Source organism: Phalacrocorax carbo, chromosome 4, assembly GCF_963921805.1.
Source record: "Phalacrocorax carbo chromosome 4, bPhaCar2.1, whole genome shotgun sequence".
In the NCBI taxonomy this organism is placed as follows: Eukaryota; Metazoa; Chordata; class Aves; order Suliformes; family Phalacrocoracidae; genus Phalacrocorax; species Phalacrocorax carbo.
Genome location: NC_087516.1, coordinates 78212602 through 78446573, shown reverse-complemented (window position 1 = coordinate 78446573; position 233972 = coordinate 78212602). Strand labels below are relative to the sequence as shown.

The following is a 233972-nucleotide window of genomic DNA, read 5'->3' as shown; positions in this document are numbered from 1 at the left end:
CCTGAAGCGCGGCCACAGCGGCTTTATACACCTGGGACAACCGCACCCTCAACTAGTGATAAAACGAGGAGGAAGAAGGGAGGGGAGTTGCGGCAGCCCCTTACCTTCCCACAGCTCCCCCAGCCCTCTGCCCGCGGCAGGGAGCGGGAGCCCGAGCCCCCCCTCGGCTGAGGCGCAGATCTCGTGAAGCACGGAGGGGGGGGAAAAGCCTTCCCGCCCACCCCGCTGCGCATGCGCAGCCCTAGACTGATGCCCGCCCACCTATCGGGCTTTCTCTAGCCGGGGTGGGAGGAGGCGGCGCTCTGATTGGCCCGGTGCGGGCCGCCAATCACCTCCCAGCGCTTCTCCCCGCTCCCTCCCTCATCGCCCCCCCCCCCCCCCCCCATCGCTTCGCAAAGATCCGGGCCACCGCCGAGGGAGTTGTGCGCTCCCGCTGCCCGGCCGCCCCGCTGCGCAGGCGCGCCGTCGGGCGGGGGAGGGCGGCGCTCGGCGCTCGGGGTTCGGCGAGAGGAGAGGCGAGGCGAGGCGAGAGAGGGAGAGAGAGAGGAGCGGAGGGGAAGCAAAAGTTGCTGTGAGGGCGGGGCGGCGCTCGTAGTCGCCGCCGGGAGGGGGCGAGAGAGGAGCTGGCTGCGGGAACCGGCGGGGACGGGAGGTGAGTCGGGGGTCGGGTGGGGTCGTGTTCCTGGTGGGTTGAGGCAGGGGCCTCGGCGGGGGAGGCGGCTGTGGTGCTGAAGTGGGGAAGCGGGAGCGGGGTCCGCCTCTTCTCCCCCGGAGGACGGGGTCCCTTCACCTGCTGCCGCCGCCGCGTCTGGCGAGGGGCGGGCGGGGGTGTTGGGGCGGTGGAGGGGCCGGTGCAGTGAGGGGCGACCGCCGCGCGCTCTGCCGTGTGAGGAGGTAACCGTCGTCTCCTCACGGCGCCGAGCCGAGCAGGTGAGAGACCGGCCCCTGCCCGGGGAGCGGCGTCTAACCGCGTGGGTGGGTGTCCTGCCCGTGGGTGGGTGTCCTGCCCGTGGGTGGGTGTCCTGCCCGTGGGTGGGTGTCCTGCCCGTGGGTGGGCGGCGCTGGGGTTAAATCCCTCCTGAGGCCGGCGTGGGTGAGGGTCCGCGCCGATGGCGGGGCGAGCTGCTATCGCTGTCCCCGTAAGTCGTGCAGGCGTAAGGCTGCCGTGGAAGTGGGCATGGTTCCCGTGTCGAGACGGTGCGAGCTGTTGGCTCTGTGCAAGCCAGAACGTAAAGTTAATGTTTAACGTGGTATGTGGAGTCACATGCCCATCAGCGAGTTTTTCTGGAGTGTTTTCAAAGACTGTTTAGAACAGGAAATGCCAGTACAGGTAGTATGGGGCTGTTTGAAGTTTAATCAGTTTACAGTACTTGGAGGCCGTGTTGTTCGCTGTATTCGTATAGAGAGTTTGAGGCATGTAGGTAGATGTATGCAAATTGCCTGCTTAGCATCTGATTTAAGTTTATCCCGTACTTTGATTTTCAATGCAAATATTTTAAAATCAGCTTTTCAGTGGAAATTTGTCTTATTCTCTCGATGTGTGTTTTTCCTTTCCCAAAATAGGTGTGGGTTTTACATATCTCTGCTTAATGGTTTATCTTGCCTGGGCAGAAAAAAAAAAAAGAAATCCCCTTTGCTTAACTTTGAAGATACCAGGATTATTTTAAGAGCTAAAACTTAATCACATGAATAACATTGTGCCTCATTGATGATGCAGTATCCCCTTCCCCCTCAAGGCAATGGAAATTGCCTTGATTTACTTTATTATTAGCTGTCCTGTTCTTGTAGAATGAAAGGGTGTTTTTTAGGTATGAAAATAGTGAGAGCTCGTGTTATAATCCAAATATAAATGAGCCTCATGAAATTATAAGTAATCCTTTATTTCCCCAACAAATTGTTGCAAAGTGAGATATATTTACTGGTTGTTTTTTAAAATATCAAATTACTTGTGTGAAAAGTTATAATTCTGGACCAGTGGGATGTTGACAATAAAAACACCTAAAGTATGCACTTGACTTTCATACCAAAACTAGATAGTGCAGAATCTTTTTTGGTCATACAGCGTGCATGATGTACTACTGACAGAATTGTTTGGGTATGAGACCCATAGGACGTCAGGGTATTGGCACTATCATGTCTTTCGGTTACATTGCCTTCCAAGATCTTGGTAGCAACACTGTCACTATTCCTTGGTTAATGCTTCTTGATGGAGCAAACCAGTTCAGTCGCTTAAGGGGCATATTGATGGGCATGAAACCCATTCAAAGAGTTCTTCAAAAACGTCCTTGTGGTTTAAGCAGAAACAACTTGGAGTTTGTCAGGGCCAGGTTAAAAGATGATGGGTTGAGGCTGTAACAGGGAGGTGGACTGGATCAGAATTTTAGATGTGTGGACTGAGTGAAATGTTTGTAGATAGGTTTGTACAGATCTGCTCATGAAGAAATATATGAAGTGTAAAAATTCAGAACATCCTTTCTTTGTCAAGCCCATAAAATATGGGTGCACTTAAAGATGATGCTTATTATTGTTCCTGGTAACTCAGCTATGTAGTTTTTCTTGGTGACTAAAGAAATCAGAAAGCTTTTTGATAAGGAACAGAACTTGGTGTTTTGCACTTCTGTTAATGATGAGACATCTACAAAGAAAACTGAAAGGCAAGGTTACAGTCTGGACAGGCAGTTAATCTGGGATAAAAAGGCAAATATGAGAATTATTGTAAAGATACCTTTTATCTTTTTGAGGCTCAAAAAAGAGTATGTGGTAATCTTTGAACAAAGCCCTTTCTAAGGGAGTAGGAAGATGGAGAAACAAAAAATCATCTTCTCTGTAGTTTGTGTGATGATTCACTGTAAATGCTGGCCCATGTCATGGGCTCGGAATTTGTATTCTTTAAGGTCTTTACTCAGAGTTCCCACTGTAGCTATTTCTAAAGCTGGTTTCTAGTTGTTACAGCCCAGAGATGCTGAGCTGTGAACCTGTTGTTTTGGTTTTGATGCAAACAGGAAAGTTTTTATTGGAACAGCTTAAAGAAAAAATTGTATACTTGTACAAAAGCATCTGGGATAGCGTCTATGCTTCTGATTCTCCCATCTTGAAAGGATACAGGGAAGTATGACGTGCAAAAGCAGTGGTTTGGCATATGAGGGACAGCTAAATGGATAAAGGCTGGAGAATAGACAATAGAGGTCTTTAAACTAGAAAAAGACTGGATTTAAAATCTTCAGAGATTGTTTGGAAGAATTTCTAGAAGAGATAACAATCAAACACCCCATCTGTCGTATTGGGACTTCTTGAGTCAGTGACTGATAGCAGAAAGAATGTGTCAGACCAATACCACTGTCTCTGGGATACTTGCAGATGGCCCACAAATTCAAGGCTAATAGTCACTGCTGGGAATCTGGTGTTTGGGTTTTTGTTTTGTTGGGTTTTTTTGTGGGTTTTGGGGTTTGTTTGGGTTTTTTCTTTTTTTCTTTTTTTGGTCTTAGTATTGTTTTGTGTTGTGCATGGCAAGTAAGCAGTATTAATGAAGTTTTTTTTCTCTGATGTTTCAAATAGTGAGAATTTGCATTCTTGTAAACATTTATTTGACAGATTTTGAAGTGAATAGTATTTTCAAAGGCAAAGACTGGTGGATACTAAAAGCATTAGGTGTATCTTACGGCAAATGAGGTCCGTTGCATGTACAGTTCAACATATAACGGTAAAGGTGAAGGGGACAGGCTTTGTGCAGGGACCAAAAAAATTATGAGTCAGCCCCACTGAGGTGGATGTAAGAGTGTATTAATTTAGAATTTCAGTCTTTTGCTACTTTTTTAAAGCAACTTTACTGTTTGGTTTGTGGTTTTGCTTTGTTTTGTTTTTTCCAAAATGTGAGGAAAAATCATTGCAACCTTCAATATTGTCATGGTACAAATCAGACTTCTGTTGACAAAAAATGGCACTTTTAAATGACAAGCTTTTGAGCTGTGGAAAACACTCAAATTCTTGCAGTTGCAAGTTGTTGAATTTTTATGCATTTCATTCTGTTGAGGAGGAGAAAGTAACCACAGTCCTAATAATGTTGGCTCACTGCAGAAAGCTAGTGGTTTCCCGTCATAAGTTTATTCCCTTGCAATACATTTAATCTCTCTTCCTTCCAAATTTTTGTTGTCTTGTATCTAAATTCCTAAGTTATAACATATATCAATTTAGAAATTGATTTACGTGTTGTCAGACCCATTGGGTGGGTTGCCAGGCTCAGCACAGAGGCATGAACTGTCAGCAGAAGCAAAAAGCTGTGTTGCTTAAAAGTAACCTTAGCGTTGGGCATGAGAAAGGTTTGCCATTAGTCATTTATGCAACACACCGGGAGTAGTTGCAAAATAAAGCTGAGAAGATGTAAATAATGATTCTTCAGCCAAATTTCAGACACACATGCGGTCAACAACTTTTGAACCCATTGGCAGGTTTCCACCCAATTTGACAGAAGGGATAGAAGTCTTAAAGATGATTATGCACTTACAAAGTGCATGAAAATGGGCAGCAGCTGGAAGAGAGACCGTGTAAGAAGATACGAGGAGCAGAGTTGGCATATGCCCCAACTAGGAGAAAACTCTGCAAGAGCTCAGCCGTGAGACATAAAAACTACCAGGAGCCAGGCATTGATAGTTCCAGTATTTACAGACCCAGCTGTTTATCTCATCAGTTTTATCTAAATGGATATCAAAGATGCTTAAACCCAAATACACATGTAGAAAGTGATTTGTTTAGGCAAAATAGTAACTGCACTGATTTCCCAGCTAATTTAGTGACACTACTACTTGTGTTGAAAAGGCTGTGCCAGCTGCAGTTACTGACAGGCTAAGGTATACCAACAAATCAGGGGAAAACATGCATTTTTGCTGATTGGTATATTTGTTGTTCTGGAAACTATAAAGGCAAGCACCATAAACTTGTGACAGGCATATATTTTGTCCTGTCAGGCTGCACAGCTAAGGGTAGCCAGGTGCTTGACGAGATCATTGATGACTGAAGAAGTGTGACTGAAATTAGGCAAGGTAGAAGAACTTAGGCTGATAAATACGTGTTGGTTTGAGTTCATAGCCCTTGTTTAGTGTCTTTGGTTGAGAGCACTCATCCAAAACTGATCCTTTAGTCTGAATGCAAGAATATTTCTTTAACTCTCAGCTGCTAAAAAATCTTACGTAGCATATCAATACTTTGTGAAATAACGGTTTTGCTGAAAGGTTGCACCTGTTGAAGACTCTATATGGTTCAATGACTTATGATCTATCCTCAGTCACCCACACCTTTGTCAAGCCAAGAACTTACAAGGAACTGGTAAACCCCAGTGGCTAACAAATGCTACAGTGCTCTTTGCAACTCTGGCTTACCACAGACATGTAAGAACAGTCTTCAGTTCCTAATAATAGTCCTATAGAGTAGTGAATTTAGGCTAAGGGAGTCAGTGGGTTGAGCCCCAGTCATCTGAAATCTTAACCAATGTTATGGGAGGAGGAAGGAACCAAGGTTGATCAGCAGCTTCACTTCTGGTTTATGGAACAATCTACAATAAGGGTAGATTTGTCAGCAGAGGAATAATACTCCTGGGGGATGTACCAAATCCAGAAAAATTTGCTGTGACTAAAGAGCATACATTCTTGCCAGTGTCTTCTGCAGTGGCTTTTGTGAACTTGGCTTTTTTCTTTTTTAATAAAACCAAATTTTGAGATATTTGTACAATGTAAATTTCAAAACAAGATGCTGTTCTAAACTTTCTCTCCTCAGGGAGAGGCTGTGATGACAAATGGGTGACTGAAGTTAATCCCATTGCTTACAGCACTGTTGGAAGGCTCGTCTACAGTGCCCCTCTTGCTATGCACCATAGTATTTGATACAGGGTATTAGTGGAGAAAGAAAGGGTAGCAGCACTTCCTACTCCAGGCTAGGACTTACTAGTCGTGTTGGCCAGAGAACTGTGTGTCGAGATAGTATTATTTCACAGCTACTGTCTGTTCCTTGGGTTGACTGTGACTGTTTTTGGGGAGAAAGAGTAGTAGATAAAACAAAGGACTAAAGTGCCTGTTCTGTGCACTCTAGTGCAAAGTTCTATGCGAAATTCTAGTTGAGTAGCAGAAGTACAGAGAGATCTTTTAAATGGAATACCTTCCTGGTATGCCCTTCTTGTTTTTTCTTAAATATTTGACATGTTTGAATTGCTGTGGGGGGGTTGGGGTGGTGGGGGTGTATGTTTAGTTTAACATATGCAGTTTAAAGAATGCATGTATAGAAAGAATAATTTGAGAAGGTTGCATGAAAAAAATTAAGTAGTCACTTCTGATCTTTCTAGTGTTGTATTTAAATTTTCAGGAAAAGGTGTACCAATGTTGTGGGTAGTTAATTAGAGGTCATGTGAATATAATGTCACAGTGCTTTGGAAAATTAGTATCTGGCCCACATATGAAAACTGTACAATAAATGTATTCTGCCATTTATTAGAGTAAGATTGTGGGCATTTACCCAGTGTGATAGTTGAAGTTGTTTATATTCACAACTTTGTGAATGTGAAATTAAACAGCAAGCATCTTAATGTGACAGTAATGCAGAGCTAATCCAGAACCATTTTTTATTAAAATCTTGCAGTGAGTCATTATAACTTTTCTGAAACTCAGCCCAGCAGCTTAATGCTTAGTGCCTGGGATGTTTGTTCTAGGGCATCCCTGAAATGCAAGACAAAATGACTTTCTAGAGGTTCTTAGTAAGTGAATGCTCTGTGTGTCAAATTGTTCTGGAAGAGCTCTTGTTTCCAAAACAGCATGTGTATTTCTTATCCGTTAAAATACAGACTAGGCAAATTCAGAGGTTCTTCTCCCCCATATCCATGCATAAATCTGTTGCTCAGAAACATGGGGAAATCGTGCTTGAAAGTATGATAAGAAAGAAACCTAAAAGTTGATTGAATCTCCTCTACCCTTGTGACTTAATATAAGTAAGTCCCAAGGCTGAAAACAAGAACTACAGAGGTAAGATTTTTCTGAATGTTTTGTAACTTGTCTGTTGGTCTTAGGGGTCAGTTTCACAGGTGTGTTTGTAGTAGATATCTATCTCCCTTTTGCATTTAAAGAAAAAAAGAACACAAATGTTTCCCAGATTTAACATGACTTTGGGTCTATCATTACACTTTTCCTCAGATGAGAAAATAATTTACTTATGAAGCAAGGATTCAATTTTTCTTTTATTGGCTGGAAGTGAAGCCCACCATTCTTGTCCATCCTTGGATTTCTTCAAATAACCAACTTTAGTCCAACCTCAGAATTGAAAATGAGTTTCCAAATGAAATTTAGATACCAGAAACATGTCCTTTTCCCAGTAACTTCTGTATTTTATCACTGGCATACACTCTACCTTGCTTTCCATCTATTTCCTTCCTTTATTTTGGCTACTATGTTGAGCAATCTTTACACTGAAATGCAGACAGCTGGAAACAGGCTAGCTGAATTGCCACTCTTGGTGGGGTACTGCTGCATGAGCAGTTTGAGAGGTGAGGTGTAGTGTATTCAGTAGGGAATTTATTTTAGGCTGGGAGACCCTGACAAGCACGCCGGGTGTTTCTGGGTCAGAAATGTGTTGACCCTGTTGCTCATGTTTACTCAAAGGTTGAAACACAATGAGGGACATCTCAAGCATGCATTGGAGTGCAAATACACTTTACACCTTTATGGCTAGCACAGGCCATCTGTACTGTTCCCAACCTGGTCTCTTTCCTGTTTTTTTGCTGTTCAGTGTGTCCAGTTTGACATTGCTGATTACCAAAAATTGTTCATCTTAATTTCAGTTTTCTGTACAGTTTTCTCCACCCTCCTGCTGCTGTCCCAGAAGAGAAGTCTCCATATGGAAATTATACAAGGTGGAATTAAGAACTCTGTATTGTCAGGAAAATGCATGCTCCGAAAGCTTCTCTGCTATGTCAAGGAGCAAGTTGGTTTTGTGACAGAAATGTATTAGGTCAGTTTGTCAGCATGGATATAGAAACATTAAATCGGAAATCACTAGAAAGTATTTGGTGGTTGAAAGTTGAATGTAAGATTCTTCTGGGGTTTTTAAAATTTATTTTAAAGATCATAGTTATAGTGTTATTTTTAGCAATTAAAAGTTATGGTTCCCTGTGATTAGCAGGAGACCTTGGGCTCAATGATGCTTCATATTACTAAGTGCTTTTAATGTGTGATACTGGCTTCTTGAATATATATGTATATGTATTTTTTGTATATGTGTGCATATATATCTGATTATAAACATCTGTACACCTTAAATTTTTTCATTGACTCCTCTTTATTCATCTTTGCTGTAGTGATTAATTATTTTCTATTTCTGTATGGTACTGAAACTTCCTAATGAAAGCGCTTGTTAAAAATACTGTTCTTCCTTTAATTGCTCTGTACTGATCATGTTATCACTTCTGCCTACCTGGCTTCAGAGAGTCTTTAATCTTTTTCTGTGTTAATCTTTATTTTACTCTTACCTTCACCTCTGTCCCTGTTTTTTTTAGAGTTTTGTCCTTTGTAGAATAGCAGTTATGCTGTGGAGCACTTTGACTATTGGGGGTGGGGGGAGTGGGGGGCAGGGGGAATTGAAGTTGCTATTTCTCTTAATTTAAGGTTCTAATAAGATCTTAAACTAATACGCATTTCCAGTTACTTGCTACATCTTTTTCTTTCCTTTCCTTTTCTGGGGTTATTGAAGTGAACATAAAGAAAACAAAATTATCACATCATATTCTGTCAGGGTCAGTTTGTTAGATTTCAGACTCCTTGCTCAGTGCTGTCACAAATCGCACTTCCTATTTCCAATATTATTAAATCAAATTACTTACGGGTGAGATCAGTAACCTCAGTAAACAAACAAAAACCATCTGATTATGCATCAGGCAAAAGGGACTTTTGGTTAGGTTCCAGTTATTGATTTTTTTTTCGGTAATACAAGCAAGTACCGATGTTTCTTTTAAATAAAGGGGAATGGTTTTAGGGGTGCAAGAATTCCTGCAGGTATTTTTGACAGTCACATGACTTGTTTCTGTTATATCCCAGCTGTAAAATATCTGAGAGCAGTAGAACTGTTTGACGTGAATGTGGTGGTGCTTGTTCTGAGCTGGGGAAAGTTTTCTTCCAATTTATACAGCATTCCAACTACAAAATTTATGTCTGTTTTTTAATGATGCTCAGCAGTCTTGAATGGCTTGCACAGTGGAAAAAAAAATGTAGTGAGAAGGCTGGAAGTTTTAAAGTACATCTTTAGTATCTCATATGGTTGTAGAAGCTAAGGTGGATATCTTGGTTTTAATAAGAGACCCAAACTTCATCTCTTTTTTTTTTTGTCTTTCCCAAATATGCAGTCTTAATCACTTTGGTGTATTTAAGTTTATTCTGTTCTTTGCCCTTACTTCAAATGTTTAACCAATTGACCTATCCGTTGTTGTGAGATGATCACTGCATGGACTTCACAGGTGCCTGTGGTGATGTTCTGGTTGATGAGTCATTTAACCTTAAGTATGTACCTTTGAGAGAAAAAACTCTCATTGTTGGAAACTGAAAATCTTGGAATATGTTATTGCGGCAGCCACCAGGATGTTCTTGCTCTGCTATTATCTATGTTTTTCTGGATGCTTGCAGAGCAAGGTTAATGAAGTTTGTATGTAGTGTTTACTAGGTAGTACAAAATTTTGAAAGCTGAATACTAACTGAGAATCCATCTACATCATCTTAGTAATCTTAAGTATTTCTATGTCTTATCAGTTCATGTCATTTGTTGGGATATTGAAATCAAAACCATCTTAGGCTTTCAAGAGTTGAATAAAAATTGCTTTCTTTGTAACATTTTGATTAGACTTCCATACTCAAAATTAGAATAACTTACGTGTTATATGGTCTTTTTATAAGCTGTTGCATATTGCTAGCAGAACATTTGCAGCAATTTTATTGTGGTCTTTAGAGGTGTATAATAAGTTAGAAGACAATTGGTTGTGACAGATAAAATAGTTTTTCTGCCTTAAAAACAACTTTTGGGTGGCAATTTTTTCTCCTCCTCCTTTTCCCTGGTTATTGCATATGCCTTTCGGTTACGAGGTGGTTCTGGCCATGATTTCTTTTCTGATTTAGGTGGTCTTTAACATTTTGGAAAATTCTATTTTTATATTCTGTTTCTTTCCTATTTCAGATTCACTGGAAAGAGAATGAAATAAACATGGAGTCTTCTAAACTGGAATATATTTCATGGGCCATAGTTAAAAGTAAAAAGAAGATGGAATGAAATGAGAGAACAGGAGTACAATGCCTGTCAAGAACTTTCCATTTTTGTGATATATATAAACTTGCGATATAGTACAACTAATGATTTATAGTAATCCTTCATTGATATCTCTGGAAGGAGAAGCCAGTTATTTTGCAGCTTGCTTCATAAGAACTTTTATAAGAACTTAATAATAACTTTTAACATGTTTTAACTTTAACTGGACACCTTTTTGGTTTTTTGGGGGAGTTTTGTGTTTTCATTTGGGGTTTTTTTGTGTGTTTTAAGTCTGAGAATTAAAAACTTTGTATAGGAGTATTTTAGCTGAGAAACTGATGCTGATAGATGGCTGAAGCTGCTCATGGAAAATGGACTTAAACCCTTGAATGGTTACTATTGCACAGAGTTGAATGGAATGCCATGACTTCAGAGCCATTCTCTTAGGACCTTCTTCTTTGCCTTGCACCCGTCATATCCTTAAATATTTAAGCGTAAACATTGCAATTATAAAGTCTAAAAAATAATGGCATGGGTGAAATTCTTAAGAAAACCTGGGGGTAACCTTGGGAAAGTTTATCAGCCTGGAAGCATACTGTCCCTGGCCCCTACAAAAGGCTTATTAAACGAACCAGGACAAAACAGCTGCTTTCTTAATAGTGCTGTTCAGGTAAGAAAAACCATGATTTATTAAACAGTTCTGGTTTAGTAGCACAAAAAGTAGCTTTTCATGTACTGCACAACTAGCAGTATTGACACTAGGTCACATAGCAGGGAAAGTGTTCTCTTGGCAGTGCTGTTTTACCATTTGTACTGCAGTACATATCTTCTACAAAAAAATACAGCGCACTTTTCCATGGTGATAAATTCAGTTCTCGCTTAAACTTCTTAATAGTTCCAAAACAGATAGTATAGCATGCAGTTTCCTTAAAAAAACAGTGGCAATCATAGGAAGTAATTTTATTTAGCATTTTATTTTAAGGAATTGAGAGTTAAATATTAAATTTTGCAGAAAATGACAGCATGTTGTTTTGTTTGCATGCTTTAGGAATATCAGAAAAACTTTCCTTTTGTATTTGGAAACTTATGACTCATAACTTAAACTTGCTGCTTGAATTTTAAAACTAATGTTTTTGTCAAACATAGCAGTTTTACTGCTTGGCAAAATTTACAAGATGCTTTTTAATGTGGCACAACCAGTACTACTACTTGTATTGAGTAGGGCAATATTTTTATTAAAATAAGACTTTCTCAGAATTAGCACATGAGTCTGTGGTACTGAGGCATATCAGAAGATGCACGTATAGTTGAAAGCTTTGATTCTAATCTTAGGAAAGATTTGTGGAATTAGAGTAGGAGATATACTTGACACTAAAGAAATATGACTTAGATTACTTTTTATTATGTGCATACATATTACTGACCAACTACTTACATGTGTTTAACACACTGTTCTGTTTTTACAGGAGCTCTAATTGAAAAAATTGTTGGCTCTTTAGATCTCTCAAGTATAGTTTAATAGTACAGCGACATTAACATGATAAAAAACGGAAGTGGGCTTGTAAAAGCTCTGACAGGGAATATGGGGATCTACTTAATTTTGTGACAGAGCAGTGCTAGTCTTTTCATATTGTCTGCAAGTCAGAATATCAGGCACAGTTTAGTTTATACTGTAGTGTTTTTGAATCTAGAAATTTACAAAACCAACAAATTTTTAGGCTGTGCAAGTAGAGAGCAGAACAATATGGTTTTTTGTAATGCTTAGCTTTTGGACCTGGTCATTTTCAAATTGTACACAATTATTTGCCAAACTGGCAGAGGGCTTAACAGATATGTGGACTTCCTAAAAAACCATAAGTCTTAAAAACGGTATGGATTTAAAGATAGGAGATACAAGAGGTGTATCTACGTGGTGGGTATGCGTGTGGTATCTAAATATGTTTAAAATAAAAATGTACAATAGATTTAGTAAAATGAGTTTGCTGTTTTACGTTCAATGGGAACAGCATGACCTATATTCTCTTGCACTTTTGCTATTTTCCCTTAGGGTGCCCTAAAATTAAACCCTAAGTCATTTTTAGTTATAATTTCAGACTATCCTACTACTTCACAAACTACTGCTGTTTATCAAACAATGGCTGATGATTGGCCTTTTTACAAGGAGGAATGAGTTCCTTTCTTTTCTTTTAACCTCTGTTCAACCTTCAGAACATTCATTTTCAAATGCATCCTAATTCATTTTAGCTTTTGTGTTTATAGATAGGAATTTTTTTTCTGGATGTGCAGCTGTTCTGTTACTGTGCCTCTTGAGAACTCATTTTTCATTTGCTTTCTTTTGTGTTTTTGTTTGTTGTTTTTAATTGCCAACTTTCTGAACTGCTGCACTGATTGTGTAACTAAGACATTAGATACTGAAAGCAGTGTAATGTAGCTCAGTTGACATTACCTTTATATAGAGTAGTTACAAAAATAAAAAGTAGAAACATACCTGATTAAGCACCAGTATTATTTTGATCTGTGGAAAACCAAATGCATTTCAGCAATAATTTTAGTAAGAGACCATAAGAATGTAGTATAGGCTTAACTCTATTTGCATTTTACCTTGCAATTCAGTTTTCATGCTTCCATCTCTTTTTTTAATTTCATTTGAAAGAAAGCATGGGGGAGGAAGGGAAAGAGGAAGAGGGAAAAAGAAATTAAGTAAACCCCATAGCTGCCTTCCTCTTATGTAAAGCCCTAACAAGAGTATTACAATCTCTGTATACAGTTTAGCTTGCTGCTTGTTTCCTTAAGAGTACTTCAGCTCTTTTCCACACAAAGTACGTTGGTTGCTATTGTTTCAAAAAGTTTAAAAAGGAGATCTAAATTTTATGGGTGGTGAATGCAAACCTTCCACCTCCACAATTTACCAAACTAATACAAAAGGACCCTAATTCTTGTAGCAGTTTTGGTGCTCAATTTGTACGTGTAATGTGAAATGAATAAAAAAAAGAAAGTCTACTCTATGTTGCTGTGTTAAGCATGGAACCTTCAGAACTCATTACTTATTTTCTGTAAAACTTTATTTTTATAGGTATTATGGCAACTTGACATATTTCGACGAAGCTTAAGAGGTTTAACTGGACATGTGTGTCAGGGAGATGCATGTATATTTTGTGCTTTAAAAGTAAGTAATCATTTTTGGAAGAATCCTCTTTCAAAATGAGGGGAAAACGATTTAACTAATTTTTACTAATTTATGTCCCTATTGGACGTATGTATGGGTTACTGTTAAGTCATTCTTGTGAAAAGAAATAATTTAGATTTAAGGCCAGTTGTAACAGATGTTTGTAACAAATATTTTCTTGTGCTTAAAGAGGAAATTTTACAATACACAAATTTTATAGACTGCTTAAACTTAAAACTTTTGTCTGTTAAAAGACAGTATATCTTATTTGAGAATTAAGCTTCTTGGAGTTTGTCTTCTATTTGCATACATATGCTTTTGTTCTTGCCTGTAGTGTTTGAATACAGTTCTTTTAGAGTGACTGTATTACTGCCTGATAAGGTCTCATGATTCTGTTTTTACTCAGTAATGATGGTAATGGTGCAGAACTTAATTGTTCAGTTTATGAGTAATGAAGGTCAGATAGTGGTACTAGTAAACTAATGGAAGTTGGTAACTTTTTAGTGTTTGAAGGTAAGTCAGATCTGCATATTTTAACTAGCGCATAAAACTGAAGCGCAAGTTTTGTAACTCACCCGAAGTCTGTAAACAAATGTCAAACTCTAGGTTCTTACTGCTTTTACTGCACTGGTATTTGGCTGCCTGCAGTTACTAGGGAAATGGCTGTAAGCATGATATCTCTGTTTCATTGGGATAAAAATACCAATGAAAAAATATATAGGGGTATTAATTTTTTTAGTAGTGTGCACTTTCTACTCTTACTGCAATTTGACAATAAACACACTTTTGGGATTCTAATACAGGGCTGTAGAATGTATAGTAAAATACGTTATTAGATATAGTGATATACAGAACTGGGAATCCCTCATCTGGAGGGAGCTGAAAGGGACAACACTATTTGAAGATGTAGTTCACAGAGGAAGTGTTTTCTGATGCTAAATTGTAGGCAAGGGTAAGCCAAGTATTTTAGAGTTTATTCTCTGGGAGTTTTACAGACCAAACCTTGTTACTGAGTAAGCGTTCTAGGGAATAACTGTTTGCAATGACATTTTTAATCTTTCAGGAGGTATATAATCTATGGACAGTGTAGGTTTTTTCATCCATTTTTAGTGTTTATCATGATTGCAGTATGGTACAGCTGTTTTTGAACGTGTCTGTCTTTTTCCGAACAGAGTTTTTTCTGAAAGGTGCAATTTTATTTCTTTGGTTAAAATTATTAATTTTTAAAAGTCAGCAAGTTGAAATAGGTTGAGACTACACGTATTCAGACTGACTTCCTGAGGCTTTTATTTCAACCTTTTTACAACCTCTTGACTCTACAGAACTTGTTGGGACTTCCTTGTTTCACCGGTGTTTTGATGCACATCATGCTCATTTGTGTGCTGGACACTTGATCTTGTTAGTACATAAAGTCCAGGCCATAACTCAGGCATGCCTGTGTTTTCAGATAGTCCTTTGTCTGTCTTGGGATGATCATTTAGCTTCCTAGAGTTTTTGTGTGTATAGGGATTCATGTTCATATCTGATGTCATAATATGAGAGTAAACTTTATGGCCTTTTCCTTTTGGTTTGACCTGTATTACATGTGAGCTTCTGGGCACACAGAGTCTTGTTCAGTGCTGCACTGGAACCACTGTTAAGAAATGAAGAGGGATTGAAGGGTGACAATTGCTGGAATGTATGTTACATATACTATGTACTCTTAATGACTAATCATATCGTAGTAAAAAATAATGTAGCAGCTTCAGCGTGCTCAGAATCATGAAGAAGGTGGTGCTGGTAGTGTGCTGCAATTGAACCTGTAAGTAATGAATCGTTCTGTTCTAATGGTGTGCTTGTGAAGACCAGGTGCTGCTTTTTTTGAAGCTTAAACATAGCCTTTGCTGTACCTTACTACCCTCTCTTCCTGTAGCTTTTGGGGCTGCAGTACAAAGTAAGATAGGTTTTGCATCACTTTAAGACACTTTCCAAAGCAATGCACTAGTTTCAGCTGCTTTGTAAGGCTGCTGTAATTTAGGACTTAAAATTTTCTTTATGCTTTTGAGTGGCTCTTCTTGAAGGCTTGAGTACTCCCGTGATGTATCATCTTGTGCAGTTTGTCTAAATGGCTCACTCTACCTGAATATTTTGCATTGCCTGTACCATCATGTCTTCCTGTTTTGCTACGTTCCCAGGACTACTGATAAGAAATGGTATGGCTGGCTGTTCTGAAATTGGTTAGAATGGAATTATTTATTGTTTTAACAGTGTAGTTGTGATCTTTGTAACTCCATGGCCAGTAGCCTAGGTACTGAACTCAAAACATTGTGGTTAACTCATTTAGAAGTATCTGTCCTCATTCATTATGTACACTACTGGTTTTGCATTCTTGGCTTTTTAGAGATACTGGTTGAATGATTCAGTTTGTTCTGTGTTCAGAACCTGGGGCATTTTGATTTTTCATGCAGTGTATATGCTGGATGAGGATGTATTTCAGTAATTTGCTTGCGACTTGGGTCGGTTTTTTGGTTAGGTGTCCTTTTTGTAGTCTCGGGCTATTCTAACCCTTCTTGCTTGTTTACCAGTAAAGAAGGATATTTCATCTATATCAAGCTTTTCTATAAACTAAAAGCGTAGCCAATACATTCTGGTTTACTTCCTTTCAATCCATTATCTTTTTCTTTTGGTGGTGATCTGAGAGTTAAATACACTTTTTTTCTTTTCTGCATAACGCCGGGGTGAGACATTGGCTCTGCAGGCCACCTAAATGTGCATACATATCTGCATAACTGCTTATCTGTACTTTTTTTAGCTGAACAAGTAAGGCTCTGTTGCATACCAAAAATGACCTAGCAGCCAAAATGAGAGGTGATAAATGTTTTCAAAGCAGAGTTAACTTGTATCACCAGGTCTGTCAAAAACTTAATTTTGAATGTTTACATTGGGATATTGACTTTAATTTTTATCAGTAGTCCATGCTTCTTGTTATGAGAGGGAAATTTAAATATTTGACAGGCACCCTGGAATGCATATTGGTTAAAACACTACTTTCTGTTAGCACTGAAACTTTTCTTATCTGTTGTATCTTTGTCTTCTGTCCAACAGGTTTTTTTTAACCATAGGAGGCCTATGTGAAGAAAGCATAGCCTTATTTGTGATTTACATGGCTTCTCCTGATTTGCTGTGTCTTCATTCACTTAATTTTTCTCCAAAGTTTGACTTTGAATTCTTGACAGTGGAATACACCTTCTAATATTTGCAAATGTTTTCTCATTCATGTAATAGCTTTTAATTTATAGGTCTTTCAAAATCAACCTCCCTTACTTGCTAAATGATGAGGTCACTTGCATATGCATCTGTGCCAAAAAGAAAAGTCGTAGCCAACTATCTTTTCTGGGAAATGAAGAAACAATCAAGCGCAACTTATTCTCATGTTCTGGAACTGCAGATATTGACCTGTCCTCTTGTAATATGTGCACTGTTTCAGCAGAGAGCTGATTTAATAGCAAGGATTATCAGCATTCAATCTAATTTATGGGAGTTTTTTGCATATCCGTAATTTTAATAAAGATACACTCCTGTCTGAAGTAGGAATGTAAATGTTACATTACTGAGCGGTATTACATTATGCCCTAAGACATATGCACCATCTGTAAAGATGAGATACATATCCAGTGCCCAAATTCAAAAATCTGCGTAATTACAGACCAGGGCTTGTGTTTCTTCTGAGAGCTAAAGTCAATCTCTTGCGTTTTTACATACTTAGATGTTGTTTTCCTGCTGGATCAAAGTTCTGTTTGGTAGCATAGCTTCTTATAATGGAATGAGTAACAGAACATTGAACCTAAGTACCTTTAAGAGAAAACAGTAATTCCTAAAGTTGCATACATTTATAAACGTCTTAGGTATTTGCTGTTTAGGCATGCTGCATAGGAACTGAGGTATTTGTATAGAGCCACGCTGTCTAGTCAAGTGGGTAACGAAGCTAAGTAATTGTATTTCTTCCTAGGCAATATTTTCACAATTTCAACACAGTCGAGAAAAAGCACTCCCATCAGATAACATGAGACATGCCCTGGCAGAAAGTTTTAAGGATGAACAGCGTTTCCAGCTTGGATTCATGGATGATGCAGCAGAATGCTTTGTAAGTATTCTTTGTGAGAGTTGAGTAGAATTACAGTAGTTTTGTGGATGTCAAACTGGCCTGTTGTTTTGGTAGCTTCGGGCTCACGGGTGGTATACAAGTCACATAATACTACTGACCACCCTATGCCAGTTTAGGGGAACTGACATATGGAGTAAGTGTCTGGTAATGTGGGATGGAGTAATCTTGCATTTGCTCTGTACTTTCTTCCCAAACTCTGTAGCTCAGGCAGAGGGATATGTGAAACATCGTTACTACACAAGGTTGCTAAGGATGATAAACTCTCAATCACTCCTAAAAGTTTTTGGATGGAGAGAAGGGTTATTTTCTCGGGAGAAAAGACACCTATGGATTTGAATGTGTAGTCTGTTCCTCCAAGTACTCTCTCATCAGCTATTGAAATACGTTCCATTGCAACTAGCCAGCTCATTACTGAAGTCTAATGCAGATCAGATTTCCTTTTTCTTATCCAAGAGTGAACAAATACTTGAAGATCTTGACTCTTGCTGCAATTACTTTCTGCTTTATGAAGTCTCACTGAAGAACATGAGCCATTACTGTAGCTATAAAAGGTGACTCAAGATTGCGTAGAACACTGGTAAAGAAGCCTTTCTACAAAGCCCTGTGTTAGACAATTAAAATTGTTCACCATATTAAAAAAAAACAACCCCAAACGCTTCAACCAAACTGGTATTAACCATCAGACACACATATGAGCGACAGAAAATATGGTTGCTGCTTTGATTGCTTTCAGCTTTCAACATCCTTTGGAAGTAACCACAAATGAATACCAACCTGCCCGATGTGTTTTCACGTACAGAGGAAAATCCAGTGGAGAACTCCTCAAAGTGTGTGTTTGAGATCTTGCAGTCAGGTTAAAGGATTAGTCATGAAAGAGAATCTTTCATTAGTGCTCCATCTAATCAAAATGCAATTGGACACCTGAAGTAATCAGTTGTCTGAATGATCTACCTGAATGGGTTAATTTCTTCCCATTACCTCTGGTATTTTTGCCAGAAGAGGAAAAAATGGCCATGCTGATTCAGGGCCAAACTGATGACAATCATAGTACTTTTTATTTTTCTTTCTTTCTTTTCCTTTCTTTTAAGGTTAAAAAGTGAGGCTTGGGATGGGATCAGGCATGGGATATTTATGAGCTTTTTCCATGCTTCTGTCAATGGTACTACTTGTGTTGGTGCATGTGCTAAACATCACCAGATGATCAGATTGATATGCAGAGAAAAATATAAAAGTGTGAAGAACTGAGACAGAGGCCTGAGCCAAAAAATATTTGTCATTGGAAGAAATGACATGAATATTATGTCTTACTGTAAGAACAGTGTTTAATTTTCCTTGAAGATTCGCTTCCTTCAGAGGAGAATGCGCTCTGGAAGAACAGTTGGGTTACTGTTGTCTAATGCTGTTTTGTTAATGTTTGGAAACCTTGAGATGAAGAGAATTCACATCCACTCAGTGGTGAATAGGGGTGGAATTAGATACATGTTAAGCGTGTAGGTGGACTATTTGGAGCCAAGGGGAGTAGCTGGAGTATTAAACTGTAATGTTGCTCTCACATTCTGACTTCATCAGTTCAGTTTATATTTTTACACTATTATTTCTATTTAGGAAAACATCCTTGAGAGGATTCATTTCCACCTAGTGCCAAACAGTGAAACAGACATGTGCACTTCAAAATCCTGTATTTCTCATCAGAAGTTTGCTATGACACTGTATGAACAGGTCAGACATTTATTTGATTGCTTTAACAAACAATTTATTTCCACTGTCCTGAGTAAATAAAAACAAACGGTTTTTTTGTTTTTGTAGTGTGTATGTCGCAGTTGTGGAGCATCGTCAGACCCATTGCCTTTTACGGAATTTGTGCGTTACATTTCTACCACAGCCCTGTGGTAAGAGCTTTTATTCTTGTACTTCATTTTTCTATATACTCCCTTCCAGTAATAAGCAAAGCATACCAGAGAAATGCTGTAAGTGTTAAAAAATCAATGTGTATTCCTTTTGTTAAAATGTGTTTTTGAGAGTGTCCAAAAGTAACATTTGGATTTCAAAAGAAAGATGTAGAGAAAGCTTGACAAAAAGTATGTATTGCTACTGTTTTACCTCTGTAGCTTTTCTTTTTAGTCATGAGATATAGTTAATTGAGGCTTGATGAAATATGTTAACTTTTGAGAAGGGAGATCCACAGCTACTTCCATTTATTTTTTACAGCAATGAAGTCGAAAGAATGATGGAGAGGCATGAACGTCTCAAGCCGGAAATGTTTGCAGAATTGCTGCAAGCAGCAAATACTAGTGATGACTACAGAAATTGTCCTGTAAGTAAAAAAAGATGTTGCATTACTTTAAGATACAAGGGAGAACTTTTTCAGATATTAAATCAGGCTGAAGTGTTCCCCTGAAAGCAGGATTACTGTGGCCACTTCATTACAATCTAGCTTAGGGTAAAAAAGCCTTTAAATTTATATTTTATTGCTCCAGTTATAGATAAACACGGGATTGTAGGTGCAAGTGGCCTGTTTAGAAAGTTGAGTTACTAGGTCCATGTTTTATTCTTCACTTTATGCTCAACATAGAGCTAGTTGGTTTTGATTAGTTGGAACAGGTGTATTTTCTGAGAGAAGCTGCTTTAGTTCATACACACCAACAACTTGACAACATTGTGTTCTGTTGGAATAATTTTGTACTTCTATTGACAAAAATAGTTTCTTTAAGCTTGGTCTAATTAGTTCGTCTGTCCCGTAAATGGTTCTGTGTAAATACTGTTAATTTAGGAACCATGGAAAAGTACACCAAAAAAATAGACCTAAGCTTAAATAATGAAATGGAGTTGGAACAAAAGAGAAGTTGTGATGGTGTCTTGGATGTTTTCAGAGATTTCTATTTTAAGGTGGTGATTGGATGTAGAAGTTTAGCCATAGTTTTCATGAGAGTGTTTATTATGAGGAATTTTATCCTTAAAGTGTTAGAAACAAACACCATAATTAAATTTGAGAATTGGAAGAAGTTGCAGAGTTGTTGTTTCTTTTCTAATAACTCAACTTTGGACTTCCATTTTCTAAAAATCTTTTGGTTTCCCTCCCATCACATTTTTTTCCCTTCTAGAGTAACTGTGGCCAAAAAATAAAAATTCGTCGTGTTCTTATGAATTGTCCTGAGATTGTCACAATTGGTTTAGTCTGGGATTCAGAACACTCTGACCTGACAGAAGAGGTTATGCGGAATCTGGCAACGCAACTTTATCTTCCTGGGGTATCTGACCTAAAACTTACTATCTGCTTATTTTAGAATTTTTTAATGTATTTTATGTATATGTAAATATATACAAAATATAAATATACATACACGCATATCTGTGTATTGTTTTGTGCTTTTTAAAAAAGCACAATTTAACTTCAAAGTTTATGTCTGCTTTTACTATTCCTTATGTGCTGCTTGATGTAGTTTCTGTGAGAGGAAAAAGTCCTGTCACAAGTGTTAGTCTTGTGCCTAATTACAAAGATGAATGTAGGTGAATTCCCAGTTGAAAGTCTAGGAATTTGATCTTCAGTTTGAAATTTGTGGCATTATTCCAGAGCGTTACTGTTTTACCCTTTCAACTATGCAAAAGTAAATGTTAAAATAGACCTAGTAAGTGCAAAAATCATTATTTATACTCATGAAAAATTGTATAACGCAACAGGGTATTTCATACCAATTGCCTTGGTGAAATGCCAGTAGCAGGTCTGGAAATAGGTGCTAAATGTTTTACACATAACTAAAAATATATAACAATTTCTGCAGCTGTTTTATAGGGTTACAGATGAAAATGCCAAAAACAGTGAACTTTTTCTTGTGGGAATGATTTGCTACACAAGCCGACATTACTGTGCCTTTGCCTTTCACACCAAGAGTTGCAAATGGGTGCTGTTTGATGATGCTAATGTAAAAGAGGTAAATATTGTTTTTACTGCTACTGAATTTAGTGATCTTTACTTTTCTAGGATGCGTTCTTCTGACACCAAACCTGAAATAAGTCAAACAAATATTTTTATTTTAATAAACCTTTAATTTTGTAAATCAATTTTCACAAATGAATTCTAGAATTGATTTCACTACTTTACAGTTCTGCCTTCCAATTGCTGAATGCTTCAGAATGTTAATGCACTTGTCTACTGTTGAATTTTTACTTCTTCTAGTGGAAAAGACGACATAATTACTGGCAGCTGTATTCATAGTGTTGATGTTCTGATTGTTAGCCCGTGTAATGCTCGCTCTAGCTTTTTGCTGTGCTTTACGTAAACTCACGGGCCAAAATGTTGAATTGTAATGTACCTTTGGAATTAAGCATTTGGTACCTGTTGCTTAATAAATTATTCTTTGCATAATTGGGTTTGGTGCTGTTGATAAAGTTTTGGAGTTTTGTTTTGGTTTTTTGTTTTTTCTTAGATTGGAACAAAATGGAAAGATGTGGTCTCCAGGTGCATTCGATGCCACTTTCAGCCATTGTTGCTATTTTATGCTAACCCAGATGGCACAGCTGTATCTCCAGAAGATGCTCCAAAGCAGATTATTCACTGGTCTCAGTGCAAAGCAGTGGGAGGAAATCGGGAAGATTTGGGTAATTCATATTTTTTGTTTTAATGAGTTTCAATTATTTCTAAAATGCAAATTATAAAGGGGAAGGTAATGGATTAGATGTTTTGTTCTTAAATACTTTTATCAATAATTATCTAAAGGGTCTCAAAAGGAAAGAGATTGGTGTATATACAAGAGGAGAGCTGTTTGGCTTGTGTCTGATAAGGGAATGCAAATTGAGACTCATGGATAACGGATAAAGAATTTTTGTTGTAGATTGTTCAGAACTACTTGACACTACTTCAGTAATTTCAGAATAAAATCATCGCATATTTGTATATGTATTTGTATTGCTACATTTAAAATACCTTTAAAAGTGCTATAAAAAGATACTTAAAGCTTTATACAAGAACAGAGGTGTGTTTGGAGCATGTGTGTTTGTGTATGTGTATAGACAAACACACGGAGCACAATTCAGAACTTTGGGAAAAATCAAAAGGAGCTGCAGGAAACTTATTTTCTCCGAGATTCATGTAGCATAGGCCTCAATATGTAAGAATCCAGTCTTTTGGTTCTGTGGTTTGTACTGCTGTCTTGGCTGTTGTTTTTTTGTTGGTTGTTTTGTGGGTTTTTTTTTTAATATTAAACATAACATACAAGTAAGTTAAATAAAAGGCCAATTGAATTTGACATGTTCTTCCTCACATAATGAGTAGCTATAGGACATAGCCTGCTTCAGGGAAGAAAGAGTTCCTATTCCACTACAGTCTACCTCTATAAATATAGCAGTGTATGAAACATTACAGAACCTTATTGCCTAGCATATTGAAATGAGGTGTGGGTTTTTTGTGAGGTTTTCTTTTGTTAATTTTTTTAATCCATGATTAAAATTTTTTTTAATTTAGATATTGAAACTTTAAATTAGGAACCCGTTCATTTTTAAAAGTAGATATGTTATTTGATAGGATTTGAAAAGCATTCTGCTCCTAAATCAGACCATGTGAAAGAGAATGGAATTGGAGACCCCACTAATCAAAGGAATAATAAAAAACTTCAGCCAGATAATTCAGCATTCAGTAGAAGCCATATTCAAGCCAGTGGCGGTAGAGGTCCAGGTATGTATTCCCCGCCCCCCATTCCCATCCACCAAAAAACCCCCAAACATCTCTTACTATGAAATATTTCAGTTGATAGCATTTCAGGTGTGTGCTAACCTCTGGAGTAGGACTATTTCTAAAGGAAAAAATCCATCATTGATTGAATGAATCCTTGAATAACAACTAATGTTTTAAGTAATATCTGCCATGGAATGTTAACTCATCTGGAAGACTGTAAATGCAAAATTTCTTTCATTACCCCTCATTATTCCTGAACTAAAGTGGCTCTTGAGGATCCTTTTCTCAAACATCATCATGCCTTACAATCATATTGTTGGTTAAAAGACACATTAGAAACTTAAAGCTGATGGATCTTTCGGAGGACACGGTGTGGCTTTGTGCATCACTGGCTTTTTGAGGAGCACTGTTCTCCAACAGTATTGTGACATGGAACATTATTTGTTGTCCTATGTATCAGTGGACTTATCTGATGTTTGGAAAGAATAGTGAAAAAGTTTTGTCTGTTTAAAAATCCATTCTATCTGTACTTCAGGCTTCCATGCAAATCAAACTATAACAAGTCATGTGGGGCAGTGACTTCTGCATTATGTGTCAGTGCCTTTGCTCTGAACTCCCCGTACTTCTCAGGCAGAGAGATGCTGCCTTCTCTTGAGATGTGTGTCTCCTCTGTCTTTATTGTTGAGTTCCTAGATGTTTTAAAACTGAGAATGCTCAGCTTGGTCACTTTTTTTTTGATGGAGTGATGTCTCAAAAATGGCCAGTATTTACCTTTTCAGAAATAGAAGGACTTGTTTTCATAAACAGTGACTCCACTGTTTTATTATACCTACACATTTAGATAAGATTAAACTTCGATTCATTTTTTCAGTATAATTCATAAAATTTGATGTAAATAGTATATGCTTTGAAAATGGCTTGAGCATTCAATTTTAATAAGAAAGAGGTGTTTGTAAGACATGCTTGACATAATGCTGCTTTGGTTACTTTCATTAGCTCCATTTAGTGGACTCCTTGGAGATACCAATATATTTAGATCTATGCTGTACACCTCACCTTAATCTGTGTTCTGTAATTCATTAGTCTTCTAGTATTTAATATTAGTGTTAATATTAAAAACTAAGTGTTATGGTACATAGATAGATTTGTGTTTTGATGACTTTTTAGTAATGATCTTTGGCAAAAACTATTTTTTGCAGCTAAGTTGGGTTACAGTGATCAAAAGGACAGGCTAAAGGATATATCCAGAGAGTGTGCTCAGAAAGCTGCTGATATGAAAAACTTCTCATCCTTACGAAAAGATGCAGACAGAGGACTGAGAAAAGAGTCTGGGAGACAAAGAGGTACATTTAAAAAATATGACCACAGAATCAATGGATTTAGTAGCTTCTAGCATCAATACTAGCTGTGCAGACTTTCTGCTCCTTTTAAGACTGTAAAACTACAGTTTCCCAGTTTTCAGTATTCTGAAATATGTACTGAATTTGTTGAGGTGGTGTAAGAAATATAAGTACTGTAACAATATCAGTTAAATACTAATGAGAACTTTTAATGGAGCTTTTTTCTTTTTCTTATTCTAAGATTTGATTGGGGAAGATCGTTCCAATGTTAAGTTGGGGTCTCCTCCAGTTGGAAATGGACTTAGACACTGTGCTGATCAGCGCATCTACAGCAGCCAGGGAAGAGGCTCCTATAAGCATGACAGTGCACCTCACCAAGCAAAGCTTTCTGTACAGGTGCTTGGATCCAATAGAACAGAATGTTTTCCCGCTGGGGAGAAACCAGTGATCAGGACCCGGACTGATGGTGTCACTGGCTATGATACAGACACCAGTCAAGACTCCAGGGACAAGGGCAGTATCAGCAGCAGAAGCAGGAGTAAAGGCTGGAAACCTATGCGAGAGACACTGAACGTAGACAGCATTTTCAGTGAGACTGAGAAAAAACAGCATAGCCCAAAGCACAAGGCAAATCTGAGCAGTAAGTCTAAACATGAAAAGGAGCGAAGCTTTAACCATTGGTCAAAAGAGAACCAAATCCAGAAAGGTTTAATGACTATATATGAAGATGAAACGAAACAGGATACAGGAAGTCGAAGCTCACTGGATTCAGAGGGAAAAGGGAATGCCGAAAAAAGCAAAGGATTTACAGAGAGAAAAATCCATGGCGATAACTGGCAAATTCAGAGGACAGAATCTGGATATGAAAGCAGTGATCATATCAGCAACGGATCTGCAAATCCAGACTCACCTGTTATTGAAGGAATCAATCCAGCAGATGTCAAGAATGTTAAAGAAAGTGCTTCCTGCAGGTAATGCTAATGCTCTTAAAACTTACACAGATTGTGTTTACAGAAAAATAAGTTGCTCTAATGTTCAAGGCTTGGGCTCAGGTATGTAGAAAGCTAGCGAAATATCTCGAAATAAGGGTGCGGACAATCAAATGTTAGGTTTACCTTCACTCTGAAGCTGCAACACTAGTTCTGTTCAGAAGGCACTGAGCCACGTTATTAGGGCACTGAGCCAAAACTTCTAAGCCCTGCTGTGGGGCAGGGTGTGTTAATTTGAAACAATTGCTATGCTGCTTTAGTTACAAGTTTTTTAGACTGTGGGTGACTTGCCATCTGTAATGGCATACAAGTGTCTATATAAATCATGTCTGAGGCAGTTGTACAGACAGGCCCCTGACAAGGAGACAGGAGGGAATGGCAGTAGGTGAATCCTGTATACTGTTACAAGTCATTGTTCTGAAATTCAGTTTTCTAGAACACCTCAGATATATATTGATTGCCTGATAATTGGTTGACCTGTTTAAAAGAAATCTTCAAAGAGTGTATAATTACTAAAACTGGCCAAAAATGTGGTTAGTAGCCAAATTTTATTAAACTCCCTAAGAATGGATGTGTGCTAGTAACAAGTATGTTGCCTAGAGACATTGTGGAGTCTCTTGCTGTGGAGACACTCATAACCCAACTGGACATGGTCCTGGGGATCCTGCTGTAGTTGACCCTGCTTGAGCAAGAGGGGTTAGACTAGGCGATCTGAAAAGGTCCCTTCCAATTTAAATGGTTATGTGGTGCTACGAAATATAAAGTTAGCAACCTTCCATGTGCAGTTTTCTGTATTGTGTGTCTTAAACTGTATGTGGAACGTAGTTCCTACTAAAACCCATACGTCCTTCTTTCAAATTTTGTTTTCATCCATAAATGGAAGAGTACAGTTGTAAGACCCAGCCTAGTCACAAATGATTGCTAGATCTGAGCAAATTTTTGGACATATATTTTCATGAAAAGTTATTTTATAGGGGAGGAGAATAGCAAATACCAGGAAATGAAAAGGCTCTGACTTCTCTAAGCAGAGATGCAAAATTTTAAAACTTATTTCATAAAGTATTGTAGCAAGTTACGAAAACAAGTATTTTATATTTAAAACATACAGAATACAGCTTCTGTATGAATTGAATTGTCTTTGATTATTTTGGAATGGCAAGAAAGCAAAATCAGTCATTTGCATAGTTCTTAGTTTCCTAGGGTCTTATTTTTTGTATATAGAAGCACAAATAAGGACATAAAAGTGGCTATGCCAGGATAGGGCCAAGGGTTCAGCTAACATGCATTCAATCTATACCAGTAGCCAGTAGCAGATGCTTATGAAAGATGACAGGAGATAGAGAGGTATTTTAAGTGTATTCTTTTGGCCTGTTGTGTTTGGCTACTTTATAGACTTTCTGAACTGGAGATTATGACTTCCTATTAAAAACCACTTTTTATCCCATGCCTTTATCTATTCCCCTCTTGTCCTTCCTGCCTTTCCCCTCCCAACAAACTGTCCAAAACCCCACTTTATCCAATAAAAAGCCTGTAAGGATTTCTGTAATGGTATAAATATGTGTAAAGCTACTCCAAGCCATGTTTATATTGTCAGTGTTTAGAGTTGCCTCAGACAGTGATCTCTGCAGTTATAACCATGCCTCATTTTTAAATATGCCCAAAAGGTTATGGGATGCCCAAATACTGCACCTGTCTTTTTATGAGAGAGAATATGGTAAATTTAAAATGACTTAGTTCATGAAGAATCTGCTTACACTGTTTAAAGATTTGTCAAATAAAGAAATAGTACCTTGTCAAAATACAAATGACTTGGGACTTTCAGAAGGATTTCATATGACTGGTAATTAGAATTGACTGGCAATACCTACTAGTTTCTTTCTTAACTGTACAGACTTTGTCTCAAAAACCAAACAAAATACACTAATTGATTACTTGAAAGTTCTTCTAGAAGGTGGAAAAAAATTACTTAGTGTCTTGTTTTCTCTTAGGAAGAATGGAGAAAGAACCTATTTCTTTTGGTATTTTTGTTGTTTTCCTGTCCTTTCAGTAACAAGAGTCTTTCTTTAATTGAAAAATTGCCACTGTGTATCTTCTTCACTGCCTTAGCCTTCAAGAAGGAAGGGATTGGCAGGGCTTTTGTTAGTGCCCTGTCTGGATTGGTAAAGCATGCTTTTTGCTTAACTAAACCAGCAAGATTTACTAAACCTGCTGATTTTATGTATGTATTTATTTTCCCCCTCTTGAGTTTGGTGTAATCTTCCAGTTTTCAAAACATTTTTAAATGAAAATCCCAATGAATGAAAGACCAAGTGGCAATCACAACTTAAAAGAACGATATTTGTTGTCACAACGAAGCATTAATGAATAGCACAATGTCAAACTAGGAAAATACACAAGATAGAATGTTAGCTAGCAGGTTACACATACTTAAGATATTGATACTGATGAGACTTTTGCATTTTTAGAAAACTTAAGCCTTGTCGTAGAAGCTGCTATATGTTTAACTTCAGAATATTCAGGGTGTAAACTATTAATGCTGAAAAATGTATTTTTCAGATGTGGGAAATACTGATATGTGGTACTGTATAGTTTCCAACCTGGGTAGTATTCTTCTGCTTCACTACAGTGGCAATTTTAAGTAAAACCTACAAATAAATTGAATTAAGTGACCAGTGGTGCCTGTTCCATTTGAAAATCACTATAGAAAACAGGCATTCAAAACATTCAAATGCTTTCTTGGTGATCTGTGTTAATAAGCACTTTTTGAAATTTTTGTGAAATTCTTTAGTTTACAATGAGAAAAAGTGGAGTTGGTAGTTCTTTCTCACAGGTGACACAATCTTTTTTCTACTCTTGATAACTTGGGAATGAGCTGTCTTTATTAAGCAGGCTGGTGTGATACTAAGATCAAGAAAATTTGCTTTTTGTACTGTGTATTGGGCGTCTTACCGCTGTACTCTAGAGTAAGGCTGGGAGGAGCGGGCGTCCAATCTCCAGAACACACTGGGAACACCAGCCTCATAAATTGCACGTTTCTTTTGTCTTTTCGTATTAAAGGATTCAGCTCACCCTAAATTTCTCTGCATCGGCATAGCCTGTCACATGTGGGAGCGATGTTAAAGTATCAAAGGGCCACCCCTACTATCTTATGTATCTTCTATGAAGTGTGTGTATTAGTAAAAGAACTAACAAGTCAGTTTCACGTAGGCAAAGTTTTTGTTTGTATGCACTCAAGGCAGTAAAGTTTATCATCATACACCAGTAGTTTAAGCCTTCAAATTACATGTATGCTTCTTTTACAGTGAACAGAACTTGTCAACCAAAAAAGCTGACAATGTGTCACATTCAGTATCTCAGCAGAACAGAAACTTTTACGGTAAGAAGTTTAACTTGTATAAAGAATAAAAGTTTTGTAAAAATCTAAATGTACCAAAATTTTACTATGACCTTATTAATATCATGCAGAGTTGGACAGACCTGTGATTAGCCTTTTGTATTTTATAATTTTGCTGCATAAGTTAATGTGATGGTATTTCCTAATGAAAAATGTATATATAATTTATCATAGCTTTTTTTAAACAAGCCGTAACTAGATATTTCAAACTTATACAGCCAACCTGATACACATATAGTTTTTATGTGGATTAGAAGAAAATTGGAATGGAATTTGTGGCTGGTTTTGGCCATGATGTTAGGGGGTTTTATACACCTTTTTTAGTAGAGAGATCTCTTCCTGAGTCGTCATAGCCTGTGTACTTTTTTAATTGGCAAAAGAAATCTGTGAATTTCTAATTTTGTTCTTGTTCATGTTTTTAACCTTTTCGGTGAGTTAGGCTGATGGATAAAGATGGAAAGTGTTCGTATCCCTTCTTGGTACGTTTTGATGGAAGTGTGATGGAGTAGCAGTTCAGTAACCGTATTGAATGCCCCTTTTTTCAGTGGCATTTAAAGCATTCTGTTCCACAGAGCACTTTAATTTATTCAGTTTCTTGGCTTTTTTGTAGAGCAAATGTACAGTATAAATGGATTCCTAGCTATCTGTCGTGATACATGGGTTCCCAGATAGAGGGGTTGGGTTTTTTCACTGCTCCAGCATCATGTGAAGAAAATTGTTTATGACGGTAGCAGCAGTAGTAGTTCCCTACTTCTGTGCCAGGTCACGAATATCCATGGCAGAAGTTTACCTGTTCTTAGCACCTCCTTTCAGACAGCAGTCAGAGAGCTCAGCTGTGTGCTGAGTCACATAAAAGCATGACATGTCTTCCAACCAGTTGTTTCACATGACCTTGAGCACCAAAGTAACAGGCTAAGTGATTTTTTTTTGAGGCACCCGGATATATTTTAAATACAGTATTTTGGTGTGGGAAATGTAAGTATTGTTTTGGGAGGCCACAGCTTCTTTATAAATTGTTAGATAATCAGGATACAGTGATTCTTCTAACCAGAGTTGTCCTCTTCTGGTGTGTTTTGTTAGAAAGCATTTTCTTTATCGGTTGATAGAACAGTTTGGCCTTCCTTGTGTGTGTCATATACCACTGCCTCCCCAGGAAGCGGCCAGTGCATAACTGCTTCTGGCTGGTGTGAGTTCTCTGTACAAGAACTGAAAACATTCCACCAGTATTAGTGATTTTTACAAAGGCCTGTGGTGACATGACACGGGGCAGCAATTTTAAAGTGAAAGTCTGTAGATTTACATTGGACATAAAGAAGGAATTTTTTACGATGAGAGCGGTGAGGCGCTGGCACAGGTTGCCCAGAGAAGCTGTGGATGCCCCATCCCTGGAAGTGTTCAAGGCCAAGTTGGATGGGGCTTTTAGCAACCCGGTCTAGTGGAAGGTGTCTCTGCCTATGGCAGGGAGGTTGTACTTGGGTGATCTTTAACGGTCCCTTTCAACCCTAACCATTCTATCATTCAATGATTCTGTGATTATTTTTTTTAATGACTCTATGCTGGCATAAAATATCCACACCTTAATGCTTTCTTTTTAATCCAAGGAAAATTATTAAATGTAAATCTTAATTTCTGTTGTTTATATTCTGCTTTGAGAACATATTTCTCAGTATAGTGTTTTTGTTTTGGATTTTTTTTAGCCAGTGGGCATGTTTCTTTCCTTCCCTCCCTCCTCCCCCCCCCCCCCCCCCCCCCAAAAAAAAAAACCCAAAACCCAACACCACAACCCCAACAACAAAAAACCAGTGGTAACTCAAAAGCATTTCCATGAGCTTTGTTGTGGGATACTAAGGAAGATTTTTTTTTTAAATGTCTGGGTGGACTGTGGTACCATTTGTTTCCCTTCAAGATATGAAGTAATATCAGGAAGAAACACTTGTAATAAGGAAATGTACTTCCTTTTACATACCAATATGTCTGGGTTTTTATAAAGTTGATAAATGCCTTGGCATATAAAAATTATAGGGCAGCTGAAATCATTATCTACTGTTGTTGGAACAATGGAATGGTGCTTGTACAAAGAGGTACAATAAATATTAAGCTGCTTCCCCAGGAAATGTTTGATTTTTATAGATATCATACTTCTTTTCAAATAATGTACAATGTAGATTCTTCTAAGACTTAAATTGGGGGGGGGTAGGTGTTTTCCATACCACTTTTATCTTTTCTGTCATTATTCCAATTTATTTTTTGATTGTAGAAAGAGAACTAATTTGATGTTTATTTTGGCAACAAAAACCCAAACCCAAAGTTGATGTTGCATGGAATGCAAAGATCTGGTTTTGCATTACATTTATTCTGTTTTAGGTCTGTGCTATACTATTCTAAGCATACCAGTGGGGAAAAAACACCACACTTAGGGTTTGGGTTTTTTCCCCTTTCTGCTATCCAACAATGAAAAATACATAAGAGACTCTGGAGTGGAAAATAGGTGGGCTCAAACGATGTTTGAGCTTAGTAATGAGTATTCTCTGGAGAGAATAATGTACTGTAGTTAAGTATACTTAAATCTTTCAACATGCATCGTATATTTTCTTTAAAAAAGTGTAGTGATTCCAGGTGATCCTTGAAGTTATCAGAAAAGATCCCATCTATTCAGTTATTCTAATTCAGTAACAAACATTTGAATAGTTTCCTAACAAAAATGTATGTATTCTAAATTAAATGTGAAGTTCTTACACGTGTGCATGTTTGGGAAAAGAATACTTCTAGTGAAAGTGATTAATGGACTGAAAAGATATCTAAATTTGATCATTTCACATGTATGTGGGATTAAAGATCTTTTTAGACTCAGTTTTTTCGTTGTCTAAAAAGTGTGTCAGGACACCTTTAGCAAGGATGATAGTAATTTACAGGTCGTCAGTTGTCTTAGCTTATGTTATAACTCTGAATATTACGAAGAAGACATGAATTGGTAGGTAAATACCAAATGGACTCCTAGAAAATAGTACTTTAAGAAATGCCCAGTCCTTTCTGAGAGGAATGGAATGTAAGAAATCTTTGTTAGCCTCTCATGGCAGCTTGAAAAAAATCTCTCTGGGTGTGTTTTTGTGTGGAAAACTTCTTATGGAAATAATGTTGGACTTGTAATTATGCCCACCTTTTGTATTACTGTGCTTTCCCAGTTCCTCATTTTTAACTGGAGCTGAATAAGGCTACTGTTCAGCAGTAGAGGAATTCTGTCCCTGACTTACAAAAATAAACTTATTGTTAGAGCATTATAAAGATAGTGACATTGGATCGCACAGTGGCTATGCAGGTCAAATGGCTGCTTCTTTCACTGGTAGTAAGCAGTAGATAGCTGTAGTGCTGAAGCAAATGTCCCACAAGGCCAATCCCTAATTTGTGTGATCAAATTTTGGCAGGAAAATGTGGATAGTAAGCAAGCAGATACAGGATCCTTGATTTATATTAATAAGTGTGTGTTTATGAAGTTTGAACCTGAAACTGTGGAGGGTAATATTTTTTTGTTTATAAAGAACATGCAACATGCAAAATTTCCAACCTCACATTCTTCAGGTTGAAGAAAGATGACTATTCTTGGAAGTTGGAAAGGGCTATAGAATATTTTTTAATGGATTTTCAGAGCAGTCCGTGTGCTAGCCTACTGATGATAATTTTCAATTATAAAGGTGTTAGCTGTTTTTTGTGACAACCCTTCCCAATTCCTAAGGCACAGATGTCTTCATGAAATTGCCACTCCTGACAATTTCAGTAAAAGGCATTACTGTTGGGAGGGTTAAGAGAAAAAAAAAATCCTAGAAGCCCTGTTTTCTAGATTCTTCCCCTTGCCTGAACTAACCTGTCAGGTGAATAAGCTCTGTGATTAAAATTGGCAGTGCTTGATGGCCTCCTGTTTAAGATGCAGTATTAAAAGCTGCCCATTCAGTGATCTCAAAAAAGGATGTACTTGGAATCAATGCCTTAAATTAATAATTACTTCCCTTTGAAAATAAATGCAAAGCAGTGTTTGTAATATCGCAAATCTAGAGGTTTTCGCATTAATAATTACCCAGCTCAATAGTATGAGACAACTCCAACTGAAATCTAGAATCACCCTGAAGCTCTGGTGAATACATAAAGAAGAATCCAAACTGCCTTTGCTTATTTGTCACTTCAGAAAACCCCACAAACAAACCATCATTCTGAAAAAGAAAACTCATCTTAGGAAAATCCTACATTTATAGTAATTTAAAATATGCAACTATACTTAAAATCCATTTGTTACCCTTATGGTGCACTCAGTGTCTGTCTGTCATGTTTGAAGAACTGAGTAGTGAATTAAAGCATGCAGCTACTTAATTTGCTTAACATGAGACTGAAACAAAGAAATGCTTTTCTGGAGTGTCGTTAAATGATAGATTAAAGATTTTGGTTAAAAACAAAACAAAAAAAACCTGAACTTTGAAGATTTGTGGATGTAGTCAAGCAGCCCATGAAGATTCAAATGTAAAGCACACTCACATTTGTAATTCACTTTATTAATGTGAGATGTTTGCAATTTAAAATAGATGATGCAAAAAAAAAAAAGAGTGGAGCTTTATTTTCATTTTTTTCCAGATGTTTAAAGCCTTGGGGTAAAAAAATCCACTAATGAATATATAAGAAATGTTTCACAGCTGAATGTTGCTCCAAAATGACAGTTTCTTGAATATAGGGATTTTTTTTTCTGAAGACGGTCACTGTATTTTTAAAATAATGCTCTATTTTGGACAAGTTATAACATGTTGAACTTCTTGAGTGGGACTACATTGTTCCACATTTCCAAAGCTTCCACTAAGTTTGTCTGCAATTTCAACTGAATACAGAAAAATGCCTGGGTTCAGGGAGAGGAATTTGCCACAGTACTTGTTACAAAAAGTATTACACCTTGGTCTTTTCTATTGGCAATGTTAAACCCCCCCAAATTAAAAAAAATCGGGTAATCAAAATTATAGGAAACATGCAGCTAAAGCACCTTAAAAGGAAATTGAATTAAGGAGGTGGGGTGTTCCCCCCTCCCCCCAAAAAAATAAAAATAAAATTTGGGCTTTGCACATTTTTGCAAATGTTCTGTATGTGTAAATGGAGATGGTAGAGCGGAACTTGTCTGTCCTACCTGTTGGCTATAGCATGGCTCTTAATCTCTGAAAATCCAGATTGGCTATTCAGATGTGAAAATAGATGTTCATAAATCTTAAAAGTGTCTTGGTTTGTAGGTCAGAAAACAGTTACGTTTCACTTATTGGTAAGCTGCTTATGACCCATTGATAAGGATGTCAGTCTCCCGCTGGGCACAGTGCTTGTGTGCCCCATATTTAGGTTTGCAAAGAACGTAGAGCCAAAATCCCAATCAAGTCTGCGTCTGGTTTTAACCATGCATGGATATCCTGTCAGCAGAAGAGAAAATAACACATCTATTTTTAAGTTAGCTGGAATTCTGAGGGCACAAACCACCTGGTATCGCTGAGCAGCTTTGGCTGAATATGTGCCATGGTCACGCCAAGGAAACGGCTTCTCAACCTTTGCTGCCACCTCCTGACCGGGTTGTGATACTGCCTCTCGGGAGGGCCGAACGTACTGAATTCCTTACGAGTTTGGCTTGGAGTTAAAAGAAAAAAATTAAAATCTGGAAGCTTCACATCAGGCAGTTCGGGGAGTTAAAGAGCAGTTGTACGGGCAATTTATTTGCAATTTTTAAGTAGACATGCTCTTGTTTAAAAGATGATATATTCAAAGCCTGAAAATTAAAAACACTAGCTTCAAACACTGTTAATCTAGGAAATTATTTACCTAATTCAGTCCTAGGACTGTATCCTGATGTTGGGACTGAGATGAAATACTGAATTGGAAATATTCACAGGAAATAATGTGTCAGAGCCTGTGTGCTTTTTCTTTTTCAATAAAGCGATTTTTTTTTTTCAGTAAACCAATTTACAGTTCATTAAAATTTGTAGCAGAATGAATTCTGTTTGAAGTACTAACTCAGTGTTAGTTAGCTCTCATGCCACAGCCCACTGGAGCAGTTTTGACCTTTCTTTCAGGCTAATTTGTCCCTTGCCAGTGTCAGACTCATTCAGTAACAATATTTTTTTTATCATGCAGGAATAGCAAGATTTTTATTGTTATTAATTTTGTTCCATCTTGAGGCTCAAAGGAAAGCCCTATGGGGGCTTTGTCTCTTGTGCTATACGCTGTTTTAGCCCTTACCATGTGTTCTTTGTCAAAGATTTAGTGCCTTTAGTAAATAAAGACAGGACAGATACTGACCCTCAAAACAAGTTTCACCCAACAGCGTCACCCAGAGTTTTTAGTTTAGTTCTTTTCTGTTGGGTTTTTGACTCCTATGTTCACAAGTCAAAAGTTCCAAGACTTTATTTAAACTTGGGGAAATAACAAGTGAATAATAATTAAAAAAACCTTTATCTTGGTACGATTACATCATTTAAGAATAGATAAATTTGTTTTTTGTAGCTTTTTGGTTTTTTTTGGGCTGTTCCATGAAAGCATGGAACAGCCCAATAACATTAACGTCATTAACCTATGTTCTAAGTTAGTACTGTCTACTGAACAGGAGACTTTTCTGCTGGAAATCAGGCAATGTATGCTGCCTTTTCTGAATTTAATTCCTGTTTTTCTGAAATAGGCATAGTAGTTACATGAACCCAGTCTATACACAAAACAAGGCTTCCTTTGAATGGCTTCAGAGCAGGTGACTGATTAAAATGGGCCTATCACTGCATTAGGAAGACTTCTAATATCTATCTCTAAACAAATAGACTGTTGCTTGTCACTTGCCAAGAGAGTGTTTTATTCTGTGTGGTGTCGACATGGATACTTCAATGCTTCCTTTATTTACTATTAACTAGGAGCTGCACTGTTCAGAAATCATGTATTTTTCAGAGAATCATTCTTTGCCTTTGCCTGTGAATAAAAGGAGCCTCTAGATTGTGTGTGTGTCATAGTGCTGGCCCAGGTGCTCTCATGTTGTGTGTTTAGGGCACTTGACTGAGAGTGCTCTCTCTGCTCCATCTCTATGAACTGTACAGTTTGCTTTCAGTTTTTAAACCTGTTTCAAAGAATGCATAATGCTTTTCTTGAAACACAACAACAAAAAAACCCAACAAACCCACAAACAGCAGCAACAAAAAAAATGAAAACAGCCCCCAATCCCTACAGTGTTCATTCCATTTAATTATCATTACAGGATGTGAAATTTCAGAAATCATAAGTAGTTTTTATTTTGTAACTTAAGTGACTTCAGGTGTTAGAATAAACATGCTTTTATAAAAAGCTGCTTTTGAAAATGTGCTTTTAATTAGATGAAATGTTAAGGTGATATTGAAAACATGTCCATAGGACTTCAAAAAACAAACAAACAAAAAACCCCTACCAAACCCAAACCAAACATTTCTTCCAGATGATTTTGGATGACTATAAGATCTGACCTTCTGTGACGGATTGTCTTCAAAATGGTTTTGATAAATGTCAAATCTTGAAAAGAATTAATTGTCCTGTTGTGTTGTTTGTAACATCTGAGGAATTACAAAGAAGGAATTGGACTGTATTTCTGCTTATATTAAAATAACTTTTTTCTGCCCCCAGACTTGAGGAAGGACCAGATCAATTCTGAAGTTAACTACAGACCTCATGTTAATTTCCCGACAGAATTACATATGCAGATGCCCAGTCCTCCAGTAAAGAGGTAACTAATACTAGCATTAATTTACTATGTAATAGTTTAAGAAATGCTGAGTTCTAATACGTGATAGTAAGCAATATTAAGCATGCAAAAGTTAAGGTATTGAATATTTTTGACAATGCCTTTTGTATTTTACATAATTGATAGGGCTAAATGCTCTGTCGTTATTTTTAATTTTGATGCTGTCAGTGGTACGTAAGTAAACTTGCATTATTTTAAACCATCTTACCAGAGCAAAGGGTTTTAATAGTTCTCTGCTTTGAATTTATATACTACAACAGGCAGTGATTAACCAATTTGTGGTTAGCGCAATAACCCCATAAAGTTTTGAAAAGTTTGTCTGGAAGGGGAGGAGAAGGTAACTCCTGTTTAGAAGCTGCTGCTATGTACCTGTTGTTTCTACTTTGAACTGTAAGTGCCCAGCACCTTCTAAAAAATCAAGAATGTAAACACATATGTAGCACCCAAAAGTAACATCTGGTATTTGAAGAGTGGATGTATCAGACTGAGTTACAAGGATGCTTAGAAGAGAGTAGAGGTTGTGTTTGACAATAGTCGTGAATGTTGAAGGAGTTTGTGTTACTGTTGTGGTTTAACCCCAGCAGGCAACTGAGCCCCACACAGCCACTCACTCACTCCCCCCTAGCGGGATGGGGGAGATTATCAGAAGAGTAAAAGTGAGAAAACTCCTGGGTTGAGATAAAGGCAGTTTAATAGATGAAGCAGGAGCTGCTCATGCAAGCAAAGCAAAATGAGGAACTCATTCCCCCCTTGCCCTGGGCAGGCAGGGGCTCAGCCATCTCCAGGAAAGTAGGGCTCCATCACGTGTAACAGTCACTTGGAAAGACAAATGCCATCACTCCAAATGTCCCCCCTTCCTTCCTCTTCCCCCAGCTCTATGTGCTGAGAGCATGATGCCATATGGTGTGGGAAATCCCTGGGGTCAGCAGTCCTGGCCATGTCCCCCCAACCCCTTGTGCCCCCCAGTCCCTCACTGGTGGGGTGGGGTGAGGGGCAGAAAAGGCCTTGGCTCTGTGTAAGCCCCGCTCAGTGGTAACCGAAACATCCCATGGTTGTCAGCACTGGTTCCAGCACAAGCCCAATACAGCCCTGTGCTAGCTTCTGTGAAGAATGTTAACTCTATCCCAGCCAAAACCAGCACACTTAACCTTGCAGATATTGTGTCTCTTGCAGAGATTTTTGGGGGCACTTTACATTTTAAATGAAAGAAACCTTGGAGTGATTTAATACAACTTCTAATCAAATGGCTGTATGTTAAGCAGATCCCTATTCTCTAGTCAGTTTGAATGTTTAAGCGGTGTTATCAAGGCTGTCTTTGGAAAAAAATCCTTGGTTATTTGAGCTTTTTCTTATGTTTGTATGGATATTTACATCCTGTGTGGTTTTGTGTTTTAGGGTTGAAATGCCTGAGAGCAATAGGAAACTTCTCCCATCATCAGCTCTTCAGCCAGTTCTTAAAGATGTTGTTAAATCAGAAAGTAGGAACAAGGCAAATGACCAGAATTCTTCAGAGTGGCTTAATCCAGACAAGTTTGAGAAGATGAACGTGTCAGTATATTGTGCTGATGGTGTATCGCACCCCTATACAGAAACTGTCTGTGGAAGGAAGCTAATCAACAGTGACTTTCGCTCCCCTTCCCAGCCGCAGTCTCATCACGCAAGAACGTTTGGTCCCAAGGCGGGCTTGTCGCCTTGTGTGCCACAGAACCTGTCAGAAAGGCCCGTGGTGCTTCCCCCTCCCGGGGAGCATCCTGCGCACCCACTCCGAAGGGCAGATGCTCTTTGGGTGCCTGAAGCGGTGTACCAGAATCTTCCTCCCCCCTTACCGCCGAAGAAATATGCTCTGAATCCTTTGCCAGGATCAGAAAATAATTCATCAGCTGATGTAAAATCGACAGAAGTGTTGCAAAATAACCAGTCAAGGCAAACAGGTGCACCTTTAAAATCTGCATCAGAAGCAAGTGTATTTACAAATGAACAAAGGCTTAAAGAGCCATTTCAAGGGAACGAACTGTTTGTTCATAAACCGGATTCTCCACCTCGCTTATCAGTTAATGATTTTTGGACTGTGTCTGAAAACTTTTTAAAGAAAGGATCTCGTCATACAGGACCAAGTGCTGGCTACGTGGATGGAAATGATAGCGTATCCCTAACGACTTATTTTTCAGTAGATAGTTGTATGACGGACACATACAGGATGAAATATCATCAGAGACCCAAGCTGTATTTTACAGATAGTGGAAATTTTCACAAAGAAAAGCATCTTCCATCAGCCGGCGTAGAGCTGAATGCTACATACCATGCTGCTCTTGAGCCCAGGCACCCTACATCTGAGCAAAGGTACGAGGCAAACGTCGAAGGCATACACTGCAGTAGATAGATGCTTTAAAAAACAACCCAAAACACACTCTGGAACTGATTTTTGCATTTCATGTAGTCTGTAAGCGGGCACAAACCTTGAATGTCTGTGTGATAACTAGGTACCCAGCTGACTGTACTCTGCTTAGGAGTTATGACTGTTTAAATGAATATGCAAATAGAGATGAACAGAGCAGTAGAGGTGCTAAACTTCTGGTTCTTTGATTTGTTACTCTAGTTGCCTTAATGCTTACCTGTGTTACTCGGCTTGTCTTCTACAGTTTATATTAAAAATGGTCCCTTTAGGTGTATACATCCTACAGCAGTGGGATCAACTAGATGTTACTAATTTTGTAAGAGAATTTAATGAGTTGCAGTTTAAAAAGAGTTCCTTCAGACTGTGGTCGCTACGTACTTAGACTAACAAAAGGGATAAACATATTGCCACATATAATGCAGTAAATGTAGTTAAAATAGAGCAGTATTTGTCCTGATAGGTAGCAGGAGGTGGCATGGTGTTTTTTTCAACCGACTTCTCTGAGAGTCTGTGCTTTCACAAACCTTCAAGTGTCTTTAATACAAGTTTACCCAGAGAATTTATAACTTTTTATTTTAAAAGCCTTAATAATAATTCTTTAAAACCGGTTCTGGTTTGCAAGTGTTTAAGATTTTCCAAGGGAAATCAAGTAAACTGCAGTAATAGACGGTCCTGTTAATACACCTGCTCTGTGTACATTTTAAAACGCATTTATCAGATTTGTTCACCCTGTAAGCTATATACTTTTAACTTATTAAAATTAAACCACGTAAGCTACAGACTGATATAGCAGAATAGGATGTTGATTTTAAAATAGTTATCGTGCAACTATGAAAGATTTTTTTAAGGTTTTAGATGTATTTACTAGTTCAGTTCCGATTTATTCTACAACTGCATGCAAAGGCAATGCTGCTATTTATTTAACTTCCTATCTTTTTTCAGCTTGACATTTTGAGCAATGTCTAAAGGGGATCAGACATTTAATTTTACAGAGATTTTTTTCCTATCCGGAGCAGTCCTACCCATGGTTGCGTTCTGTATTAGCAGATCAGGCTGACTGAACCTGCAGCCATTCAGGCTGCTGTGGTTGAGGGGGCAGGCAAAGAAGAGGGTCCCCTCCTTCTCTGCTCTAGCCACCTCACCCTGCAGTTTTGGCAGCTCTGGCATATACCATGTCTTTTGTTAACCTGACTTATTTCAGTAACGAAGAGGAGGATTCATTTGACTTTAATTTGGTTAGTTAAATCAGTGCACAGAACTGTCTAGTGAGTGCTGAGGCCCAGCACGTGGCTGGGGAGGAAAGGAGGGTGAACAGGATTTTGTCCTCGTGGCAGCCCTGACTGAAATAATCTGCTCTCTTGTGGTATCAGGGGCAGGGGCTTAGAGTTCTGTGTCAGTTGTATCATAACATTGAACAATGTATAATCTAGAATTAATGTCAGCAAAGCCTGACACAATCCAAAAAGGCTCAATTTTGCCATATTAGGGTGTTAACTTGGGGTGCTGCTGATTATGTCTAAACATCAATGCCTTTTAGTTATGAAAATAATGCAAGAAGGTTAAATATGCGTAATGAAAAGCCTTGCTCATACTTGCACTGCTAGTCAGAAAGGCTTTTTTTATGCTTGTAAACATTATGTGAGTTTTAGTAATTCCACCAAATGTTGGCAATTGTTTAGCATGATTTATCCAAGGTATACATGTAAACAGTAGGTTTGGTTATTCTGTGTCAAGGCCCATTTTTGTTGTTTTTTTTAACTACATGTAACCTACAGTAGAACTGGAACATGATATATGCAACAAACCAGGTATCTCAGACTTAATCTTTCTACCTTCTTGATCAAAATTTGTTGTAGCACTTGAAAAAAATGAATTCTAGAATTTGTAGTGCAAATAATTACGCATGTTTAGGTATGGCTGCTGGTAAATAGCAACTTTAAAAAATTACCCTTTTGTAAGAAAATGAGTTGAATACAGAAGAACCCTGAAATTGTAAGAACTTAGATTTCCAGTTGTAATATTTTTTGAGATTTCAGAACATGTAAATTAAACTTTTGTAGTTCATCTAGCAACGTTACATAATATAGATAGCCAGTTAAGTATAACTGTCTTCTAATTCTTGTGTAAAAACAAAGATTATTGGAATATGTAAATAATGTAAAATTTGTAAAATGTTTTGCAAAAATCTTGTATTTGAAATGACAGTATTTTTATCTATGAATAGCACAGCAACTACTGTGAATGATGTTAGAACACTTATTTTTAAACATGCATAGCAATGTTCATACTTCTGTACCATAAGCAATATGAATGCCTGTTGCTGATACCAATGAATTTGGCTTCCACTAAGCACAACTGGTGAACTTATTTTTAAAGTAACTGCAGTAACTTAGATGTACTTCAGTCTCCTTGCTTTTGCTTGAAACAATCTTACCAAGCCACTTTCTATGTGACCCATGTTTACCAGGTATTTAATTAAATAGACAGCTAATCGTGGCACCTTTGTTTTTATATTTGACTCTGCACTCCATGTATGTATGTAATATTTGCTGACTAATATGTGATAACTTGTTTTAACTTACCTAGGGTGCCTATTTATTTTTTTACAAATGTCCCCTTCTGGCTATAGATTTGTATAAGAGCCTAGACAATTTTTGTAACAGTGAAGACATTAACAAGTCTTGTAATTAATATATTTTTCAGTCTTTAGAATTATTTTCTTGCAAAGTTCTGCTTGTTCAAACTATCAGATAAAAATTTTTAAAATTTAAAATATCTTGGTCTTCTGTTCTGTTGTACTCCACGTTTTTCTAAACCCAACCCCAAACAAGCAACCACCACTTGGCTTTCCAGAAGGACATCTTTAAACACTGACAGATAACACTGCTGCTAGTGGTTGAAAGTTTTGCAGAGATGGTGGTTCATTTACCTTTTTTGAACAGTAAAATTTATCTTCCGAAGTAATTTGTTTATAAAGCTGTTAAATCTGTCTAGCTTGCTTAATGCCCATGAAATGCACAAAGCAAATTCAATACCATAACCTGACACCATAAGTTGATCAGCTGCATGAGTTGTATTCCTGCCTTACTGCCTCTGCTCTGTTAGGGATAAGTGAAATTGGCCTTGATACATTCACCTGCTCTAGGAGCACATGAAATAGTTTGACCTTGATGCATCACAAGCCTGCACTTTGTTAGCTGTAAGTTTTCTGAGATAAATAAAATATTGTATGTCAGAGCTGTGTGAAAGAGAAAACTAAATTACTAAAAGATACCTTGAAATGCCTTTTAATTTTCTAAAGGCTATTAAGGCTTATTCTCACCTGTCTTCCTTACCAAGAGAGAAATGGAACAACATTACCATGCTTCCCTAATAGGTTGTTCCCTTGAGATTTCCCTGGTGAAATCACATTAGATGGAAAAAAAACAGAGAATGTGTCTCTTCAATAGCTTCATCTGGAAAACCCATTTTTCTATTTGTGAGATAGCAATCACAGTTCAGTGCTCTTCTGCACCACAAGTCAAGATCTCTGAAACTGCTGGCTTATTTTGTCAGTACCCACAGCCAAGATCATAAATGCTGACAGGTAAAGGCATCTCAGTTCTTAAAACTTAGGTCTGATACATCAAGAAATCCACTGTCAATGGAAGACTGACTTTAACAGCAGAAGAAAAATAAAGGGAACAAGAGCATATGCCCACTTTTGCATCCTGAATCCTATTTAACACAATAGTAGCCTGTTTTCATTTAATGTGTTAAAAGACACTTGAAACACTCTACACTTCAAAGTCTCTGAAATCTAGTTGTTTTATTACATTTATTCCTGAAAAAAACAACCCAACAACCATGTGTTGTTACTTGTCAGAATTAGAAACAAGTATTCACAAGTGAAAAATAAGAAAGCTGGACCTCCTTCATCCGCACCCAAAGACTGTCTTGCCCAAAACCTGATCAAGTAAAAAGCCTACTCCATGTACTTGGCTTACTTTTTCTTTCTCCTGAGAGTGCAAGAGACTCCTGGATTTAATGCTGTTTTGAAAGTCTGCCTGCAGTGAGACAGATGGAACTTTGATGAGGCACATGGCAGCTGAAACCTCTTACTTACCTATTGCCATCACCCATGGAAGACAGTACTTTACACAACCTGCCAGCTACTCAAGAAGGCTGCTGTCGTAAGCTTGCTCCTTCACTGATCATAGGAAGGAAATCAGAACCTGTTTTATCTAAATCGGTAAGCAAGGGCAGCAGGCTGCTACTGCTGTTACACACTGGCATGTTTCAGAAGGCAGAGCAACTGCTGAAGCTGGAATCTCATGCACGCTGTATAAAGACAAGGTATAACAGAAAACCAAAGAGCATCAAACCCTCATGATTAACTTTTTGGAAGTAAATCAGCTGGGTGAGCTTCATCTGTTGAGGCAAAAGGTCTGAGTTACAACTTCAGTCTGCATAAGAGCTGGATTTTATTCTCAGCCACTTACAATCTGTCCTTTCAGTTGATTTTATTCAAACAGTACATATTTTCGTTTCTGCTTAACAAACCTTTAGGTACTAATTACAAAAGCAGAGTCAAACTGTCTTATGTGGCCTTTAAGGCACTGTTTAGAACACAGAAAGTGGATACAGGTAAAAACCTGAACAGTAACACTTGTGATACAGCCAGAGATACGATATAGCGTATGTATGCGCCTCTTGCATTCAGATGCAAGCAGTCATGCTCCCAGTTGCTTATACTTCACTAACCGTCCTCTTCCAGCGCTCATGTTCATAAGATGTGATTAGCAAGTGGCTCTAGAGGGAACAGAAAGCATCTGGTTACTTTTGCAGTGCTATACAGTCCCTTAGACGATACAGCAAACACAAGAGAAGCATCAAGCATATTTTCTGATCTAAGAACTGTTGGGTTTTGTTGTTTTTGTTTGTTTTGGTTTTTTTTTTTTTTAAAAAAAGCGCCACAAATCCCCACGAGCTGCTGGTTTGGAATCAGCTTCACCATTCTTCGGAGGTACCTGTGCTTCCCAGGCCTTCCCAGGCCAGGCTGCCCAGTGCCCGCTCCCCTGCCAGGGGCGGTACCTCCCCCCGCGCCCGGTTCGCCCGTGGGCACCCGGCGAGGCGCGGGCTGCCCCGCTGCGGCTTCGCCGCCCCGGTTACCCCCGGCTGTCCCTGCCCGTGCTCCAGGGGGAGGCGAGGCCCGCCGAAAGCCGGCCCTCCTTCCCGGGCGGCCGGCGGGACCCCGGCCTGAGCCCACCCGTTCCCCAGAGGCGGTGGGGGCTGACCTGGGCCCGGCGCCTTCAGGGCAGCAGGTAGATAACCACGAACAGCACCAGGTCGAAGAGGATAAAAAGCCACAGGTCTAGCCAGTAGGACTGCCCCGACAGCGACAGCGACCGGCCGCCATCCTCCGCCACCTCCGCGCCTCGCTGCTGCTGCTCCGGCCGCCGCGCCGCCATGTCCGCGGGGGTCCCAGCGCGGCACGGCCCTCCCGCACCCGCCGCGCAGGCACCCGCTGCTCTTCCGGGTGGGGAGCCAATGAGAGCGGCGCGCACGTACCGCCGCCGCCACGCCCTGTCGCCCCCGCCGGCCGGCGCCGCCCTTGCTTCCTCACGCAGCGCCGCGCCCCGCCCTACCCTGCCCGGCGGTGGGAGGCCGTTGGTGGCCGTTGGGGTGCGCGTGGCGCTGCTGCGACCTCCCGGCGACCCGGTGAGGGCACGGCTGCGCTCCCCGGCTGCCGTCCCGTCGGGCGGCCCTCCCCTCAGGCAGCCGCCACAGTGGCCCCTTCCCCGCTGAGGGGCTAATGGCGATGCCGCCCTTGTGTGGTAAAGACATTGGACATGAAGGGAGCTCCTGCTCGTGCTGGGAGAAGTGATGATTGTGGAGGCTCTCTCTGAGCTGGTGGCTGACAGTTCTGCGGTAGTACCTGGGCGCCTCTGGTTGCTGCTCCCTGACAGTCCTCAGGGCGCTTGGCCAGGTGAGACAAGGGTGTGGGGAAAAGCAGGTGGCCAGTCCTGTTAAACCGCATTGGCCTGGTTCTGCTGAGCTGTACTGGGACTTGTGTGGAAATAAACGTTCAGAAGTTCTTCCTGATACAGTTTCTTGGAGAGCAGGTGATACCCCGGAAGAAATTGTAAAACCTTTTGGGAAATCCTGTTGTGAAGACTTTTAGGAAAATTGAAACTGTTTTAAGATATACTCCTGTCCTTGAAGGTTAGTTGGAGCTTGTACACCCTAAACAAACATTGAGAAGTTTGTAGAAAGTGTCTACTGTGCTTCATTTACACACCGCCCAGCTGCATAAGAAATTAAATGAAGCTGCACAACCAGATGCCATACTCACAGGTGGGATGTTCTACCCTCAGTCCAGCCCGTTCACTCAGTATTGAAAGGAGTGCAATTATTTTCATTGCTCCTAGAAGAGTAACCAGAAACTAGGGAGTATACTAAACAGAAACTTCCTCAGTGTAGCTAGTAACTACTTTTAGCCTCGTATTAAGAGGAAAAGGCAACGCTTGCTGCAGAACGCAGAGAATGTGTATCTGATCAGAGTTTAACTTCTCATAGGCATGCACCTGGAGGGAGCTATCTTCCTTAATAACTTCTATCATTAGAAATAAGGATGAACTTGAATTTGTCTTTATATAGCAAGTATTGGTTAAGCGTATGCGTGTTAGGTGAAGTATATTAGAGATTTTTGGGGAAAACAATGACAATACTTCCCCTTTAAGTCATGTACCCATCTGTATTACCTCATTTGAGCAAAAGGCACTGTGGATTGGAGGTTTCCCCAAAGCAAATGGTTTCCCCTGAGGTTGCAAAGTAATGTAATTCTGAAATTCCTGTCTAGGAAACCAGTCTCCTCGTCAAATTTACTCAGCTACCTCATTCACATTCTAATATAATGATCTTACAGTTTACAGAAGCTGTACCACTCTCCTCCATGCCTTTAATTGATGATCTTATCTCAAGTATTGGGAGACTAAGTCTTTAAAGATATTTCCTTATTTTTTAAGTACAGCTGCCGACCACATCTGTCTGCAGTATTTGGATATGTTAAGTACTCCAAAAAAAAAAAAAGTAACCCAGATCAAAATAACTACGAATCAGGGTATTCCTGGGCTGGGTGTGGTAGAGAGGAGTGTATTGATACCAGCTGTGGGCTAGAGCTCCACTTTCCGAACCAGAAAGGCACAAGACTTAAAGGGTCAACATACTCAGGGAAGAAAAAGAAAACATTCAGAAACTTAATGCAGCTTTTGTTCCAGCCAGTACAGTCTCTAAAAGAAATAAAATGGCATTCTCCAATTTCCTGAAACCTTTGACATGTAATTGTGAATATACTTCTATGCAATTTAAAAGCAATAATGACATGCAGCAGATAACAAAGGTCAAACTCTATAACAGCATTTCCATGGTTAGGGCTTCTGCCTTATAGTTTAGTCTGCTTTTTCAGTGCGCAGAGCTTAACTGAAAGAATCTGCCACATAGCTTATTGTAAGCCATTATTCTTTGTTCCTCTCTCTTTTAAAGGCTTTAGTATCTAAACAAAATAGCCTAGAGAGAGACAGAAATTTGTAATGGTGTTGTTTCCAGATTTTAGGGTGTTGGTTTTGTTTGGTGGGTGGGTTTTTTTTTTTGTAGTTTTTCATACCTTGGCTTTTCAGTTTTACATCTCTTTGTAATTGAAAATTGAAGGACTGTTTAAAATAGTATTCCCTTCATTGTGATATTTGCGGTATATCTACTCACTGAAAGATGACTGTAAAAAATATCAATGCTGGAAGTTGCATACGTTCGATATCTGGGGGAGGAAATCCAAATTCATAAAGAAGGGTGATCTGTCCTACTCCTAACTCAAATACTGTTTGCGTCATTAAGAGCATTTTGGCAGTAGAGGGAGCTGAAGACAACGAAAATAGAGGCTAAGAGAGGATTCTGTTACAAAAACTGAAGGAAAAGATGTTTTCATTTTTTAGTCGTTTATAGCCAGCAAAAAGACAGTCAAGGAGAGCCAAGAAAACAGGGGAGTAAATTTTGAGAGGTATTTTAAAACCCCATTAAAATCATAATGTAAATGCACCCATTCAGAAATGTTAATTAAAATTGCGCCTGTAAGATTGTCTGGCTGTTTGCCATCCTCAGGGAATTCTGTGATGAAGTGCGGCAAGACTTTACAGATGCGGCTGCATTTATATTTTGGGTTATACCTCAGGGCTGTCCTCAGGCCCTCATGGCATTGTGACCTTTTAGCAAAGCCTTGCGGGAATTGGTCTTTTTCTAACTATGGCAATAGAAGCATGGGTGCAAAAAGCTCAGAAGTCAAAAAAAGGGCTTGGGGCGTATTTGCTGAAGGACAAGAGTGCCGACAGCACACGGGTTTGTTCTGCTGATGTGTCATAAAGGGTCCAGGGCTGAGAAGCAGGCTGCCCTGTAGACGTGGGGAGAGGACTGTCAATATTCAATACACAGAGAAACTGTCAATATAAATATGGTGAGGAAACCAAGTTGCCATTTGAGGACCAGTCCAAGAAATATGTAAGTTCTGCTTATAGAAAATAGTTTCTGCAGCCTTTTACAGTATGGCTCTCCGGTAGGACTTGGTACAAATAACACTTTAGCATTTGTATCGAATTGTATTTTGTTTATTCAAGGAGAAAAATAAACATAAGAAACTAGCCTATGTTTTTAACAGGGCTAAGTAATTGCAGCTTAGGGTGCTGTGAGGAGAGAAAAGGGGGGAAAAGCAGAGGATATGTAGAAAATTGGTCTTTTTTTCATTGGTTTTTGATGCTGGTGCTGCTCTGGGTGAAGTTCTTAGCCCCTCTTGAAGAATCTCTTGGCTTCAACTCCTTCGTATATGTAGGTCTGTTAAGAAATTAAGAAAAATCAGTGGCTGCTGTTACAAAATTTCGTTTCACAGTTGCTGTTGAGAGCTGGTCAGTAGTGATTTAATTAACTGTGACTGGTGGCTGTGTGAGGCCTACCAGCCCCTGTGCAGGCTCTGAGGAGGGGAATGTAAGGAAAGCAGCCTGTTGTCCATAGGCATGCATTCTCTCTGCAAACATCTGAAGCACCACGGGACAGCTTTTGAGGGCTTCAGAAAAAAACACAAGTGTTGAAGTGCCGTATTCCCAATACCACTACTGGACAAATTTCATCTATGTGACTGCTTTATTAGAAGTGAGAAGAGGCACTGAAAGGTTGGACTGTGTGTTTCTGATACCTCAAATCTCACACCTGTCCATAAGGTCAGGGGTTTTATTTATTCTTTTAAGCAGCTTGTGACCCACTAGCAGGGAGGTTCTGAAAGCATTACAGTTCAGTTCAGTTTCTGGCTTTACTGCAGAGCTGTGAAACGTTTCCCTTTTGTCTCAACCGTCAGCCCCTGCCCCAACCCCAAACTTTGTTTTGAAAGGGCATTTGTTAGCCATTGACAGCATTACCCTGGAGTAAGCTCCTGTGGTAAGGCTTTCACAAGGCAGGCACTTGGAAAAGGCCTTCAGTCAGAACACATCTATATAGCGTATATAAATATTTATCTCTCACTATATACTGTATAGGGCTTGTATTCACAGGCTTCAGAATGCATTGGTAAGATACAGTTTGAGTTTTATTTTAAAGTTTTAAATATTGATAGTTGACTCGACTTGAGAATTTTAACTACAGATAAATGAGGTTATTTGGCTTGAAGAAAATATTTCCTACTTTCAGAACAGAAATTTTTTCAGTTCATTATATTGTAAAGTTGGATGTAAGTGACTGCTTAACTCACCTGAACAAGTTCATCACCTACGATTTCTCTGTGTGCTGTGAGTGCTTTTCCATTATCTTTTCTAGTAAATTTTCCTACGAGTTTGCTTCCTTCCATGTTCCAGGAACCCTATAATGGGGAGAAAAACACTTTTTTTTTTTTTCCAAAAAACCCAAATATTTTGCAATAATATGGCACTGATCTGATTTAAAGTCTGCAAGAATGCTTAAAAGTGAGAAGAGATTGAAAGAGTGTTGTAATGCTTTTTTTGGACATTGATGGAAAGGATGTAAAAATGAAATTTTAATAAAACCACTAGTTTATGTAATTGCATAAAAGTCAAGCTATATTTTTTTAGCGCTCAGTACACCTTATTTTAATTGCATCAACAATTTCTTGTAAATACTCACTCTGTACTCTAGGTGGTGCACTTGAGTATTGTAAGAAGTAAAATTGCAATCACCTGGATTTCATCGTGTGAAAATTGCTACATACTCTGCTTTCTGGGGACTCTATGGAACCCTGAGTTTCATGGTACAGTGTTGAACCCTTAGCAGTTAAGACTGCCTTTGTTTTTTGTATATAAGTTGCAAGCATTCCTGAACAGTCACACTTTAAAATTTAAATTAAAAACTAGGAAGATAAATCATTCCTCTTGAAACGTTACTTCATAAAGTTGTTCTAATGTAATAAATATATAATTATATAGCAAGTCTCTTACAGTAAGTTCAGTCCCATCAGCCAGACTGTACTCAAAATTGACTCCCAGAGTAAATTCAATATCTACGGTACGGAAGGTGCTTGATTCATTGACAGTAAATTTGTTTCCATCTTGTTGAATAGTGATCTTCAGGTTATCATGGGCTCCTAACTTTCTTTTCATCACATTAACACCTAGAAAAATCAATTAACATCAATCAGAAAAAAAAAACCAAACAACAACCTAGAGCATCATATTTGTCTCTTTTTTTGGTGACTTTTTTGTGGTAAAGTGAGTTTATTCCAGCATTCTGACCCAAATTTTTATTCTTCTTCACTTTTTATTGACCAGTACAGATATAATACAGACCACTGTCCAACTGGAATGGTTATGGTTATATCCATATAACACACAGCTTGTACAAACTTAAAATAAGGATCAGGACGTTAAAATGACTTGATACATGCGTTTCTATAAAATTGAATAATGATGATTTCCTCCCTGAGTAATTTTTAAACTAGTTTCATGTTATCAAAATAATATTCCTGCTATAGAATTCCACTTAAAGTTTATAATTCAAATTCTCTGCACCTTTTCCTCAAATGTAGACTAAGAGATTCTTTCCTCTGCTGAAATAAACCTGCTGGAATTAGTTAAATTGCTTAAAAATAACATAATGTAATTAAATTCAGAACATTTCACAGTATCTTCCTCCCCTCTGTGGAATCTTTTGAAAATAAACGCTGTACACTCTGCAAGGGCAGAGCAGTAAACAGCAAAAGGACAGGCTAGCCAGACGGTGGCTCACAGGCAGCTAGAGTTTGTATTCAGCCATAGTGGTATTATTCTCATAGAAGGCATTGGAAAATTAAGACTTACCCATTGCTTCCATGAACTTTTCATAGTTTTCATTTCTGTCGATTTTCCAAGTACCGTTAAACGCCATGTTTCTGTCTGTAGGAGGACTGAGCTGAAGGAACAAATCCTTGCAAAGAGAATTTATATACTGGCTTATCTTGAAAGCAATTTACAGGGTGATGTGGCTGACTAAAGCTCAACTGATGTACTGATCTTTTCAAGGAGTGGTTTACTCTAGTTTAATCAAACTTCCAATCATAACCACGCTGCTTGATGAATCTCTTCCTTATTGCCCCCAAATCATGACAGTATCTGTATTGCACATCTTAATAAAGAATTGCTAAATCCATTAATTTTATTCACCATATTTGAGTTGTAGTAAAAATCAGCTACCTAGTGAAAGCAATAATTAGAAAATTTCTCAACATTTTCTCTCTGTTGTACCTTCATGCTTGTGGGAGAGACTTTATGAAACTGGAGGAAATATACATACCCAACAAACCAAAGTCAAATATCTAGTTTGTCAGTTGTCATTTGTTAGAGATCTGTTCTGCTCAGCATGATAAGCATGGGGCAGAGGGATCACTGAATGTCTGCAAGTTGTTTCAGAAAACTATCCCCTTGCTTCTTGCCTAGTGCTGAGCTATGAAAATTGGGATGATACTCTGTATTCATGTGCTCATCTTTAATACATAGTTTAGATTCTAAGCAGTTTCTACAAATTTTCTTCATTGTAATGCATTCAGTGAATGTTATGTGCATCTAACCCATTCCTACAACAGAAAAAGATGTGCAGCTGAGTGAATTTACCTGATGTGGTTGATTTCCATAGGTCCCAGATTTTGTCTGTTCAAGGATAATGCAGAACATGAGTCTTCCCTAACTTAGCTGCTTCTTCCCCCACTCCCGTTCCCCTCTAATTGGTGGTACTTGAAACTGAGCAAAACTATTAACCCAGCTTTTGTCTTTACTGAGTTTAGGGTTATAATTATTCTGTTCACATAGATGGTGTCATCTTTGCTGTCTGTTACCTTCAAAACATAAACGTAACTCCTGAACACCAACCCATCACCAGGTGATGGGTTGTGTTGTACTTACCAAATTTTAACAGCACCTTATGTTATCTTAATCTATATTGTTATCTACATCTATGGATTGCAGCCTGGAACAAGAGTTTTTACTGAAGTGTAACTCTAAATTTAGAACCTTGCTAGCAATACCAGAATGGTGCGGCTTTTCACTACAGTCAGCTTAATTTTGAGATGAATAGTAATCTGGCTAACGGACTGGAGAGGAAAAATAGCTCAACAAGTATTTCTTACTTGATGAAAAGAAAAGAAAAAAGAATGTGGGTTCATAGTATTGCAAGTGGTGTAGGGAAAGGTGCCATACTTGCAGCCAAAACAGGGTGCTAGAAGCTGACCGTGCATTAGAGTTAAAATTAACTTTTCCAGACCCTTTGGTCTTTTGAATGATAGGATTTGGCGCAAGCTAGTCTGCTGTCATTGTGAACACCTTGTGTTCCAACTACAGCTGTTCCGCATCAGGAAGACTCTTCCCAGCAGTAATTTGCAGAGGTTATCTCAGATCTGCCAACAGAGCTCCTTTTATGAGTGTTTCTTAATCGATTTCATTTGAAGTGAGCCGCCTCCTATACACAGCATGTGTTTCAAACCTGGAGGTTTTGCCTAATCTGTGTGGGGAAGAAAGGGGAATATGAAGGATCTCATTTGCCAAATGAGTGCTTGCTGTGAGGGTGCAGTAACCCCAGCATGGGGTCATGCTGAACATGTTGGAGCACTAACCTGCTAAGCCAGTGCATCTGCAGCTGGGATGGAGCAGGAACCCACAGCCATGTCTCTGTGCTGTGTGGGAAGGTTCACCTGCAAGTGACAAGGACTGGGGTTGTGGACACATGCCCTCTTCAGGCTGCAGCTTGTCCTCTTGTCTTCCAGTGCTCCAGGTGCTGTCATTTGCCTTCCTCAAACCCATGGTCTTCCATCTTGAAAATGCCTTTTTTTCTCTAAGGCTAGAAGCAGAGCCTGCTGCTCTTCCTGTACTAGCTACCTGTTCTTTCTTCTTCTGACCTCTTATATTCCTATCTTGCAGGGTAAAGAAGCCTGCCAGATGGAAGGCATCAGGCTGTTTACTCGTAATGGCGGTGAGGGAAGTACCTCGCAATACCTATTTAACACCACAATTTAGGTCTCACTATGTAGTTTTTACATGCAGTTTCTCCCCACATTTTCATGCAGTTTTTTATCACCTTGACTTGCATAAAAATTCTAAAATAAAATTTGCAAAGAAGTAGGCATAATTTTGGTAGGAAAAAAACCCTCCTCTATATAGAATCATAGAATCATTAAGGTTGGAAAAGATCTCTAGGATCAAGTCCAACTGTCCACCCAACAATACCATGTCTCCTAAACCGTGCACTGAAGTGCCACGCCTACACATCTTTTAAACACCCCCAGGGATGGTGACTCCACTGACTCTTTGGGCATCCTGTTGCAATGCCTGACCACTCTTTCAGTGAAGAATTTTTTCCTAATATCCAATCTAAACCTCCCCTGACACAGCTTGAGGCCATTTCCTCTTGTCCCACTGCTGGTAACTTGGGAGAAGAGACCAACATCCACCTCACTACAACATCCTTTCAGGTAGTTGTAGAGAGTGATAAAGTCTCCCCTCAGCCTCCTCCAGACCAAACACCCCCAGTTCCTTCAACCTCTCCTCATAAGACCTGTTCTCCAGACCCTTCACCACCTTCTCTGCCCTTCTCTGGACACACTCAAGCAACTCGATGTCCCTCTTGTACTGAGGGGCCCAAAACTGAACACAGTATTCACGGTGTGGTCTCACCAGTGCCAAGTACAGCGGCACAAACACTGCCCTGCTCCTGCTGGCCACACTTTTCCTGACACAAGCCAGGGTGCTGTTGGCCTTCTTGGCCACGTGGGCACACTGCTGGCTCATGTTCAGGCGGCTGTCAACCAGCACCTCCAGGTCCTTCTCCGCCAGGCAGCTTTCCTGCCACTCTTCCCCAAGCCTGTAGCTTTGCATGGGGTTAACAACTCTTGTGAAGGACAAAATCAAAATACTGCATCTCACTGTGGACTGGAGCATTGTGAGGTACAGGCAAGACATTTGACAGGGAAATATATACATGCCAGCTCCTGTAATTGGAATTGGATAAAAATCAGCCAACCATAAAGTGGAAGACGAGTAGTTGTGTTAGCACGGTGCTGAATCCAAACTCAGTGTCTCAAAAAGTGTCATAGCCCATGCCCAGTGCAGTAAGATGGATGCCCATCTTACCCTTCAGCCAGCTCAGAAAATGAGCAAAATTAGTTTCTATTAGAGTCAAATTATCTCTTTTTATTGCATTGGAGTTTATCCTGACCTTTGTAGTTATCGTTGTCAATCTAAATATAATAATATAATTCATTTAGTGTATATATAAAAACAAAGATACCTTATGTCTGGTTATAGTTCATCAATTTATTTTTGCTTAACAAAATTATTTACTCTCTTTACAGTCTTTGAAGAAGAGTTCTTTCTGACAGTCATGTAATGCAACTTTTGAGCCACTTCTGTTGTATCCAGTAAAAAATTGAGGCCTGAAATAATGTGAATTGTTCACATTATTTCAGGCATATATGAAATCTAACAAATAGGAAATGATCTTTTATTTTGAGCATTTCAAGAAAGCTTTTCTACTTTTTAGCTGGGTTCTGCATTCTCTCCAAGAATCTGCTGATTCATTTCCCTTAAGAAATGCTAAGGTATCTGAAGTTGTGTTTATATATTTAAACAAAACTCACGTTACTGATTACTTTCCTCATTTGAATCCAGTCTGTCTTCTTAACCTCTGAAAAAATTAGTGTCATTCTGCCAGCTAAGTATGAATTTCTGCATCAAACTTACTTCAGCAGTTTTTCTGAACCTTAAAAAAGGGGGAAGGGTCTTCTGGACCGAGTCCTCAACTAACAGGAGGATCTCTCAGATGTGCTTTTCCAGTCAGTTATCTCACAACTTGCCTTTCCCGCATTGTGATCCTTTGGCTTCTCTCAGAAGTCAGGCTAATGAGCCAACTCCAAACCTTTTCACCATGGGAACAGCAATAGCTGGATCCTGAATTTCACATCAAAGCTTGTGCTCCATTTCTGGCCCATTTTTCCCTTCCTGAACATTTCTTTTCATGGGCATGAATCCTTAGGAGCCTGTTCAGATCAGCCCCACAGATCTTTCAGTTAAGTAAGAATCCCCACAGGTGGTCAATATTTATGAGTTTCATGTTGTCTCTACGTTGGTGCAGTGCTGACAGCATAAAGAACTGTTCTTCTCTGAGGTCTGATGGAATGTCAGTGCTAGAACAAGCAGCAGGCTTTTTAATCTCTCACAATTTACATGAGTTACTTAGGACTATTGATGCACTAAAATCTGACTTCAGTTTTCTTACATGTACTAGAATCATACAGTACACACTTTATTCAGAGTTCTTTTGAGTTCTTATAAAATCTGGATTTCCTTCTAAAATTATAACTAAAATTGGTTTTATAGATTTTATTTTTTTAAATGTTGAAATATTCCACAATATTTTCCCTTCTTCTGTTTACCTCTTTCTTGTGTGGTTTTCAAAACTACAATTTTTGCTTAGATGGTGCATTGAAAAACTGGGGGTTTAGTATTGCTGCTTGCATGAAAGTCGTGAGGGCTAAGGGTGTGTATTCTTGGCTTCGTGGCTTTCTTCAACGTGTCAGCTTCAGAACACTGAAAATGGACAAACTTCTTAACTTTGAAGTTTGATCTTTAAATGAGGTGGATGGAAATAAATTATTAACTTATATGGTCATGCCAGTTTAATCATGCCATTCTGTGATAATCGTACCAAGCTGTATTACGATGCTAACTGACCATGAGGTTCCAAAGATCTGGGTGACAAAAATGCTTTTGCAGTGGGTTGTATTGGTCTATCCTATTTATTGTTTTGTGGCTTGTCTTCAAGTTGTTCTGCCTAAAATTAGCTAGGACAGGAGAACTCAGCTTTACCACAGAGTGATAACGGCTTGGTGCCAGCATAAACATGATATACTTATGTAAATATTGTTATATATAATACTAATATTAAGAGAGAGATTAATCCCTGTTAAAACCATGCAGATTAACTGTTTCTGTCAGGTAGTTGTGAACTGATTTGGCAGTGTTTATGCATGTTTTCTACTGCATGATTCTCCTATATGTCTTGGGATGGATTGCAAAGATAGTTGGGCACTTAAATAATTTAAATGCCCATGGATCCCATATTGTGAAGTTTTACTAAGCATTTAAACCACATTTCTCAAACTTGTATCAATATGGTAAATAGATAATTCTATGCTGGTAAAGCCAAGTGTAGCATAACTCTGGGTGGCCTAGCAACAAGGAACTTGATGGAGCCTAACTAATGCCGCCTCTTGGATAAATAATTTCAAAGTGCATATTGCATCGGTTGTTATATTGCAGCAGCATTGGATCATACTTGAGCTAGATTTTATCCTACTCCTGCTGCCTGTTTGCTAAGTTTCTGGTTTTATTTTGTTCAAGGAGAATCTCCTGGATGCTGCTAATATGCAGTCGGTTCAACATGAAGATTCAACATTTGAAGATTACTTAGAAATTTCCAGTGAGTATAGATCCATCTGTCTGATTAGTTAATAGCAGGCTCTGGATCTTAAAACTTACTCTTAAGTGTCTGTATCCACTCCTTTTTAATGTCTGTGTAATGGCTCTGATAAATGAAGTGCTGCATGTTTTTGCGAGTTGATTATTGGAGAGAACTGAAGTGCCTGACCTAATAAGCCCCAGGTTAAAAAACTCTAGAAGCAAAATGCTGGATTTTCTTAAAGCAATAACAACCCTGGTATTTACTTCATTTGTTACTGCATAGTAAAATGAATCCTAGGATTACCTAGAATAGTAGAATCTTGTCTGGTTTCAATGAAAAGGGGGCAACAGTAAACAATTGCCAATTAAAATAGTAAAGCTTGTATGAATCTCCAAGTATTAGTGCTATTTGTCACTTGTCACATAGAGACTGATGTGTCAGTTGACTCACAGGGCTTTGTGCAGGCTTATCTAAGGTATTTAAATGTATACCTTAATACTCTTTTCCTGTATTTTCCAGGCAAATACTTAGCAGCAGGGAAATTTAGGGAAGTAGTTGCTTTTTGTTGAGAATATGAAATGTGATCAAAGGGTGGGGTTGAGTTACAGTCCAATGAGCTAACAATTACAGTAAAATTCTGCACCAGTCTTTTCAGTTTCCCCAAAATTTGAACTGGACTTTTAGTTCATTTCAACATGGCTTTTTGCTGATTGTACAATTTTGCTTTTGATTATGATATAGCTCCAAACTCCACCAAAGATTACTGTGATTATCTGGATTAGTAACTTGAATCTAATCTCATCTGTAAAATAGTGAGCTTCAGAGTTCTTCTGAGCTCAGCATAATAGCAAGAGAGCACCCTGTATGGTTCAGATATTTAAATATTTGTATATCCAAAAGGAAAAAATGGCTTCAAGACAAAACATGCTTTTCTTCATGTCTTACGTAAAAGCAGACCCAACATCCAGATCCTGGTTCTATTTCTGGCTCAGAAATGGACTTTCTGTGTGACCTTGGTCAAATTAACCCCTCTACTTGTCTGTAAAATGAACTTCCCTTCCATTAAGCAGCCATATATATCATAAAATAATATGCCAGTGACTTGATTCTGAAGAAATGCCTATATGTGAATATATCATGTGTAAACTAGCGCTATGATTTAACCATGGATTTTACTCCTCGTTTTTGTTAAAGATCTTTGACGATGTTAAAGAAAATAAATGTGTGTAAAATACAGATCTATTTATCAGCCCTTATGAACCACTGGGTGGGCAGTAGCAGGCTATGGCTGAATTGATTATCCTCATATTTTAGCAGGAAAAAGGATTTTATCTTTACTTGATAGTACAGGGTCAGAACAGAAGATAATGCAGCTGTTTGGAGAACAGTTCAGTCTCTCGGGAAGTGTAAAAAGAAATTTCCATGTCAAATAAAATAAGAACTTTGGAATAATGGGGAGAAAACATGCAGCCAGGTATTTCAAGAAATTCTGAATTGTAAATACCAAAGTGAAAATTTACTGTGTTTATAACTTGTGATATTTTTCAACTGAAATTGAAGTTCTGAAGTTCTGTACATGCTAAGAAATGCTACTCTCCTCTGAAGGGCCAAAAAACTCAGTGGCTGTCAGATTCCATAAATTTAGATCCTGAAGTTGACTACTGTAACAAATTCACACATCTGAATTATTACTGAAAAATCTTAAAGGGTGAGATTTCATGGGAATGTGAAATGCATGTCAGCAATAGCTGTCACCGCTGTTAGTAAAAATATGGCTGGAGGAAGGAGCTATTGTCTTTTCCATTTGTTAAAAAGGCATCGTAGTTGTGCGAGATGTGAAAGACCAGGTGCAATGTTCTTTTTCACCTCTTCAATCAAAATGCCCTCATTCAAGGTTATATTCTTCTCTGGGCTGGGTAAGAAATGTATTCCAGTACTCCTGCTGAAAACTGCACCACTTCTTAGAAATAAATTCAAACATTCAGTAGGCCAGCGAAGACTAAGCGGGAGCGTGACTAGGTTGGTGAGTGGGCTGGAAAGATTGTAGTCCCAACAGCAAATGGTTACCAGATATATGTAGATATACATAGACAGTTGTTCAGTTGCCCTCATAAACTGCAGTTGGTTGAAGGAAACAGTGCTTGTGTTTTGTGCTGAACTAAATCTGGCCCTTCATAACTTTTTGAATGAGACTGTTGTTTGTCAGGGATGTACATACTTTTTGGTTTTGCCTAGAGCTAAAAAAAGTCAAGCCAGAAGTGTTGCTGTGGAGAACCTAATAGGCAAAGAAGAGAAATTGCCAAGAAGCCCATTGGTCTAGAATTACTTCTAGGATCAGCAGTTTGCACATTTATGAGGCTTTTGTTGTCAAAAATATTTTTTTCACAGTTTTGTTTGAAGTCCCTGGGTGGACTGTTTCCACCTCTCTTACATGCTACCCCAGGAACTGATATTTGGGGGCAGAGGATATTTGGGGGATGAGGATGGAGCTGTGTAACAGTTGTATTTGCCAGTTCTACTTACCCAATAAATAAACTGGTTTCTGGCAGCTCCTAGGAAGTGTAGCTGCAGTGCTCTCTAGTGGTTAGTAGCCCTGAATTACTTTTTGCTGTTTTAAAACGAGACTTACTTTACCACTGGCTCATCTCAGTAGTACTTCTGAGTATCTTTCTATTAATAGTGAAGTTTTTCTCTTCGGGACCTCCAGGACCTAGAGGAGTTGTTATAAATTTACAGAAACAATGATCTGAATCAGGGAACAACGAGGTGCTGAAAATTCAACCTCAATAATATTAATTATAAAACAGTAAAATTTGACATCATCCTTTTTATTTTGAAAAGCATGAAACCAGTACAAAGAGAAGAATGAGGAAATAAGTAATAAGTAATAAGTAGCAGTTTGACCATAGAAAATAACCTGACTCTGTATTCTCTATTAGCTGTACAGTATGTAGGACTAATGGTTCTTTTAAGTAATGCAGCTAGTTTTACTAAGTAGTCATAGGACAGAAGCAAGCAAGAACACATAACATTCAGGAGACTTTAATACTGCTTAAAGGCAAAACATAATATACAGAGTAACCCCCTCAACCTAGTACAAAAATACTGTGCCCGGAAACTATATATTTGTTCAAATATTTTTAAAAGATAAATGAATACAAATGGACAAACTCAGTGGCTGGTGACTGTGATTAAGATTTTTATTAAACTATAATAGAAATGTATATTAAAACTATTTACAGTGCATTTCACACTACATTCTTTAATAGACACATGCAGGTGTCTGCCATGTGAATACAAAGAGGGCTCAAATTCTAACTTCAGTTACATCTGTAAGGTACCTTGGGCATCAGCAGGAATAGCTGAATACAGCAAAGAGCAGGTGAGGCAGGTGTTACCAAGGGTAAGAGTTTGGTCCCTCTTTATAAGTAAAAAAGGTGGATTTGACCCATTCTTTCATTTTCTATACAGCTCAATCCAACTCCCACTGAGGCAAATGGGAGTTGTATAATTGACTTCAATGGGCATTTGAGCACGCCTTAGGCCCTGGCATGACAAGCTCGTGCTGTGAAGGTTAGCGGAAACTAGGTATTATATAGCATTGTCACATAAATATACATTTACAAACAGTGGTACTTAGATATGAGTTTCTCTAGGGAAACAAACTTCTTTATGTGGAAAATAAACTTTCCCATGCAATTTCCATTCATCTAGCAATGACAAAGATAAAATATCTTGCTGTCACAATTTGTTGTATTTAGCAAGTATCACTAATTACCAGGCGAAATTCTGTGATGTTTTCTTGTTCCTGTTGAAGTCCAAACCAAAAAAATCCAGCCCTCATTATTTATCATACTCTGGCCAAACTCATTCTTTTATTCAAGCTCCAATGTTCAAGCTTATCTTTCAAACTAGTGCAAGTCCCTGAAGAAATACAGCAGGGAACTGTGAAATAAAGCTGAAACCTTGTGTAATGTAAACTGCATGTGATGTGACATGAAGAAGAAACTGCAGCATCACAGAGGCAAGACTCCTAACTAAAGCTAATGTATAAATTTGCCTGAAATACTAGGTCTCTATAAAACCTTTAAAAATGTATGAGTGAGGCATTTTTTTCCATCAAAACTCTCTGCTATCTTCTCATGCATAACTGCAAAGGACAGCAACCAGATCACTTAGGCAACATCTCTGAATTTTAAGGGGCTAGATCTGACTCTTAGTAACTTTTCTGTATAATGGGTTGGAAAATCAGTTACCTAGTAATCTCAAAAAATCTTATATATGAATTAGACAGTGTTCTGATTTTGTCAGTTTGTGCCACTGACAGATAAAATGCATTGGACTGGAGTCCAAAAGTTTACCTTTACATGCATGCAATTGTCAGAGGGTGATGCACGAAATCAGGCTTCAGTCCCCTCTTCTAAAGAGAGATCAGCTCGTCATCAATGGAATAGATTATTCACTTTTATCACTTGTATTCTATGAAGATATGATAGTAATCTACTCCTAACTTTAAACTAGTACTAATTAAAAATCAATACCTTATCCAAAATCAACATTACATTATTTTTCCTTCCTTTCTTTTATTGTGTGACATAATAGAAAACCTAGACATTCTACAGCTAATATTGGATGTGTGAATAGCTTGTTGGAAAAGAAGTACTACCTACAGCTTAGGAGCCTCACTGTTATTTTTGACGAGAAGAGGTAGGGTTAATCAGTAATTTTGTATATGTAAATATGTATGACAAGTAATTTTTTCTTAAGGGGAACAAAAACAGAAAGAAAAGTATATCTTTAATCATTAAACTGTGCTGTGGAATGACTTTAAAAGAAAATATGTCCATGTCTGAGAACAAGTAGGATACTAACTTAGATGTCTTCACTGAGACAAGTATTAGTGGGACAAATTCTGTACCTGAAGACTTAAATATCAAATTTCACAATGGCTTTAATGGACTTAAGACTGAACTGACAAAGTGATAAATTCCATTTGAACTTGCTTCTTGTATAATCCACACTGATTGCTTCAGGTAGACAATACAAGTTGGGGAGAATATGTTTGAGTCCTGACTAAAATAAGAAGATACACAACTCATGATGAAATGAATGGCAGCTGCATGGCTGTAATCCACTAGCTAGGTTTGAAAATGTTGAATTCTGAAGGCAATGAATTTCAGGCAGAAAACAGCCTGGCTTTTTTTCATATTATCACCTATCTAACTTATGAAAGGAATGAGCAATTTCTGCAAACAATTCATACAAAGCTATGACGCGAAACCAGCACACTCTGACTTCGCCTTCAGGCAGAGTAAAGCACTGTATAAACAATTTGATCGCTCTCTTGAAATTTCATGAAGTACAGCAATCTTTTAAGGTTCTTAAACCAGTAAAGGGTTTGGTTTTGTAGAAATATATATAGATACAGGTGTATTATAACATTGAAATGGTTTATTTACTAGGAACTGTATTTCAATATATGTTCCAATCCTTGTAGTGAAGGGGACTCTGTGGGATAAATGTGTACAGATATGTCATTAAATACATGCACATACTGACTGTGTTCATTTTAAGTGAACCTTTGAAAAAACGCAGCGTCATGTCCATTTTTTTCAAGTCAAAGGTATGAATCCAGCACTCCTTCACAGTAGTTATAAATTTATGTCATAATAAAGCTTTGCTGAACACACAATATAGCAAAGAAATACTGGGATCTTAATGTAAATAATATGTCATATCAGCATAGCTGATTTGCTGTGTTGTTACCATGAATTACTAGTCTCAACCATACTAGCAAGAATACACCTTATATACAGATACTTGATTCATATTTATATTAAATAGGTATCTAATCACTTAGTGTAATAATTATATTTTGGTATCTCAAGCATTCAAGGAAAATAATTTACAAGGACTATGAAATCCTGAAGCAAAGTTTCCTATTTATTAAAAAGTACCTAAACCCCTTTTTTCTGGGGGGAGAGGTGTTGTGGGGGCAGGCTGCTGTCATTTTTCTGCATTGCTATGACATGCTACATACATATTATACTGTGTATGCATATAAATACACATATGGAGCACTGCAGAACAGTAGCCCTAGAATTCTTAATTATTGTTGAACTCCATACTTTTTTTGAAAACCTAGGAAAAAAAAATCAGGAGAAATACCTTTGTAGAAAAATGTTTTCAAATTCAGCTGCAATAATATATTCTAGTGACTCTTGTCACTAGAGAAGTTTGAGAGAGGATTTAATCAGTGACAAATAATTTAGGTTAGCAGAAATGCTAGAGACTATCAGAATACTCCATTCTATATTAAAAAATCCAGCTATGAAACTCAGGGTCATCAAACATTTTGAGACATTTACTTCATTTTTTGTTAGCTTCTGGTATAGTTTATCTAAATGTGGAGACTGATAAACAGAGGTTGTTTTCACTGTCCTTCTGACCAGCTCTTACAAGGGGGGATTGATAATCTCCTGGGAAAAGTAATTTATTGCAGTTTCCAACTAGAATTTTCTGGATTACTGTGATAGAAATGAACTCCAACACTTCAAAGTACAATCCCAGATGTATTATTTTTGCCTAATACTATGGATGATTTTAACTGAAAAATCATTACTACAGATTAACAAAAAAATGCCATTTTCTGTGTCTCTGCGCAGCCGAAGTTACACCTACTGCTAACCAACCGTAGATTGCTGACATTGATCTCCTCATCCTGTCTACCCAAAGAATAGTACTCTCTATTACTCTTGGGGTTTCTCTAATGTGTATATTTTCTTGAATTGGCTCCCAATTCAAAACAATTTTTATTAGTCATCTTCATTTAAATAAAATATCAATGTTGCTTTTTTTACTAGTGCATGTTAATTGATTGCTTACTCTTCTGATCGTTAATGCCTCATATACAAATGGCAAGTCCCTGTAGCGCTGTTGGCTATTTTTCCTTTCAGAAGTCTTTCTTCCTATTTCTTTAAGACATTGTGATTAATCATTTTTAACATTTTCAACTAATGCTAAAAATGATTTTTAAAAGATACTAACATAAAACGTTCTTCAAAGTGGTCATAGCCATTTCATAATAGCACTGGCCTAAAGAATCAGTCATTGGTAGTCACCAGAAGTGTGTCATTCCTGCATCATTCTGATTCAGATTTTCATCTCTTGCTCTTGCAGTCACATTCTCTTCTACTCTTCCTGCCTGTGATTCAGTCTGTTCATTATGATGATGTTAAATTCAACTTCCAAATGAAGTTAAAACCAGCATATAGAAATGGTCCTGTTTAGTTTCCATTTCTCTCTGTTTCTTGCTGCTTTCTATGGGAGCCTTTCTTCCGTGGCAGCCTGTCACTTATATTGTGACATTTCATCAATCTTCAAGCAGTTTCCATTATTCATGGATAATTATGACACTTCTACCCCAAAACTCGTAAAACCCCCATTGCCTAGTATTTCACAGGGTTTTAAAAAATTTCTCCAAATGTAAGGCATTTGCTAAGACATTCCTCTAATACGAAAAAAAACCTGCTGGGTGCACAGATTCTGGGGCTTTTTCTCTTCAAAGCCCAGTTCTGTCTCCTGAAAGAGGTTAGCATAGTATATGCTGGATTAGGCTCCCCAGAGTTAATCCCAATCTTTCCTCTGAACCTCTGGGAAGAGAACAGGCAGGAATACTCATTACTTTTATAACGCAACACAGCAAGATTGGAAGAGGAAAAAAGGTGCGAAATGCAGTAGTCTTTAAGATACTGGCCACAAAATGATCACTAAACAACTATATACATCTATAAAGTAATAGGCTCTCGGGGACAGTCGAGTAACTGCACTTGTACCTTCTTGTGGAATAGGGTAGCAAAAACTACCCTTGCAGATCTTTTTCCATCTCAGTCAGATGTAATAAAAGAAACATACTATCTTTATATAACCTTGGCGTATACATGGTCATGCTATATCTTGAAATGTGCAAAAATAATACAGCAGTGGCAAAACATAAGCCGAATTCATACAGTGTTTAGCAAAATGCAGTACTCTCCTATTACTATGTCTTCTATGTGAACTTAAGCTTGTGGTTGTTAAATCAGCATCTCAGTTCCGTTTGGCTTGATTGCTTTCTCCATTAATCAGATTCTTCTCTTGTTGTTCAGCTAAGGATTGCCATTTCTGCCTATTTTTCCTACAGCCGTCCAGTAAAGGGTAGCAGGCCTCTGACACATGCGTTAGGGCCTGAAATAAATTAAGAACATGTAAAACAGATTACATTTAAGAACAAAATAAGTGTTCTTAAAGACGACTATGAGAGAGACCAGAATGATTGAAATATGAGGTCTATCTAGAATTGAAATTGAACTTGTGTTTTGAACTTCAAGGAAGGCTTCCTGCTGCACATCAAACATGAACACAGTTACCTGGCAGTAGTGCAGATCAGACTGAGCAGCAGTGTCCACACAGCACTTGATACACAGATGCAGAAGGAACCATGAAAGGTTTGTTGTATTATGTACAAGTGACCTGTCCAGTATTCCTAGTGAAGTACTATGCATGGACTTTGTTTGCAAGCCAGTCCTGATGTGTAGCAAGGTTGGCCATAAGGATGACCTTGGAATGGTAACCAGACATAGAGCAGGTGTAGTTAACGGGACTGTATTCACTGACGGTGTATTAATTGATCCAGAGGAGTTCTCCCAGAAATCTCTGAATTCAAGATAGTTAGCATTCAATAGGTAAATGACATTTGACACTTAGTGCCTTTTAGGAATAACAAGTATTTTTCATGATGTAGCTGTGATACTCTATCAGAATGAAGGAAAACTGGATTCTGATATTTAAATATAGAATTGAAAAATAAATAAAAGCACAATTCATAAGCCTTTTTGTATGTTTTTCTTTCCTGATGGAAGTGATGAAAATGTATCCTCAAGCTATGACAGTCAGTCCTTACTTGCATAAAGGGTTCTGTTAGCTTTTGGAATGAAGTCACACTATTCAGAAGTGTGAAGTGGGAGTTCAGACTGTGCGGGACAACAAGGTACGGGAAGGAGTGTTTGAGACCGCTGATTCTCTAACTACTATGACTGACTGTAAAGTACACAGAGGAGAATCCTGGCCCCTCCACTGGTCACTATACAAAACCTAAAATCAGTCAGAATTGACTGAATTCACATGGATTCTCATTCAAATGAATGAATTCCCATTCAAATAACGTGAGGTAGCAATGTCTAATTCTCCTGTAACTTTACATAGGGACCCTACTGAATTATAAGCTTGTCTAAATCTTCGTAGTTCCTTTTGGCTTTACAGGCTGCTTCATTAGTCCCAGTAGACTTAATCGAATTATTCTTGATTTACACCAGTGTAAGAAGAATGGGGCTGTCAAATATCTCTGGGGGTTTCCTGTTTTATTTATCTGACTAGATCTAAACAGCATTTTAAACTGCTAAATGAAACTTTTTTAAATTAAAAAATTAAGAGACTGAAACACATTTCTCATTTTTTTCAGATTTCTGAACTTAAAGGGAAGACTTGTAGATCATTCAGTTTAGCTGTGCTGGTTGCCTAGCTAACACAGGCCACAAACCTTCAGTTCATTGGGATCTGACCTACTCTGAATACCATGGTAAGTCACATACTTGCAGTGCTGTATTGGGAACTCATCTCTGTTTGCTTTGTGTGTCAAATTCCTACTGACTGGATGAAAGCTAAGAAAACAGTGAAAAGGCTGTTATTACAACACTGTTTGTTGTTTGCTTTTATAGCATAACATTGCAGAGTGAACACTGTGCTTTTTCATTTCCAAAGTAACATTGAAGTTGTTTATATGTTTTACCATTTATTACTCATTGAAGAAAAGAAAAATCTGTGTGAGCAGGTAATATCCCCTACCTGTACTCCAGTCAGAATAAAGAAACACTGGGTCAGGTCAGCTCAAACCATAGCCCCTTCCTTGGATTTAGCTGTACTGTCACAGGTTTTGTCACTTCCTCATAGGCTCCCCATCCTCTTTAGTGGTCTCTGCCCCTACAGGTAAGTCGCTCTCACTTATCTGCGAGGTTAGGGCCCATGCTGACGTATTCTGAGTCTGTATAAAGCCCCAGACAGTATGAGCCTCCTACGTGCTGTTCCCTGTTCCAGTTCAGGTCAGACTTTGAGACAAGACGACAAGTAAGAGTGATACACTGAAAGCTGTAAGAGGCAACGTACTCTAAACAAAAAAATGCTGCTTAGACCCCCTCCTGTGGATGTAGCATCTCCTTCTTTCTTCCCCAATTAAAGAGAAGGGAGAAGACTCCAAATATTTGTAGGTGCTTTTTGGCTGCTAACAATTGCAGTTACAAAGCAGGGGCACAGTAGCTAGAAATTATCCATGCACCCTGAACTGTAGAGGAGCTGGGTACAGTTTGGACTAGTATCACTTGGTAACTGCTGATGTAAGCTGCAGGGCACATTTCAGGGAAAATAACTGAAAATTTTCTGGTCTTTTCATAAATGGAAAGGTAAAGTCCTCCCCTAACAAGAAAAAGTATAGACGTTCAGGAGGTGTAGGCATTCAAACCTGCTCAGGTGTTCTGTTCAAAGAATTTTCTGTTTGTATGGCCTGTACCTTTCCACAAGTACTCAGTCTTCTTTCCATGGCCTGCCTCCTACTGGAGAATGTTTTCTGAGGCTTCCTAGCAAAGGCTGTCTTATTTTCCTGACAAACAGTTTCTACAGCACAAGAACATATGAATTTCAGGGGCAGCATCTTGTAGCTCCCTCTCCTTCCTCCATCCTTGTTTCCTTTAAACTGGTGGATGTGGATTCTTTTTAGAAAAGTTTACTGTGTAAGAGGGAAAAATTTGAGTAATCACCTTGTTCCTCCCACTGGCAGATTCTTCAGAACTAGGTTACCTGTTCCTCACCTTTCTTTTTCTCACCTCAGTTCCTGTAAAATACTTGCTACAGTCCCAACAAAAGGCTTGCACTCTAGTGCTTTACTGGTTTAAAGAAAAATCAGAAATCATTATGTTTTGTTTCACACTATATCTGACCAAGTGTCTGCTTATACAGTTTGTGACCAGGATGAAAAATATTTCAATGAATTCTCTCAGGCACTGCTTTTGTGTGTGATGAAAGAAAAAAATGGGGTGGGAAATGCTGAACTCAGGTAAATTTCCTACACATAGCATATCATCTTTTGCATGAAGAGTTCTGAATTCTTTAAAACTCTTAAGCAACACTTCTTGTCAGTGCATGACATGGATATCATTCTCCTCCTAGGTAGCAAAGCATTAGTTTTGTCACTTTCCCTGATGATCATAGCAGCTCATTGGAGCTGCTGGAATCCAAAATGTAACACAGGGATCTAATGCTAAGTGCACAGAGCACAGCAATGACCACTAGGTTTTAAAAAATTATAACAAAACATTAATCAGACAAACATACCATTAATGATAAATACTAAAATAATTTCTTCAACTGAATAATGAACCATATGTAATATATAACAGAAAAAAATTAACTAAGGGACTAGTTTTTTATTTGATTTTTATTCTAATTTTAAATCTCCATCTATCAGAGGCTACAGTGAGCAGTTCTGGTTTTAGATCTTTGCAATCCTTTCTTAAGCACCATACCTCATACAGCTGCAAACAAACAGCATCTATGAATCCAACCTGCATGCTGGGAATTTTATTTTTCTTCTCTCTGTTCATTAGATCCTGCAGATGAGAAGTAAACAAGCTCTGTGTTTAAATGCATTAAATAAAAAAACCCAACCAAAACCAAAGAGACAGGCTGGAATTAAATAGCAGCACCTTAAAAAGCACAGCAAGCTCAGCGCAGCAGGGTATCAGTACATGTGTTGCAATGCAGGTAATGTGACTGCATGACTTGCCTCAGGAGATTGTCTTTGGATTGACAGAGCCCAAATAGCTAGACAAATAGACAAGCTTGCTGGTTTTGGATAGGTTGCAAATAGGTACCAATTTAGGAATGTATTTCCTAGACAATAGAGTGATAACGATTTAGAAGAAATAACGGTGTCTGTTCTTCTGGCTCAGACATAATGACACACTGTTGGTGTTTGGGAACCGCAGAAGAAAACAGACTACTAGGAAGACAGGGAAGGAGTTGGTCCTCTGTGCTGGTCAGTAGGAGGAATTGTGGCTTTTGAAAGTAATGTGAAGTGCTGTTTGTAGAAGCCATTTTGAAAGAGGTAATTCTGCCACTTACTGTTGGTTCTATGTTGAGTTCCTTCCGCTCTTTATCTCCTTGATCGAAGAACTCACTAGCTACCAGCTCAGCAATCTGTAAGAGATTTCACACATTAAGAGCTCTAAAAGTTTTCTTGCCTACCTACAATCAAAGCTGCTTCCTGCATTTCTTATCTCTCCGTAGGATATATCAAATTGGGACCCCCCCATAGACTCCCCAGCTTAACAGCTAGCTTTTAGAATTCTTCGTGTGCACATCTGTGCACAAACAAAACACCTGCGTGTGCTGATATTTAACGTGACAAAGCAAAGTGAATAAAATGGCACATAGGCACACTGATAACAGTTGGAATGATCGACACACAGAAAAAAGTCAGCTGATGCTAGTGTGTTATATCAATTGACTGTCTCGTAGTTACACAGAAATGTTGGAAAGAACAAAGATTCCTGCTTTACCTTCAGATTACTGCTTACATGGTGACATAGCAAATGCACAGATCTTGCTACAAAGACCTGAGAAAGTCTTCAATCCACATACAGCACTTTGAAGGACTGCTTCCTAAGGCTCTGCATTTCACCACTGCCCTTGCAATAAGGACTGGATGGAGGAAGCAGAAGCTGTTATGTGGACTTTGTACTTAGCAGATCTTAAAATTAAGCATATACCCGTTGCTGAACTGGCCATGGTTTGGTTATGGCTGATAAATCACAAGCAGTCATCAGCATTGCTCTGTAGAAAAAGTAGAAAGAAATCTCTGAATTACTGAATTAATCAGCACATTTATTTATTTCTGACATTAGCAGTGACTGCCGTCTTTATTGACAGTATGGGGACCAAGGACTGAAATAGGAATAGATGTAGAACATAACTAAATTAGGCTGTTTTTTAAAGGCACTGAATTTGAAATATGGCATCCTTCCTTTCTGAGACGGCCTGTGTAAGCCTGCTTTTCTGTAGCTGTGCAGTGCAATATGTATCTCTATTCTTAATCTTCTTTTTTCTTCATTTCACTAGTTCTTTTCAGCAAAGAATCAGCTTCAAAACAAACTGCCTGTCCTGAATCTTTAGTTACTAGTTTCAGCAATTCAATATTTAAATATGAAGTATCAAGAGCAAAAGGACATGGTACCTAGAGAGGAATCCTGCACTCGTTGGGAGGAACAGAAATGCTCATGCAACTCCATGTGCAACTTAACGAAGTTTATTATACAGGTTGCAGACTTAGTAATTCAGACCCGGGGAGTCATTCAGTGATCTATATGCCAGTGACAGTTTGCACAGGCCCAGAGCACACAGATCTGCTGGGTTTAATGAAATTCACAGCAACATGGCATGGAAAATTGGGTACCTAATAATATTAACTGACTTCTTAATTATTCTGCTTTTACTTACAAAAATAGCTCCTTCTGTGTAGGATCTTCCCAATTAAATTGCTTCTTCCTTAGAAGTTCAAAAAATTCTCCTCTCCTCCTTCAAAAGAAGTTAAAACAAAAGATTTTGCGGCAAGCCGACCAATCCAAACATCCAGCAATGACTATCCGGCCAAACTTGCCTCTGACTTACTTTATGTATAGTGCTAGGTCTGTGGCAAGAATGGCTTGTTTTATCATTTTCAGTGTGGCCTTGTATTCTTCAATGGAAAGGCTGCTGAGAATCTGATTTCCCTTTACAAAAAAACAAAACCAGTGTTATCAGTATAATGGGCAACAGCACACCAGTTTGCTAAAGCGTCTCAGATAGTAAATCATTATGAGTTGCTTGCTGATATCTGATGTCATTCTTTTACCCTGCTTCCTTTTGCAGATTCCCCAATTTAAAAATAAAAATTCCAATCTTCTTGAGTAATGGCAGAAAGCCGCACAGCAACAGCATCATAATTGACTATTACAAAATGAAACTGCAAGCAGAGAAACATCAAAGCCCATTTCACTCATCAAAATTAAATTTGCCACTAGCTGTATCGTAGTATTTCTCTTTCCTCTTCCCCCACTCCCTGAAGCAGAGGAACTATAATAGATTCCAGTACCTTCCTATATACCTTATGTAAATGAAAATATTTTCCTTTTATGAAGCAACATAAATAATGAGCTATTACATAGAAATATAAGCCCACTGTTAAACACAAACACTATGGAGGTGGTGAAATGGCAACTTGCCTCTACCTTTTTTCCCTATTTTCGTGTCTCAGTAGGAAAGAATCATTACAATACAAAGGATGCTGGAAGTACCATACTTGTGATATGAGGTGAGCAGTGAAAATACACTGCTTTGAAATGATTGTGCATGCTGAATAACTGATCTTAGAATAAGTTAATAATACAAAACAACAAGAATGTAGTTTTCTTTGCATATTTACTTAGGTTTGGCTTCACTTTGGAATGTCAACATTAGCAGTGTTTTGTTTGGTCTCATCAGGACTGCTTTGTGTATGTGTAGGCTGGAATGTTTTTTGAAATGTGAGCAAGGATTGGGTTTATTTGGTGGTTCATAAGAGGTCAGTGAAAATGGCAACAAATCCTTTTGTTTCCTTTGGTCCAAGCAAGCAGGTACTCAAAAGGATATTAGCAAGGCTTCCCTTATCAGGCAACGCTTGGAAAGGTTTGGTGGCACTCAGCAATGGAACTGTGATTTCAAAACTGCTGCATTTGCTTTCTTTACCCAAAAAGGAATAAAGATCACTTAGGAATGTATAAGGGTGGGAATCTATCCAAAAGTTAAAAATAAACAGTAAAATAGGGGATAGTTTCCTTCAGCATACATGAAAATGTGGCACTTACTGGACTATTCAGGATCATAAGGCATTGATCAAAATGATGGTGCTCCATGATTGAGTGGCAATACAGCTGAGCCAGTGGATGTTCGCTTCTGAGGAGTAAAAAGACCCATCAGGTAGAGGAATCAAATTAAACATACTACTAATCCAGAAATAACTTCCCTTTTAATCTCCTCGTTACCCCACCCACTCATGCTTGGGCTTAACCAGTTCCTTTCCCCCTTCTATGTAACCAGCCAAACAAAATGCATACATTCTGAAGGAGGCAGGGGAGTACAGATAGAAAGACAATGCTGTTACTTTGTCAGAGCACAGGCGACTAGTTTTCAGCCTTCTGTTACCTGTAGAGACCATCTGCACAGAGGAGTGAGAAAGTAATACAAGGTTTTGTGAAGAGTGAAAGTTCTTGTATGAAAAAGAAAGGCAACAAGAAGCATTCATTCACAAGCAAAATTTAAGTGACAGTTTTGGGTTTTGTAACATTTTAAACACCAGCCTGACTTATTTAGTCAGCTCAGCTACTGAGCTTGTAAGTAATAATGCAGAGCTAATCAGGAGCCCACTGATACCAATGGGAAAATTCCTGCTGACCTCAGCAGACACTGATGCAGGGCGCAAAATGCTGATCAAGTGATTTCCCAGTGTTAGTAACTGTATTGGTACCTCATTCATCACCACTCTCTTCATGACCAAACTACTGCAATATCATTACCTACCCTTTGCCCAGGGTGAAATCCAAAAGGGAAACAAGGTGTTGGTATTACTACAGGCAGTGAAAACCAGCATGAAACCAACTGTGTGGATGCAGAATGTAAAGCTAAATCAGTCTAGAGAATAGAAGTTACTGTTTGAGTAACTTTAGACAAAATACAGAAACTCCTCCTCTGAGGATTTCTAATTTCCCCGTTCCTCATTGCGTAATATGGTTCTTAGCTTTTGCTGCTCTATATCCATTTTCAGCCCCTGGTTCCATGTTGCTTATGTCATCTCTTCAACTAAATCAGGATTCTTTTGGAAGTCTGTTTTGCTGCTCATCCTGAGTCTAGTACTCTAATTATAACCTGACCTCAAATGTTTAATCATGTAAGAAATTCTTTTTTAGCGTATAGTTTCATGGGACTTTTTCTATGGTTAAGGATCATTCACATGAATGAGTGGTTGCAGGATTGGGTCCCTGTGTAAGTGAGTGCACAGAGAGAGTCAAATAAAAGTCATAAGAGGAGACTCTGGGGACTTAAGAAGCAGAAAAATGTGGAGAGAAAGATGGAAAGACAAACAAAAACGCGGAAAGGGAGATTAAAAGATGCAAGCCCCTGAGGACTATGGGCTGGCTGCCCAGCACCTCCTCTGAGACCACTGCAAAAGAAGTGTAGGGCAAATATGCTTGCATGTTTCTGTAAGGAAATGAATTGTAGGATGGTGCCAACACATGCTGGGTGAAATTCCCATTGAGTTAAGTGGGATGCATACTGTGTCCCCTAAAGTTCATCCTGACTGGAGAGGGAAATATGTGAGAAATATCTTAGGTTATCTTCCCAAGTACTGCACCAGACTAGAGCTTGCTCAGTACTTACAGACCCTGGCTGTCTGGGAAGACACAAGTGCTGGAAATAAACTCAGGTCCTACTTCTGTAGTACATAGCATTTCTGTTAAACCACCACGCCAGGCCAAAGGACACCACTGCTTTCTGAACACAGTGGTTTGGTTATGTAGTTTTCAGATTCTGTGCTTGCGCACTCTACATGTGGGTTTGGAAGAAAAAGAAAATAAAACCCCTGCATATCTACCAAAAGACCTTTAAGCAGTTCATTTCCTGTAATTTGTACTACCAGGACCATTTCAATTTTTGAAACAGTGTTCTTAAGAGAAGAATCATATGCTGAGTTTCCGCTCTCCCTGCTCCCAAGGAAGAAACAAAAGGAAATAGTCCCTGGAAAAAATAATTTTGCATTTGTATTTAAACGAGGGATTTAAAAACAAAATTAGTGGAATTTTCTACTGAAAAAGAATTATTAAACTGTAATCATCTCTGCATTACAGCTTGTGCAAATGTTAGATTTTGCTGTCTATGACACTTTCCCAGGACATTTTTGAGAGGAGATGACGCATCTCCAGATGTCTTCCAGGAAATTTATTTTTAAATAAATAAAGCAAAAATAGCTAACTGGTTCCAATCACTGCAAGGCTACAGTTACTGCTGGAATCCCCTATTAGGGAACTAGAAAAAGGGTACTCTTTCAGTTTAATGGGGGTTTGGGGTTGGTTTTTGTTTGCTTTACACATCAGTCTCAGTGTTATTCTGAACATGGATCTGAAAGGCGGGAATTCTGCTTCAGCTTACTTGTTTTCTACCTTTTGGTATTCTCTGCCTCAAATAAACTTTTCCTCCCCTAGTGTCTTACTTTGCACACAGCGAGAACTGCAGACCACTTCTCCCAAAGGGTAGCTTCAAAACCACTCTCCAACTGTGCCAGAACAAGATACATGTATACGCTTCTGGGTATCTCTTCCCCATCTCTGGTCAGAGCAGGACACTCTGCTATATCACAATAATCACATTATACCATGTTTTAAGTCAAGCTATTTATTTAATTGAAGAATCATACACTATTATTTGTAGTGAATACTAAATTCACTGAAAAATGCATTTTGGGCGGAGCTGAAACTATTAATACATTCTAAAAAACAAGTTCTTTTAGTTAAAGATTAAAATGAGAATATTTTAGAAGAGTTCAGATGCTTCATTTTGATAACTTCAAAGCAAAATATTTTGTTTAGTAAAAATATTTTGGTTTGTGGTTTTAAAACATATTTTGACTTTTTGTGTTGTGAAGGTTTTTCTGTAACTCCGGAACTGATCAAAGTTAAAGAGTACAGATAACCCAAAATCAATGCAAAACACTCATACATTTTTAACGTGATTTTAAATATGTATCTTATCCAAATCAATTTAGAATTCTGGAAAAACACAGCTAAATGATGAGTAAAACAATCAGAGTTCAAAATGGTAGGGAGGCACCTGTGTATCAGATGGCTGCAGATCTCAGCGCTGTGCTGGCCCAGACCAGACGGGGAACAGCTGGCTGGGCAGGCAGCCGCCTGCAGAGCTGCACATTTCCTACACGCTGGCCCTTGGAAGCTGGGACCTTTTGCTGTCACTGTATGGGAAATGGGGGATGGGACATCCGGAACCAGAGCAGGAAGACGCTGCCCCTGCACAGTCTACAAAGAGTTCACTTCATCTGCCACAGTAGTAGTCAACAACTGAGGTTGTGCATCTGCTTTGGACTCTCAAATGTTTCTAGCTGTTCTTGCACTTTGTAAAATCCTGCTCCTTTGCACAGCCTCACATCATCAAATCAATTAGGTTGTACTTAATTTACCTCTGTGATTTTGGTATTAATTTGTGTTTATTTAACTTCTCTCAGACTGACTTACCTTTGGATGTAAGAGTTGTTCACTCCCCTGTGATCCAAATCATGGCTTAGAGTTGCTATCAGCAAAGCCAGTGTTTCCAAGTCAGTCAGTTTGCTCTATATGTAGAGTAATAAATACAAGGAGTGAGTTAGCTTTGTGATGGGGATTTATTTTGCACAATGTGCTTTGTATCCACTGTCTTGTCTTTACCCAGATAGGAGATAGAGTTCTGGCCCAAGGAGGACACGGACATAAAATGGTATGCTGAGAATAAGGGTTATCTCTAAAGTTGTGGTGCACAGCAATAATCATTCTCCACAAGCCTCAATGCAGTTTTCAGAGGGAACATCACCTAGCCCTATATATACTGATGAGAAAACTGATACAGAAGAGGAAGTGATTTGCATAATGTCACCTGGCAGCGAAGAGAGCGCAATTTTTTTAAATTCTGGCCATATGACTTTTAGCTCAGGTCCTCTATCACCTCAAGGGAGTTATGCTACATTTCCTAAGTAGGTATAAAAATTCATTATCCAAATGTCCTTGGAATAATCAGGAGAGAGAAATGTCAGGCTTTTCATTGATCACTGGGCAAATAAATTAACAGAAGTTTAAACCCTTGGAAAACAAAATTAACCAATACCTGACTCATTATTAAGGCATTTATTCTGGAGCTCCAACAAGGATTAGTGGAGAGGTTACAGTTTCTCATTTGTGACTATTTTGTATCTTTAATGTTGTTCATAGAATTGGATAGAAAATTTTTTTCAATCTGTCCAGTGAGAAACAGAGGCTGGACAAAGCTACAGTATTCATGCAGCATTTCGTACTGGGACAAGAATAGCAGGCACAAGAGTCAGGACAGGAACGTGAAGAACAGCTAGTGACAGCACTGCCACTGGGGGGCTGTACCCTCTGTACAATCAAATCCATATTTTCTTTAAGCAGTTACAACTTCAGTAGATTTACATCTGCTTTCTAGATTATGAAACCTGTCCTTAGCCTAGTCAAAAGACAAATCAGTTTGGAAATGAAAGATTTATGTTACTCCTAGGAAGATATGTCCCCCAGTGCTTGCTTTCCCCCTCAAACTAGAGAAAATTGTGAGACTTATGTTCAGTGCTGCTCTGACTCCAGAATCTAGGACATGAAAATCAGTGTGGAGTGAATCCAATGTAGTCAGGAATAAAACAATTTGTGGGAATTGCAGTGGAGGCTGACAGGATTCCAAAAATAGCAAGCAAGCTATCAGGATCATCAAAGATTGCTAGAGCACACACAGAGCAAAACTACCACGCCCGTTTCAGTATATATAAGGAATATGAAAGCCCATGTCTTTGTCTCTCCCAGCAACTTTTGTCTATTTTTTTAGGGAGACAAAGTTTGCAGAGGAAGGGAATGCCTCTTTATTATTGGTATTGGGTTTTGGTCTACAAATAGGATTTTATTTATTCTCCCAGAAGTGCTTACTGTAAAATAGAATAAACCAGCTAATAACAATTGTCTGTAATCAAACTGAAGAAACATGTTAATTCAGAATGAACAAAACCATTTTGTTTTCTTCAAGAATATAGAAACAAAACATTTTGGAAAAATCTTGAATCAATATCTTTCTTATTTTCGGGATCATTTAGCTCTTCAGTATTTATAATAAAGAATGATAAGGTTGGTTTTTAAATGACTATGTTTCTTTTACGTGGAAGGTTGAAACATTGTTCAAAAGCACTGAAATGAGCATTTAAATCTTTATTTCCAAAAAATGTTCTATTGTTTGTCTAAAGCTGTACTCAGCTCTGTGTTTAAACTTTAAAAATTTCCTGTTGAGTATTATAAGGAAACATCCTGAAATAGGGTCAGTCCTTTTCTTCTCCACCTTCTTGACTTGTAGCGTAAGCAGTAACTTTAAAAAAGGGCATAATCATGTACGTGCCTTATTTGAGATACTCCCATTGGGAACATCCACCTGATGAATTCTAGAGGATTTATCTGAAACAAGGTACATAACAACATGACAACAATTTCACCAAGCCCTTAAAGCAGAAGTCTTCAGCAGAAATATTTTGATTTCACTAGCAATACCACAGAATGATGAATATCTTACTGATGTGACAATCAGAACTATGCATCATTATTATAGAATTTGTTTAGCCAGAAGATTCTTAGTGTAGAAACAGCAAAATGTACCTGAATTTTACCAGATTTTAAAGCAGCAAACATGCACTGCGCTGTGTTAAAGGCATGTCTCCAATTGTGATAAGCAACATTTTTCCGATAATTTTTCTTTACGCTTAAAATCCATCTGCAGAGAACCTTTAAGAAACAGCACCAGATAGTTAGCTGTAAATGTATTAGAAATCTATTCTTTTTATGAAAACAAATCTTTCTCTAATCCTGTTGGAAACCTGTCTCAGAGAAACAAATTTCATTTTAACTCAATTAACTTCAAATATAATATACTTGTAACTGTCAACATAGATAAGAATATGCTTACAGCTACTAGTTCAGCCTCTCATTGCGTATGCAGTACTTGTGGGTTTGTGTTTTTATTACTGATGACTAAATGTTAGTGTCAGAGGCATTGCTGTTAGTTCAGAAACTGAGTTACGTTGAGCTTACTGGGAGAAAAAAAACCCGTGTTTGTAATGACATATTTGATAGAGACATTTTATTTTTTTAATTACGGAGTTCTCTTAAGAGCTGTTTTGATAATGAACATGTAGCTTTTCCCTCCTACCAGCTTGTCAAAAGACAAGCAGAATTGGACTTTGGAAAGCAAATAAGTATGACAGAAAGACAGCAATTACGATATCACTGGGTAGTATTTTTTTATGCAGGAAGAAAGTATGCCCTGAATGTTTTGCACAGCACTATTACAAGTTGTGGGTTATAATTTACTTCTAAGAAAGTGAAAGGTATAAAGGTCAGATAGGAATTCGATGTGTACTAGAACAGGTCCCTTGGTTTAAATGGACACAGTATACTGGTCTATGTTAAAAGCTGGATGAGAATCTAGGCCTTGGTTTGTCCAATAAAATTTTTCGTGTTCCCAGTGAAAGGTGTTGTACTGACAGAAATGAAAATCTGGTATCATTCACCCACATAAACGATGCCACCAGACAAAAGCAGCAGTATTCTCTGCCTTTCCACTGTTAAAAAAGGAGTGGTAAGCTACTGCCAGTTTTCTTTAGCTCTAGTGTGGAAAGTTGCACGTGTAGCTTCAAAGCTGTCAATGTTCACTTGCTTCTATCGAGATGTGTAATTATATGTCTATTGTCATGGTGTTATTTTGGTTTTGCAAATCCATTACAATTGCTCCACTAGGAACTAGAAGCCCACCTACCCGACTCCCTCTCTTCTGTTGGGACATACCCACCGAGGTACAAGCTCTTGGCCTTATCACAAAGGGCAAACTAAGTACTGGGATATTCAAGAGATCAGACTACGTAATGCAGTACTCCCTTTGGCCCTTGAACACTACTAATCTAAACTGGTCTATAAACTGGTGATCTAGAAAGTAAATGCCTGTTTTCTTTTACCAGTTTGTTTGCCTATGAAGTCCTCTGAATTAATCCTGCATTTTGATACTGAACTTTGGAAGTTTTGTTGAAAAATGTATAAAGCAAAAATGAAGTTTTTAAAAATGAAGGTTTTAAAAATAGAAATTGTGTATATTGACTGGAAGAGGCCTAAGAGATTATCTAGTCTACCTCTAGTGCCAGGAGCAAAGTAAGAATGCCTGTCTAGAACACCTCTGACAAATGCATATCTACAACTGGATCTGTTGGTAAAAACTTTCAGGGAAATTTCAACAGCCCACATAAGTAATCTTTTCAGTCTTTCCTATCTCCATAATTATAAAGTTCTCCCTAATCTCTAATCTAATATTACCACTAGCTATTCCTTTGTTTACTATTTTTAATTTATGCATTTGGCTGTTTTTGTTAGTCTTTATCTATTTATTCTTGCTGGTTTTGAATACTGCTATACATTTTCAAACTAATTTGAATTTTCACCAAGTCCTCTACCTCCACACCCCAAGCTTTCTAAAACCATTTTACAGTCCATTAACCAAATTATTAATCATTCAGTAGAACCAAACTGAGGACAAACCCCAGTATTGCCCACTTGATATACCTTCCTAGCTTGCTCACTACTCTTTAATACAGATTTCCAATTATATTTACTGTAGGCTCGTTTCACTATTCTGATTTTCTGACAATTAACTTGTCTCTTTATATGAAGCAGCATTTGACAGCACTCATACCTCATGTTTCATTTGGAAGTTTTGCACCAGGTTGAGGTCTGTGAACATTCGAATTGTACACAGTGTTGTTTCAAAATCTGATAGCTCAAAATCACTGAAGTTGAAGTCAGTTAGGTTGAGAGATTGTGCAGACGGTACCACAGCAGCCTAGAGCAGAATAAGAGAACACAGTTTAGCACTAGGAAAGAGAAAGTATAACGTAAGTATCTGCTTTTACAACAAAGGAGTAGTGAGATACTAAATTTTACCTTCACATTATACTGAAACCTGATGATTACTTCTCATTTATCTTTCCTTAGCCTTTCTTGTTTGACATCACCTTATTTGCTTATATTTAACACATGCTTTTCCACAGATTAAGAGAATAAGAAGAGGATTATCTGGTCAGTCTGTTATTTAAATCATCTAAGGCAAATTGTAACCAAGACCGTGTATGAAATTGGGAGATTGAGAAAATAAGGCAGTGGAGTTACATATTTGTTTTTATGGACATGCAGACATTGAAATCTGTAACTGTTGACGTTTTACTAAAAATGGTGAGGAAAGAGATGTCAGTAGAACAGAATTCCTAACAGAATCCACATTCGGCACTACAGTAGTCAGAATGTGTCCACAGGCAGAGCTTTCTCAGGGCTGGAAACATGAAAAATGAGGGTTCATCTGTGATCAAGGATCTTTAAAACCTCTGGGCAATGTTTTTGATGTAATTTGAGTATGATCATAGACCTTCAGTGTGAAATTTGAAATTATAAGGTAGACAAAAACCCCCAACTCGATACTTCTTAAAATCTGTAACTTTTATTACCAGTAATATCTCCACGTATTACATGTATTACAACTCTACTTTTTCTAGTTATAAAATTCAGAGTATAGGTATTGGTTGCCCTTCAAAATACAGATGCTAAGGTTGCTAACAAAATAAGTACTAAGTCTTACACTATAGAACAAAAATTAATATCAGTTTTTTCAGTAAAATAAAAGGTGGAGTTGTCAGTGCTACTTCTTTACAGTTGATTCACCGCAATATGAGTGTGGTTTAAAATAAAATCAGGTAAAACTGAAATGGCGAAAGAAATAAACGTATGTGTTTATCTTCCGTTTTGTAATTCTAAGGGAAAACATTTCTCCAGCATCGGGAACTATGTCCTAGAAGGCTGAGACACTGAAAAGGAAGCATGTGTCATAATCTACAGTATTATTACAGGTAGCATGCAAATCAGCTCTCCCCATAACTACATCTACTTATCTCTGGTTCATATGTTTGCTGTTATCTTTCCTGTGTGTCAGAATGGGAAAGTCATGAAAGATTATGACAAATAGTATTTACACAGGAAAAAAGTTCCAACATTCTTACACGTGTCTTGTACCAGTAATTTTGTGTCCCTCAGTTTGGATTCATGTGGTATTTCACCTATGAGTATATGAAAAGAACCACCAGGCCTGTATGTTCAGTGGAAAATAATGCCACCATTCAGGAACTGTAATGACATCATTTTGAAAAACTGCAACTGTAGTCTGATATTTAATGAGGAAAGGGGCTGGAAGGACACAGTAGGAGCTCAACAGAACACCTCATGCCTGTGTTCTGACTTCATTCATAATTTATCTTTCCCTTCCTTGACACCCTGCCTTTGACAGCCACAACAATAAGTTTCATTTCAGCTGAGACATCAAAAACTGCACTCTATAGCTATTCGGGTGTTATTTAACTGGATTAGATATTTTCTCTTTCACTTACTGAAGCCAGTAGAGCTATCTGCCCACCATTTTACAGCATGAAAGTTCATCAGCTATTTTAATTTCAAGTTACTGAGCTACGGTCAGCTTCTGTAAGCACTGACTAAACTACAACCTCTTGCTCAATTTCCCCACCTCAGGAATATTATAAAGAGCATGAAATAGTCAAGAAAAGAAGAAAATGTGCCAATTAATTCCCCTCTTTGCATAACTGTGGCTTTTTAATTACTATTCCTTACTATAGGCATTGTATTAATAGTAATTAGTAGTGAATAATTAGTGATTCTAATTTCATTACCTGGATAAGTATAGAAAATAATTTTTAAAACTTGTCTTCTATTATGATTGAAAAACTTAGAGCTAAAGCTCATAACTTCATTTCATACACCTAAGTGTTACCTTCAAGGAAAGCCTCAAGCACAAGAACAGTCCATTCTGGCATGCAGGAGGTCAAGCCAGCGTGGCTGGGTGAAAGGCCAGCATGGATGAACAGGGAATTCCTGAGTGAGCTCGTGAAAAAATGAAGTACACAGGAGGAAGTGGGGATGGGCTACCCGGGAAGAATATAGAGACATTACCAAAGCGTGCAGGGATGAAGATGGGAAAACCAAAGCTCAGCTTGAGTCAGAACTAGTAAGGAATGGGAAGGGGAACAAAAATGGTTTCTATAAATACTTTGGCATCAAAAGGAAGGCTAAGAAAAATGGGGACTACTGTGGTAACTGATTGGCAACTATGAGCAGTTTTGCTTTCTTTCATTTGCTTTGTATGATAAAGCACAGGTTGCAGACGGTGGCCAGGCTCAAAGGAGGTGACTGATGCAATATGTCTGTAGTATATGGAAATGATGATGAAACTGAAAAATTTGACTGCGGCCTATTACACAAGGCAGATAATGAATAGGATGGGATAGGACAGGACAGGATAGGATAGAACAGAACAGAACAGTTCCAGCTGGAAGGGACCTACAACGATCATCTAGTCCAACTGCCTGATGAAGCACCTATTTTCTGCAGATTATTTAGAAGCAAACCAAAGCAAATCACAAAAAGGTATATCCAGAAACATCACTTTAATCTATTTTGGCTGGCTTGATACAATGATATGAGTGAAAAATAAAAAGTAATAAAATTCTGAAGCCAAGTAGTTTGCCATTTATCAGCTGACCCTCAGTAGTGGAACAAAAGTTGTAATATGCAATGTGTAGCTTTAGCCACAAGGGAGGGTCCAGTTTATAGATGGTGACTTGCTGTATCACTGCAATTTAGGCACCTGGACCACATCTCCACACATTACATTGAAGTTGTACGATATGAAGCCTGGAATAAACGATGGGTAACATCCGTCTATCACTTCAGACAAGGTAGTTATATTAGTTAGGTGCTCCACATGGTGATTTCAAAACTGAAGTCTTTCTATGCTGTGTTAATGGGAAGATAGTCAACAGAAAGGTATCTCAGTAATGTGGTAGAGGTTATTCTTAGGGGAAAATACTAGCACAAATACTTCACAGAAATTTTTGGGAAGTCTGTCAGCACACCAAAAAAGACAAAAAAGTCCTCTACACCATGCTGATAGTTTAAGTTAGATTGAGGAAAGAGTCATTTGCATAAGAAAGGAACTGCCACACGTACATATTTCCCTGAATTGGTACTTAAAATAATCACTTGCTCTGAGCTGCTTTCTGGAATCACCTGTCTCTGCCCAACAACCAAGAGCAGACGCTAAGGAAGTAAGTTAGCTTTCCCAACTTGAGTAGCAGGTGCTCCCTTTGTCACTACTTATCCAGGACTTAGGTTAAAACTAGGAATAGCAGTACTGATGTCTTTAACATGAATGACTTGATCTTGAAACTCACTTGGCCCTATCCCTTTTCAAGTATGGCTACCTTTATCAATGCACAGAAACAGCAAACAATGCCAGGAAAAAAAAAACAACGAGAGAGGTTGATAGTTGCAACATTTAATTGTGCTCTACTTCATGAGTACAGAGACAAAGGAAAAAAGGCAGCAATGATCCTGTATCTCACAGGGTATGTGCTAACAACAGATATTTTAAGAGCAAGGTCTGTCTCTTTTCCTTGTTTTAGGAATAAGGTTTTAATTAATTCAACCGAAAGGCTGCAGTGCAGGGTAATTAACCATGTGACTCTACCATGTGGATTTTTAGGGTAAGGGTCTGCAATCGCATCTTGTCATAGGGTAACTAAGAAGAAAACCAAGGCTATTGTCAGTAGGTTGAAATTTTGTCTGTAAGGTTTTGCTCCTCCAATCTAAACCTTTTGGGAGTCCACAGATTAAATGTATTTGAAAGCTACAGTTTCAAATTAGAGAAACTACTTGCTGATAATTCTGTTGTCACAGATTTCACTTGTGACACACTGTAGTGATTTCTGTTGCCAATGCCATATCTCACTAATAAAGTATATATTAACTGTAATGATTCAAATGTAGTAAGTACAAATATCAATTCCAATATATAATTAAGCTATAAAGCTCGAGTCCTATATCTGTTTTGATATAGCATTGATTCTGCTTAGTAACTTTGTGACGGCATGTGTTCTACCTAGCTAGGGAAGAGCTCTTACACTAAATTTAAGTAGTGCTTAGTTACAAAATAACAGAAAGAACTACAATTTTTTGTACTACGAAGTTGTACATGTGAAAAGACAAGAGCTTCTTTAAATTTTTAGAGAAGAATGTAAACTTTCAAGGGCTAAGGAGTGCTCTATCCTCAAGGGTCAAGAGTAGCTTCCAAAACAAAATTGAGTTCTGCAATGCCCACTGAAATACTTGAGGATAACTTTTTCCTCGTTCCTTTGTGAATTTATGGTCTTCATTGCTCCTAAAAGCAATGGGAACTGCCCTTAATAAAGGTTCTGTCTCTCAGTTAGGGAAGATGTATGTTTTGTGGCCATCAGTCATACAGCTGGCTACTGAACTCCAGCTGAATTTTAACAGCTTGATTTTGACCTCAGAGATTTGCAATTTGCAATTTGCAATTAACTGGGGGAAAAAAAAATAAAACCTTTTTCTTCAGTGTTTATACTCCTGTTTTTCAGCTTACTATAAACATAGTCAGTATGTCTTGAATTTTTATATACTACTAAATCTTGGAGAAAAAAGTATTTTAATGGTTTCTTCTTTTTACATTAATTTTGATCTTTGAAGCACAAAGCTGTTTGAGATCAACTTATAGAGGGACCTAAAATCACCTTCCCATATGACGCTACCATTCTTCTTGTCACCTGCAGAACAAATTCAAAATTAACATCCTGTTCTCCATATCTTGGTTTGGAAAATAGGTAGCTTTTGACAAGGTCTTTTCTATCAGGGTGCTTGTACTCTAGAGTAAATTCCTATTCCTGTTCACCTAGCACAAACTGGCCGATCCCATCCCTCTTCCTGGTTCCTGAGAAAAGAAGATGAATGGAATGGGGTCTGTCAATGATAGTCCTCATTTGTGGATTTGGGAAAATGTCAAAATTAATTTTTATTTTAATCACTTTGATCTGCAACGGCATATATATACCATCGTGCATTAGCATGCTCAGGAGAGCTATTATCTAGAACTATAATCAGAAGAGAGTTTCTTGACTTTGTTGCTAAGAATCCCAATGATCATTAAAGGAAACAGACAGTCTTTAAAATGTTGAAGACAATTTAAAAAAGTGTTTCTCTTGATTGTTATTCAAATCGAGAAAGGTTACAGAACATAGTTTTTACCTGGCAAAGAATATGTTTCCTTGTACATTACTGTTCTACGTTCTCTCTAAGTGCACGCATGTGACTGAATGTCAGGCTCAACCAAGCATCTCCTGAAGTCAGTAAGAACTGTGTGCAAGACTTAAGACAAATATTGGCTGTACTTTTATTCTTAAACACATTATAAAACAAATCATTTCTCAATCTAATAAACTTTCCTTTAGCTTTGTAATGTTTTGACTCAGCTTTGACCATCTGTTTGGCTACCGTGGACATCTGCGAGGTGAGCTAGCAATGAAGTAAAGACATACAGAAGCTTGGGTTATTAAGAAGTCAGAGACTGAGTGGTAGTCTAAGACATAACTAAGGCACTTGCAGCACCAGCTGCAAAAATATAGGTCATATAATAAATTAGGTGAAGAGCAGACTGGAGACCATATACATCATAGCAGGTAGTAAAATCCTTTAACACGAACAGACTCCACAAAGCAAGAAGTATTTTGAGCAACTTTTACCGTAATAAGAACAGCACTTCCATAATGCTTGGCATGTGAAAATCTCAAACAACTTCACAGTCAGTAATTGAGAAAAAAAAATCAAGGATCAATGTTTTCCTTTGTGCGACACATGACAAATTTCACATTGAAATCTAAGCTGCACTCTGTTCTTGAGAAGAAAGAGGAGTGACAGCTATGAAGAAATTAAATCATGGCAATTTACAAAGAAAAACAAACTGGAAAAAAGCAGAAGAAAACTACTTTCACAAAAGGCAGCACAATTAGAAAGTCTATATGCCATAAGGGAAGTTTTGAGTAATTAAAGTGGTGGAACATGGCACCAAATAAAGAAATTAAGCTTTCTAAAGAAAAGAATAATGCTTGAAGAGCAATTTTAGGAATGGTCACTAAATTAGGTATATTGTACACAAAAGCACAAAGAAGAAACCAATTTTTCAATAAGGCAGTTAGATCTATACTGCTATATAAAACAGGACAGGGATCCTTCTCTAGCAACGAGACAAAATGCCACAAACTGATTTGTCCGTGCTACATAGCACTTGATCCGTGGTTTACTTTGTTTGCATATGTGCTCTCATACCGCCCCGGAAAGCAGTAGTTGACATGGCCAAGATTGTGCTAGGAAGCGCGTGGACAGTTAAGCAGTAAAGGTGGACTGGTTCAGTGCTAGGTTTATTGTGGTTCTGTTTTATTTAGTAGTTAAGATGTAACCACAGAAATTACACCACCAGCCCTGAAGAGAAGCCATAGGAGATGCATGCTGGTCTTATCAGTGCCTCTTTATGGATGAGCAACAGTGTGGTAGGACTGACGTTCAAAATCTGTGTGATGCTAACCATCCTAGAACTATCCTTAGCCTTGTGCCTTGTTCTGTGGCACCTTGCTTGTCCAGTCCAGTCCTATACTACCCAGCACGTGGTCCCCTATGTCTACCTTCCTCTCCATCCCTCCCATTTTGTTTCCTACAGCAGGGGTGATGCTATTTCCCCAGAACGTCTGCTCCAACAGAGAGATCTGGAGAGACTAAGCACAGGCTGTGCTTTGAACTACACTTGAAATCATAGCTGTACTTATTCCCTAGGCAGTGGTTTCTAAACACAGAATTAAACATGAGCAGAACAGGACACTGCACAGAAAAGTAACCGTAGAAATAAAAAAATCATGGCATTAACAATTAAATACACAATTTCTGTGTAAGGCTATAAAGCTGTACCAATACTTGGGATGCTTGAAAGGTACCAAAGATATAAAATATACAACATTCAGACTTAGCTGCAGAAAGAACAGTTCTCAACATTTTGCTTTTGAAATATTTAATCATTGTGAGTTGATGCTAACATTGCATCAGCTGTTGCTGTCACTTAATCTCATGAGAAAGGCAGTTAGTATACTTCTGATTCCCCTGTAACTGCAGCTCTCTGACCAACCTGTATCTCTCACTGTAGGCATTGTAACGTTTCCCTTCAATGTGATGTATTGATTCAACTCAGGAACCAACCAGTTTAAGCTTCACTATAATTTTTATTTCTGGAAGATGTGCTACTGCATGTTTAGGGATCACGTCTGTGTAAAGGAGTGCCCTTTGTTGTTCTGCTAATGCAATAGTTCTAAAGTAATAGTAAAAAATTTAATTACCGCTGTTACCTGCAGCTCCCTCGTTTCCTCCTCAGCAGCAGAAGCATGGTATGAGAGAACCTACAGAAAGAGAAAAGCAGCCCTTAGTACAAACAAAAGAAGATTGTGATGAAAAGGTATTTTTCCTAAAGCAGAATTTTTAGCTTGCAGCTGCACTGCATAGCATTGCATTTGCTGATGAAATCCAGTGTCCATGCGGGGCCCATACTGGTTTTCAGGCAGGTCTCTGAAAGCATATGGGGAGATATCTGCAGCTTTCACAAATCTCCCACAGCACAGGATCTTCTTGAGATAATTAGGCCAGAAAACGTAAATAGTTTCTATAAAAGAGCAAAGAACTCTGATTTTCTCTTTGGAAAGTTTTCATGCCCCACTTTCAAAGACAAATAATACACAAAACAGCTATAATTATGAGCCTGACAGTGTTGCCGTAATAATCCTTTCAGGAGTTTATTCAGACATAAAAGAAAGTTTTGCCCTAAGTGAGGCTTGGCAAAAAGTCTGAAAGACAATACGTTTGTTTTAAATTAACAAAATAAGCTCGTATGTTTTGGCTGTTGAGAACACAGGACATGAAAATGTTACAGAGGTTTTTTAGCAACTAGAGATGGACTTTTTTTGTAAAGAAGCCATCTTCTATACTAACCTATCATCTGTCTGGACTTCCTATGTTATCTATAAAGTGTTATAGTAGCAGAGAGAATTGCTAATTTGCCATATAAACAAACAGCTCTCTTTTTTTAAAGCACTGAAATTATTCTGACAATCATTTTACCACCTTTTTATTTAACGTGATTTAATACAGGTTTATTTGAGAGTTGTAACATTTCTTTTAGAAGGTATGGGGTACATAATCCACATTTTAGGAATTCTGCAAACACTCTGTTTACATTATGAATGTCAGGAGATCCAAAGTCTACAAATTTTTCACTTTCAGCTTCAAGTTATCACCTCTGAGTAATTCAGCTTCTCAGACTAAAGCCCTCTGTAGCTATTAAACTTAACAGTAACTAATTCAAAGGCTGAGACTAGATGACGTTCATCTTGATATGGTTTGATGGAGTCTGAGGAAATTACCGAAAACCTACAATAATGCTGCTGTTACTCCGCAAACCAGTTTGTCTGAAGGACTGAGCCAAAATCATCACAGAAACCCTCAGACAAGAAAAGGAAGCCCCTAATCCCCCAAACCATTTCCTCTTCCTACGCAACAGAACAAACTCGCTATGTTGCCAGTATGTAGCCTCATGTAGAGGAAAAGATGCATTCAGCTCACCACTAAGCCTCATGAGTAAAGTTAAAATACAATACCAAATAAAATCTGCTGGCAGATATGGAAAGAAGCAGAAAAATTCCTGTGCAACTCGACAGGCCAAATGCTGTTCTCCTGGGGGAGGATGGTTTCTGTTCAGTATCTATGTGAGTAGCTGCACTATGTGTAGAACAGACAGGGTCTGGAGAAAATTAGGATCTGTTTTAGGCTAATTAAGGACCCCACAGATTTTGAGCTCACCTCTAATGTCACCATCTGTTTGGCCATGGCTCTTTCTACAGCTTCATACATCTGTGTATTCTGGATTCCCAAGCCACAGAAGATAACAAATGCTTCCAGGAACTGTTCATCATTTCTGTTGAAAGCCTTGATTTTGCCTGAGTTTTCTTCCATCTTATTCACAAGCTGGCAAACCCCTATGCCAGGATAAAGAAATTAAAAGAAGTAATACAGAGGACTGCCAATGTATCACCTATTGTATGGAACATCAAGAGAAAAATTAAGTCTAGGACAGTTCAGCCTACAGTATAAACCAACGATATACACAAAAGTGACACACAGGAGTGCTGTAGGATTTTCCCTGAAGTTTTTTAGAGTAATTTAATTTATAGAATAAATTCTAAAATGTTATCTATTACTTAGTGGACTCAAAAGGATTTATTAGTATTTGTAAAAGAAAAATGTAGGGCTTTACAGACTTGATTATCTTGTGAAATTCTAGGGTCATTTTCATCCTAACGTTTATTATTAATAGTATTCTAGATTGATTTAATCCCTAAAGACAATTTGTCCTTTGGAGGCTAATTAAATTTTTGTAACCATGCCAAAAGAACATTTATGAAAGTCAGAACAGTGATACGCAGAGTTTTCACTTCCTTATTTGAGTAGGTACTGGAAATTTTTTAAAACAAATGAACTAAACAGAGAATACCCAAGTTGAGGCTCAAAGTTTAAATATACTTGCTGATTCTATGAGGATGTGATTGAATTACAGCCTGCTCCAAAGACTGCTGAACTCATTGAAAAGCATCTTACTGAATTCAGCTTGTTAGGTTCAAACTTGTTGATAGTTGCCATCTGTTTACTTTCTGTTAAGAATTTCTGCACTGCTCTGTGCACATCATTGAAAGGTCTGACAGGTAACTTCTACCAAACCTTGCTGCAGCGTAAATCCCTGCCACTATTTTACGCAGAGGGAAATTCACACATATACCTCACTTTAGTTTTACCTAGTGGATGACAGCTTCTGCTAAGAAATCAGAATATTAATTAAAGCAGCTGCATTGTAAGTGTACGTCGTCTCTGGCCAAAACTGCTTTGGGAGTGATTATTTTCTTAAGTGAGTCCAAATGTTTTCTCACTCTCATGAGTGTGAGTACTAACAGTTTCAAGCATAAAAGCCAGCATTTTCCTGGCCAACTGCAAATAATTATCCCAGTGAAAACAATAGTTGCAAACTGAAAATTCTGAAAAAAATGACTAAATGAAAAAGACTTCAGTTTCTATAAATTGCTGTTGCATACAGTTTGTATACTTTGTGTATTTCATTAAGAACATTTTGCAGCAGAAAGAGTAAAATATTAAATATGTATTTAACCAGCAAAAAAGAAGATAACTATTTAGCATGGTGTTTCCAGAACACTTAACAATTTTTCGATTTTCTTGCATCAGTAGAGCTACTCCTAATTTACACAGGATATGAGAACAGAATCTGAATGCCTTACACTTCACTGCTCTAAGGTCAGGGAGGCCAGATTTGCTCTCTGCTTATGGGTAGAGAAAAAATTATAATGAATACTATTTTATAGCAGTACCAGCAGTGAACATAATTGCAGCTACTGTAAGGTCTTGTCAGTGCTAATAATTTTTTATATGAAAGTATTTCCAGCATTTTAGTACTCCATATTTACAGACTAAAAAAGCTCATTGAAGTTTTTAATTAAAACAAAAAAGAGTCTGAGGGAGCAAGCGTGCATCTTCCCTGTTACAGTATGCAGAAAAACTGAGGAAAAGAATGTAGCACACACGTGCAAACTGGTTTTTTAGAAGAACATTGGCCTTGCATGTAGACGTTTTAATGTCTGGTAACTATGTAACATGGTCCTGTTTCCAAATTACATTGTGTTTGGGGAACTGGGATTTTAGCATCAGAGTCTCCTCCAAAGAGATCAGTAAGAATATTATAACTGTAGCTGTAAACTGTTGTGACAGGGGCTGTGGTATCTGAATATTGTAAACAGGATTCTGAACCCTAATGGAATGTGATGACTAGATACTTGAATGATAGTAAAAATAGATAATCCCAGCAAATAAGGATTCACTAAGAACACAATTAACTTTTTCCTGGGAAAAAGAAGCCAACTTTAAAAACTCTATAGGAAAATCTCATGAAACTCACTTTCAGATCTCTGTTTAGTACTGTTTATGACATTATAATTATTTCCATAGCAACTGTGATGTAATGAACACAAGATTACGACTCAACAGTGGATAAGCCACAAAAGCAAATAAACTCTTAAAAGACACAGCATTTGGATGCACGTAAATATCTCTTAAAAAAAATGAGAGAACTGCAGTAAATATATTATGTAGTACTTATGACTCTTTAACTGTAACCTTTTCCAAAAGCTTCCCCAAAGCACCAAGGGGTCAATACATTACAATTAAAGGAAAACTCAAAAGTCTTTTATTGGGACATAGTTATAAAACCCCAGGAAGATTCTGTAAAGCTTTCACCACATACCTCCCACAGGTTGGGAGAATAAAAAAGCTCTTTTCATCTTTCTTGCCAGTAAGATTTGCCTGGTTTTGTTGTGGACAGTTTTTCCCACCCCATGGCCATCTGCACACCCCACTTCCCAAAATCTGGGTTTGGGTATACTAATCTTAAAAATAAAAAAGTAGACTTATAACAATAGTCTCACATAGCACATAGTATGCTAAAGGAACTTCTGGGTATTGTCCCAAAGACAACTTTTTGACCTTGCCTTATTAAAGGTCTGAACATTAGGCAGGCTGTGAAACCTTAAAACACTTCAAAGAAAATTTCCCAGTGACAATTACTCAGATTTGAAAAACCCACCTGAATGGGTGGCCTGACTGAAACTTTCAGTTTGAACTTCCACAGAAAATAACAATAGGAAAAAAAAAAAAAATGAGATCAGATGCAACTGTTTTATCAGTAGCTAACAGCATAGTGAATTATCTCTAATTAAAGTTCAATCTTCATCTTGGTCTTCTAGGATCTGGTAGAATATTTAAAACAAAGTAATAAAAGAACTGATTAAAGAACTTCATATCCAAAGACATTTCAGAGAACTCCATTAGGTAAAGACGATGCTTCTCTTTCTGCTTCAAGAGTTAAAAAAAACCAGATCAGTCTTCATGGAAAAGGGACCTCATATTTACTATATATATTGGGTTATGTGGTTTTACCATAATTCTCAAGGAAAAATATTTGAAGACCATTTAAAAAAATGCATTCTTGGAACTCTCAACATTTCCTTGCCAAATTTTGTAAAGCTGAGAAAGTTGGATCCATGCTATCTAGGAATCAGTAGATTTTATGTTCTGTTTGCTTGTGGAACTTACTGGTGTCAGGAAAGCAGGCTGACACTCATTCTACTCTTCACAGCACAGGGAAGTCCTGGTAATCTCCAAAAGCATCATCATCCCTTTGTTTAAGGTGAACCTTAAACTCACTGAAAGACTTAAAGCTCATTAAGCTTATTCCTTGACCAGAACCTCAAAACTATTTAGGTGTATACTCATCTTTGAGGAACCAGACCACAGCCACCTAAACATTTTTAGGAAACTTGAGATAACTAGACTTCTAGAGATAACTAGACTAGGCCTACGTAGACCTAAGTGATGTCAAATTACTTCTGAAAATGTTACCCCAGGAAACCAGTGGTACTATGGCCACTCTTTCATACAGAAGAAAAGTAGTTCTAGAAAAAGCAAAGGAGATGCTGTGGAGATATTTACACTGGGTAGCTTTAGACACTTAAACTAGCGTCTTACGATAAGACTGCAGGCTCCCTATGTAACCCACAGAAAGAAGCAGGCACCTCCGAAGGGCAATTCATAGCACCAAAATTGCACAGCAGTTAGCCTTCCAGTGTGTGAATGTTTTTGTAGCCAAGTCTCCGTTGAGGAACCTGTCAACACCTGTGCCGTTCAGCTGGCCTTTCCACATGTCACCACTGTTCCCTAAAAGCCCAGCACTACAGACAGCTCAGGCCTGAAAAGTTCATTTAGTGATTTACATCTTCTCTTCTTTTCACTGCCTTGTAAAACATCTACACAAGTAAAAGCAGTAACTGACCCTCTGAACAGGAAGAAATGAAAATGACTTTACTTACAGAAACTTTCCGAATGCAAATAAGCTATATAAATGTTGAAGTATCACAAGAGTGTTGTAGACACTTGGTAACCGACTAGGTAAGCAATTTACAGGAAAGGTTGCAGTGGACTTATTAGTTGAAAACATAATAATTAAGGATATTTTCTCTTGGGTTGAGATTCCACATTGCTAAGATTTTACTGTGGGGCACAGAAATATTCCTGTGAAATGTATAAAAATATTTTTTTTAAAGATACCTACCTATCACTTTATTCTTTTTCCCATTTTTTATTGGTGTACACAGCAAACTCTTTATATGTTGACTTACATTTTCTGCATTGTCATTCTGTTAAACAAACAAAAAAATACAGTTACAATTTTAAAGACTAATGTTCAGGTGGCTGAAGTGAAAAAGCTGTAGAGCTGGGGTCTACAACTATCCTTGGCTTACATCCTCCTTCAAAAAACAACCACGTCTTCAAAGAGTTTGCATATCTTCGGCTGGATGGTGTAATAAACGCTGTATCTGATACAAGCTTTGGTGAATAATGCAGATGATGATAAGCTTAATTCAGTAGGATTTTACAGTGACTTGTGTAATTGTGCTACAAATGTGCCAATTTTACAATAGGTTCTTTCATTAGAAGGTACCACTTTCACAAAAATGACAACTTTGCACCAAGACAAAGTGTTCCACTCAGTGCAGCTGAAAAGACATCAAATGGGCTTTAGAACACCTGCAGTCTTCCAAAGACCTTTTGTCATGTCTCATGCTCCAAGAGGAGGAAACTGAATTTTTTTGGGGGGTGAAAGGGTGGAACAAAAAGACAATATATCTTTTTCAAATATCTGGTGAGAAAAGGACTTAGTTCTGCTCTGACTGATCCTGGAATAATGTGGCAGTTGCTGAGAAGTACATTTCGTCCAATCTCTAATTGTGTGTGACACAAAAAAATGGGTACACACTAATATTTCAAATCAAAAGCATATATTTTTTTTTTTTACTGTTGTTGCTCTGCTCTCTGGTGATGTGCAAGGATTGTAGACAGTTTCTTTGCAGGTGAATGTACAAACATTATTGCTTACAAGTGGCAATAGGAAATGTGATTCTTTAAAGTAAACATTAAAGGATCACTTCATGCCAGATACTTTACGTGACTCCAGAAACCTAAGTACTACTACTTAATAGCAGCCCATTATCAAGAGGGTATATGGAATAACTCAAGAGTAGGATTTGCTGCTTTCTGAACTGTGACATACCTGTGAAATCAGCTGTAAAAAAGGATATAAGAACCAGCATCTCTCCTAGACCTCTCCAGCAAGGGCCGCTGAGAAACACAGTTAAGCTCGCATGAAAATTCATTTATGGCTACCCTGAGAAGAACCTGCTGCTTCATGGTAAAGTTCAGATGCACTGAAAAGTCAAACTGGACTGGACTGCAGACAAGACCACAGTGCACAGTGCTTAATAAAAATGCCCAACCCAGAATTAATGAACAGGAAGGAGATTAAGCGAAAACAGGCTTAAATGCCATTAGAGAGTATTGTAGATATTTTAAGTTTGTCTCTACTGCACTAACTTTTTTGGTTCAGGGAGGAACACATACAGATGACTGCTGAAGCTTAGCATTTGGCTTCCATACTGTCCTTGTAAGTGGCCTGAACAGTGGCAGGCAACACCACAGCACTCTCATGAATAAACCCAAGCTGTTGTTCTGCTTCTTGTCACTACCTATGTAGTTGAGGCCACCGAAGCATTTAGAAAGTACAAAGTTATTTTCATAAGGTGAGTAAGCATGCTGTTGAATGCCCTCCAAATAAAGAGGCAGCCAGGGTTTCTGGGGCACTAGGTAGCCCTGGGTTTTCCCTCATGTCAGGGTTCATCACTTTTCAGAACATTTAGCCTACAGCCCCGCCTTGAGACTGCTCCTACACAGTGGAGATGCAGCCACTGTGTGTTGAAAACATTATCCAAAATTTCTTCTAGTAGTACTATTATTTTGTTTTTATGAGTTTCTTTTACATGCAGAAGGTGTAAGTCGTCTAGATTCCAGGGAAAAATGCAAAAGAAATCTAACCCTACCGACAAAGCGAAAGGTGACTCTCAAGGTATTAATTTTATTTTAAAATGTCTTCAGAATAATCACCTCTTTATTGATCTAACACACTGTACCCATCCGATTCCGTTTTCACTTCCACTCCTGCAGTTAAGGTAGCTTTGGGCCCTGTGCTGCAAAGTGGTGAGCACGCAATTCCTGTGTTGCTCAATCCTTCATAGAAACCCGCTCCAGAACATCCAACAAACCTTGGACAGAGGAAAAGGGAAGCAACACAGCTTCCCACCCTGAGCCTGCCCCTTCTTTCCACTTACCGAAACAATCACATTGAACGCTGTATTTTCTGACCTTTTTGTTGCACATCTCAGAACAGAGTTTTGTAAAAAACTATCTGCTGATCATAATAACTCCTCTCCCTCTTATTACCTTCTCTCTTGAGTCCCTCTAGCCAACAGGCTTAAATATAATAATAAGAGCAGACATCCTTCTCATTTCTGCATTGACATGAAAATACAGAATTACAAGTTTGCTTTTTGTTGATGATGACTTTGAAGGCAACCTGACTGTAATCTGAGTCTTGCCAAGTGACCTTGCCTCCTAACTCTCCAGTATCTCTGTGTTCAGTAGTACACCATACCACAAGCTCACACCTGTTGAAGCGTGAAGCAAAAGCTCCCAAAGTAAAGTGAAGTTGTTCCTTCTCCAAAACAGCAAAGAACTTGCATCTATAACAATAATTTTTACTAGAACAAGAAGGGAAAGGAGAGGATAAAAGGGAAGGATCTTCAGAGAGCCTCCCAACACTCACAGTAAGCTACCGCAGATTACTGTGAAAACCTCCAACTGTTCTTCACTTAAATGTTTTCCATACTGCAAGCTCTCCACATCGCACTGCCTATTTATTGATCAGTTAACGTTGTGTGTTTTTAATAACAGCTGTAGGGATAAATCTTTCCCCTGGCCACCCAGCTCAATATGTGAGTATCGTACCATTTCTTCACTGATAATGAGTTTTATCAGGTAAATGTACCTTCTTTTGTGTTTGCATAATTCTAACTGTGGCCATTAAATTAATAGAAATAACAAGGGATAAAATAAAAAAGGTTTGAAAGGTAAACAGAAAAAACCGTCTTCCATTTCTGAATTTCAAATCTAAGCTTATTTTACTCACTGTCCAGGGAAATCTTTTGTCTTTGCAGACGTCTGGGATGTTGAGAGGCTCCATCGTATTCTTGACATACTGAGCATACATATAATTGATTTTGTTTGTATCATAGTCCCTGAAGGATACAACATTATTATTATGTGCTTGGTACAAAAATGGGTCATTTAATTATGCAAAGCAGGAAATGGTAATATCTTTCCTGTATGAGGAAAGGATATAACCAACAGATATATAGCGGAGTTGAGTTCAATCCTGTATCCTAATCCAGCTATCATCACAAAACTGCAGAGTGGATTGATTTATACATTCCACCACCTCTTTAATATACAACAACGTTAACCCTGAACACCAGACTTAAGAAATAAACAAATCAGTACAGTTTATGCAGAAGAAAGATAGAGAATGAACAACTGGGTTTATATTGAGATAAACAGAACTTTTTGAAAACAAACTCCTTTTGCAAATCTGACGCGCTTGAAAAATCAATGCTGGATGAAATTCACATATTCTTTAAATAAAGCGCAGCAGGTAACATTTGTGAATTTTCTGCTTCTAAGTTGATTTCAAATTTGTTCTAAAAGTAAAGGCACAAACAGTTGCATGGGGATTCTGTTACTGAAATGGAACTGTTTATTCCAAATCAGGACATAAAATATCTTTACAGAATCAGTCATCTCCTACTTTTTTAGCCACGATGTATTTAATTAAGGCATTTCAATTCTCTCGGACCCTTTGCCTGCTATGGAGGAGGACATATGTCCTAATAATAAACCTGTTCCCATCAAGCTCCTGTCATTTTCCTCCAACATTCAACTTGACTTTAGTTATCCTTCTGGTGTAAGGATGTTCACAGTGCTGGAGGAAGAGAATTATTCTTTCGTTATTTCAGAGGCTTGGTTACACAAGGCAATGCCCCACAGTTCTCAAAAGCAGTCTGATTTGGGGTTTGATTCAGGGCCCTTGATTACATAATAAACCTGACATTTCATCATGTAAAGTAATACTTCCCATCTAATCCATGTCATTATATTTCTGCTATTGCCCAAAATCATGCCCTTCAAGCATAGCAGAAGTTCTAACTCCAGTGGTTGACTCATAGTACAGTCCTTGGCATATAATTGTGCTGTCTTACGAACAAGATTCAGATATGCGATTAAGCCACCAAGATTCCTTCCCTATCAGTTATAAGAAATAATTTACTGATGGCCCATGCAAGCAGTAAATTACATTTTGAGTCCATTAACTAGTAACTATGTAAGGGATAATGAATAGGAAGGGTACATTCTCTTTAACATTCCTATAGTGGTGAAGAGGAAGTAAACTGGAACTTTCTCTTTCACCCTGTGATCTTACTAGCCTGTTGTACCTCTGTACTTTCTGGTTGTACATTGTCTAAAATCATAATACATACAGCTCCACAGTTTTTAATTGCTCAAGCCACAGACATTGGACATAATTTTCTAATATATGGAATTAAATTTAATATAACGAATGTTCACTGCAAAAAAGATCAAAGGGGTACAGCAATCTCCATTTTCTCCCTGCACACTGTATCTGTAGTAGTGCATTTTATATACAACTCTGTCTCACTTTTGACATTATTTGAAACAACTGCTTTTGATGACAAAGAAAGGTAATGGAGACAGTAATTGTCAAATTTCGATACAGAGGTTCAGATAAAATTTGGAACTATTTGATCTGGGTATTTTAATTCAACTACTTCTATATCTTTCCCTTCCTCCCAGCTGACTTCTTAATGGTTTCTCAAAGATGACTGAAAGTTAGAACTTTAGGACTTTATTCTTGATTTAGTCACTCATGTTCTTTAAGTCAACTTCTTTATCTATGAAATAAGAATAATGATTAAAATAATGGATTACAAGCATAAATAGGATTAATATCTACTAATATGGATTTGTCTACTCTGCAACATAGTAATCTACGCAGATTTCTTACAGATGAGATTTAGAGCAGCCTACCAACTTATATTTTAACTTCTCACATTTTGTACATTTCCAGAGCTTAGCCTTGCCATACAACTACAGACTTAGACCTGACAAAGTGAAGAGATCAGGACCTACTCTCCTATTCTGCTCAGTGTGACCTTTTAAGGCAATAGAGTTTGTCTTACATAGATTATGTACATTTCTGAGCAAAACCTGCTCTATAAAAATAGCAGTAATTCATGGTACCCAGTGGAAATAATTTCTTCAACGTTCTCCTGGAATGAACAAAAGTTTGAATTCTTTGTTTTACCTCTTCAGATTTTCAGCTGAATCTTCTAATTCCTCAGATTCCATGTGAAACACACTAGAAAATGAATCCTGGAATACCAAGAGGATATTTTAATATATAGGTGTATAAGGTTGTCATAAGTTAGAATAGTAGTATTCATGAAAAGCTTGTTGCGGTTATCAAAACCTATTCTGTAATAAAGACAAGTGTAAAATTTTTTAATTTCACATCCAACAGCGAGCGTACATGATCCTACCACAAAAATATCTTTTGATACAATTTTAAATATCATTGAAGTGTCTTGAATCTCTACTGTTCACTCTGAGGAGAAATGCCAGTATTTACAAGCTGTGCCAAATTTATCTGTCAGCACAGAACTACTTTATTTTAATACTCATCCAATTCTAGACCTGCTTTGCTTGGACTGGTGAGGACATCAAAACCTTTTAAAAATATCGACTGATCTCTGTATTGCTTTTCACAGAGCTTTTTTAACAGTTGAGAAGCCTAAGTGTAGAGAGATATAAGATTTTCTCTGTACTAAGGATTCAAATGACAGACTGCAAGCTAGGTGCTGGAGTTTGTCGAACTTGCAAGGACAGTGTGAATATGTGAATACCAAAATTATGTAAATTCCTCTTCTGTATTCTTGTGTGCAGGAGTGACTCTTCTAAATACAGTGAGAGATGGGATTGTGGCAGTTGATTGCAAGCGCTGCGTGTTATTTCTGTGCTACAGAACCTGGAAATGCTTCCCCCTTCCAGATCTTAGTACACCCATATTTATAACGAGTAGTAAAGGTAAAACTAGCAATGCCAGTACAAGACTGAGGCATGCAACATAATATCCTGCTCCTTGTTCTGCAGCCTGCTTTCAATAGGAAGAAAGTACAGATGGGCAGATCGGAAAGGAGTTGTGCTTTGCTTCAGTGAGCCAGGATCTTGAGACAGGACATGATTCTGTTTAGATACCTTGTTTAGACACTCCCTGCTTAGACATATTCAAGAAATAAGAAGTGTCATCAAAAATGATTCAGCACAGGAAGAAAAGGCCATATTGTTTTTCTCACAGCCTTTCCCTTTTTTCTGTCCTACACCAGTAGCCAAGAAAACGAGTTATAAAAGAGTTCAACATTCAAGATCTATGCCAAAGGAGAGAGCTTAGAGCCATAGTTTACCAACAGGTAATGCAAAATGGCTGCTTAAAACGGCAGTCTGGCCTACACAAAGACCGAAGCCTCCCAAGTCAACCCCTAAACTGAGCAGATGCTGTAAAAGAAAAGGCAGCGGATGAAAAGGCCACAGAACATACTATTGGTTTTAAATACTATTGAGTCAGAACGGAGGGAAGCCCACACCACTCCCAAGGAATAAGCACCAACAAAAAACATACTCACAGTACAATCTTCATCAACGATGAAGATGGTACACCTCTGCACTTGCATGAAGGATATTATAGTGGCAGCTATCTTCTTCAGAATTACTTCCAAAGACTGCTGCTCTTCAAAAATCAGGCTGGCAAGATCGAGAAGCACCTGGGGAAATGTTTTCAGTGAGAGTCAGAGACACAGAATAGGTTTAGGCATTAACAGTTTGTCAAATGAAACCTGAGAAATCCAGACAACACTTAGTTATTTGTCCTTAGGAAACCTAATAGTTTCCTGCGGCTTATGTGTGCATTCTAAAAACAGTGATATTTACATTTCTTAAGACTTTTGACCACAATTATTATCTGTTGTAATTCTAACAGATCCTAGTGAACTCATTTGGTGAGAACATTTAGATACAGTCTGCTGTATTTCAGAGCTGCTGCTGAAGGACTTAGCTGCTCAGATGTGCTCATATTATATTCCTTTTTTCCTCACAAGAAGCATGGAGCCAAATTGAAAAGATTATCCAAAGTTGGACCAATTTACAAACACTGATAGTCACTTGGAAACTCAGACCTACCAGAAAATTTTTAAAACAACTGCTGCCTAGTTGTTTCTCCAAAACCTTTTCATACCGTATATGGCAGACATATTGACCTGTAAAGGCCATGGCATTAATAACCCATCAGTTATATAGATGGCTGCAAAATACAGTTACATTAATCAGAAGAAAATTCAGTTTTCCAACTGATCGTTACTGAAATTACGGTTAGTGACTATTTGTAGTTGTAGCTGGCTAAAAGAGCAATCTATAACCGCTCCCATTCTGTAGGGATAATTCTGTCTGAAATTTCTGGAATATGTACAGCTCTGGTTGTATAATATATACAGTCAGCCACAGGATAACTTCAACAATATTGAGTATATTGACATGGAATGAATTTTCTGACATGTAGCTTTACCTTCTTCCCCTAGATGGTCCGCTTCTCGCCGCCCAAGCTGGAATGTGCCCAGCTACTTCTCAGTGCAGTTTGTTAGAGCTTTATCAGAGATACACAGCATTTAATTAGAGTAATTAAAAATAGCTAAGGAATAAGTACCGTATGAGAAACATCAGGAGCAGGCACTGGCTACTAGCTAACCATCGTAATTCCTGTATTCTTGGGACAAACCTGTTGACCATACCTGATTGCGCCTGTTCTCAAGCAGGGACGTCTCATACAATTGAGCATTGTGAAGAACAATTCCACAAAATGCCAAATACGCAGCAAAATCCTGAAGGCAAATGAACATCAACACCTCGTGAAAATAATGTCTCACCGCATCTTAACTCTATTCAAAGATAAACTACTGCAATTTTTTGTTTTCACTTTGAAGTATTAATTGGTATTTTAAAGTTATTTTTGGCAACCACATATCCAGGGTTTGGTTTTTTTTCCAGTTACTCATAATTTGTTATTTCCTCAAGAATCTCTTCTGCCTTTTTTAAACTACTGACCTTCACAGTTTATCCTGGTAAAAGTAGGATTGATGTAAGAAGCAGCTCAGAAGAACCAACTCATTTTGCAGCAGCATATTCTATCTAGAAAAACTGAGTGCAGACAATCAGCCTCTCTTATTTTGGGGAATTCAGTCTATTGGAAAGTGGAAATAAAATTCTGCTAACATAGCAAAATCACTATTTTTTTCCCTTTTGGAATGAGATTAATTCCGATATGCTGCAGATACGCAGTATGCATTTTATTTTAAAGGGGAAGTTTTCAAAGGCAAAGGGTGAATTCTGATTTTTTTGTTGCTGAGGGTTAAGTCAACTTCTTCAGCCTGAGCACAGCCTGTTTTTTGCTATACCAGTCTGAATATGAATTCTGGAAATGTTTGGAAAGCAACTGCAGTGTGGGAATTAGGAATCAAGGTGTTGCCTGCTCTACTGATTATCTCATATATTGTTCATAATTTATCAAAAGCTTTTTCTCATCCTGCAATTGCTATATTGAGAAGTGACACAGTATTTAAAAAAGAATCACTACACAAATTTTAATATTCAGAACACGTTTGTTGGGGATGCCAGGAGAGTTAGAACCATTTAGTAAAAAATTATGTCTACTAAAAGTTATGAAACCGTTTTACAGTGCATTTCAGTAGAGTTTCAGAGATGTATGAGAGATACCATGCTCATCGAAAAATTAGACTGTTTCACATCCACATTTCTCACAGCCTCATAAAGAAAGAAATCTGCAGTATTACACGGAATTGTTACTTTTTCTGATCAGCATGAAAAGTAATAACATATCCATCCCCATTCCCCTATAAAAATAGAAGAGACGTAAATGTCCAGCTTTTGTACCTTTTCATCTTGTTCGGTGAAAGTGCCACCAATTCCAGATTTCTTATTGATTGCTTGAGCCACACCGACAACCTAGTGTATTTAAAGTGGAGTAATTAGATAATTTTTAGGAGTCTGTCATTGGATTCTATTTTTAGACATAATTATAGAAGATCATAAATGATCATTACAGGTTTTCATTTGGTTGAGCTTTGGATAACAGAAGATATTTAAGCCTGTTTTTTCCTAATATTCCAGATAGCTGAGCATGAACGTGAAAAATAAAAAAAAACCAAAAGTGGCATGAGTCCTGGAATGTCTTATGAAAAGGGGTCGATTTCATCCAAAATTGATTCTATAAATTGTAACAATCATCTCCCAGAAAGACAACAACAGTTTACACTTCCGCGGTCACAAGCCAGACCACACAACAGCTCTCTCTAAAGTTCGTCTGCCTGTGTGTGTGAAAAATACCCTTCCTGCTAGCTCTGACAAAATTTCCAAAGCGTAGCTTCCTTACCAGATCTAGAGTTTGGCTACCGTGATCTTTTTGCATTTTGTATCTCTCTGAATCTGACCGGATTAATTTTAATCTGCTGAAAAATAGCATACAGAGCTTGTGTTCCTGCCAGACTAGGTTTGTTACTCAAATTTAGTATGTTTTTAAAGGTAGGCTTTTACAAGACCACATTAAACCAACACTGAGAAGAGATCTTTTGTTATGCTTCAGGTGGTAGTTAGACTGTCCCTCTTGCAAGATATGCTGATATCTCACCATTTTTAATTATTTTCCCTATGAGGCAACTCAGAAGGTGGGGAAGAATCCTGGTTTACAGGTAAAGAAGCTAAGCAAAGGGTAAAAAGTCATTCAGAGGTCCTGCAGGACATCTGTGATGGACCTAAGAAGCAAACCCATATGCCCTGATCAACATTAAAGGTTTTACATTAAGTAGTTCTTTCTGCTCTTGCCACATGGCTTAAGTCCTAGCTTTCAAATGAACTATGTATTAAGATCACCAGCCAAGAGGCTTCATAAATTAAGGCTACCCACATAAGTAAATCAGTGCACAGATAGTAACAAGGAGGGTTTACTCGACCTAGAAAAAACCTACCCTGATTTATGAAGTAAAGACATCAACAGACCAGCTCCATTTACTTCCTTGTCCCCTTTTGGATTTAAGGGGAAGAAAATGGAATCTGTGTACCAATAAACCAAGCCAGAGTACACATCCAGTTTTATTCTTATAAAGTTCAGTCTAAATTATGTTAAATTTCAGATGTTGCTTTTTTAGTACAGAAATAATCTGTGGGAAAATTTGTTTTCACGTTTCTGGATATAGTTCCATGAATCAGGAGATTAAAACATGATTTCTTACAACAGAAAACAGACCCTTTAAAGGGCAGGCAATTAAAGTCCAAGGTACGGGTGCATTTGTAACCTTCTACATAGAGGGTAGTTTGCCAATAAACATGATTTCTTGATGCAGGATGTTGGTTTAGATTTTTAAAAAAAGTAAAATGAATGTGAGAGAACAACACAGCTGTTCAAGCATGATGCTTTTGTTACTGCCAGTCTTTGTGGAGTTCAATTCTGTGTGCTGGTGAGAGCCTCCCAGGAAACTAATCTTCCCTGCAAAGAGCAGAACTCCTTATAAAAATGAAAGTGGAATTCAGAATCTGTGCTTAGTACCGATTCCAGTTTCTATTGCAAGCTCTAAACCTGACATTTGGGGATAAATTAAATTGGGTGGTTGCTTTGGACTTACATACTCAACATAGATGTCTTCTCTGGTAGCTTGGATCTGTTTTTCAGAGCGCAAGGAAAAGAGAATTTAAAGAGACCTTCATACAAGTCAGTATGAAGAGAAAGTGAGCATTTCTTTAAAAAATTAGTTCACTGGGATAGTATTTGTGTAGATTCCCCACTGCAGTTGTTCAAGATGTGTACTGGCAGTGACCATTCTGTCCTAGATTAAACTACTTCTGGTTCTGCGCTTATCCTTGTACTTCCGTGTTTCTACTCTTCTGAATCATAAATTAACCATGTAATTTCACAGCACACTAAAATCGGAAGGCTTTCAGAAGGAGAGACAGGTTAATTTCAGTTGAGATACTTATGACTTCCACTGTCAATAAGGTGAAAATGAGAGGTTTTCTAACTCAAATATCTTGTCATTCCATTTAAAAAGGTTATTTATTTCTATTATTGTACTACACATTACTAATGCACACTCTTGTTCTCTATTAAATCGAATTGTTACTGTAATAACTGTTCCTCTCTGATGCATAAACATTTCCTAGATTATAAGGTTTCAGAGCCTTAGCCTTTCCCTAATACAATTCAGAACGTTTCCACTCCTTTTGAGACTTCACAAATTAGGCTGACTTTAGGCTTAAAAGAATTTGAAAAAGTATAGTTTCCTTGATTTGTGAAGCAAAAAAAAATAATGTTCTATTAGTGCATAATGGCAAGTTTCTGTAATTGATATTAAGAGCTTTAGGATGGTGAACCCAATGCTGTTTATCAGGATGGATGAGAAACCCAAAGCAGCTGACCTTCTGAGGAAGGTGCCAAGTGGAGGGTGGGGACAATTATGTCTGAGTCATTATTTATATTGGTACCTAGAAACGAAGCCCACAGTTGATGGTATCAAGCTTGAATAGCCATGAGCAACACCTGAAATGGATTTAGGTTAAGGCAGAGCTGAAAGAGAGGAATAGCACCAGAGCAGAAGGTAGGAGAGGGAGGCTGGAAACTGGGAGGAGCTGGTGTCACTCACTAAATCCCTGCACTTCCTTACAGTTAGACTGTTCATCTGTTTAAATACCTGGATCTCATCTTCTGCTAAACTCAAAAAATCTTCTGTGCAGTAAACTCAGAGGCTAGAATGTGTTAGCACAGATGAAGCCCACCTGGGTGATTAAAATAACATGAAAGAGTATGTGGTAAGAAGCCATAAAGTATATGCAAAGCTTTTTATTCTTTTCAGATTTTTTTGGCACACATACAACAAATGATTAGCAAAGCTGTGAAGAACTCGCTTAGTTTGACATCCAAGTAGTGTAAGACCAGTGCAAGGTGCTAACAGTGGTATTTTTTTTCATCTTGCCTTTCCTGGGATAAAAAATATTGGAAGAAAACTGTATGGTGTGCATCTTTAAAAATTTGTGCTTAACTGTTAATCATTAAACTTGTAATTGCTAAACTGATGGAAGGCATACGTTTTTATTTTTGTAATGGAAAAGACAACAATTTACTATCTCTCAGCCTAGCCTTCCCAAAATACTGATGTTACAAATAAGGTCATTGTTCGGCAGCGTGAATCGCTGCCAACTGTGGGCTCAAAAATGTCTGTCTGAAATAAAGCTTAACTGTCAGCTCTATTCCATACAACCCAGTTTTTCCCACAGTCAACCTCTCATTTACTTCACTAAGGAATATTTCTTATCCAGTGAACTTCCTTACTGTAATAACAATGTACCACTAGCCTTATATACTTCTGTAGCAGACTTTGAATAGTAAGCAAATCCTTTAAGCAGTCAGTATGCTTTTATGTTAACATACATGTGCAGAGATTAATAGTTAGGCCTTTTCTCAGACCACTGTCTTCTGTGGGTATTTATTTAATTTATTTTATTTTTTTCAGGTTTGATCCAGCATGACCTAAGACAACTTTAATGAGGACAGGGGCTTTTTATGGCATCCAGAAAGTGAGTACTTTCATCTTGTGTAAACACATTCCCTTCATGAAAGGAAAGTCTGTGGTGCTTAAAAAAGATATAAGAAAAGAGTAAAAGGACGATATTAATATAGGAAAAAGACTACTTAGGCTTACTTTATTAGCACTACAGGTTTCTGATACGTTAAAAGAGGCCCACATTCCAAGAGAAATGGTCATTTTAAATATTTGTTAAGGTCTTTCAATAAAAGGTTTTTAACTAAAGAGGGAGGGAGTCACAAGGAGGATAAACCTGCTAAAAATTAATGTTTGTCATGATGATAAAAATCTTGTGCAGATGCAAACCTTTTGTTGTTGTTCTTTCAGTGGCATTTTAAGCTTTTAAAGACAACTTTGTAGCATGTGCCATTTTTTAATTTAAAAAAAGTTTTAAAAAAGAAACTGGTCCAAATTCTGGCCTCATTTGTATCAGCACAAATTCCAGTGAACTTCACTAAATTCTGTAGAATGTGGTATAGAGACAGTAATGAGAAAAACCTCAGATGGATATTATGTAGCCATTGGAGTCTTGCCTGCAACCAGGTAATTAGGAGAAGATGTAGGAAACTCAAGAGGATCTGTTCCTGTTACTAAAGTAATTATGTAATTAGGACAAAAATAAATCATGTGGTAGCATTTTAGGCCATGGAGAACATATTGCCTGCATTTTAGAGAATAATAAGCACAGTATGAAACCCAAATCCTCATTTTTAAAGCTTACTATAAAGAAATCTGAAATAACAATAGGCCTGATCTGTGATCTCCAGCTGGGAGTTATGTTCACACCAGCAGAAAAATTGAATCAAAGGGACTAACTGCTCTGAGCTTAACAGAAAACTTACTCAGATAACACGGACATTAAAAGTGTGAAATCTTTGTGGCAATGAACAAGACACATCTGAGATAAAGCTACTTCTCTGTAAAGCGTGCAGAATATCGTAAAAAAAATGACAGTCCACTCAAACGCTTGCTCATGAAAGCGCTGTTCCAGTCTAACAAAAAGGTGTTTTTAAGTTACTTAGGCACAATATGCTATGTGTCTTTAATTCTCTAACAGAAGGCACCAAGTGAGCTTTTTTGAAAGTTAAGTCCTGTAGCAATAAAGGAAAGATAAGCATGTTTGATTTCTTGTCATTTTCCTACTATGCCTACAGAATTCTCTTGTATATTTCTTGTTTACCCAAGACAAACTTAGTAGGAAAGAAAGGGGTTAAAAACAGCTATGAAGGAGGATGATGACCACTAGAGAAGTTTAAGGTAGTACTCTGGACTGAAGAAAAGCAAGACTAAGGAAGACAAAAGACTGAAGTAATTAGTTTCTGCATATACTTTGATACCTGTGAGCTGATGGCCTAATCCCTAAAGTAATCAGTAAGCTGTTGAGTGCTACACACTTTTTCATGAGCTTTACCCCAGCCTGACTAGGTAGGTGGGATTATAGAACAAGGTATATCTATAGTAATCATGTAGTTCCTAACAAGAGCCTTCTTCCACGTTTGTTGTATTGAAAGTGCACAAGGGGTGGGCAGAAAGGAACAAGCTGTACGGAAAGGTCCTTAGTGGTCCAGCTTTCTTTAAAGTCGGTTGGAAAAATTCCCCTTGGATCAGAACCCAAGTACTTTGTTATTTTCCATTCAGATCACATAAGACAGAGGTAGACCATGAAGACAAAAAGCAATTTTGATGATAGAATTGTTATTTTACTTTCAGTCCCTAAAAGGGGCAAAAACGCTCCAACAATTACAGAGTCAATATCCACACCTATTTTACCACGTCAGAACACAGCTTTCCTAATTGTATTCTTGCTGGCAACACAGGTAATCTTCCAGTGCTTTTATTTGTTCCATAACCTTTCTTCTCGATCTGTACCCATTATCCCATTTAATGATGCCTGATCCACATTACAAGGAGAGATTTTTTTTCTAATTATCAGAGCACTTTTTTACTATTTTCTTGCAACAGCTGATTCCTGCCTCTGGAAGTAGCAGGCTGCCTAGAGTATTTCCAGGTCAGTGATGACCGATGACTTCAATGGTGGTGACTATACTCTGAATTTTATCTGTATTGTATCATGCTGCAATTATTTGTGCATTAAGATTATAGGCCTAACTCTGTGAAAGCTGTTCCAGCTCTAGAGGCAGCTAGTGCCCTTTATAGTTGGTTCTTACTTCAGATTTACTTCTTACTTCAGACTTAAACATATAATTAATATAATTTTGCTTCTTAAGAATATTTTTATTTACTTTGCTGGCACCTGAAGAAAATGACATTAAGCCAAAGAATGGTAACAGGAAAACTTGACTTTTATCTCATATTAAAGATGGGAGCATATCCACTTGAGAAGACAAAGTGGTTTTTACCTTACTTTGCTCTCCTGGTCTTGTAGGGGTTTGATTAGGCTTATAAAATGATCCTGCAGGGACATAACTGTATTTACAGACTTTCATTTTTAATCAACAAAACTTTCACATCCTCTTGTATCATTCATGCCAGCAGTAGCCTGCATGATTTCCAGCGGTCTAGCTACTATAACATGTCTTAGCATAAGCTGAAAATCCACCCAAGCAGCAAATCACTGATTTCCATAATCCTGCAGGAAGACTGCTACTGGAACTAGGGTTAGTTTGTTTAAAGTTGGTTTGGCTAGACCTACACTATACTGCAGTGACGGTGAAGTATTATACCCGAAGTGTTCACTATGGCAGAAAATAACTTACCTGGCTAACAGTAACATGTCTGGTCACATTTTATACCATAAAATTCAATAGGATGTTTTCAAAGGCTGGTGTAAACAGAGCAGCACCCCTGATTTGTTAGGAAGAGCCTCCCAGCGACAGACACAGGGCAAAGTAAACAACAAACTAAACAACTGGAGTGAGCATTGCCAGAATAAAACATTTCCCTAGCCATTAGTAGGAAGTTCAGTCTTACATACTAGGAGCCTGTATCAAATCAGGACTATTTGCAGCTTCTGAAAAATTAAAGGTTTAAGGACACACGAGGAATGAAACGCTGCTTTTTGAGATACACAACGCTGAACTGCCACAACCTTAGGTCTTCCGCCAGTAGCGGTAAAACCCTGATTTCTGTATAAGCACTGTAGCACTGAAATGGTTAGCATTAATAGCTACAGCTAAAGCCTGTGGCCAGCAATACCAGTTTCCTCCTGCAAAAGAAATAACCATGGTAACTCTGTGGTACAAGCTGACTAACACTAACTTTTCTTTGGTGGCCTTTTGTACTATTGAGGATAAAAATTCAGTCTGTTTTGAAGGTTTTCATGGATTCTCTGATACACATCGATAATCCAAGTAGCAAGTCTTACATACTGATGTCTAGATAACTGTATACAGTTATCTGCTCTTACAGAATAACCACCAGGAGAGAAAATCTTTCAGGATCAAAATGGAATTTTTGCTGTGGCTTCACCTTATGATAAATTTAAATGCAGGATTAGATGATTAAATGATTTGACTTAGAACCATTTCATTTTTCTTCTGCAGTAGAATACAGTTCAGGTTACCCAAGTCCTTTCTTTCTCCTTGTTTTTTTCAAGAGTGGTAACCAGCAAATGATACAGCCTTGCATGCCCAGAAAACATCACGTGGCAATACTTTTGTATTATGATGTGATGGAAAGAATTTCTGTTCAGTTATCAGAGATTGCGCAGCAGAGGTTAACAGCAGAACTTTATTCAAAGCCCATGAAGTCAGATGCAGAGCTCAGTCAGTTTACATTTGTAAAAGTTAGCACTCTACAAGCCTCTGATCTGATCTTAAGGGACGTAATCAGCAGAATTTTCCGCATCTGAAATGCAATGTTTCTGTGCTATTTCTGTCAGCAAGAATAGGTTGAGTACAGGATTGAGAAAAGTTCTTTTACTGTAAGTGAACATAATCCATTCTTCATGCGCATCTGTGCAGAGGTAAAGTTCTCTTATTGCACTGCTTTCTTCTCGCTAATAGTTCCTGGGTCCTTTTTATGAGCTTTTCTGTGAATCAAACTGTTTTCTTCTTTTCTTACTAGCTGTATTTTTAAGCAAGACTTCAGTTTCTCATATGCCTCATGGAAATATAGGCAAATGTGAAAAACATCCTCTGAAAACATCTCCATAATTCATCAGGCCCAGAGGATTTAATAAGAAGCATGAGATTTTCTACCTCTCAATTACTGACTCTCTTGTTTTAAAAAAATAGTACTAATACTAAATAAACAATCAGAAAACCCCAGTTGCTTCTCTTTCTCAGTGTTTATTTTTGGATGTCTTCCAGAATCATCTTTTGACTCTGGTTGGTGACATCCTAGGCTAAGGCAGCATTCGCTAACCTCAGTATTACTGGAGGGGCTTTGGCATTTGTGTGTTTGTTTTTTAGTGGGGAGGAGCCAGTATTCTCGTTTTGTTGTTTTGGGTTTTTTTTTTTTAAACAGAAAAAACAGCAGAATGCAAATGGCAAATTAAGGACTGATTCACTGACTCCAACATCTGTCCAGAAACATGTCAGCCATGTGTTATGCTAAGAGGGAGAAAAACCTTCTGGTAGAGACTTTAAAATCAGAAAAAATTAGAAAGTTCCATCTTTTCCTGTAAGAAATCTTATAGTTTAGCCCCGTCAAATAATTGACTATGAGTAGAGTGTAACACTCCCCTCAAACTTCATGTTGGCTGAACTTTTCAAAATAAACAAATGCCTGCTTCATTTCCACTTGCTGATGCACTTAGCGGTAGAAAGCTAGCTGAAGATACGGCCAATTGCAGGTTTATTCAGCCTGTAAGTCACGGTGTACTGGACCAACAGACTGTGGCTCTTCTTTCTTCCCCCACCTACCATCAGGACCTGGTGAGCTGTAAGCACTGTCACACTCCCTGGCCAGGAAGATTTTGTAATTAATTTCTGATCCCAGTTACATAAAGCATAGCATTTTTTCAATTTAACAAAAAGAAAATGGGATGGCTTGGGTGAAATGTAAAGCCTTGCATCGGCCTGACACAGACCACTGGTCCCTGACAGCTCTTCACACATCTGCTTTGCTCATCAGCTGGCCCAGGGCCAGGAGTGGCTGCTGCTGGTTAGAAAGGGGAAGACTTTTAAGCAGGAGTGGGAGAGGATCAAGTGCTGTCCTTGGAAGAACTGAAAAAATCTTTTAAACCAAAATTAACAGTAGGTGAAGAAAGGAAATCCTGGCTGATCAACTGGGTCACCTAGAGTAAGAGTCAACAAACAAGTTACATCAAGCGCTTAATCAATTTATTGAATTAAAAAAAAAAGGGTCACTGCAAAAAGAGTCAAGGTGACACATTCCATAAGAGGAGTAAAAGACAGAAGAGCAAGAAAAAGAAGGTATGATGTCTTCAAACCAACCTTGGCAGCATTTCTTTTTGAATTTTGAGCTTTCTGGAAGCAAACTATAAATACTCTGAAAAATAAAGGAATTACAGGAGAGAAGATCTCCATCTTAAAGCTCTGACACACTCTATAGAGAGCCTTAGACTTTGTGAGTATTCTAAGTACTGCTAATGTGGCTGAAGGCTACTACATTCAGGATCAAAAAAAACCCAAACTTACTCTACTTACTCCCCAAGTAAAACAGTGGATCTTACTTTTTTCCCATTCATTGCTTTCATTGACTTTACTGAATTCACTCTTCAACTACTCAGTGCAAGATGACATCATTAGTCCCAAATAAGAATTCTCCCTACTGCAACAGCATCGGACAGGAAGAGAGAACTTTTGTGCGAAGAGACAGGAAATATGTACAAAAGTTCAATGAGCAGATTCACATTGTTTTAAATTAGGGATGATTCAAGTTATGACTTGTGGATGACTTTTCTGAATCGACACCATATGTTTTTCAGTGCCTGATGTTAAGCACTTAACATGTTCCTTAATTTATTACTTATGAGCTGAGTTAATAGAATGTAAAAACCAAAACAGCCTTTTAGACAATAATAAACCCCAATTAGTGTCCTCTGAAGAAAATAACATAGATACAAGCTAAACTGAAGTACAGTAGCCCCTAATTGCAATCTGAATGTGGACTGAGATAGACGAGTAAGCGTGCAGAGAACTTTAATGCTGACGGATACTTGGTACAGAAACCAGGAACAGCACTTCTAGAGTTAAATACATATATTCTACTTCTGCATCTGGGATTAAACTCTTCTTGACAACTCCCTTTGGCTTACATTACTGAACTAGATAAGATAAAATTGAAGTCCAAACAAAAATAAGCAGTCTTTTTTAAAAGGAGATGGCTTTATACTGTAAGCTAATGACTGCCAGCTAGTAAAATTTTAAAGCATTAGCATAGCTGGAAACAGTATTACGTGAAGTGATCCCAATACTGCAACTTACCTCTTCCCTGTGATTCTTTATTGGCATACAGAGAATACTCTGAGTCTTATACCCTGTGATCTGGTCAACTTCTGCATTGAATCTTGGATCCTGATAGAAGACAAAAATACAATTATTTGACTACTTGTCTAAAGACCTGTTCTTTTAATTCCCTGGTTTAAAGGTTAAGAAAAGTACAATATTTGACTTAACTGTTACCCAGGATAACAAAGGTCCCGTTACTAGTTAATAATTACATAAAGTTGTTACTATTGGTGTGCTAAAACAGCAACAACAAAGCGTTTATGTGGACCATGAGTGGCTATGGATAAATACAACTGCCAGAAAGATGAAAAAAAGCCAAACCCTGGGAGAAGCCTTTCTTGAGCCTAGACCATCATCATAATAAATGTATACATGGACTAACCATCCCTACTATAGGTTTTATCATCAAAAAGAAATTAAAGAAATATACTGAAAGACAAATGGCCACAGAGGAACAAAGTTGCATGAATGTGGTTAGTGGTTTTGCTTTTACCACTTTGCTCTTTTGCTTGTTTCAGTTTTTCAGCTGAATATTGTTATAAAACTCTGGCTTTTTTAAAATCTTACTGAAACCAAACTATTTTTAAAGGCTGCTGTTCATTCTCTAGTAATTGATTTCAAGTTGAGCATGATGGACCCAATTCAAGAGTGAACTTTTAAACTATAAGGACAGGTGATGTCCTGCTGGAAACATGTACTTAGCAAATGTTTAGACAGCTTCTGAGGCAACAAACAAGTGTTTGTTGACAATGTAACCATATGAAATCCTACCACTCTTCTTTGCTTCTGAAAAAAATCTAGTCTGTAATGTTACCTAATTATGTAAACATACTCAGATTAACTGAGAGATGATCCGTCAGAAGCGGAACTTTTCAGCTCTGTATGCCTTTATTAATTAGTTTATTAATCAGTTAAGTAATTCATTAAAATTTCCATCATCCCTAAATTCAAAGCACAAAACCAGCATATCCAAGGAGCCTGGAATGAAGCGATGTTGAGCTGAGATGTAAGAGATGTCCTCTCCCCATGCTGGATTCTCTTCCTTTTTTTCATCTGGCCTTGTATGAAATAACTCAAATCTAAGTATAATTTCATATGGGAGACCTTTGTACAGTTCAAACCCGTATCCCATTCTTGTTTGTTCAGCTCCTATTCTTCATGCCTCAGGTATGATAAAATTCTCCAAAGTACTTTTAGTCATGGGATTCCAGTTTTGCAGAGAAATTTGCATTCATTTTGGTGCAGAAGTATCTTACGTCTTTATACAAGCAGAAATGTAAGCATGTAAGTGTCCAAAGCTAGAAATGCAAATACTGGTGTGCACATAGCTGGTTAAGATGGGGCTGATGTCAAACTTGCATAATTTATTTTGGTGTTAGCATTCCTCTAGCATTAGTCATGGCTACATATTTCCATATATGCATGTATCTATAATACAACTATTATAACCAAAAATATAGTGTCAGGTTTGCGTCTTGACTGGTTTAAGTCAGTATAGCTCCAAATACATACACTAAAATGGCAACATTACAACAGCTGATAATACGGCTTTTCCTTTTTTCAATAAATTTTCAAGATAAATTTTCTTGGTTTACCTCATACGCGTTCTTGATGTTCAGAGGCTGGCCTATAGCTGCTACATGGCCTACAATGCCCTTATTCCACTCCAGGCGAATGCAGTTGTTGGAAGCTTCTTCCAGGGTGGAGCCTTCTGCCACGTCAAAGAGCCTGCTTACAAGAAACTTCTCATTAGAGCTATCCTCGCAGACCAAGAACAGGGAATAGCGATCAGCTGCTATAAGCTCATGGATATGGAGGAAAATTTTATGGCAAAGCGCTGTGACATCTAGGTGACTAGAAATATCTTTCACAAGTTCTAATAGTCTTGAGCATTGATCCCCTGCACTGGTCTCAATCCTTGGAGATTGCAGAGGCATCTGTTCCTTCTTTTCAGAGCCAGAGAGGAAGCTCACTGCTCCTACTGAGTCCTTGACAAAAATAGGCCTCAAGGGTCTGTCAAATTCGGAAGCAGAGATTTTCCTCACTGGCGTCCCAGAGTTGGTGGTCTCAGCACAGGCAGGCTGGTGACAAGCACAGGATTCACTCTGCGACTTGGTTCCCTCCTTGCAGACTGGGATGGTATGAACTCTCTCAGCAAACCATGCATTAACCATTTCTCTGTAAAACAAAAATAAAAATATAGAGAATGATGTAAGTTAAGAATCCTCAGGAACTAATAACTAATACATATTTGAAGAGGATACTGCAAAAAGGATAACTTTAAACATTTTCATACAGTGGATGTGCCTGCACCTTTAGTGCTCCTCTATATCAATAATCTCCAATTCTATGCAGCATTTACCCTAGATTAAGCAGTGATGTTTTATGCTCCATAGAAAGGAAGTTATTTCTGTCTAAAGGAAATACCTGAATAGGGCAGAGGGTGACTGCTTACGCTATGGCTTTCAGAATATAGATCGGAAGTCTACATCATAATTTAGTGCTTGAAAAGTTCTGGTCATTCCCATTCCTAAGAATTGGATTTCTGTATAAGATGCCTGCATATTCATATGAAGACAAAAACTTTGTATTATATCTGTTTTTCTAGACCATTTCTAACTTTTAAAAATTCGATTTTGAACTTTAATTCTCTCTGTCAAATCACCTGCAGCCCCTCCTATCTTTATGTCACCTATACACTATTTTTAAGTTAACTCCCCCTGCTCTCTGAGTTAATGAAAAATGCTGTTTCAGCTCAAAGGACGTTTTACTTAAAAACTGTCAGAAACAAACATGAATATCTCGAATTCAACCCCCTTCAAAATAATGAAAAGACGGACTGTTTTCATGCATCTCCCCTATTCCCTTTCCTTGCAGATGAAACTCATTGTATAACTCAAAGCGAAATACTGAGTACCCCCTCAATTATATTTTTGAAGAGTTTACCATTAATTTAAAAATGTCACACATCTCTAGTATTTAACTGTTTCTCAAATTAACTTAGCACTAGAATGCCAATCCTAATAATGTCTCACTAAACACAGCATATCTTGAATTACCTACACGCACACATATCATCAATAACACGAGTATACTTTTTCTAATCACTATTATATTTTCTTGTTCAAAATCTGTTGTTTTGTTTTTTAAATACAGGGCTCTTTATTTCATTTGCTCAGTGTCAAGGATTCCTCACAACACACGATCTGCTCTCAGAAGAAATATTTTTTTCTGAATTACATAATATATGGGCCTATGAACAGTAGAATCCTATTAAAAAGTCAGATCTTCTGGAAACCTTTCATGGTGGTCATGTTTTAAATTTGGGATATTTTTTATTTGCTCAGCAGACCACAGGAATTTCGAGAGTGAAGCTGAATGAAACCATGGAAATTAGTCAGGTTAGTCAGCCGCTGATCGGTTACATGCATCAGTATATGTTAAATCTGAAAAGCGCTGTGCATAGCCTTTCTTTCCCTTACAGAACAGCTTCACCTACGTTGTAGAATGCAATACTGCAAGGTAATTAACCATTAATTCAAAGAAAAGTAATTTATTAAAATCTGAAGTCCACCAACATTATCTTTATTAGCAAGCAATCCACAACAGGAGACTTAGTGGTCTTCTATTAGGAAGGTCTGAAAGAGTTTTTTTAGATTTTGCAATCACACATCATTTGGAGTCCTCAACTATAGGCAAACACGCTATGAAAAATCGGATTAATTTAGGAAATAATGTGAATGTAAAGGGAGCACCTGGGCAAAAGAAAGTTGTTATGTTACTGTACCCATTCCACCTCAGTGCGAGCTACCTGGTAATTTTTTTCACCTCAAAAAACTGTCTGACTGGCGTAAATATCACTCAGTGTAGCACTGTAAAACCAAATTCTTCTCTTGCTCACACCAGTGCAACTGCAAATAAATGGATGATAGACTATTCTTTATTTTAGCTTCTGTGTACAATGGTCCTGATCATGCGAAACCTTACATACATGGTTAATATCATTTACAGCCCCAGTGATCTTCAAGGCTGAACGGTCAGTTTGGTCACAAAACCACTGAATGAAAAAGTTGGAATCAATTAAGGTGGGGGGAGTTTTGCCTCTGAGTTCTACAGACCTAGGATTTATTTCCGTGTTTTTCCAGTTTCCATGAAGCTCCTGGAACAGTGCTTGCTGTAGCAATAATATCCCTCAATCAACATCTATTATAAATTTCCCAGCAATCTAAATCTAGTCCAATTACTGGAAACATGGTGCCAGAGAACACAATGAAATGCCATTGTTCTTCTGAAAGAGTTTTGGTTCATTGCTTAGCCACTTATTTTTAAAGGAAGCAATCTCTACTTTTTAAGTATATTAAGAACTACCAATGATCCTTCTTAATTACAGCAGTGACACATATTTTTTTTCTGTGGAGTTACCACATCCAAATGTTTCTTGCAGTGGAGAAGCGTAAAGAACAATTAATATATTATTAGAACTTTGACTTTAATAAGATTACTTTATAGTACTTAAACAGGATATATTTTAAACATGGGGCCATGTCCATGTACTACTGAAATGCGTAATATAATTTGTATAGGGCAATATCACATTTGCAAAAGCTGCTTCAATGAGAGTCAAAATAAGAAGCTAGCATTTGATAACATTTGGAATTTTCATTTATTAAACTGAATGAGAAAACAAAATAAAAGTGTGTTATTCAAGTGACCAAAAGTATTCTTAAGGGAAGTAAAAAGTGTAAAATGCAAAAATTTGAAAGCAAACACAGTACAACCTCTAAAACCAGTGCTGATAACTCTTGTCATCGTATGTGTTTTGTTATATGTGGGTTCTTTGTGTTTTAGTCTGATCTCCTCAGGATAAGAAATCACCTGGAAATTTTAGTTTTTTCTAAACAAAATTTAGCATCTAGCATCAAGGCTGCAGAAAAGAACCTGAAAATGTGAGCTGGGTGCATTTAAAGACACAGACACAAGAAGGTAGATGTAGAATAATCAATAGGTTTACAAGAAGGCTAGTATCAGATGGAAAGCGTTTTTAAACTAGTAAGTGATTAGGCATAGGAAACCGTGTACTTTGTCCAGGCACGTTTGAAAATGCACAGGCTTGAACCCGTACTATTGCTGAGTGACAGCAATTTGTAGAGCAATCTGATTCACTGCTTATTTACACATGAGGAAAGGGGAATATAAAATGCTATCATTTCACCTAGATCTGTTTTAAGCTGAATTTGCATTTGTGGATGTGTTGATTTAAGATACAAGGCAGGGAAAGAATCAGGTACCCTTTGTGGACAAAGCAAAAGCGAAAGCAGAAATTTGGCTTATCAGTTGAAACCGGCCATTTTATTTAATTCTGGAGTGTTGTGTAAAGATGTTTCTTGGCCTTAATGGTGTAGTAATAGTAATCAGTAAGAACAAGGTATTCTGAATTCTGATACCAGTTCTCAAACTGTGGCCATGAGATAATTTAGGTTTTACCTTCTTGCCTTTTTACTACGTACAATAAGCATTCATTTCTCTATCTGATGGAAGTTATTGAGGGATGTGGAATGTAACAGCAACATCTTTCACATCAAAGTAATTATATTTCTTTAATAAGAACTGACTACTTGTTAGGTATCTGCACTATTTATGAAGCACTTTGACATTGAAACAGAATTATATGTGGAGCTGCAGAATTGTGAGTAACATATTCCTGTCCCCTTTAATGTCTCTTAGATGATGGCCCAATACCTTGCCAACGTAGCATGCGATTCTCAAAAAGCTCTGAAGGTTAACACCACAACAACAAATCCTTAACTATACTGTTAAAAGCATGGTTTTCAACTTCAAACCATTTAGACATTTTTATTTGGGCAACAGGAAAGCCGTTCAAATTCAGCTGGAATAAGAACAGTGTTCGCTGACCTTTACTGAATGCCTCTTCTAACAAGGAAACTATTTAGCTCCTTTTACTCACACAGTTTTACACACGGGTGGAAGAACTAGCATTTCACATGAACTGACGTATTCTAACTCTATTTAAAATCTATCAGGCAAAGCCTTGACATGCATTTGCTTGTTGACACTCAATCCTATTTAACAATGCATGACAAGAAGAGTATTATTACTAACACAACTACTTTCTCAGCAGAGAACAGATAGCTAACACCAGACCCATACTGAACCACAAGTGAGGTTACTGGAAATTAGTAACAAGTGCCATGTATGATTAAGATGTCATTCTGAAAGGACTACAGGAAGAAACAAACACTTGTGCCTACTCTATTCATACGAATAGTCTTCAGTAAGCATTGGCATTGCCAAAAGCCGATTGTAAGGACAAGACCCTTGCTGTAGAAGTAAGTTTAGAAGTTGCAGGAGTGTATTAAACAGGAGCAGATACTGATCTGTAGTGATCTACGCAGACAGCTAAAACCAATGCAATGCCTCCATCCCAGCACAGCAGTCACTGCATGTTGAGGAGTTACAGGCATCAGCATTCATTCCTCATGAGCTGCATTGCATCCTTTACTGCACTGCGATCCTTTACTGCAGTATGAGCCTCCACTCAAGAAAGCTGTAATTTATCCCAGAGTTCATAAACGGGAGTAGTTGAATATGAGGTAACCATTCTTAGTCTTTCTTCTGCGAAACACAGTTTCAAAGGAGCATGTCAATAGTGACTGCTGAATTTGGCTGGTGACCTCATCAGCAGGTAACAAAACTGGAGAGGAATGTTGAAGAGGTAGGGATGAGAAGGGGATGAAAATACAGTGACAGGAAAAACTTTTGAAGAAAAAAAAATGACTGTGTGATCCTCCCCTCTGTTACCACTTGTACACAAGTACACATGATCTGCGTGACATGAGAACTCAGGAACTTCAGAGGAATTAAGACTCTTTGGCCCTGATTTGTTAAATGCTGTCCCCAAAGCAAGAAGTTTTCACTAATAGGCAACAAAAATAGAAGTTCACTGGGTGAGAAAACACAAGCACAAGGAAGCAACATGCCTTGAGCCAGGTCATGCAGAAGGCTAAAAGCAGACCTGAAGACAACCTCAGGTGTAAGACCTGAGGAGAACCTTGCTTTATTTCCTGTGCCGTATGTATCAAACCACGCTTATCTGACACTAATTACTATTCTACTCATATACTGGGAATATTAAATAATTTATTGTACCCATCTTTGCTTCATTGTGATTATCTTCAAAATACACAGCATACTTCTCAAAAAAAAAAAACCAACAAAACAAAAAACCCCAACTGAAAACCAAAAACCAGTGAAGATGTTTAAAGAGTAACAGCCACATTATAACTGTTTTGCTCACACATGTGTAAGACCATACCAACGTGACTATTCAGCAAGTATTTGGTATCTTTGGACAAAACGTGCAAAACCAGAGCACAAAAGTAACACAGAGGTGCAACAATGATAGTATACTGCATCTTATTTATCTTGCACAAAGAATGCATAATTATTCCTGTACCATAAAAGTGATGAGTAGCTCTCGGTGAAACAACAAATAATTCCCCATTTTCTTGGTTGCTCATAAATCTCTCACATATACAATATTTAATGCTTCAGTAGTTGTGTGGACTGCTTTCCAATTTTTCATTCAAACCAGCAGTAACTGATAACACACTTCAGGAAAGGGATTCAATCCAAACTTGCCTACTAGAGAATGCCAGCTTTCAAGTATCTGAATTCCTGTGGCCTAATCCTGCTAGTGATTAAATCAACAATATTTCAAGCCAAACTTTGTAACTATTTTCTCAATTCCTTTCCTTAAAATAACCACTAGATGTCTTCAAGTTTCTTTTCCGCATCTTGACATAATTTAGACATGGAAGTCATTTAAAGCATTAGCAACAACACAAAAACTATTCAGTTTTAACAAATGAGTTTGAAGGTCACAGCCACTTGGATCTTATATTTGCCTTCCTATTTTCTTTCCAGTACTTCCTATTTCACAATCATGTTCCAGTGGTTTTGTCTCCTTTCTGACCATGGAAAGATTTAAATAAACTGTATAAGGCCTCATTAGATGAAAACAGTAAACTGACTGTAAACAAAGTTTTCAAACTAACTAAAAAAGTAGATTGACAAAGACAATAGTTGTTTTTCCTTAGCCCTTTCCAGTTATAGTTACTAGGGATGCTATTTCTAACAGCGGTAGGCAAACAGTTTTTGAAGACGAAGTATTACTTAAAGTCAGTGCGAATTTTTTGGCACAACTCAGTCAAATATATAAGCATACATTTAAATTTAAACATGCTAAGTGGCCCGGCTGACTTCTGTTTGAATACAGATCTAAATTAAGAACCCTAATTCTTGATTCAAACCATGCTTATGAACGAGTGAAATAACTTTTTAGATGTATGAAATAATGTAAATCTTGTCTGAATGCTCATACTATTTTTTGAAATAGGAGGCAGAGGTTGCTTTATTAGTTAAAGCAAAAGTATTTGAAATGGAGGACTAACACTAGCAGGCTATTCTTGGCTATTTTCAAGTTTTCTTTAACAGCCAAACTGCAAGCTTAACTTTTCACAAGAAAGCTTTCCTCCATAGAAGGGACTTTCTAGACACACTATAAAGACTGAATAAATCCTCGGAGACTAAAGGTCAAATTCTAAAACATGGCCTTTATTTCTCCTCCAAAAGTTTACTCCTTTTTCCAAGCTCAAAAAAAAAATGAAAAATAACAATGTACCTAATGATTTTGTTGCGGAAAGCGATAGGACAATGCCAGTGAATTTGATGAAAGATGGATTAAAAATTAAGTTCATACCTGCCTGGAGACCCCACATAAGACTTAGGCACCACTTCAGTTCTACTTAAGTTCCTAAAATAGGGGTTAAGTAGGACTTAAGTGGTGCAGAGGCTTTGGGATGGCTCTCTGTGCTGGGGTGAGTTCACCATAATGCACAAATAAATGGGAAAATATATATCTTTTACTAAGCAAATATATTTTGTGGCTATATTTTCAGTGCCAGACCTAATGTGAAATTACAACCATTGAGTTATTCACAAGGGCCATTTGAGTAGTGCTTCTTTTCTGGCACTTTGTAAATAGCTCCTTTTATATTTAATGCCTTTTTTCTTTTCTTCAATTAAATCATGTAAATGAGAAAGCATTCCATGTAAATTTATATATGTTTCTTTGCCAGTAAGGGAGAGAAAGACATGTATTCTGTGGTTTTATTAATTCTATTTATTCATGACAAAAGCAAAATGCTTCCTCTTTAATGGTGAAAGTGAAAATAGGTGGTAGCACAGTAGCTCAAGTCAAGAATGTATTGTCTCAAATTGCTTTGTTTGTAATTCTTAATGAGTCATATATTCCACGCAATTCAACTTTAATCTAGCATTCAAATAAGCAGGAACATACGCTATGATATACTTTATTTGTTCTGAAGACATCATAGATGATGTATCATGAATTTTCTCCTTGTGCAGAGAGCTAGCATAATGTCTACATACTAAGGAAGTCTCACTTCAAGCTTGAAAATTAGGCTGATTCATACTTTTATTTTGCATATAGCTTTTGTCCTAATCCTGTACAAAGCCATGAATTTCCTCCTCACGTGATGAATCTCTGACACAAAACTTCCATGAACTTCTACACTTTAGAAATAAAAGTGTGTAGCTTCCTTCTCTCCCACAGAGGCAATGTATGCCTCAGCTCCACTTTTCTTCCCAGTTGCCATAAATTTGTCCCTGTTCTCTAAGGTCTTCCTAGTAAGAGCAAAAAAATAGACATGAGATTTCAAATCCCTATTGGCATTATCAAAAGTTCTGTAATGTGATAATAAAGTTACCCTGAAACAAAGAAGGCAAAGAGAGATGTGAACTGTTAAAGTAGTTCAACCCATCATTATTTTCTACCTGTCCTGTGTTTACAGTTGTATTTTAATTAATGTACCATGCATGCCATTTGTTTCTTTATTACCTAGGGCAAACAGTACGTAGTAAAAGCACATTCTCCTTGTAGCTGCTCAGGACTATCTGCTGACTAGCTTATCTTCACACCAAAGATTCTGTGTAGGAGTTCAGGTTATAGCTTTTTGGGAATTAAAGATGTAAGCTGCTAGTAAGTGATCTCTTAATGTTTCTCAAATGGCAGTTTCTTCAGCCTATAGTAATTGCTCTTTTAGACATTGTTTCCAAAATACTCCAGCACACACCTAGCTTTATTTCCAAGAATGAATGCCAAAAATACTGAATCACATTTACAACTTCATGAATACGGGTAACATTCCTTACCTTCCTGAGTGCTTTTTGAATCAGGAGGTTAAAATATTTTGCGATTATTTTAATACTTTGCAGTTATCAAGAAAGATATAAGGATATGGACACATTGTTTATAAGTGGGACAACTACAGAGATGGTCAGACCAACAAGAAAACTTTCCAAGGTTTCACAGAAATGCATTTTTTTTTCTGTACTTCATTCTCAGAAAAGCTCGGTAAACATCTAATAAAACCAAGTAAGTGGGAGAAAATATTCTGATCTCTGCATTAACACCGCTGCTTCCTGTGGTTCTCAAGCCATGGTCCTAAGAATCAGTGGGTCTGGAGTCCTCTTGTAAATGCTTCGCATAGGAAAAGCGAGTCCCCTTCCAGCATATTCTAACAGTTTGCAGAGGATTCTGTGCCTCCACTGGAAAACTGTCAGAGGTCCTTCAATCCCAGAAGTTTAAAACCCACTGGCTACTTACCAAGGTCATGTTAGGGATGAATATGGCTCATACCTGTATATTTTTAGGATTATGATTTTTTTGTATGGCAGTAATATCTTTTTAAGAAAAAAAGACAGGCCAAAGCACATTTCAGTGCAGAAAATCAAGAGCCCTGTCTTTGAAAATCTGAACTTTCATGCACTTGCTCCAAAAATGAATTTCCTTTCAATTAGAAAAGATTAAGCACACATATATTACCAAACAAAACAATGATATAATGCATACGACACATAATATTTATGAGATTAAACATCAAAGACATTTTTTAAAAGCCCTCTGGGCACAGAGATTAGAAGGCAAAAGTCCTAAGTGATTTAGTACTGCAGGCAGCACGTTACAAACGGATTGTCCACCAGCCATCAGAAAGAAGGAAAAAAAAAAAAAAAAAACCTCGAGGTTTTTTCAAAGTAATAAATGTAATTGATATATTCAAGCTGTGCAATCTCTGAATTCCAGCAAAGTACAGTTTCCCAGTAAACGCCACTTCTGGAATCCTCAGCGAAGCACTATGAAGTACCACGCTGTTCAGGACATTTATTTTTCCAAATACAACCCCACCTTAATTCATTTGTAAATATTTCCCAATCCTGCTAATAAGCCAAGACATATTTACAACAAAATAATCTTATTTCCAGTGAAAGGCATACAAGACTTGGGATAATAAGTTGTATCTGTCATACCGTACACTTAGGAAACCAGACAAAAACTGCCTGGAACAATGCAGTTGCCTCTAACTGAGAGAATTTTTACTTCGGCTGTTTTGGCACTCTGCTGCTTCTGATCACAAAGAGCACTAAGAGAGAATTGCTCCGCTATTTTTAAGAGTAGGGACAAAGAGGAAGTCAGAAATACGGAAGTATTCCATAGGGGGTTAAAATAAGTCTGATGTTTGAACATGGCAATGCATGGATTATTTTTTTAAGGAACATAAAAAGATAAAACTTAAGGAAGACAAAAAAGGTAATGAGTTCAGCCATAAATGCAGTACAATTTTGTGACCAAAAAGGCTGTGGATTAAGTCTTTATAATGCCTAGTTAGAACAATTCTATTTGTAGCAGCAGCTACAAAGAGCCTTTAACAACTGTATGAGTAAACATAAGACACAATCTAAAAGAAGAATCATTTTACTTCAAAACGTTTCTGCTTTCTGAGAAGCCAGAACACGATAGGCAATTCTAGAACTTTGGAAGGGGAAAAACAACACGAGGAGCTGAAAAAAAAGGAGTAAAATAGCTTAAATTTAGTAGGAACTAACCATTTAGAAACACTTGAACCCATAAGTGTGCAGTAACAAACCCTCCAGCCAGAAGGTCTGTCAACAAGCACACTGCATCACCAAGTGAACCAAATCCATCTCGTCACTGAGCGTGCTGGTGACACACTTCCCCTTTGTTGTTCTGCACTTTGATCACACTGTAACGACGCTGCATAGATAACAGCTATTTATATTATCTCTGCATACCACTTGTCTCCCTGGTACAAAATAACGTAATAACTGCTTCGGTAGCTTCCTACTCAGGCGATCACTGTTTGTTCACATACTCGAAGGAGGGAGCAATTTAAAGCTATTGACCTGGATTACACGCTTGTAGGATTGCACCCTCGCACTGTACAGGTGGAAATCAATCAACATAGCTTTAACGCAGAATATGTCAGTCCACCTAGGCATCGAAGACTTGAGGGAGGCAGCAAGCTAGCCCGCCTGTAGACACTATCAACCACGAGTCACTGCAGGGTCAAAATACAAGGGGTAAGCTACTTGTACATACTTATCTTCTACAACACATTTGAGGGGAGAGGAAGAAAGTAGGTGCAAGTTTGTTAAGTAGACGACAACCTGCAGCCCTTCTCCCCAGGAACCCGGAATATGGATCGGGGAACCTAACGACTCTAACAGCTGTCACGTTATGACATATAATACAAACTAATTGTGAATAAAAAGAAACATTTTCTTTTAAAGTGCCACCTTGCCAGAAAACAATTTTTATTTAAACCATGAAAACAAGTACTGATATCAAACTGAGCTATGCAAAGTGGAACAAGAGGTAACTGTTCAATGACTATATGAGGTGATGTGACTCTACTTAAAATAAACCCAACAAAACAAATCTACAGGCATAAGACCACCCAAAGCATTTTTAAGTATTGTTTAGACACCTAATTAAAACATTTTTGAGGGAATTACCAGAAGCACTGCTGCATAAAACACACTGGGAATTAATTAACTGCAGAGGCAAATAAATTTATGTAATTATTTAATATTTATCATAAAATTGCTAAATTAGGTTCTGCTTCAAAGCTCATTACTATCAGTGGAAAGGGCTTGTATTACTCTGTAATCGATGGTTGAGCTGGTGATCTTTTCCTATTCCTGTCTATAAGTATTTGAGAAACATACAGAAACTATCCGTTACCAATTGTGCCTCCCAATGTGAGGTAGAATAAGCATCTGTGCTCCGCAAGATACCAAATTAACTGACTTCTTGGTCTGTTGCTTTTAGGACCTGTGAGCACTTTGGTATATTATGAAGCAAAACAAAAAATCAGAAGCAGTAAATTAAGATTACAAAACAGCTGAAACTAGTTCAAGGAAGAGTGCTTTACTTGACAGAGTAAATATAGTGCTCGGTAACAAAACATTAACAGCAGAGTCTTTGTTCAATGTATTGCTGTTGTACAAAGGTTCAACTAAAACAAAGCACGGCACTAAATGTCAGGGTTTTTTTCTCTCTTCAAGCTCTCAATAACACTACAAGGTAGAACTTCAATCCTTTTTACAAAGTACATCAGTTCTTTCAAACCGCTTGGCTTTACAGGGTATCATCTTAGCGAAGAAAATTCGAACCAACATACAGTCAAGTAACCCATTTATCTTTTCAAATACAAGCTTACATATAAAAGAGGTATTCCTTAATATATAGTTATGGTTTCCTATTTATACAATATGGGCGTAAGGACAAAAAAAACCAGAAGAACACATTCCATGCAAGACAGCCAAGAGAGTCTTGAGACAAATGCAATGTTTCCATCACTTCACAAACATCACAGAATTGTTGCCAAACAAGAACTCCCAAGTCAACAGCTTTTCTGCAAAACCCTCTCCAAACGCAGAGGCATCGCCGTCACGGAGCCACGACGGAACTGCCTGGTTCAGACCTGCACAAACACCAAACTGTGCCCCAGCATTAATGAAAAAAAAAAAAAAAAAAAAAAGACTAACCAAACCTCTCCATGGGGAAAACAAATCTGACAGAGCGGTTACCATTAATTAGCATTCCTATTTGTTCAATACTACTTCCAGTTTCCAAAGGAAGCGTGACAGGCTGAACTAATAAATTGCCACTTCTCAAAGCTGCTAACACCCTGTTTCCTGGGCAAACAAGGTGCCCTTCAGTTACACACCATGCACCAGTGTTCTGGAGAATATCGAGGTTAACGACTCCCATCTATGCATCCTACACCTACGCACAGCCTTTTTTTTTTTTTAATCAACATTTAAAATAAATTAAAAAGCATTTTTATTATTCTTCTGTTAAATGAACCTAAGGAAGAAGCAGCAGAAGAAAGGGGACCGCCTGACAGATGGTCACAAGAAAGCAGGTGACCCCTGAAGCTTTTCTAGCTCGCTGCGAGTCAATTATTAATGGGGATTTCTCTTCTTACCGCCCCATCCCATGCAGAGAGGAGCAGCGGCAAAACCTCATTCAGAATGCATCCATCCCCGCTAAGTGACCTGGGGAAGGCGGAGAGGAGCGGCGGTGAGCAGATGGTGCCGGCGGCGCGGGAGCGGAGCAGCGAGCCCCGGCGGCGGCGCGTCCCGGGAGCAGAGCGCAGGGCTCGCTAACCCCAGCTCCCCGCTAAGGCACACCGTGGGAGCCGCGGACCGCCCGCGCTCTGCATCCCCACCGCTTTGTTTATCGGAAAATATTCAAAATGGAAACCTGACGCCACTCCTAAAAATAGCCGAATTTACTCGACATCAACTTGAAGTCCCACTGCTGAAGTGTGACAACGGTGAGCAAATACCTCGTCTTATCTCCAAAAGGCAGCATGGCAAGCCGGGGAGGGGGAAAAAAACCAAAGCCCAGACGAGCTCTTCGGATCTTTACATGCGGTTCTTTGCAAGAACCGCCGCCGAGGCACGGCGCGCGCCGCCGCTGCCCGCCGCGCGCTGCCCGCCCCACGCCGGAGGCCGCCCCCTGCCGGCGCGGAGGCCGCCCCGCCGCTCCCCTCCCTCCCGCAGCCCCGGAGCACAGCGCGGCGTCCCGGGATCCCGCTGCGGTGGCGGCGCCCCGAGCGGCTCGCCTCACCGGACAGAGCTCCGCGTCCCTCTCTGGTCGCCAACGCAGCGCGTACGGCTCCCTCGGCGCTGCGCCCTCCGCCCCGCTCCGCCCGCCGGGCGCCGAGATGTCAGCAAGGTGACAAGCCCGCAGGGCGACGGGGCTCTTCGGGAGCAGCGCTTTGTTTTGCCATCGCTAAGCAATGACATAACCCGCCCTCCCGAAGAGATCAGATGTTATCTCAGGCTTCGACAGATCTAGTTCGCGGCGCAGGAAAAAACATAGCGCTCGCTCACTCACTAGAAGTTGACTGTTTTAACCAAGGAGAGCACAAAATAGACTAATAAAAGCCGGGGGCAGGGAGCTCCGGGGCCGGGACAGCTTCCCGGACCTGCGGACGGCGGCTGCCGCCCGGGGAAGAACCCGAAAGCCGGCGGTGCCCGGGGCTCGGCGGCAGCCCAGGGGGCTGCTGCTGCTGCTGCCGCTTTCAGGTTTTGCTCCTTCGAGGGCGGCGGGAGCGGGGATCGCCTTTTGCTTTCCTTTGGAGACGGCAAAGGGAAACTAACCGGAGAGCGACCTTTTGCTGGGAAGAAGGGATCTGCCCCTGTCCGCCGCTCCGGGCTTACCTCGTAGCTTTCCTAACAAAGTAAGAGCGGGTGAAGTCGCCGTGATCGTCCAGCCACGCTTCCACCGCTTCGTGCTCCGGAGCGGGGGGGCAGCAGCTCCGCTCCATGCTCCGCTCCCGCCGCCGCTCTGCCTGCTCCCGGTGCGGGGATCCCCCCTCCCGGCCCGTCCTCCGGCTGCCTCCCCCCGGCCCGGCCCGGCCCGGCCCGGCGGGGGGCCGCCTCCCACCCCCGGCCCTCGCCCCGCTCCCAGGTGCGTGTGTGCGGGCCGCAGGAACCCGGCGTCCGGCACCTCAGCGCATCTCCGCCCGTCCCGCAGCGGGCAGCCGACCTTCGGGCTCCACCTCCGCAGCGCCCCGGGGGGCCGCCGCGCCCCGGCCCCGCCCCAGCCCCGCCCCGGCCCCGCCCGGCCCCGGCCCCGGCCCCGCCGCGGAGGGCACCGGCGGCAGCCCCCGGCGCTTGTGTGCGGGGTTTGCGTGCGCTGCCCGCGCCGGCGGCTGTGGTGCGCTGGGGCTGAGCGGGAGCGGGGGGACGGCAGTCCCCGGGGCGGCGGAAAAAAAAGGGAAAAGCCGTGAGGAAGTAAAACGTTCTCCCGCAGTCAGGGAAAGGGATTCTTCTCCCTCGCCCCTCCTTGGCTATTACTTTCTTTTCAAGGTATGGCCTGTTTCAGCCCGTTTCGAAAAAGGGGTAAATCGGGTGTCACTTCAGAGTGTTTCACTGTTGGGTGTCAATCCATGATCTTCGTTAGACCTCAGCCTGGGTATGAGTCCTGAGCCCTGGCGTTCCAATCCTTCATGCCCACAGCGAGGCTTTTTGATCCATTTTAGCCATCTAATAAGCAAAGCCTAGCTTTGAGGATGCTCCAGACTCACAGCTCCTACTTTCTCATATTGGGATATTAGACAGCTAGGATTGAAATTTTGGTTAATGCTGAGCATCATTTTGATCTGTTGCAGCTCCACTCTGAGATACGCTTGTGCACACATTGATAGTAACTGGTAATCCGCATTCACAAAAGACCTTGCACAAAGTACGATGCACGCATATTGTTTCCTGTATCATCACATGCAGTATCTTTGAAGGTCAGATATGAATAACAAATTAGCAGCGTGTTTCTGGGGAAAGGGATATACAGAGTCTTTAAAGTTATTCTCCTGTGTAAGCAGTTGAGAAGTCTCATATAGAATGTTTTCTGCCACTCAAACCCCTTTCAGTGTGTGCAAGGCGGCGTGCTTCAGACATCCCTGCACTCCTTAGTGGTTTTTTTGCAGGGCTTGTAGAGGCTCAACTTACAAAGAGGTGGGATTCTGCAGGCTGAGAAGGGGCAGCAGCAGAAACTTCACAGCAAAAGGATTAAGATCCTGTCCATGAGCTTGGGGGAAAAGGTTACTCTTCTGTGCCTTTGTGTCACATCTGTGCGTGACACTCGGACGTGCGTGTCTTTTGGCTATAAGAGTTTGTGTGTAATACAAGGCACACAGAAAGGGAAGTTTTACATGAACATTACTCGGTTATAAAAGGCATCTCAGGAGAAATGTGTGTGGTGACCAAAGAGCAAATGTGAAGCTAAAGTATAAACCGGTCCAGACATGCTGCAAGAGTCAAGCCGCTATTCAAGGCAAGGAGAAAAATTTCAGCGGGGCAAGAGAGAATTACCAAGCAAACTGCATAAACAGACAACATGGCAATAAATGAAGCCGATGTTTAGTGTCAAAACCTGGAAAGTGTGGTACGTTAGGAAAAAGAAAATAAACCTGTCATGTAACTCATCGATTTCTAAACTAACCGCTTCATTTCCGAAACAGGGTTTTGAGGCTACAGTAGACATGGCAATAAAAGCTTCTAAGCTAGGCAAAGCTTTTGGAAAATAACACTATGTTAGAATGCTTAAGAAGTACAACAGAAATGCAAACCATCCAATTATAAAATGCAGATTTTATAAATATCCGAAATGCCATTCCCTGAATGGTCTCATATGGAATATTGATCATAGTACTGCTCATCCCATCTCAAAAAGGGATTGAAGCATTATCAGAGGTGATCCAGACAGGGAAAACGAGGATGGCCAAACACATGGAAATATCTTTTCTGTAAAGAGGCAGGAGGAGTTTGTTTACAAAAGGATGAATACAAATATATAATTTAATTACTGGTCTTTAAAAAGAAAGATAGGATTTTCTCTCTGTCTCATAGGAGAATAACAAGGTAATGGTCAATGAAATTATGTCAGCTGCAATACATAGCAGGAGCAGCATGTAATTAGGAGTAGCACTAATAGAAATAAGCTTTTACACTGTAGTAATATCCAGTAAACCCCAGTCAAGAACAGATATTGTACTGGGCCCTGTAAACATGGAATATGAAATACTAGGCTAGCTGAGAAGCTTACAGCATCCCCATACTTCATGCCACAATGTACCAGGCCCCTTGGGTGAAGCTGCCTCTACTGAGGACAGCTGTCCTGGCTGGGCCAGTGTCTGTATGACAGTGTACAGAAGGAGGGGGACGTTGGGCAGTGCAACAGCACTGGGAGCTTTGCTCAGGCCTAATAGCCACACCATTATTTAGCTTACAGATAAGAATCAGTAAAGCCAATGCAAATTATTATCTTCCTGTGAATTCAATGGCGCAGCAGCAGTTCAAGAGATTGCTACCCAAGCAAAGAATATCATAGTCTTTCCCAAAAGAAATAAAAATGGAACAGTTGGGGGAAAAAAGGGATACTTTCTCCATATCCGATGAATTTCCATGAATAATAATGAACATGCTGTTTTCATTTTTAAGGTGACAGGAGGGGATGAAGGCCAAGCATAACAAAGAGTGAATGGTAAAAGTGGAAAAAGTCTTCCATAATTCTGGCTTCCAAAGTGCTCTGAAAAAGCTCTGTGTATCTTAGCTTACGCCCAGCTTTCCAGTTTGCTTCAAGAACACAGATGACAGAATTGGTGTGCAGTAGCTATAAACCTGAAAAGGATTTGTAGTGATGGCGTACAAATAAATATGTCCGGTTCAAGTTTAAAAGCTGCTGTGGCAAAGCAGGATGCTTGAGAGCTCCATGCAGAAGCCAGCATGCTTTTCCAGCAGCAGGCCGTTCTATAGCAGGACTGGTTGGCGGAAAAGCTTTTAGCTGAAGTCTTTCATTTGTATGTTTTGCAAATACTGTCATGTACAGAGATAAGAAGGCGGGGCAGGGGGGGGTTTATACATCCAAGGCACATTAATTAGAAGTGCTGCTAACTCATGATAATTAGTAAGGACAAATATGGAAGTACGTAATCAGAGAAGTATTTATGTGATATTTTATGCTTAAAGGACTCTATATTTATTTAAACTAATTTAAAAGTAATTTATTTCTATATAGTCTCCCTTTAAAAGAGAAGAAAATAAGGTTTCAAATGTCACCATAGTTGACTTATTTGTCTGACTTACTCATTAGTTGAATTGGAGCAGTATTTAGCTTTGCTAAGAAGTGGGAATTGGCTGTCTTTCTACCATCCCTTAAATCTGGAAAACAGTTGGTCCATTTTGGCTCCTAAAACAAGCTTAGGGCTGTACTATATTGCCAGTGAGGCTAGAATATGATAAGGTAGAGGAAACTATTCCATTTCTTTATTAGCCAGCACTTTTACACATGCATGCGAACACACACGCAGTGGAAGAATCCTAATATTAGTAAATCAAGTTTCCATTTCCCTTCTATTATTTAAGTTGCATAAAGAGAGCGAAATAGCAACCAAAATCCAATTCATTTAAAATCTAGTTGTTACTTTAGTGATGAAAATACTAAATCATGAAACTGTCTTATCAGTTTATTCTCTTAGTCCTTCCCAAATAATTACTGGAAATGCTTCCCAAATAAACATAGCTATGCAGAGCTGCTCACTCATTGCATAACCTGCCTTCTCCTCTGGGATAACATTGCATATGTCCTACAGGAAGCCATGTAAAATAGTAGCTTCCTCCTATTTTGATTTGAATGTGATTGAGCATTTGCGTCAATCAAAGTACCATGAGAAATTATTGTTAACCTCAGGAAAGCGTCAGCCTCTCAGAGTTGTTTGTCTGGAAAACACTGTCTGGCCTGATCTCCCGAAAAATGTAATTCAGAATTTGAGTTTAACATATTAGCATTTAATATGTCAGCCAACCACTATGCTCAAATTTTGACCTTTTCTACTTTCCATTGGAAGCCTCAGGATAAATTTGAAGACTGTTAACAAGCGTCTCTCTCTCAGCCTTCTCTCCTTTAAGCTAAGTAGTGCCACATCTTTCAATTCTGCCTTGAACATCATGTTTTCCAGCCCTCTGGTGATTCTTTTTTACTTTGGACATTTCCTCGATTGTCCGTACCATTCCTGTGGTGTCTCGCCTAGCTAGGGTTAAGTAATCTAGTGGAATGCGTATCAATACTAAATTAAGTGGAAGGGGTATTTTAGGTACCTTGCAGGCTATGTTCCTGCTACTACAGCTGCCCTTGGATATGCCTTCTTGGCAACAGGCCGCTGTCGGGGTGACCGACCGCACTCTCTCTTCCCTTTTTCTAAATACTTGCCATGGTGTCAGATGTAGCCTGTGCACCCGCTTACTTCTGCCTAACTGTATTTTCTTGCTTTTGAACCTTTTAAATCTCATCTTGTGCTTGCAATCTGTTTCTCCAATTGATCAAGATTATTTTGAATTCTATGCTGGCCTGTCCTCCCGTGTGTACTTGGCCTTACCAAGCTTACTGCAAATTTGCTGAAGGGCACAAGTCTGGGCAATGACTGGGTATGATGCAGGTGGGTGAAACTGTAGGTGGACTTCTCAGCATCATTACTGGTTTAGCTAGCTAGAGCTTCTGGTGCCTATGTGCTAGAAGCACATCTTCAGTGAACATGCAGACACAGCCCTGACCTAAGTAGGGAGATTACGCCGTTGTTGCATCGTGTGGGGTAACAACAAATGCAAGGCACTGACTGGTTTAAATGGGCTATGATCCCTGGCAGCTGCGCACCCACATAGTCCGTTTCCAGTTGCGTTCAGCAGACCCTTCTGGGCTTCTGACATGCTGAAAATTGAAATTGATCAACCTGTTCTTTCTTTTAATGTATACATAGTTTGGCAGAGTTTAAATAGGAGATATAGGAAACTTGCATAGGGCATGTTTCATTTCAGGATCTTCTCAAGTGCATCACAACCCCCTTTTTTTATTTATATGATACATAGCTTAGTTTTAAAAAGCTTTTTAGCAACTAGTGGCTAGTTAGTTATTTTCACTAGCAGTTGCTCTTATTAGTACTTTTACTAGTAATTGTGATTTTGAATTGAAGTATTCGTTTTGTACTTAGACTTACAGATAATTACGAAGTCAAATTATAAGGGGCTTTCTTTCCTCATTGTAGTTGCTGGGAGAAGGAGTCTTAGTGAGAAGCTATGGAAATCAAAGATTAGTCAGATGTTTTTCAAGCACGTATCTTTGCAATTTGGACCATTTGTTTAGGATTGTACGGGCTGCCTAAGCATGTGTGAGGAGCAGAACCCTGACCTCACTGGAGTAGTGCAGTACCTTTCACCCACGTCAGTGGATCCAGCATTTAACTCAATGCACAGCTTCTATCTCTCTCTGCATTCTCAATCAACAGTTATAAAGAGTTGCCCCACTGCCCAGGAGCTAAAGGCGTTTTTCCCACCACCATGCAGCTCTATGCTATTCTTCTCTTTCTTTCATGTTTCTTAAACATAATGCTGCTTCACTCGAGGCTTTGCAGCGGATAAATTCTGTATCTGCAGAAGAGAGCAGGATGCGTATCAAAATCTGTTGAGGCTCTGACCAGCATTGGCACAGTGGGCAGCAGGAGGTACAGCTCAATGTTTTTGGCTGCGTTTGCGTAACATAGTGTGCCAGAAATGGAACATGGGGGGAATGCTCTCATGGGGGAACACAAGAAGTAAATCCACAGCAGTTTGAAATATATTGCTTTTATGATTAACTCCTTGTGTCTTCCTAATAAAAGGCCATGGACCCTCACCCAGCAATTCAGCATTAATGCAAGGTTTTAGAAAGGCTATTGTTTTTATATAGGGATTCAAATTCAACACATCCCCGAGTGTGTTGTTCACACAGTTTGTTTTCCTTGCTGCTGAACGTTTCTACTGGCTTTCCTTTGCATTTATCTGTCTTCAGTAGCGTGTGTGGAGCCTATTATGTTTTTTTCCAACAGGTTAGAAAGCCATTTCCTCTCCCATTTCTGTATTCATAGACTGTAATTCTCTGTTAAACTTCCCACATATAAACTTCTTCAACATATAAACTTCTTCAATGTATCAATTGGAGTTTCTAAAGGCTCCCTATTATCACAAATTATTGGTATGGTTTCTCTCAGTAAAGCCCTTGGTTTTCTGGAGATGTTTTTTTCAGCACATTTTACCAGTAATGGTCTCTGTGAAATCACAGAGAGGTGGAATAGCACCAACAACTCCTACCAGCTAGCCCCCAACTTATGATAAGAATAACATTTGCCTACACTTTGCTCTTAGAACATGTGTCTGCTTGGGTCTACTATTACTATTTCTTCCTTTTCAGAGTCACTGCTTTTCACACCATCATTTTCCATCTTGGACATGAGACCAATTTTCTTTGTTCTTTTAATGAACAACTTTGTCTCCTCTGTGTTGAAACATAGTCCAGACCTTACTAAGTTGGTCTGTATTAATGGCCTGTCCTTCCCATTTTTTATTACTCTATAACTTTTTGTAATTTGCATATTTTTCCAGCAATAACTTTATATTTTTGTTCAGATCATTCAGTATGGTTTGGGTCCATTTAGTATGGGCTACACAGGTATTATACATTGCTGGGTTTTTTACCAAAAATGCTGTAAAGTTGTGAGCCAAAGCCCTACAGAAATCTTACAGAAGTTTCCTTTATGAAACTAATTCATAATCTCATGGGAAAATAGGAAGTTGTTTTTTTTTTCTGACAAAACCCATTTTCTATGTTGACGGGTGTTAATTGTACTATCATCCTTTAGTTGTACACTGATTGCTTCCTGTACCAGCCTTTCCATCAGTTTTCCTGACATTGATGTCAGGCGAAATGATCAGCAATTTCCTTATTAAATAATGGAACAATGCTTGTTCCTCCTCTGTCTTAGGTAACGCGCGTGGCATTTCAAGACATGTTTTCTTAGTTTGGTTCTTTTGAATTTTATCTTACTGAGGTTTAGGGTTAATACCTGTTAAAGCAGTATTATTTTACTTTCTGATATTTTGGAATCTTAGTAGTGAACGTATGAATTTCTGCTGCAATAGATCGTGTGAGGAGTATTTTAGTGGCACAGAGCTGGTTAGTCTTTCTAGTACTGTTTGTTACTATCAGTATGAAATCTTCATAACCCAGGATATACCATTCACAAAAGTGTATATGCAGTTAATTTAATTGTTTTCTATCTTACCATAATGAGTAAAACTGCTGTTTAGTCATTGCTCTGGAAACTCTGTGAAGCATCTGCTGTACACTGTCTAAGGTACCCAGAAAATTTTGTATCACAACGCAGTCCTGCTACAAATAGGTAAAAGTAATAAATTTGGCTAATGGCAAAGTTTTAAAGCATTTTATGAAACTAAAATTATACTGTCTCACTGACATTATTTACTCCGAGTAATAGAAGACTTGATCTCGTCCAGACCCCAAAGTAATTAAGCTGTTGAACATTTCCTATTGATCTATGTGGAAGACATTTTTGAAAGGTGAGGTGTTCCTTTGACGCAGCTAGCACTGACCTTAACTGAACAAATTAACTCTTTTTGACCCATTAGGAGGAAACATACTTTAGTAAAACTGTGATCCGATTTACTTATGGGAACAAACATCATTGCTATTCTGTACGCATCACTGGTTCTGGAAAAATAATTATGAATTAAAATCATCGCTGTATTTTCTGAAGACCACAACTGGAGTCAGGATTTCTTTATACTGGAAGCTGTTCCACAAATATATCTCTTGCTTGGGTGGATTTGTCGTCAAATATTTACATATTTTTTTTAATTTATGGAAGAAGGCGGGGAACAGAGGTTTGTCCCCAGTCCAACACAGAGCCTACAAGTAAACACACAATATATCACTGAAGTATTATGCAGCGGGCATAAAAATTGTTTTCAGGGCATTTTAGGAATGCACAGGCATAGTCTGGTAATTAAGTGAAGCATTAATCTGTGATTGTGAAAGATCAGCAAAAAACCTAAACAGTAAACAAGGTGAATAGAGATATTACTTAGGTATAACATCGATCTTATAACCTAATGATATAACCACAAGATCTTCGCTGTCAGACAAGGAAAATGTGTAAGAGATTTGTTTGTAACTAAGGCTAACTGCAGCACCGCTAAATGAATATGTTGGGCTTGTATGGCATTTTAATTATACTCGAGAACAAATTGTATGAGAACAGTCAGATTGAAAAGAGGTCATTATACATGAGGGTGTGTCTATTTCTGGATCCCGCTTGATTTTTTCAAAGGGGTATGGCATACTTAGGCACACCATGTCTTCCTGCAGAAGCGAAGCCGTATTTCTCAGGAAAATAGTGAGTGACCCAAGAGCTACCAGGTCCAAATTGTCATGGCTACATATCTTTTCACACTTGGTGCTCCGTTTTTGAAATTGCTACTTACATTTCATCGCTGGCAGGTTGCACACGGTTCGTTTTCTGAGGCAGGGGTTGTCCGTGGCCGTGCGTTTTTGCAGCATTTAGCATAGCTGGTAGTTCACGTGCTGCTGGAAAACCAATACAGATGACAAAGTAAAACAATTTTTGTTGGAACCCATTTGCATCTCTTAAAAACTCTTCTATTAATCAGTGTCCCCCCCATTAAATCAGTGAGGACAGCAATAGTTGTCACTGGTCCTGTACTACAGGTGGCTGTAACAAAGCGGAAAGATTATGTGATTTGACTTAAGTTATAAAGAATGTTTCTGTCATAGCTAAAATTACATCAGATGAGTCACTTGTTTTCGGTATTGTGTTTAGTTTTCTAAACCACTGGGGAGCTGATTTTTAATCTATCTGTGCTTTTTTATAGCCATGGGTGTTACACAGGTACTTCTGGCAGCTTATACCATGTCCTAGGAGAGACAGAGTTATGTCAACAGTGTGTTGTGGGCTGCACGCAACACCGGCCAATTCTCAAATCTGGCAGACCTGATCTGGTGTCTTTGCTCCCAAATGGATAATGTGAGCATCTGAATAGAGCACGTACCTTACTGGTGATGCCTGATCTGCTGGTCTGTGGGCTCATGGTGAAGGAGAAACTTGGCAGCTCAGCCCTGAAAACAGGTAGCTGGCTCATCCCTGAGCGGGGCCAAGCTCACAGGGGTACTCTGAGGGGGCAGTAGGCAGTTCTGCAGTGTGTAACAGGGATTTAGTGCCTGAATGGGACACTGGTATGGATGTAGGCAGCTCTGTTCATGTCTTTAAGCAGTCGGTTAGATACCTTGGGATTTAAAATGCCAGGAGTGCATATGTAAGTACTCCTGGAAGCCACAGCCAAGCAACAGTGACCAGCTACCTGGGATTTTTCACTTTAAAGGCATAAATTTATTTTGGTAGAACATGCAAATGTGAGCTGTGGCTTTCATCCTTCAAAAGCAAGAAGTCTCATATGCAATAAAGGAGGCAAGAACCTGCATGTTAGCTGTTGTGGCACCCCATTTTTAAGGCCTTCAGTGTAGATTTTAGACAAGGGGAGAATCAAACTGTGTGAGAACAAAGCTGCCAGAAAGAGCTAGGTGCACGGGGACAGTGATATGGAAATAAGCGCAGAATTTTTCTAAACTGTTCCAGTTGGGAACAATAATATTAAGGAGACACTTGATGAGCCTAAAACTCCTTCCAGCTGCTTGCGAGCTACTGGCTGCGCCTGACATTCCTGCTTTCCAGCTGCAAAGTCTGGTCTCTTTTTAGAAACCCAAAGAAAAAACATTTAATTTTTATTTGAGCTTATTGAATTTATTTTAATTTTATTTATTTCCCAAGTAAAATGGTTATGTGCAAACAGAAGTTCATGTGGTGTTCTCACGGCTCAAATAATAATATGAGCACCGTTGAGGAAATGAAATGTGACACAGCGTGGGCCAGCCTGCAAGGACAGCTGACTGCTTGCAGGCCACAGCCTGCCTTCGCAGTTCACCCTGCACCGAACGCATACGTATCCCCTGCTATTTTCCTCTCCATACAACACCAGATGAGAGAGGTGCAAAATGGACTGGAAGGCAGGATTTTTGTTTGTGTTGTACATGGCCTTTATCTGTCGTTTTGTTTTCCTTTGTTAGTGATCTAGGAGAGGGACTTTCTGTGTTTTATAAGAATTTTATGCTTCCTAGAGCGTGTGGTAAACACTGACAGTACAGTGATACTAACAGATAAAAGCATGTGCAGGAAAGTGTTGCGGTAGAGGACTTCAATACATTTATACAGACTTCAGGTAATTTATACTGCGTGATCTGAATTTGCCGTGTATGCATTTGATTATATCTGCCAAAATCTATATTATCTTTCAATCCTGACTTTATGGGTTTGTGAGGGAAAACCACTGTTGATTAAATTTGTGTTGACAGGATTGGATTCTTTACAGGAAAACGACTACTGCGGGTCCCCCTGAATTGTATCTCTTCCTCTGTTCTTACTTTAAGGTCCTGTAATCCCAGGATAAATCAGGAAACATTTGACACTGTATGTTCTTTTAGTGTAAAGGAAACCCAACATGTTATTGATAGTTGACCAGAATAGTTCTTTTAATAAATTTGCATCTTCTATCATTCTGCTAAACAGCGGATAAACAGTGTCTTTCAGACGTGGATTGATTAATCCCTTCAGAGTTTCTCTCTTTAGGCAAAATATTTTTGTTAGTTTATAGGAGATAAATCACAGCTATTCCCTTTAGTTTTTTGGAGGCTGACTCCTAATTTATTGATCTCCATCTGTACGTGAATAAAAATACGACCTTTTGATACTTAAAAGTAGCTTGGGGAGATAAGAGAATACAGAGTTCTATGGAAGGAAAACTAGCAAAAGGAAAAAACCCAGATCAGTCTTCTTGATGGTTTTGAATTTTTAGTGAGGTTAAAGATGATCATTTTACATGGACTAATATTGAGTTCAACTGATGCGTGGAGTTTAATATTACTACTGGGAAAAACAAATTTTGCCATTGCTGTAATCTTGTAATTCTATTGCTTGCTACAGTATGAATTATTTAGAATGGAAAATATATAACAAAAATGATATACATCTATAAATACGTTTATAAACAAAAGGAGTAGGAATTGGGATTCTGTAATGCTTATAGTTACTAATAAAGGAAGAAAATGAAGAAATATTAGTTGTTCTTAAACAAGTCAGTAAAGTTGAAAGTGAGTGCTGCAAGTTCTCCCAAGTGCTTTCCAGCCATAAAAACTTGTAGAATATAGATTTTAACACAGATACAAACCCGCTGAGCATTGAGCTGAAACATGCATAGTACTATTGTTTTCATTTGCTAACAGTCCTTACTTACTGTGGTGGTCCCTGAAGGTTCAGGCTGTTTTTCATTCGGAGTGGCTCAAAGCATTAGGAAGGACAGTGTGGTCACTTTACACCTCAGTAGGAAAGCTGCAGATTGAAACAACCTCCCTCATTCAAAAATAGGACTTCTTTTTTTTTTTCTCTCCCCCCCCGCCCCGTTTCTGAAGAGCTATGCTCATAAGTAATAATACAAAATAATTTCTGAAGCTCTTACTACAATTTAATAAAAAACCCAAAAAGGGTGAAATGTTTTCCAGCTTGTGCGTTTATCTGTGTCCTTGAATATCTGTCAGTTCCTTTTAACTCCCGATCCTTCACATCCACTAGCCAGCAATAGGCAAATATGGTGGAAAGGTAAAGATAACCAAAGAGTGTGAACATTTCAAAAAAATAAGAGCCCCATTGAAAAGAGACATGGTGTTAACGCCCGCATTGCGAGTTAGGGTGCCACTGAACATCGCAGGAGGGGACGGTGCCCATGCAGCAGGGCAGCTTTACAGCCTGCTGGTGCTGGAGCTTCGGCTGGAGCTCTGTACGGTCTCAGATAGCTGTGAGACAGTGAGGTCTCTCCTGCACGGGTTCTTCACTGTCTGCAGCGTTCATATAATTCAATTAAAAATCTGCCAGTCACAAAATACAAATAGAAAAAATGCTGCTGGGTTTATTCTGATGCTCCCAGAACAAACAGCTCTCCTGCTTCAGGCTGGAATCTACCTGCTCTCTTGCTTCTTTCCCTCTGTTAAGGTTGAGCTTAAACATTTCTTACCACTGCTTCAAAAACCAAAGTGGAGATAGGCTAACTTTCATTTGCCCTCCTATTTTTAGTTTCTTTTTGGAAGCAGTCAGAGAAACATCCCTCTGCATATTGCCTATCACCTTATAAATACCATTCCAGCTTCCAGGTCAAGAGTAAAGTCCTTTTCTGGTATCTCTAGTGTTCTCACCACATTTCACCATATTCCTTTTCATTTGCACTCTTATCATCACCAGTGCTTGAAAGTACATTACAGTCTAGTGCAAAAGCACAATATCCTCTCCTGTTCAAATCTCCCTCAGAAGGCTCTTCCTCCGTAGCATTTAGAAACACAAGTTAATAGCAATAGAGAGCCACCACTACCTGACCGTGCACACTAGTTGCTCTGGTTTATTGCTGTCCTTTTGATCTCACTGTACACTGCTCACAGATCTGTGCTGCTTAGGAAAGGTCCTTGGGACACGGACCAGGCCTTCGTGTTTTGTACAAAGTTGTTTCTGTTCTCTGGCTGAATGTCTTGACCTTTAAAAGGCAACTCTGAGCCTGTCAAAATGTGTTTTATTTAATCAAGAATCTAATTTGGAGATAGCAAATCTCTGTTACAGGCCTGAAATTCTCTCTGCATACTGTTCATGCCAACCCAACTTTGCCCACACAAATGTTCGTGAAGCTCAAACCAAAGAGCTGTAAGCAGAGAAGAAAAGGCCTTCAAAAGGATGAGAAAAGCTTTTCTTAGTATTTACCTTCTTTCTTTTTGACAAAATAGGCATTTTGGGTTCAGGTTAATCTGTTTTGATTCCAAAAATGAGAAGAATATAACCGATATTTTATTCCTCGGCAGAGCAGATTAGTCAGCGAGCTAAGCACAACGCAATGAAATGAAACGATTTAAGGAAAGCCATTATGTGTAAAAACATTTGTGTAATCAACAGCGATGTTCCCTTTAGTACAGACATTGCAAGAAAGCTGGTTGTGCAGCAGGCCTTGTTGATTTGCACTGACTACAAAGTAGAATAGAAACTTGCTACATAAATCCTTGGGTGCTAGTGGAGGAAGGTGGCCGTGTAATCTGAACTGTCGGACCCTGGCAAAGTAACAGGCTGTAAGCTCGCTGCCTAAAGAAGTTATTGAAAAAATCAGTGCTGGGAGGAGAACCTGCTGTTTTATTAATGTTTATCAGATTAAAGAAGTGAAATAACTGAAGCAAGATGAGCAGTGCATAAAAGCAGGGGAGTGAAAGGGAAAAATGCTTTTGAAGTGTGCCATGGCTTCTCTCAGAGAGCCGCTCATCGATCTCCCTTCCGATGCATCCTGTCAAAACAGCTGGCATGGTGTGTGCTCTGCAGGCAGAGGAGCAGCGTCATTCATGCAGCTGTGCTATCTGGAGCACAGATGCTTTCACTTGCACTTGGTAGCTCCTAGCCAGCTTCCAGAGTTTTGGCAGAATCATTCACAGATGTTTGACACAAAGAGATGAGACAGACATTCATTGAAAAGGGATATGAAGTTAATACAGACTCGTCTTACTGTTGTTTTTGTCAGATCTCTAAAGCTCATCTCTGCGGACCCACTGCATAAAGATATATATATGCATTGCATTAAAATTCCTTCTTGAAAGTTATATATCCCAGAAATTAAGGAAAGAAGCCCTTTCTGCTTTATTTGTACGTAGGAGTTTTGATGTGCTTGTGAAAGGCTGCTAGGGCCAACATCCGTATCCACAGAGCACGGTGCATGGCTCGCTCTTCAAAGAACCTCCTAATGTGCCTGAACAGTGACGTAGATTTCTCTGTCCTAGATGAGTCTCTTCCTGTTCGCTTCCCTCGGCTCTCTTAGGTCACTGCAGTTTTGCCAATAGTGAAAGTAATAATGACTTTCTTATGTTAACACGGTCTACTGAAAAGTGACTGGAATAAAAAACCTCACTTCTCGCACACTGCCAAACAGCCTCCAGATGAGTGGTGGGCATAGTTCCTACTAACTAAAATATTTCACTGAAAGAAGAAGGCTTGAGGCAGCACATACATGCTATTTGCTTTAGTGCGTGTTCTCCTACTAGTTGCGGTTTAACTCATTCGCTATGCCTGTCTGCACCGCAACCTCTGATTCTCTAATTAGTTGCTGCTGCTGGGCATCTCAGCAGCCTCGCAGAGGTGTGAGGCTGGAGTAGCATCCTCCTCTTCTTCTCAATACCGCACATCTGCTGTGGCTGACTAAACCGTCACATGAAGAGCTTTTACCCTCTGGGCAGTTCCACAGACTACTGCCATCTCCCTGGCACTCCTCAGCATCGCTGTTGGAGTGGTAGGAAAGTTGCTTGGGATTAATGCCAGCACACGAGAGCACAGAATTTACACCAAAGGCCTTTCTCATTATTCCCAAGGACTAAACCTGTCCCTGTAGAAGCCAGTGGAAACTGAGGTGGCCCCAAGTGTACATTTATAGGAAAAGAAAAACAAACTAGTGACAGACAACAAGCGTTTTATCAAGAGAATCTGTTTTTTTCCCTTTTCACCACATGTTATGCAATGTACAGCAAGTGCTGTATTTGCTGGCAAAGCAGGGAAGTCTGGGGAATCTATTCATTTTCCTCCACATTTAAACAAACCCTTTCTCATAACCATGACTAAGAAAGGAAGCGAGAGTACTTAGCAAACTTATATTAAGTGTTCTAACCCAATGTTTATATTTTGTTCCTGAAAAATATACTGACTGTATGGATAGCCTAGTAGCATTCAGCTTCTGTAGTCTGATGTGGGAGAGGGCTCAGCGAATATTTTTAACCTTGTATGGAAACTTAATTTTGTTTTCAAAATACCTGCAGCTCAGAACAGTCTGAGCCATTCTGAAGCAAAAATTGTGGCCTTCAAAGAAAGTTCATACAACTCCCACAGGGTAATCATGTCTGGGAGAAAAACGCTAGTGTCCAGAGACAGGGCTCCCTCTGAGGAAACCTATCACTTCCCCTAACCTTCTAGTATTTTGGTAATGAACTTTAAGATAGAGGTCTTATGAACACCAAGGATACTCCTGCAGGAAGGTGATTTCTTTCAACTGGATAGCTGTCTTAGATTAATTCCAAATTGCTATGTAATGCCACTAAGTAGCTAAGGGTTTATAGATTTGCATTTGAAAGATAAACCTGTGATTTCGCTTACTAATCTGGAAGCTTCTGAAGATAAACACCAATATTTATGAAATCGTGCTCTATTCCCAGAAGCCTGTAATTTCAGGTATTGTGCCAAAAGTTCTTACTTTGGGAAACATAAATCAGATTTTAAATATATGATTGAAAAGCTAACTTGGTCTTGAGAAGCAAAAATATTTAAATTTTCATCTCATTCATTTTGAACACTTCATGCTACAGTTCCCTTGTGTGTAAGTAAACTTTTACTAGTTAAGGATGAGCTGCAGCTTCCAAATGCAATCTCCAAAGAAAAAGGGAAAATAATGAAGAACTATTCAGAGGTTAATATCCCAATTTTCCAAATAATGGCCCTCCTGGCACAGAAAGGATAAGTCATAAACTGCATTGCATGGCAGATCTTTTATTTTTAATGAACAGTGTTGTCACAGTGTGGGTTGGTTTTCCTCAGGAAAGTCCCACGTCTTTTGCAGAGTTGAAACAAAATGTTTTGCTTTTACTTATTAGCTGCCTCGAAGTAAATGAAGTTAATTGTAATGATGAAAAAAAGGAGGAATTGCAAAATACAGGTATTTTACGTCACGGAGTGGCTCATTGTTTCATATTTTTGTGATAATGACAGGATATGATGCATAGATTTGTGCTGCCCGTCATTAACCTCGCCAACTGCAATAATGCAGTCAAAACATCACAGGCTTAGGATGAGAAAGGGCTGCAGTGGTACCTGGATTCATCTTTGTTGCCCACTTCACCGTTATATTCTCATCACTACCATGAAACTAAATAGATTTGAGAAGCACAGTCACTCTTTATGCAGTGGGTCAAATTCTTCTCATTACCCTGTACTGTATGCTTTGAGTGACTCATTTCACCTGGGTTTATCTAGATTTATGCCAGTGTAGTGAAAAGTAGAAGCTTATTCAAAATGACATTTTGTCTTCTTTGGGAGATTTGCACCTGAGGTGCTCTTCCTACCAGAACTGTAAGGAAGTGCCAAATCTGGATGATAGTAATGTCTTTATTTAGTCTTGGTAATTTTGCTTTAAAAGCTGTTACTGATTTTCTTGATGCCTCCAGATCCAGCTTTTCCTAAAATAACATTTTTACTGCTTGTGTACCACAAAAGTTTACAGAAATGGTCTTGTCTCTGTCTCCAGTGCTGTCATGGGAATACTTAGTACTGTCCATCAGTCTGAATATCTCTGAGTGACTAATATAGTGGATGAGCCAGATCAGCCCTATGAACTTTGCTACCACACAGAAGTACAGTGATGGTTAGTAGGAGCTCAGTGTAGATATAGGTTATCTGTATGATCAAATGGAGTAAATAGATAGACTCTGGATTCAAGAATATTTGTTCTGATGCTTTAAGGACCTTATTCTCCATAACTCTGTGAACTTAATTCAGATTTGCATTGGTAAGGAGAGGAGACTTAGGTCATTTTCGCTCAGAAATAACAGGTATAAAAAGGAAAACAACAAAGGGTCTTGACAATTATTTCTTGGCAATTCCAACTTCCCGTCAGAAGCAAACACACATGCTTTTTTCAAAATGACGCAGATGTCTCCGCACGTCCATAGCTTGGGAAGACACAGATGGACTCATGTTTTGATAAAAAACAACAGGCGGTCAGTTTGGAGAGGAAAAACAGTCTTTGATATTTTGTGGCTGTTACTTTTTGATAGAGGTATGTGCACGCAGTCAGCCCTGCTGTAACAGAGGGAGAGCCGGATAGCCCCGCACGAGTGCTTCACCCTGGATCTCCACAGCTGCCAGTGCTGGTCTTAGTCAGAGTGTGCTCTGCCGTGCACGTGTGGGACGGAGGGAGAGCGCAGCAGCACGGGCAGGCTGCGGTCAGACCTGGCCGTCAGCTCTGTCCCGACAGTTGTGCTGCTGGGACGGTGGGAGGCGATGCCCAGGCACAGCCAGAGGTATGCGATGTGGGGGGCTGAGCATGGGCTGCGAGCGCTCCAGTCTCGCTCAGCCCGCTCTTCTGTTTGAATTGGCTTCTTCACGGGAAAGAAGAATTTCCATCTCACAAATTAATCTATGGCTGCAGTGCACAGACCGGCAATAAAATACCTGTGGAAAGATGGGTGGAAAGCTGGAGCTATGAACCGGAGAAAGACACTGCAAACCTTAGTGGCTCAAGTTCTCAGTTTCATGAGCAGGGCTCCCACCAGTGTGATTTCATCCCATATACAAGTAGGGGTTTAGTTAAGCTTCCTTCTGACTTTCTGCCAGTTTTGTCTAACTGGCTAATTTTTAGTGGCTTGACATAGCAAAGGGTCAGAATTCCTTACCTCCATTTCTACGACTGTCACGATCTAGGATTATTTTTGTAATAACTGATTATTTGTTATAACTACTTATTAATTTATTTCTGGACATAAATAAATGAAAAACAGTCCCTGAACAAAATAGTTCATAATTTAACATGAGCAGTAATTTGTATTATTTTGTTATCTTTGTCTCAGATTACATCAGCTGCAAACCGGGTATAAAATATTTATTTTAATTTACAGAGGCATTGCGAACTTTCTGTCATTAAAACACAAACGTTTACAGGACAGAAATAAGAGGTGCTATATCATGTCAAAGTATTACTGAGGAGAGGAGAAAGATGTGGTCAATTCACAATAAATATTCAGAAACCCATATGGAGAAGTGCACTGAACTAAGCTTGAAACACCAGCCTGCCATCATCGATCTAACTGAATTTGGCCAGAAGGTACACTCTAAATACACGGGATCTACTTTGTCACGGGTTATGCTTTGCTTACCTTCTACACCAGAGCATTGACCTCTGATTTTGAACCATTATTTTTCCATGTATCAAGTCATTTGTTACATGTTAGTGACTGGAAGTGGAGAAAGTTGCCAATTTATCTTTTCTAAGAGATCACCTAGGAATCAGCAAACTGTCAAACAAGGGTTTATTCCTGCTGCTGAAGTAAGAAGGATTGCACTGCCTGCTTTGATATTCCCAGTCAGGACAATTAAAAGTCTACCATCCACCTACGGCTTGTACAGGAAGGATTTTTGTCTCCTTTTGAAATGTCCTGTACTGTAGGTGACACCAGACAATGCTCTGAGTTAGAGTATAAGGGAGATCAGAGAAAGAGAGAGAGGTTTGGTCTGTATCACTTATAAACAGCAGGAGAAGAGAGGTTATTTCATCACTGGATACTCTACTAGTGAGTGGATACTATTGCATGTGATCCCTGAAAGACTCCTTAAGTCTTTTATCCAACCAGACTGGAAAAACTCATGTATATATAAAAATTTTTTTGCACACTACCATGAAGTACTCAGTTATTAGGGAAACTTCATATTCCTTTTACTACTGCAAGAATAAAGTTGCCACTTTGGAACTTGTCTTCTATTAAAAGGAAAAAAACTATAATTCTTTCCAGCAACTTAATTAGAAAAAGTTTTCAGGGAAAATTTTATTTTTAGGAGAAAACACCCACTTAAAAGCTCCATGTGGCACAGATTCAGCATCCGATTACATTGCAGTGGCTGTACAGCAGTGGAGAGTGCTGGTGGGTGCTCACAGGTACGTTGTTTGGTGAGGCAGAGCAGACAGTGTTTAGCTTTGGTTATGTCAGCTCTAGCCCATAAAATAATTGCCATTATTGAATAATCTTAATCTTAAAATTATGGGGAATTACTGGGAAACAGCTACAGTGGTCAGTCATTTTGCCAAATGATAGCCTCTCGGGGGAAATTGTGGCCGCCTTGTATGTCAGCTGGGTTTTTGCCCTTTAAAAGGGGGAATGGTAAACTCTACTAATACCTTATCAGGGAACAAAATGGATCAGAGTACCTTAGTACTCCTTCCTTCAGTGTCCCAAGGGCTTTCTGTAGTATGGCAGGTCATATTCCTGGTGGAAAAGGAGACTTGTTAACGCCTTTGCTAGTCACAAGGCTTTCATTGTCCTGAGCAGTGACTTTACATTAAAATGATTTCCCCTGAAAAATGTTAGGTTGTTCACAGCAGAAAGTGGTGGGTTGAACTGAAGCATTCAATACTAATGGGATGGTTAATTATCTGAAATTATTCAGGGGAATGGGCCTTATTACATGCAGTGCTGTAGAGAAGGACACTTTCCTGACTCGTTCCACATCCCAGACGCACGGCTTGTTTCTGTCAGCCAGTCGTTTAGTGACGCTGCTGAGCTGGATCCTGTTCAGGCTCCAGCGAACCGGACTGATAAGGTTAATGCCCCCCAGTGCAGATTAGTTACAGTTTCTCATCAAGACTTGCTCTTCCTCCAGCAGAGGTTACTGATCCCTAAATTTTGGTGCTACAGCTATTCATTAAATTTGTGCTAAGCACCATTCATTTAGAGACAAAATTAAAAAAAAGCAACTCAAACTACTCTTAATATTACTTAAACTAATCTGGATTATTTTGAGATATCCATTTTAAGGACTTAACTACCTCTGAATTTTGTCAACAAATGTAAGGAGATGGTAATCTAGAAGTGTGATCATGGCAGAAACTTTTTCGTCCAGTTTATTTGCAGCCAAAAGAAGACAAGTGGCTTCTCCCTGTGTCTTCTTTTCCAAGGCCTTATGGTACTGTTTGTTTGAGAAGTAAGGCTTCTCTGAAACCAAAGGTAGCCAGAAAAAAGAAATATTTAATTTACAGTGTAATTTACAATGTAATTTAATGCTGGGAAGGCATTCTGAGAAGCATGGTAGTAATACAGCTGAGGGAGAGTGAGATAAATAAGCTTGCACTAATGTCAGCACTAATAAGGATCCTGTTTTCAGCAGCTGAGGTAGAGCTAGTCAGAACTAGCTTGATTATGTCTGTGCTGTACTACAGCGTGCAGTTGCAGATAAAACCACCAAAACATTGCAGTGTCTGTGTTTGAAGGCTAGCTCTCATGGCAGCAAAATATTTGAGACTATTCCAGATGTGCTCATGGGGAATTTTCACAAATTCTTATTTTCAGCTTGCAAGGAGATACAAAGCTTTCTTTTAGTGACTTAGAAGAGAGTTTTCAAGAATGGCACACAAGTACGTGAGTCTCACTTCAAAGGCTGCTACAGTTTTCATGATAATTTAAGAGTTGGCATATTCTGTTGTATAATGCACTGGATTGGAAGTCAATAGAGCTCGTTTCTAACATTTCATCTCTCAGAGCTTATTCCTCCTTCTCCCTCTACTCTGTCAGGAGCTAACAATCTAAATCTACCGGACAGCCCCATATTACAGATATTGCACAGTTCTAATTACAGTGGGAACATGTTATTCAGGTTCTCAAGTGCTATTGTAAGACATATAATAAATAACATTAAACATTACCTTGAGAGGTCACTTTTCAGTTTTATGGTGAGAATAGAGATGCAAGTGTGGAATTTAGCTGTGTGGGTGAAGACTCGGGGGGCTTTAGAAAGGCTAGTCATTTTAAAGCTGTAACTTCTTCTGTAAGCTTCCAGGCATTTCAAATAAAATGCTTTATTCTTTGAAGGTGTGTGTGCATGGAAATAATTGGCCGAGTATGTATGAAAACCTACCTACCGAACTTGCCTCTGTACATACCTGGGGAAACAGATTGTTTCTATAAATTATAATGAAATGTATAAATTGCATAGAAAATGAAAAACATTGTAAAATGTGACTGAAAAGTTCAACCAAGCACTAGGTACAAACTGACTTTGAATTCCAAGACTCCAAATAAACATATTTTTCCCTCCCTAGATTTATATAAGCTGTTCTAGTTCTCCACTAATTTCCTCTTAGTCCTCAGAGCTGTGTTTATATTTGGTTCATTTGGCCTACTTGAGCATCCTTTTCTACTGCTAGTCCCTAAGTTTGATTTTCAAGTCAAGTACTCTTCTGGGGGCACTCAGCACATCAATCCTTTGAGGGCTAAATTTGGAAAGCATAGCATCAGTTGTTATAATTAACTGCCTTTAGAGTACATTGTAGTAGTGGGTTACATGATGGATTTCCTAAAGCTTCCTAAAGAACCATTTCCTACTTTAGACCAGGGCACATGCTCTGCTATCTGTTGAATAGAGTGACAGAAGGAACAGCTGTAGTCAAAAGCCAGAAGAGGAATGATTATCTAGTCAGATAACTTGAACATCTTTAAAAATTGACTCCACAGTGCAGTAAAGCATAATTTCTTTTTCCTCCAGGCATTAAAAATATTAATAAGAAGTCACTGTGAATTATGAACAGCATGAAGTCTTCAAACCAACTCAATGGGCGAAATTCCAGAGGTCTAGTTTAGTCTTACAGAACAGATTTTTGGCCTGATACTGTGCTGCTTTTGCAGTTCCTTTGTTTTAGTACCAGCAAAGAGAAGCAGAAGGCAGGACCAGCCATTCTTCTTCAGGGCAGAAGCTGAAAAGGTCAAGAAGGACTCTTGATATTATCTTTAAAAAAGAAATAGGCTACTGGCTAAAGTCAGGAGTAATGGGAGATGAGTTAATTCATAACTAGTTTGGAGATCTTTCATGAGTTGGTTAGAGAAAATGATATTCTGAAACAATAGCAGAGAAAGTGCAAATAGAAAATTATTCTAATGAAAGCTTCTGCAGGCAAAGCCTTTCATTATAGCTGTTCAAAATGTGCAAAAGGGCAAAGTAACAGGTGTAAATACATTTTGTTTTCCCTTTGAAGCAGTGCCCAGTGTCACTTGAGCTTCATTTGTTCAAGTAAGTAGGAATATAGTGATACAAAACCAGATGGTGTTTGCTGTTACTGGATGACAGATGTTCTCTCATCCTTGAGATTATGCAGTTAAATGTAACGCATCTATAGCTGTGTTGTGCAAAATACTGAGCACCCTCAGCTCCCATTAACTGCCAGGGCAGCTGGGGGGTTTCAGTACCGCCCAGGAGGTGCATGGTACTTAGGAATCAGGGGCCTTATTAGCTGAACTCTTCACCTAAACGCTTGCTTTTGAGATGTCCTGATTATCAGTTCCATGGAAATTAGTGTTCAGCATCTTTGGGGTCACTCTCCAGTGACCTTCTTTAGGCCTGAAATCAAAGACCTTCCCCTCTTCTCAGGAAATGATCAAATGCTGAGGAACTGTGTCTAAAATGGTCACTCGACGGATGCAATTATGTGAATGCAGTAATCCCACTAAATGATAACCCTACTGAAACACACATATATACATTGTGCAGAAGTAATAAACAGAGATAAGATGATCTTAGTGCTCAGTAGAGAATGCTCCACAAAAACGAAACAGTTCTAGATGCTGCACAATCTCCCCTTGAACTCAGCGCTGCTGCAGTAAAAAAGTATTGGGTGAGCCCTCTAGCCAGCCTGAATCCTAAGTGCATCTTGAACACAGCCATCCTAGAATTATCAAAGAGATTTTCTTCTCTTTCAGAGGAAGTTTCTTTTGAAATGGTAACCAGAATTTTTGAATTTATTAATATGGACCCTGAGATGAGGCTGGCAAATGTATAAAACTCGAAGTCAGAATTAAAGAGCCACTGTAGGAGTTTATAAAAGGGAAATACAAACATTGAGTGTGCATATAAATATACTTTTTATACATAATGCACAAATAAACACACCTTGCAAAGCGGGGCTCTGGCGATCTGCATTTACTAAACACAAGCACTGAAAATCAGGGTCACATTGTGAGAAGAGTCTGTTAAAGTTACTGTTCCCAGATTTTGTGATCTCAGTTTGAGGTGAGCGGTTTCTTATTTTCAGGAATGGCAGAGATCTACACCTTCTTTTGACAACACTTAGGGTTTTGATGCCTTTGGCAACTGAGTGTTGGACTTTCTAATCTGAGTTGGGCACTCCAAAGGGAGGCACACAGTTTTAGTGAATGCTTCTGAAGGTGCTGGTTCTTTCGTATTGTGTTAAAGAACAAAGGCACATTCCAGAGTCATGAAATAATTCAGCTGTTGGTTTTTTTTTTAATTAGTGAGAAAGACAATCTGAAAGCTAAGTATTGGTTTGGGCCAATGTGTATAAAATGTTTTGGACGCAACAAAGGAGGAAGTGAATCTTAAACTTATTTGTGATAAATTGAATGAAACAATAGTTGTAAATGAAGTACCCCTAAATTGTCATCTGGTGGATTCTAGTAACCTATTTAAGTTATTCAGGACTAAAGAGTATGATAAAGAATATCAGAAACATCTGAGAAGACTCAGTAAGTGGATAATGCACTGCAAATTAATTTATTGATTAATGCAAATAATATATGTTAAACAGTGACATCTAGAATCAGGAATATGTCTAGACTGGCTTCTGACTATTTTGATGGCATATATAGTGACTTGAGCACACATACAGGTAGGTGCCATCTTAGAGCCAGAAAATACTCTGTGCCTTGGTTACCTGTTGCCACCCTGTCATTTCCAGGCACTGTTCCTCCGTAGCACGTGGCTTGTGCCGCAAGGAACTGATACCTCTCTGCTGCTCCTGACTGTATTTTCCTCCCATGCCATTCGCCTTACAGACACTGGGACCAGAAGGAGGTCGCTGCTCTGAAGTGCCAACAGAACTGTGACATGTAACGGGATGCTCAGGTGCCTTCTCCAATGGCTAACGCCCTTGCAATCCCCCTAGCTAGCACTGAGTACCCCCGATCCCCGTTGGCACAGCATCCAAGCGCTGCGCGCCACACTCCATGTAAGAAATTCCCTACTAATGGAAATTTCATTAGCATTCATTAGGAGGAGTTTCTCCATGGTCATCACTTATCAGTTTAAAGTCAGTGAGAAACTGACCTCTTTGTTATTTCAGGGCTGGTTGTGTAATCCAAAGTACAATCACCCATTCTTAACTCCTGGATGTTACCGCATACTCTAGATGGATATAGTTACAGAGAGAGACTAATGCAATTTAAGAAAACATGCCCAGGGGTTCATTCATCCTTGCCTTAAGTGTTTCTAGATTCCTGCTGAACCTCAGCTTTGACCTTCTCTGAATAGAAACAGGAGACAGTGTTTTCAAAGTTAATACATTTCCTGGGTAACAGAGTATGCTATTAAGTTCATATTAGCACATATTAAAACAATTCTTCAATACTTAATTCAAATATTATACATTTTATATTTTAGTGCTACAAATATGAGGATTCCTTCATAAAAAATTGTAAATTTGATTTCACTTGACGGTTCTCTGTATTTTGAAAAGCAGAGTTTTCTTTGTAGCCTATGAAATATTGTAATTTGAAAAAAACCTTCACCTCCAAGGAATTGCTGCTTTTTAAAAAGGGGATATCTTATATCAGCTCCCTCTGAATTTTTCTCTTTTTTAAACAATGCTGTATTTTTATGTAAGCAATATGCATGCCAGACACTTGCATGAAAAATATGTGTATAGTGCACTTCATTTATTTCTTGACATAACAACATAAGTTGAAAAAACACAGTGGTTTGTAGGAATTAAGTTATGACATAAAACAGACTATTTATGTCAAGAGAAGGAGACAATTTGCAATTAAAAACAGAGAGACGAGGACTGGCTACACAGTTCGTGCAAATCTTATGTGAATTGTGTAAAAGTATCAGAGTGACTTGCTGCGTCCATGTGACAAAGTACAGAGCATTGTCATTCCAGGGCAAATTACACTAACAGGACAGAGCAGTGTTTCATTATGGAGGAACCTAAATACTAAACCTAGTAAATGTACAAAACCTATCACTTATGAAAGTCCTGGATGTGCAACTGCCTGATCACCTCCTGGGACCTGGGAAGGGTCTAGGGCAGTACTCACTGGCAGCACACAGTTTCTTGCCCACTGTCTGCAAAGGGAGGAAATCAGTTACTTTGGGACTTCAGTGGGCACTGGTAGGAGTTATAACATCATGTTAAACAAAACATATTGTCTGCCTGAAATTACAGCGTAATTTCAGGAGGAGCAGGCCAGCATGAAATAAATATTTGAGGTTCAGTCCACTTTAGGCAACTTGCCCAAAATAATAGATGATGGTTAAAAATTACATTTGGTTTCCAAACACCCACCCAAATGCATTCCACTTGGCAGCTTGACAGAATAGCCAGTTTTTACAGTTTTCTGCCATTAAAATCAGAGGTCGCATAAAGTGTAACTATCCAAACATCAGTCTAATTATTACTACCCTGTGTCTGTAAAGGGCTTCGTCCCCTGTCAAGACGCCTTGACACTTTAGCATAAATACCGTAACTCTCCTCCCCTACCATCCCTCTTTTCCTCCACCCCAACCCACACACAAAGTGGCATTTAAATAAGACTCTTCACACTATGTCATAAATATTAATGACATGAAACTCAGGGCTTGGCATTTTTCATTAATGGCCCTCTTCATCACTGTTTCACACCTGGACTGCAGCCAGCCCCGCCCGATGTAACTGGCTGACATTTTTTTAAAAAACAATGTTAATACTGAAGTGAAACAAAAGACTGAGACAATTTTTCACAAATTAAAATTGTTGGCAAACCCTCTTTCCACATTGTGTGCTTGGGATGGCATGACTTCTTGTACAATGCCCATATTGGCTTGGCATGGTTTGACTTGTAATTACAGTTTATGCCTTTTAGCTACTCCCTGCAATACCCCCAAACGAGCTGTGGATGGAAATTTGATATAACACTTGGGCTGTTTTTGAAAAAAAAAAAAAAAAAAATTAATGGCATTGTTGGTAATACAAGAAAATGTCTTTCGTAGTTCCTGTGGTCACTTGCATCATTTCTGTCCTTTCAGTTTGGGCTGTACCAATTGTTTGAAGTTGTAAATTAAACAACAAACAATCTTTTAGAGATATTTGTGACAGTGTTCAAGGTTTTATTTTCTGTTTTCTATCTGCCTGGAAGAAATACATACAGCTCAGTCTCCTGAACAACATTGACAGCTCAATCCTACAAGATAATGAGCCTCCTGAACAAGCTGCCAGATACTGACACACTTCCTTAAACAGCAAGTGTGTGTCTGGCTCTTCTCGCTCTTCACTGTTTGTCTGAATAAGGGTATCTCATAGGCTTGAGCTTCGAAGTTTCTAGATGACCACTGAGAAGCTGGTGTTACAGTAGAACAATTGGTTCAAACGAGAACAATAATACTTTCTCTTTTGCCTTCAGCAGAAAGTGAAAGTAGAAGGCAGAGAAGCAGAAACATGTATTGGGCTCATTGAAATAAAATGTATTTCACAGTGTGGTGTATGCCGTGACCTTTAGTGCTTTGAATTAAGCAGGGAAAAGAGCAAACAGAAACTATAGGATCATAGCGCTAGAAGTAACATGAAGTCCCCTAATCCAAGGCAAAAGCAACCACCTTTGGGACCTTCATGACAGGCACTTGTCAGCCTGCCTTGAAACCCTCAGTAGGGATACACAAAACCTCAGTCAAACTCTTCTGCTCTTCATGGCCTTTTCATTATAAAATGTTTCTGAGGATGTAATCTGAATCTTCTTGCTTGAATTTTAGCCTGTTACTTCCATAGACACATAAAGTGTCTGAAAGACTGTTATCAAGCCTTCCCTCATTTTTTTAGGCTAAAAATCCTACTTTTCCAATATTTTATCGTAATTCATATTTTATAGACTGTTTATCATTTTTATTGCTATCTTTGGGACTGTCTTTGACCGGTTCATAAATTTCTTGAAGTGTGGTCCCTGACCTAGGCACAATAATCCAGTTAAAGCCTTATCAGTGCTGAGTAGTGCAAAGGGGTTACTCCGCAAACTTGCACGCTATCTGCATTCCAGAATGACATTTCTGTGTTACCAGCAGCATGTCGTCGTTAACTCACGTCTGGTCTGTGGTCAACCATAATTTCTATACCCTTTTCTATTTGAATTTTTTCCTCCTCAGCTCTTCCCCATTTTGTCCTGTGCAGGTTATTATTCCTGAGCATGGTGTTTGCATTTGTACAAGTTGAAAAATACCTGAAGTTTTCCATTCATATCTCCAGTTTATCACAATCATATTGAATCCTATTCTTGTCCTCCAAGGTACTTACAATATACCAGACTTCGTATTTCTCCAAATCTAATGAGCTTATTCTGTGATCTGCCATTTGGGTCAGTAGTGAAAATACTGAATAGCAGTTCACCCAGGACAGACCCCAGTGGAAAATCCTTGGATACATCCTTCTATTTTCATAAAGAATCTAACTACTCGGCTCTGCACTCACATTCGAGGTCCTTTTTCCCTAACTGGCTTATGACGAGCGATGTGGTCACATGAGACCGTATTAAAGACATAACACTAATGAATGCTGAATATTTAAGATTCATACTTCTACTTGCCTTTTTTTCAGGGATAAAGAAAATCTTCTGCAAAGCATTCAAATCTGTTCTGACTTATTTTTCAGGATTTTTAAAATCTGAACACTGTGACTGTAGCATCATTACGGGCTGTGTACCTCCTTAAGAGCTTTGTTACTCAAGAATACAATTCTGAAAAATTTGGCTTGACATGCAGTTAACAGAGAAACCTTTGAAAGCACACATTAACAGTGACATATTCTGAATTGCTTTGTTTCTTCTTCAACATATAGAATTAAAATATCAGGAAATACTCTTTTGATCTGATGTACTTTCTGTAAGCCTGCACATTTTAAAAGTTTACATAATTTAATGGACGTGTACCAAATGCAACATAAATTATCTCTGCTGTACAAAAAGAAACTCATGACATTTTCAAATTCAGGTAAGTATTTGAGTTTTAGAAGCTTTGAGCATTTGGTGACTGGATTTCATCCACTCCGAAGTCTCCAGCCATTCAGTAAACTCAAAAGCAGTGTGAAGACGCCTGGATCCACAATGCATGTTTTGTTAAGATCCCGAAGTTCTGAAACTTTACAGATGTTTACCTTTGGTGTTTTGGTTTGTCCCACGTTACTTACATCTTTGTTTTAAAATGCAAAGTGATTAAAAAAAAAAAAGGAGTGCTGTTATTCAGGGGTGTTTATCAGATGTATGCCCAACTGTGTATAAAATGTTAACAGACCAACCCAAAACTGAATGATTGTGGAATGGGCTGTGATGTCCTACTGTTGTTCAAGGGCTTGAATTATTTTATAAATCATTCCTTTTAACTTATACTTGTACTCAGAAATATGGGATGCTGTGATTCTTAATTTAGAACATTAATACCATGTTTCGATTCTAGAAAAAAAAGGCAGATCACCTCGGAGTGTACGACCTGGAAAGGCTGTTTCCTTTCATTGCTCTCACCATTAATATTTTCTATATAACCCTAGCCCAAGTGTGAAGTGTAAAACTCAGTGTTCTGTAGTTTGAAAGCAGAACCATTACTGTACTCAAATTTTTTCTAAGCAGAGGGAGTGGAAAACTGTCTAGATGAAATAAAAAACGCAAGGGAAAACCTATGGTATCTCTTTTTAGGATATTACAGAATATGGAATAACAGTGAAACCAAGTTTGACTTGAAAGGAAATTGCCACTTTTGGGTAATAAAAGTAACTGTTTACTGGAAATGGTAAGTAGATGTGAGTGTGGAGAACAAAATGTTGATAAGGATGCATGACACTTCAGAGATGCTAAAGCACAGGCTAAAATCCAAAGTTCTCAACTACTTGCCAAATGCAAATATTACACTGTAAAGGGATCACAGCACCCTTCATTTCCATGGCGCCTAGCTTCCTGAAACCCTAAACCCTTTCTAAGTGTTAATTAGTTCATTTCATAACGCTCCCGTTAGGGGAAAATAGTACTTTCTAACTTTCTTTTTACAGATGTAGAAACTTTGTCTCTGGAGTTGCTTGCCCCAGTTCAAAGTGGAAACAGAGACTTGAGCTCCAGGTTGTCTCCTGTATTATTCATACAGGTCTAATTCTACAAGCTGGCAAGCATTTAGAACAGCCAAGAAGCGAAGGAGTCCCAGACTTTGTACAAGTAATACTTGTGGCCCTTCTACAAGTAGCCCTTTTACAAGTAATACTTGTCTTCCTGTCCTACAGAGAGATCCTGAAGTGACCTGAACTGTACACCCATTGAAATCTGTGTAGAACTTGATCTGCTGCCTTCACAACATATTTTTCCCAGTGCTCACCCAGGAAAATCCTTATACAAATGTCTAGATTAATAGTACTGTTCACATTACACAGGTCTCACAAGCGGTACTGGTGAGCTTTGCACTTCAAGCAGAAGTGAACTGTGTGTGTTCACTTCAACAAAAGAAGATCCATCCTTCTTTTGATGCCCTTGCAAGGAAGAACTCTTTTAATCTCGATTTTTTCCAAAGTTGTTTATCCAAACAACTTCAAAACTATTCTGGTGTGGAAGGGCAGGCGTGGAGTCCTAGTGCCTCTGAAAATACATGTCTTCCCTATGAGTGTCTTGAGGGCCAGGCTATTCCAGTGAAATTCAAACCTGAAGCCAGTAAGACTTATTTCTGTCAGCCTTCAGCTAACTGTGATTTGTTTAGAATGACCTGAAATCTGTGGGCTTCCAGTATGGCTGGAGCGTACTTAGTTCTTGGCAAGCACATGTAGAGTTTGGGTGTTTAGGGTTGGTTCTCGTGATTGCTGTTACAGGCCAAGAGCCACACAACATAACTGTAAGCCTAAAAGCACTGCTTTGAGGTCCCCATAGACCTGGTTTCAGAGAAGGGGGTGTGTGTAAGGAGCTACGGCTTGATATCATGCCAAATTTACTTTCACAAGTAGAAACTAAAGATGAGATCTTCTTGTGTGGCTTGATAAAAAAACATATCCTTTTGTACCACTGAGGATGTATGCAAAGTCTTAGTCTCATATCTTCACCAAGAAACTGTTTCCAAATAAATGGATGTGTATTGGTCAATTGTTTATTACTTTTTTACTGCTAGTATATTTTACAGAAGACTGTATCATAGGAGCAAAGCAACAAAAACATTACAAGGAAATATTCACTGGTTTTCCAGCAAATGCTTGCACTCATTTTTATTTGCTTGCTGTGACAATATGTTTGCAGAAAGTGAATGTTGGACTTTAAATTGAGATAAATTTAATGATGAAATAGAGTTTGTTTCAAACAAATTTAGTCTGGAAGGCTATCCAGTCAGGAAGAGGAAACAGTATCAAGGAGCTGAGTTGAGCAAACAGCTCAGATACTGGATTGTGAATATTGAGCGCTTGGAAAAATGTCATATGGGTTGACATTGGTTATCTTGTCAAAATGAATAGTAACTTTTTGAATGAAAAAGGCTGGGTGGTATGTTGACCGACAATTCCTCAGTATGAAATTCAGCTGACTCTACTGCCTCTCTGTTCTGTTCTTCTCACTCATGTTCCTAGTGTTATACTTCACAGAGTATTCCACTAAAACTAATTGTTTTTATAAAACAAATCACTACCTAGCTAAGTAAAGAATGAAGAACATGGTTTTGACACTACTTCCATTCTTCATTGTCTATGCCTAGCTCTAACTAACTGTAGAAGTATCTTCTTTTCTCATTTTTATGTAAATGAAACTCAAGTAAGCAATGTTCGTGTTGCATATTCCTTTGGTCTATCTTGCAAAAAATCATTAGGGCCTGACTTTTCCACAAAAAGGAATGCAGAATGCTGTCTGCTTGTAAGTTTGTGATTCATGCCTCCTGTCAAGGCTACCAAACCAGTAAAAACACTGGAATGTAAAAAAAATAAGCATGATTATGTATTTCAGGAAAACAATTTTCTCAAGAATGTTTCTGGAACAAATCTTCAGTGTTTAGCTATTTCTAGTTGATATTTCAGTGATGGAATGCCTACTGGCACCAATTTGTAGTACGGAATTGTCCCACAGGACAATGCTTTGCTTTAGTGTGTTTAAGGTGTCTTTTTTCGGATTCTTGTAGCAGCAAATCCTTTAGCAGCTCATTACTTAATGGAAACTAAACAAAGCTTCTTCCAGGAAAAAAAAATGTTGATCTCTATCACCCCTCAGTGAACTTCTTTTCTTAAATACATAACACATGCTTTTGGAAAATATCTGCAGTTTAATCTGGACACTGTAAACTCCAAAAACAAGACTACGTCCTCATTCATCCATCTTGCATAGCTCAAGACTCAAAACTTTCTGCGAAAAAGAAATGGAAATGCAGACAATACCTTTTGTGTATAGAAGTCTATTTGTGTGATATGACCAGACTTTTTTTTCTGTCATTCCCATTAAAAATAGTAACCTACGTAACTAGAACTCAAGGGTAGGCTGTTATACATAGGTCTCCTAACAGCACTGACGGACCTGCTTTGCTCTCTACTAATATATATTTCTTCAGGTGTTTTTCCATTTCTTATGGAAACTCACTCTGCTTTTTATTGTCCAGAAAGCTCAGTGCTAGCTGATCCCTCCATACATGGTGACCTTATTGCTATGCCTGTTTCTGCCAGAGGAGCTTTTTCACAGCTTTTCATTTCCACTAGAACTGCCACTGAAACATCAGTATTGATTGTGCAAAAAGTAGTGTAGCGTGTAATTCAGATGCAGAAGCCATGGCTTTAGCAGCTGATATCTTAATCATAGGTTTTGAAAAATATATAATAATGACACTGATCTTTGGTCATGAATATCATATACTTCACGTACGATCTTAATTCATTTGGAGCAACACCGGATCAGGAGGAAAGATCTGTATCAGATTTTACTGCTGCTGTCATTTGCAAAGATGCAGTGCACCGTTTTAGTGGGTCCATGCAGGAGGCGTACTTCCACATTGGCTTTTGTTTATGCTTTTGCAAAAAAAAAAAAAAAAAAAATTACCATTCTTTCTGCAGGAAAATGCTTCTCCATAGACTTGAGCAACCATAAAGCATAATGCCCTGAGTCTCATGGAAGCAATGAATAAAAGAAAATTACAAGCTATTTTGCAGATGTATTTTGGAAACATGCTTTCAAAATATTTGTCCTTTCAAAGCATTAAATTACAAGATTTTATACCTAGTCATTACTGTTCTGACTTACCCTGTAGGAAGACATCTTGCTCCATTTGTCCACACTGGATCAGTGAGCTATTCTCACTGGAGAATTCTCAGTATGTGGAAAAGAAACTATTCCTAAAATCAGGAATCTATTTTAAACTGCCAAAGCAAGTTGCTCCTGTTTCTTATCCCAGTTAACCCATAATTCCTGAAAGTATACAGTTCCCAGATATAAATGTAGAAAATCTAAAATTAAAAACAGATCACTTGCCTTTTCTTTTGAGGACTGTGAAATTGCATACTTTGTGTTTATAGAATAGCCATATCCAAATGTAGAACATATAGCACAATACTGCTTAGTACTGATGCCAGGTTTATATCTGTGGCTTTCTTACTTTAAATAATCACTTGTGATTTATAGCAATATTATAATAAAATAAGACACAATATTGCCTACTCTAAAGAATCTATACTTCGAAATAAGTGAATAAATCAAGCATAGAATCATAGAATCATGGAATGTCCTGAGTGGGAAGGGACCCACAAGGGTCATCAAGTCCCAACTCCTGTCCCTGCACAGGACAACCCCAAAATTCACACCAGGCCTCCGAGGGTGCTGTCCAAGTGCTTCTTGAATATCGCCAGGCCTGGTGCCGTGATACCTCCCTGGGGAGCCTGTTCCAGGGCTCCACCACCCTCTGGGGGAAGAACCTCTTCCTAATACCCAACCTAACCCTCCCCTGGCACATCTTCCTGCCATTCCCTCGGGTGCTGTCGCTGGTCACCAGAGAGAAGAGATCAGCGCCTGCCCCTCTTCCTCCCCTTGGGAGGAAGCTGCAGACCACAGTGAGGTCTGCCCTCAGCCGCCTCTGCTCCAGGCTGAGCAAACCAAGTGACTTTAGCCGCTCCTTGTACGGCTTCTCCTCTAAACCCTTCACCAACTTCATGGCCCTATTCTGGACACTCTCTAGTAGCTTTGTTTCCCTAATGTACTGTGGCGCCCAAAACTGCCCACAGTGCTTGAGGTGAGGCCATGCCAGCGTGGAGCAGAGCAGGACAATCCCCTCCCTCGCCCGGCTGTGATGCAGGGCTTGATGCCCCCCAGGGCACGGTTGGCCCCCTTGGCTGCCAGGGCACGCTGTTGGCTCATGTTCCACTTGCCATCAACCAGAACCCCAGGTCCCTCTCTGCAGAGCTGCTCTCCAGCCTCTCGTTCCCCAGGCTGTCTGTACAGCCAGGGCTGCTGTGCCCCGGGTGCAAAATTGGCACTTGCCCTCGTTAAACTTCCATCTGAAGTCTGCTGCATTCAGTTCTGAATTTCTGTATTGGTTCTTGGATTACAATCAGATAACTGGAGGACAATTTTCTCAGTACCTCTGGCAACTGTTTGTTTTTTTAGAGAAGGTTTTATTTTTTTAAACATTACCACCATATAAGCCTAGGTTTCTCTAGAGGTTATGTAAATAGTTGATGCTATTTTTGATTACACTTCTTTCCTTCGTTTAACATTGGTAGGTTTTGAGTTCATTAAATTTAAATATAATGTTTAAATTCATGATATGATTATTTGTAACTTGTGAGATGTACAGAAAGTAAATTAGTGCTCATTTTGGTTATATAGAATTATAAGGTTTCATTAACATATGAAAGTCATAGTGACATGAGTAGGACGACAAGCATTCAGCACACATGCACAAAGTTGTAAAATATCCCCCCAAACTCAGAGGATCTGATCTCTTTTCCATAATTTGTCTGCAACATCATTCATGAAGGTCTTATTACTGCTTAAGCCATGTTATCATTGGAAAAATCCTATGGGTAAAGGGCCAGAAAGAAACTCTTTTGGTTGAGTTGCTCTACTTTATAATTCATGCATAGTTTTCTTTTTAATTCATATTCCTTCCTTATTTTCTCCCCTGGTTTTCTCGTCCCTCACATTGCTTCTTTGGCCCTCTTGCCAATTTACTACACCAAAACAATCACCTACGTGTAATGTCTTTGCTAGCAGGGCTATGTATAGTGCACTGTTGCAAGATCACTCTTACTGCCTTCTTTTTTAAAAGAAAAATCTTTCATAGGGCACATTTACACTAAATAGCAAAGACAGCCCTCTCAGTTTAGCTAGAAATGTCTAGCAAAAAAGAGTATTACACAGAAAATGTGAGCTTGTCTGGCAATGTCAAGGTTATAGCCATCTGCTAAGAGTATGAGAACTGAGTGTCCAGTTTGCATATCTAATCTATCAGAATGTAATTTAAGAGTAACTGATTGCTTTTTTCATAGGTTTCAGTAATTGAAGGTGTTGAAAACTGTACTAAACCGGGTGCATTTCACATAGATTTCCTGCCTGGTCCTGTCCACTGAGAAGAACTAGATTCATTATTTCATGCTCGCTTTTATGGCCTTGGGCACAGATTTAATGCCATAGTTACGTGGACTAATCAGGCATGAAAACATGGGAAAATACAATGAAAAATTAACCAAATGGTCCATAAGGTCAATTCAGTTTTGTAATTTTTGTAGCTGTTTTTTATTCTACGTACCTGGTGGCCAGAAATCTTAGGATCATTCTATAATTTATGATATAGGATTATCAGGTTGGGGTTATAGACTTTTTAGTATTACGGTGAACTATTTTGCATTTGTTTCAAAAGGGGCTTCAAATGCTGATCAGGCACAAGCCTTGTCACTTAATCTTGCCCTAGTTTTATGAATCTCAGTATGATTCCACGAAGTTCAGGGAGATGTCTTCAATGCAGAGGCCTTACAAAAATAAAACCACCAGATATAGCCCCAAAAGAATAATAACTCTTAAAAGCACCCAAAAGGAAAGACATTTTTCATGGATATTTCAATAATTTTTCCAAATCTCTATATTGCCTTCATACCATTTCTCATATTTTCTTTAAAAAAATAGTACCAGTAATCAAACTCCATTACAATAATACATCTTAATAAAAAATGGGCATTGACTACTTTTTACTATCACAAATAGCTTTTTGTAATTGTGAAGCTGGGCTGCTGAATGCTCCCTGATAGCTGGCGATGAAGGACAAACTGACAGGAATGCGTGCTTAAAAGATCTTGTCTCAAATCTAGGTCTAATTAATTAGTTGGTGGCCTAAAATATAAATATCCAAAGAATTATTGCTTCCCTGTTGATGATGAATGCCTTTTGTTTTTCCCAATACTGTCCCTCCACAATGTATTTTTTTTCAGAATACACTTAAGGTGGGTATGGAAACAATGGCATTCAGACTCCATTACAGAGAAAAGCAAAAGCTGTAGTGCTGCTTAGAGCTGTTATCTAAATGCTCCAACTACCCAACAGGCACTGCATTGAAAAAAATGTCAGACTAGTCCAAGGAAAATAACGTGAGGAGAATATGATAAGCGTTCTGTGCATGGGGGTGAAGATGAACTACAGCCTTTCTTATATTCTCTGGCTCTCTGAAGGACTTCGCAGTATCCTCCCCCAGTGCCATAATGCATTGCTGTGCCTCAGGTCAGGTAAGGACTGCAGAAACTCAAGTGATCCATCTCAGTTCTGTCACACCTCCTGGCAACAGCCAAAATTGGGGAAATGTAATTAAATCTCTGGAGCGTCAGGTGAAAGTTAATAAAAGCCACGGGGCAGCTTACTGTTATGTTACTCTGTTTCTCTTTTTCAGGTCTTCGCCAGAGCTTAAAACTAGTGATCACTCAGGCCCATCAGTAGCAAAGACAGAGAAACTACGTTAAGGGTAGGAAGACTAAGGTTTGCTTAGGAAAGCCAGGACAATAGGTAGCAAACCGTACTGCTCTCCTACCTGCTCTTCAGTTGCTAAGGGGGCATCAGTCACCTGCACTCAGGACCAGTCCCACTTTTTGAACACAGCAATAAATACAGAAGACAAGTCTTATAATTTAAGCTCTAGCTTACCTGTTTTCCATTCTTATAACCTGATAAAAAGAAGGAAGGAAGCAGAAGGGGGAAGAAAGAGCAGCAGAAGAACTGGGGGAGTTAGAGGGGAAAAGAGTCTGGTTAATAAGCTATTTCTCTTTAAGAACATGCTTAGCTCAAGCCGTGGTCCCAAAAGTATCTTCATCAACCCTTGATTCATTAAAAGCCTAGTGTGGTGAATATTTCTATTCTCACATTCCCTGATTTTCAGGGTTTATGGCTTCTTAAGGGCATTGTAATGTATCTCTCTGTAAGTTCATCTCTACATAAAGAGTTCATGTATGTGGCTGGCTGGCTGTGGCTCTGGCTAGCTTTTGTAGAAAAGCAGGGAAGAAACCTAAGGTGCTAGGTCGTTTGTCTCACCGTGCTTAGCCGTGTCAGTCATCCACTTCAATAATAAATACATGTAAGGGAAGTGTCATGAAATTGACAATACACTAGCGGCAAAAACGTCGATTTCAATTAATTGCAATTTTCTGTTTGCTGTAAAAATAAGCCTTCTTTTGTAGATAATCAAAGTAGTAACTAATCCTTTACCCAAACTTAATTTTATTGCAGAATGCTGTAGGTTTGTACTAGTTTAAATATTACATTTCCACCTCAACAGCTTCTTTACACAGGCTGGGCCAGATGTGCATCTGGTATAAATTAACATTGCTCTGTTGATGCTATGAGAGACAGGAAGATTTCTATCAAGCAGTGGTCAGTTCCTGTATGATTAAACATATATTATGTCATGCATTTGGATATAAAATGCTTTTGAATCAGGATTGCTTTGCAACCTTTAAATTGCTTTGCACTTTACTTGCCCTGTGGGTAGTAATGGTTATAGAAGGGGTAAAGCACCAACCGGTCAGGCCTGTATGACCTTTGTGATACATACTCAGCTGGAATGAGGGGGAAAAAAAGAGGTGGCTGTGTCACAGGGTGCTCTAAAGGCATCTCAATGGGGAAGTTAGAAAGGCAAATAGGTAGCTAATAAATTGTGGGACCAGTTATTTACTGTTTATGATGAGAACTAGCAAGGATTCAATGAAAATGTCAATCAGCTGCTTAAAAATATATTTAAAAGAGCTGTTTTTCACACAGCTGTGGGAGTCATTGTCACTGCATGTTGTGGAAGTAAAAAATAAAAAAGGGGCTCATAAAGCATTAACAAATGTCAGGAGGGTACAAAGTATGATGAGCTGGATGCAGACTGTGCCTCGAGAGGTCGCTAACTCACTGATTGCTCCCTGTAAAGCTGAAACCCTACAGGAGAAAGCTCGTGTGATATGTTCGCAGTTTCTTATGCTTCTCTCCTAAGTGCCCGTGACTGGCCATATTTGGGGATGTGCTTTTGGGCCAGCTGTCCCCATGACTCTTTGGAGGCTACGCTTTTAATGCCATTCGTGATGCACACTGTATTGGTAGAGGTGTACATGTATGGATACAAATACATCAGAATATGATCCAGTGGAACTGGCTGATGTTGGTGTATTAACTGATGTTAGTGTAGTTGCATGGGTTTCAACAGAGCACATAGCAGCTGGGGAACTGGCTCGTGACAAGTTCGCCTGTTCCAGGACTTAGCCACCAACGTGCTATTTAGTTACGTGCTGGTATAGTACTGTTAAAGTTAATGCAGTTATAGAAATGTAATATTGGAAAAATACAGTCATGAACTGGATTATAACTTTATGGATTATACTTTGTTCTTTATAGTAAACTAAAATGTGCCTCACTGAGCTTTAAATATTCTTTTACCAATGCTATTGAAGCATCTGAAAGTAAAGTGAAACTAAACAGTTTATTTGAAAAAGAGGGAAAATTGAGATTCAAGCTGAATCCTACCTGGAACGAGTCATGAATGCTGAGAAATAAACAATGTTTTCTCCCCTCTTCCATAACACTTTTAAAAGATACATTAACTGCAAATGTCCAGCACATGTCAAACTTAGTAGAATGAAAAGTCTGATGTATCGGGCTACATAACTGAAAGCAGAGTTAAACACTGAAGTCACAGCCTTACGTGTGATAAATTATTGTAAGGACGATAATTAAGAAGGAACAATAAAGAGGAAACTGTATTTATGATCTCTACTGTACAGTTTTTCTTTATTAGTGTATAGTTTTTCTCTGTAGAAGATGCTCATCTAGGGCTTTAGAGAAATCAGAAGTAGAGGTTTGGAAATATTTTTAAATACATGCCTTGAGCACCAAAAAACCTTAGTGCAGGGCAGTGAAACTATTAAATAACCTCAGGCTGTTTTATCAAATAGTTTTCACCCAAAAAAGTAGATTTATTTGAGACTGGGCAAAATATTTTGTTTCAAAATTTAGAAAATTTAATTTTGAGTTTAAAACTATGCTCGGGATTAAGTTTGGCTATATTCACTTAATACTTCAGCGTCACTAAGTGACATAAAGTGTCATCAGTTGGCAAAAATTCAATTATTTACACAGTTCTCAAACTGTTCAAAAACTTCTTTACTTGATATTAATTTACTTGATTATATCTTTTATAGATTATCTACTCAGTGGATATAGATGGGCATTGCTCAGCTGAGACCCTGACCCCATAGCTTTTGGTTCTGATCTAGAGCAGTGATTTCAATCCACAGCAGACAAAGTAAGTCTTTTTTTAGGGTTCAGTTCATAAGGATTTCCTTATTACCCTGGGAACGGAGAAGATTACTGTGAAATATGGCACAACTGTGCATATAAGATTGACAGATTTGTTGAAATCTGATTTATAAAAAATTCTGAAGTGAAGAAAGTTTCACCTGATTTCTAGATGTGTAAGAAAATACTGTGGAAGTTCTATAGTCCTCAACTTTCTGCTAATTTCACATCAGCCTTCTGAGGTCTCCTCGGAGCATCATTAGTCCTTTTCATTAAGCAATCACTGGCAATAGTTTGGGTCTAAACTTTTCTTCTGAAATAACTAAATATCATTTTAATAAATAAATATTATAAATAAACGTTATACCACTCTTCTAAAATGCTCTTTAAAATGTTGAGTGTCTCCCTCTTTTTTATGCTTAATGGTCTCCTAGGCCTTGATTTAATCTTTTCATGTTTTCCATTAAACAATACCTACTTCTGCTTCATTTCTTGTTCTTCAAAATGTGAGTAGTGCCGTAGCACATAAAGGGTTCCCCTAGTAACACAAAAACATGCTTTTCCTTGAAGCTCCATCTCTGTGGTCTAAAGCACTTAAATCGTGCCCTTTCAGCTACAGCTTGTTCTGAGATTAATTAACAGCATTTAAAATAATAATGATAAAGATTAGCACATTCTTTGATCTGCCGAAAACTAAATTCGATGCTTGTATTTACACTTATGCAAGGGGGCCAGATCTTGAGTTTTCTACGCCCAGATTAGCAATGAAATACTTGCAACCTGGGTTTATATAATATAAATTTAAAACGAATTAAATCTTTGTTTTGGACTTTACTTTCAGTTTTGTTAAACCCTGTCTTTACTGAGCTAGGCACTATGTGGATACATGAAAGTTTTATCTAAGGACAACCAATTGCAATGAAATCTGTTTATAAGGTTTTGTATTTATTCTCTGTCACAATACGTCAGCTCTCCCAGAGTTATTACACTCTCCATAAACAGAGGGATGTGTGTATGCACACACTTCAATTTCCTGAAGTTTACCCAAGCCTAACTGCAATGAAACATAACAAAGAAAATGAGTTGACATTCAAGATCTGTTTAGCTTGCTACTAACCCTTTCCAACAGCAAAGCTTGAATGCCTGCGCTAAATCCTTTTTGGGATATTTGTCTCTTTTCCCCTTAATGGAAAAAATCTCTTAAGAAAAGTATCTAATCCAAATCATTTTATCTTAAAATATTAAAACCACACTGAGAGAGTGCAAATAGGGAAATGTAGTTTTTCTTCATTACGATAAATTCCTGAAAGTACCTTCTCAAAATATTTTCAGCACAAAATAAAAGCTCACAGCTTTGCTTCTTGCAGCTTTGCTTGAGTTCGTAACAGGAGAACTTCACTGTGCTTGTGCCAATCTGCAATGGGACTCTCTAAATCCTGGTAGAATACTTGCCTTTCATTACTTCCCTTCGTCATTCTTCCTGACATATCTTACTATTTATTTACAATAATCTATGCACATCCTACCCTTTCATTAGTTTTGCACCATTAAAACTTAAGGACCAGATTTGGCAAATGTCTTCAAACCAAATTTCAAACTACTGATTTCAGAATGAGGTCTCAAAACCATGAAGTAATAAGCAACAATTGTTTGTAAAACTTTCCAGGTTGGGGAAAAGGCACCAACTATCAGATAGCTATGAACTGCTCTCTCCTTCTTTTCCCTCCTTAGTCTTGTCCTGTGTTACTAGGCAGTAAATATTCAAAGCTCTGGATATAAATAATCTCTGATTTACTCGGTAGTAAGGCATTATTAAGGCAGATAGATTTGTGGTGATCTCATTGTTTGAGGTGGGTAAATGTAGCCGAACAGTAAATTTTCTTACATGAAAAATGTAAAACCTCCCAATATGGTTAACTTTTATCTTTGGTCCCTTTCTGCAGGTAAGTCCAGTTCACTCAAGGCCACCTGACAAAAATGGCTCCTGATCTTATAAATTTGGAAGCCCTTTCAAACTTCTGAGAGCTATGTTTCTGCTGTATACAATTTAATTTTAGAATAATCAATTACAACCACAGAGAGCCTTTTCTTTAAAAAAATAGTTAACATTTGGTTTTGTTTTACCTTTCTGTAACAGTTTTTTCTACATTAATTTTTTAAAACATAACTGACAGAATTTTGATAAAATTAATTCCTTTAGGAATAAATCTCTTTGAGAACTCAGTCTGGAACATAGATTTAGGATTAGAGGAGTCAGTAGAAATAGCGGAATGAATCTACTCATCTATGACAAGTACGACAAATATTACTATTAAATCCTGCATCTATTTCTGCTTACCATTCTTCAGACTCCCCAGTGAATGTTTTTGTGATGCTCTATTGCAATTTTGGTAAAAAAGGATGAATGACTACATCCTGAATAACTTCAGAGAAGTGTAAACTAAACTTTTTTTTGTATTTAAAAATAAATAGACAACAAGTTACCGTGGTATGGAGACATAAAAAATGAAGTGAAGGTTTCTAATATTAATTCACCAAGTCTGTTCAACACGCAAATGACATTTCCAGTGTGATTCAATTTGTTATGGATGTTTCCCAAAGCACACTTTCATTATGATGCAGGGTGCTTCAAACATTAAAGGAGCAATGACAAAGGGTAAAAAGCATGAGGGATCCCATCCGCTCATGGTGAAAGGATTTCTACAGATTTGTGAGGTGGGGAGTGAATAGATCTTGATGTTTGTAGCTGGTGCTAATATATCGTCATCTGTAGACTTGATCCAAGGTCCACCAAAGTCAGGGAAAGTGCTCCACCGACTCATGATTTGTGACACAGCTCCTGTCATGAATTTTTATGGTGGTTAGACTCTTTTCAGCTGGCTGGTGCCTAGTGCCATTTTTGTGTTATGAAGTGGGCTTTCTTGCATTTTCTTTTGATGTTGTTCCTGTTCTCTGTGGGAAAGCACAGTTCTGGCTCTACGTCTGAAAGTTAGCGGCTCATTTCTTCCCAAAACACTGCCAGTGCTGCAGGTGTGCAGAGCAACTGTGCTTGGGATCACCTGGCCACTTACAGCGTGGATTCAACTCAGCTCCCGTAGTCTCTGAATTCTCACCCCCATTAGTACTGATTTTATGTATGTAGAACTGATTATATGATTACGATTCCTTTCTTCAGCCTATACTCATCTATACAGTGATGAGTTGTCAGCTCTAAAAACTAGTTCTCTTGTACACTTGAAGTCTTTCATGACGCCTGAATCTGAGGATGCTTTAAAATGTTACGCAAGTACCAAAGCAGTCCGTTTCATCTCTGAAAGAATAAGCTGGGGTAGAACACAAGTCAAGAAAGCTTCCAGGAGTGGAAGCAAAAAACTGGCTGTTTATTGATAGCCAGATGTACTTGTCTCTTTCTCTGTCTGTTTGCATTAGCCCTGGCTCAGCTTTTCCCTTGTTTGTGGTTTGCAAGTATGAATGAATATTATGACGTGCTGTCCCCCAGTGGATCCAGGTAAATAATTACGAGGAAAGGAGAGGTAGGTGGAGTTACACACCCATTTTGCATTTTAGCAGATATTCTGAAATTTCATACCCGGACAAAACATGGCATACTGCTTAGTGTGTGTCACTGCCTTTGTTCATCTGGCTAAATTTCTGGTGTGTGTAACAGGGGATTGCAGCAAGCAGTTCCCAGGTGGAAAGAAGAGATTATATCCTGGTTGCCGGTATGAATGAATGAATTGTTTAGAAAAACCAGAAGATGCAATTCCAGTTGCTCATTGCGAAAAGAAGGAATGAAAGGCTATGATTAAGAAAAGACCAAGTGATGCAGAAGTTCATTGTTAGAAAATAAATATTTTAATGAATTAATAGAGAATGTCAAGCTTTCGCTTAGGTGCTCTGAAAGGTACTTGAGAGATAAATGGCCAAGCAGCACTGAAATTTAAGCACCAACAGGCTCTTTACCTTCCTAGAATATTCTAGAGCAGAAGCAGCCCCAATCAGAAGTGAAACGCCACCACGCAATTACGGCCGTATCGCATGAAAGGGACTTTCCGTGGGGCAAAAGGGACAATAACCCCTGCACACACCTGGTGAATTTGTGCAGGTAGCCCCTGCATACCCCTTTCTTCAAATTCTCTGACTACCTGGGAAGTATTTGAATTCACATTTCTCACACCTCTGTGATGTAAAGAAACACCATTTTGCAGGTGAGAAATCTGAGTACAGCAAGTTCACAGCCCAGTCTTCAGAGTTAGTGGAAGAGTCCAGCCTAATCTGAAGAGAATAAGGCCCATGAATATTCAGGAATTTTGCAAACGGAGAGCCTGGGAGCAAGCAGCAATCCTCACGGGCTGGCCTGGGAACGGGATGTCGCTCTGGTCATACGCGGTGTTTCAATCACAAAGCATTTCCACTTAAATAAAATGAGACCCAGGGGGTGATCAGGAAAAAAGACTGGCTCCTTTATTCAGCAGATTTCAAAATTGATTATGTTTATGTTTGACTGAATTATTTATCTGCCTCTGGAGACTCAGGGGAGACTGAAGAAGAGCTCAGTTGATAGTGCGACTGAATTAATTTGGTGAGCTTTTAACTGAACTCAGGAACATTTGGGTCATGTTCTCACAATCCAGTTTCCTCAGAAATTGTTTCTTGGGCCTAACATCCCTGAAACTGAAATTGTTGAATGACAGGGATATGAGCTCAAATCTCTCAGCAGATCTCAGAATTTCACCTAACAGTATTGGCAGGGACCAGACTGGCTGCAAATGAAGGATGAACTGAAATCAGGGGAAGAAATACTTTTTGCCCTTGCAGAGGACGGTTTCAGTGTGAAACTTCTAAACTACAGAGGCCTGTAGTGGCACTGAGGTGATGTTTACTGCACCCTGAGGAGGTGAGAACTTTGGACAAGTGATACTGAGATTTGGCTGTAGTGGTGAATTTAACCACTGTGTATTGAGTGCCTATAAATGCAAAGACCATCTGGCTTTGATTACAGATACTTAACAATTGTGAATGTTGGGACAAACCTCTGACAGCAAGCTAAACATCAGACGGGGTGCCCAGAGCTTCAAAAGAGTACAAGCAGAGACTACAGTCCCTTGTCTCTTAAGAACTGTCCCACTGGAATGAGGTGGAAGACCCCTCTAATTACTCAGTGTAGTGGGCAACAAGATCAACTGCTTTTCCTACCTCTTCATGCTGAATGGCACGGCCTTCCTGGATGCCACCCCTTCAGTCGATGTAAATGGGTGAAGTAATGATATTAGAAGAGTCTTGGCTGATTTCTCAAGGTAAGAATATAGTCACCAGTTGCTTAAAGTCGTCTTATTGTCTGACACAAGAACTGTGTTCTTTACACATTAGTCCTTCACATCTGATGAACTATAAAATGTTTGTCCTCAGGAGAATCAGAGCTCAATTTTACACATTTGGAACGATAATAATTAAAAGTATCGCATGCTGATTGCATTGCAGCAGCATGAAAAACAACCTTTCAGGGAGCAGCTGTGCATCTATGATTATGAGAATTTTTCAGTACCGAGTAGCTGGATAATGTTAAATAGAGCATATTTTGACACAAACCTGTGCTGTTCTGCCCTCTAACTGATTCATCAGGTAAAATAATAATAAAAAAATAATTAATTTGTAAAGCTTGCTTATGGGAACTCAAGTATATTTGAATAACTCTGAGAAAAAATATCTCTGTACACAAAAGGAACAAAAATATCCCCAAAGCATACCCAGATTTTATTTACTATGCCTCCAAACAAGACTCTTCCTCTGCGCACAGCTACGTGGCTGCACATATTCATGTTGATAGTGTCATTAATCTTTCCTGCAGTAATCTCTACTTCTCAGCTTTTACACATTCAGCACCTGGGTCAAATTTGACCTGACAAGTTTGTCCTTGAATACTATCATTTACAAAGTCCATGTTAAAAAAAATCCATGTATTATCAGGACTGCTGCACTTTATCAAATAACTGCCACCAGCTCTTGCTTGAAACAGTTCACTTTCAAAGCTGTTGCCACCAAACTGTGGAAACCAACCATCAGTCAAAGGCTTGTTTTGCTCTTTTTTTAATAGCGATAGCAAATGAACTGCAGATGGAGCACTGTTTATACTTTCCCATCATCTCTGGAGTGCCTGGAGCTGCTGCTGTGATGTCATTACGTTTGGGCAGGATATAGAGAAAGCAGCAACACTGGAAATATTTATTTACTGGGTTAGGGCCAGTTTGACTTGTACTATTGGAAGAACATCAAGGTGGTTGAACTGGAAAGCTACATGACCTCACTATTCACGCAGACCTATAGGGGAAACAGCACACAAGAAAAAAAAAGGTTTGATATGTGTACTGATCAAATAGAAAATATGAAGAACTTAAACTTATTATAGCTTGATGTCAGAAGAACTTTTGTTTGTTTGGAGCGTATATCTGAAATCTCTGTCACTGAAATATTGGCCTTTCTGGCTCTGATGGATGAGTTCTGTCAGATGAAGGTGTATGGTTTATTACGTTCCCACTCTCAGGTGCCTACCCCACCTTTCTGCAGAAGTTACAGAAGTGAATGGTTGCAGTTAAATTTGCCAAACTGTGAATTACAGAAAGCTGCAGGCTGGCATGTGTTTGCCGTGGGTTGCTCACCTCTGGCAAAGAGGTGGGTGGACAGCTGAGAGTAGTAATGCCTTAAAGCATTATAGCTAAGTCTGTCCCAGAGAGAGATGGAGATAGCAGATGTAGATTCAAACGTGATCTATTATTATTGCAATGTATTACTGGAGTACAAATGTCCAACAAACCACTGTGATGGGCCTGTACAGGGGAGCAGGCAGTGAGTATAAGCAGGACTAAACAGGCTGGTGCAGCAAACCAAACTGTCCAGCCAGCCAGAGTTGTGTAGCAACGGTTCTCATCAGCACAGCGTCTCTGTTGGCCTCAAGGCTGAAATCCACAGGAAGGCTGTGCAATGGCCTTGGGTGGATTGTTTCTTAGCACTGTATTGATAAAATGTAATCGTTTTTATGTCTTATTATAAAGTTTGATCCTAGGTCCTGCACATGTGGCAAAAGAGTTTTGTCTTCCATGTGGCGCTGCAGCACTTCTACTACCTTGTTTGTTCTCACTGTGCAGGGCGTCGCTAACTTACACTTATTTGAACTGCGTACTTGCATATATGGAACGGTGATCTTTGCTTGATAGAGAATATTGCGATACGCTCACAGGGTTTGTTTGCAACTTTCACAATTAGTAGTACAAAACGCTCGCTAGACAATGAGGAAGTAATATTGTAAAGAAACCCTGTTTTCTGCCCAAGCAGACAAAGCTCCTTTTGTGATACCACAACCTTGATTTGTTTTCTTTATCATTGCTTGTGCACTTTCCAACTCGCTGTTATCAGGCTTTCACAATGGCTGTCTCAGTCACTGATGTGACTTAAAGAGCTTCTGCTGTAAGTGCAGATTAATGGATAAAACCTGGTATAGAAAGCAAGCAAGTCTATGATTAATTTCCTGAATTAATGCTGCTTTGCTTCATGCACAACAAATACCAGCTAGCTTAAATGACTACTTCCAAATTCTCCAAAGAGGAAAGAGTCTCCTCACAATGTAGATCCAGGACAGCCAGTTCCATAAGAGCCCATGTGCAGTCCTGGCTTAAAGTGCTCCAGCTCAGCCCTGGGCAGGGTGTTAATAGATGGATTAGTGCTGGCGGTGAAGATGGCTGGCAGGTGTCTGTAATTTAGATTAACTATAAAGCTGATCTCACTCTAGCCATAAAGTTAATAAGTCTGGGGAGATACAGCCAGGTTAGCTGATCTGACTGGGGGTGTTGTGTGGTTGTTTGTTAGGGGTTTTTTGTTTTGGTGTGGGTTTTTTTTTTTGTCTCTGTGCTGTTGGAGCCAGTCCTATACGGTAGAGATGTGATCTCTGATAATATCAAGGAGCTGTGGAAAGGTCTAATCCCAGGCTGGTCTAGTATGAACTGGTAAAATAGTGGGAGTGAAATGTACCTAAACTTTCTTTTCTCTAACAACTTTCAAGAAGCTTTGTATCTAATTCTGATTTCCAAAGCACAGAGTTGCTTTCAGCTCAATTAAGCCAGTCTAATAGAAATGTGAGAATGAGTTCTTCGTATGGCACCATACGTATGGTGGACAAATGTCCATTGTTTTTATTTTAATAATGACTTTTCAAGGTATCTATGCTAAGTTATTTTGTTCTGAATGTAGTGTTTAATACGCAATTTCATTGCTGTCTGTAGGAAGGTGCATTATTATGTGTTTAATAGTCACTTAAGACTCACTTAAAGGTTTTACTACAGCATGCTTTTTAATAGCGCACATCTTATTTCTGGAGAGGTTCTGTTCCTCTAGTTGTGTTTAACTGACCTTTATAAAAAAGGTGACATTTTAAAGATGTTGGTAGTATCTCTGAATTTTTATGTTGGAAGGGATTTCAGGAAGTCATTTTGTCCCATTCCTCTGCTCCAAGCAGGGCTAATGTTGATATTAGAGCAGGATGCTCGTGGCCTTTTGCAGTCATATTCTTGCTGTCTGAGACTTGAGGTTTCACAGCCTGTTCAGGGCTTCTCAGTAGGAGCCACACTGAAATAGGCACAGTGCAGCCACTTAGTTTGGCTCCCAGGCGGCCTCAGAAAAAGCTTGCCAAGGATCCTAGTGCCCTGACCAGTAATCGTGGATCTGCCAGTCTGTTTCTGAAAACCTTTTCAGCTTGCTTGGCTTTCCTGTATTGAACTCTGCTTTAAGGCAGAGGAAAGTAAATATTCAGTATGGCTCCACAGGGAGAAAGAACAGTGTGGGATATAATTTACTAGAAGTCGGGAGAGGAAGATATGGGAAGATATTTTTGCAGCCAAATCCAATCATTAACTTGCTTTCTCTTCACTTGACCTAGTTTCTTCTGCTCCTACTTTATCATTGCTCTTTCTGTCACTCACATAGTGTCTACTTCCCTGAATAGTTTGACTTACCTTAGTCCCTCTGGCCTGGGGGAGGGAGGAGGAATCCTGTTTTTAAAGAACACCAAAGTATATACAACTCCCTTTTTTCTCTTGTGTGTATATATATATATTTTTAAACTTCAAAAACGCCCATTAACTCAGAGAAAATGTAGGTTATCCTGCCCAGTGGGTTTCTCTGGTTCGGCCAGCTGTAGATCTATGCAATTAGAAGAGAATGCAGATAAATGAGATCATATGAGAAGGCTGAGAGGAAACTTCCCTTCACTGAGCAAAGTCCAATCATTAACTATGACCCTAAGAATATCTCGCACACTGTGGTTAGAGGGACACAATGAAATACGTCAGGTCACTGGAGCAGGTGATATGAGAAGAACAGCCACTGTGGTGCAGCTACAAACCTGCACAGGGAGAGGACTAAGCTGGGTAATTTAAAAGATGTTTTTACCCTCAGGCTAGAGTCTAATTTTGGTTATGCAGGGGTAAATGAGGCGTAACTTTACTGACATCAAAGGCTCTGGTCAAGATGATCTAGCTTCATGCTCTTGAAACTGAGGTCAAAACCATTTACTTTTCTAGGCAAGTTCTGCCCAAAATGAATGGGTAGAGCAAGATCAAGCCTATGATTTTAGTCCTTCCAGTGGGCACTTGCACAAGTCAGCACTCACAGCTGTCTTTGTCTTTTAAAGGGTTGGGTTTTTTTTGGCATCTGAACTGGCATTTGTCTGATCACAACTATTCAACTGCCCTGTTCTGATGGGATAGGTTAGTGGTAGGCAAGCTTGTAAAATAAAGATGCAAAGGGGTACAAAGTGATTTTTATGGTACTGTAAGAAAGCTATACTGGATTCTAGGGGTCAAGGTTCAGGCTATTATAAAAACGGATCTTTGGAGTGTCTTTTCTAGCCTGTAGCAATTTTTTTCTTGCACTTTAATTTTGAGCTAGTGAGCCATATGTAGAGCAGAGATGAAAGTGTCAAAGTAAATGCCTGTGAACTTATTTTGAATAATCTCTAGTGTTTTTCTTTGATAAAACAGGCATCGGGTAACTGCTGAGATACAGATTCAACTTCAGGTTGTTGTGCTTAGCTACGTGTCATTAAGTTGGAAGCTTATACATGCACCAAGGATTCCTTTTCTCAAATTAACACTCACTGTTTTAACTTCAAGTATTTCTATTCATAATTGTGTAACACCTTGTTGCCAGAAGAGAAGAAATGAGTGTCTTGCCTCAAGGCAAAACTGGTATCAGTGCAAGTAGCAACTTTCTATCTATGTGCACTTTAATCATTCTGCACCACACATCTTTTTTGGGTCTCTCAGTCTGCCTGACTGCTGTGAGGAACTGTGCTAAAGCTTTCTGGGGTTTCCTTGTAGGAATAATACCCTCTGGCATGTCTTATTTATGAGTAATTTCATATTGCTTTAGAATCAGGGAATTGCCTCAGCCACATGCTACACGAGACACTTCTAATCAACAGAAATCCACCTGCTGGCTCCCCTGTTTTTGTCTTGCAGCTTTTTTGACTTCGGGGAAAAAGAATAATTATTTTCAGTCACGTTCACAAACCAATGAAACCTAAAGTTGCTGGTGTGGGTGTTTACTGGATCCACACGCAATGTTATGGTTAAGGGACTGATCTAAAATAGTGAGTAAATTAAAAATATACTCTCCTGAAACTATTTACACCCCATGACTAAAGGTCGAATGTATTAAACATTCTTTGCCACTAGGTGGCAATGAGAGGTGGCATTGTAAATGGAGACATGCGAGGACTATCCGCAGTAATAATGGGAATTGGGTGTGAGAAGCCATACTCCTGTTAAGTGACCAGCACCATGCTTTGGGGCTTGTGACAGATCTCGGCTTACTGGTGGTGACTGCGGCTTCGTTTAAGACCCAGTCGGTATCAGTCTTCATTCCCTTGGTTGTCTCTTGTCATTTGCTACTTAGCAATGTCATCTGTAGTACGTTTTAATATCCTCAGTGTCCTTTGGCAACCAACTGTGTTCTGTTATTTCAGCTGTGAGCCTGATAATCTACTGAAGTGATGATGGCTTTTCAAAAAAAAAAAATGCCAGTTATCTTGTGCAGTTATGCTGAGCTTGAAATCTGCTCAACTCTCTGTATACTGCTTCTAGCAATAAGAAGTAAGAGCATGTGGGGTGCTCTCTTTACCTAGCAGAGAGCTGGTGACAATTTAAGAATGAGTTCTGAGAAATATCTTCTCCCAGACTAACCTGTGGTTGTAACTTTTACAAAGAAAAGGGGTAAAAATATTCTACCATGATTTTTTTTTCCTGTTGAGGTGAGAAGATAATGCTCAAGAACACCAGCAGTGCTCAGCAGCAATTGTCCCAAGTTGTAGTAAGGTAGGCATTAGGAAACCTTCATCTAAATGGATGGTCGGGGAACCCTTTATCTGTTTGCAATAAGGCATTGCTCTGTAGGCATTGCACTTAAACTGAAGCACTTTCATTAGTAGTAGGATACTACTTCAACAGCAGTAAGGGCTTCACAGGTGTTTCCTGAACATCTAAGAAGTTGCTTGTGAAGCAGCCCCAGGTTGTGGTCTTCATTCAGTGCTTTTAGTTCGTAATGGGCCATCATCAAGGACTGACAAACATGTTGTGTATGAGGTATCATGTTTGGTCATATGTGCTGCAAATGCTTGTTACAGAAATTATACAAAAAGGAAGTTGCTGTAGCAAAGTCAAACACTACAGACATAAAGCAGTAGTGTTTTGGATGTTCATGCAGATTTAATTTCTTCCATGTCCATTGTGGTATCAGTCTTTTTTACGTGATTGGTCCTATAGTTTTCTCCCACTCTCTGCTTATTTCTTTGTGTGGGAAACAAAAGTGTGTTCAGCTAAAACTCTTTCTAAATCACCTTGATATAATGACACTTTTATGAGCATAATTTCTTCTATGCTCAGGTTCAGTTCCAGTCACCATTTTGTAGGTACAAACAATAAAAATATACTTTCTTTAGTAAAGTGATGTGATCTTAACAGGTAAAGATAAGAAAACCCCATACAAAGTTCAAAAAGGGCAGGGAGTTAGAAGCCAGAAAAAGGACACGGTAACAGTGAAAAGATTGAATTTCATATAATAAGAAGCAGTCTCAGCATGCACATTGCCTAGCCAAGGTAAACCACACAATAAGCTCTGTATACACAGAGAATCATAAAGTATGTGATTCTTTAATCTTGAGGTGGCATCAGTGCAGTTCTACTGTAATTACCTTTGTTATGGATAGGAGACCCTAATGTGGTTCCAATTTCTGAAGAGGTATGGTAACTTCTAATTGTTGAAAAATAGATAAAGACAATTCTACAGTTTCACTTGTGTGCTTAAAATTCAGCTGTCGGATGTATTTTTATTTAGCTATGGCTTGGAAGGTTTTTAAGGAGAACAGCAGTTTAGTAGAGCATCTGGATCTCATTGAAGATCTGATTTTTTTGTTTTTATGTTTCTTAATTTATGACTACGCTTTCCAGCTGGGCTGATAGAGGCAGGAAGAGGACGAGATATTGCTCAAAGTCACAAAGCAAACTTGTATCTTGACTTAAATTTGAAAGTCTTCTCTTGTCTTTTGCTTTAAACATAAAATGTAAGAGCTTCCGATACTACTTTATAGTATTTTTCCTTGTCACTTGAAGTTTAACTTGTTTCCAAAATAAGGAATATTATTACATTCTATAATTTTTTAAAGATATTACAGAAGGATTTATCTTTTCATCTTTGTTTTGATCCACTGATGCTGTTTTGTAGAAATGGTTGTTTGCCATTTTCTTGTTCAAGAGCACATGGTGGGTGTATGTGTCTGATTCGATAAGCAGTGCTGCATACAACCAGGAGTGTTGTGTGTGCCCAGCATGTCAGCACATGCTGGTGCCCCAGTTCATTACAGATATCCTTGTGCTGGAAATAAATAAAAACAACCTCGGAGCTACACTGTAAAATGTGCTGTATGTTAATCAATACTTGATTCCTGGTATGGAAAAATAGTGGAACAAGGCAGCTATTGACTGTATTGTGGTGTTTATCCTAGTTAAGAGTCTTCCTGCTGGCTGTTCATCCTCTCAGTCTCAATTTTGCCATTATTTCTAATTGAGACTTTTGCTTTCAAAGCAAAAATCTGCAGTCGTGTGCGTGTTCTGATTGTTGCCTGATGTATTCCTCCTTCACAGGACCATTTACGTTTTTAACAAGTTTGTTGTCCTCCCACTCTGAACTATGCCGAAAATGCAGAATGTAATTGAGAAGTAATGTATTAGTCTTTTTCTAAGAAAATAAGGAAATTCAAAAGAAATTTCCACTTGTAAGCCTCTTTGATTCTGTTAAGGCAAACTGTATTTTCGGTTGTCTACTTGCAGGGGAAAACCCAGCCCTAGGCATTTAGTTGAAGATGTGTGTAATCTTGGCTGTGCTGGCTGTTTACCACTTAGGTAAGTTAATGCTGTTTCTGACATCTGAGGCTCATATCCTTTGGACTGCTATGTAACCCAGCCAAATCATGTCAATGGGTGTGAAGTGGAAAGACAAGAAATTTATCCTAGGGTTTAATCTGAATGCAATACATAATTTTACAAGAGATATGAAGAGGGCTCTTGAGACAGTGAATAGAAATGCATCGAGAAGCAGCAATTTGGGTCTCAATCTTTAGATTTGTATTCATGCTCACAGATCTAATTACTACTAGTGAACTGGAAAGAGCCATATTGGCTCGACTTTAACATGCCACTGATCACAGCTATATAAGCCAGTAAGTGAAAAAGCAGAAAGAGCTTGGCAAACTTCAAACGCTGTTTGGTCCAACTCCTTTTTTGTTCATGATCCATGCAGAAAAAGGCATGGGTGATTCCAATTTACCACATAAATGAGATCAGACCATCTCTGACTTCAGCCACATGGATGGGATCATTGGAGTACTTTCTGCTCCCTTCCTTCCTACCTTACCTTGGAACTGCTCCTGTGCTCAAGTAGTGTGGAGGTGGAACCACAAACCTGCAGGAACACAAAGGAGCCTTACAAGGGCTGTGGGTTTTATCCACTGAGTTGGTGACAAGCCCTGAAACATAGATAATACCTTTTTGTAAAAGTGGTATATAACCTGTGGTTCTCCTGCAAGTGTGACTGTTCTTCCTCAAATCCCTCCATTTATTCAGAGGTGTATATATTATTGCAGCTCTGAAATCATCACAGAATAACCCCTTTTGCCTGTATATGTTTGCTCTGTTGAGTAATTCTCATGCTCTAACCATAGATTAATGTATTTCTTACCCACCTGGCAATACTTAAAGCATTGTCAGGATTTGGAACTGCTCCAAAAAGCCGTAGACACATACAAAGACAACAGCGTGCTAAGTAGTTTTGGAAAACAGTAGTCTTGGCAAATGAGATTGTGCTTTAGAGTGGTGGAATTTGTTGCTTTACTCTAATTTCCTGTTTTGAAGGTTTTTTGTGACTCTGTGATGGCACTGGAGATGAGAGAAACATAGTTTGTGTGTGGTGCCTGATATCAGAAAATTTTGAAACCTGAATTGTGTTCTTCTGGGAAAACTTTCAGTGCCAATTATGTTCCAACAGAATTTCTGAGGCATCCTGCCTATCCAATTTCCCTTTTAAAGCTTATAAAATAGCAGACTGATAGCATTCATCCATCCTTTTGACCCCATAGGGCATAAGGCAACTGAAAAGTCATTGAGCTGCCCCTGGAAGCTGGGTTATGGATTCTAGCCAAAAGCATGGAAGCTGTAATTGGTGTGGAATATTTTTCTTCTCTTAATCATGCCTTCATATTTGATCTCTTTCCAGTCTTCCCAAAGAACAAGTCATTAGCCACTCCTTTGGAAGAAGGAAGTCTTGAGGCAGCATAGCTTGAGATATGTTTGACCTTTCAGCCTTGCTTTCCTTTGAAACCAGGATTACTTCTGCTGTATGCAGTTTGGATTACATGGGGATTGCAAACATCTGAGAGAGTGAGGCAGATGATAATTTTAGGGTGAGATTTTCAAAGAAGCCTGGCTTCAGTGACCAAGAGAAGGAATGAGACTTTGGGAGAACACCTGTATATTGGCTAGTATGTTTTTACAGAAAGTTTGAGGAGTGTTATCAGAGTACGTAATGAAGCAACTTGCATGGAAATCTGAGGGGCTTGAATGGGAGATAAAACTTTGAAAATTCTAGCTGCTAAGGACAGGTCTTACCCTGTGTTGCATGTTGAGGGCATGCTCACATCAGGGAAATATTTGAGCAAAAATTCAGTATATAAAAGGAAAGACTTAAATGTTCCAAAAAACTCAAGAGGTGGCTTATAGTCATCTGCTTTGACTGCTCAACAGAAAGAGCACGCTGCTTTCCTCAGGCTCCAGCAGGGTTTGCAAGACTGACCTTCAAGAGAAGCTGACTTAATATGTGTAGAAAAAAAAAATGCCTGTCGGAGTTGCTATTATCAGAAGAGAGGCTGCAGAGATGTTCCTCTTAAATGAAATGACACCATACCAGAGAAATCCAATAAAATAGAAACCCTCCTAACCAGACCATGGAACGGTTAACATTTTGAATATTCAACCCATTTGTAACCTATAATTAATATAGCTAATCTGTATTTTACATAAGTATATTGCATCAGTTACCTTGTATTTGTTTAATGGTGGAAATAAATGTAACTGTTCTGCTGCTTGTTGAAGACTTAGGGCCATTTATGGTATGCTCACAACTCCCTTTGTCCTCTATAACATCTCCTGTAGGAATGAAAATCTGACTCGAATCACTATATATTATTATAGAAAATATGCCACACCTACACTACACAGTTCTGCATGCAGTTGTTTCAAAATGTCCTAGAGACCAGATGCCAATCAAGAACAAAACGCTGCAACTTAAGGCCAACAATATTAATTTGATAGGCATATAATGTCATCCAGTGTATGGAAACAAGAGTCAGGACAGCTGATTTAATCAACAGAAAATATAAAATTTGGTTAATATCCTTTAGTGACTGGTTCTTCTACTGATAGTGGGATTTGTTTGATAATATCCAAATGTAAATACCATTTGTACAATGTAACCCTGGGTTATTGTGATTTTATTTTCCACCTCCTTCCCCCTGGGCAGGGGGAATTTGGGTTTGATCTTGAGTAGCTGCGAGAAGTACCAAAGTACAGTAAATCCAACATAATACTCTCTTACCCCAAAATACACATTCCAAAACACTGGAAGAACACAGCATTTCTTTCTGAATTGTTTACTCAAGAAAATGGATGAAAAACAATAGCTTTTTCACCTTTCTCATGCAAGGAAATTATGGTTCAGGAAGCTCACGAGTGGTTAAATGATATACTGTGTGTACATCTTTATATGTAATATATGTATAGTTCCATCTTGCTTCTGTAGTAGTGCATGGAGTCAGAGGAGTGATCTCTACAGGCAAAGCAGGAGTTACTCTAGTAGCCCAGGCCCCAAGAGGAAGATAGCCTCAGAAGTAACTTTACTTGGATTTTCTTTCTACTTTGCATACAAGGTTATAGTATGCTGGGATCTTATATGTATACATGTAATATTTGTTTTTTAAGCACAATTAGTGCTCTGAGGAGGAGGTTTAATATGCAGTTGGAGGCTTAAAGAGCTACTTCAGGATCCAGCTCTGTGGTGTGTACTCTGTCCTGGAGCAAGGATAACTTTTTTCATATGTGTAGGTAAGGAGAGCAAGGCTTGAGCAGAACTGGTTGTTAGGGGAATGTAGCAGCTATCAGTGTAGAGCAGGCAAGTGATGCCACCTGTTTGTCCCTCCCAGAGCTGCCAGACTGATGTAATTTTCTGTGAATATGCTGCTCTTCTCTAATTAATTTGAAGGGATCACTAGCAATGACAGGCATCTGTGTAACTGTTGGGGCGCATAATTTTTTATTGTGTTATCTGTTTTCAGCTTGCATTATCAGGTTATTTTTTTCAGTCAGAGGCATGTGTAAGAGAACAGGCATCTGCCTAGGGGAATTTAGATCTGTTGTATAAAGCCTATGACTAGTGCCAATTATAAGTGCAAAGAATAGCCTTTTTTGTTTAGGTTTTCCTTTGATGTGTATCTAGAGGAAACATGCAAACCACATTTCTGGTTTATCTGACCTCTCTGTGGTAAGTTCCAATCAGGTTTAGTTTTAAATTAACTATAAAGTGCAGGATTTTAAAAGCTGTAATTCCAAATTATTCCCAGCACAAACCCCAAACAGCTGCACTTTGTGCTGGGAAATGCCTTGGAGGCTGAAAGAGGGATCCTTCTCTCCAAGCTGTGTAGATGTTTTACAGCTGTAAATATGGCCTTGAGGTCAAAGTAACTTCCTTGGAGAGCCCATCTATAGATGGGCTGGCCAAGCAATTTTGCGGTTATGAAGCATGACCTTGGTCTGTTCTTCTGAATGCCTGTTGCGTGGGGAGGAATGTGATGATCAGAGATCTGCACATCTTCACTTTCTGAGGCCCTGGTTTTAGCACTCACTCTGTCACCTCTCTTTGCATACACTTACTGCATTTTGGAGCCTTGCTAACACGTATGGACAATTTGGCTAACCCCAATGTGAGTGTGCCTGTCGGGCTAGAGGTGCTGAGTGGTCTTATTAACAGTGTGGGGAAGTAGAGGAGTCCTGGGATGGAAACTGTGCTGACTCAAGTGCCTTGTTTCTGGTAACTCAAGTGGTGTTTGTTTTATGTACCCTTAACTTTCTCAAGCAACTTTGAAACCCCCAAATCCAATGTCTGCTTTACAATTATCTAAAAACTAATTTAATAAACTCTGTGATTAATGAGCTGAATCCATGTAGCTCCTGTTCTTCATGGCCTTGTCTGAAGGCTTTGCAATTACTAGGGGGAAGAACTTTGCAGACATTGCATTCATCCACTAAGCTCTGCTCTAATGTTGTTAAAAAAGCATAATTACCCTCACCATGTTTCTGCTTTGCTATTTCTAAACTATGCAAATTCAGGAAGCTGCCTCTTGCACATGATTCTGAATTGCTGGTTGGGGTAAGGTATCTAACAGGCAGCTAAAATATAATAACATATTAAATGCATTTTCATATTGTATGCATTCCATTTATGTATTATTGACCAGAGACTCTGAATTTGGTTCAGAATAATAAACATGAAAGGGACAAGGTCTTTTCTCAATAACAAGAGCAGATACAGAAGGTGGCATTTGGCCTATAGTTCTTCCCTTGAGGAACTTTGCCTGAAAAAGATATGAAGAAAATCTCAATAAAATATCAAGATTTGACCTATTTCTGATCATGCGAAACACACACAGGAGAAAGTCAATGTGGGAATTTAATAAGAAGGAGAAGGAAAGGGTGCAAAGTGTATCCTTAAAAATTAGAATTTTCTAGTTTGTGAGTAAGAATAACAGTAGGTTTTACTAGTGGCTTATAAACAACACTGAAATCTGGAAGTGGCAATTAACAGCAGCCCATGGCTTAAGTCCATGATAGGAGGTTATAACTCATATACCATCTGGATGTAGAAATTTGGTTGAAAACAGCCCTTAAAATGAGCTCATTGCTTGGTGCTGAACACTCTTTTTGCAGGAATGTGCCTCAGAACAGTAATGGAAATGGGGGGGCAACAGTTTTCAAGTAAGAAATGATAAATTCTGTGAGGGGAGGAGGGCAACTTTATTTTCATCTCTGACATCAATATTTTTCTAAATTCAGGAGTTTCAGTTGGATCCAGAAGTCTGGGTGCTCCATGGGAGCAAAGGAACCCTATTTGGCTAAGAAGGGATAGGAAAAATGGATAGCAAATGAAGAACTACTAGATGGTTTTTATGGCAGAAACCCAAACCAGCCAAACAGATGCTATTTAGTGAGTAAGGAGAGACAAATGAAGCTTGGAGACATAACCGCAAAAGTTATTCCTCTCCTGGAAAAAAACAAAATTCCTCATCTTTGTAGACTTGTGTGGTTTTTCAGTGGTCTGAAGAGAACGGAGGACCTTGGAAGCCAAACACGGTAGTGTTTCAGTAAACAAGGCATGCTACAATAAATGTGTACATGAGCAGACCAGTGTAACAAGTACTAAGCACATGTTATTGCATGGCTCGCCTTAGGCTTGTGGCCTAAACCGTAGGGAATGGGTGCTTTGAGATGGTGTGCAGTTCTTGTTTCTCCCTGAGTGAGCCTGGTGACCTGGTTAGATTGTCACGTACCACAGAAAAGTCCTGCCACAGACTTTCCTACAAAATTTATTCTGAATAGCTGGCAGGGAATTGAAAATGGGAGGAAAAATATAAAAATATTAAGGATAGCTTGGTTGAATCTATCAGTTGATCTGACACACAAGAGAAGATGGGGCAACTTGTTTTACTTAGGCTAGCAAAGTAGGAGATGGGTGGTATGTCATACAGATTACATAAAAGAAGGTAGATGCTAGTGAGGAGAGATTATTTAAGCTAAGTGATAATGTGACATACCAACAAATTCATGGTGACTAAAAGCCATTTTAGACTGCAAAGTAGAAGGGAGTATTAATTTTTGAAGCAGGGGAAGCCTGGAGCTGGTGTTTTTTCATTTGACTTAAGGATGGCAAAAAAGCAAGCTACTTGTGTGGTGGAGTTTGAGTTCTTTGAGAGAACAGGTTATATGGTGTCTGTTGTAGCAGAGATCAGGTTTAATGACTTGAACTCACCTCTCATCTGTTTCTGTTCCTAAAAGGGAGCCAAAAAAGGTTTTGGGGGAAGTGTATTCTGCTCCAGTCTGTGCATCATCAGAAATAGTAATTAACTTCACAGTAATTACCACTGTACAATTGCCTAAATCAAAGGGGGGAGGGATGTAGGGTTCTGCCTTGAAAGCCCCATGCTCTAGAACCCAGCACAGTTCCTAGGCAGTGGGATTAGTAATAAATTGAATGGAGATCCTAAAATAGCCTTCCAGAAATTTAGCCCCAGGAATTGTCTGAAGTGATTCAGTTTTATTTGGTATTCAACACAGAAAATGCATATACAAGTGGCGGCAGTAATTAAACTTTCAAGAGTGATTACAGGTAAAACTGAAACCACATATGATAAGCTCAGTTTGTTAAACAGGGCACACAAATTAAAGAAATGTTATGATACAAGTCACGGACCCAAAGCAATCTGATGTGGATGTTAATTATTTTTTAGCTGTTAAGTTCTGTAATTAAAACCAGACTTTTCTGATAGCTGTGGGTGTCTCCACATTCCTTTAAAGCATTTGACCTTGAACAATATTTGCTGAACTAAATGACCACAACTACAGTTGGCACACAACATATTTTGGAAGTGTGGAAAGATGAGCTCATGAAGAGTACACACAACCCACAGCCTGATCCATGGGCAGCGATTACTGTAATCCCAGACAACCAATCTTATTTTCACATGCCCTGAAGATAATCTATGCTTGTATTTACATTCAGAGGTGCTTTTGACAGAATAAGTCATCAGTTTTCCTACTCTGGCTAGTCATGGCTAGAGTGGCACTTTGCAAAGATGTGCTGTCAGCTGAAGTTCATACCTTTGGTCATATTGTTGGTTCAGCTAGTCATTCTGAAGTCTGTGCTATGTCTCCTATCAGTCTCTTCCTTAGGTATTCCTTTCTTTGGATTACTGCTGATCTAGCACTGCATTTAAAATAATTCCGTGTACGTAGAGTATATTTTATAGTAATATATACTTGCTTATTTTGCTAAGGACCTTCAAGAATAACGTTTAACTTAAAAAAAATGTACTTATTAAAATTGTACTTGCCACCGAAAACACTGGGAATTTCCTAATAGACCATTCAATGCTATGAGATTAAGGTACTATAGGATTACTCCCTTAGTGTGGGAAAGATGTAAGAGAAACCTTAATCATTTCAGCTTAAGCCCAGTTCAAAATGAGACTCACTACTACACCTGATCCACACTGTTGTTTATAGAATCAAAAACTATTAAAATCAGAGCTATGAGGACTTCAAAGTCAATCAAACAATTCTTGAATTCATAGCATTTATTGGGACCACTGACATTATTAGACTGATGAGGATCTGTTGTAGGAGTGGCAACTTCAGCCATGCCTAAAATAAAACCTTATAGAAAAATTCTTTACTAATTTGAAGCCATGAAGCAAATGGATCTCTCTGGAGTTGGGAAGGCATAATTCTGTTTGGGATTCCTTTTTTTTTTTTAAAAAAAGGGTCATCTCAGAAATAAGTTTTCCTCTTAAATTTGACAAGAAAATTACAAAAAGGTGTATTAAATACTGTTCTGTTTAGTATTTTATTCTGCTTTATTTTGCTTTATATTCTGTTTTATATGGTATGTGATAGAGCACAGCCTCCTCAAAGAAATTCACTTGCAGAAATCATGGCCTTAAATGGTAAGCTGAGAATTTCTGATAAATTGAAAAAAGCTTACTTGGAAAAGTGATATCTGGTATCTTCTCCTGGATGGAAAAGAGCATGTCTCTCTGGCAGTTTTTTGCTATCTGCTGATCTTAGCATTTGAGAATATTTCAGAATATGACAGGACTGAATTCAGAGAACTTGGATGAGTAAATTCTCTTGTGGCTCTTTAGGAAGTTATAATCTGCAAAAGAACTTCAGCTGCAAGAAATATCTTCTACTTAAAAGGCAAAAAAGGAAAACTAAAAGCCCCTATTGCACACAGCCTGCTGTCCGATTCCCACCCCCAATATGTAGCCAGGTTTCTCTGAGGGAAAAACTTAAATAGTAATTGTTGGGTTTGGGTTTTTTTTTCCTGTAGTAGTGCAAGAGTTTTGTGAACAGATGCTGACTGATTGTGTTCTGTGCAAATGGACTGGCGGCTCTCTGAGTATTCGGGGCTGCCAAGTTATGAAATGTTTGATGTATAAGTTGAGCGTGACTAAAGGTTTTATTACTTTGAACAAGACTTCTCGGCTCAAAATTCCCTTGCTCACATCTGCATGGATACTAATGACCTGTTAGTTAAATGTGGATATAAAAATGTCAAATGGACTCAAACAGATCCAATAATATTTTAGTTTCGTCCTTTAAATGTTTTATGGTTAATATCACTGGGCTTCCCTCCTCTTCTCTTGATGTGTGTATACTGGTTGTTACATGGCCACCTCTTTAAATACAAGGTAAACCCACAAATCATCTGGCTACTTCTACTGTAATTTATATGAACAGAATAGTTGTCTCTGCTTTCACAGGTGAAGGAATAGTTTCTAAATGGGTGCAGAACTTCTATTTACAGTTTTCTTTACAATTAAAATGATATCTCTGAAAAATAGCAAGCTTTCCAGGGTCTAATATCTTTCCGATATACTAAGAGAAACTTGAATTAATCCTCTTTAGGTCTGTCTCAAGTCTTAAAATGCTAATGTTGGCATATTTTTAAAATTCTAGATTATACCTGTGCTATTGCCTGTCTTTCATTCTTGTAAAGAAAGATTTAATTAATCTGATAATGATTAAAAAATGAGTTATGATGAGGTTTTTTTGCTTATATTTTTCCCTTTTGATGTGTTTTTGTAAGTGAAGACAAATAGGAAAGGCAAATATGAAGAACTGTGTGTTTCAGAAAGGAAATTGATCTGTTTAAGTACAGTGACAGAAAATGAAATTTCAGTGTTTTATATTAAATGGTGGTATCACTTTCAACAATATCTACTTACTAATATTTAGTCATGATATTAAGTAATTACACAGCATTTCAGCAATAATTAATACTAGAATTACATAGTAAATTCAAAGATTACTTCCTGTTAAAAGGGACACTTCAATAATGCTATTGTGGTGCTGCAGTACATGTCTGATATGGACGAATGTCTTGGTTTTAAAAAAAAAGCTTCTGGAGGAAAGTGGCACTAGACATGAGTAAAACTATATAAATGATGCCCAGATTTACTGAAATTCATGGAGCTAATATCTCATCTAGCTGCCACACCATAGCCAAATGGTGTTTAAAGAACTCTTCCAGTAACCTCTATGCACAGAAGTAGTTTTGCAGTTACCCAAAGCCTATGTACCCTTTTGTCCTTCTCGTGTGTGAGAACCAGTAACGTGAGACCCAATCTGATTGCTTGTTGATCTAAAAAGCTTCAAAGAAGCAGTACCCAAGCCTTGCTGGATCCTAGGCAGTAACGCTGAACAAACAATGTGTTACAAGCAGCATCGTATTTTGTTGTTCCTGTCAGCTAAGGTTTCCAAATGCTGTAAAATTCTTCTGTGTTTCTGATCCTTCTCAAATATTGTTGTATGATACTATAATTGTACAAGAGTTGTGTCAGCACCCTATGAGCCAACATCTGGAAACTATTAAAATGCTTCATAAGCATAAGATGGCACAGGAGCAACTGATGCATCCGGGAAGATCAAAACCTGTCTGTTGTGCCTTGGTAAGGAATTGCTGGGTAAAGGCTGGGAGTCCTCAGGATCCTGCAGGCAGACTTCTGGTGTGGTATAGGGCTGCATATATAGTATGACCAGGCAGCTAATGCTCCATGTGAAGAGGATATGGAACATTCCTCTACTGGCTTTGTTTTGTTACAATCAGTTAGTGGCAGTCTAGTCTGTAAAAACCAACAGCTACCTCTACATGGATAAATTTCACACCTGAAACAGGTCTGAAACCAAGTGTTTTGAATCTAATTGCATGTCCCGCATTTAATTTGTACGTGTGCACAATGGCTTTGTGGCAAACAGCGTGACTCATAGGTAGGACATCTTGTCACATGTGATATGAATTGTACAGTAGTATTTCCATGCTGATGTGATTCATTTATTCAAACTTAAGGAGCTTGCTTAGCAGGGTAACCTAATTTTTTGCCTTTCCTTTCTTCTCTTGTACTGGTAGAATAAGTTCATTGTTCAGTTCTAGTTCTAAACCCATATTTTAAAATGCACGTCCTGTGAGATTTATGCAAGACCACTTATGTCTGGTTATTATGTATTTTCCACACAAATTAGGAAAGCTCAGTTTAAAATTCAAGATGAACTGTAGCTTTTTATTACTACTCTTTCTGGACTGCTGGTTTATTAATACCATAACTGACAAGCCTCAACAAGCTCCCTTGATTCTCGTGATTCTACTAAGAAGCTTAAAGTACATGTTCTAAGAATAGGAAGACAGAATTTATTGCTGTTAGAAACTGTTTTTAGACAGGTGTTCTGTTTAGTTTGGTACCAGTAAAATGATTCATAAGCTTCAAAAATGGTTCCTGGAATTTTACTTAGATCATACCTATGAGAATACAAAAGGTAAGCTAAAAAAGGACAGAAAAAGAATAGCAGATCATAAATAATATTGTTAGGTGGCTTTCTGAGTCTCAGATAATCGTTACTATGTCTGGAGTCTGTGCTGAGAGATTTGAAAGAAAGATCTTTAGTGTTATGTAAATGCATATATGTATATCCCTATATGTATCCTAATAGGGTTAATGGATCAAGTCTTGCAGAGAGCTGCCTGTAAGCAGAACCTTATACTTGTGATGCCAAAATTGGTACTTGGGCTGGATGGAAACGAGTTCCAGGGCTCAAATAAGTAGCTTTGAGAACCACGTTTTACATCTCTTATGATGGTGCCATGGCCACACAAAATAAAATCTTCTGGAAATAGTGGGAAACCTTTATTAAAAATGCTTCTTATTTTTAGTCTGAAATACTTGTAGGTGTATATATCATCTCTGCTTGTAGAGGGAAGGCCAAATTACACCAGAACTCTGCTGAGTATGTCTGAAGTCTTTCTCTCTTTTGCCTTGGAAGCCTGTTCTAGTTTATCCAAGCCTCAGGTACAGAAATAAATGTCACACTAGACTTCTGCACGTATATTGTGTTTTACTGCTTAAGATAGTTTCCTTAACTGTGTAGAATGGGTGTAACTAACAGTGCCATTTAACTTTTTACTGAAACGTTAGCATGCGTCCTCTATTTAAAACCACTTTTGGGCTGTGCTTATGTACTTATTTAGGCTCCAATTCTGTCCACTGGACCAAAAGACTTTCCTCTGGTTCATCCATTTTTCCTTCAGTGAAGGATGAGGTTAACAGCAATTTGTTGGTGTTGGCATGCAACAGTGCTTCTCAGGCTTGCCTTCACCTTTCCTTTCAAGGAGAAAATGCTGAGGCTTTTGGTTATAGGGCCATAGTCTAAACATAAGCATGGAGTTTTAAGGTAGAAAATTAAATAAGTCAATGACTAAGAGACAGGGTTGAATTGTAAAGAAAAGAGGTAATGAAATAGTAAACATTCAGGGAAAGGTAGGATGCAAACAAAGCTGGGGGAGATTAAAGTGACCCACTAGCAGAGCAGATGGACATAAAACTAAATAAGAACTGACTAGGCTGCAGTATGTATGAGGGAAGTCTGAAATTGAGAAGGCAAATCCCAAACCACCCTGGACAGAGCCAGACTGCTGCTGACCCTTAGTAGCATTTCCTACCAAAGAAATAAATATATTTCTGAGAAATTCAAGAATAATGTTGCTCTCATGGTGGTAACTAAATCTTCCATAAAAATGTAACAACAAACATAGAATAAATAAATTCTTCTTTGAGCTCTACTTGATCTCAAGACAGAGACTTGTAAACCATTTATGGCTGTGCCATACAGCCATTTTTAAGCTGTTGCAGGCAATGATGCCAGCTCTCAAACTGGCTTCTGAAATTGCCTAGATGAGCTGCAGGCTAAATGTCTTCAGGTGAGCGATCACTGGTGGGCAGCAGTGGCTTGGATAGAGACTTAGCGGAGCCATTGGCCTCTTCTGGGGGGAAAAGAGCAGCGGCCTTCCTCCCAGCTCTGCTGTGGGTGCTGGCAACACCCAGCCTTGGTGTAGGGGATGGGGCCATGGCAGAGTGAGGCGTGGATGTGCTATCTCGGCCTGGTGAGCAGAGCTGGAGGGCATGACCTGTGTTTGGGCGTGAGTGGCAGTGTGTGGGACAAGAGGGGCCAGGGAGAGACTGTGCTGCAGGAGCAACTGAAGCAACTACTGCTCGCAGGGTCTGGGACTGCAGTTACCTGCAGTAACTGCAGTTACCTGTGTCTTGCAAGGAATTAGCCCCATCCCTGAGGAAGTAACACCATGTATAGTTCATCTCTTTATGCTGATCTATTCTTGCCATAAGGCAGTGAGGGCTATGCACACCTGCAAGTTGTAGATCTAACAACTGAGGTGAAATTAGGCTTTGACCTAACAGAAGAAAACCTAGCAGATACATAGGTTTCCAAGCCACAGGCTGGCTTCACTGGAAAGATAAATGCAACTGATTTGTGCTAGATTTTCTGCCCAAGAGCTATAGCGTTGCACGTTGTTTTAGAAAGTGTTTAAAGGCTGGAGAAGTGGGCCAACAGGAACCTCATGCAGTTCAGCAAGGGGAAGTGCAGAGTCCCGCACCTGGTGAGGAACCACCCCAGGCATGCTGGGGGCTGACTGCCTGGAAAGCAGCTCTGCAGAAAAGGAGCTGGGGGTCCTGGTGGGCCCCAGTTGAGCACGAGGCAGCAGTGTGCCCTTGTGGCAAAGGTGGCGAATGGTATCCTGGGCTGCACTGGGAGGAGTGTTGCCAGCAAGCTGAGGGAGGTGATCCTTTCCTACTACTCAGCACTGGCAAGGCCACACCTAGAGTGTGGGGTCCGGTTCTGGGCTCCCCAGTTCAAAAGAGAGGTGCAGCAACTGAAGGAAGTCCAGTAAAGGGCCACTCAGATGATTAAGGGCCTGGAGCATGTCTCCTATGAGGAGAGACTGAGAGCGCTGGGGCTGTTCAGCCTGGAAAAGAGAAGGCTGCAGGGGATCCCATCAATGTCTACAACTACCTGAAGGGAGGGTGCAAAAAGACGGAGCCAGGCTCTTTTCAGTTGTGTCCAGCGCCAGGACCAGAGGCAATAGGCACAAACTCAAACATGGGAGGCTCCCTGTGAACATCAGTAAACACTTTTTTTTTTTTTTTACTGTGACGGTGACCAAGCACTGGCAAAGGTTGCCCAGAAAGATTGCGGAGTGTCTATCCCTGGAGATAGTAAAAAGCCATCCGGATATGGTTGTGGGCAACTAGCCTTAGGTGGCCATACTTGAGCCAGTGAGGTTGGACCAGATGACCTTCTAAGGTTCCTTCCAACCTCAGCCATTATGTGAAGTTACACTGAAATGAATCTTCTGCATATGTTTAGCTTTTAAGAAACAAGCGCTTTTAATACTCTTCTGCTATGAAACTGCTATTAAAAATACATCTGATTATCAAAATCTCTTGCCGGCTAAATAAGAGCTTATTGGCACTGAATATTAGAGTTCAGAGATATCATATTTTCCTATTGTTGTGCCAAAGCTATTAAAGTTGCACCTGAAACTAACAACTCTAAACAGGCAGTCTTTCTTTGGCTTTACTGTAAGAAATATAAAGTTCTGTTGTTCAAAGTCCATTTATGGATTGCTGGTTTTAATAAATCTGACTTTGCACAACTGCTCTTCAACATGCGCAGTTATAAAAGGTTTATGCTCTGTATCTAAAACAAAGCGCAGAAGACAAAAGTAGAAGTGATACTGGCTTTTTTGCAGAATGAGTGCAGCTATGATTTTCCACTCAGTAAAGATTTTGACCTCAAGGAATGAAGAACAGGCAGATGCTCAGAGAACAAGTGATAAGGATCTAGGAAGACTTCAAGACCTGCAGCTTGTGACAAACTAAAATCCTTCACAAACAGATTTACAATTAGCTTCTTAGCCATGTTCTGAGGGTATTTCTGAGGACTCAAGGAATTCTTGGTGGTTCAGAGAGAGAACTGAACCTTCTAAAAAGCCTTGTGTTCTGTCAGCTATGCAGAGGCAATGGAAAACATTTGTAAAAACAGATGGCAGCGCTAGCCCCCCACCATTGAATACAAATGGTAAGTTCAAGGTCCAGTTAATGGCGGGTGAGCCAAGAAACATTTGGAGATTTAGTTTAATGTTGAATATACCCCCAAAAATACACTATTACAATTCCAGAACTTCTTGGCTATGGCCAAACTCTGAATACTGCAAGAATAGTCATTTCATAGTTTACACTTTGAGCCAGAACAAAGAACTGCTGAGGTGCATGAAAACCAAGATGTAGCAGTTAACATGAGTCTCAAGATTTAAAAAAAAAAAACCAAAACCAAAAAAAACCCAACCCAAACCATGTTCAACAGCTGGTTCAGTCCAGCAGAACAGTTTTTTGCCCGGCACTTCATGATAGTCTACTATGCCATTCATTTGCTTTTTTCATATATACGTAATTGCTTTTAACATAATATTTATTTTAGTATTGAATATGCTAAGAGACTAAATGTGAAAATATCTTTTTTCTATTAAAAAAAATGCTGGCATTTTACACTAAAGTAAGTTTCACAGAACAGTTAGGTAAAATGTGGAAACTATGATCTGCTTAGCTGAAGTGTTTTGAAGTGCCGTTGGTAGCATCACTACTAAAAGCAAAACAGTTGCAGTGATGTTTTACATGCATCCAATGAAAGAGATACTGGGGTAATTTGTGCTGATTAAGTTAATAATGACAAAAGTTCTTGCTAGATTTAAACAATTCACTGTTAAATAAGCCGATGTTACTTGCCTGAGTTTGAAATATGAACATACAAAAACCTCCTACAAGGTGTTTACAGTAGTGACATCAGTGCTTTATATTGACCCTAGTCAAGACACTAGTTATTTAATCATGTAGTATTCTGTAAAGGTAGCTTTTTTCTGTGGAGTGGATACAAGAGAATGATACAGTGCTACTTAATGCAATGCAGTAAGTGCAATCTTATACTGCACCATGTCTGCGTCTATCTTTGTATGTTAGGAATTAGGCATTGAAGGCCAGAAATGTAGCACTGTTGAAAACATAGATAACTTTAGTCTTACACACAAGCGCCTGTCATCAGGTTCAGAATGTTTCTTCCCAGTCGTACCTCGACGCATTCCCTTCTTCCTTCTGCACGCTGCAGGGAATGTATAGCCTTAACTTAAAATCAGAAGCAAGGGCTGAAAGATTACTAATGTGCCTGATAGCTGTCAGACGGTCTATATTTGCTTTCCTCAGCTTAACATTAATGACTGCATAAGGATTAGTTAAGGCTGCCAGACCTGATCTACATTTTTTCTTCTATAATTTCTTGATCCTACAGGATAGACTTTTAAACTGAGTGAAAGCCAAGTTACTGTTAATTGTACCCTAAGGTAAGCTGTTAAGCATTCAGTCTTATTACTTTTTTTATTTATTTGGAGTTGTAAAGAAGTGTTCACGTGCACTATATCCTGTATAACTTGCGTGTGAGTATGGAATGATGGCAGGTACTTAATTTCTATATCTGTAGTTTCAGATTGGACGTAGAGACCATACTTAAAAATCCATTTAATCATATAAAGATGTGAAATTCTTCCTCCTCAAAACCCTTGTGATTTTTATGCAGCAAATTTGGCCACTATGTCATCCTTACTTCCTGCAAAGCAGAATTAGGAGATATGTAAAAAAAGCAGTTAAGTTTTCGCTTAGGCACGGAAGACCAGCGCAAGAGCAATATGCGGATGTTAACACACCTCAACTGGCAGTAATACTCAACTTTTTAAAACATTGTATCTTCCAAATAACTGTGGCAGGTGTACAAGAAAGTACATAGAGATGTGGGAGGTAATCATTAATACTAAGAATCTTGAGGATTGTCTTGACAGATAACAGCTTGCTGTTGCAGCTGTCTCAGGAGGATCACTGTTACTTAGAAGCAACACATTTCTGTGCATCTTGACAGTACCTGGGATTAATTAAGTCTGCTGTTACCTAAATATCTCTATAGACAAGACTCTACCTTGAAGAAAACAGCTGCAGAGATCCAAATTGAATGGCAAAGAATTATGGTTCCAAACTCATTTACATAAGTATTTTTTTTAGCCGGGACTTTCACTGTGTAGTTTGACACTAACAAAAGCCATTCCCAGATTGAAGCACTTGGAAACAGTATAAGGGAATGAAGATGGATGTACAAAACTAGAAGACAACTCCTTTAAGTATATCCATAATTTAAAAGTGGGTGAGGAAAAAAAAAAAATCTAAGTGAATTACGTTTTTCAGAAGTCTGGCTAATGAACAAGGTGTTTGTTGGGTTTTGTGAATGTGTTCAGCACTGTACAACCAAATATGTTATTTTTCCCTTAATACATCTATAAACATAGGTTCCTCCACTTTAATCTTGCAGTGACAAAATACAACACTTCATTTCATGATTTGCTGTGGCTATTAATCCTATGAGCTTAGATAATTTTGTTAAAACTTAATTGAAATTTAGCAACCTGCCTACCCTATCCTCCTAGTCAAATTTGTCTTCATTTGACAAGGCTCCTTTCTGATTTTGACTTATTAAATTCTGTGAGAAAGAACAAAGGTGGCCTCTTGTTTCTTAGTATGCGGGATCAACTGATCAGATAACTCCAAGTCTGATAAAATACCTCAGTGAATTCAGCTGTACCCAGTAAGCGTTACTGTTATTAGGCTGTGTTAAGGTAAGATTGCAATTCCCAGTTCTTTCATGAATGGTGTCCATATGCTATGCTTAGCAAGTACCTCTGTCTGCAGAATATGGCTTTGGTTTTCTTTGAATTTTAAAATGTACCACGTCACTTTAAGTTGCTAAATGGTGTTATTTACTAACTGTTCTTGATAGATTGTGTTGGCATCTTATAAGGACCGCATTCTAGCTATCTTCCCTTAAAATACAGTCAGTTCTAAGAAAGCAGCGTTATTCTTGTGAACACAGCATTTATATATTTCTCTTGCATGTTTATCCTCAGCATCATCTTACTGGGAACACGTTTAATCTGCCAAAAAATCTTCTGAACTCTGACTGCAGACCATTCTGCAGTCCAAATTTCTCATGCAAATCCATATGACTTCAGGTAGGTAGAGAACTTCAGGTTCTCCAAGCATATTATCTGCAAACAACTTTACAGTGTTCTGAGCCTTATGACTGCTGCATATTTAAAGCACTGTTCACTTATTGTACTTGTCATCTAGTTAGACTGTATAACTTTTATCTAGGCAGTTTGCTTTCAATCTTACCTCAGTATTCACAACCTCATCCTGCTGAGAAGTCTTACCCAGGCTCCTTATCCTGAAAACTTGGGGATTTTTATTTGTTTGATTAGCTTCCATGGCTTGCAAGCAATCCAGCTTTTGTTCAGTCGGTGTTCAGTAGGCTGGTGCATACCTCTGCACTGCTTGGATTTTCTTTAATCAACATATGGACTATAATATATTGTTTGTTTTGTATCTGATGTCATGGGAAAAAGTGTTGCTTGAGTCAGTATGGAAACTTGCCCAGATACGTTCAAGTTGTTTCTTCCTTGATTGTAGTATCTGCTTGAAACTTTTCACTTGCCTTCTAATGGTAATTCCTGCTCATCCGCAGGCTGTTTCCAGTCCAAATATAGTGATACACGATTGAAAAAATCCAAGAAGCTGTTCCCTTTTTGGCATGTGTTTAACAATCCCGACCAAATCCCTCCTGAAATGCCATGGTCCAGTTTGTCACAGAAGGTCACGGGCTTGTTAAGGCTGTCCCTCCGGACATTTCACTGACTTCTGTGTCTGCACAGCTAGAAAAGCTCGGCTGAAATCTGGAATGTGTTTTAAACCCTTTTTTCCCCTCCCTCTCAAGTTGCTGTGAGGAAGCAGTGACCTAGGGTACCCTTGTGAAACTCCTATTGACCCGCAATTTGGAATGTGCAGCCAGTTCAGGGCTGTGCCCTACATTGGGGTGCTGTGTTTTGGGTTTTTCTTGCACTGAAGGAGCTTTTTCAGATGATATTTGGGAATCACTTTAAAAGAACAGCCACAGTGATTTTATTTGCTTGGCTGCTTAACTAGAGAATATTAGTCAGGGCAAACTAATGTAACTCCACTGATATTAATAGAGCTGAGTTACAACAACTGAAGAACTAGTCCTGAAATTCTAGGGAAATTATTATACAGGCTGAGCTTAAAAGCCTCTAATGCTGTCTTACAGTGCATAAATAGTATTAAGAGTGTTTAATACCCAAATTTCTAATTAGTTTTTTCTTTGTTAATGTTTCTATTATACTTTTTTCTGTTGATGTCATATCTTTGCTGTAAGAAAACAGCTCTGCGAGATAGAGCTGTACTGAGCTGTACCTTCAGATGTGTAGTGCCTGCTCAGGACCAGAGGCTCAGCAGGCTTCAGGGCTTGCATGGTCCTGTTGAAACATTCTGAAAATCAAAATGTGGCAGTTTGTTTTGTAAATACCAACTGGGATTCTTCTGTAACTCTTAACCTAACTGATTAAGAATGGATTTTCCTGGGGACAAAAAAAGATACCATCCTTACTTGAGGGTTGTCTCACTGCCAGATTTCAAGCTCCTGTTATAAATCATCATGGCTCTTCAGAAAACAGATGAAAAATATGAATGTTGGCAAAACCATCCTTCACTAAGTTTGCTCCAAAAATGGCTGAACTATTTTCTATCAGACTTTAAAAAAAAACAAAGTTCCAGAGTCCAAGAAGAAGAATTTCAACCTGGCTGGTTAAAGTTTGATGTATTTGAAAACTAAAGTATGTGATGAAATAATTAGTCAGACTGAACTGTCGGTATTGCAATGTGCTCCCCTTTTGAGTCACAAAAAAACTAAAAGGAAGGGTAAAGATATGCCCATTCTCTTTCTTTCTAACAAAAGGTACCTTGGTAGACAGACAAAAACCTTGAAAAGAACGGGATGCTACAGGTCTTTGAGTGGTTTCCAGTAGTGGAGTTGAATACAGTGTGTGTAGTGTTTATTAGCTACCTGGATGCTATTGGAAGATAAGAAAAAAATGTTTGTAGATTATATCTATATTAAAGATAAAGAAAACTTCTGGAAAGTGTTCTGAACACTTAAGTTGTTAATTTTTCTTAACGTTTTTCCAAGATGCTTCCCAGCATGTAGCCAATATGTCTGGCAGTTATTAAACTATTACATTTCCTTCTGTTTCACTAAACAAGAAAGCCCTAGCCATTGCAGAATAGCAGATATGTTTTGCAAGTGCTTCAAAGTGTTTTCTGGCATAGTAGGTTGTGTTGCACACTTTCTTAGTTTCATGTAAAATGACTTTGTTCATGCTCTCAGAGGTGATGTTGGATATTATTTTTTAACACATTATGGAGGTAGTTCGACCTTAGTGTCATCTGACTAGTCACTCCTGGCTTTGTCAGCATTAAAAGTATTATACAATATTGTTGGCTGAGGAACTACATGTAGGGAGATGTTTGGTGCTTTTAGCTGGCTTTGGAGCAATTGCTGACAACTGCAAAACCTAAACAGGGAAAAGGGGCTAAGATATCCCGGCTTTTCTCAGGCAGTACTTCTCAGAGAAGGCAAGTGTGTAATTTCCAAGAATTAAAGACCAAAGAATTAAGAACATGCTTATATGTTATTGAAATAATGCATATTCTACCATCTAAAGCACTTTGGATTTGATCTCAAGAGGGTTATAAAACATAGGCTTTGTTGAAGTCAGTCTCTTCTGGCCCTTAAGTTGCACCCTTAAGTTGCAATGAAGGTGGTGGCAAAACTTAACTCGTGTACAGATGGACTCAAAATAAACTACTTGAATGCAGTCTTCCTTTTATTCAGAAGCTAGGATAGTGCTTTTTGTTAGCTTGTCTCATCTGTTGCATTTCCAGGCCATTGATCAACACAGTTACAGTTATCCCTTTAGCTGCTCCTACCTATATGAGATGATGAGAGAAACCAGGAGCCAGGCAGAGAATATACGGGCTATCATGACACCTTTGTCGAATTCAATGGTTTTTGCTACGAAAAAAAGCATCTGGCCCTTAGGAACGCTATTTGGCAATGACAGATGTGCGTGTATTCTGCCATTCAGACTGAGGGATCATGTCCTGAGATTTCTTCTTAGTTACCAGTCTGTATGACCAGTGTTTTTAAAATAGTGGAGACAATATCCAGGATATTTTTGCTATTTATAATTCCCATTGTTGCAACTCTCTGGGGATGATTAGATCGAATTACTCCAGTGGTGTGATAGCTATTGATATAAATAACTTTCCAGAAGATTTCCTTGTGACTTCAGAACAAATTAACTAGTAAGAAAAACATTTCTGAAGGAGTCTAGTTCCCTGCTGTTTTCTGAGAACCCCACTAGGCGCTGATCTGCATACAGAAGAGCTAAAAGTCTTTGAAAGCTAATCTTTGAGTGCCCAGGCTTTTCATCAAAAAGTAAAATCAGTTATCAAACACCTAGGTTCCATTTTCAGGAGTCTCAGGCTCCTCAGTTTCTTAAGCATTTCTGAATATTGTGCTTTCTGAGAAGTTTAGAGAAAATGGAAGAAATGCTCACATAGATGAAAGCCAAAATAAACTCTGTTTTCACGAGTGATTGGAAACAAATAATGTAGCTCAATGAACAGCTAGGGAAATCTGGCCAAGGGACAGATAATTATCCAAAATGCTTCACTTATTTGAAGCATACCTAAAGGTCTGCTGCTGGAAAAGGTCTTTCCTGTGAGACTTCCCATGTTTCCTTGTTCCAGCCAGGAAAGGAATAGTGGAAGAAGTGCCTCTCACTCTATTTTGGTAGTTCTGCTTCTGATCCCTGAAGAAGGGAAGCAGAGGCATGGTGTGCATTTGAAAATTAATTAACAAACCTCTAATTGCTCTTTCGTGTGGGTTTATTTCGTTCTGTGTTTTGGCAGCAATTTTAAATCATGTTTCTGTTGACTAATGCTGAGGAATTTTCACTTTTCCCTAGGAGGACCAAAGATTTCGGGCAGCCCAGGGGTCTAAAAAACCAAAAGGTGACCCTGTTTGTCATTCCTTTCCTTTCTAAATCTGAGTTCATGCACCCAAATGCTCAAACTTTGTGTGTGCGCCTCTGTGTGTGTATACAAGTTGGATAATCTCCTTAGAATATATGTGAAAACTGAAATTCTTAGACCTGATTGTTAATTGACTGAGAAACCTTGGGTGTTACAAGAATCTGCCCCTACAATTCAATGATTTCATCAGAGAGGACTTCCTTTAGGTTAGCAACAGAAAATGCTGAAAGTATTTGACGTGTTCTCACACTTGCATTTTTCAATTTTATGACTGATGTGGAAAGCTCGTAACAGGTATGCAGATAGTATCCGATAAAGATTTACCTGATTTATAGAAAGGCAGATGCTACTACAGCAGCAAAACTTTCAAGGCAGTGTTTGAGGTAACTGCAACTCTTTACCTTGGCAGAATGAAGCTAGCTAAACTTTACTCCAATATGAAATGCTTGCCGTGCTGCGGGATGCTGTTTGCTATATGGAAACACAGATGTTCCTCAGCTCAGTAGTGCTTCGTGCACCTTGGAACTTTCATCTCTGAGTGACAGCCCTGCTTTTCTTGGAAAATATTTTAGAAGTCTCAGGGCCATCTGAAATTGGAAACCTCCAGAGAATGAGCTAATCCCTTGGCCAAGGAAATATGAATATATTTGAAATTTAGTAAAACCTGAGACTTGCTGAAGACACCTAATGCTAATCAGTCAGCAAGATTTTGCAGAGCAGGAACAAGGCAGGCACCATGTACACCCTGGCACCAAGGGAGTACAATCCTTGCCCGTCATGGTAAAATTAGTGTTGCTTAAGGCAAATGAACTGTAATGAACCTTTCTCCAAAGAGAGATAGTTATCTTTACTCGCCTGTATAATGAAAATGTAGAGGATTACTTAGTATATTTACAGTGAAATAAGTGAGGTGTCATGCTGAATTAGATCAATGGTATGTTACCATAGATGGTGGTGATGAGTAGCAAATGCTTCTGAAAAGTGTAGAAAATGCAGCTGTAAGATCACATGCAATAATATACTCGTAAGGGAATGTTTCCCTTAATCAGAGACTGTTTATAATTTGGAATGATAGACTTGCATCTTTTCAAGACTCTTCCTTTCTTATTTCCAGTTTAATCGAGATGATATTGCTAGCCTTGATGTAAACACTAGGGGATACAACCATATCTAGGGGAAAGAGGGAAGCTTCATTTTGCAAGACATCTTACATACTAAAAGTAATTGGATCAAATTTGTTCCTGCATCTACTGCAGACTGAAAAGCTGCTTGTTCTAGCCTATTTTTCTAACCAGAAGTTCTTCAGGACACAGACACATGCCTTAAAAAAAAGAAGTATACCAGTATTAATTTTCAGTTCTACTCATTCCACCAACTAAATGTGTAAGAGCAGTGCTGTTCCCTCCTTTCCTCCAGCCTTCAATGGTCAGCAAATTTCAGATGACTTTAGATGAGGGGAGCGTGCAGTGTTCATACAAAACATTGAGCTAAGGGTATTTCAAAATTTGTTTGGTGTAATGAGCTCAAAAGCTCTCCATTTCCACGCTTCTATAACAGGTATTAATATGAGTATCCTTACCAAAGGGAGTGCTTCTCACATGAATATATAGTAACAAGCATGTTCCTCCCTTTCTGCTTTATCACTAGATGCTATATTTATGAATTACGCTACCCACAACTGTTTTGTCCACTTCTTTATATTTTGTTGCCTTGTTGAAGTAGGTGACAAATGCCAATGAAGATTATGCACTGGGTTTTGTTTAACAAGTTTCTACTTTGATTGTCACGAGATGCCTAATTTCTTCACCAGATTGTCTGTGGGGCCTGTTTAACAAAATCTCTTGCCTGTCAAACCAGGTACTGGACTAGGGAATTACTCGCCTGAGACCATCAGGTACTGTTGTGAGCTAAAGCTCTCCAGCAGATCTGTAACAGGATGACAGGAGAGACTTGGCCAGAAGATTATGCTCCCAGTCAAGTGTCCAGGCATATTTGACTAGGATTTCTCCATTGCCAATACAGGAGCTATTATTCAAAAGATATTATCTGAAGATACCAGGGAGGAATTTTGTTGCTGCTTCTGGTATTTTTTGAGTATCAGCAAGCTGGTGAGCTGAGACACTACCAAAAGAGTTCTTTGCTGCGGAAAACTGGCACTGAGGAAGCTGCCACCTGGCAGAGTGGTGTGTTACTGCCTCCTTCTCCTGTGCTGCTGCTGCTCTCTGGTGCAAGGGAGAGGTCATGGTAGAAAGCCATAATTCATTAGCCATGTTAGGTACTCTTTCCTCTCATGTTTGCTCTAGATTGACTGTGATAATGGCAGAGAAAAAGAATATTCGCTGGCTCTCATCTTTGTCCTTGCAGCTGTGAGATTTTTAGTCCTCTACTTGAAATTTCATCCAGACTTATTTTTAGAGACTTGTTCTGTGAAACCATCTAGGTTCATAAAAAAAAATAAATAATCCTACTCTTCAAAGATCAACTCTAAAGTTAACCAATCTCTGCTGTCCTGCTTGATCTGGATTTACTGCTTCCAGAAATAAGCACTCATGCAATCTGTATGACTCTACATGGGGTAATTCTCTGTAGCAGAAAGGCAAAGTATTTGTCCAAATTAAGTTAACTTTCAACACTAAAAGCTAATCAGAAGCAAAATATAGTAGAAGAATGAAAAAACCTAGCACTATTTCCCCCCTCTAGCTCCAAAAATTTCACTTTCGCGTCCTGACTTGTGAAATAAGGTACTTTCAGATTCAATAGAATAAGTTGACTTATATTGAGTCTAAGCTTCAGAAGAAAGTGGTTTTGTTCCCTGTTTTTGATCAGAGATACCTTTCTATGACAAAAAAAGAAACAGTAGATAAATCTTTAATGGTCAATCTCTAGGAAAAAAAACAAAGCTTCAAGAAGATGTTTAAATTGCAAACAGACACCTTTGCTAATGCATTCATAGTGCTGCCAGGCTTGAATTACAGATGGCCACTGTTTCAAAGCTTATCAAATTACCATTTCATCCCACTAACAGATGGTGAAGTAGCAAAAGGCAGGTCTCACTTTTCAGGGGTCTGTCCTCTGTACTGTTTGACCACAAGTTAAGAGAATGAAGGTCATCCTGAAGAAACATGGCAGAGACTTACACTTCCATATCTTGGTGTAACTGTGTGCTGGCTCTGATGTTTGGAGAGAAATCACGAGAGGATTGTGATAAAGGTCCCCAGTATGCTGTTCTTGGAGGGACTGGGAAGATTGTCCTTCATCTGAGCTTACCATCCTTTCTTCAAAAACTGACCCCTGTAGCAGAACACTCCTTGGTGTAAAAAGAAACATACTTCTGAAGGAGAAATTGTCTTTGTGTGTGTCTTAAATCACATGTGCCCCTCTAGAAGGTCTTAGTCCCATCACGTCAAATGATGGTGAGCAACAGATTTCACCATAGTAATTGTAATATACACATCTGGTGTTTCCTTTCCTGCTTCCAGAGGCAATTTTACTGTAAATTAGTAGGCAAATTAATTGATGTCTAAGTCCCTCATTGTGTCTTTTTATGAGCCCTTTTTGTTGTGGTGTGTTCGTTTGATTTTTTTTTCCCCCAGGCTTTTTCTAGGAGACCTTACCAAAGCATTAATAAGATATCACAAACACTTCAATGGCTTCTAGGCTTTGATATTTATCCTGGCTCCTGACATACTTCAGATAATGAGGTTTGTCTGCATAGGTTTGTTAGAAATTATCATCTAATTTAGTCTACAAAGAAAATGTGCAAGGGAACATATGAAAGCAAAGCAAAGTGAAAGCTCTTGGGCATTTGTGATGGACTAAAATAGCAATACGGCCATAGTGGTGGCTTTGTGGAACAGTGCTGCTCGGGAGAGGACATGGGGATTGGTGAAGAGATGAGGGTAGGAAGAAGTCCCAATACTAAGATTTCCACAGAGTGTATGAAAGCTCTATCACCAGTGCGGAGACACATAGACTTCTGACGTTTCTGTTTGTAGCTCTCCACACTGCTGTGATCAAACAAATGGGGACAGGGTAAGATTAGCAGCCTGCTGTCCAGTTGCCTTTGAGACTATATTTACCTTCATGCCCACAGAGATTCACTTGTGCTTGAGGACATCAATCATCCTCAGCCTTTATATTTTGTTGGAATAGCTGGGGAAACACTTTTTATAAAATAATGTCCATTATAGACCTGAGTATTCTTCTTCCTTTTCTTGCTCAATAACCAGGAGGCCCAAATACCTATGACATGTATGGTCTTCCATCTGTTTAGAGAAAACTTCTATAAAAATGTTGGAACATTGTTTGAATAGTAATTAACTTCAAATTAAATGTAATAATTTTTCTTCATCTTAGTCCTGCTATTATGTCTCTGGTCATGTAATTGCTATTAATTTTTGTGTTATTCCGTGTCGAGAGACTGGATAGTATCTATCAATTTCTTTAAAAATTTGGGGTGAGGAACGTGTGCTCTGCCAGTTGGTTTAGGTATCGCAGAAATCTTACAGTTCATAAAGATGACACAGCAAATAGTTTAGTTGCTTTTTGAGGTCAATAATGATGATAGCTTAGGGAGTTAGTTGGGCACTTGAGCACAGCTTCTTTAATCTGTCTCTAGTGGCTCTTGCACTAGCTTTAACATGGAGTGAAAGAGAACTGGATCTAAGCAGGGACAGCGGTGCTGGTGAAAGCGGCTCATAATTCAGCTCGGTCATTGCAAAGGGTATGGATGCAAAAAGCTGAGCCACCTGGCTGTATGCCTTCAAGCTGAAATCTCAGCATTGCTACCAGAGATGGTATATATGGTATGACTTCCCTGCACAAGACCTGCTGCCCTCTGAAAGTGGGGGCCCAACGATTCTTCCCGTTTGTCCAAATGAGCCCCTTGAGGCTCTGTACCCTGACAGGGAACAAATAATTGAAGATAATGAAAAAGAAAATTTGAATCAACTGCCTGTACTCAAACATCAGAGGAGGGAATCTTCCTAACATCAAGGGTCTTCAGTTCTAAGTGCAAATTTTCAGGCCACAGCTGACCAACTTCTCCTTTTACCTTTCCAGCCATGGCAAATTGTCCTCCTGTGGGAGAAACTGCATGCAGAAACTGGTTTCATGCTGGTTTACTGAAACCGGGGGCAGGAATTATCACTTGAGCTGCTAAGCCTGGTTTTAAGGGTGTTCTTCCTGTGAGGGAGACCTAAAAGCAGAGCTAATAAGTACAAGAATCTTTCCTTTAGTGCTGGGTTTTTTGTTTTTGTTGCAGATCTGCAACAAATATGTGATTGCTAGTTCTTTGTGCGTATGACCTTACATAACAAACCAGCTGAATTTAAATGTATTTTTCATAGCTTCCTCTCCTGTTCACGCTGCAGCTTTCGCTCACTGGAAGGAGCTGGCATGTCATTACATTTTTTCTGCGAAAGTAATGAGTTCCTCTTGAAGGGGTAAATCACAAAGTCATAATAAAACACAAAACCCAGGCAGCTGACAACATGTTTTAGAAACAGCTGAAAATGAGATGAAGACCCCTTCAAACTTGTTGTTCTCAAACTGCTTGTGTTAAATCTGTTCTGTAATTACTGCCTGGACAAATAGAGTAGGAATTAATCTTTCCTTGTGTTACTCTAAGACAAACACCGCTCTGAAGATGGATAGTTTATAATGTGTAGTGTTCCACATGTATGTATTTGAAATATTGCTTTTTAGACCCCAGTACATACAGTAAACTACTTTTGCACTGTATTCCTTTCTACAGTTTAACAACTTTTCAAACTCAGTTGTGAACTAATTTAATACTTTCTTGGACATTTTTCCCTCCTTTTAAAGAGTATAATAGTATATCATATCTATGTATAATTTTCAGAAATTATGGAGCTTGTAAAAGCTCTTCAAATAATTAGAAGTTTGAAAATGAAATGACTGTAAAGTCAGTTATCCAGAAGTCAAACGTGTGCAAGTGCTTTAGGCTCTAATGAGGTAGTGAATCATCTGCAGCTCTTTATGGAAAATTTTAGCTGTACCTTTTAATTTCAAGCTTACAAAAATTGGCCTTGGAACATCTTTTGCTTACAATACAGCTTCAGGTTATCTGCTGCCCTACTTTGATTCCCATGGCAATATCTTTCAGTTTTGTTGTTTTTTGTTTTTTTTTTTAAAAAAAGCTTTGATACATGACTAAATGCCTTAAGGTACAGAAGGGCACTTCTGGCCTTGCATAAATGGGGAATGACAGCAGCAGGCAGGAGGAGAAAACTTCAGGATGAGTTGTGGGAAATCTCCTCACACATTCTTCTTTTCATGATTGGTTAATGAATTGCCAGGAGTGGAATTCAAAGTGGAGTCCTGAGTTATTTCTAAAAGTGGAATAGCTATGGAGCTTACACAAACTGCATAAAGTGCTTAGGTGCTTTAATGAAAGTTGTTGGATACCAGGCTCTTCTCCAACTGTGGCCCTAAGTTACTGTGGTTCTGAAAGAAGATTGAATCAATCAGGTGAATACAATATGAACGGGTTAATTTAATATATATGAATTTTATGAAGTAATAGAGTTGGTAGTTTTTGTCACAGGATGGAGACCTGTGTAGACCCATGTGATGTCTCTGGAAATTAGAAACAGGTAAAGAGTGGTTCCTGCAAATGCTCTACCTTTCATGCTCAAGCATAACCTCGGCATTCACTTCCTGTATATTAAAGATCCAAATATATAAATGTGACAGAAAGTAACTAGAGTTACACATGTGTTAAATAACCTCTGTAACCTTCATCATACCTGCGTGTATCAGCCTCATGTGGTATCAGCTAAGGCTTTGTGTCATGATTCATCATTTGTGCAGCTGCCAGATGCTCACAAATTTGTTGACTATGAAATCTGACGACAAAAGTATTGTGTGAATTTATTAGTCTTGATTTGCCTGTTGATCTTATACATAATCTTAACTCTTTTTATACGTGGCTATCTAGAAGTTATTGCAAAGTGAGGACACCCATAAGTAATTATTGCAGTGGCTAACCCATTCCTAAATGCTATGTAAAAACCTGAATGACGAAGTTAAATTCCCAATTATAAGCACAGTGTGCAAGGATTAATCACTATATTTGTTAGGAAACCATAGTAAACTGATATTCACTTTTACAGATGCCTATTTAATAACTTTAATGCATTAGTAGCCTAATGTTTGAAAGAAAATATCTCAACAGTACCTCCATAATTAAGATTTGATTTCCCAGCGTCAGGCTGTGTTCAGGAAGTGTGCTGTCATGAGTCCAGACACATCCTTGTGATACCTGATATTGTTGTTTCAATGCAATAGGTAACTTCACATTCAGCTGGAGCAGGACAAATTATAATATTATGGCACGACAATGTTATTCTTTTAATGGATGGCTTGTACCTCTAACAAGGAAAGTTTTATGAAATTTGTATTGGCTTGATTTACAGACAGCATGCCGGTTTAGTGAATCACTTTGACAGAACTTTTCTATTTTGAATTACTGCTTGGTGCACAGGAAAAAAATTCTAAACAATTCTGTTCCTTTATTTTTCTTGCTTTTGTCTTTAAAAAGCTCCAAAGACCTTCTGTGTATAATGTGGTTTGAAATAGAAAGATATTCATTTTGAATAGGCATTTTGTTTTATTAAGTATCCTTTTCAGGACTCTTGTGTATTTATTGGTGTGAATGGCACAGCTTCAAAGAATAAAGACAAATACTTCATTCTTAGTGCTGTCTAATGTGCTTCATTCTTCTACTGTCAGCAGAAAAGCTTTTGGAACTGATTGGAGCCTATATCTGAGAAATTAATAAGTTCCGACATCTCTTAGGCTATATCTTTTCTTTTTACCTTGCTTTACTGAACATCATCTGCTACGGCCAAAATAAATGGCACCATCTTGTCCTGAGTGGGAGGCTTGGGGCAGGGGAGCATTGGCACGGGGCACTCTGCCACGCAGAGTCGCACTTGGGCACCCAAAGTAGTAACTTGCCTTTCAGCAATGTCAGTGTCTCCTGTTTGCAATTACTTGCAAATCCTAGAAATCTGGTGTAGGGGCCTAACATCTAATTTATGAGCTTAGGAACTTAGGACTGGAAATTTTGACTTAGCCTTTTTCAATAGTGGGAGTGCACTTCTGTGCAAAAATGTGAAACCTTAACCTTTCTGAAACAATCTTTTTCTGAAAGCGAGCTGCAGGTAGAAATTTGATCAGTAAAGATGCCCCCTATTTTGTCAAATTCTTTTAATGGTTTTTTTCTTAAACTTTTTCATTTTATCAAGCTTAGGCTAGGATGTGAAAATCAATCAATGTTCCATCTGCCTATTATACCCTCCCCTGAGAAGGAATGTTTTGCAGCCTATGCCAACAATATTGTGTGAGGGAGGCAAGAGCCTCAAGCTTGTGGCAGTCGTGCATCTATTGCATCTCATGCAACTGATCCAGGTGAGCGACTGCTGGGCCCTGGTGGGGAAGGGACTTTTCCTGGTGCTTCTCTGATTCTATGGCAAAGACCAAACTCTGTCCTCCACTTGGCTTATCTCATTGAGAGGCCAACAAGGGTATCGTGTGTCCAGCGCAACTTGCAGTGAAGCTGTGCTTTCTGCAAAGACTTGGTAACGTTCTCGCACTCTGAAATTCCCCAGTATCGCAGTAATATGGACCATATCTTAGAGATGCTGGTTGGTCCTGTTTGCTGCTGTGACACTTCACACCCTTCACTTCCCAGCTGAAGCAATAGGAGTCATGTATGTGTAGAAGTAACAGTAAAAAGTACTTTTATGTCATAAATTGGCCATTTAGGGGAGGGGAGGGAAAAAGCATGGCATTTTATTTCGCTGCTGGTTTCCTCTCTCCTTTCCATTGGCTCCATACATCTTCCTGAGGACAAGGAGGAAGTGCCCAGCACTGTGTAAACTAAGCTTGACTGTGAAGCACTGAGCTGTATGAATCAGTGTTTGGAAATAGACTAAAATATTTACATATTTGAAAATGCTTTAGAGATTTTTCTTTCTATCCAGCTCAAATTTCAACTCTTTGAGCAGGATCAATAAAAGACTGTCCTTGAAATCAAGCTCCTACACCAGACTGGACATCAAGAAGACATAATGGCAGTTTGTCCAAATTAATGGACTTGAAATCTATTTTTTCTCTGGGAAATGGTTGATATTGTTCCTTATGCTAGAAAGAGTTGACAGATTACAGAAGCGAGTAACACTTTCTCTAACATTATGTTCTCTGCTTCTGAGGAAATACTGAAGACAAAATGTGCAGTGTATTTGTCCTCAGAATCCCTACTGGACTCCAAAGACTTCCACAGTTGAGGAGATAGGAAAAACTGTGAAAATTTAAAGTTCAGACTCCGCAATAAGAAAAAACTAGAATCTTCAGTTCACTACTTAGCAGATTCTTAATTCTTAGCAACATTTTTTTAATATTTAAAAATAACTTTTATTGTAATGGAATCTCTTATTTGGGTAGCTTCTAAAACTGAAAATGACAATTTTTAAAAATTTACTTAACCTAAATCAGTCATAGAAAATAAACAGGTTCATATTTCTGGTTTTAACAGTGAGTGCCTAAACAAGCCCCCTCAAAAAGTTTTTACAAAGCTGAATTCTACAGGTGAAACTTAAGCGGAAAAATATTTAACATGAAACATTTTTGTACCTCCACTGAACCTCCATTCTTCATCTCTTTGGTGCTGGTTGGAACCCCAATACCTAGTGTTTCTTTCCCATGTGGAATGTTTTCAGCAGCTCAGAAGACAACAGGCCCAGGTCTTGTCCCAAGACCTCAGGCAAAGGTTGCATTTACTGCAAGTTGATTCTTTCTCTCCTAGTCCCGCTTTTCTTTGAATTTGAAATAATTTTCAGTTTCACTGCCAAGAATTAAATTAATCCTTGTGAAATAGAGCTTGAAACATGTATTGATTTCAGATTTCCTTTCTTCTGAGAAAGATGCATGTGCAATAGATTTTAATCATGCATCAGCTAAATTATTTTTTAACGAACAGTTTAATAAATGGCAATTTTCTTTGAATTTTTCATTAAGGGAGTCTAACATAGTTTATTTCTATGTATATATACAGAAGAGAAAAAAGGAATTTTTTTTACTTATGTTATGTATAACATACCCAGTATCTGAGCAGCAACCTTAAGAAAAGGTCAGTTAAAAAAATATATATATTCATGGTCTTTCACAGAGTCACATTTAGGAAGAAAAGAAGCTGTTAATGGCAAAAGAATAGTAAATATTTAATCTGTGGAATGTTATTGTAGTTTGTGGCCTTGCAGAAGGTAGCCTCTATTAAATGCATGCTCAAGAAATCATCAAAGGGCATTGATACGCTAACGCCAGTGAGTTCCTGTGTTTTGGAAGACAGATGCATTATTTAATTCACTTATTAATAACAGAGGAAGTGGATCAATTTAGGAAAGGTGAGGTGCAGTCCAAACTCCTGCTCCTGTTGGCAGCAATGCTAGATTAATTTATGGCAAATGCAGGTGACAGACATAATGAAGAATGGGGGGGACAAAGGGACAAGACAGACAGTACTGACAGTAGGTGGGTCAAAGGCTTCTGGCCACGTTCCCTTTTATTCCTCTCTTTAAGGCTGCAGCTGCTTTTCCCACTCATCAGTAGACTGAGGGCTTAAACACTTCAACACTTCCCCCCTGCCCCCATCTACTATACTTTTGTCATTGTTGCACAGATTATGCTATCTTGGTGTAGCTGAAATATTTAATGGAGATATTAACAAAATATTTAATTGGAAGGATCTAGGACAGAGTCCCTGGTCCTATCCTAACAGAGAGTGACTGTAATAAAAAAAAGTCTTCAGCTAGAGAACAGATGTTTCACCACAATTCTGTGTCATAGAAATGTTTGAAAGGGTTTGTTTTAATTCCTCATTGAAACAAAACCAAATTTTGAAACCTTGAATGCAATCACAAGATGGATTTGTTCCCTGAACAGCTCTGCACTTCAGCCTGACACCATGTGTTTCTGCTGCCCCCAGCTTGGGTTTCCCTGCCCATCGTGTCCTTTGCTGGGCCGCCATGGGGCAGTGCTCTCCACACCACTGGGAGGAGAAGGGAGAGAGCCTTTCTTGTGCTTCTAGTAGAAATCAAGGAGTAACTCTCCTTACACCTTTGAGTTTTTCAGGCTGTGCAAGAAGGATGGTAAGGAAAAAGAAAGTGCAGGAAAGGTATCTGTTGAAGAAATGGAAAGACAACCGTCCTATGGAAAACAAGGAGGGAAACCAATGTCAGAGTAAAATGGGAGTAGCAGTGCAAATTAGCAGTTCTGCTATCTGTAAAAGGACAAGACAGTACCGCTCACAACGGAAATATTCTGTAAAGCACATTCTCCCCAGGTACAAATCACTGAGTGTCACCTCCTAGCTGAGACCCTGCCCTGACATGTTCTACCTCATCAGTCTTGTATGGAGACACTGACATGTGTGGTCAGTAAAACCTACTGTAAGGCATGGGTGGGTGAAAATGAGCCTTGGGGCAGGCATTTGATTTGACTGGGGTTAGACTTGCTCTGGAGAGCAGCCCTGCTGGGCTCCAGACCTGGTTATATGGGCCCAGTTTCTAGCTGAGAGCTCAGAAAAAACCAGCCTGGTCTTTGATCTTTTTTTTTTTTTGCTTTCCTATTCCTGTTTCTTTTCTCCTATTTATACTCTTCACTTGTCCACCCGCTCTATTCCCCTTCTTTCCTTATTTTTTCTTCCATATTTCACACTCTCTCTTCTTTTCCTGTGTTTTCCATATGCTTTCTTTCCTGCTCCTATTTTCCTACATTCTTCCCTCAAGCCATGACAGCTTTTAGTTACAATGAGAAATGACATATTGTGAAGGTGCTGTATTTTCTAACCTCTTCCCATACTCACTCTGAGTTGGGAGCAAAATGTTCCTGGTGTGCTGCCAGCTGAACCTCTTGCAGCGCTACAAAGCTGGCTCCCTCCCATGCATGTACTCCAGGGATGCACTCCCACAGCATGGGCTTTTTGTCGGCTATTTCCTACGTGGCTGGCCTTCTCTTCCTTTCCGGCACAGGACTGAGCAATTATAAATCAAACTATTTGGAAAAACTGTCCTTAAGGACTAGAGGTAGCAGATCTATTTATTATAACATGTATCTTTCTGGAGAAAATGGCCAAAACTTTATTATATTCAAAATGTACGCGCAGTCATATTTAGCATGGCAGTTAGACCTATCTGAGACAGCAACGAAATTACTGTATTCACTCCTTTGGATGGGTTGGGATGAAGTGTCACTTTATTTGCATTTTCTTTCACCTTCAGGATTATATGGGATCTAACTACCATCTACTCATGTTAACCAGGCAAACCCAGACTGTCTTCCCTGCAATATGTTAAGAAAAGGCTTAAGACTTTATTCCACTGTAACTTCTGGCCTCTTTGTTCAGCAGCTGTTTGCATCTTTTAAGTTTGTAGGCTTATTGCTTGACATTTATTTGCAAAGAACAACAGATGCCATCTATTACCTCGCCTGTCTAAAAGCTATTTAGGTCTTTTAGTGTATTCCTCCAATTAGTGCTTTTTGAAAAAATATATTTTTTTCCTCTCAAGTGCATTCTGAAATTGTGGAAATACTACTGCTTTCAGAATTACTCTGCAAACAGAAAAAATGCATGTGTTGGGGGGGGAAGATATGGTAGAAATAGCAAATAGAACGCAATGAAAAACAAACACTTTGCTCATGTGAATGCTAATTTGTGGTTTTAAATCATGAAATATTGGACCAGTTTCTGACTTTAAAATTAGGTTCCCTGTAGTATAAAGAGGCAGGAAGATAAAATACTTTGTGGAGTTTGTCAGTGAAGGGGAAGGCACAAAGCTTGGAGCATTATATAACATGTCCTATAAACACTTTTGTATTTATAGTATCTTATTAGTATGTCTTTCTCCTTTTGCTGAGATTGCAAGCCTGAAGATCTATTCCTTATATAGCAGGCAAGCATTGCTTTACCTCTGCTGTACTGTCACTGGGCTCTCTGTGTGTCCTGTTCTTGGCTATGAGCTCAGAGAACAGAGTTCAGTATGCAGAAGAGTCCCACATCTTTACTGAACTTTCTGTCACAAAAGCAGCTTTGTCTTTGGCGTTCAGATATTTTGGGGAGAGTTTAACCCTTTATCTCAGAGTAAAAGAGCATACTGACAGTAAACACCTTATCGCTGGTTTTTTATTGGGTTTATTTCTTCAGGTGTGTTGTTTCTAGATGTATGATAAGATGAAAGAAAACACAAGCCCGTGAGAAGCAGCTCTAATCTCCTTTTCTAGGCCAGGCTGTGAACGGGCCCAGTGTGTGGGCAGAACGTGGAAGAAGTTTCTTCTCCCACAACTCCACTCGTGTGCCTGGCGTGTAGCGATACAGCAGGCACTTACTGTTGCACACCAAGTCTGTGGTAAGCCAGCAACGCTGCCCTAACGAGACCATCCTTCTGCCTCCCCCAGGGACTCTAAAAGCTGAGCCAGCCGGGGGTCATGGCAGCTCTACCAACAGCGGAGCAGCCCAGCGCTCAGCTCTGCTGCAACAGCATCAGAGCGGGATACGTGTCTTTGTTGTCGACGCTCCTGTTAAAAGTACTTGTTGTAGCACAAAACCCAGAGGTGGAGTGTTTTAGCTTAAAAATTGGGCTGCTGAGACAGAGGAACAATTCCTCATCTGTCCCCAGCCACTTGCAGCTGGATTTACAGAAATGTCTGACAGATGCAGCAAAATCCTCTGGGACTCATCTGTCTGGATCCTTCACTGAGTAACGCCCATGCCCTACATATAGCTACTCTTTTTTCATTTGAGGTTTATTCTCTTGGCTTCTAGAGATATCAGCACCCGTGACCTTTTCTGGCCTTGCTCTGCACTAGAAATTTCTGCGTGCTCTGTATCGCCTGTGGCCAGATCCAAATTGTGCACATATGGTATTCCCTGTTAATTCTTCCAATTACTCTTATACCAGCTTCTGGCTGCCTGGCTGGACGATGCCTTCTCACAGCCATGTGTCAGCTCTAGCATGGCTACTTACAGTGGCTAAGAAATTCTGTGCCACAAACAGTCTAGCTTTAATTGTCCATTTTCTCTCAGGAAATTCAAACCAGAGGACACAAATACATAAAGCTAGAGCATGTGAAGCAAGAGGGTTTTAATTTGTTCGCATTTCTAATATGTCTGTAATTAATTTGCTCTTAAACAGAGGCAACAGTCCACATGAGCATGCTCAGACATGAAATTTTGGCTACTGGGAAGAGATGGAGGAAGCAGCTGGTGCTGGGTCCTACTCTTATGCCCTTTAACTCCAGGCAGACTGGGCATGTTCTGGCCTCACCATCTGTTTCAAATCCTTCAAATGGGACATCTATCTATTTAGTATTTTATTCTGTTATTTATTAGTTTCAAAGCATGTAATTCAGTCCTTACCATCTGATTGTTGCAAGTGCAGTGGCCCAGAGGAACTGCCCTTCAGTAAAATCTGAGGCACTGTTAGCACAGGAATTAGTTCCACATCTGCAGGGAAGGTATTAAATGTTGACAAATGCATATTTTTATCAACTGTTAGGTTGCTAAAGAGTCATCCACTCCAAATAATAGTAATTCTAGTTAAATTTAGACAAATACAGAGTTAGCACATTAAATAACAGGAGGAATAAATGTGTTCAGAAACTGCTATGTTATATTTAAACCATCTTGTTGCCTGTATTTGCAATGGCAACAATTCCAGTGCTTTGTTGGAGAGGTGTGAGGGCTGCCCATGTTACCCCTCTACAGAAAGTGCACGAAGTGGGTCTTCCTGTGCCAGCCCTAAGGAATTTTGGTTATATCCTAGCAGATGGATGACCACGGGCATTTTGTCTGTGTCAGGCATAGTCTTTCCAGCATCCCTGATGGCTGTCATGAGCAACAGCGTTATCCTCCACCAAGAGGCATGGCTTGAAGTTGGAGCATTGCCCTCAAGTCCCTGATTATAAAACAAAGCAAAAACCTGGATAGCTGGAAAGGAATTCCCCTTTTGTTCTGTAAACTCCTTGGATTAAAGGCCCTGTAGAAATACCAATTGCTGTTATTATTTGTTATTATTCTCGATAGGAGGTGTGGGCAAAATCCTTTCAAACAGGAAGTTCTTTTATGGCTATCTTCTGAGCGACTCTAATCGCATTACATTTTTTCCCTCTTCAAAGACCCCTGAAATACCTCTGTTCACATTTAATGTCTGGATGTGTTTATGCTGATGGTAATTTACTTGTAAAGCATAATTATGGGAAATTCCTACAGCTTGTGATAAAGTGCACAGAACTGGTCACCATAGCAGGCTTTCCCTTCATATTCCAGTGACTTCCAACTCATTCAGAGAAGTCAAGACCTTTTCTGGGGAAACAGCTCTTTGTCAGTGATCATTTTTTTGCTAAGATATATTTTTTTCACTTACTGCAATAAGATTTGGAAAGTGAAGATCTCTTCTAGGGCTGCTGATTCCATGCTTTCTTGGTCCCTTTTTGATTTTTAAACTGTCACATACTACTTAATTTTAACCTGTGGAATGATAACTTTCATCTACTTTTCTCAGACCAACTGTAGTAGCTCTATAAATATGAAATTCTTGTATGAGAGTTTGGAAGAGTTAAAGCACGTTACAGTTTACAGCCCACACCTGTTATGGATGTACCTGGTTCCACTGTGAAAGCCAGAGGATCAGCATCTCAGCTGATGAAAATGGCTCTGCATCCTCGCCAGGTTTCTGTGGACATCTATTCCTTCTCTTGTTCTCCCTCCACATGAATTTAGGGTCTCTACCAAATGAATGTCATTTCAGCTATGTGAGTGTGAAAGTGTTTCAAAACGTTAAGTAACAGCCTTGCTGTGCTATTGTGTAGGAAAAGTGGAGACAATAAAAGCAAGATTAAGCCATAATCCAGTTTTAATATGATAGTGGAAAAATAATAGACTATCAACTATGAGACTTGGTAAAACAAATATTTACCTGCTGTGTGCAATAAACTTGCTTGTAACTGCCCGCTGCTCTCAGTGGGAAGGGAGAAAAAATGGGCAGTTTACAGAACAGCACAGTTTGGTAGCTTAGCTGTCAGCAGAGAGACCTTGTGAAAGGTAAGAGACCTAGCTGAGCATAACTGCATTTACTGAGCATTAGAAAGACAAGATACTTAGTTCACAGAACACAGAGAAAGAAATTCTCTGTGTTGAAAGCATTGAACCTGATGAGTTCATGGGTCCCAGTGCTGTGGTCGCAGTTCCTGCCAAGAGCTGGTTATTGTGGGATTTCTGTCCTGCAAGACAGCTGCAAGACAGCTGCTGTAGTTCAGAGCATCAAGGAGTTGACTCTTAAATACCTGTTTCTCCCCAATTCTGAGCTTCTCCCTTGTAAGCACCCTGCAGATGTTTCGAACCTAAGGCAGTATCCTAGGACTGTTCTGGGAGCCTCAATGCTTCCTAGAGTGTCTTCAGGACACCATGAGATGTCTCTAACGTGTCACTTCTGCTCCCAAGTCAGCCCTGCTCTTTGCAACGTGGTCCTGGAAAGATGACTTTGCAGCTGGCTTTTGAACTACTTGCAATAGAAAATTCTCATCCAGTTGGATAGTGAGGCCACAGCCCTGCAAAACTCTATAAAAGGCCAGGGTCCCATCCAGCCATGCACAAAGAAGACAATCAGAGAAGAGTTAGCAAACATCTGCATTAACTGCCTGGACTGAGCCCTTACTGATTTCCCCAAGCTTAATAGATCTAATTAAAAATAAACTTGCAATCAATGTAAAAAGAACGTTGTAATGAGCTTAAAGTGCAGCACTGATGGTTGTACATTGAAAAGACTTTATAATGATGAGCATAGTGAAGCCCTGCATGGGCAGGCAGCGGAGTCTGTAATAACAGAGGGAAAAAAAGGATCCTCCTTTATCATAGGGAAATGGACTTAAATTTATCTCTTGAGGCCTCTTCCAATCTTCTAGTTTTGCCTGCAGTGCTGCCACACGGCATCTCTGGTCTTTCACAAGTAGCTACCTCTTGCAAGGCTGTGTGTGCCAGTAGGAATGCAGGGGGTTCACCACTCAGGCCAGGACCTTATCCTGATACCATGAACCTTAGCCTCATCTGTGCTGCATCTTTTGATAGCTCCTTAAAAGCATTTCATAGACTATTCTTTCTCCGCAGACCAGATGTGCCTTCTTGCCTTTTGGACCAAATCTCTCTTAAAATTCCAGTAAGAATGCTGTACAGAATTTGGCCTTCTTGAACCTTTCTGGATTTTACACTACTATTGAATATAGTTACATATGTAAGTTTATGCATGTAGTTCTATATCTACCTATACACAACTTCATATGTTTCCATTATATTTATAAAGGACTTTGTATTGTAGTTTAGCCTACTTAATTTTCTTGCTTTTATTAACACTCTTATTGACAAGTTTTTCTGTGGAAAACAAAAATATACAAAATTTTCAGTTTATTTTTCAGGTTGCAATGTGCCAAACATGGCCTTTTAAGCTGTATTTTCAAGTATAGAATTTCTTCCATATGGAAGGTGCTATCAAAAGATATTGTAGGTGATGGGATCTTTATATCTAAAATTCAATTGATCGTGAGATCACCTGTGTTATTTACAATTAATTTAACACAAACTAGAGCACCTATTGCATTGTAAATTCTCTCCCAAGAAACTGCTTAACCCAGATTTCAGTAGAGACTAAGTTTCTGAAAAGTAGCATCTATTAAAACAAACAAAATGAAAAAAAAACCACAAAGAATTATGGCTATCCTGATAAGTAATAGCTTTTTAAGAGTGAATAATTCTCAAGGAGGGTTTAATTGCAGTAATACATTTGTGGGAATATTTTTTGCTTAAAGATTTAAGCTTAAACTTCTCTTTTTCTCAGTCATAATGAAAATAATAAGTAAACATAAAGTTCAATTTTACAGAATTAGCATGGGCCTCCTGTTATGTTAGAGCATAAGTTCAGCTGAAATCAAGTTTTGGGCTAAAGGGCATGTTTCTATTTTAGTTGTCCTTTAATAGCTCCCTATTAAATTAGTGTTATATAAACTAAGCTTTACCATAGTTCTGTTTTTATTCCATTTTACAGTCAGTATAATAAAGATATAGCACTTGAGGACAGAAAGTAACGAAATACAACCTGTCAGAACATGTGGTCAAACCTTTTTTCAGCTTAAAATGCATTTATGAAAGGAAGGGCAGCTCTAGAGGATTGATGGAATTTTTGATTCAGGTGGTCCTGTCAGGAGAATGAAATGTGAGATCTCTATAAGGTGCTCAAATACCACTATCATAAACGTGATACAAAAATATGAAAAGCCCAACAACCACCGCACCCCTCTGAATAAGAAATGTTTTGTAATTTTACCAGATCAGACTTGGAGAGAGGGGAAAGCTTGAACCAAGCTGGAAACCAAGGGTCTGAGAGGGAACGGCTCAGAAGCCAGAGCCCTGGAGGAGAGAGGCTGTGGTAGAGGCAGAGGCCATGACACCATCTTCCCGCTCAGCTGTCAAGACTGAGAAGGAAGAAGTGACCACTTTGTTAGACACTTAAAGGAGTTTTAAACCAGACTGTGCCCAGCCAATGTTTTGGTCACAGGTCTTGCATAAACGGTAAAATATTTGGCAATAATCTTTCTCATTTTGGTCAGAGAACAGTATGCTGACTCTTGCCTCATCACCAGCATCCTACTATGTAACGTAGTTGTCTGTTTAAACAGCCTTATGACTTCAGGCATGGATGAGCTTACCCTGCCACTGTGCATTCACTGAGATTTCATAGGTACAAAAACATGCTGGCTCGCAACAAACTGATGTTCTTGGGTTTGTCATGTATAAGCCTTTGAATATAGATAGCGTGTTTAATTTCTGCCAGACACCTGCAGAAAATCTGTCGGCATAAAATGGATGCCCAATGAAGCAATGCTCCCCTCGGTTTCTTACTTTTACCCTATCTTCTCCAGCAAGTGAGTTGGCATTGGTATGTGCTTTGCATTTCAGAAACGCGCTAATTCTAATTTAATGCCTTTAAACTGTTATACTTGCACCAGCAGTAATTATTATTCTTAATATATTCTGGGCATGTGTCTTCCAAAGGGTATGCTAAAGCAAGGAAAGAGATTTGAGAGGAATGAGAATAAAGTATAGAAAAAAGAAATAAACATCTAAAACTTATTAAAATGGATTAAGCTCAGGGAAGGGTAACTTAAGTACTAGGTTTAACAGTAATTTGGAAATGATGTAAGTTTCTACAGCTGTTACTGATAAGGTGTGAAATATTCCCAATCAAGCAAATAAACAGCAAAGATACTTCTATTCAAAATCAGGTTAAAAAAGCCTGGAAGAACAGTTTCTTGTTGTATGTATTTTTGTGAAAGATACTTAATGACCACTTAGGAAGTAACATGAAGAAAAGTTTCTTACTGGCAGGTAGTGCAGTTTCCCAAAGGACTGCCTGGTATGACAGTGGTTATTAATGCCACTGATGTAGTAAAAATATGATATACTTGGAGGAGACTGGTAAAGATGCATGGTTCTTGGTTATGCTGTTTTTCTATAATAAGACTTCTGTCATTAAAAGAGGGCTGCAAGAAAGGGCTTAGGAATTACACTTGATCTGAAGGAGACAATAAGAAAAGCACAGGTCAGGGAACCCTGTTTTGTGTATTTGGATTGAATTTTGCAAGAGTATCTTGGTGTCTGCATTTGCAAGCAGTGCAGCAAGGGACACTCTACTTAAGAGTGAAGCGTGATGGCAGTGTGTGTTCCTGGGTGAGTTGGTGGCCCAGGGCTGTCAGGCACCGTGTGTCCTCCCTAGCTGCCCACTCAGTCGCTGCCCAGAAGACACAGTTCAGCTACGAGCTGTGCTGGCTCTGTCCATGTGGTCCAGCGTCTTGTCTCCACTTTGGAGATCGGCACCTGTGCATGCCTGTATGTGCATGCTCACATGTCGGGCATCTCTCCAAACCTGCACCACGACACAGATCTTCCCTTTGCTATTCCCCAAACTAAGGCTGTATATAATCTGTTCTTCTGGAAGTCTTGAGCTCAGACGTACATCCTGTGCTCAGTCAAGGGCTTTTTGACTTAAAATGGACACAGTATGTTAAATGATATTGCATTCCCTGTACCTGCAGGCATCTCTCCAGTGCTGTCCCCCAGCTCCTGGCTCAACCCAGCTGCTTCCCTCCCACTGCTTGCGCTGGCACCCCAGAGGGCACATGCTGCCACAGCTAGATCTGGGTCTGATGGTAGCTCATGCCTCTGCTGGGTGCTGTTTAGCAGTCAGGTTTGGTACCATTTCAGAATAAAATTTAGATTTCTCTTCATTGCACCAGAATGTAAAAGAAAATACCTTTGTACTGCCAGGCTGCAGGCTTGCCAGCACGGTGCAGTCAGTGGAAGGGGGAGTGTTGCTGACAGCAGGGTGAATCCAGGTGGCAAAATGACCTGAGTGGTGGTTACTAGAGGAGCTGTGAGGACTGTGAGAAGAGACTACGCATAAGGGGAAAATAGACACTAGACAGCCAATATCAGTTAGAAGTAGAGTGAAACTGAGAAACAAGTTAATAACAAGAATAGAATCACAGAATCCCAGGTTGGAAGGGACCTCAGGGATCATCTAGTCCAACCTTTCTAGGAAGAGCGCAAAGAAATGAGGCTGAAGCATCACTGCCTTTGTTGCATTGTTGTTGTAGCCCATACGGGCTTTTATCGGGAACAGTCAGTGATCGCACATACCATATGTGCAGCAGCATCTAAGCTTAGCGAGCTGGAAGTCTGAACTGCAGATTTCCTTATGGTTAGTTTTGGTAGTATGAGCCAAAGTGATATTAATTTTAATTAGAGCTGAATGAAGAAAAAGTACTTTCCATTTGTTCCACTAAAACCCCCAAATTTCCCTTTGGCTCCATATGGAAAGCCTTACACTAACTTTCCAGTGAGTTTCTGTTCGTTGAAAGAGAAAGTGGTGGAAATTCCCATGTGTACTGGTGGAATTATTCATGCTTTGCAGGTGGATGTGATTAGTTTGAAAGCAGCTTGTAGATTTGGTGGTTTGTAAACTGGTGAAGAGAATCAGCAACAAAAAACATGCACAAGGGACCACTTGCACCACACATTCAGAAAAGCAAACCTTTGCTGTGAAGAATTTAAGAGCTATTCATCATTTGAAGTATTTTTATTTAAACCATCTGGTGGGTGATCCATAATAATAATAAACCACCACTAAATCCAGGTGTCTATTCAGGTCATTACAAGCAGATAATGGGGTTGCATTCCAGTAGTGCCTTCCAGGTTTTGAAGTATCCATGAAGAAGTGAGTTATTTGAATTAAATCCTTATCTGGATCAAAATGAAGTACAGGGGCTACAGCATATACCTGGGCTCTGTGGGCATATGCTGCAATGTAGTCTGCAGTCCTTCTGCCTCACTACCATGTGACAAGAATATTTCATGGCTCTTCCGTGACCTGTGTGTGAACTTTTTTCCTGTAGAAACCAAGGTACAAAGGGGAAGGAGGGGAGGGGATGGGACCAGGGCTTGCCCTGCCAGGAGTTGGACACGGCTATGGCGTATCCCCTGAGCTGGGGAGCTCCTCTGGGCAGCCCCAGCCTTGGCACGGGCACCTCTTCACTGTCCCATGTTCCTTCTGACACAAGAAGTAAATCATGGCAGGGCAGCACATTTTGATAATCCAGTATGCTTTGCCTTTTTATCTCTAGGCTGAGTCCTGCAGATAATGTGTTTTTCATTCAAGCTTATCTTCCAAAAAGGTAGCCAGTCTGAATTTGAACAGAATGAGAGATGGAAAGCCACCATTCCCCATTCTTTCTTCATATTAGATTTTGAAGTGTTTCTGAATAGAGATTTTAAGGTTTCAGAAAGGGGTGAGTTTGGAGGGAGGTACTTCCGTTTTCTGTTGCCTGTCAAAAGGCTGTAAGAAATTATTTTGCTTTGAGAGGGAGATATTGAAACCTACATTGAAGCACTTAAATTAAGCAGTATGAAAATAAACAAAGCCTTTCCATGTTGGCTACATACAGAATTTGGCCACTTCCTTTAAGACTGAAAACACCTTAAATGAAAGCACCAGTATATGCATAAAGTAGGTCAGATTCTTCTCTCTCCTGCAAATTTAAAACCCTCTCTTGATAAAATCTACCCAGCTAATTACCTTTGTCTCTTCACATAGCACTAACTCTTCCATTAGGCAGTGACTTGGCAAAACTGGGTTTAAAAAAAAGTGTGCATGTGTCTGCGTACTTCTCCGATAGAACTGCCGTGTCAGATACCGAGGAGGAAGATACTGTTTTGAGAACAAACCTTTGTTTGAAGCACACCTGCTCCCGAACGATTTCTTTCATTGCTGAAGTTGTGTACTGACAGGAAGGAGCTTATTCTGACTATTAAAAAAAAAAAAAGGAAAAAAGGTGATGAATCTTTTCCTTAGTCTATATAACATATCAAAAAATAATTTACAATATCATTAGCATGTGTGTGGAGAAAATTTAAACTAGCAAGACATGCTTGTTATCCTGCTGACTGGTTTAGAAACAGGACCCGGTTTTTCTTCATTAACTTTTCCTCAGTATAATTTCTTGAGTCAAACTCTCCCTTAGATGTGAGAACGTAGCATCTGATATAGAAAGGCCTTGATCCTGCCAGGGTTGTGGAAAACTATCAGGGAAGGATTAAGTCTTGCCGAGCACAGCACAGAGAAGCAGCAGAGTTGCTTTGAATTTTTGTGGTTTACACCTGTTGAGGCGTGCCCTCATCTTATGTCCCTGTAACTCTAAACTGAGCAATGTGAAAGCTGCTTTCTTTCAAGATGAGCGAGTGCCCCTGCAATCTCACTCTGTCAGTTGACTGATCAATGTTACAAGTGGAAGGATGATGCTCCAAGATGCTGGAACCAAGCAATTGGGCATTGCCTGCTGCAAGTGCTCTCCACAGCTGTGGTCCAGGCAGCAGTACCTGGAGCTAACTAGCTCCTTGATCCCCTTCTTGCTAACTCCATCTGTTCTCAGGTCTTTGGCAAACTTTCTTATCTTTAGCTTTCAGACACTAGTGATAAATGAATCCATTCTTGCGATGATCTATTATCCAAAGCTGTTTAAAGATCTGAAAAGGATGCACTTCAAAGGCAGGAAAATGGGATGCAGCACAGGTGAACAGGGAGAAGGACATGCAGTCAGATTAAATTAGAACTTCTTCTATGTACAAGCAAAGAAACTGATTTCTGTCTGCTTTTTCAAATGTTCTGCTATAATAGCTCAAGGGGATATAAAATGGGAGAGATCTCAGTTGAAATGGAAAGCTTAGAGCTGAGCTAGGAGAAAGGCCAGATCCACTGGGGACAGGAGGTGGCACACGGAGGTGCATGGCTGGAATGTGCAACTCCTCTGCTTGGCAAAACCGGCTTATAGAGACCAGTGCTGAGACCACACGCCTTCTGCAGCAGATATCTAGCGTACCATATGCTTTGAATGCAACAAAAAATGTTTCAGTTGCAAATGCAAGCACTGGTGGGAAAACTGTGGAGGTTGGCACAGAATCCCAGTCTACTGCAAGGAGAAAATAAAAACGCAGTATGTTAGGAAGCAGAGGCATCACTGGGACTTCCTCTGCCATAGGAAGAGAAAGTAGGCAGAAAGCCTGGAACAGAACTGCCTCGATATTATTACAGGTGTTACCAATCTTGCTACAATATTAGACAGACAAGATGGCACGGTTTATGCACTGGGATTATCAGTGGGACTTGAGACCTGATATAAAACACAACCAAACCTGAGGTGAACATACAAATACTGATATCCTAATATGCTAAATCAATATATCAGGGAAAAGTCAGGTAGCAGGACAATTAAAAGATTATTTGACTTTTTTTGGATAAATACATGACCTACAACTGTCTGTCCTCATCTCTGTGCAAATTGTAATACTGAGGAGAATGCAGGATCATTTGGCCCCTCTGTGACGACACTGATTCTGTTCAGTTTGATTTTCCTTTTTTGCTATAGTCTTGTATCTTGTTGGAGAATATATTTTGGCATAGCACTGATGTTTTTCTTATTTCTGGTTCATCCCCAGGGCTTTAATTTGTTCATTTTCAACAACGTTTTAATTGGCTTATCTGTATTAGGATCAGCGTGCAAAAGGTTTAGGACAAAAATGGACTGAGTCTTGTGAAAGAAACATCTGCACCCTTTGTAGGAAAAAATGGAGCTCATGCCTATTATGAGAAGGGGAAGAATAGCTGGGAGTCTCACTGCTTGTAGAGATAGAAAGAAGACCACAAAAGTTACCATGTTCAGGAATTGAACTGGATAATTATCACTGTATATCTCAAATATATAAAGAAAATGTAGGTATAAAGACAGTCAAAAGTCCTACAGAACTTAAGTTATGAATGCTGTAGGTCGCGTAAAACACTTAAATACCATCTAATGTGCAACATTGTCAAATGATGTTTTGCATTCATCTGATGGCTGCCCATTCTCTCCTACTGGAAACGTATTTTGCCAAGATGACCAACGAAGGAATTATGAGTATTTAAGAATCCAATTATTTAATGCTTGATATTGTAAATAGATCCCCAGTCTTTTGCAGGGAAAGTATCTTCACAGAAAATGACATATAAACTTGCATCCTCATAATATATAAATGGCTGGCAAATGTTAGAAGAGCACGTCAATGCTCTTCTAAGACTCAAGTGTCTGTGATAAGGTCAGGTTCCTCCCCTAATTTTTGGTTTACCTGACCTTTCTCAGAATGCGGGGGCTAAGAGGTCTGTGTCTTAACCACAAGTTCACGTGCTGGAAAATCCCACTATTTGTTGTGAACCTGCCGCCTTCATCTGAGGTTCCCTGCCTCTTGTGCTGGAAGAAAGAGGGAGCAACTAGCACACCATTTATGATTTTGCAGACTGCTTTATCTCTCCTCAGACACCTTTCTTCCAGCCTGAGGGTCCAGTCTATTTAACTGCTCCACAGATGGAAACTATTCCATATCTTTGATCTTGTTTCTTTGAACCTTTTCCAAGCCTGTCTTAGGGAGGTGGGTGGAGGTGTGGGATTGACAGACAAAAGAGAATTGACCAAATCTGTAGTGTTCAAAAGGTGGATGTAAGGGGTTACAGTACGTAATGATGGTCTCTCTTCTTTATCCTTCTTTTTAATAATTCTCAATTACTGTTCTGTTTGTGTCCTAAGCATTGAGCTGATATTTTTATTTACCTATAGTAATTCCAAAATCCTACTTCCAAGTTCAGTAATAAGTCTAGAGCCCATCATTTAATATATAAATGTGTGAATCATTGCTGCATTTTTATTTACTGATTTTTGTCTGCCATCTGATTGCCTTAGCACTCAGCCTTATAAGGTCTTCTGCTGTGCCATGAGGAGAACCCTGCAACTACCTCCTCCCTTCCCTTGCTCCTGCTGTGTGTAGGCAGCCCAGAGTAGCTAGGGCGCAGTCCCTGTCTTGTCTTTATCTTGGGATAAAGCCATGGGCGACCACTTACATCCTTCAGGCTCTGTGTTTCTCTGAGACTTCCTGGTCAAATACAAATGCTGTGTATCTTTACCTTGACGAGGTAGCTGTCACAAATAACTGTAGGCAAAATAAAATGTTCTAACCAAAACTTTCGCTGCATAAATTAACAGGGGGGGAAAGTGGGAGGATCTTTATAGCCCTATTGCCATGCAGTGTTACAGCACTCAGACCCACAGCTTCGTTTAGAGCTCCACAGTGCAATCTCCAAACCAGTAAAACTATTCTGCTGTGATTTTTACGTAAATTACTGCAGAGCACTTCTTACTTATAACATTTTAATTTTCTCTTGATTGCTATTTCTCCTTGAAACAACAGCTCCCTTCCTTAGTCTCCAAAACCGAACTTGTTAAAGGATTTTACATAGTTTGGTGACAGTAACCAGAGCCATAAAGGAAGAATAATTAAATGATTTTTTTTCTTTTTAAGAAAAACTCATTGTCTACCACCCACCACCGCTGTATCGGAATCATTGACGCTTAGGACAGAAACCATATCTGGGTATACAAAGCATTTCCTATCAAGTTGTCTACACCGAAATGATGAACTTCCTAATTAGGTTATTCCATTCCATCTCTTTTTATGGCCTCCCAGTCTGTAGTATTTTTATGAATAGCTCATGCTGTGGTGTACTTATTAATATGTTTCTGCAACCTAAATGGCATAATTAGATGCATTTTTATCTTGAAGGTTCAATTAAAAAGTAATCTAGTAGGAGGTAGGATTCCTAATTACTGAGTGTGGGAAAGACACCTATTCTGTTCTTGCTGTCTTTCATCTCAGACATAACTCAGTCGTCTTTTTTCCCAAATAAAATGTAGCTTTTCATCCCTGTGGAGAAAGAAGAGGTCATAAAGACCGGTGGAGACCATATATAATGATGTCTTTTTTTACCTCCACTTTTCTTTAAAGATACAATTAAACTTGTAGCATGCTAAAATTGTAGGCACTGTGTACTCTCTCTTCTAGACAAGACAAAGACATTTTTATTGCTGTTTTTTGTAATTGAAAAATATTAATGTTTCTATTTCAGGTTCATTAATCAAGCCTGTACAAGTACTTTAGAAGTAAAATGAAATCAATTTACACTTTATTTCTTACAAGTGTTTCACTTTGGAAACTTGTGAACAGGTACCACCACTCTTTTAGAAAATGTCAGAACATTTTGACAGATGTAATTCTGTAATTTGATATTCATAATGGAAAAGCACTTAAAACTGCAGATATAATTTCCAAGGACAATAATTGTGACTAGTGTGAGGGGTTTATTAGTAGTCTGCTTTTTTCCTAGTGAAATATGCACAATAGCTATTGTAAAATTGAGCTTTCATAGTTAGGATATTTTCCATTAACATAACGCTTGTAAATAAATTGTGCTAGAGAAAGAGAAGTAATGGATGTAGCATTTACTGAGAGGCCAGCCTCTCCACTGGGGCAGTCCTAGCAGACTTGGTCTTGTGTATGTGGGAAACTCCCCATGTTAAAAAATATTTTATAGCTGCCAAGACTTTGCTTCTCACACAGGCAGCAGCTTGAAGACGACAATGAAGCCATAAATGAATTAGCACACTGAGCAATAACTTCACGTTCAGTCCTACCAAGTAGGACTGTGTGTGTCTTGAGAGAGACAGCATTCCTGTCTCCCATGGGTAGCGTTGGCCCAGCCTGGCAAATATCCCAGAGTGGGAGAGGTTCACAGTCATCTGTGGGGCCATGGAAACCGGGGGATTTCTCACAGGAATAGGTACTTGCAAGCTGGGTTTATCAGTTATACCACAAGGAAGGAGGCAAGCAACATGATCTTGCTGCAATGGGTGTGTAATTATCATTGTCATAGTCAATGGAGAGTTATTTTATTTATGTGCTTACTTGAATCTATAAGATGCACATTGCACAATATTTAGAAAGTAGTGTTTTAAATGATAGTGGGTTCTACCTGATCCTCTTTCCTTTGAATTCAGTGAAAATGTAAGAATAATGCTAAGTTATTCTGAAAGGTTTTGGTGTTGGGTTTTTTAAACTAAGTATATAGGTTCTTTTTGGGTCAAATTTGTGCGTGTGTATTAGGAGGCCATATCTAGGGTCAAATCCTGAAAAGCCTTGTGATTGTACCTTGGTTGCGCCCAGCAGCCTGGACTCACCATGGATGCAGATGTATTAAACCCCATTACATGTGGGCTATACCCAGAAAGTGTATATCCTGTGGCTGGGGTAGACTCAGTTTGTTTTGGACTAGTTTCAGCTAGTATTGTTTTATACAGGCACCTGCAGCTCAGTGTGGTGATGCAGTTAGTTGTAGTTTTTCAACCAATAATAAGGTCACAAAGTAGAGTTTTTGAGGGGTTACTTCTAAAATCCAAATAAAGCAAATCCCTTTGGTGAAAAGACAAGGGCAGAAATCAAAAATGTTAAATGTTTATTTTTAAATGAATTGGGTTTCCCCACTCATTTTTTCCAGGAAGACAAAAAGCCAAAATGTAACATTTTTAGCCCTTTCAATTTAATATCTTAAGTGGCCACTAGCTGAGGGTACACACCTACATTAGTCTCATCCATGTCTCTTTGTTATACCCAGATTATTCTTCTTGAGGCATGAAATTGATTTGCAGGATTTCTGATAAAAATGCTGATGTTAAGGAACCTTATTTTTGGAAGAATAAAAATATGCATCCATCCACAGGTTTTCACAAAAATATTTTTATTAAATATTAGTCTATCTCCATATGATTGTTATTTTCATGAAAGTAAGTCTTGGACCACCCAGCTTTTTTCTCTATTAAACATTGGTTTGAGTGTGTGTATAGAGTAGTTCCTGGGCCTCTTTCCAAATCATATAAACTTTTTCATTAAAAGATCTGAAAATGGGCATAATTTAAGATCACAAGGTATTTTCCCCATTAAAATGTTCCCGAGATTAGATCACGGTTTGGCAAATAATCAGAATTTAATTCTTTGTCTCATTTTATAGGGAATTAATTACAGAGATTTCAGATTGGGGCATGGTTCAGTGACAAGGCTGATAGACTTCAAGCATGGCTCTTCTGCTGTTTTGAGACGGCACACCGTGTCAATAGAGATTTTGTGGGATTTGAAATTAATGGGGTTTTATACCCTTAAAGTGAGATGATAAACTAAGGCATGAAGTTTCGTGGGCAAGATGCTTCTAATGTCACATGATACTAATGTCTAATGATGCTTCTAATGCTTCTCCTGCCTTAGCTTTTGGAATTGTCGTCCCTGTGTTGTTATCCCCCCTTTGTTTCCTTACCCAGCCATCCTCTGAAATGCAGGCCTTGTTTCTGCGGTCAGGTCAGCATCATCCCTGCTCTTGCTTTGCACTATAAATTGTATCACAGGAGCCCTAAAAGTTTGCATGCAAAGGTGAGTCAGTTCTTGACATACTCTTTTCAAGTCTGTTTACGTATTTATATTTTATTATGTTTACATAAATTCACACATACACACTTTATATACATTTGTGTGCTCAACTAGCAATGTGGTTTTTGTCACTTTTTCAAGCTGCATATGTGGCACTTTCAAACTGCAGGTCAAATACAGCTTCACAGACATGCTGCCTTGCTTTATATTTATAGAGGTATATGACTTAGATACAACCATGGAACTATGGCAGTGCAACATATCATATTATTATTAACTGTCCCATCATTATCAACATATTAAGGAAAGCTGTAACAGAAGAGCCATAACTGGCAGTATCTAAACAGAAGCCTAGTAAGTATAATGAAAGAGTTGGAAACTTCTATCACAGTAGGCATGTCATTGCAGACTTTTTTTGGGACATAAACTCTCGCCTAGGATTAAAAACTTCAGAAATGTAGAGTCCATAATTGTCATCATTGCATGATTGTAGAAACAGCCTGGCAATGCAGGTGACCAGAACTCTGCATACAACTTATTCCTTCCACATCTATGTCCAGTTTACCATCAGAAACAAGGCATCCAAAAAAAGTGGTCTGTACCCCAAATACCAAACATCTCAGTTGACGGAAAGAGAGGGGCATTCAGATATACTTTCAGAAACCCAGGCCTTTGTCATAATGAAAACACAGATTCAAGCTGTGGCTGAAGTCCACACTATTTATCCCTATTGCAGTGAGAAAGCAGCCTTAAACATTTAATCCAAATAAGAGCTGTGGTCACTTAGTCGAAAAGAACTACACCCATACAACAATGAAATAAAGCAACAGAATCTCCTTTTGTGAGATTCACACCCAACAGCATGAGTTTGCTGTTTTTGTATTTTCTAATGTCTTTGTATCTGTGAATAAGGTAAAAATAAACATTAAAATACATGACACAAAATACCAGTCTAAAGTATCACGTAGAAATGAAAGCGGCAAGACACCACCCTAGAAAACATGAGTCATGTAAGGCCTGCAGGGGAACAAAAGGGAGGAAATCTGTCTTTGTTGGTTTTAATTTACTCTAATGTTCTAACAAAGTCCCATGCTTAATGAAGGGACCTGCTTTTGGCTAGCTCTGCAGGACCTAATGGTATTGTAGACGCACTGCAAAGACTTTAAAGCCAAGGTAGGCAGAAACCGTGGCAGTGACCTGTGAGTGTGCTGCGGCAACACTCCTATATGGTCCGGTGTGATGACAGCAGGGTCACTTTGTCATCTGTAAAATATTCCAAGTTTTAATTACAAAGGCAAGCAGCTCAGACAAAGCAAGACCTAGCTTTCTGAGAGATTCTTTCAATTTTTTATTAGTTCTTCTCTTCCAGGGAAGAGGAAAAACCTGCCCATTCTGGAAAGATATCTGCAGCGTCTGGATTTTGATCTCTCTATTCATCCTTTCAAACAACATCTCGTCAAACCAGCATAAAAGACCTGCTGCAGCTAGTATCAAAAGGTAACATGCTTTGCTAAAAAATTGTATTCTGCGTTTTTGTTTTTTTTTATTTTGAAATGAAACTGCAAAAAGGCTCCACGCAGCACAGAAATAAATCTATATTCTATTCTGATGAAAAGATACATGTTTTCCTGGCTTGCTTTATGGATGACATATTTCTGATACAACACATTCAATTTTGGTCCTTAAAGGTCATCTCTGCCTTCCCCTCTCACCCTCCCCAAACCAACAGGCCTTTTTGAATTATATGAAACCTTGTTTTCAAAAATAATTTCTTTGGGTGGGTTCTGAGCCTTAGCTCAGATGTGTTGGTGAAGAATGGAGAAAATGCACTCACAATGGAGCTTCATCAAAAACACTGATGGGAAGCCCATAGCTGTTTTGTGAAGTCACTGATTGGCAATGACTGAAAGGGGCATGACTAGATATCCATTTTCTTTAAAAGGATTTAAGTATAATTCTGAATGACCTATAAGCTTGGAGAAATCATTCAATCCATCACTGATGGACAGTGACTATCGTAAGTGTGCAGCCATTGGATTTGTCTGTAACAGTTCATGGAAATCTCAGAAAATAGAAGGCCTTGTCAAGAAAAAGAGACAATAGGAGTTCAGAGTGCTGAAGGTCAGTTTACAACAGCTTGCTGTCTAGGAAAGTGAGAATATTTTTCTTAAGTAACCCTGCAAACAAGGGCTTTTGAATAGTCATTCATTAATATAATATAACTGTTAGTTAAAGTTTAACAAGTTGGTTTACATATGCTGCGTGACATTTCATAGCAACAGCACCTGAAATACTTACTTGTTGTTTCTTTCCCATTAATAATGAAGTACCCAAGATCCCGTTTGCATTTCCCTTCTGTTAAACAAACCACATTCATTTGCAAATTTAAATGGGCCACATTTCGGTCGTGAGAATTCAGCTATTTGTATGTGGAGCAGCTCACCGTAATGTCAGAGTGAAATTTATGTAGTTCTGGATTTGCTTCTAGTTTCTTCAGCGAAAGTTTCATATGGTTTATTTCATAAGCTCGTTGCTTTCTGTCTCATAATCTAAAAGGTTGCATCAGAGAATAGTTGATAGGAAGCTGGGTTTGCTCACCAAGGGGTGTGTTGTTTGCAGAGCATATGCCTTAGCAGGTACTGGAATGTGAGAGCATGTTTCTAAATGCAGATATTCAAGTATTAGGTGTCAAAACAGAAGTGGCTTAATTCAGTGTCATAAAGGTTTGCAGCTTTATTGAGGTGAGCAGTTAAACCTTGACATCACTGAGCCTTCTAGGGAAAGGCTCAAGCTCTCAACTGTTAAGTTGAAGAGGAAACTGTGGCTGGTGTAAGCCAAATTGATTAGAGATGCAATGAAAGTAACAAGTCTGGTATATAGGCACCTATCCCTCTTCTGCCCTACATGGCAAAGGGGGGGCAGCAGAAGATGAACACAACCTCATCAGATGCAGCAACATCTCCTGAGCGTGAGGCTATGGCACCACCTACGGGTGAGAGTGCTGAGTGCTGTCCAAACCACTGTCCCAGTTTCCCCTTCTCTCCAGTAAGAATTCGAAAAAAACACAAAAACGCTGCAGTAGGTTTTGGTTTCAGGTGTTTGCTAGCTATGCTTTTTGTCACTCAGCTGAGGATGTTCAGCAGTGTAAATAGCTGAATCGGGCTGTTCTCCTTAGTGTTGCTCTTCTTGGGCCCCTTCTCCAGGGCCGATGTGACATGTGCTGCTCTGGATGCTGTCCCAGGCTTGCTTCGCCCCCATCTCCTTAGCCCAGGTCTTGGGTCCAGCCTGAAATCCAACTGTGAGTCATAAATCCTGACTGTGTTTCTGTAATTTCAAAAGCTCCTACAGTTCTAAGGTAACAGTCCGTTCATATTTTCTAGGAAGAGTTACTCTCACCCCAGGTTTTATCACAAGCCACCCCAACTATGTGATCCAGTGAGCATAGTGACAAAATCACTGAGGCTTTCTGGTTCCTCCCTCCTTCCTTTTCTGCACTGCTTTGTATAGGATGTGTTGGGAGTGCTACCTGGAAGGACACTTGTGCTACAAATACTCAAAGAGCTTTTGGATATATTGTATCAGCAACCTCTGTTTTCTCTGGATGAGTTTTCCTTGTATTTGTGCTATTTCCTCTTCAAAGCTTTGGCTCCATGTTTCATGTAAATGTCACCGTAACCTGGGACTGCCAGGACACAGTTGCTTTCATTTGATGCGTGGAGGGCACGGAGGATCTTTGTACCTGCACTGTCCCTGGCTTGGTTGGAGCTGTTCTTCCTTGCAGGGCTGCAGCTGGTTGTGAGTGTCCCCAGGGATGGAGATACCAACTCCTCTGTGACAGCTGTCCCGAGCAAGCTCCACAACATCAGTACAATAAAGCTTAGTGTGGGACTCCACAGAAGAGGACAATGACATTTATTTCCAAATCTCCCTGTGAGCTGACTTATCCCCTCTGCTTCCCCATGTGCTGCCCCCACTGCCGCAACCCCACGCTCCCTGTCTCTGGCAGGAGCTGCCAGCATGGCTGGGCCATGGATGATGGTGCTAGTTGGGGGGATACTGGCTGCAGCACCCTGCCATCCTGGTGCTCCCCTAGTTGAGGTGAGGGAAACACCTGGAGCCCTCCCAGCACTGTGGGGAGCTGGTGGTGGTGGCAGGGCAGCCCTGGACAAGGGTCTCCGTGTCTGGGGGAGGCACCAGGGCAGAAGTGGTGCCGGTGCCTGGGTCCACAGTGGGAATATGGTGGAGAAGAGTTGCAGGTCCTGCAGAAGGGCCAGGAAGAGACTAGGGGGGAAACTGAGAAGGGGAAATTAAGGTAGGACCCAGGCCCGCTGCCACGCTCCCCTTGACCCCCGCCATGCCTGCTGCCTTCCCAAGTGAGAAGGCTGCTTCTGCTGTGACAGAGCTACGAAGGGACAATGCTGGGCCCTCTCTAGTTCTGCCACACTGCTATGCAGGAGCTCTGTAAAGGAAACGTAGCGCCACTGTCTGTCAGTACTGGAGATAGCCAAGCAGTGACTCCAGAGTGGGATTCCCAAACGTGAAATAACGTTGACCAACATTTAGGCTATTGGTATAGCCTAATCTA

General features: G+C 39.0%; 4 protein-coding genes and 1 long non-coding RNA gene across 12 annotated transcripts; 2 read left to right on the top strand and 3 right to left on the bottom strand.

Moving 5' to 3' along the window:
• Positions 1–429: 429 nt before the first annotated feature.
• Positions 430–41888, top strand: USP53 (ubiquitin specific peptidase 53). Of its 2 annotated transcripts, XM_064450553.1 has the most exons (16): positions 430–652; positions 10192–10930; positions 13334–13426; positions 17415–17549; positions 19176–19289; positions 19377–19459; positions 19779–19884; positions 20672–20818; positions 21350–21499; positions 21995–22166; positions 23089–23238; positions 24438–24581; positions 24820–25549; positions 28870–28943; positions 36603–36702; positions 38116–41888. In XM_064450553.1, the coding sequence occupies exons 2-16, from the start codon at positions 10787–10789 to the stop codon at positions 39098–39100; spliced, it is 3327 nt and encodes a 1108-aa protein (XP_064306623.1). In that variant the 5' UTR covers positions 430–652; positions 10192–10786; the 3' UTR covers positions 39101–41888. The 2 variants fall into 2 exon arrangements, with proteins under 2 accessions (XP_064306623.1, XP_064306624.1); XM_064450554.1 differs by lacking the exons at positions 10192–10930; positions 13334–13426 and having other exon boundaries at positions 431–652.
• Positions 41889–42908: 1020 nt separating this feature from the next.
• Positions 42909–46983, bottom strand: C4H4orf3 (chromosome 4 C4orf3 homolog). Its single transcript, XM_064450828.1, has 3 exons — positions 46902–46983; positions 44392–45056; positions 42909–43906 (listed from the first exon to the last, which is right to left on the bottom strand). The coding sequence occupies exons 1-2, from the start codon at positions 46981–46983 to the stop codon at positions 44407–44409; spliced, it is 732 nt and encodes a 243-aa protein (XP_064306898.1). The 3' UTR covers positions 42909–43906; positions 44392–44406.
• Positions 46984–47761: 778 nt separating this feature from the next.
• FABP2 (fatty acid binding protein 2) lies at positions 47762–50618 on the bottom strand. The gene is made up of 4 exons (XM_009510521.2): positions 50440–50618; positions 49582–49754; positions 48882–48989; positions 47762–47974 (listed from the first exon to the last, which is right to left on the bottom strand). Exons 1-4 carry the CDS (start codon positions 50504–50506, stop codon positions 47924–47926), a joined length of 399 nt encoding a protein of 132 aa, XP_009508816.1. The 5' UTR covers positions 50507–50618; the 3' UTR covers positions 47762–47923.
• Positions 50619–56037: 5419 nt separating this feature from the next.
• On the top strand, positions 56038–104784 carry LOC135313184 (uncharacterized). The gene is made up of 3 exons (XR_010372811.1): positions 56038–56083; positions 65565–65681; positions 104721–104784. It is a non-coding gene; the product is annotated as an uncharacterized LOC135313184 (long non-coding RNA).
• PDE5A (phosphodiesterase 5A) lies at positions 58873–135543 on the bottom strand. 7 transcript variants are annotated; one of them, XM_064450548.1, is made up of 21 exons: positions 135455–135543; positions 112765–113347; positions 111146–111235; positions 101095–101166; positions 99936–100025; positions 98778–98915; positions 97403–97470; positions 95153–95261; positions 92186–92270; positions 87820–87995; positions 86307–86366; positions 78713–78859; positions 76633–76758; positions 74470–74564; positions 71035–71122; positions 69821–69921; positions 69650–69727; positions 68923–68986; positions 68276–68350; positions 67678–67761; positions 58873–64291 (listed from the first exon to the last, which is right to left on the bottom strand). In XM_064450548.1, the coding sequence occupies exons 1-21, from the start codon at positions 135535–135537 to the stop codon at positions 64154–64156; spliced, it is 2550 nt and encodes an 849-aa protein (XP_064306618.1). In that variant the 5' UTR covers positions 135538–135543; the 3' UTR covers positions 58873–64153. The 7 variants fall into 7 exon arrangements, with proteins under 7 accessions (XP_064306618.1, XP_064306617.1, XP_064306616.1 ...); XM_064450547.1 differs by lacking the exon at positions 135455–135543 and adding an exon at positions 126806–127102 and having other exon boundaries at positions 86316–86366; XM_064450546.1 differs by lacking the exon at positions 135455–135543 and adding an exon at positions 126806–127100.
• Between the last annotated feature and the right edge of the window lie 98429 nt (positions 135544–233972).

What these genes read in the sequence shown, in the direction of transcription:
- USP53 (XM_064450553.1), top strand. Translation starts at nt 10,787, where the DNA reads ATGGCATGGGTGAAATTCTTAAGAAAACCTGGGGGTAACCTTGGGAAA. An exon ending in ATTTCTACCACAGCCCTGTG is followed by an intron (nt 19,460 to 19,778) that starts GTAAGAGCTTTT and finishes TATTTTTTACAG; the next exon opens with CAATGAAGTCGAAAGAATGA. An exon ending in CCCAGTCCTCCAGTAAAGAG is followed by an intron (nt 36,703 to 38,115) that starts GTAACTAATACT and finishes TTTGTGTTTTAG; the next exon opens with GGTTGAAATGCCTGAGAGCA.
- FABP2 (XM_009510521.2), bottom strand. Translation starts at nt 50,506, where the DNA reads ATGGCGTTTAACGGTACTTGGAAAATCGACAGAAATGAAAACTATGAA. An exon ending in AAAGTTCATGGAAGCAATGG is followed by an intron (nt 49,755 to 50,439) that starts GTAAGTCTTAAT and finishes TGATTTTTCTAG; the next exon opens with GTGTTAATGTGATGAAAAGA. An exon ending in CTGATGGGACTGAACTTACT is followed by an intron (nt 48,990 to 49,581) that starts GTAAGAGACTTG and finishes TCCCCATTATAG; the next exon opens with GGTTCCTGGAACATGGAAGG.
- C4H4orf3 (XM_064450828.1), bottom strand. Translation starts at nt 46,983, where the DNA reads ATGACGCAAACAGTATTTGAGTTAGGAGTAGGACAGATCACCCTTCTT. An exon ending in TCCTCCCCCAGATATCGAAC is followed by an intron (nt 45,057 to 46,901) that starts GTATGCAACTTC and finishes GAGGACTGTCAG; the next exon opens with GGAGCAGCAACCAGAGGCGC.
- PDE5A (XM_064450546.1), bottom strand. Translation starts at nt 126,912, where the DNA reads ATGGAGCGGAGCTGCTGCCCCCCCGCTCCGGAGCACGAAGCGGTGGAA. An exon ending in TTATGATCCTGAATAGTCCA is followed by an intron (nt 69,922 to 71,034) that starts GTAAGTGCCACA and finishes TTTTTTGTAAAG; the next exon opens with GGAAATCAGATTCTCAGCAG. An exon ending in ACACAGAAGGAGCTATTTTT is followed by an intron (nt 68,987 to 69,649) that starts GTAAGTAAAAGC and finishes CTTTTTCTACAG; the next exon opens with AGCAATGCTGATGACTGCTT.